Source organism: Rhinatrema bivittatum, chromosome 2 (assembly GCF_901001135.1).
Source record: "Rhinatrema bivittatum chromosome 2, aRhiBiv1.1, whole genome shotgun sequence".
NCBI lineage: Eukaryota > Metazoa > Chordata > Amphibia > Gymnophiona > Rhinatrematidae > Rhinatrema > Rhinatrema bivittatum.
This window is the reverse complement of record NC_042616.1, coordinates 762,408,344-762,610,528: the sequence shown is the minus strand read 5'-3', so window position 1 is coordinate 762,610,528 and position 202,185 is coordinate 762,408,344. Positions and strand designations below refer to the sequence as shown.

General features: G+C 43.5%; 1 protein-coding gene across 1 annotated transcript; it reads right to left on the bottom strand.

Moving 5' to 3' along the window:
* Positions 1 to 49,586: 49,586 nt before the first annotated feature.
* On the bottom strand, positions 49,587 to 201,660 carry FAM91A1 (family with sequence similarity 91 member A1). Its single transcript, XM_029591984.1, has 25 exons — positions 201,439 to 201,660; positions 195,767 to 195,851; positions 177,346 to 177,494; positions 157,479 to 157,536; positions 147,318 to 147,385; positions 138,844 to 138,957; positions 133,996 to 134,086; positions 130,190 to 130,252; positions 124,545 to 124,651; positions 121,740 to 121,778; positions 121,494 to 121,606; positions 108,868 to 108,986; positions 107,858 to 107,970; positions 106,490 to 106,576; positions 98,727 to 98,850; positions 97,315 to 97,463; positions 79,793 to 79,927; positions 78,329 to 78,442; positions 68,321 to 68,393; positions 66,231 to 66,413; positions 62,422 to 62,529; positions 59,171 to 59,254; positions 55,725 to 55,848; positions 55,009 to 55,078; positions 49,587 to 53,666 (listed from the first exon to the last, which is right to left on the bottom strand). The coding sequence occupies exons 1-25, from the start codon at positions 201,508 to 201,510 to the stop codon at positions 53,472 to 53,474; spliced, it is 2,637 nt and encodes an 878-aa protein (XP_029447844.1). The 5' UTR covers positions 201,511 to 201,660; the 3' UTR covers positions 49,587 to 53,471.
* Between the last annotated feature and the right edge of the window lie 525 nt (positions 201,661 to 202,185).

Here is a 202,185-nt window from a genome sequence, read left to right as displayed (position 1 = left end):
GATGTTTTCTTGTCTCTTCTGTTTCTACAGCTCGCCTTCAGGAACGCCCGGGTCCCAGCCAGGAATTGCCAGGACCCAGCTGGCAAGGGCCATCTGTCAGCCAGCCCACCCCTCTCATGCAGCTTCCCTTACAGCTCGATGCCGAGACACAGGTGAAGCAGGAGAAGGAGCTGATATCCCCACAGGAGTCCCCACCATTCACCGGCCTGAATGTCTCCCTGGACATTGAGACCTTCATCCAGGACACAGGTGCCTGGAGAGGACGAACCAGCAGCCCTACCCACTCCTCAGGCGGTGAGGGGATGCCAGTGCTGAGGCCCCATGGGATATCATGGGGCCTCAGCCACCTCTTACAATGTTATTATTTACATATATAATTATCTGATCTTCTTTTTCCTTCTTAATCCAAGTTTTTGTGTCCCTGTTATATGTAACTGCTTTTCTGCACTATAGTTCAAATTGTAATGTTTATTATATTTACACCCCTGTTCTTTGTGAACCAGCATGATGGGACTTCTGTCTTGAATGTTGGTATATAAAAAAACTTAAATAAAATAAATAAATAAATAATATCAACCCCATCTAGCCAGCCCACACCAACATATTCACCACCCCCTGCAGCCCCCCTTGCAGCACCACTGGCACCACCACTTGCACCCCCCATGCAGCACCACTGGCACCACCCCCTGTAGCCCCCCCTGCAGCACCCAGGAAGCTCCACCGGCAGCAGGACTCGATCGGCCCATGACAGCCTCACAGGGCCTGCGCTTGGGAGCAGAAATCCGATACCTGCGTCGGGTAATGCAGAGACTGAACAGGATCCTGCAGCATGGGATAGCTTCCAGTTCCCAGAATGCGAGCACCATAGCTGCGTCGGTCACCACCCTGACCATCGTACTTAGCCCCATCCTGGAGCGCATGCCCTACCAGCCATCGGAATCCTCATCACAGGCGTCAACCCCCCACAGCAGTCCTGGACGTGGACGAGGGCACAGGGGTCGTCCCTCAAAAACAATGCCACCTCCAAGAGGCAAGGGCCCATGTGGCAAAGGGCCATAAATTGGATCCCATGGTCAAATAACCCCTTCCCTCCAGTTACTCTGTGTGGGCCCTTCACAGACTTCCTGTGCTGTCTAGATGGAAGGAAACGAATCAATGTGTGCTAACCTCTTCTCATCTGCTCCAAGATGTGGCTGGCTGCTGTAGGGTGTCTCCTCTTCTCATCTGCTCCAAGATGTGGCTGGCTGCTGTGGGGTGTCTCCTCTTCTCATCTGCTCCAAGATGTGGCTGGCTGCTGTGGGGTGTCTTCTCTTCTCATCTGCTCCAAGATGTGGCTGGCTGCTGTGGGATGTCTCCTCTTCTCATCTGCTCCAAGATGTGGCTGGCTGCTGTGAGGTGTCTCCTCTTCTCATCTGCTCCAAGATGTGGCTGGCTGCTGTGGGGTGTCTCCTCTTCTCATCTGCTCCAAGATGTGGCTGGCTGCTGTGGGGTGTCTCCTCTTCTCATCTGCTCCAAGATGTGGCTGGCTGCTGTGGGGTGTCTCCTCTTCTCATCTGCTCCAAGATGTGGCTGGCTGCTGTGGGGTGTCTCCTCTTCTCATCTGCTCCAAGATGTGGCTGGCTGCTGTGGGGTGTCTCCTCTTCTCATCTGCTCCAAGATGTGGCTGGCTGCTGTGGGGTGTCTCTTCCTGGGTCTCTTGCTCCCATGCTGCTGTGTCTCCACCGTTCCATCACTGCTGCAGCTGGACCTTGTGCTTGTTCTCCTGCTGGCTGGTTGCTGGAACTCTGCTGCTCTGACTGTCCTCTTTCAGTGCACTCTTTCAACATGGACAGTTTGGGCCCTTTGCTGGAACTCTGCTGCTCTGGCTCTCTGGCTGTCCTCTTTCAGTGCACTCTTTCAACATGGACAGTTTGGGCTCTTTGCCTTTAATCACATAGTACAGCATCATGACCTTCTCTGTTAACATCACTACTGTAGCAGAGGTGCCACTTCCAGTTTCAACATGTTCATGTAACCATGAATCTGCTATATGTCTACACTGCTATGCCTGTATATGTCATTCTGCTGTTTCCATATATATTATGTGCAGGTTCATAATGACAGTGCTGTTCAGTCAACAGGCATTATTGTAAGATGTGGCATCACATGGCCTTGCCTATTTGTATAACCAAAGACATTGGCGTGTATGTCAACAGATGAATATTACAATCTGATAATAAAATGCACACAGCTTGACAACTGTTCCATCATGTGTCTATGCTCTGCTTGTGGGTCATGATTCTTAAGGGTTGCACATGCTGAACCTAATGATTATGGTGCCTTCAAGCTCCAGTGTCACATAACTGTGTATGTAGCATGTCAACTCTTCATATAGTGTGCAGTCACCTGCTGGCCGTTCAAGGCAATTATAAAGGACTGTCAAGAAGGGTACTCTATACAATGTGTAAGGTTGTAATTGGAAAATACAAGGGTATGTCACAACATACACGTCATTTATTAATTTATTTATTTAACAGTTTTTTATACCGACCTTCATAGTAAATAACTATATCGGATCGGTTTACATTTAACAAGGGTATAACTGGAGAATAATTCAAATAAACGATAGATAACAATAAGTAGGAATAAGTCAAAGTTACAATCAACAGGGAAAGAGAAATTGGGAGCTTGCAACAAGCTGGAAAGAAGATAAAGCCGGAAATAACTATAGATGTTACCATATAATGCACGGGATAAAGCTTAATAGGTGCTTTAACCTGTAAGTGTCAGAGTCCATTGTTGTTGTGAACCCAAGTACTGTAGGTAACAGTGAGTGCTAGAAAAAAGCCATGCTGTGTGTGACACAGCATTGCAAGCTTTGTACCCTGCCAGACACAGTGTGACAAAGAGGGGGCATAGACAAATATATACCTTGCTAGTGATAGTACAAGGCAGTTTTGAGGAGTACAAACACCTATGTAAGAGCAAGCCAATGTTCCCGTACATACCGTTTACCCATGGGAGTGTGCCATCTCAATGTTCGTATGACAGTGGAAGTTACAGCACATGAACTGTCTGTTAACGACCCAGTACACAAGGTACATGGCGGCTATGCTGATCCACATGGCTGTACAATATGCCCTTACACTGCATGTAGTATCGGTATCTGTTTCTTTCCAATACATAGCTTTTTACTGACAACCTGCTATGCTATTAGCCTTTAACCTGACATAAAGGTCACAACGTATTCATGTTGACCTTACGTTTAGCAACGCTTAAAGCCCATTCTGGGGATATTTTGCACATTCACACCACTATTAATAGCAGTAGTCAGTTACTGCCTTACGTTCCATATTATCCATCATGGTACTGGCCATCTGCATACAACGTTTCTTCGGAAGTCTGAACAGTAGGTCTTATTAACAAAATACGTTACACACCCACAAGGGAGGACAGCACAGGCATGGGAGTCTGAGTGTACAGGTGTTCCTGATACACAGGCCAACACCACTTTGCTACTTGCCACCTCAGCAGATGGTGATCCACACAGTACTGATGTAGGCCTGGTCTCCATGTGTGGAAAGGCAGTTTATACAGTGTAAGACCACTCACGTCATCCACAGCTAACTAGAACACAATGGTGGTATAAGGTATGATATACCATACTGTAAACAGGACATACAGGTGTCCTCTACAACATTACCTAGGGTACCTGTACCATGAAACTGTAAAGGCTCCCTATGTCATATGCACTATATAGAGCTGGTGTACGTGGATTATGTGAGGGCGTCAAATATGAGTGGTCCTGTGGTGTATGCTATGGTCATACCGTCACACATACATATGCCCAGCGGCAGCTGTAGGCCAATCACGGTGTGTGGGGTGTCATTGCATGCCCATTCATACACACAGAAAGGGAACCAGCCACCTTTCTATCTATATGAATGCTGGGAAGACAGCTGGTACAAATATTTTGAGTGAATGCTGAAACTAATCATTGTGTACTGACACTCTCCAGCCTGGCCCACATGCTGATAGGCAGGTGCCACCCAGTTCATTATCGAAACTGCCAGCATGAATAGGTACGGTATGTGAATGACGGAGTGGGCTAGGTGCACATAAACCATAAATGATTTGACTACGTATGAACAGATGCGGAGCAACCCTTGCTGTGGTGGTTGGTGCAAGCTCAGGCCATATACCAGATGGTGAGTAACAAATCATTACATAACACTGGTCACGGCCCCATCTGTGCACCTGCATGAACAGCACATTCACCGAGTGCTGTCATAAGTTGTAGAAATGGAAGGGTAATATATGAAACCATAGTGACCCTAGTACATACTGGTACAGTGTCTGGGGGCCCTGCCCTACACACACCTTCTGCCATCTAAAAGCACAGTAAACTGTAGGTTAGAATAAACCTGCCCCCCGATTACCTGCTATACCCTTATGTCGACTATACATACAGGCTGACGTGCGTAAAGCAGCAGGGACTGCACACTACAAGTGTCCGAGTGAGCATGGTCCACTGAGAACTGCGTTACATACGTATCACACACATGTATGTTATGCCAACCCCGTACAGAATGCTGTCCATTCACAGACAATTGGTACAACAGTACTCTGTGAATGGCACGCATGAACCTATGGATGTAGGGGCTCATAAAAAATTAACTGTACCTGCTTCTGAACCATCTAACCTCCCGCCTCCACAAACAGTAAGTATAACTACATTCCGAAAGCAGTACACCAACAGCTAATATTCACATCACATTCATGGGTCTTTCGATTACGTGCCACAGACTGCTGTAACATACTGTACAGGGCAGCTTGCCACAATGCCAACATGTAAAGGACATAATCTACCATCAGGTACACCTCACATCTGTGTTTGGAGTTCACCACCCAAACGAGTATACAGTGCAGCTGAAAATGGCTGCAGAAACTTTCATGTTCAGTTCCCCAAAGGTAGGCTGCTGAAACAGCCTTGGACGTCACCCTTCATGGATAGGATACGACCAAAGGACAGGTCGAACATCCTACAAATGGTGAAAGGTAACAGCACAAGCACTGCCCACCGTTGCTGCTGTTCACAGATGTCCACACACATGTGGAGGAGCTGACGGTACACCTGATGTACGCCTGCAAGGCTTGTGCATTACGTGGTTTGCAGTACAATATGGTTTGTGTGCGAGACTATATGCTGTGCAGGGCATCACACATACCACATGGCCTTTACACTTCAGTTTGTGTGCCAGTCCTGTAAATGGTTATCATGAGGGAACAACTGAAGTGCTGCTTGTTAAAGCAGTATAAGAGCTGAAACAGTATAAGTAGTCGGGCCGCAGGTAAGGCACCCATATGGAAATTATAGGTGGCTGTCATGTGAAAGACTGCTGACGGGATGGTAAACCCTTGGCGTGCATGATAGGTATATATGGACGTGGTACCTGAGAGAGCGGGATGACTGTATGTCATCCTGTCATGTGCCTTCACAGTCCAGCAAGTGGATATTCACCTGTTCATATGAGGGGACATGTGTCATATCGCATTATACGACCACAGCCAATGGGGTGACCTAGTGACCATGTACACAGTTAAGCTCGCTTTGGGAAAGGCCCAAGGCTGGTTTCCAAAAGCTATGCACATTGACAGTCATATCAGGAAGATGTTCAGCCAGCTTGTAAGAAAGGGTGAGAGGGTTTTGCTGTGGGATGTGTGCGGGATTGTGGGCACCCATGGTACACACTTCCAAGGTACATGAAGCAGTGTCACCTGAAGGTGACACACATCCTCACTTTGTACCCCTGTAGACATGTACGGAAGCGGCTGTGTACTTGTATGTACACAGTGAAGTGTTATGCAGATCATCATGCATGTGACAGATTAAAGGTCCTGTGAGGATGGCCAGGTTTCAAAATTACCTGGGAATGTCCTTGTACACAGACATGCAAACAATGTTGAACTACTGTGCATGGTGCCTACATATTTGGCCAATTTGGACTGTTAGAAAGCTGTGACATGCACATATCAGGAAGTGTGAGAGGTCCATCCTGCTTGCCACCCCACATGGTTCTCGGTAGGTCAAACACACTGTCTTAACAGACCAGCCTCTTGTACGGTGTCATGCACGCAGACCCGAGGTTGGCTACACCATGTATAAAACTGAAACTTGGCAGCACAGCTTTTATTCCAATGCCAGTGCAAGGGTCCATAATACAGACAGTAATTGAAATAGGGCACATACGTAGGCATGCACATCATAGCAATGTACTACTTTGGACTGCAAGCGTGGCACTTATTCTTCAGCCAAACCCATCAATGCCATTCCCACACACATTCCATTGGCCGGACCCATCAGGAAAAGTGTGAAGCGATAAGGTTCTGTCGAATCTGTCTGCCAGTCGCTAGGGTCTCCTGGGCTCGGGCATTCACACATGCGGGATCCTGTGGGAGGTCGGGACATATATCCATTGGTATTCCATGACGTACTGCCACATTATGGAACACACAGCACAGTAGGACAATCCTGCCAGCTTTGTCTGGGGCATACATTAAGGCTCCCCCCGTCTTGTCCAAACAGCGAAAACGGCTTTTAAGAAGGCCAAAGGTGCGTTCAATGACTGTACGGGTAGCACATAAAGCGTCGTTGTACCTCATCTCTGCAGGCGTATTCGGCATGTGTGTGGGGGTCAGAAGCCATGGCCGGCAACCATATCCTAAATCCCCTGCACCAATGACATAAGAAACACATTACTGTAAGCTCGGTTATAGCCTGATGTGACAGGGTACCCACAACATCCACTTATACAGTGCAAGATAGCCTGGAAGACAGCTGGACCTTAAAGGCTCATTCCTGTTGTGTGACTGCAGTATACTTAGGAGTTGTCACCTATTATGCTACGCAGCTACTATGTCCCTCAGTACAGCATTGCATGTGGGCTAACTGCCCGTTCCAATGCTATACATAGGTGTAGCTGCCACACAACTGCACACACCAACATTACAGCTGTGGGACCTGCAGTGAAAGGATTGACATTGGTTACATTGTTATGGTGATTGTGCATTGCAGGAGTGCAGGCTGTGGTATGTGGCCGAATGTGGCACAAAAGGCTATCGAGGCCATCCCAGGGGCCAGTAACATGCAGGGCACAATACTTGCTGTACAGGAGGGCACGTGTACAGATATACACTGGCTGCAAAGAGGCAAGATGGCTCGGTATATAATCACACATACAGGGTGTATGCCATCAGTGTGCAGTGTGCAGACATTGGAACGCCACCACAGGACTCATAGGAAAAGGGACATATAGATGCTCCGTACTAGCAACCTAGATACAGCTTCATATGTCACACCATTACTGACCCCTGTTACCTCAGACCAGCAGCAGGACAGTGAAGAAGGATGTGCTAAAGGCATACATTACGCCTATCACTTGCTCATGACCACTGACACACCATGTATACTGGGTTGCAACACTCAACATGGCCATGGCAAGGCCACAAATGTTTGCCTCCCTTTTCGGAGATATGACACACTTCAACAATATAATATAGATATGGAATAGAAAAAAGATGTCGTCTTTTACCTACAAGCCAAGCATCACCGTATACGCCTGCCTCAAAGTTGTCGAAAAGGCCCCGATTGCCTTAGGATGAAGGAATCATGTGTTCCGCCCGAGTACCTGGCCACCGCGTCCAGAATATGCATTCCTGCATCACAGACCATTTGGACATTGAGGGAGTGGAATAGCTTCCTGTTGCGGTAACCTGCCTCCCTTTCACGTGGTGGAATGATGGCCACATGGGTGCAGTCGATAGCTCCAATAACATTGGGGAAGTATGCCAAGGCATAAAAAGCTCTCTTCAAGTCCCTCAAGCCCTGCCTGTTGCGAGGAAAGTATATGTATTGATGTATACGGGCCATGACTGCTTCAATGACCTGATCCAGACAGCGTGAAAATGTGCTCTGAGACATTCCTCCCACAACTCCTACTGTGGTTTGGAAAGAGCCTCTGGCAGTGAAATGGAGTGCAGCCAGCAGCTTGGTCATGCCAGGGATGGCATGGGACCTTGTGGTCGCAGGATCCAGATCAACGCGCATGTCCTCATATAACTCATGTATAGCCTGAGTGCTAAGGCGATACCTGCTCATCACTGTGTGCCGTCCAAGGACGTACGTGGAGGGAATATACGGTCCCTAATTATCCTCGGCTGGGCCCTGGCATGTGGCCTGCCCCGACCAGGCCTCTGACCCTACGGGAGTGCAGGCTCTGGCTGCACTGCTGGTAACTCCCTGTGCTCTCTTCGATGTGGCCTGGCCTGTTCTTCATGGTGTCCTGCTTCCACATGCTGTGGTCTGCGACAGGACTGGCGAGGCATGTGGTAGCCGTGTATATATACACCGGGCAGTGAGCATATGGTCTCATGACAGCTCACCTACTAAAAACAAGCCTTTTTATTGGTCTAGATAAGCTGTGGAGCTGTTTACAGGTTTTATCGCACGTGGTGTACTCCGCGATAAATATCGCGAAATGTGATATCGCATGCGATCTGCCCTTACCGCAAAAAAAAAAAGGTGTAGTTATTTTCAGCGTTAAAGGGCTGCGATACTGCCCTAAATCTATCGCAAACTGCGATAGAAGGACCTACTTTACATTGGACCTCCCCCAACTCCTCCCCTATTCCTCCCCTTTTCAAAATTTGCATCGCGATGTGCGGTACGGCCCTTTTCGCATGCGATAAGCCCTTAACGCATGTGAAAACGCCTTATCGCATTTTGAAAAATGACCCCCTTAATTTGATAAAACATATACAACAAATTTAAACTTAAAACTTTGTTATCAAACAACTGCATCTATGGAAGGCTGGGATGACCATATTGTTTGGTCTGCCTTGTCTCCATGTCCTCGCCAGCCTGGCCGTCGAAGCCTTAGCTTGTTGGCGCAATCGATATGTGTTTTTGGCCGGAGCCCTATTCCGTAGAAGTTCGGGGCCGACAAATTCAGCTTTCTATGGTTTTGCTTCCCACCTCCTCTGCCGTAGAAGCGAGAGGTGTACTTCCCGTAGACCCCAAATGCCGGGGCTTCTTACTGCTCAAGGTTATGCTCCCTTTGAGGACTCCTTTTGTGTCCCCTTTAGCCTTTTGTCACCCCGCCACGGTCTCCTGGTGACGAAACCTCTGTCCCTGGGAAGACCTCCCCCCAGCTTTGTGCTGCGGCATTCCTTGTCACCTTCCCTGTCAGCTATAGCTTCTATTGCGTCTTGTAAGGTGGAATTGAAAATATCCAGGACGATATCCGACAAATGTACACCATCTGGTCTGAAAAGGCCTGGGCAATAGAGATGTGAATCAGAACCGGAATCTGATTGGTTCCGGTTCCGATTCAAAATCTTAAAATTTTTATCGTCCGGCTCGATTTTTTTTTTTTTTTATCGGCTGCGCCCGATCCGATAACAAAAAAACCCTCCCCCACCCTCCCGAACCCCCAAAAACCGTTTTAAAATTACCTGGTGGTCCAGTGGGGGGTGCAGGGAGCGATCTCCCGCTCTCGGGCCATCGGCTGCCACTAATACAAATGGCGCCGATGGCCCTTTGCCCTTACCATGTGACAGGATATCCGTGCCATTGGCCGGCCCCTGTCACATGGTAGGAGCACTGGATCGCCAGCGCAAGTGTGCACCCCATATTAGCAAGGCAATGACTATGGGGAAGAGCTCTAAAAATGTGATGTCTTTTGTGAACCCTTGCTCGTGCCACTCTGTTGGCCATAGCTCAGCGCACCAAGCCCTTTGAAGAATATACCGAAACCCACTCCCCCCGATGCGTCCATAAACAGTTCTAACTCGCTATTAAACCTGGGGGTTCTTGCCATATTGAAACTCTATTGTATTTTGTAAGAAATTCTTGCCATACTTTGAGGTCCTGTTTGATTGGCTTAGTCACTCTAATATGATGGTATTTTTTGGTTACTCCTGCTGTTGTCCTTCCTAGCCTTCTTATAAAGGCCCTGCCCATGGGTATCACTCTGCATGTGAAGTTACAGAGCCCTAATAACGACTGGAACTGTTCTAGGGTGGATTTTTTGACTCGTTCCATATGTCGTAGCACTTGTCTGAGTCTGTCTATTTTGTCTAATGGTAGTCTGGATATCCTAGATTTTATATCCAATTCTATTCTTAGGAATACAATCTTCTGTGATGGGCTCTCGGTTTTGCCCTGTGCTAACGGAATACCAAGTTCTTCCGCAATCTTATGAAATGAAGAGAGGAGCCATCTACAGTCCTGTTCGTCCCTGTCTATCAGCAGGAAGTCATCAAGGAAATCCACAACTTGATTAGAACCTGCAGTCTTTTCTACTACCCAGTGGATGAAAGAACTGAAATTTTCAAAATATGCACATGATATGGAACATCCTATAGGAATGCATTTATCAAAGAAGTATTCTTCTTTGAATTTGAAACCTAGTAAGTGAAAGGATGCGGGATGTGCCGGTAGTAGTCTGAAGGCGGATTCAATGTCTGTCTTAGCGAGGAACGCTTGACTGTCAAGATCTTGCAAGATTTATATAGTGTGATCTAGCGAGGCGTATTTTACAGAACATAAATACTGTCATTTATGGAGCCTCCCGCTGGGAATGAAAGGTTATGTATTAGCCTGAATTTGCCAGGTTCTTTTTTTGGAATGAGTCCTAGTGAGGAGATAAACAGGTTTGGAAAAGGGGGGTATTTGAAGGGGCCCCCTATCCGACCTAATGCTATCTCTGTTTTTATTTTTTCCCATGCTAACGCTTCGTGCTGTTTTATTGATATGGCATTGCATGCTGTAGTAAGGGCTATTGGAGGGTCTTCCCTATAGGAAATTGGAAATCCTCAGGTAAAGCCTTGCATTATTTCCACTGCTTGGGAGCCAAAGGGTGGTGGATATATGGCTAGACGAAATGACATCACAAAAACATAACGTTCACGAACGACCTTATTACCAATTCGGATTCAGAGACAGGCCCACGAGTGCACAGGCAGGGAGGCGTGACACATGCAGGCTATTTAACGCAGGGCATTGCACCTGGGCATGCTGTAAGTTCAGACATGCATGTGCTAGTTGCGGAGCGTCACACCCGGTGGCGCACTGCAGAACTTCAAAAGACAGGCGACAGCAGCCACTGCATCAGCGCAATGGTGACGGGCCTGGCCCCATCTCCAATTAACATTGAAGCAATGTCACATTGCGCTGATGCAGTGGCTGCTGTCGCCTGTCTTTTGAAGTTCTGCAGTGCGCCACCGGGTGTGACGCTCCGCAACTAGCACATGCATGTCTGAACTTACAGCATGCCCAGGTGCAATGCCCTGCGTTAAATAGCCTGCATGTGTCACGCCTCCCTGCCTGTGCACTCGTGGGCCTGTCTCTGAATCCGAATTGGTAATAAGGTTGTTCGTGAATGTTATGTTTTTGTGATGTCATTTCGTCTAGCCATATGTCCACCACCCTTTGGCTTCAGGAAATGGAGCCATCCTCTGCCATCGCTTTTCTGAATTTGATATCGTAGTTGAGCCAGGCCCAACCAACATAGTTTTTGTGCGCCTTCATGATGGAATCTAAATAATGTATGAAGTAGGATGCTAAATCTGGCTTTCTCTCGACTATAACACTCATATAGATATGGAACGCGGACACCCAATTATTGAGTGTTTTGGGAATCCTGGGTTTCTCTTCTCTTTCATCGACGTGATATCGGTTTTTGCTATCTTCTCTTCCTCTTGATCTGGTAAAAGGAGGGAGAAGATGTCAATAAACTCTCTCCTCCATATCCTTTTTAAAATTTTTCTAGATATGCCTCTCGCGAGGGTGCTAACTCCACGTAGCTCATCTTTGTGTCTCATAGAGTCTAGACTGGTCATTATATGTGAGTCTGTCTGAGCTGTTGTTGGTTCTGTATCGTGGTTATTGTTAGGATTGCTCTTTTTGCCCCAGGTCCTGGCTGGAGGTGATTCCTGACATGCAGACCTTTTTCTTTTAATGCATTTTAGGGCGCTTTTCATAATTGTAGTCAATGCTAGTTCCTCATCACTCTCGCTGCATACAGATTCAGAGTCAGAGGATAATAATAACATATGCGCACTTTTTGTAGACATACCCAAGCTTGGCTGTCTTGTATTACCATCAATGCTGCTCTTTTCTATGTTGGGCCGAGTGCTTTTGGCATTCGTCCTGGAGTTTCTTTTTCAGGATGGGCTGGTAGATCTTTCGCCACCGGACTAGATACATTGCTTCAGCCAATCGGTGCCCCACTCCTGGGCCTCTTGTCTGATTTTGGACATGAGTTCACCTAATTCTTGTTGGTTCTTTTCGTGTGTCCTGTGCCAGCGAGGTTTTATGTTTTTCTTGATAGCAGATCGATTTTGTGTGTTCGATTTTTTCTTGTTCTGAGCCCTATTTTTTGTGTCCGTATCCTTTGTTGTTTTTCGTGGAGCCATCTTGGTCTGTGTATCTGTGGGTCAGAGCACTGCAAGGACGATATCAAGCGAATATAGTTAATATACAAGTGTATAGGGATAATATACCAAACCAGGATTTTTTGTATTTTTTTTTTAATAGTATCTTTGCCCTTAATGTTTATGGCTGCCCTTCAGATGATAGTAGGCCGTTCCCTACCTAAGATGGCCACTGCCCATCATGACACTGCATATAGTGACCTTCCTAAAATGGCTGCTGAAAACATGCCATTCCTATTATAGCTGCTCTAGCAGCCCATATGTGAGCTTATATAAATGTCGGCCATTTTGAGATCGGAAGCTATCTCACTAAGAGAGGAGCCGCAATCGTGCCGGAGAACCCTGCGATCTCCTGCCACACACTCAGCATGGTGCCTAACAACTGAAAAAAGCATGCCCTCTCGCGACCCACCGTGAAAATTGCCCCACAATAACCCCCCGCCTGCAAGCAAGGGAAGTGCCGAGAGCAGGATCTCGAAGGAGGCACGCAAGGAACGAAACCGGGTGACCAGTGCGGTGCGAGCCCAGCACGCACGCCGGATCCGCACATGGATGAGTTCATCCCTCCCACCAAACGCCTGTCCTCCCTTTGTACGGGGTGGAACAGCAAGTCCACCACGCCGCAGCCCACAACATCCTGTCAGGGAAGGGTGGCACCCAGCCTCCCCTCGCATTGCTTGGCACTGCACGATGGGGGTGGACTGCAAGCCCGCATGCAGCTGCAGATCGGCACTGCGCGATGGGGGTGAACAGCAAGCCCGCATGCAGCTGCAGATGAGACGGTGCGGGGGGCACAAAGCTCAACTTTCCCCTCTTACCACTTCCAACATTCAATTTTTATTTGTATTTATTTATTTTTTTTACAATGTTGATGCGCTCATCGGAACCGCAGACCGGGAACGCACGGAAGCACACAGCGGCCTCAGCACTGGTGGACGGAAACAGGGCTCTGGCAGAGCAGATGTCTCTCGCGCCCTCAAAAACCCTGGCTCGCAAGCTGAAAACCGCGTGCATCCAGTGCTGCCATGACCGTGCATCCAGACGGCGAACAAAAACACCGCCGACATCAGCGCAAGCCCCGCCGCCCTGACCGAGCGCCCCCAACGCCATGACTTTATGCACCCAGGCAACCGCATGTACTGTCGCTAAGTGGCAACAAACCGCCTGCCGAACATACAAATAAAAACAAAACTTGCCGTACAGCCCTACAGCAACACAAGGTACCTGTGAGCACATATTTGTTAATAATATTATATAAAAGTTTTGAAGTAGCGCTATCTCAGGATTCAGCAATATAAATGGTTTAGACTTTCAAGAACCTCAGGATCCTGAGGAAATAGCAGTATTTTTGCTTAAAACAATTATTTTCAGACCTCAGTAGATGCCTCAATGTTTCCGAAAGCAGATAAAGGCCGCCTGCGGATGATGTAGGGTTGTACCTTGCCCGTAAGGAAGTACACAGCTTCAATGCTGTGCATCTGTGGTGAAAAGGGGTTTTCCCTGGGTGTAGGGTGCCTTATAAAGGGTTGCGATCTCCAATGAGCCTGAGCTTCTTAATCCTCGCCCCTTCCTTCCCCTTTTCCAAGCTCCCTCCTCTTGTTACCCGACACCACCCCTTCTTTGTCTTTTCCTTCCTATCCTATTACCTAACCAGTTCCTGTTATTTTGCCTCTGTCCCACACATATTGTGCCCTGCCTGGGACACTGGGTCCCAGGTGCAGTGATCTGCATATTTGTATTGCAACAACAAGCCTGACAGCCAGACTGTATCCAGAGAACAGAGAGGCTTCTTTCCAAAAATGAATATATAAAACCAGATGAGCCCAGATTCAGCGGCCAGGGATACAGTTCTGTTCTCAAGGGGAATTCTATGTTCAAAGCGATCTCACTGCCTATTTATTTATTTATTTATGTATTTAATTGTTGGTTTTTATATACCGACATTCGTCGGAACATCATGCCGGTTTACATTGTAACAAATTAACAAGAGAGAGAAATACAATAAACAGGGAAGGGAAGGGGGGAGCAGTAATGAAGGAGGAGAGAGGACAGCAGTAGGAAGGATAGGGAAAGAGAGAAATTTGATAGGAACATTGGAAGAATATAAATTAACAATAGACAATATATGTACAGGTGGGCTGGTAGGTACCAGACCAGTGATGGCAGTGAAAGGGAGAGGTGGGAGGGGGGAGGGGGAGGGTAGGCTTAAAAGGGGGGGAGGGGAACTTATAACAGTATTTAGGCATCTTTGCTTGGGGGGAAGAAACACTATATTTTGAAGTCTTTGATAGGGGTGAAGAAAGGGGGGGAGAAAAGGAGAGGCAGATAGGAGGAGAGGAGAAAGGGTGGGCTGCGGGGTTAGAGTGCAAGCTAAGTTTGGTCAACATCTGGATACGCTAATGTAAAGAGCCAGGTTTTGAGCCCTTTTTAAAATTTAGAAAGGTTAGGTTCTAGGCGGAGGGCCGTGGGCAGGGTGTTCCATAGGGAAGGGCCGGCAATAGAGAAAGCCCTTTCTCTGGTTGAGGTGTGGTGTGCAGTTTTTAGGGAGGGGGTGTATAGAGTACCAACAAGGTTGGATCTACAGAGTTAGGTGCCTAGGTTGGCTTCTTTGAAAATTCTAGCCCCCTGACATTTTTATCAGGGGCCTGATTGAGCCACTCACATTCTGGGCGATCCTGGGTATGTGGTTGGGCCAGGGGAGCAACTTAGTTGGACCATGCTAGGTGGCTATCCTTGGTTTAAATCTAGCCAGTTATGTTTAATAAGAAGGCCAGCTGTAGACAGAAGGCTGACTTAGGAGATTTATTATAGATAGCTGGCTAGATATACATGAATTTTCAACTGCAAACTAATTGGCTAACCTGAATATTTGACTGCATGGAAAATATTTGGCTGCTGAGCAGCTTACTGAAAATCTACCCACCCTAAGGTGAGGAATATCCAAAACTCACAGCTTAAAATGAGCCAGAATGAAACAGAACAATCCTGGAAGCTGCAGGAAAAAAAAAAACGTGCTTGGAGGCAGAAAGAGGCCATCAGTGCTGCCTATGAAAGCCTTGTGTGACTCCTGACCCTGCCAGGGCTGGCGCAAGAGTATTTGGCACCCTAGGTGAACCTACAACCATGCAACTCCCTCCCCCAACTTACCTCCATAGAGTGCTCCCTTCTACTGGCGGCAGAAGCTGCAGCAGAGTGTTTCCTTCCTTAGAGGTATTGGCTCTGCTATAGCATCCCTGTGGGACTCATCCTGGTAAAAGTTTGCCTCCCCCTCCCAAATTTTGGCACTGTAGGTGACTGCCATGTTTGCCTAATGGAAACCACTGGCCCTGTCTAATTCTAGTGCGCAGATCTCTATAATCCAGTAATGTGAACTGGAACAGGTGAGCTTCTGCTGACCCTTTCTAAGCAGTAAAATCTGAAAGCAAACCTGGCCAAGTCTGGCTTTCCTTACTCTGACTCCAACCAGAAATGCACTCTTCAAACCCTCAAGGAAAAATCTTCAGTGACCCACAGGGAGCGTGGGGGCTAAGTCCTCTTTCACTGTTCTTCACCTCGTTTGCTTCTTTCAATCTCAGGGATCCTCCTTGAACTGCCGAGAAGCCTCCCTTCCCCTGCAAGGCCCCTTGAACCTCAGCCACCTTCCCAGGATGAAGGATGAATGAAAAGCACGAGCTAAAAAGAGGTCTCATGAGTTTTGTGGCGTCTCGCTCTTTAGCAAGACACTTCCCACTGGGGAGCGTCAGGGAGCAGTGCAAAGTCTTCCTCGCTCTGACCTCATGCATCCAACATCTGAGAAGATTCTGATGGCTTTTATCTAAGGGGACAATTTGGTGACATTCTTACATTTATAATACACAGAGGACCGAATGTGCGCAGGCAGTCGTAGAAAGACGTAAAGGCATGTGTGACCAAAACTGCAGACCCTCAAATAAGGACAATTTAGGTTGATCAAGGAAGTAGGTGACATGAGTGAGCACCTTGGGCTGAAGTTAGGCAAGGCCAGGTCAAAAATATGTGGCAGGGTTTCCAAACTTGTGTCCCTGCTCCCATGAGCTTGCCCTTTATTCAGACTTTGGACAAGGGTGGAGCAGCACTCAGTCAGGAGTAGAATCAAAGCAAGAGGGGATGTGCCTAAAGAAACATGACAGTAGACCGGCATTTACCCAGTTCCAGAGTTTCGGCTGAGGTTAGGGATTTGCATTTAGTTTTAAGGAATGTGCTAAATGGGACAATTGGAATAAACCAAAAATGTCTCTCATTAAAATAACCCAAAATTTTCATTTTCATGCACAACAAAAATGGGGCTCCACAAGGCCCTCTAACCCCCCTCCCACCTGGCAAAGAGAAGCCCAGGGCCTGGATCTACCTTGGCTTAGCCAGGGACTCCCTGGGTCCCTCTGACCCTCACTCCCTGTTAACATTTTCCAGAGCTGGGGAGTGGGGGCTGGAGGGGCCTGGAGAGACCAAGCTGGATAGGTCTGGACCCCAGGCTGGATTTTTACAGGCAGGAGCAGGGGTCAGGGGGGCTCAAGGCGGCCAAGCCAGGTAGACCCAGGCCCCAGGCTTCTCTGTGTGGGGCAGGAGGGGGGGTTAGAAGGCCTCGGGGAAGCCCATTTGGTTATTTCTATATTTTGGATGTGGGATTTGGCCATTTAATGTTTTTATTTTTTTGATTTGGGAAACACACCAAATAAAAACATTAAAGGAACCGAAAAGTAAAGCAACAAACTGAAACCAAAATGTATGCCCTGCTCATCTCCAGCTGAAGCTGTTATGCAGTCAGAGGCCTGGATTTGAAGCAGCAAGACTTTGAGTCACATCTGACTTTGCACGCTGGCAACAGAAAAGTAACCTTCATTGGTTTCAGGACTACAGGCTAAGGAGTTAACAAAACACAAGAGGTAAGTGCTTGAAGATGGAAGGAGTGTGACCAAAATAGCTTTGCATGCAAGATTGACACTGGGCATTCCAAACTGGGCACAATCTCTCATGCAAGGCCATTTGGGCAAGGCATGCCAAGTGAAATCAAAGGGTAAGCTCTCAGGAATAGGTAACTACAGCCATTAGGGCTGTGCAGCACCAAAGTGAGTCCTTTTCGGCTATAGGTGCTCACCCTAGAGAGCTTACCCTTACCCCCTTACTCCTGTTTTTAAGCATTTTTCCGCATTAGTATGGCTATTTCAGGTTAACTCACATTTTAGCACATTTTTTTTTCATTTATAGCACTTTTTAAACTACTGCTTGATTTGCATCCCATTAGCTTACTGCAGCCTGTGGGGACCCCCCTTTTTAATGGGTGCGTTAAGTAAAACTTGTGCTAAAAATTAACTCTCCATAGAAAGAGAGAAAACATTCCTAAGGCTAGATCCACTTGCCCTGCTGCATCCGATTAGGCATCATACAAGCTGGGGAGCTCGTGCCTGCAGACAACTCAGCTTGCAAAAAGTGCCATTTCCTAGCGTCCAAGGAGAGCTGCACATACTCTGGTGAGTTACCCAGTTGTATCAGGGATTCGTTTCTGCCTCTACCCTGCAGCCTAGCACACATCGCAGCGCACAAATACAGAGCAGACATACCGGGAAAAAGAGTTTGCACCTTAAAATCCAGTGAATGTGAGATTTGATAAAGTAAATTATCTCATGAACATTACTATTTGAGCCCTAAGTCCCCTAATGATTCAACCAGCTGTACGTGGCACCACACTAAAGAATATTGTTGCAGATTTGTTTTGTGCCGGATACGCAAATCGAGATTACGTGTTAGGCCTCCCAAGTTTTGGGGTATTAGGGATATTCCTTTTTTTTTGCATAGACTGTTGCACCCTGATATTTCTTTTGCATTATACCTGCAACCCCGTTTTTGTTCTAATGCTCTTGTAGTTTCCTCCATTGGTTTAAGGTTAAATAAAGAATTTTCTTGCATATCTGCTGTGCTTTTCCTGCTTTGGGACTCTGTGGTTTTGGGGCCGGGAAGTGCGGACATGGAGTCTCATCTTCCCCTGGTCCTATCTAGCAACCCCAACCCCCTTCTGGTTTTTCCGAACAACCAGGACAGGTGGGGGTTTTCTTCTGCCTCCGTTGGCATCTGATCATCTGTTTTACCCGATGGGTAGCGGGAGGGCACTAAAAATTAAATAGCATCAATTGTATTTATTGATTTTGATATATATATATATTTTATATGCCACTTTTCAATCACTTCAAAGCCTCGCTGACGACAAGGAATCTAAAGAGGAGATCACTAGCAACGCAACGGAAAGGTAGCAGGAGACCGCTGGTTACTCTGGGGAGCAACTCAACTGTGTGTTCCATAGCAGCACTTCCAGCGCTTGTTTGGATAATCATCAACAGAATATCCAAAATGGGTGCAAAGAGTTTGCATCTGGAATTAGGCACAGGACCCGGAAACCAGATTTTGCACCTTTTAAATGAGCAACAATGGATTTAGGTTTCTGCCACCCCTAGGAAGTGTTGGTGCTGTGCCACCCTGCCCACCTTCCTGCACATGGCAGGAGGGGAGGGGCTAATTAGGGAGCAGAGCAGCTTTATGTGCTGGCTGCTCCAGTCCTGCCCCTCCCCTCCCATCCTCTGCATGATGCCTGGGAGAGAAGGGGTGTTTTCTGTCCAGTAAGTTTCAGAGTGCAGCTGGGTGATCATAAATCTTCAGCCAGGGGGCTACCCCCAGATTTCTGCCTTCCTAGGCACAGGCCTATTGTGCTTATTGGCAAATCCAGGCTTCTAAATTAGTACAGTATATGGGAATGATAAGATGTCATAAATCTTATCAAGCAGCAATTGCAGATAAGTGGTGTTAAGGCTTACAATACAGAGTTTTATTACAGGGCTCAGAAATATGGATAAATAGGGAGCACGAGCAGACTACAGAAGTATTAAAAACACACTGGAGCACTGTTTTTCACTCTTGATAGGTCGATAATAAGACACTCTGCGATAATTTAGTGATTCAGCAGAAAGGACACCAAATTCAGTAGGAACCCAGGGAAAAAAATATATGGAAAAGTAAGAAAATAGTGAAATATTGCAGAAAAACTCAGGGATATCTCCTGATTAGTATTCCCTGATTCATTTTTCCTCTTTCTCTGGTACTGTATGTTGGATCTCAAGAAATTGTGGGGGATCTAAAATGTCCCTTTTACTCCATTTATTAGAATGAAAAATATTACAGTCTCGCCCAAATTTGCTGCAGTATGGAACGTCCTGTTTTATTGATATTGTGCACACAGAGAACAGCTTGTAAAAAAACAGGGAAGCAGTTCTAACACGCACAATTAGGAATTCAACTTCTATAGCTAATTGTGTTTCTCCTTTTGTTGTATGCAAGTCATATTTCAGAGAACTAGCAAATAAAATGTCACTTTCATAGCCATTATCATGTTTATTCAACGGGCTAACCACTATTAATTAATCATGTGCTAAAGCCTTACTTATGCAACGTAATGGTCTTTTAGGAGTAAACAACTCCTGGTTATATCTGGCTCTTATATGCTTTGCCCTTTAGCCCACATTATCTCTTGTCCTGTCTTGAGCTGCTTCTGCCATCTATATAAGAAGTTAAGCTCTACTGCCTAGCCTCAGCATTGCCAAGCCTAAGGCATCAATACAAAAGGGTCGGAGTCGGCTGTGTGGGTGGAGGACCTCACTCTGCAAGCCTCCAGCAGAAACACGTACTGTAAAGCAGGATTGACTCAGAACTCTTCTGTGGCAGCATACAAGGAAGCTTTACTTGGGAAACGGGCATAGAAAAATAACAAACATCATGTACGCACAGTCATAGGGCTCTGTATATAGGGTCCAGCACAATAGGCAGGGAGCAAGAGGGAGACTCAGCTCACTAGTATAGGATATTTTACATCCCACCTAGATGCTTCCCACAGCAGGGTCAGGTTAGACAGCCAGGGAGCATTAACCCCTTGCCATCTGGTCTGGAGGATGATCTTATATATAAATATAATGCCAAACTATATTTGTTTAATGAAAAACAAAAAAACCCAACATACTTGGGTATTGACCAGCTGCTACACAAAGCCCTGATGACCTAAATTGTTTAGTCCTAGCAAGTCAAGCTCAAACCTTTTAACGTTCCAGGTTAGTGATTTTAAGAGGTAGAGATAAAATGTATTTTTAATATACTGACTTTCCAGCAAGATCAAAAGAGCATAGAGACACAAGGGTAATAGTAGAACTGAGAGCAAAGGATGAACAAAATAGCAGGGCTTAACATGGGCCTTAATGAGGGAGGAGAAGAAAGAATCAAAGATGAGAGAGTGGGTCTAAGAACACAGGTGAAGAGGTTGCTTGAATAGAATTAGAAAACCGGGATCTCAGGGTAGATAAGGAGGTCACTTTTCGGTCTATGACTGTGGTCTTCACTCCCAGTGTTTGAGAGTCACCAACATATCAGGTTTTCAGGATATTCCTAATGAACATGCATGAGGCAGACTGGGGGTGGGGTCTGGGTGTGACATTGGCGGGCCGGGACAGCACCATTAAGCGCTGTCATAGGCATGTGGCCCTATATATTTGAAATTGAATATAATCTATAGTCTTAATGATTGACTTCATTACTGAAAGGCACAAGTATAAGCATTGGGGAAGATGTAAGCAACTAAACGCTACAAGCATTGGGGTAGATTTTAAGACCTATGCGCGCTACCCAGCGCGCATACATGGACTCATGATTTTCTAACATGCGCCCCAAGGGGGTGCACAATCGGAGTGGCCTCGGAGGGAAATTCCCTACCCCCCCCCCCCCCCAACCTTCCCTTACCTCCCTCGCTCTTTCCCCCTACCGTTTTGCAGAATTTTCTTTTATTTCAAAATTTACTTCAGCCCTGGAGCTGAAGTAAGTTGCACATGCTGGCCGACTGCCGGCGTGCAATCCCCAGCACAGCAGCAAATGGCCGCTGTGCCGGGAGCCTCTGGTCCTGCCCCGCCCTGCCCCCTTCCCGTCCCTTTTTGCAAATCCCGGGACTTACACGCTTCCCAGGGCTCTTTCTCCACTGACTCTTTTTTTTTTAATCTAATCTTTATTAGATTTCTAAATATCAATACAAATATGTGAAGAAAAATTATGACTACGTACAGTAAATTAGTAATAAAGAAAAATCACATTATCATTCACCACTGTACTCTCAGACACATAAACAAGTCCACATTTGAAGGGGAAGGGATATAACAAAAGGAATAATATAATAATCAGGCAAATAACAGAGAGAAGGAGGGCTACGGGTAACAATCATTTAACGTTCAAACTCTCCAATGTTAGTAGATATACCCTCTCCCTATACTGTTTCCTGGCTCTTATCAGTGATAAATGCGTCCAAAAAAATCAGTAGAACTAGGTGTCACGATTTGAAACTCCAGGGAGGAAGACTCAGAACCAATGACAGGAAGTACCGGTATTTCTTCACGGAGAGGGTGGTGGATGCCTGGAATGCCCTTCCGGAGGAAATGGTGAAGACTAAAACTGTGAAGGATTTCAAAGGGGCATGGGTTAAACACTGTGGATCCATAAAGGCTAGAAGATGGGAATGAAGAGCCATGGGGGTGGCTTGCTGGAATGGAGGCTACTATCTGGTAATTACTACCCTTACTCAAAAAGCCTTCACATGGTTAATGCAACTCCAACAGTGCTCTCTGCTTCAAAGGCAAGGGGAAATGTGGAAAAGAGGATTTGCATTCAGACAACAACCAACAAGGACTGAACTACACAGTCTGGGTAAACAAATAAGTGAGGGGGGTAGCTTGCTTATTGTGGCGGTTACTGCCCTAAACCAATTAAGCCTGTTACATCAGTTTGAATGCATATTCAGCGTTGCTCTCTGCTTGAACAGCAGGGGGAAATGTGGAAAAGAGGATTTGCATTCAGATAATAACCAACGAGGACTGAACTACACAGTCTGGGTAAACAAATAAGTGTGGGGGTAGTTTGCTTATTGCGGCGGTTACTACCCTAAACCAATTAAGCCTGATACTTCACTTTGAATGCATATACAGCGTTGCTCTCTGCTTCAACAGCAGGGAGAAATATGGAAAAGAGGATTTACATTCAGACAACATCCAACAAGGCATGGATCTGTGCAGTCTGGGTAAACAAGCATCGGGGTAACTTGCTTGATGCGGCGGTTACTACCCTGAACTATTAAGCCTTATGCTCATCTTTGATGCAACTCCAACATTACTCTCTGCATCTATGGCAGGGGGTGGCAGGAAAATTGAATCAAACGGTTACCAATAAGGGCCCTGAACTTGTTGGTTGGTGAAACAGATAAGTATGGGAAAATAAATGTGAGAGCTTGCTGGGCAGACTGGATGGGCCGATTGGTCTTTTTCTGCCGCAATTTCTATGTTTCTATAAATGTAATGGATCATAAAACACAAATTTATTAGTTTGAAAAGAAATTAAACATTTGCCTGGGAATTTAAGGAAAAAGGTGGCCCCAATGGACAATACCTTCTATTTCAAGGAAATAAAATGCTTCCTCTTTACTTGTCTCTCACGAGAGATGTCAGGGAAAATTTGTATTTTATTATCATAGAAGGAAAAATCTTTATTCTGATAATATTTATGGAATACAAAATCCCTATCTTTTTCTAAATTGCAAAAGACAATTAAAGTAGCCCTAGTAGGCACTATAGCAATAGATGCGTCTTAAAAAGTTGATATATTAGGGTGTTCTTAACCAGAGGATGTAGGCAAGCCTTCAACTATATTTAAACACCCTTTGCCTAGGTAGATAATATATTTTTGAAACACAGGGTATTTGATCCTCTGGCATAACTAAAATCTCCTTAAGATATTTCTTAAAAATTTCTATAGGTGATAATAGTCTCGTAACTGGAAAATTTAGGAACCTCTGGTTCCTTGATCATATAGAATTTTCCAATGTTTCCAAACAATTGAGAGGACTAGAATGGATGTGTGAATCAGTTGTTTACTCTTTCAGATAACAGAAAAATTAGAGGGCACTCCATGAAGTTAACAAGTAGCACATTTAAAACAAATTGGAGGAAATTATTTTTCACTCAATGCATAATTAAGCTCTGGAATTCGTTGCTAGAGGATGTGCTTAAGGCAGTTAGCTTAGCTGGGTTTAAAAAAGGTTTGGACAAGTTCCTGGAGAAGTCCATAAATTGCTATTAGTCAAGTTGACTTAGGGCAGAGCTTCCCAAACCTGTCCTAGGGACCCCACAGCCAGTCGGGTTTTCAGAATATCCACAATGAATATGCATGAGTTAAATTTGCATGTGAGAATTTCTCTCATGCATATATTCATTGTGGATATCCTGAAAACCCGATTGGCTCTGGGGTCCCCAGGACAAGCTTGGGAAGCCCTGACTTAGGGAATACCCACTCCATATTACCGACAGTAGTAGCATGGGATCTTGTATCCTGGATTGGGCACTGTTGGAAACAGGATGCTGGACTTGATGTAGCCTCAGACTGACCCGTATGACAACTTCTTATATTCTTATGAAAAATCAAACTATCTTTTGTAGCGTACAACCCATATTTTGTACTGATGTTATAGTGGCATTAAGAGTAGGTAATTTACTTCCCAAAACACACATGTGATTATCCTGTTCGTCAAACTTAACTATGGTTTCATTTGAAAAATTACAGAGCTGGGAAACAGTCTGGGACAGAGTTTGGTCCAGTTCGGCAGCCATCTTCCAAATATCTTTCAAGGTTAGCATAATAGGTTCCTCAACAGTAGTAGTATTCCCATCAGGAAAAATTATAACTGTTGGTAAAGGAACTCCATAAGATATACTGGAAGAAGAAACACATGGCTCTCAGCTGAAATCAAAACAGAATCCGCAGATGGAACACCAGCTTGATCTATGCTGGAAGTTGGGGGAATAAACCCTCTCAAAATGAGATTAGCTTGCAACAATTCTGGGGCCAAAGATATCCCTATTGTTTGAGGGGGGGGGGGGGCTGAACAACACCTGAATTTAGAGACCTTTCCAAAGGGGACGTTTCAATACTAGTGTCCAATATTGGCAACTCACCCAAGCGCCGATGTGATTGCCCATTGGTCCTCGGATAGTCTCAGGAGCTGGAGACGAAGTCAAAAATCTTACTTTTTCTTTTCTTCCCAATCGGGCAGAAAGGCACTCCTTTGGCACACAGCTTCGGCTGTGCAACACTACAGCTGCTGTTTAATAATTCAAGAGAGGCGCGGGAGGATGATCTCAAATGATTTTCGAATGGTGGTGCAGCTGATAATAATGCCAATCATTGATGATTGTAATGCGCTATATTTGGCCCTTCCCATGAATGTCATTAAACCATTGCAGTTGCTGCGGAAAGCGACAGCCCGGCTCATCTCTGACCTTTCCATTCGAGATAACATCTCCCTGGTATTGGCCAATCTTCGATGGTTGCCCATTCTATTTAGTGTCAATTTCAAAACAGCTTGCCTGGCTCAAAATTTGCTTCACGACCCTGCAACACCATGGATCTCAGCTTTGTTAAAACCAAAGGGTCCTGTAAGATCTTTGCGATCCTCTCAAAAGTCTCTGTTAGAAGTTCCTTCCGTGCGCCAAGTATGATTATCTGCGACTCACAATTGCACCTTTTTTTGTGACTGCCCCGATCATTATCTACATTCCATATCATGCATTAAATTATTTAGAAAATGCCTCAGGATGCTGCTTTTTCTGCAGGCGTTTTCTTAATTCTTGAATTTTGAATTAGTGACCACACTGCCCCATTTGTTTTATCTGCAAATGTTTTAATATTGTTTTATAGTGTTATTTTATTTTTGTTTTTAAAATGTATGTTTATAATTTATCCCTGTTTTATTGTGAGCCACTAGGGGCTTCGACATAATGCGGCATATAAACAAATATTAACATAATATAACATGTCATACGATGGGCAGGGGATGGGGTCCCCATGGCCACTCTAGTTCTTTCTGATACTCTCTGGGCAGTTTGTACTTCACTCCCTCCTTCTCTCAACGTCTCAGCTCACTCCTCCTGACTTTCTTTTTTTTTTTTTTTTTTTGGGTAGCCCTCCCAGTCAGCCACCAGACAGATATGTCTTGATGCTGAGGAAAGCCTTCTAAAGTCCTGGTTCACAAATGAGAGGAATTAAATGAGGCTTCATAGAGAGAAATAAAGTTTTACAGTTATTATGTCCCCCAACCCTTTGCAGGAGGGATATCCAGGGGGAAACCCAGAAAGCTTTTCTTATCTGTTGTCTGCATACAATCGACGTATCTAACTTCTTGGATGGTTAGTGGCAAGAATCCCTCCCATAAGCAATTGACAGCCCACTGTATGGACCAACTTCAATATTAATAAAGTTGATGCCATTGAAGTCTTTCAAATGATGGGGAAGAGAGGTGATTGCTTTAAAAGGAGAGTGGTATCCTTTATATGGGGGACACATGGATGTAAAAGAACATTTTTGAGAAATAGGTTTGCATTGGTTTCAGTGGAAGCAAAATAGTATCTTATAGGCTTAACCTTTCAAGGACAAGATCCACGTCATCAGATGCCAGTCTATAAATGCGCAAGCAGCCTCTGTGTTGTTCTTTGTCAAAATCTAACCCTAGAATTTTATGCAAATTGATCCTTTATTTTCATTTTTTTTCCTTTTCTAGGCATGTACTATTGTATAATTTAGTATTTAGTATACCTTTTTCCATGGATGCATCCTTGTGATAGTCCTGTGTGGTATTATGAGAATCAAGAACTCTTGTGGTTAATTTCAGGATAAATTATGCATATTATTTTCCATTACCCTTTTCTCCAGCATGTGAAATTGGGTTGATCAATCAAATAAGTCCCAGTTGGCAAGCTGCTGGCATTGTCATAATCCTTCATTTGAATTGTCATTTTTCAGTAGAGACATGGAAACACTTCAACAAATACGATTTCCTCATTCCAAACTGGGTCAGCACAATTCTTATTTTAATACTTGCTCTTGCCTTCAGCTAGAACTACCAAAATGATTTTGTGCTGTATTTTAACAAAATAGACATAATTCAGTCTCAGTGCGCCGACATATAAACAAGCTTGAAAGGCAAGTTGCCTTCTGTCACATTTTCTTCAATAACAGAAAATATGTCAAAATATGGTACTCTATAAGGGTGGCATTTGAACATCTGAATGAACTCAACAATCCAATTTAATTCAGGTCCATTTTCCTTGTTTATTTTCAGAGTATTGTTACTCTGTTCTGCTCTATTTTATAATATTTATAATAAAACTTGTTATTGGACTAAATTCATACATTTGTGATGAGCTTTCCAAGAGTTTAAATAGTACAGGGTCATCGTGGTCTTAGGCTACCTGCGTGTTTCATTGCAGCTCAGTAAAGGGAAGGGAAAGGTGGGTGGGGGAGAAATGCCAGAGGTGATAAAATGGTAAAACTTTTTGTTTTTCCTTTTCCTGATTCCCATTCCATTGGCTGTAAAAAAGAGAGCACTACATTTCTGTAAGCAGCCGTTAAAGGACAGCAACATATGCTCTCCCAAGACCAGAATCTGATATCATGAATTCAATTTTCATTGGCTCCAATAAAGAGAGTATATCTCTCTTTATTGGAGCTCCCCTGTGAGGAAAGGCTGAAGAGGTTAGGGCTGTTCAGCTTGGAGAAGAGACGGCTGAGGGGGGATATGATAGAGGTCTTTAAGATCATGAGAGGTCTTGAATGAGTAGATGTGAATCGGTTATTTACACTTTTGAATAATAGAAGGACTAGGGGGCATTCCATGAAGTTAGAAGTAGCTCAATTAAGACTAATCAGAGAAAATTCTTTTTCACTCAACACACAATAAAGCTCTGGAATTTGTTGCCAGAGGATGTGGTTAGTGCAGTTAGTTTAGCTGGATTCAAAAAAGGTTTGGATAAGTTCTTGGAGGAGAAGTCCATTAACGGCTATTAATCAAGTTTATTTAGGGAATAGCCACTGCTATTAATTGTATCAGTAGCATGGGATCTTCTTACTGTTTGGGTAATTGCCAAGTTCTTGTGGCCTGGTTTGGCCTCTGTTGGAAACAGGATGCTGGGCTTGATGGACCCTTGGTCTGACCCAGCATGGCAATTTCTTATGTTCTTATGTTCTCACAAACTAATCATATCCGAACGAGCCTAGGTGGTCCAGAAAGCTCATGTGCGCCCCTCATTTCTGGATGTGTGTCATGCTGACCCGCTAGGAAGGTATCAATCTGAAAAGGATCCCAGTTTCTCCAGGATCAACCCGGCTATGGGTATTCTGCATTACAGCATGAAAGGCAATCACAAATTGTTGGAGGCAACATCAGTCATGCACTGACCTGACATAAGCATGCAGTCCCCACAACCAGCTCACAAATACAGGAATTAAAGTGGATGATTTAGAAGAGGAGGATCATCATGAATCTAATAGCAAAAAGGATGAATGATCTTATGTAGGTATAACCCCACCACAATGTGCCCATCCTGCATGGGTGGGGCCATAAAAGAATTTGTTACTCTTCGTGCTGGAACCTGTTGCCGGCTAACTCTCCCAAATTCCCTCTTACTCCCAGGACCGGATCCTTTGTAAGTGTGTGGGGGGAGGGGAGAAATACTTCCGGGGTCCAATGTGACAGAGGGTCCTTTGTACACATTCCTTTATTGTCCTTTGTGTTCCCTTGTGGAGGATACTTGTCCTTAAGGTGGGTATAGTCAGTACAGAAGAAATACTCTTGAGTCATTAATTTAGTGTCCAAAATTAAAGACTTTACTATTTAACGCTCTCACAATTACTTACAAACTCTTCCCTCTATCTGTGCAGGACTCACTTATATCAGGGCCAGAGATACATCCACTCTCTTGGATTAAGAAAAATGGAGCTCCCAGATGGGCAGGGTCTTTTAGAATGGTCAAAACCCTTTCCAAAACTGATAAAACTGGTAAAAGACTATGGCACACAAAGTAAATCTCTTGCTCTCCCCAGGATTGTGAAATACTGGTCAAGCGTCCCCGAGAGATTGCTTTCCTTTACTCACGGTTAGAAAATCTTCAGGATCTCTATCGATATTACACAGCCTCTTTGTTTCTTCTCCCTGGACCCTGATGGGAAGGATCCCCTTGAAACAAGCAGCTTTCTTGCTTCAGACAGGAAGGAAGGGCAGCCAAAACTTCCTCCTGGATCTTCTAACTAAAGGATTTATTTCCCCAAGAACTGATATTAACATCGGAGTTGTTCCTTGCAGCGGGTCGCCACCACTTCAGGGGCAGGTCTTCCCTATCCTTGGGCGTCCCATACACAGGGTTCCCCAATCCCTGTGCTCAAGAAGGTCCAGATGTCTCACAAGGCTCCTACCAGGAAAAATCTCAAATGCCTGAAAAGAACCCAGAGGGATATCCCAACCAGCTAGTGAGAAGACTGGAAGGAAAACCCTCCTGACCTTTGCCGTATCCCCATGCTGGGTTAGCCTGTTTCTACTGACTGAGTCTGAAAAAATAACAAAGGTAAAAGCTCCTCTACTCCTCCTAATTCTTACCAAACCCAAAGGGACTGCCTCCGGAGCTCTCTGTGGAGAACTGCTAAATAGACTCTCAGGGAGACGGCCATTCCAGATCCCACAAAGGGAGGGGCTGAATTTGAATGGTAACCTCCCCATCACACTGACCTGCACACTCACTGACTAAATACAAGGGTCACCCAAGTCTTACCCCCCCCCCCCCCCCCCCCCAACTTATTCAATTCTTGACAAGGGATGGAGAATCTTGCACACATTTTACATTAGAACTCAACATATGATATTGCACGGCAATACACAGACTGCAATGTCACAAATATACAAATCATCAGAGAGTCTTGCATCCGTTCCTTTCTGGGGTGAGGCCTTCCACTCCCAGATGGGTTTTGCAACCGGTGCAGGCACTCATATACAGCAAGCAGCTTAAATTCTACAAAGAGAAGTTAGGACAGACATTCCCAAAACAATTCCATCAGATTTTTGATGGAAAATAGAATTTATGAAGGTAAATAACCAGCCCTGTCACTGCTGGACACCAATGGGTGCTGCCACCACCCAAATTGTAGTGGATGCTCTCACCATTCTGTAATTAAACACAATACACCTGACTTCCCCCTTTTGTTAGAAGATGAACCGTTTTTGGTCTCCAGACCAGAGAAGAGATGTCTAGCAGCTATAAATGCTAGGAACCTGGCAGAGGTTCCCCCAATACCTGGGGAGAGAAGACAATGTTAATTTGTAAATGTCACTTTGTTGTGGCAGCTTCTTGGAAAAACAGGTTCAATGGCACCGGATGGGCAGATGGCACCCAACCTACAAAGGAAAAGGTTGGTTTAAATGGCCATGTTGCAAATGAAACCAAGGACACTTTTTCCAAACCATTTTTGAGATTTTTATAGAATTTTTTAAATTTGATATCAAAACAGTTCTTGAAACAAGAATCAATAATGGCATAGAAAGAGAGAATATATATCTAAACACAATATAAACTCGTAGAATTATCTTTTCTTTATTAAGGCCACCCATAGAATGGAAAAAGAAACAACTAATGACTAAACTTAAAGTCCAATAATTTTCCATTGTTAGCTGGTCTTCTGTTCTTCCGGGCCACTTGTCAGGCCAGGTCATCTTGTTGATGGATGATCACTTGGGTAAAAGAAATGTCCACATGCTGAATAAAACCTTGTAATAAACAAATCATTAAATCCCTTCCCATTTAGGGTAAGTAATAGCACTACTCATTATAACAACAGAAAAGGGACAGTTACGTTTTGGTTTCACTGGTTCTGGCTCATAATGATCTGGATGGGGCTGGTAAATAGTCACTCCATTTGGCAGGAGACAGTTAATTTGATAATCTGTGAGGGGACCCAAGACATGGTTGTAAACCACAGCTTGCTTCCTGATGTTTCTCCCCAACTTCATTTCTTTCTTCCTCCTCTCCACCTTTTTTAGATAGGATGGTTTCTCACAAAATCAGGAGTAGACTTCTTTATAATTCTTTTATCAACACCCTCCTGAAGCCAGCCATCTCTGCGATCTTCACCGTAGTTCATGATGTATACTGGGACATAGGGGTAATGGAGCCCAAAGTGAACTTGAACTCGTCTCCATACAATTTATTCAGCTTGTGAAGCTCTCAAAGGATTTTTGGGATCCACTATTCTACTGGGAACCACCCAAGACTGATTTTTTACGTCTAGATGATTTGTTGTTCCAGTGGATGAAGAGGGTAGGGAGACTTCACTAGTCACCCATGAGATAGAAAAGGTGGAGATGGGAGTTGCAGCCTTTTGCTGTGATGCACCCCCTATTGAAAAGCCAGAACTGGATTTAACAATATATCCCACCATGGCCTGGTTGATATATTCTTTATAGATAGCCAGCTCCCAGGCAAGGATATTAGCATCAGGTGGCATGATGGAAAACCTTTGCCTTGTTACCACCACACTGATGGCCACATTCCAATTCTTTGACTCTGTACACTAGGCCACACAATGGAATGACGGGGAACTGGAGAATCCTGACCCTGAACGAGAGGATAGAGTCAGGAGATCTTGTTTGGCCCCTCCTGGAGAAACCTTCTCTAGGCCTGACCCCGGTCAAAGGCCTCCTAAGGGCTCTTCCCCTCTCACTAGAGCTCTTGGCCTCCTACTGTTTAGGCAAATGTTTCTTTCAATGCTGCTTCCTTCTCTTCCGCTTCCATAATATCACCCCAGGAGGGGGCCAATACCCTTTCCATTGCCTCCTTCCTGGATTCCTGGAGGCCATCCATTTCTGTTTCACTCTCTCATTCTGGTGACCAGAATTCCTCTGTTGCCACTGTCAGTTCCAGGGGCTTTAGTGGTAAAACCTCCAACAGTTCTTTGTAAGAAATTACCGCGTTTCCAGCACTGGGAAAACATGTACTTCCTCGGTGGAAATGCTGTAGATTTGGCACTGTGATCCCCGCTACCACTGGACGACTTGGAGGGGGTTACAAATCACTCCCACTGAGCCACCTCGTGAAAGGCTTCCACCACTCGCTGGCTTGAGATGGAGGCTGGCCGAGTGCTGCTGGGCTTAGCCTCCTGGTACAGTAGATGTGAACAACTGCGCACTGAAGACCAACCAGCTGAGGGGGCTGTAATGTGAAGCAGTTTGCATACTTTAGGGCCTCCATAGGCTGGCATCCTGGGAAGGTAAGCTTCATCCTCCCCTTCAGGGTGAAGACATTCATGGCCTCACCTCCGGCTGATGATGCTAGGCTGGTTGGTTGCTCTTGTGGTCCCTCAGACCCCGATGATGGGCTGGGTCCTTTGCCTTTTGAGTGCAGCAGTGGAGGGCTGCCTCCCACTCCAGACTTCAGGGTCTCTATTGAGAGCTGTCGCTTTCCTTTCCCGCAATGGGTAAAAGAAGAAAAAAGTGTTCTTGATGCTTGTTCTCATTCACGAGGGGGGGGGGGGGGGGGGGGAAGAGAAATATGTGCAGGGCCCAATGTGACAAGGATGTTCTTTGTATACATTCCTTTATTGTCCTTTGTGTTCCCTTGGGGTGGATACTTGTCCTTAAGGTGGATGCAGTCAGTGCAAAAGAAATACTCTAGAGTTACTGATTTATTGTCCAGAATAAAACTCTTTACTGTTTAACACTGGTGATGAATGGCACAAAACTGAAACTGCAGCACCACAGAATTCTCTTCTCAATTACTTACAGCAACTTCCTTCTATATATTCAGGATTTACTTATATCAAGGCCAGGGAAATATCCACTCTCTCGGATAAAGAAAAATAGAGCTCCTAGATGGACAGGGTCTTGTAGGATGGTCAAAATCTCTTCCATAACTAATAAAACTGCTAAAGGTTTATGGCATAAGAGAGTAAATCTTCTCTTTCTCTCCCCAGGATTGTGAAACACCAGATGGGTGTTCCCAGAGATGTTTGTTTTCCTTTACTCATGGTTAGCAGAACTTCAGGATCTCTATAGTTCTTATACAGTTTCTCTCTTTCTTCTTTCTCGATCCCTGATGGGCGGATCCCTTTGAAACAAGCAGCTCTCTTGCTTCAGACAGGAAGGAAGGGCAACCCAAACATCCTCCTGGATCTTCTAACAAAAGGATTTCTTTTCCCCCAAAACTGATATTAACCCCAAAGCTGTTACTTGAAGCAGGTCATCACCACTTCAGGGGCAGGTCTTCCCTATCCCTGGGCATCTCAAACACAGGGTTCCACAATCCCTGTGCCCAAGAAGGCCCAGATGTTTCACAAGGCTCCTACCAGGAAAAATCTCAAATGCCTCAAAACAACCCAGACAGATATCCCAGCCAGCCCCTGACCCTGGTTAGGGGTTAGCTTGTTTCCACTGACTGAGTCTGAAAAAATAACAAAGGCAAAAGCTCTTCTACACCTCCTAACTCTGCAAACCTCTCTGTGGAGAGCTGCTGAATAGACTCTCAGTGGGACGGCCATTCCAGATCCCACAAAGGGAGGGGCTGAATTTGAATGGTGACCTCCCTCTCACGCTAATCTGCACACTCACTGACTAAAAAAAAGGGTCACCCAGGACTTATTAATGACATGACCAAAGGGTCCATCACTTAGGGGAATAAAGCTTTTACAGTTCTCTAGTAGGAGATACCCTTAGCTCAATGGGTGGCGGTAAGAGGAAGAAAGTGCAATAACCAGAGCAAAAGAAGTATAAGTGGTCAGGCTCGTACAGCAAACAGATTAGCGATATCTTTATCTAGAACAATATAGGGGAATAAGCAACCGGGCAAAACTGGGTGAGGCAAACGATCCTTTCCTGCCAATATGAACTAACAGGCCAATACTGAAAAAATCGCGGGGGGAGCGGGCACTCTGTGTTGAGCACCCGCTCTCTTGCCACATGCCCAGGCACCTCTCCCGGGTGCGCAATTCTCTATTTAAATGAGGCCACGTGCTAAAAAGGAGGCGCTAGGGACAATAGCGCGTCCCTAGCGCCTCCTTATTAGCAGAAGAGACGGCTGTCAGCGGGTCACTTGTTGACCCACTGACAGGCACAACTCCCACCATGTCACCGGGTGAAACAGGCTGACATTCTGGATTAAGGTATTAATCTGTAGGACAAGGTAAGCAAGCCAGCCTATGCTATCAAAGAGGATGTTGAGGATTCGTGGTACAGAGCCAGGCGGGCCACAAGAGTCACTCTTGAAGATAAAACTAAAGGCTAAGATTAAGAAAATGGAGCACAGGGTAAAGTTCCTCATCGTTGCTCTGGCAGCGAGACGATCTTTGGTCAGAGCGGGTCTCGGTGCGCAGCCCGTAGGCTCCTTCCTTTCTCCTCCACCGTGGCTGATCCTGTACCCCTGAACTGTCCCATGAGTAGCAGAGCCACTGTTAGTGCAGACTTGGGTCCCGACATTTCCAGGGTTGCTCAGATCTTAACGCCTGCCCTTGGGCAGGCATTAATTTCTGAGAGTAAAATGTGCGGCTTGGCCCCAAATTTTACTTTCAGTACCCTCGGCGACTAACTAATAGGTTCATCAACATGCATTTGCAGGTGATGAGCGCTATTAGTTTTTGCGAGGTTGGCCGCACATTTTCGAGGCACTATTACCCCTTACATTCTGGGTGACAGAAGAGAAGATGAAAAAGGATGGGAATTACTATATTTTGGTTTGGGAGAAAGAATACGTAAGTTTCACAGGCATTTGCTGGAAACGATGTGAAGCAAAAATGTATTTGTGCAGTTGCAGAGTGCATATAAAAGGGATCAGTAAACTTAGCAGTTGTGACCTCATATTTCTAAAATGACTTAAAATCACCAGAGGGCACTGTTAAGGAATACAGTTTAGCATTCTGCAATATCGTTCAGTTCAACACAACATGAAATAATGCAGTAAAATAAAGAAAGCTCTCAAATCTCTGATTATAACATACTTAGATAGTGAACTTGGGTACAATACTTATTTTTATTTTTCCTGTGTTTATAAGAATTGAACATGTTCCACCTAAACTGAAAATTATATTTTGTGGAAAATAAAATATATTTCAACTTCTAAAGATGATGATGTACATGAGTCTAAGTCGTTCCAAGAAAAGGTATCTAATCTACAAAAAAAAAACACCTCATTTTTTCCTGGAGCTAATGTGGTTACCCGAACTCTGAACCACGAGACCACAAAATAAGAAACCGCCATGAGCGAAACAGTCAAACCCTCCCTCTTCTAGCAAAAGAGTTGTGGATTTAAGAGTTATCTGAGGACAGCTGAGTTCTTACCAGAATCTCAGGAAACCTTTAGCAAGAGGAAAGAACAATGGTGCTGCTGTCTCAAATGCAGCATTAAAATTGTCTAATGCATTGCACAGAGTGTTATTTGAGCACCACCTAGTGTTGAAATGGAAACTTCTTTAAGTCAATTATTTTGGCTTGTGGCTACCTCAGTGTGTTTTATGGTGCTATGTCTTTTCAGCAAGTTGCTCTTGTACTCCTAGCTCAAATGTAATATAAACCACAGTGGAGGCAACCATTTAGTGTTAAGTAATGGATCTGAAATTTCAAGATGCACCAGGACTTAATTTGTAGACCAAAAGGAATTGGAATTACGGAGCAGGAATGGAGTGGAGTACAGGCAGTGGCAGTTCATTCAAAGGTAAGGCCCTGGACATCAGGAAAACTAAATTTGTAAAGATCAGAGAAGTATCTCAAGGATTTACTTACTCTTGGGCCGATGCAATAAAACGTGCGGGAGAGCCAGACTCCGAGCTGAGCGCCCGCTCTCCCGACGCGCGCCCAGGTACCTCTCCTAGGCACGCGATTTTGTATTCAAATTAGGCTGCGTGCTAATAAGGAGGCTATCAGTGGGTCCGACAACCGACGAAGAGTGTACAGAAAAGCAGTTTTTTCTACTTTTCTGTACACTTTTCCCAGTACTTCCCCGGTGCCAGGCGTTAATTTCAGTATTCTGGGGGAATAACTAAAAGGCTCGTCAACATGCATTTGCATGTGATGAGCATTATTAGTTTCGGGGGGGGGGGGGGGGGGGGGGGGGTGTCACGCGGTTTCCATGCGCCATTACTACCCCTTACACTCTTACAGTATATGGGGCACCGTTCTGTATCGGCCTGCTAATGAGATAAGGTAGGGAAAGTAGAAGAGAAGTGAGTACAACTAAAAGAAGATAATGTAAGGGCATCAATAAACCTTTTTGCTAGGAAAGTAATTAAAGATAAGAAGAAAAAAGGGGCCCTTGTGCTTTTCCTAAGAAGTGGCTGAAAAAAGAAAAACGTTTAGCATTGATAAACTGCAAGAGAATGCAGAAAGAGGAAGACAGGCAATACTCTCTTGGAAATCTAAGAGAAGCTGGGAAAGTAGTCAGGAGAGCACAGGAAGAAATCTATCTAATGCAGTAAAACAAGGAAGAAGATCTTGTTTTAGATATATTAGTGAGAGGAAGTGCAAAAGTAGGATTGTAAGATTCAATGATGAAGGGGGGGGGGTGGGGAATATGTAGAGGCTGACGAAGAGAAAGCAGAATTGCTTAACAAATATTTCTGTAGTGTTCGGTGAGGAAGGGCTTGGAGCAGGACAACAGAAAACTGCTAAGAACAGAAATGGAAATGAGGTAGACCTCAAACAATTTCCAGCAGACTATCTTCACAAAAAGCTAGCGAAACCAAAAGTAGATGAAGGAATGGGGCCGGATGGGATACATCCAAGGGTATAATGTGAACCTAGGGAGGTTCTGGCAGCTCCACTGTCTGTGACCTTTTCAATGCTTCTTTAGAGTCAGGCAGGGCGCTCAAGGACTGGAGAGAGGCAGATGTGGTTCTTCTTCACAAACGTGGACGTAAGGAGGAGTCTGGAAACTGCAGGCCAGTCAGTCTGACCTCGGGGTTGAGTAAATTAATGGAATCGCTTGCTAAAACAGAGGATAGTGCCGTTTACAGGATCCAAGGCAGCATGGTTTTACCAGAGGTAGGATTTGTCTGACAAATCTAATCAATTTCTTTGCCTGGGTAACTAACTAAAGACTTCGATCAGGCTGTCACATACTTTAATTTCTGGAAGGTCTTTTACACAGTTCTAAGCATAACTTCTGTAACTCTGTGTTCCAGTACTTCTCTGCTAATACAGCATTTTCTATCTAACATCTCCCCTTCTGTGGCATCTGCCTGTCTAGTAAAAACAAAGCACAAACTAAAGCAAAAATGCCATAGAATCTGCTAGTAATTATAAAGCTGCTTATGATCAAAATTCAAAAAAAAAACTTAGAAGGACTTCTTGTGTGACTTATCAAAAAGTAGTTCACTGCTTCTTCACTGCTCTTTATCACAGGTTGGGCCTGCATTAGGGCTATGAACACCCACATCATAGGGGTCATAATATGAAGATCCAAGCTGGTAGACTTTGGAACAATATCAGGAATGCACCCCCCCCAAAAAAAAATGTGGTAGTGAAGACAAGAACAGTAATGGAATTCAAAAGATAAACACAGAGGATCCCTAATGGCTAAAGGATTGACATGAAGAAAAGAAGTAACCAATATGGAGCGATATTTACTACCCTTAACAGAAGGAATGGGGGGAACTCGCACAAAGCAGCATAAGAACATAAGAACATGCCATACTGGGTCAGACCAAGGGTCCATCAAGCCCAGCATCCTGTTTCCAACAGTGGCCAATCCAGGCCATAAAAACCTGGCAAGTACCCAAAAACTAAGTCTATTCCATGTTGCCGTTGCTAGTAATAGCAGTGGCTATTTTCTAAGTCAACTTAATTAATAGCAGGTAATGGACTTCTCCTCCAAGAACTTATCCAATCCTTTTTTAAACACAGCTATACTAACTGCACTAACCACATCCTCTGGCAACAAATTCCAGAATTTAATTGTGCATTGAGTAAAAAAGAACTTTCTCCGATTAGTTTTAAAGGAAGGCGGGCCGGGCGCGTCCAGGCACGCCGCCTGTAACGCAGGCGCGAGCCCAGGAGAGAGCGAGTAGGCGGGCCAAGGGGGGGGAGGGGAAGAGATCGAGGGGCACCAATGGGAGGCAGCGAAATCAAATGCTGCCTCGTCATTGGGTGGAGCATAGGGCAAAGAGGAGAATAGAGCAGGGAGCAAGGCAGTTGGGAACCAGGTAGCGAGACAGCAGGAGTTCTTGCTGGCGGTGCCTGATTTCCAACTGCGTGTGGTTTCGTTTTCGGGCCCTGCGGGTTTGTAATTCCCTGGGGGGTTTGCGGCGCGTTTGCGGCAGCGGGGGCAGTGCGGTATGCGGCGGTCGAAGGAGCCGAAGCCTGCGCGGGAGACCGGCACGCGGGGCGGCTGGAGCGCAACGGGACGGCGCCCGGGAGCTGGTGAGTGGGGCTGCGGTGCAGGGCCTGGCGCAGGGGGTGCGCGGGGTGGAGCCTTTGGCGGCGCTGGTGTCAGCGCCGCCGGTCTCTGTGTCCTTCCCCCTGGTGGCCCAGGGGTCGGCGGCCCACGTGGCGGAATCGGGCGAAAGTGGCCCGGAGCCCAACAGCCCTACCCTCCCGGGCAGCCCGGGCTCGCATTTCGGGGTTGCCCTTGCAAGTGGCCGTTCCCCGGTGGGGATCGGGGGGGTGTCTCGGGGCGCCGTTGCGTCAGCGGGGGAGGTGCGGCCCGGCCACGCGGCGCTCGCGGGTCTCGGCGCGATCGACGGGCAGGGGCGGCTGGAGCCGGCGCCTGTGCTACCTCCCCCGCGAGTTTCCCCCCCGCCCACAGCCGCGGCAGCAGCGCGTGCTTCCCAGCCCTCTGGGGCAGGGCTGACTGACCCGGCCCTCCTCGCGGCCCCTAAGGCACGTGGCAAAGCCCGTGCAGCCCGGCCCAAGGCCAGTGCAGGCAAGGCCAGCAGGCGCATCGGAGCGGCACGCTGGGGCTCGGCGGAGGCATCGTTGGCGGCCCCCCTCGAGGTAGGGGTGCCCCTCGTGGTGTCTTCGGTCCACGCCGGGGATCGGGGGCCCTCCCTGGGCCCACGGTGGAGGCTACTCAGCCCGCGGGTCTGCCGTTGGGCTCCTCCTCTATGGTCACCGCGGAGCTCATCGCGGACGTCCTTGGCCACCTGGCGAGGGCGGGGTATTGTGTCCTACCGGGGACGGGGTGCTCGACGACCCTAGGTGCGGAGGGTGGATGACGGGCCCAGGCGCCCCGCGGGGGGCTCAACGGTTTCCAAGCCCGGGTGCCTTGGTAGTCGGCCCGGGAGCGGAGGGGCAGCGTGGGGGCGTTGCCGTGGGGGTTCCCGTACCTGCTGGTGTGGGTGCGAGGGTTGAGCCAGGGGCGGGTGGGGGTGGGGGTTTGTTCACAGGATGGTCGGAGGAGGATCTGCCGGGCCCTTCTAGCAGGGACGCCTGGAGGTCCCAGGAGGGCCCGGCGGCGGGAGCAGTGACTGAATGGCCGACTGAGGGCGGGGACGAGAGGCAGGACCCTGCAGGCAAGGAGGTTCCGGGAGTGCAGGCAGGAGGAGCGGGCGGCCTGCCTACGGATGCGGGTAAGGAGGGGCTGATGCGAGGGGGCAGGGTGCGAGGGGGCCGGCGGCGGAGGTCCCGGGGCGAGTCTAGCGTGAGCTCTTCGTCCTCGGGGTCGAGTTCTAGCGAGTCCAGGCCAAGTAGGAGGGTGGTGTTGGGGGAGGGTCCCAAATGCGATGCGAGTCAGGCAGCCGTGGCGTCTCTGTCCGAATTGTGGGAGGAGGTGCCGACGCGCTTGGTTAAAAGGATTCGGAAGCGGAAATTTGTGAATATCTTCAAGCTATTGGAGGGCCGCCGTGGTGGGAAGCGTTTGTCCAAGAAGGCGAAGAAGCGTAGCCGGCGGAGTGGATCCGGGCCGCACATAGCAAAGAACGTAGTTAATTGGATGCGGGGTTTCCTACGGTTAGCGAGTGTAGTGAGTCACTTTGACCCTGCCCAATACGGGGCGTTGCTGTCCTATGCGGACAGCATTTTGGGTGCCTTCCGGGACTATGAAGGTTGGGCTTGGCTCAACTATGATGAGAAGTTCCGGGATAAGATGGCAGGCAATAGGTTTATGTCGTGGGGTTCCCAGGACATTCATCTGTGGTTGACGCAGATGACCAACAAGTGCGTCGGGTCGGTTAAGAAGGGTCAATTGGTAGGCGGGACCCCGGCGGTAGGGGGTGCGGGGTTGGCGGGCGGCGGTAAGGGGCAGTCCTTTCGGGTCGGAGCGGCGAGGGGTAACGAGTTGGGCACAAAAGGTGCGGCAGGGGGGGCGGACGTATGCTGGCGGTACAACAAGCTCACGTGCTTGTTTCCGGACTGCAAGTTTCGGCACGCCTGTGCCACCTGTGGAGGTGCGCATTCAGCAGTCAAGTGTTCGCAAGGGGCAGGGGGGGGGGTGGGTAAGGGAACCAAATAGGTCCCTCTTGGAGTGCAGGGCGGACTCCCCGATCCGGGTACTGGAGTTAGTGGCGAGCTTGCGCGCATACCCGGATCGGGTGGCTGCCTCGCTGTTGGGGGATGGGTTTCGTGAGGGATTTCGGATACCCTATGAGGGCCCGGGGAGCGGGGGCAGAGCCAGGAATTCTCGGTCGGTTTCTCGATTGGCTCACGTGGCCAGGGCTAAATTGCGGGAGGAAATGGATTTGGGCAGGATAGTAGGGCCTTTTTCGGAGAAGCCGTACGAGCGGATGCATTTGTCGCCATTGGCGGTGATTCCAAAAAAGGCGGCGGGAAAATTCAGGCTGATCCTGAATTTGTCGCATCCGTCAGGGGGGTCGGTCAACGATTTTATTCCGCGGGAAGCGTGCAGCGTAAAGTATGCATCCTTTGATGGGGCGGTGGCGTTGGTGCGGAAGGCGGGGACAGGTGCCTTGTTAGCCAAGGCGGACATCGAGTCCGCTTTCCGATTGCTCCCGATACACCCGTCGTGTTTCCCGTTGTTCGGTTTCTACTTCGAGGGCGGGTATTTCATTGACCGCTGCTTGCCTATGGGATGTGCGGTGTCGTGTGCCTTGTTTGAGGCGTTCAGCACGTTCATTCACTGGGCAACCAGAGGCTTTACTGCATGTGACGATTCCCTGAATTACCTGGACGATTTTTTATTCGTCGGTCCGGGCGGCTCGGATGCTTGTATGAGGCAGTTGCGGGGATTTATGAGTACGGCGGCGCGTTTCGGAGTGCCAGTTGCGCCGGACAAAACGGAGGGTCCGGTGACCAGACTGACGTTTCTGGGTATAGAACTGGACTCTGTGGCCATGGTTTGTCGATTGCCGGAAGACAAGGTCGATCGGCTGCGGGAGTTGGTCCGCATGACGCGGGGCGCTGTCAAGGTTACCCTCAGGCAGATGCAGTCATTGATAGGGTCTTTGACTTTTGCGTGTCGCGTAATCCCTATGGGTCGGGCGTTTATACGACGGTTATCGGCGAGGACGGTGGGGATTCGGTCGGGTCACCACTTCATTAGAGTGTCGCGTCCAGTACGGGAGGAACTGGCGATTTGGGAGGAATTCTTGCAGTCCTTCAATGGGATACGCATGCTGATGGAGCCGGAAGTGTCCACCGAGGAGCTGGAATTGTATTCGGATGCGGCGGGGGCGGCGGGTTTGGGGCTTTACTTTCGGGGCAGGTGGTGCGCGCAGCCATGGCCGGAGACCTGGGTGACGGCGGGGCTGGTGAAGAATATAACCTTCTTGGAACTCTTCCCCATAGTTGTGGCCCTGAGCATTTGGGGGGAGGACCTGGCGAATAAGCAAGTAGTTTGGTGGTGTGACAATCTGGGAGTGGTGCAGGTGGTGAACCGGCAGTCGGCTAAGTGCAGCAAGGTATCTGAACTCTTGCGAGCCCTGGTTTTGTTATGCCTCCAGCTAAATGTCAATCTGCGGGCGCGGCATGTGCCCGGGGCTTTGAACCTAATCGCTGATGCTCTCTCTCGTTTTAAGTGGGACACCTTCCGGGAGGCGGCGCCACTGGCGGCATGGCAGGGGGAGCGGGTCCCCGAACGCCTGTGGACCTTGGGCGTGACGAAACATGGGACTTGATTCAGCGATCCGTGGCCCCGGCGACTTGGAGAGCATATGTGGCCGGAAACGCGTCTGTGACTCGTTTTCTGTTTTCTTCGGGGTGGGAGGGGGGAAGGGTGCGGGAGGCCGATTTAGCGCGGTTCATACTGTGGGCGAAAGGGGCGGGGTTTTCGCTGGCTTCCGTACGGGGTCAGCTGGCGGGCTTTGCTTTCTTTCGCAAGCTCGAGGGACGTGCGAACCCGGTGCGCGGTTTTTTCGTTAAGAAATTGTTGGAGGGGTGGGGGAAACAAGGAGGACTCCGGGTGGACCGGCGCCTGCCGATTCGTTATGGGGATTTGATAGCGCTGGCCAAGGGCTTGCGGGGTGTGTGCAGTTCGGAGCACGAGTTATCATTGTTTCGGCTGGCCTTTTCATGGGCTTTCTTTGGGGCGCTCCGCATAGGTGAACTGGTCGCCCGGTCCAGGGCTGTACGGGGGGCGCAGGAGGGGCTAATGGTGGGTGATGTGTGCGTGTACACGCAGCGGGTGACTATTCGGATACGAAAATCAAAAACGGATCAGAAGGGCAAGGGAGCGTGGATTTCGTTGATTCCGGCGGAGTCCGCGTGGGTATGTCCAGTGCGTTTGGCACTGGCGTACATAGCGGTGCGACCGCAGGTAGAGGGCGGTTTCTTAGTGCATGCGGATGGTTCCCCACTCACGAGGTATCAGTTTAGCGCGGTGTTGCGGAGAGGGGTGGAGGGCCTCGGATGGGAGGTGGACCGTTACACGACGCATTCCTTTCGCATTGGGGCGGCTACGACGGCGGCGGAATGGGGGTGGTCGGAGGCGCGGATTAAGGCGTTGGGGAGATGGAAATCGGAGGTGTTCAGGGCGTATGTCCGACGGTAGAGGAGGTGTATGGTGCGGGGGTGCTCTTGCTTGGCGGTGGTAACGAGAATGTTTGTCTTGCAGATCGGGCTGGGGAGGCATCGAGAAGGAACTGTGCCTGGATCGTGGGTCATTCCTTTATTCATCGAGCCTATCGACGAGCCAAGAAGAGGCCTTACGGCGAGCATTTGAACCTGCTGCGTGAAGATGTTAGAGTGCGCTGGATTGGAAAAGGGGGGATGAAGTGGGGAGAGTTATGCGATGTTGTGCACAGCAATGTGGGTCGGTGGGGAGCCCCCACCTGGCTCATCATTCATTTGGGGGGGGAACGATATTGGCCGGTTAACTTGTAGGGAGCTCATTCGTATGATGCGGAAGGATATGGCATCCATCATGAATCGCTTGCCAGCCACCCAAGTGGGTTGGTCTGATGTGATCATTCGCATCAAGCACCGGGGCGAGCCCTTATGGCACAACGGTGTGAAAAAATTGAACCGTCAAATTGGCAAATGGGTGGTGAGGGAAGGGGGTTTCTGGATTCGGCATCAGTGGTCGTGGGAGTTTTTGGGGGGTTATTTCCTAGGGGACGGGGTGCACCTTTCTGATGTGGGGATTGATATGTTTAATAATGCCTTGGAGGAAGGGATTAGACAGCAGATTAGTACTAAGGGGCCGCAGTGGGGGCACAAAGACTAAATTAGTCTTTGTTAGTGGCGGAAAACCCGAGCCCGATGTTGTTTGTATATTGTAAATGTAAGCGACTGTTTCGGAGGGGGGGGAGGAATGCCCGTGTAGCTTGGGGCCGCTACACGGGAAGGCCTAAAGAGCAAGAGGGGGCCGATGCTCAGGCCGCAAGCTTACCCTCGCTGGTGAAGAGGCGGGGTAAGTAGGGGGGGGGGAATAAAGGGGGAAGACATCGCTTATCACCGGGTCGCGGTGTAAGCGAAAAAGGGGGGGGGGGATACGGGCAAGAATGGAGGAGGGGGTTATTTGGAATGTTGTTAAGAGTGGCTCGGGTTAAGTTTAATAAACTGCGGCCTTTGTTTATCACCAGACAGTTGTGATGTTGTGTTATTTATGAAAGGGAGGGGGAACGGTAGCGTCGGACGCAGGTCTCGGGTCCCTGTGTTAAGGAAGGCGGGCCGGGCGCGTCCAGGCACGCCGCCTGTAACGCAGGCGCGAGCCCAGGAGAGAGCGAGTAGGCGGGCCAAGGGGGGGAGGGGAAGAGATCGAGGGGCACCAATGGGAGGCAGCGAAATCAAACGCTGCCTCGTCATTGGGTGGAGCATAGGGCAAAGAGGAGAATAGAGCAGGGAGCAAGGCAGTTGGGAACCAGGTAGCGAGACAGCAGGAGTTCTTGCTTCCCGCCCTCCCTCCCAGTAGCCAGCAATGTGCATCGGTTAGGGGTATGTTATGTATGTCGCAGTGGGGGCGGAAAACCCGAGCCCGATGTTGTTTGTATATTGTAAATGTAAGCGACTGTTTCGGAGGGGGGGGAGGAATGCCCGTGTAGCTTGGGGCCGCTACACGGGAAGGCCTAAAGAGCAAGAGGGGGCCGATGCTCAGGCCGCAAGCTTACCCTCGCTGGTGAAGAGGCGGGGTAAGTAGGGGGGGGAATAAAGGGGGAAGACATCGCTTATCACCGGGTCGCGGTGTAAGCGAAAAAGGGGGGGGGGGGGGATACGGGCAAGAATGGAGGAGGGGGTTATTTGGAATGTTGTTAAGAGTGGCTCGGGTTAAGTTTAATAAACTGCGGCCTTTGTTTATCACCAGACAGTTGTGATGTTGTGTTATTTATGAAAGGGAGGGGGAACGGTAGCGACGGACGCAGGTCTCGGGTCCCTGTGTTAATGTGCCACATGCTAACTTCATGGAGTGCCCCCTAGTCTTTCTATTATCCGAAAGAGTAAATAACAGATTCACCTCTACCCATTCTAGACCTCTCATGATTTTAAACACCTCTATCATATCCCCCCCCCCCCCCCCCCCCCTCAGCCGTCTCTTCTCCAAGCTGAAAAGTCCTAACCTCTTTAGTCTTTCCTCATAGGGGAGCTGTTCCATTCCCCTTATCATTTTGGTAGCCCTTCTCTGTACTTTCTCCATCGCAATTATCTTTTTTGAGATGCGGCGACCAGAATTGTACACAGTATTCAAGGTGCGGTCTCACCATGGAGCGATACAGAGGCATTATGACAGTTTCTGTTTTATTCACCATTCCCTTTCTAATAATTCCCAACATTCTGTTTGCTTTTTTGACTGCCGCAGCACACTGAACCGACGATTTCACTGTGTTTTTCCACTATGACGCCTAGATCTCTTTCTTGGGTTGTAGCACCTAATATGGAACCTAACATTGTGTAACTATAGCATGGGTTATTTTTCCCTATATTCATCACCTTGCACTTATCCACATTAAATTTCATCTGCCATTTTGATGCCCAATTTTCCAGTCTCACAAGGTCTTCCTGCAATTTATCACAATCTGCTTGTGATTTAACTACTCTGAACAATTTTGTATCATCTGCAAATTTGATTATCTCACGCGTCGTATTTCTTTCCAGATCATTTATAAATATATTGAAAAGTAAGGGTCCCAATACAGATCCCTGAGGCACTCCACTGCCCACTCCCTTCCACTGAGAAAATTGTCCATTTAATCCTACTGTTTCCTGTCTTTTAGCCAGTTTGCAATCCACGAAAGGACATCACCTCCTATCCCATGACTTTTTACTTTTCCTAGAAGCCTCTCATGAGGAACTTTATCAAATGCCTTCTGAAAATCCAAGTATACTATATCTACCGGTTCACCTTTATCCACATGTTTATTAACTCCTTCAAAAAAGTGAAGCCGATTTGTGAGGCAAGACTTGCCTTGGGAAAAGCCACGCTTTGTTCCATTAAACCAGGTCTTTCTATATGTTCTGTGATTTTGATGTTTAGAACACTTTCCACTATTTTTCCTGCCACTGAAGTCAGGCTAACTGCTTTTAGTTTTAACTGCCATGGAATCTAGCAACCTTTTGGGACCTGGATTGACCACTGTTGGAAATAGTATACCCAGTATGGTATATCTTATGTTCTTATGCCTCCATTATCTCCCCCTTTAAGCCACGCTAGCAGTTGTTTGGTCTTCCTTCAACCTTTTTTAATGCATAGAATACAATTTATCTAGGCTTCCAAAATGGTATTTTTAAACAATGTCTATGCCTCATGCAAACTTTTTATCTTTGCAAGCTTTTGGTTTTGTTTTTTTGTAATTTTTTCATTCTGTCATAGTTTCCCTTTTTAAAGTGAAATGCTATTGCAGTATTTACTTACTGTCCTGCCTTCCAGTGATTAGGTCAAATTTGATTGAATTATGATCTTTCGGGAAGATTTTCAACTGCCCGTGTGCATAAAATCCGGGCTTTAGGTGAGAGGCTGGGCCTTGCGCACGCTGAGCCAATTTTTGAAGGGGCCCGGCCCCGCGCACAAGTGCCAGGCTTCTTCGAAGGGGCGGGCTGGGACAGTGCTATTGTTGAGTCCTGAAGATCCGGCTGCCAGCACACACAATTTACTTCAGCTCGGGAGCTGAAGTTAGTTTTGAAACAAAGTTAAAAAAAAATAATAAAGAAAAGAAAAAGGTAGGGTTTAGGGGGTGGGGAGAGGAGATGGGAAGGGGAAAGGAACTGGGGAAGACCAGAATGCATTGCCTCGCAGAACTTGCAAAATCTCCCTCCTCGTGCGCACCACCTACAGTTTATAAAATCCAGCGCGCATGTGCACATGGCCCACATACTTTCCACCATGCAGGCGCATGGTAGAAAATTAGCAAGTCCACATATGTGCGCACGCAAAGTGGAAAATCTATCCCTTTGTTGCATAGCAGCCCCACCCTATTAAACTCTTGCACTAGGTTGTGTATTCCAAAGTTATGTACTAGCACTAACTGATCTACAGCAACTCTTGAGTTTCTCTGCTGTGTTCTGAACTAGAAAAAAGTTGTAAAATTCTGACATCGTGACTGGTTCATTTTTAAGTGGCCTCATTCTCAATTAAATCTTTAAATCAGGGGTAAACTTCAGCTACTGAGTACCACAAACAAGCTTATGCTTAAGGCAACCAAAAAGCACAAATTAACTCGGCTCTTAGATCAAACATATGCAAGTAAATAGAAACAATATTCATTGTGAATATCTTAAAACCAGACCTCTTTGTGGACCCCAAGGACTAAAGTTGTGTAACTATGCCCTAAATGAAGGCCTCATGCTTACATAGTCTTCATATATGGATTTCTCCCACATGCCTTCAAAAACAGCGCAATAAGATAGCCTTAACTGAGACACCAGAATCTTTTACTGAATTGGGGCTTCAATCACTTCAACACAATCTGTAAGCATTGAAAGGGCCTTGACCCATGAACAAGCCCTCAATGAACCAAACAAAAATAAAAACCTTACTCAGTTTGGGGTAGATTTTCAAAGGGATACGCGCGTACCCCCCGAAAACCTACCCCAAACCCCCCCTGCGCACGCCGAGCCTATTTTGCATAGGCTCGGCGGCGCGCGCAAGCCCCGGGACGCGCGTAAGTCCTGGAGCTTTACAAAGGGGGTGTGTCGGGGGCGTGTCAGATGAACGGCACGAATTGCGGGGCGAGAGGTGTGTCGGAGGCGTGATGCGGGCCCGGGGGTGTAGTCGGGGCCTCCGGACCAGCCCCCGGGTTGGGTGATGGCGCGCCAGCAGCCCGCTGGCGCGCGCAGATTTACACCTGCTTTTGGCAGGCGTAAATCTGCCAACAAAGGTAGGGGGGGTTTAGATAGGGCCGGGGGGGGGGGGGGGGGGTCGGTTAGGTAGGGGAACGGAGGGGAAGGTGGGGGGACGCAGAAGGAAAGTTCCCTCCGAGGCCGCTCCAATTTCGGAGTGGCCTCGGAGGGAAAGGAGGCAGGCTGCACGGCTCGGCACGCGCAGGCTGCCGATTTTGCGCAGCCTTGCCTGCGCCAACCCCGGATTTTATAAGATACGCACAGCTACACGCGTATCTTATAAAATCTGGTGTACTTTTGTTTGCGCCGGTGGCGCGAACAAAAGTACACGCGCATATATGTACTTTCACTTGCGGGTGTGCCCTGGTTAGTGGAGGGAGGCTATGCCTATTAGCATCTTTTAGCTATAATTCTGTGGATTACTATCTTTTAGTTGAGCCTGATACCTCCTGTTCCTTTCCACAAGGCTAGTCCCACTGGATCCTCTCTACATTCCAGACTCCATCCATTTTCTCTTGCTGTAAGGGATTTACCTCCTGCTCTTCCATTTCTATTTCTGGGGCCCTCCAGGGGAAGAAGTGGTGCTCAGGTCCAGACCTCTCCCTGAGCTCTATCCAAGGATTCTTTTCCTTTTCCACTGATCATTGGTTTGTTGGATGCTGTACACACACCCCATCATACCCAAGTTAATAAAATATCCACTTCATGACTTTGTAAGGTGATTAGAGCTGTGGACTAAGAACCAGAGAAGTCAGTATTTAAGTCCCATGGCTCTTCCTTGTGACCTTGGGCAATTCACTTCACCTTCATTGCCTCAGATACAAATTTAGGCCTAGTTCAGCAATAACGCATGCGTTATCCAAAAAGGGGCATGTTTAAGGAAATTGGTAAAGTTACCACTTCGCATAGGTATTATTGCATGGTGCGGTGAACTTAGTGAACCCTGTGATAATGCCTATTTTTTGAGAGATTTAGTGCACCCTGTGATAATGTGGGAGAGAGACTGAACCTATCTACAAGGTCCTCATAGTAGTAAAGTATTTATATCTGTATAGGAGGGCCTCCTGATAGGTCATGGTGAATTGTTAGTGATGGTTTAGGGACCAGTTTTGCATGCAGAGTGATACATACGAACAGCACAGTACATCTTGGTGAAGATTTGGCATCATTTGGAGTGAGGAAAGTCTCAAGTTGAAATTTCTACTATGTTTTCTCACCCTAGCTTGATGAACTCTATAATAGAGTACCATCAAGCTAGGGTGAGAGAATATGGTACAAAATTTCATCTTTGAGACCTTCCTCACTCTAAATGACGTCAAATCTTCACCAAGGTGTACTGTGCTGTTCGTATGTATCACTCTACATGCAAAACCAGCCCCTACACCCTAAATCACCACTAACACCTCACCTCGACCTATCAGGTGGCCCTCCTATAGAGATTTAAATAGGTGCACACAGTGAGGCCCTCCCCAGAGGCTTGCTTTCTCTCTCTACTCCAACTCTTCTCCTCCCTCTCCAAGCCCAGAAATGGCCAAAATGCAATTCCAAAAATTTATCACAAATTGCGTTATGGTCATTTCGCACATATCACACAGCTTTAACCCCACAGAAAAAGGTGTAATTATTTCCGGCATTAAAACCATAACGTATGCTATCACACAGTGCGAAATGGCTCCTAATTTTACGAATTCCTGCCCATTACTCCTCCCCAAAAATTTGCATTCGCACTGTGCGGTGCTGCATTTTTCACATGCAATAATGCATTATCGCATGTTAGAACACCATAATGCTCTTTCATGCATGACCCTGTTAGACAAACTTTCAAATGAATGTGCATGTTATAAAATAGCCTGGCCACGTGCATGTATGCCAAATTTTAAGTTGGTGAGCACAACTGTACACAAATGCTGCTTCTACCGCATAAATCAGAGGATTTTAAAAGGGGCATGTGCTGATGCCATTTCCAGTTTTACCAGCTCATCCCCAGTATGTCCTGCTAAGAAAGGTCTTCCAAACCCCCTGATTAATAGCTTTCACTGCCCCCAGTTATCCCCAACTCTTAAAACCCTGCCCATCTTCCTATTTATAACTTACACGGCATCCATAGCAGAAGTAAAGTTACGCGGCCGAGGGCATCGGCGTGTGCCAGATCGTGTAAATATTTATATGCAAATCTCAGCTTCATACCCTGAAACCCAGCCCCTTTTTGAAAACTTCCGAGATCTGCACGCTGCAGCATTTACATGCATATCCAGGCGGCTTTTTATAATCCACTCGGTGCTCGTAAGCCCAACATATTCGCACATCCTCTAATTAATACTTGCATCAGTCTTTTAAAAATTCACCTTTTAGAATGAAAGCCCTCTGGGGACATGGAAAATACTTTGCGACCCATTTCAAGTTTTGTAGAAGCGGGATATAAATCTTTTAAAATAAATAAATAAATAAAACACTGTCCTGCCCAACACCCTTCACTATCACTTAAAGCATTGTTTTAAAAGCAGGAAGAGCAAGGATTTAGATTTATTTGCCATGTTCAGAAGTGGAATCCATTCCACACCACACCACATTCAGCATCACAGTTTATTTGTAAACATTTATGTTACATGTGCCAATAATCAAATTTAACACAAGGTTCTGTACATTTCAATATACACTAGTCATATCAGAAAATAACTGAAAGCTGATCAATTTGGTACTGTAAAATGCTCAAATACAAACCAGATTTAAAAACACAATTACAAAAAATAAAAGGAGAATTAAAGTAAAAAAAAAACAAAAAACTGAAAAGTGCAGAAAAATAATATTGGTCTGTAGGCCCTAACAAACCATAGCAAAAATGTACCATACGTTCCCTAAATCTCATGGATTAAGTCCTGGGAATCAGCAAGGCTGGCAGCACAATCGCATAAGCGGAAAAATGAAAAAGCTCCTTTAAAATAAAAAAGGTAATGAGAATATATAGTATTCCTCTCCCTTCTAAACCTGGATCCAGCATCTGAAGACATACGTAGAAAGTTGGTGAGAAAGGGACAGTGAAAAACTTGAGACAGATGTTTTTCTGTGACTATCATTTCATTAAAATTCCATAAATGTAAAATGAAAGTTTTGTATGACTGTATATAAGTTTTGAAAAAAAAAAACAAAAAACCCCAAAACCAGCCCCCAGGTAAATAGATGATTTATTCTGGTATCTGGGAACATGAATTCTCACAACCAGCCAACGTCCACAACAGCTCTTTAGTCAAAACTGTTCACAGATGCCCATGGATGTCTTTCAACCTTTTGCAAACATTTAAACATTTTATTTTACCTGAACTCAGTATATATAAAAAAAAAAAAAGTCAGACGCTCTCGACCATATTTTCCTACTTTCTTGGCTCATAACCCTGCCTATCTGGTCAAACACGTGGTCTACAGTTTTCCCAATACCACCTAAAGAAAGTGCTGGGGATCCAACGCCTCTATAAAGGGGAGACAAAACTGAAGTGATGTAACGTGGAAGCTGGCACTTTTCAAGTCTACAATTGCACCGCGGCTGTAAATGCCGCTAGATTGGGGAGGCCCAGCAGTTTTGCACGTCACGTGTTCTTTTCAAAATGAATATAGGGCGGACAGATAACGGGTCGACCACCACTGAATAGGGATCGTTTATGGGATTTCTTTTGAGAGCCACTCCTTGGTTTTTTGGGCTCTTGCATAACCCTACTCATTGCTTCTTATGACCTGAAGGGGGAGGGGAAATGAAGGAGAGAGATGTCAAGGCTAAGGTTTTTTCCTCCACTTTTCATCTCCTTATCCTCCCATCTAGCCCAGTCATGCAGCAGCAATTCTCTGACAGAGGAGCACAGAACCTGGTAAAACTGCTCCATTAAGCTAGCAAGTAGGTGGCTCCTATGGAGTGATGGCCAAGTCTCCCACTACTCTGGGGCTATGAATGCTGCCCTCTGTCAACTTAAGGAGGCGGATAAGCGAAGTACGTGAATTAAATGTACATTTCTCATCTAGTGGTGCTGTTGTGGGACCAAACTGGCCTGCAGAGTGGGATATTTGAGACACTCTCTCTGATAGTTATTTACACCAACAAGTAATCCAGCTTCAAGCTAAGCTAAATGCTTTGCTGTTGTAACAGCAGCAAAATCTTAGGCGTCAAAATCAATATTTTTGTGAACATTGTACAATTAGTATACCTAGAGAGCTGGCAGTTACCATGAAATATCAGGCCAGAGTAAATAAAACTCGATAAGGAAGTAGCAACATTTTTCTTAATGTATGTTAATCATATAGAATCACTTACAAGTGCTCCTACATGAATCTGTATTTTCTTTTCATCCTTGCCACAGGTGGGGGCTACTTATCACAGATTTCTAGGGAGGTGAAGGAATATCAGAGATATAGAGAGAATAATTCAAAGCAATGTTTGTCCCCCTCTTCTTTTAAAATTAAAACAAAATGATAAAAAAAACAAAACATCACCACAATTACAAAGTCCACATACTCTTCATAAATAAAATGCAATTTTTGAGACAGTGCACTTTAATAAGTTAATACTTTAGGTCCAGATTTCGAGCAGGCGCAAAATTAAATTATGCAGATTGCTGTTAACATAAACATGGGAAGGCATCATGAGGCACAACATAGCAGCATTGGTCACAAAGAAAATTAAGGGTCGTGGATTTTGCGCAGTGGATGGAATTCTTAAAAGGAATGATAAACAATATCTTGAGCTACACAGGGATTCACATGTATCCACAGTTAGAAGAGCAAGTAACCGATTGAGTAATTAGCGTATTTTCTTAGAAATATAGCAAATGTTTAGCTCTTGTCCAGAAAGAAGAAAAACCAACATTGACCAATTAAAAAAAAAAAAAAAATTCAAAACATTTCTAACATGAAAATTCCTGTTAGACAGGATTTGGTCCATGAATGTCCTTTGAGAACAGATGAACCTCATATTTGAAAGAACTGTACAGGTACTGTATGTTCATTTAAAAAAAAAAAAAAATTAAAGCTTTCTAGAAGAAAATGTACACTGATTCCATGAAGAATGTCAGCAGAGCTCATTTTGAACAGCATCACCAGAATGCTTCAAATTCCAGTAAGGTTACAGAGTTTATACTCTTAATAAACAGTAAGTCAAAATGGATAAATTGTTAGTACAAGCTACTGTGTAATACAAGACACTGCATAAAATTTGCCCTCTACACAGAATGGAACTTGATAAAATCTGGAATTGGCCAAACTGGATTATTGCACATCTATCAGATTTAGAATTCAAAGAGCGGAGGTCGTTTTTAAGCAGCAGTGCCACATTACCACTCCATTCTGGATACATCTGAACAAAGTATTCTGGAAAGGATCTTTCCTCCGAGCTGAGTTACTTCAACAGATTCTGGTCATGTTCAGGGCTTTCAGAGGCAGGAGAAAAATTGGTTTTAAAAACGTAACAGTAAAATAAATGTTTGACATCCACCAAACGTGACTGCACTTGCACTTGTCTGATTCTTCAAATTGTCCTTCTTTGTCACAGAATACTAGCTCCTATTGGCTAAAAAAGAACAAAAGATGCAGAGGGCCTAAGGAATATCGCAGCTGCACCAGGAAGAAACAAAAGAGAAGCACAACAACTCCTACAGCCAAATGGGATTAGCCGGGAAAACAAAGGCCAAGGAACATTAAATACAGAAAATTCAGAGGCAATAAAACTTTCTAGGGGGTACGCGGTGACATTTTTACAGCTATATTGACTAAGTTTCTATGAGGTCTTGCAACAATGATCTAAATACTTAAAAGGACTTTATCAAGTTAATGTACATATCTTACAGACATCTGCAATGTTCTTAAGTCCACACAAAACACCACTGAACAGTACCAGTCAAGTTTTAAACTTTGCATTAAAAAAAAAAGTTTTGATTAATATGATGCGAAGAAAACGAAAAATAAAAAAGCTACAGGTAACCAACTTTTAAAATATCTGGTGGAATACTTTTATTGACAGTGTAAATCTGAAGTCGTCATAAAGCTTATAAAAAAAAATGTGCCTTCTAGAAAGGTGAAGTGGTACAGCTCGTCGACCAAGATAAAACCAGAGTGCTAAAGGCTAAAAAAAGGTCTTCCGCGGAGGCAGGAAATGCAGTGGTGAGCTACTGACCCCTCATCACTGCAGCATGCGCTGGTACTGCAGTGGCAGTGGCCCCGCCTGGCTTGCACACCACTGTAGAACACAAAGCAGTAGCTTGAACAGTACATTTGCCACATTAGTTCCTGTATTTGTTTCCTCTGCTTTTAAACAACAGGTAACCTACTCTGGCTAATATATTATGGCAGATGCAAAATACACGTTAGGCTAATAATTCATATTCTACAGTATTGACAGTGTGGGATAACGTGTGTGTGCTGGGGGGGGGGGGGGGGGGGGGGAGAGGCAAAGAGGAGGTTGCCACAAACAACCAATTTATTGGAGCTGCTCTTTCGGTAAGTTTGAAATCAGCACAGAGGAAGGACAGCGCCCGTTCCATTCTGACAGACTTCCGTTTTTGAACACCAGGTTCTTGGCAGGAAGCGGGACCCCCATGTCGGCCGACGTGGACTGCGACATCAGACTGGACGCGCTGGACTCCGACAGGAGATCCTGTGTAGAAACACCTTCCTAGGGAAGGAGAAAAATGCACAGTCTCTTAATGTGTGCTAGCCACAAAAGGTTTTGTCTTGTTTTTAATTTAAAATTAGTCAGTCAACAGTAGGCATGGGATACTTTGGAAAGGTCTGATTACTTCCAAAGGAATCCAGAATCAATGCCACACAGGTGCATCCAAACCTGGGAGGTTTTAACATACAAACAAACAAATTCATTAATTAATTTGGGGGGGGGGGGGGAGGTTTCAAGTAGAAATTCTGTTTAAAAATGGGGAATCTGACTACAATAAGGGGGCACTTTTCAAATGGGCTCAGGATCTTTGCAGCAATTTGCAGAGATAAAATACACGCACACTTTTTCACTTTGAAAATTGCCCAAGTAAAAATAATCTCCAGCAATCTGCACCTGCAGATATTTTTTCTGGCCAAAACGAAGGTCCTAGGTTTCTCCCCCTCCCTAACCCCGCCCCGGGAATACTTCCACTGCAATGCGGATAAAAATACAAACAGAAATGTACCCGCATTCAGGGCGGGCATTCTTTAGACTGGCAATGTACATAGGTGAAACACTTTCTACCTGCGGAAATACCCTTTGAAAATTGCCCCATTAAAGGAGTCATACAAACACATGCAACAATATAATGTAACCAAAATACATTTGGGGGGAAAAGGAAAGGCAGGTAAGGAATAAAAGCAAGAGGAACAAAAGGAGCCAAAAGACAGAGGATGTTGACATTTGGAGAAATATTTACAGCACTGCTGCTTTAAGCAGATTTGAAACCCACTGCATATTCAGCAGCCGTCACCAAAATTAAATAAACTCCAAGGGCAAGCAATGCTCCTTAATTCTTCCCGGTCTCTTCTGCTTCTCATCAGCTGCCTGAGGGTTTGAGCGCCACTGCAGCCCTCACCTTCCCCAGCAGAATGCGGAAGCACAGCCCAAAGTCTTGGTTTATGGCACATGAGGAGGAAGCCTGGAGTTTCACTTTGCAGCAACCCGAGGGTTTCATTTTTAAAGGCTGCTCCCAGCCCTAGCTTCACCATGAACTCTTATGACAAAGAGCGAAGCCTTACTTGGAAACCGTGCTGTGCTCTGCTGCTCATGCCGGCTATCAGAGCGCATGCGCCATTCCCTTTACACTAACAGAACCGTATGCTGTGTGTCCCCCGTACACCCTTGTAGTGGAAAAATGTTAAACTAATGCCTAGTGAGCTGATTCAAGCACTGTATGAGGCCAATAACCAGCTGTACTATTGTTAATTCAGCCTTTATAAAATAGCTAACATGCAGGGCTCAACCCCATCATATTTTTATGGTCAAGTGAGTTATGTATTTGTTTTGTTTTTATCTTTACCTGGAATGACTGAACAAAATTAAGAACCTGCAGAGAAAGCTTTCGGCTGGAATGTAAAAGATTTTGAAGGCTGTGAAAAAGAACAATGAATATACAATAAGCAACAAATTAAAGCAAGCAAGACCAAAAAATGCAGAAATCTGTACAGAACAGCTGGCTGACATTTTTTCTGGGCTGGGAAAAAAGGACCTATTAATCTCAGTCTACAGGACAAAGACAGGGTAGGAGATTCCTAGCATGGACTACTCAGTGGCTGATTCACAAGTGCAACAGGAGCTACTAGATCTTGGTGTAACAAAAGAATATGCAATTCCAACTACAGCAACCTGTATGTTCAAGCACATGCACTCGGCCACATTGACTATATCATCTCATAAAAGAGAAGAGCTCTTTCTTGCTGAATGCATGCTCTGTCAGAGTGAGCGTGCATCTGTGAACAAAGACAATACCATGGTGGACATAAGATGGCAAGCGTGACTGTCTGCCTTTCAAACCGCAAGGACGATATACTTTGGCGCAGGCAACAGGAATTCTGAGACCCATAAATGTTGCATTCAGAAACTGAAAGCTTTCCTGCACCACCCCTGAACTCAGCTCTTGAAATACAACGAGATGCCATTACAGCTCTCAGACTGCTGCCAAAGCACATGTCCAGGTCTAGATAGCAAATTATTGACATTCATCATGAACCTTCAACATATGCAAATGCATTTCACCTTTCTTTCCCACAAAGTCCATGGGCAGCAATCTTCTTGCAGACGCTCCTGTTCAAGTCGGAATTGAAAAGTGGAATTCCAAAGCACAGTTCCAGTGGGACCCACTCCTGCTCTGTGGTGGATACTGAAGAACGTAAAGCATTAAAGAAAAGCACTGCTAGACTCCCATTCATCCTTCCATCAATGCAACGCGAGAGAACTGATCCTTTTTAAAAAGGTATTCCTAGCTACTTAACCACCGACTTACAGTTTAAAAATCTTATTTCAGTTTTCAATGTAATAAAACAAAACTAAGTTAGGGAGGCACTACCGTTACAAAAAGGAAAGGTCAAAAGAAAAAGTGATGGACCTAGCGGGGAAAAAATAAAGCACAAGAAGAATTTTGCATAAATAAAATACATATAAAAAACAATTAAAATGATTAAACTTCTATCAAAAAGCCACTTTATACATTTTTCTTTAATTTTTTGTATAATTAACTGTATGTAAACCCCTGTGGGTGGAGTCCTCCTGCTAGAGGTGATGGTGACCCATGGTAAGGTGCAGCTGTAAATTAGGAGCTCAGAAATCCCTCTTCTCTTATTGGATTAGGGATGGAGGTCCAAAACCCTCCCAATCTAGTCTCCCAGAGATAAGGAGGGAAAGCAGGGATAATAGGAAAGGGAAATTGGGTAATGATTAAATAACTGGATTGTATCCTTTTTCTTTTAAAAATTTACAATATTATAAGAGCAATCAAAATGCTGGCAACAAAAATATATCACTTTCTACAACAGATACAAACTTCTTTGTTCTAGAACTGGTTCTATCATATGATCTGTGAAACTATACCACATGTGTAAAATACATTTCTTCCTTCCATTTTATCCTAGTATTACTATAACTTGTTTTAACTATTGTTATATATTAAAGGAATTGGATTCTTTGTGTTTCTTTTTCTTTTCTTTTACAGTGTTCCTGTCATTGTATGAGGACAGTTATTAAGTATGCTCTTAATGTCTCTACTTCTTTCTTTTCCTCTGTGTGCATTATATTTTATTTAACAGCTGTTCAAGCCTGAGACTTCACAGTCATGTCCAGTGCAGGTTACAACATTCATAAATGCAATACAATCAAAATACATAAAATAATATAATAATCATAAAACAAAATACATACAAGCTACCCTACAAAATAATGCCTTTAATTTTTTTCTAAAAACTCAAAGACCAGGTTCCCTTCGTAAATCTATAGAAACATGATGGCAGAAAGACCTCATGGCCTATCTAGTCTGTCCATTCTCCCAGTTATTTTAGCATTGTAATTCTCATCACTTCATTAGAGATCTCCTGTATTTATCCCATACTTTCTTGAATTCAGTTACTGTTTTGTCTCTGCTGCTTCCACTGGAAGGCTGTTCCACACATCCACCACCCTCTCTGTAAAGAAATATTTCCCAAGATTACTCCTGAATTTACCCCCTTTCAACCTCATCTCATGACCCCTCATTCTAGAGCCTCCTTTCCATTGAAAAAGGCTCACCTCCTGTGGACTGTAACTAGCATTCTGATCTGACATCTTAATTGAATTGGTAGGCAGTTCAGATCCTTAATATCAGGGGTTATATGTTCCCTGTTCCCAACAAAATCTGTACTGCTGCATGTTTATGAGAGTCAAGAATCCTAACATCATAAGAAATTGCCATACTGGGTCAGACCAAGGATCCATCAAGCCCAGCATCCTGTTTCCAACAGTGGCCAATCCAGGCTACAAATACCTGGCAAGTACCCCAACACTAAGTAGACCCCATGCTACTGATGCCAGTAATAGCAGAGGCTATTCCCTGTAGTCTGGGGCTAGTCACCCTACCAGGGATACAAGCAGGGTTTAGTTTCAAGGGAAACAGCCTGAAACACAGTTCTGCCACTTCTTTTCAGAAAGAGGCAGAGCTGCAGGGGTGAGCCTGGAGCAAAGAACAGCTACCCTGCTCCTTAATCTAGCCCCTTCTCTCCTGTTGTTCCCTTCCTCTCTTACAGGGAAGGGTAGGGGAACGAGCGATACTGAAGCAAATACTGCAGAAAAAGAACAGACCCAAAAAGGGGGTTAATTAGCACCAGTTTTTTATTTTAAGAGCTCTACCCTGGCCTTGATGACAGCTCACAAGTTCCAAACTTGTGCTCATTCAACCCCCTTTGTCTCTGTTATCCAGGGCTTAATTTCTGATGTAACAAGCCAGAAAGGCCTACTGCTCCTTCTTTTCAGGACCTAAGGAGGCACAGTAGAGTCAAGCTGTATAAATCAATTCTGGCGCCCCCACAGAAATGGAGCAGAGCTGGCATTGTAAATCAGTTCCAGCTCCATGCAGAACTGCATGGAGCAGACTGCGGTGGCACAGATGCCCCAAAGAGAAGTACAGCAGAGTGTGTTGGAGATGCTTTGCTCAGACAGAATCAGTCATATGGCTTAGAGTTTTGTGCAATTTCCTGTCACAACTGAGGAGGCAATGGAGGAAAGACAGCAAAGGTTGAAGAGATAATACCTGTCAGTCCCACTGCTTCTACTGCTACTGGGTGTTTACGCATGTGTGTGTGTAGGGAGTGTTTTAGCACTGGCACCCCCTTATCTGTCACTCCCTGGCATATAACCCATTACAGTAATCAAGTTGGCCGAAGAGTATGGTCTGCAATATGGACTGAAACATTTTAATAGGAAGTATCCACTTGAGTGGCCTAAGCACCTTCGATTTAAAGAAACCAGTATTAAGCAGGCAAGATAACTGCAGCTTCATAGTTAATCCGGAATCCAATGTTATGCACAAATTCTGTACTTCAGAGCATACTGGAATACGTACCCCAGCTCTGCATTTCGGCCTACCCATAATACAGTGGTCTTTGCCATATTAAGCATCAGGTCATTAGATGACCAATCGTTAATAATCCCCATATAGGGCTGACATAATACTTCTGGGAGGGCTTCATTCTTTCCACAAGGCATAAAACTGCACATTTTCTTGTTCTGTCTCTATGTCAATATCTGAGTTCTTTGGTTATTTTAAATTTTCCTGGTGCATGCCTGTTAGTGTGCACACACTGGGCCTGATTTTCAGAAGTATTTACATTTGTAATACTGGGTTTTACACGTGTAAATGCACTTTACCCATGTAAGTGGGCTTTTGAATTTTTCTACAATATATGCAATGGAATTGCCCATATGATTTACCTGTGTTAGTGTACTTTGTGCATGTAAATGACTTTTGAAAATTGCTACAATAATATGTTACATTTACACATGTAATTCCTTAGAAGATTCACCTATTTATTTTGTTTTACCACAATTCTGCTGCTAGAGAGCGTTGCAGTTACTGAGTTCGGGTTCGATGTAACTTTGTGGGGTGCATCCTCCGTTCTAGTCTTTGTTCTTCTTCCTACTACACAACTTTTTAATCAACTCAAAAAAGGAAAACTTGCCTGTTACTCTATCTCCTTTATTCTTCCGATCCTCTACCGTGTTCCCTGATGTGTCTCTCGAGAAGTCTGGTTGTACTCTCTCATCTATTTATTCAAAAATAACAGATAATTTGTCTCCACTCTTGTTTTTCATTGAAAAAACACCTTAAGTATAAGAAATGTTCCTTAGAGTGTCTACTTATTAATTCGGTTAGCAAAAGCTTGACACTGATCTTTTACAGTTGCAAGACAGCTAGTGGCACCTTTATCTGTTGTCAAGTACACCCTCAGGCTTTATTTGGGCAGAGGCTTGCTTGTATATATTCTCCCTTATCACTGTACTTAATTACCAATAAGGTGATATCATTCTTTTAGAGATCTTCGGTGTGGTCAGCAAAATGTCATTTATCAACCTCTCTTTTGCAGCCAAACACCTATCACAGCTGATAATAAATGCATGCGGATCAGCTTATTCTTAACTAACTAAATCTCCCTGTACTTTAAATCAATTCTCATTAATTATAATCACTCACTTTCACAGCCAATAAAGATGTTCTTTCAGTGATTTTTTTTTTACTTTTTATTTTAAAGCAACTTCTGCTGACCTGAATACAAAGTAGCCAAGCTGGAGTCCACTCTCAGGATGCTCTGTCTCAACTCTAAACTGTACTTCAACAAAAGAGTGTTACTGTGTCCATACTCATGTGATGTTTCTGAGCTATTTCTTTGGACACACTTGTGAGTCTCTGAGATTTTAACCCTTTAGCACACATAAGCATATCATGAGCATATTTTTGATACTTTTGATGTTTGCAAATGTTGTCCTGGGGTCATGGGAGCTGGTCACTTATTTTTAGTGTCCTTACTGTGCCTCTTTACATTGTGGTCCGCTAGGTTATTATAGCTAGGGGAACCTTTGAGCAGTCCATGCTGTTTGGAAAGTTGGTCAACGCTAGTTTAGCTAGGTGTACTGTGGTGAAAACCTGGATCAGACCAGAGAAACCTGTCTGGACCGGAGATTTTTTGCGCAAAAACTATATGCTTTTAAATTATTTTTTTTTCTCAAAGTTAATGAAGCATTTAATTTAAAGATATTATGCAATGTTTGTTTGTTTAGGTCTTAAAATACCTTTCGAGGGCAAAAAAACAGCCCTTCCCAGAAACAACTATTTTAAATTTTCTGTATGCTGTTTGCTTAAATAAAAGGTCAAATTAGGATCCCTGTCACTTAATTATAGGTTTCCCCATACTTTATTTAAATCATTGTAATGGTTTTCAGGCATTTTAATCACTTTATATGGACTTATGGAACATCAACATTTTTAGTTGTTTTTAACTCTTAAAAAAAAAAGTCAGCTTTGAGGCCAGGACGCATCTTCTGAGCACCCCTTTCATGTGTTCTGCACTTAATTTAATGTATTTTGGCTTCTTTTTAACTTATTAAATAAAATTAGCATCAGGGATTATTTCGAGGCTTTTAAAACTTGCAAGGCCCTTTATTTGACACCCCCAACTTGAAATCGAGGGTTTATTTTAAATTAGCTTATTTTTCTTTATTTTTAACTTTTGATTTTGTTTTAAGCAGGGCCATGAACCCGGGGAGTGTCGTCAAGCTGATGTCACTGCCAGTCCAGACCTGCTCTCCTCTCTTCAGCTCCAGATTCTTCCCCAAAGCTCCCGGAGCCGTGGCCAGTTATATCTTTTAGACAAACCATGGCAGCATGAGTGCTCTGTTGCTGCCACTGCGGTTGAGGAAAGGCACTGCCAGGAGCCGCATGAGAAAGTTATAGCGCTCCCGCAGCTGGCTGGGGCTAAACGCTGGCTTTTCTTCCCTCTCCCTGTCTACCCTCGTAGCCCCCCTGAAATATGACCCCTGCACTAAATCACAACATGATCTTTGTTTCTCTGATCTTCCCTGCGGCTGCCTGTGCCAGTTCGGGACCCCCTCGACAAAAGGTAATGTTTTTAATTTAATCCATTTCAGACCAAATGATTTAATTTTTTTTGTATTCACAGCTTTTTTTTTTTTTTAATTACATATACAATACATGAAACCAAACCCAAAGAAAACAACAATCTGAGATATCTGCATAAATAAAATCAAATAAAAGAACAGATTCAAGAATAAAACTGGAAGTCACAACAAGAAACATCTTAATTTCTTGTGTACAAGATATTGCCCCAAATTATGTCTCAAAAGTTAAAGGAGATTGTTGCCCTGTGGATTAGTTTTTAACACTGGAACATCCTTGTAGATTTTCACTGCTCTTTAGGATCAAATATAATCTGAACTTCTCACTATAAAAGTCCTGCAAGGAAGTAAGAAGTTCCTCCACATGAGTGAACTATGCAGGATCTATCACTAAGAGTCATTAGTGGGATTATCTATCAATCTGGAATATCTCCAGTGTGCTTCTAGAGACTGCACAAACACTGAAAAAACAAACAAACCTGTAGTGTAAAATCCTTATATCTTTTTAAAATATTCCCCTGAACCTGGCATTTGTGCTGAACCATGGCCATTTCGGAATTTCAATTTTATTACGTGAGTTATTTTATTTGGTTGTATTTATGCAGACAAGTTTTGAATCTTTGAGTTCAATTTTATTTATTGTATGGTTTACAAATTTTGGTTTTCTTCTTTTTGTATAATTATTAAATGGCTTCTTATGTTTTGATTTTTTTTTTTTTTGCAATTCTTACTTTTTGTGATAAAATACAACAGTCTCCCAAAATCAAATCTGCATACAAGCAACAGTATCTGAGAGTATGAAAGCCACTGGAGGAAAGCAGACTTTTAGTTCTTCAAGCTAGGCAAGTTTGTTCCATTAGGGCAGCATGAGAGTTTATCTAAAAGATGTGCATAATTAATCAGGCGCATACACATATGGTGCTTGAAGAGGAACAGAAGCAAAAGGAAAAGGGAAAAACAGATGAGATGGTGGAGAAGGGAGGAATAAACCCCAGATAAACAGAGGAGGAGGAAAAAGAGAAACTAAGGCAGGTGGAGGAAAGGGGAATGGAAAAAGAAATGTAGCTACACAGCATATTACAGTCACAGATATAGCTGAAGAATGCAGCAAGACACAGCCTTCTTTTAGGGCCTGATTTTAAAAAGGAATTACTCGAGTAAAACTGAGTTTTATTCAAGTAAATGGCCCTTTACCCATGTAAGTAGGCTTTTGAAAATTGCTACAATATAGTAGTTACTTTTTCAGGCATAACTCCTTTTGAAAATTACCCCTTTAGCTTAGCCAGGATATCACTTTTACCTTCAGTGCTTTGCTTGGTTACAGAATCAAGCGCCGTTTCTTCAGCCACCATCTCAAAGGACTCAGTGCTGCCGTTCACATCTGACCCCGAAGCCAGCTCACATTCTCCTAGAAGAGGAGGAGATTTGGTAAAGCCAGTTACTTTTCACTAGTGGAAAAAGCTGCTCAAAATGTCGGCTGAACATTATACACAGCGACGGCCTCCATTGCTAGTCAGGTTAAAATGTAGAGTGCAGGGTTCAGCACTATGGGCAAAATGAGAATTTCCCTTCCTATCAGTTCTTTTTCCATTAGTGCCCTCAATATTCGAGATCTGTAGGCAGTACTGCTCAGGGACTAGGATTGAAGTCAACCACCTCAAACCAAAGTGTTCTCACAGCACTCCTCCTTCCTCCTCTTACAGCAATTCAACGTATTTATTCATTTGATAATATTCCACTTTTCAGGCACTTCAAAGTGGATTGTATTCAGGTACTGTAGGTATTTCCCTATCAGAGGGCTTTCAATCTAATATGGAGATTTATGAAGTTGCAATAGGGCTATAATTTATTTATTTTACTTAACAGCTTTTCTATACCGATATTAGTAGACATATCATCCTGCCATTTGGAGTAACATGCCTACAGGCCTCAGACTGGAACCCTGCCTGACAACCTTTAGAAAAAAACTTAAGACTTGGCTTTTACATCAAGCCTACCCTTAATCACCTAAAACCTCCGATTCACTAACTAATCAGACTCCGGTTACTCAACTAGACGTCCCCATCTAGTGTCACCTGCTATGTAGTTTATCCCTGCCGCTCCTTATTTCTGGCTACCCTAGCCCCCAAGTTTGATCTCCTTGTTCTATGTAACTTTAGCTCTTGTTGAATTGTTTGTTAAGTTAGACCCCTTGTTCCATGTAAACTGATTTGATACGGTCCTTTCATGAAGGCCGGTATATAAAAGTGTTAAATAAATAAATAAAATATTGGTTTACATCAAAACAAAAGTTGGAAAATACATTTAACAGGGGCGGGACAGGGGATAGCATGAAGGAGCAAGTAGCAACAGAAGTGCTGCAATTAAAAGAAGGCTGTAAGGGTGAGCCTGAGGAAAAGAGAACTGAGAGAAGGCAAACTAGTGAGTAACAAATTAAAGTAATGTCAAGGAAACATATTAAACATATTATCTATAAATACTGTAATACTATAATACATGCTAAATACTGATAAATGCTGTTTATTTCAAGATATAGCCCTATCACAGCAATATAGTGTGTTGTATATGGCTAACAACCACCCCCTATTAGTTAGTTGCTTTGCATGCTTAAAATCTTTCAGGGTAATTTTAAAAGGAACATGCTGATCGGCGCATGAGCGGAGAGACGCTGCAATTTTAAATTGTGCTCACAAGTACGCGTGTATCATTTAAAGTACCCATCTCGCACGTATTTTGGCTAGGGCTTTAGCGGCTTTTCAATGCCTGTGCAGGCAGATTTTAAAATATGCTCGCACGAGGGAAAAAAACCCAACAGGTTTTCCCAAGTAGTCCAGGTCATATCAAGGTCTTTAAGACCCCTCTGGTTCTTCATTCTGCAAGCCTTCCCCCCACCCCCCCACTTGACTCTGAACCCTCATGCTGTGCTAAAATCCTAAAACCTGAGATCTCCAGACTTGCTCCTCATCAGGAGTTATGCAGATAATAAATCAACACGCACCATGATCAGTTGTAAAATATGGACTTAAGCATGTAAGTCTTGGCCCCTACCCAGAACGCCCACGCCCCGCCCTTTTTCTGGCCCTTCTTCTTGACCCGCACACGGGTACGTACGCATGTGATTTGAGGCTCCTTAAAATGTGCGTGGCTCGAGCTAGGCCCACATATGCACGCACGTGGCTGTTTCTGTGCAAGCAACACTTTTAAAATTGTCCCATTATAATGCATTCAAAGCAGCGAAGGAATAGTAAAGCATTATTAAATCAAACAATGCGGTTTATATACATTTTTCAGCCACGATATTTTATCTACAGCTTTGCTGAAAATAGCATTCTAGGACAAAAACGCTGGTACTCCAACCCTGGATCCCACCCCACCCCTCTACCTTTAAAAATGACATTGCTGGACAGTTAGGACACCGAGTGCCCCTAGTCCCAGGAGGTGCCATTTTTCATGATAGGGGGTGCCATTTTCCTTTGTCCACATGGTAAGAAAATGGTGCTGACCTGGCCCTCCAACTGTCCACCAATCTTGTTTTTAAATGTAGGGGGTTCAGAGGTGTCCAGGGTAGAGGGCATTAGCCCACCAAGCTATTTTTGGAGGGGGTTGGAGGGGGAAGGGAAAGGAGGGGACCCTAACTGCCTTGAAAGTTTATGATAAGAGGGGGACCTGGTGAGAGTGGGGCTTCTTGGTGGTGCGACAATTGATTAAAGGAGAGGAGCAGTTATTGGAAGGAGGGTGTCTGAATTGAATGGGGAGGGTATTAGGCAGGAGGCGGGGTGTCACCAAATCACAGAATCTTTATTTTTTCATACACTTTTTTTTTTTTTTTTTTTTAAGCGGGGCCTCATTTGAGGTGGAATGAGTGGGGGGTCTAGTAAGATAACTTAGGATCATCATATTGTCTGATCTAATTCTTGTATATCTGTGATGAATCTGATCTTAAATTCCTTTCCTCTAGAAACCAAGCATTTCATCATATGCACCCATAACTCGCTTGAGTGAGAGCTGCATAGAAATTATGACTGTAAAATTAAAAAAATGGATAGAAGACACTCGTGAAAGAGCTACCAAAATTGTGCCAGTCCTGTGATGCAAGACTTGAAGACCTAATTATGTATAACCAACAGGAGAGGAGGAATATGAGAGGGACATTCAAATGCCTCAAAGGCAAAAATGCATAAGCAGCAAGCACTTTCATCATATGAGATGCAACACAGAGAAGTATTTCTTCATAGAAAGCATGGTGAATGCATTTCTCTCAGTATCTGTATTTAAGAGAGCATGGGATAGGCAGAGAGAAACTATAGCGTTGAAAGTCTGCAGTATGCAGCCATTTTGGGGAGGAGTGGTCTAAAATATGAAAATAAACAAAACAGCGTGGATCTGTTTTTCTTTTTCACATTTCCTTGCATTTTGACAGGTACCATGCAGATGATCAGAATTCCATATTTCCATAAAGAATCTGTGGGTAACCTGCAGGCATGCATAAGTAATACGACAGGCTTCATATGGAACAGATAACATACCCCTAATTCTCATGAAGCTGCCCACAAAAACACTGTCGTGTTCCGTAGACCTGCCCATGGACCACCCATAGGAAGCATCAGTGCTTCAGACGGAGCAGACATCACACTTCATGATCCATCCACAAGGAGCATCATTGCTTCATGTGCAGTTGCCTGCAGACTCTCCACAGGGAGTATCTCAACTTCGCATGCAGCTGAAAGAGGACCGTCCATAGCAAAGGCTCATTGCTTCATGTGAAGCTGATCACGGGCTGCCGATTGGGAATGCTGCTGCTTCACAAGGAGCTGTCCATGGACTGGCCAACAAATACTGCACAGAAATTTGTAACTTTTTACAGGTCGGCAATGCACTACAATTTGCTGGATGGAAAATATCTATTACACAGCAAACTATTTAAAATGTTTCTAAAGGAAACTGTACTTTCTCGCAGCGTATTGTTGAAAAGCCCCTTCTGGGGCTGTGGATGAGTTGTGATAACTTAGATTAAGTGCTTTTCTTCCCTTAAGAATTGCCATAAAACATATTGCAGGCTCAGACATCTACTTAAAACGATGTTTAAAATATTAAGCTGACTTCATCTACCCATGTTCAGCAGAAGTGTATCAGCAACCAAACCCTTTTCCTCAGAAGCATCGCTCAGCTTTCGCAGGTTCCCAGGCCTGGAGGGGTTGAGCATGGTGACGTAGCCACAAAAATGCCGCAAATCCACCTTTTCCTGCAGTGTTCTCAAAGCCAGATGAGCTCCCATGTTGAAGCGGGAAAAATCTGGGATGGAAAGAAAAACCGCATAAGCCACAGATTAATCTACTATATCCTTTTAACAGAAAAGTTTCCTATGTTTGTTTAGATGAGGGGGGGGGGGGGGGGGGACCTGCCAGTGTTAGTATTTAATGAACGAGTTGTTCCTCTAGGACAGAAAAAAAATATATTCACGAAAGCCGAAGAACCCAAAGACTGGCCAATGGATTCCAAAAAATAACAAAACAGGAGGAGGATTCCTGAGCAGTGCTTCGGTTTCTCTGGCCTGACAGTGCTGCATGATTGGTGCTCAGAACTATCTGGGGAGAGGATTTTTCAGGTATTGCCATCATTGCCCAGTTCAGCACTGCATCAGAGGTGGCTTGAGAATTTTGGCTTACCCGTGGGCCACAGTAACAGGCAGGCTGTAACACCTAGCCTCTTATGGGAGGTGGGGGAAGGAAAGACAGACAATGAGAGAGTAAAGAGACCTCAGAGCTGACTCCTGAAAGAAGCCCAACACTTTGGAATTCTCTACCCGAGATGCTATGTTCCATACCAGACAGAAAGAGATTTAAAAGTGCGCTAAAAACATGGCTATTCAAAAATGCAAATAACCTAACTTAAAATCATCAGAATGCAGAGAACTACAATAAGAAAGACAAGAGAAATCAACTGAAGCATGAGGAATACATTTAACGAGTGAATGGAAGAACCTCAACACAATGTATTGATTTATATGTGAAATCTGTTGAATCATTATCTGTTTCTGTACCTCTCGCCTTATGCCGTAGATCTTTAGATAATGTTAACAGAACATTTCATTTAATGCCTGTTGATGGATACTACCTCTGTAGCCCGTCCTTATTTGTTGATACATAGCTGTGAATGTTACAACGGTATATAAAATATCCAAATAAATAAGATCTTAAATTAAAAACTGTGGTTGCTGGGTTAGTCCATTTGAATTTGCAGAATTAAGGGTTAAAGTAACAAGCTCTAGATCAGAGCTTTCCAAACTTTTCATGTTGGTGACACACCTTTTAGACAAACATAATTTCACGACATGGTAATTCAGTCTACTAGTAAACCAGAGGTTAAAGGTTAAACGAACGAAACATATTTCGACAATTTATGTATGTTTCCTTAAATATATACATAAATAAAATGTTTCACGACACAACCTATCTCATGAAAACCTTAAATTTATATTAAAAATATATATTCCAAGATTCATGTTATTGTTATAATTTATGAGAAACAATAATAAAACAAATTGTCTGTCCCCCACACACTCTTCTCTCTCCTCCCCCCCAGCACATGTCTGGCCCCCACACACTCATATCTCTCCCTCTCAAGCACATGTCTGTCCCCCCAGCACGTTTGCCCCCCACTCACTCATCTCTCTCCCCCCCAGCACATGTCTGGCCCCCACACTCATGTATCTCGTCTTTTTGATTGTTGCCAGTTAAGTGCTTCACTCCCTTCCATGATCACCAGACACTGCTGCTTGCAGTCAGTACTCCTCATGGCCAGGCCTCATCGGCAGCAGCAGCCAATGCAAGGATGGCTGGGCTCGTTCCACCCACCAAGCCCCCCCAAAAAACGCGATTGACAGCAAAAATCACCCAATAATAAGCAACCCATAAACTGAAAAAAAAAAGTGAATCTCTAGAAAAAAAAAAGCCCAAACTCGCATCAGAGTTGACCGGGCTTGCGCGACACACCTGCACACTGCAGGCGACACACTAACGTGTCCCGACACACAGTTTGGAAAGCTCTGCTCTAGATGATACCACATGCAATAAATGGCCCCATAAAAAGTTATCACCTACAACTTGTTTGTTGACCTCTAATTCTATAGTGCATTAAAAGGTAATTTTAAACCACAATATGATACAAATTTAGAAAGATGACTGAATGCACCACATTACCTCCCTGCAGTTCTGCTTCATCAAATGGGAAAGAGACGTGCACAGTTTCCCCTATTCCACACATTCCATGTCCCTGAGCACCCAGAGAGAGAGAATAACATCAATCAGAGGTGAAGTTTGAACAGAGAAACACAACAACATAGTAAATGCTGGTACATAAAGACCAAATTGGTCCAGCCTGACTGCCTAGCTGATATTTGTTCACTCTGGGTAGATAACTATATAAATTCCCAGATGCAGCACACCACCAGCTCTCCATCCCCCATGTCTTACACTTACCACTCTCCACATCTGTTGCAAGTATGCCCAAAATCTGTAAAGTGCTAGCCTTCACCACCTCCACTGCTTAAGTACAGAACATCCATGATGGAACACTGGGGAACGGAGCTAGCAAGTTTACAATTAGTGTGCACATACAGTGGCTTGCAAAAGTACCGGTGTATGATCCCCTAAAAAGTCAGCAGATTTGTGTGGATTACAAATGACAAACAGATTGTTCCAGACAGTATGTTTATTGCAAACCAGCATGCTCTTAAAGTAAGTCACAATTCGTTATTTCTCTGCATTTGTTGTAAAATAAAATTAAAAGCTGAAAAATGCTGCTTGCATAAATATTCAACCCCCGGGCTGTGGAAGCTCCAAGTTTAAACAGATGAAAGATACTGCCCTAACTGGCTTACAATTGGCTTCTATCTGTGAATCATTAAAAAGATCAGTTTTTCTGGCTAAAAGACCCCTAATTCACAAGCTAACCAACAGTACTGGAATCTGAGAACTGTGGAAATGAGGACCAAAGAGTATTCTAAGGCCGTAGTTCTCAACCTTTTTTCAGTCGGGACACAACTGACGGATGGCTCTCACATGCGTGCCACACTGCTCATTACAATCTACGGCGGAAATAAAATTAAAAAAAGGCCCTGTATTACTTTTATTGTTAAGAATGATACGTGGGAAAAATAAGGGTACTCTCTCTGAACATAAATTATATAAATAGTAAATATCCCATACCAGAACAGCACCACCTTCCAGCACAATAGTAAGCATATGAAATAATAATGAAAGTTAAGTATTGATTTTTTAGAAGATATTTTTTATGCTATTTTATAGATTGTATTTTAAGAATGATTTCATTTATTTATGTATATTTCATTTTGTTTATATTTATATAGCTGTTTTAAAATATCTTAAATAAATAAACAAACCACCTTAACTAAAAAAAGGCAACACTGAAAATATTACACCAGACCTTAAAACTCCAATACACCACCTATTAGGAAAACAGAACAAGCCAGGCTGCTAAAAAGGCCTACCCAGAAACTACACGCCAGCAGAATGCCTCACCTCAGTCACATGTGCAGACCCTCACCTAACAAAGAATAAAGAGACCATAAAGCATAAATAGAAACATGCAGTCAAAAACTGAATTGGAAACTGCAACAAGCCAGAGTCTCTGTATGCAATGCAACAAAGGAAAAAGAGAAATCACTAGTCCTCATAAAATAAAGCAAGAAATATAAAATCAATAGCAGTAAAACCATCATAATAAAAAGAACAGATTATTTCAAAACAGCTGATTAATGGAATATTCATCAATTAAAAACTCATAAAACATTTCTAGACACCAACAAAATATTTCAAAACAGCAGACAAAAAGATCCAATAATTAAAACTAATAAGGATTAAAAAATGCTCTGTTCTCCATACCTGGAAACGTTCAATTTCCAGGTGCCCTGAGATTATTGTGAATTAGGAAGGGGGGGGGGGGGTTGTTTGCAAATCTCTCCTTTCTCTCAGTCACACACAAGCTCGTTCTCTCACTTATACAGGCTCTCAATCACACAATTACACAAATGCTCTCACTTACATAGGCTCTCAATTACACAATTACACAAATGCTCTCACTTACATAGGCTCTCAATTACACAATTACACAAATGCTCTCACTTATACAGGCTCTCAATCACACAATTACACAAATGCTCTCACTTACATAGGCTCTCAATTACACAATTACACAAATGCTCTCACTTACATAGGCTCTCAATTACACACATGCACTTTCACTTACATAGGCTCTCAATCACACAATTACACACATGCACTTTCACTTACATAGGCTCTCAATCACACAATTACACAAATGTTCTCACTTACATAGGCTCTCAATCACATAATTACACAAATGCTCTCACTTACATAGGCTCTCAATTACACACATGCACTTTCACTTACATAGGCTCTCAATCACATAATTACACACATGCTCTCACTTACATAGGCTCTCAATCACATAATTACACACATGCTCTCACTTACATAGGCTCTCAATCACACACACACATGCTCTCACTTACATAGGCTCTCAATCACATAATTACACACATGCTCTTTCACTTACATAGCTCTCAATCACACAATTGCACACATGCTCTTTCACTTACATAGGCTCACACTCAATTGCACACATGCTCTCATTACATAGCTCTCAATCATAGTTACACACATGCTCTCACATAGGCTCTCAATCACACAATTAAACATGTGCTCTTTCACTTACATAGGCTCTCAATCACACAAGTACACACATGCTCTCACTTACATAGGCTCACAATCACTCAATTACACACATGCTCTCTCACTTACATAGGCTCACACTCAATTACACACATGCTCTCTCACTTACATAGGCTCACACTCAATTACACACATGCTCTTTCATTACATAGCTCTCTATCATAGTTACACACATGCTCTCTCACATAGGCTCACAATCACACAATTAAACACGTGCTCTTTCACTTACATAGGCTCTCAATCACTCAAATATACCCATGCTCTCTCACATGGGCTCTCAGTCACACAATTGCACACATGCTCTTTCACTTACATAGGCTCTCAAACACACAATTACACACATGCTCTCACTTACATAGGCTCTCAATCACTCACACACATGCTCTTTCACTTACATAGGCTCACAATCACTCAATTACACACATGCTCTTTCATTACATAGCTCTCAATCATAGTTACACACATGCTCTCTCACATAGGCTCTCAATCACACAATTAAACACATGCTCTTTCACTTACATAGGCTCTCAATCACACAAGTACACACATGCTTGCTCTCATTTACATAGGCTCTTAACCACACAATTGCATACTTGCTCTCTCTCTCATACACAAAGGCTCTTAATCATATATACACATGCTCCCACTTACACATATAGGCTCTCAATCACACTTACATACATATTTCTTTATCACACAAACAGGTTCTTAATCACACACTAATATACATGCTGTCACGCATACACACTCGCTCACTCACTCTCCCCACCGAACTAGCAGCAGCAACAGCTTCCTCCTCTTCCAGCCCTCGCGGCTTCGAGAAAGGAATCCCATAAGCTGTGAGGGTTGATGTTGCTCCTCGCTTTGCTCTGGGATGATGCTGCACTTCTTCGGGCCGACTCTACAGAGACTTTACCTAACAGGGTCTCTTCCTCCCATGTTCATGGCTGCTGCACTCCACTTCCTCTTCTGGGCCGCAGGGGGCAACAAGAAGAGACCATGCTGGTGCCACTGACTCCAGCACTCCTGCCACATTCTGCCTGGGCTTATAGCCCAGGCGGAGGAAGAGTTCCATTTCACTAGAGCAGGAAGAGCAGGTGGGCCAGCAGGGGACCGGGAAGTGTGACAAGACACTGCTGTTCTAAGGAAATTATAGATAAAGTTATAGACCTGCACAAGATAGGAAAAGGCTGCAAAATAATATCCAAGTGCTTGGATATCCCAGTGAGCACTGTTGGATCAATTGTGAGGAAATGGAAGCTGCATCATACCACACAGACAAGGCCGAACCTCAAAACTCAGCATCTGAGCAAAGAGAATTGTGAGGGAAGCCACAGAAAGGCCAGCAATCACTTTGAACAAGCTACAGAATTCAGTGGCTGAGACTGGAGTGGAGGTGCGATAGTCAATAATATCAAGAGCTCTGCATGCAATTGGCCTGCATTGGAGGGCTTATAGAAATAAGCCATTTTTTAAGAAAAAACACATCAAAGCACATCTGGACATTGCCAATAAACATCACAGTGACCCAGCTAAAATGTGGGATAAGGTTTTTTGGTTAGATGAGAAAAATGGAGCTTTTTGGCCAAAGTTCAGAATGCTATGTGTAGTGCAAACCTAATACTGCCCATTCCTCAGCAAACACCATCCCAACAGTAAAGTATGGGGGTGGTGGCATCATGTTCAGCAGGGATTGGGCATCTTGTTAAAACTGATGGATGATGCAATATACAGGAAGATACTTCAAGACAACCTGCTTCAGACTGCTAAAAAAAAAAAGACTAAAATTTGGGAGAAAGTTCACCTTTCAGTACACTAGGTCAATGATCTCAAGCACAAGGCCAAAGCAACACAGGAGTGGTTGAACAAAAAAAGTTGAATGTTCTACAATGGCCAAATCAAAATCTACATCTCAAATCAATCGAGAATCTGTGGCACTATTTGAAACTGCAGTCCATAAGTGTCATCCAACCAACCTGAACAACCTGGAGAAAATCTGCCAGGAAGAATGGGCACAAATCACTCCCAAACAGTGTGCAAAGCTGGTAGAAACTTACCCCAACAGACTTAAAAGCTGTTACTGAAGCCAAAGGTGGTTCTACCAAGTACTAGTCCAAAGGGGTTGCATACTTATGCAAGCAGCATTTTTCAGTTTTTAATTTTATTTTACAAAAAATGTGACTGAAAATTTACTTTAAGAGCATACTGGTTTGCAATAAACACACTGTATGAACACACTGCAATAAACACTGTATGAACAATCAGTGTACGTGTCATTTGTAATCCACACAAATCTGCTGACTTTTTAGAGGGTCGAATACTTTTGCAAGCCACTGTAAATACCATAGCTTCAATGTCCCATACACCCCAGGGAGCAACAAACAGGTTTCTAATACGAGGTATATTAAGACACCCCCCTCCCTGCAAAAAAACAAAACAGGGATGGAAAAGAATAGAAAAGGTGTAACTTATCCCTTCATCATAAAAAAAAAAATGAGAATGCTATTACAACCACAATAATAACCAGACTTAGCCAAGAAAGCAGAGTTCCTTGCTTGCACAACATGTGCTCTCCCAAGGACAGCAGGATGTCAATCCTAACACATGGGTGCCATCATCAAACGGAGTCCAGCATGAAAATTTGATTAGAAACTTTGAACATGCTCCACTGGGCATGTTCAGGCTGTCACACTACCATGTGACCATGAGGGAACCTAACGAACAGTGCCAACAGATAAAAACTGTTTTTGGTTGTTACAGGCTATTTACATATTTATTTTTTTTTAATAGGGGCAGACTGGAACCAAATTAATGGGCCCTTGGAGGGATGGAACTGGGTTTTACACCTCAAAGATTTCTCAGGACAGACTGATCAAACCTACTGTCACAACTAAACTCCCTGTCTAAAACAATAATGTAATATGAACGTGTGGAGAGAAATCCACATCGCAGCTTTGCAGATCACCTCCAAGAAGGCTGATCTTCGGTGGACTATTGACATTGCCATGGTTCTGACATTAGGAGGTCAAAGTTCAGCACCACTTAAGCCAGATAAATTCGGACAATTTGAATATCTGGCCGCATTCATCAGCCACCACTTAGCCAGGTAACTATTTATTCAGCTAAAGTTATCTGGCTCAATGATGGGCAGGACAGGGGCATTCTGTTATGTGGCTACTTATCTGGCTAATCTAATTTAGCCAGATAAGTAGCGATATTCAGACATATCCAGCTAACTATTATCTGCATATGTTCAGCAGCAAAGCTGCACTGCCAAAAATCCTGGATATGTTTATCCAAATAACTTGTGCAGCCAGACAGTAGCTGAATATGGACCTCCTTGAGCCTTAATGAATAAAGAAAGCAGAGCCATCTTCTATAATTATTAAATGTATAGTGAACGAAGAAGCGGCAAAACATATTTAAAACGTTGTCATTTTTAAACTCAAACAAATATATAGAAAAATACCATTTAATAATATGTAATCGAAGCCATAGCAATAGACATCAGGTGAATAAAGTGCAATAACCCGTCTGCAGTACATTCAGGCCTATCCAGTACCGAGCGGTAGGAAGAGCTGCGTTAGTGCCTACGGCACCCGCGGTTACCGCCCGCACAGTGCAGCTCACCTACCGCTCGATCCTGAACCCTAATTATATGTAAATGTAAGCCGCGTCCGAAAAGCCTTAGGCCCGCGCAACCCAGGATACTGGATAGAGCGCCTATACAGTATCCCGGGTGCGCGGGCCTAAGGCTTCACGCCACGCTGGTATCTGTCATTTCAAATGTCATTTGAAATGACAGATACCAGGAAGCAACGGCGAAGACAGTGCAGAAGCAACGGCGAAACGACTTTTCAGTGTCCCCCCTCCTCTCGGAGCAGGGCGCGAAAAGCTGCCTTGCTCCGGGAGGGGGGACACTAGCAACGGTGAAGCAACGGAGAAGACGGCGCAGAAGCAACGGCGAAACGACTTTTCAGTGTCCCCCCTCCTCTCGGAGCAGGGCGTGAAAAGCCGCCTTGCTCCGGGAGGAGGGGGGACACTAGCAACGGTGAAGCAACGGAGAAGACCGCGCAGAAGCAACGGCGAAACGACTTTTCAGTGTCCCCCCTCCTCTCGGAGCAGGGCGCGAAAAGCCGCCTTGCTCTGGGAGGAGGGGGGACACTAGCAACGGTGAAGCAACGGAGAAGACAGCGCAGAAGAAAAACTTACTTTTTTGCAGCCATCAGACATCAGCCATCAGCAGGAACACGATCTGGCTCCCGTAGCTCCTCCCAACAAAATGGCCACCTGCACGGGGAAAGCGTACAATTGGCCGCTGAAGACGTGACGTCACGAAGTCACGTCTTGAGTGGCCAATTGTACGCTTCCCCCGTGCAGGCGGCCATTTTGTTGGGAGGAGCTACGGGAGCCAGATCGTGTTCCTGCTGACGGCTGATGGCTGCAAAAAAGTAAGTTTTTCTTCTGCGCTGTCTTCTCCGTTGCTAGTGTCCCCCCTCCTCCCGGAGCAAGGCGGCTTTTCGCTCCCTGCTCCGAGAGGAGGGGGGACACTGAAAAGTCGTTTCGCCGTTGCTTCTGCGCTGTCTTCTCCGTTGCTTCACCGTTGCTAGTGTCCCCCCTCCTCCCGGAGCAAGGCGGCTTTTCGCGCCCTGCTCCGAGAGGAGGGGGGACACTGAAAAGTCGTTTCGCCGTTGCTTCTGCGCTGTCTTCTCCGTTGCTTCACCGATGCTAGTGTCCCCCCTCCTCCCGGAGCAAGGCGGCTTTTCGCGCCCTGCTCCGAGAGGAGGGGGGACACTGAAAAGTCGCTTTGCCGTTGCAGTCTCCGTGGCAGCCCCAGTCCGGACATCGGAGGGGGGCTGCAACGTTTTTTTCGCTTTTTTTTGGCGTCGGGAGTAGGGGAGAGGACTGGGGCTGCCACGGAGACCGGCACCCATGATCGCGGCCGGGGCAGGTGAGCGGGGGCTGGGGGAAAGCTTGCCATCTACCCTTACCCCTGCCTCTACCGCAGGGGTCAGGGTAGGCGGTAAGTTTGCAGGTTAAACGCGCGATAAAACGGCAGGGAAAACTAGCGATAGTCGGGGCGCGGGTTACTGGATGCTAGGGAATAGCTAATTCGCTCGTTTGCATGCAATATCGAGCTAATTCGCTCGTTTGCATGCAATATACATGCCGCGGGCGGAAGGGGTTGCCCGGGGAATTTAGGAAGCGGTAGGAGTAGGTTAAAGGGGATTCGGGATCGCAGGAAGGGCTAACGCGGCCAGAACGTGAGTTAAAAGCGGCTTAGGAGCAGGGTAAACGCGGCCGCACTTTACAGGATAGACCTGATTGTAAACAACCCTGCAATGGGCTGCAGATGGTGCCAGAACCACACCGATGTATCGATCATCTGCTAGTCAGCTGTACCTATACCTATTGTATCAATAGTAAACTTTTCTTAGCTGAATATAACTAACTTATCTTCAATGTGGAAAAATTGGCTCCCCCATGCAACTGGAACTCCAAAAAATGTTAAGATGCCGGGTTAAGAAGCAAGTATCAATAAAGCGTCCCTGAAGCAGGCAACGGCCTGTGTCGGGTTTCATTTGTTTGTAAGAGTATTGAATGGAGTGTATAGCATCCACATTGAAGATAAGCAACAGATATCAGGGCTCTGGCACCAGGTACCAGTATGGATTCCCAAATTAGCTGGACATCCATATGCAAGGCCTCTGATGTGGGTGCGCCGAGGCTCTGCATCTTTCAATCCAGGGTTTCCTGGATTTTCTTATCCAGTTCCTCATCAAAAATTGCCAATGCCAACACAGCCTGGGAAGCAGAAGTGGAGGACACATCGTCCTGGGATCCCAGAGGTGTAGCGTCAGCAGACACTTGGACCCTCATAGACTGATGCAATTCCCAGCACTGAATGAAGGATGAGCTCTCCTCACTCTGGGAACACTTCAGAAGATTCAAGGCTGCTGCCAGAATGTTCTCACTCACAGCATCGTTCATTGATGGAGATTGTTGCCACTGCTTCCTAGCCTTCACTCAATGCATGTCACTGAAGCTCTGCGAAGCTGAAATCAAAGAGGCTGAACTCTATTGCTCTTCGGGTGGGAGGAGTCATACAATGGTTTGTCTCCATGGTCCTGTCTGGTGGTGGTGATGGTGGTGGGGGGTTTGATGCCCCCAATCCAGATGTCGATGCACCACCAACAGTCAGTGCAGCTCCTGGGTCCCTCAATATCAATGTCTTCAGTGCTGATGGGCTGGATTTAAAAATCCCTATGTGGTCTTCCATGAGATCAAGCAAGGAATGATGTCCTCTAAGAGTCATAGTCAAACAAGAGAAAATCTCTGAACATTATGGTAAACTCCAATGAGTGTCTTCCTATTGTCTCACATAATAGATGATGGGAAAATGTGCCCTTTAAATTTTTTACGCCAACAATTGACTGATGTGACTGTGGATACATTCAGTTATCTGCAATTAAGACATTATGTTAATTCTTTAAATTCAACCGCTTTAGCAGCTAAGGGATAGGAGGTTTTCTTAGACTGGTATGATCTGGAAGATCTGACCAGGCACTCTGTCTTTTTTTCCATAAGTCTTGGAGGAATGCTATTCATCGTCTCTTAATTATGGAGCTGATGGTGGGTAAATGGAGTCATCCAACTAAGAAACGACAGATACTAAACATTTGACTTCCTTATCTGGATTCCCTGCCACCAAGAGCTAGAAATCTGCATTTGAATACATACTAATTGACTTAGACCGAATGATGTTGGATACTCTGTATAAACAAAGGGTGGTGGGATGGGGTGGGGTGTTGTGAATTTAATGATTTGGTACTATGTTTAAATTAGTTTCTCGACACTTACTATGCAGCTGATATGTACAGAGTCAAACACATCCAGTTGCACCGTCATGGCTTTTCTGTTTATTCTACTGATGGAATTATCAGCTCACTGTATGTTATAATCATTTAATATAGTTAATAAGATTTAAAAGATATATATATATATATATATATATATATTATACATCACTAAGAAGGATTTCTGGATTATAAATGTTTTTAAATAAATAAATCCTTACTTATCTCTGTCTCAATGAGAAAAGGAATAAAGGGGTAGAGATCTATGCCTTGCTCCCTAATTTGTTGGATACATTTCTCAAACACTACATCACATTAAGTAGCAGCCACATTATTCCCACAGTACAAGCTTTGGTCCTGACCTTGTTGAAACATACCTGTTTGTTCTAAAGACAAAACTGGCACAGAAAACAATTTCTGAAAGCAGAGAAGTACATATACGCCGAGTCTTTGCATAAGTCAAATGTTAAGAAAGGTAAAGAAAAATAAACTATTACAAAAGTTCAGAGAAAGGGCACATAACCAATACAACCACCTGTGATGTGTATCACATATCACGGAATACATGTAAGCTTACCTGAATTAGTACAGCAGAATGTGTCAAAGCATCATTCAACATTGTGAGCACATTAGATGTAGGGACCACCCCAGGATCATGTCCCCAAGATGTAATTAGTAAGCGATCATAGCCCTTGAGAAAAAGTAAATCAGAAATAATAAAACTAATCTGGATTTAAACAGCACCTCTCACCCAACTAGGACCCCAAATAAAAAGTGGAGTAGACAAATGGCATCACATTTCTGGCAGTTTGACTACTCAAAGCTTCCAAAGGATGGGGCGGAAGGGCCCATACTACCTGAAAAATGCCAGTAAAATAAAAATGAACTTACCTGATCATTTTCTTTCCTTGAGTATTGCTAAACCAGTCCATTACACTTGGAATTTCCCCATTCCTTAGCTGCTGGAGACAGAGAACACATCCCTTTTTTTCATGACCTCACTTTGGCCATAAAAAGGGAATTGTCGTAGGCTCTTGCCTGTAGCCTACTCACAAAGCAAGCAGACAATGACCCCCAATCTTTACCCCCCTCTCATAATTTCTGAGTTTATTTCCTTTTCATGTGGAGGGTGAAGAGGGAGCTGGATGCACAGACATTTCTGCCTATGGCCCGTGTTCTTGGCTGGAGCCTGCAGTGGTCTAGCAGGACTCAAAAGAAAGAAAATCATCAGGTTTAAATACAATTTTACCTTCCTTGTCGCCGGCTAGACCAGTCCAATTAAGAGATACAAAAGCTACCCCCTAGGCCAAATGACTGTCTAAGACCTCTGGACCCACAGGTTGGCTCTTCCTTCCTCTGTATGTCCAGCATGTAGTGCTCAGTAGATGAGTGCACAGATGTCCAAGGTGGCAGCCCTGCAGGCTTCACCTGAGAAGACCAATAATGCACAGGCATTCAACCAGGCCAGAGCCACACCCTAACTTTGGGAGCTTGTCAATTCTATCCACTCTTGTCCGCAACTGCAGAAGATAGCAAGAGCCTACAATTACTCTCCTTTTATGGCCAAAGTGAGGTCACGGAAAAAAAAAAAAAAAAAGGGATATGCTCTCTGTCTCTGCAAGCTAAGGAACAAGGAAATCCCAAGAGTAATGGACTGGTCTAGCAGGCAAAAAGGAATTTAAAATTAATATGCTTGAAGAGAAATCTTAAACTAGATTATTTTAATTCCAATAGCTTCCTTCACAGCCCCCGTAAACACTTGTGTTAAATCCCACAGGGCTATTCTCCCTGCTGAAAAGTTTAGAATGGGATGTTATTCCAATGTTATTTGTGAGTAGTCTTCAACTGTCCCTCCTTCTGCCCTCAGGAAGAAAACAAACCCCTCTGATATGCTGCGCCCCCATCAGACCGTTGTGATATGTTGTGCAGTGCCGTCAAGATGTTGAACCACATATACTTATTTTAGCACTGTATGAATAACAGAAAGTGTCGGCATAGAAACTTCCAGGGAAAAAAAAGGAAAAATATATACTTAATATACCTGAAAGATATCTGGCAGTTTTCGAAGTCTTGTTCCTTTGGATAACAAAAGGGATGGTGGTCCTTGGCCAGTAACCCGGTATATGTACAATTTAAACCAAATTGAGCTAACTTCTGGTATAGCGGGCCCAATATGCTGAGAAAAAATATTTGAAGCAAAATACCATTTAAAAACATATCGCATATACAAGCAGACAGCTGCCTTTTCTTAATATAGTTTCTATTTATAACGATTAAGTAGTATATTCTGCTCTTTCAAAAGGACAATCCCTACTATAAAAAGCATTTCATGTCAAATGTGGTCATTTTCCTTCTCATGTATGATGCACATTCAAGAGATTCATAGTATAATACTAACACAGGTTTGTTGGCAGAAAAAGATCAAATCGTCCTTCCAGTCTACCCAGCAAGCTTCCCATGGCAGCAACTGCTGACTCCGTGCAGGTTACCCTCATGCCTTATATGTTAAGGATAGTAATACTTGCCAGCAAAAACCAAGCATCTGTCAAACCCGTAATAAAATTACTACATTTTTGCGTGGTAAGCAGCCTTCCTGATAATTCAGACAATGCTGCTTGAACGTTCTTTGCTTTTGGACTTGGCCGTAGAAGCTTTATCCCCAGTCAGCATTTCAGTACCCCAGACCATAAAAGTCGGGGCCAGGCATTGGCTGTTTTCAGAATCCAATACCCTTTTTTCACCACTCCGCTATCAAAGCAGATAGACATATTGCAGTTGTATCACAATCATCAAGGCTAATTGGTTAAGGGTAGTAATCCCCCATGCCTTCTGGTTAAGGGTACTAACCGCCACTCAAAGCAAGTTACCCCCCATGTCCCCTTTTCTTTATTATCATCCTCAAGCCTTTAGGGATCCACAGTGTTTATCCTATGCCCCTTTGAATTCTTTTACTTTTTTCGTTCTCACCACTTCTTCCGGAAGGGCCTTCCGGGCATCCACCACCCTATCTGTGAAAAAATATTTACTTATGTTGGTTCTGAGTCTTCCCACCTGGATTTCCATGACCCCTAGTTCTACTGTTCCTTTCCAATGAAAAGGTTCAAAGTTTGTGCACCATTAAATCCTTTCAGGTATCTGAAGGTCTGTATCATATACCCCTGTATACATATTCAGATCTTTCAGTCTTTCCCCATACGTCTTCCGATACTGACCCCACACTATTTTGGTCATCCTTCTTTGGACTACCTCCACCCTGTCTCTATTCTTTTTGAGATATGGGTTCCAGTACTGAACACAGTACTGCCAGGTGAGGCCTCACCAAGGAAATGTACAAGGTCATCACCACTTCCTTTTTCTTACTGTTATTCCTCTCTATGCAGCCTAGCATTCTTCTGGCTTTAGTTATCGCCTTGTCATATTGCCTTGCCGCCTTCAGATCAGCAGACATTATGATCCCAAGGTCCCTCTCTCAGTCCAAGCATATTAGTCTTGCACCCACCATCACATACAGTTCTTTTGGATTACCGCACAACTCTGCACTTCTTGGCATTGAATTCCCAACTGCCAATTCTCCAATCACTCTTTAAGCTTTCTTAAATCACTTTTCATTCTCTCTACTCCTTCAGGCTTGTCCACTCTGTTGCAGATCTTAGTATCATCCGCAAATAGACAAACTTTACTTTCTATCCCTTCTGCAAAGTCGCTCACAAAGATATTGAACAGAACCGGTCCCAAAACCAATCCCTGTTGCACTCCATTTAACACCGTTCTTTCTTCAGAGTAGGGTCCATTTATCTCCAGTCAGTGAAGCAGTTTGCAATCCATGCCACTACCGTGGCGCCTATTCCCAAGCTTCTCATTTTATTCACTAATCTTCTATGTGGAGCCGTATCAAAAGCTTTGATGAAATCCAAGTAAACCACATCTAGTACTCTCTCTCTCAATCCAATTCTTAAGCCACCGAATCAAAAAATTCAATCAGATTTGTCTGCCAAGACCTTCCCCTGGTGAATCCATGCTGTCTTGGATCCAGTTTCCTACCAGACTGTAGATAGTTCACTATCCTTTCTTTCAGCAGAGTCTCCATTTATTTTCTCACCACTGAGGTGAGGCTAACCGATCTGTAGTTTCCAGCAGCCTCTCTGTTCATTCTGCTAGTTGGGCTTCTATTTTTTTTTTTTTTTGCAGTCAAGGATCCACTTTGCTCATCTCATAAAGTCTATTACTGTTTTAGCCTTCACCACCTGTCCTGGGAGGGCACTCTCATGTATCCATCACATTTTCCGTAATAAAATATTTCCTGAAGTCACTCCTGAGTTTAACCCTTGAAGCCTCATATCATGACTCCTTGGTTCTATAATTTCTTTTCCATTACTTCTTTTGTGTAAATACTTTTTAGGCATTTAAATGTCTCAGGAGAGCCTTCTAAGAAAACTAAAAAGTCATGGGATAGGAGGCAATGTCCTTTCTGGGATTACAAACTGGATTACAAACTGGTTAAAAAACAGGAAACAGAGAGTAGGATTAAATGGTCAATTTCTCAGTGGAAAAGGATAAACAGTAGAGTGCCTCAGGGATCTGTACTTGAATCTGTGCTTTTTAATATATACACGTACACACACACACACATATACACACACACACACACACATACACATATATATATATATATATATATATATATATACACACACATATATATATGTATATAAATGATCTGGAAAGGAATACGGTGAGTGCGGTTATCAAATTTGTGGACGATACAAAATTATTCAGAGTAGTTAAATCACAAGCGGATTGTGATACATTACAGGAAGACTTTGCAAGACTGGAAGATTGGGCATCCAGATGGCAGATGAAATTTAATGTGGCAAGTGCAAGGTGTTGCATATAGGGAAAAATAACCCTTGCTGTAGTTACACGATGTTAGGTTCCATATTAGGAGCTACCACCCAGGAAAAAGATCTAGGCATCATAGTGGATAATACTTTAAAAATCATCGGCTCAGTGTGCTGCAGCAGTCAAAAAAGCAAACAGAATGTTAGGCATTATTAGGAAGGGACTCTAGCATCCTTCTTTCTCTGGCCTCTGTCTTGTCGTACCAGTTTTCCAACCTTAAAATCATCACATATAATCATCCCAATACGCTTTCCTACTTTATATCAGTTTCTGTACCCCAAGTGTATAGCCATGCATTCTTTGGTATTGAAACTCAGCTGCTCTTAGATCACTTATTTTTTCTGTTCCTTCACACTTGACCAACCTGTTCCAGATCTTAATGCCATCAAAAATAAATACATAAATAGACCTTTCCTCTTAATTGGTCCTTAAAATCACTCACAGTGATACTGAACGGAACTGGCCCTAGGATTTATCCTTGAGGCAGTGCATGCATCACATTTTTTTCTTCAGACTGAACGTCATTTACCACCATACTCTGTTGTCCCACCTCTACACTAACCAGATTATTTATGAGTCTCCTCAGTGGGACAGTATCAAATACTTTGCTGAAAACAAAAAATACATGACATCTAGGGCCCACACTTTATATAATTCTCTGGTGACAATCAAAAAAATTGATCTGAAACAATCTCCTTCTGGTAAAAACCAAGCTGCTTCTGATGCAGCAGCCCACTGGATTCAATATGCTTCAATACCTTTTTCTTCAGAAGAGTCTGCAATAACTTTCTGTCTTTCTCCAGTCCCACAGAATTACTCCTGTCTCCACAGATCTATTGAACCGGTTCTTCAATGAACTGTCAGGATTTTTCTGACATACCCTAATATCCTAGGATATGTCCTGTGACCCCATCACATTATTCTCTCTTAGTTCTTCTAATTCCACACAAATCCTCTCTTCCATAAGAATTGTGTGGCATCTACACCACTACTATACACACCCTTGCCAACAACTGGCAGCCCTTCTACAATCCCTTAAGTGAATACTGGACAGATGTATTTGTTTAGCAATTTTGCTTTATCCTTGTGCCCTTTCACACATTTATTCTTTTCTTCTCTTAATATTACAATCTCATCTCTTCATCCTTTACTGATATACCTGAAACGTCTTGTCACTTCGCTTTATTGCTTTACTATCTTTACTTCCACTCTTGACATTCCATTTAAGATTATTGAAACATATCTCGAACTAGAACAAGGATGAGGCCAACTGACATTCCATTAAGATTAGAGAAAATATTCTTAGAATAGACACAAGGCTGCTGATGCCGCAAATTCCAAGAAAACATTTACACACGAGAGGAGGATTAATTAACTTGGAGAACGAGAACAAATTACCATACAGCCATTCAGATTGTTTATAAAAGAAATCCAATCATACAAATTGTAACAATTATGTAACCTAAGTTTAGGGATTGGAAATATACAACTGTAAATACTATGTAATGCTTTGTTATTAGTAAAATCATTTAAGAGGGATTTTATGCTGGTGTCTAGCTTGGCACTCTGCCTCTCCATAAGGTACCTTATTATTTAATGTCTAAGATTTATATTATTTTATAGCATTTAATAAAACCTACAGCTAATGGCTTTAAACATTCTTTAAACATTCTTACTCCGCATCCTGTCTCCCCACAAACCAGGGTATTTGAGGAAACAGGATGTGGAGATGTCTTCTTTCTTGATCTTTCTCTTTGTCTCCAACGATGCAATATTAACAGTGCCTTTTATAATTTCTCAATGCCTTGAAAATGCAGTTGAGAACAAGTATCTTTTTCTGATTGGATGTATGTTCCAATTCTCTCTCATAAAAGGATTTCCTGTTCAGTGTTCTATATGAATAGCCAAGCTTTATGATGCTACTAGCCGTGTTCAGTAATGGCTATTATGTAGTTCTCAGCTATTTTTAACAGTCACTAACGGCATCTTTGTCTCACTGAAAACAGCACATTGAATGCTATTCATAGTCTCAGCAGTTCTTATCAATCTTCCAGCATACCATTGTCCATTTATCTGAGAAAATATAGAAACTTCAAGTCTTTAGCCCTTTTTGTTATTTTCAGTATTTGCAGTGTCAATACAATAAACAAACACAAACATCAATCACTCCATCACTCTACAGATGCTAGAAATGGAAGTAGAGGAGTAGCTTAACTGTAACAGAAGTGGGCTGAGAACTCGGAAGCCAGGATTTAAATCCTGTTTCACCCACTGCTGCTCCTTATGACTCAGAAAGCCACTTCACTCTCTGATTCAGTTAAAAATGAAATCCTGGTTTTGACTGGATAGCAGAGTTTCTTTGGTCATGATGGTGAAAGCTTTAAGTCCTGCTACCTAAGTCAAATGGGTCCTATAAGGCATTTCTACTGAGGAAAATAAACCTTAGAAATGGAAAGTGGTTTCAGAGGTGGCAGTGGCTGGGTCAGAATTTAGAACTGTGTATATTTATGAGGTCCACTGCCTCATTTTATTTCTGAAAAGATTTCCATTATTGCAAGACATATTGTTTATGAGCCTTTCTTGCATATCCTCATGAAGGCCTGACACTCATAGCCATGAGAGTCTGCAGGTATCAATAGCTATGGCAGAGGCTCTCAATGCCCTTTCAAAATCATCATAGGCTGTACAGACTAGCTGCTTTTAAAATTCTCAACAGTTTCTATCAAGTGACAGAACCCTGCCAGGATTAGACACAAGACTTTCACCACATTGATTTGCTACAAAGCAATGCAAGACCAATTATAATGTTCAAATAATACTTTTTTTTTCACTAAAGAGGCCAGAGCCTAGAACCCAGGACTTGGCCCAAGTAAGGAGGAATGAAATTTGTCTCGACTCCTAGGCCAATCCTTGGGCTGAGGAACTGAATAGGTTAAGACCATCAGTAATTCTTTTTGGCTCTGTAGTCCTCACTGTGCCTTTGATGTCAACGTCAAGGAAGGCTCGGAACCTATTCTTCTGAGTCTCAGGAACTCTTAACATCTTTGCACAGATCTCACAGTCAGAAGCATTATGGCCTTGTCTCAAACACATGTAATAAACCATATGATGGACATCGTCTGTTAGCACTTGGGATAGAACCTGAAGCTGCTGGCCCACTACTTGGTTACAATGAAGGAAGTCAACAAGGCAAAAATCAAATGAAGAAATTTTCTGTTTGACAGACAGTCCAAAAGAGAAGAGAAATTTTGACTGGACAGCCTGTTGGCAACTATACCAAAGAAAATAATCCACAGGCTAGCTCAGCAGAATCAAAAAATAAAAAAAAGTAAAATGTAAATACTGTAGTGCAAAAAGTCTAACAGGGTAATTCTAAAGGATTTAGAGAGAAAGCAGGAAGAAAAAGAATAAGATTTTTCTCAAGATTTGTAGGAATGCAGAAGATAAATCTGTTCAAATGTATTGGCAGATAAAAACAAACTGAGGAAAGCTTTGAGGCTCCTGCAGTTCAGGAATTAACACGTGAATGGGCAGAAAAGGGCTTTTGCTTTTGAAAGAGCTCTGGAAGATTTTGGTCATTTGACACTAAGTATGGTAATATGACCCACTTGTGTAACTTGGTGAACCTGTTTGTTTCCACAGAAGGCTGATTCCTATTATTGTATTTCTAGGATTGCTTGTTTGGTTATTTCTGATGAACACTGCCAAAACCTACAGTAGGTAGTCAGAGAAACAGTAAGAACTGGCCCCTATAATTCTCATGCTCAAAGCATTTGTTCATACTAGAAAAGTTACACTGCTGAGTTAGTTCCTCTTTACAAGCAATCCAATCATCTAAATTTTGCCTCACTTATGCACTCTTGACTGGACTCCGCCCAAACTAAATTTTATTGGAGAGCAGGCATTCCATAATCTGCTTTTGGAGAATGCCTAGTAGAATCATATGATCACCAAGGTGGGTGGAATGTAGACTCTACTATGTACCAAGACAATCACATAGAACACACCATATAATTAAAAAGTAGTTCTTCCCATATAGACCACAGAGAAAAGCAAATCACATTTGCAAGTGTAAAACAAACAACGTTGATGTGGCTCAAGTATGTTGAACTGCTTCTCCCCTGTGTAAATTAGAAAAAGGAATAGAATATCACAAAAGTTTTTGGTTTGTCCTAAAAAAAAAAAAAAACGTTTGCCCAAAAGTCTTAATTCTACAAGATTTAATCTATACAAAAGGATGATGAGCCCTCTGCCATGGATTGTGTTTCGCTGTATGGCTACATTGGGAGGGACAACTCGATAGGAAAATTGGTTCTTACCTAATTTTTGTTCTTGTACCACCACAGATCAGTCCATATTCCTGGGTTTTGCCTCCCTGCCAGCAGATGGAGACAGAGAAAGTTTTACTGACACTGCTACTTAATCTAGTGTGCCACCTCACTCCCTCAGTATTGACCTGTACCCAATCCAAGATGAAAATCACACTAAAAAACTAACAGCAAACCACCCCAACGAATGAGAGGATGGGGATGCCATAACCAACTGGAAACTCTGTCCCAGAAACTAATGCAAATAAACAGCATGGAGAGAGTGGAGAACTGCTAACAACTCTGCATTACACACAAACCATATGAATGAGTGGTAGACTCTCCCACCGTCAATGGGCGGGTCTTGGACTGATCAGTGGAGGTACAGGAACAACAATTAGCAGGTAAGAACCAATTTTCCTTTCCCTGAATGTACCCAGATCAGCCTAACTCCAGGGATGTACTTAAGCTCCCCCACAATGGGTGGGACCTGGAGAGTCCCACTCGCATAACACTCTCACCAAAGGCCATGGGAACTGGAACACAGACATCCCAGCGATAGTGTCCGGCAAAAGTATGCAGCAACTTCCAAGTAGCCTTTCTGCAAATCTCCTATGGAGACACCTGCTGAGTCTCAGACCAATAAGTCACCTGAAAACACCCCGAATGAGCCTTCAAACTCTCAGGCACTGGTTGACCCTCAGACATATATGTTGAACCAATTGCCTCCTTAAGCCAATGCTCAATTAGCCGTTGAAGCCTGACACCCTTTCTTTGGACCATTCCAAATAAAAAAGAGGTGACCTGATCTATGAAACTCCTTAGTAACCTTCAGATACCTCAACAATTAATGCCTCACAACAAAGAAAAGCTCTGTAACACAGAATCCAGTGGGAGCACTGAGAGGAAAGGATCACCTTGCTGTTGGCTGAAAAGAATCGGTAAGTACTGCTTGGGGAAATTTGAGATACTTAAAAGTTTTGGGGAGAAGTAAACTATTTGGGGTATATTCTTTAGTGTGTTTTTGTGTCTGTATTAATAGCTACTAAGAAGACAGGAAAAATAACCAGGAATTTTGTATGTTTGTATTAAATAGCTAGTCAGAGGGCAAGCAAAAACCAGGAGTTTGTGTTTTTGTACTTCCCTCCCTCCCACCCACCCCTTGCTCATTCTTTAATTTATAGGCAGGTGATACTTTCTCACTAAAAAAAAAAAAAAAAATTTAATAAGCCTTTTAACTTAAATTCAGAATCTCCTCACACCTTATCAAGAGTTTAATCATTCCCTTGTAGGTCACTACCAGATAAATATGAATACACTAATACATTTAAAGGACTAATTGTACACACTCCTACTCCCATAGCAACCTAAACTTAGCTAGCAGCTGAACAAATTTAAGATGAAGGCAGAAGTCCAGCAGCAAGAGGGGGGCATCCCGGTCTTTTGCATTGAGTGTCATATGTATGATGTTTTACCTGCCGATGAGAAGTTGTATGTGTGCACCTGGTGCAAGAGCTCCTGTTTCTCAGAGAACAAGTCCAATCTCTGGAGGCTAGAGTGGCAGACCTGGAGCAGCTGAGGCAGACAGAGAAGTATATAGATGAGACTTTCAGGAACATAGTAGCTAAGTCCCAACTCCAGTTTGGTAGCCCTCGTGCTGCCTTGGAGAAGGAAGGTCTCCTGATAGGACAGCATCAACCTGGTGCAGCAGGAAGTAATCCTGTAGCAAGGATATTGTCCCCAGGTGGTGCATTGTCCTCTTGCACTGAGGATGTGTCTCCCAGGATTTCTGCCCAGGAAGGAAGGGTTAGGTCAGCAGTCATAGTTGGTGATTTGATGATTAGGAATGTAGACAGATGGGTGGGCTGGTCGGTGTGAGGATCGTCTGGTAACATGCCTACCTGGTGTGAAGGTGGCGGATTTCACGCTTCACCTAGATAGGATTTTAGACAGTCCTGGGGAGGAGCCAGCTATTATGGTACACATGGGCATCAATGACATAGGAAAATATGGGAGGGAGGTTCTGGAAGCCAAGTTTAGGCTATTAGGTAGAAAGCTGAAATCCAGAACCTCCCAAGGTAGCATTCTTTGAAATTCTTCCTGTTCCACGCGCAGGTCCCCAGAGGCAGGCAGAGCTCCGGAGTCTCAATGCATGGATGAAACGATGGTGCAAGGAAGAGGGGATTCAGTTTTGTAAGGAACTGGAGAACCTTTTGGGGAAGGGGGGAGTTTTATCCAAAAGGATGGGCTCCACCTTAACCCAGAGTGGATCCAGGCTGCTGGTACTAACCTTTAAAAAGGAGATAGAACAGCTTTTAAACTAAATCAAAGGGGAAAGCCAACAGTCACACCAGCGCATGATTCGGAGGGAGGTCTCTTGGAAGGATACTAATGAAGCATTAGAATTGGGGCATCCCAACGTAGAGGTTCCAATAATAAGAAAAGTAGTCCAAATGCCTATAATTAAAGGCTCACCTGAGCTAAAAGATTCCAATTTATTCCTGTCAACTGAAGTGCAGAATGTTAATAGAAACAAAAAACACACTTTGAAATGTTTGTATGCTGATGCCAGAAGCCTAGAGTTAGAGTGTATAGCAGTGAATGATGACATAGACAATCTGCATCTCAGAGGCATGGTGGAAAGAGGATAACCAATGGGATAGTGCTATACCAAATTATATCCCAATGATAGAGAGGAGCAACTTGGAGGTGGGGTGGTTATTTATGTCCGGGATGGCATAGAGTCCAACAGGCTAAAGATCCTGCAAGAGACTAAATGCGTAATCAAATCTTTATGGATAGAAATCCCTTGTGTGTTGGGGAAGAGTATAGCGATAGGAGTATACTACCATCCACCTGGCCGAAATGATGAGACAGTAAAATGCTAAGAAAAATTAGTGAAATTAACCATACCAGTAGTGCAGTTATAATGGGAGATTTCAATTACCCCAATATTGACTGGGTAAGTGAATCATCAGGACATGCTAGAGAGATAAAAGTTCCTGGATGGAATAAATGACAGTTTTATGGAGCAATTGATTCAGAAACAGATGAGAGAGAGAACAATTTTAGATCTAATTCTCCGTGGAGCGCAGGCTGCTTAGCAATAGTGATCATATGATCAAATTTGAATTAAGACTGGAAGGGGGGAAGTAAGTAAATCCACAGCTCTAGCACTAAACTTTCAAAAGGGAAACTTTGATAAAATGAGAAAAATAGTAAAAAATAAAAACCCTGAAAAGTACAGCTACAAAGCTAAAGAGTGTGCAACAAGCGTGGACATCGTTAAAAAAAAAAAAAAATCATCTTAGAAGTGCAGTCCAGATGTGAAATGTGAAAGGAAGGTGAGGTGAAAAACTATTTTAGCCAAAAGATCTTCATTCAAAAATTGGAAGAAGGATCCCTCAGAAGAAAATAGGATAAACATAAGAACTGGCAAGTTAAATATTAGATATTGATAAGAAAAGCTAAGAGAGAATTTGAAAAGAAGTTGGCCATAGAGGCAAAAGCTAATAATAAAAACTTTTAAAAATATAGCCATTAGATGATTAAAGGGGCACTTAGGGAAAATAAGGCCATTGAAAAAAGACCAAATTCTTTTCTTTGGTGTTTACTGAAGAGGATGTTGGGGAGATACCCGTTCTGGAGACAGTTTTCAAGGGCAACAATTCAGAACTGAATTTAAATCACAGTGAGCCTGAAAGATGTGATAGGCCAGATTGACAAACTGAAGAGTAGTAAATCACTTGGACCAGATGGTACACACACCATGGTTCTGAAAGAACTGAAAAAAAAAAAAAGAAATTTCAGACCTATTTCAATTAATTTGTAACCTATCATTAAAATCATCCATTGTACCTGAAGACTGGGAGGTGGCCAATGTAACCCCGATATTTAAAAAGGGCTCAGGGGTTATCCGGGAAACTATAGGCCGATGAGCCTGACTTCAGAGCCAGGAAAAATCATGGAAATGATTATAAAGAATAAAATCACAAAACATTTAGATAGACATTGTTTAATGGGACACAGCCAGCAAGGATTTACCCAAGAGAAGTCTTGCCTAACAAATTGTGGAAAAAGTGAATAAGATGTGGTGTATTTGGATTTTCAGAAGGCATTTGACAAAGTCCCTCATGAGAGCCTTCTAAGAAACTAAAAAGTCATGGGATAAGAGGGAATGTCCTTTTATGGATTGCAAACTGGTTAAAAGACTGGAAACAGAGTAGCATTAAATGGTCTGTTTTCACAATGGAAAAAGGTAAACAGGGATCTGTACTTGGACCGGTGCTTTTTAATATATTTACAAATGGTGAGGAAAGGGGTCCCATGAGCAATGTGATCAAATTTGCAGATTACACAAAATTATGCAGAGTAGTTAAATCTCAAACGGATTATGAGAAATTGCAGGAGGACCTTGTGAGACTGGAAGACTGGGCTTCCAAATGGCAGATGAAATTTAATGTGGACAAGTGCAAGGTGATGCATATAGGGCAAAATAACCCTTGCTGTAGTTACACAAAGTTAGGTTCTATCTTGGGAGTTACCACCCAGGAAAAAAAATCTAGATGTCAGAGTATATAATACATTGAAATCATCGGCTCAGTTTGCTGTGGCAGTCAAAAAAAGCAAACAGAATGTTAGGAATTATTAGGAAGGGAATGACAAATAAAATGGTGGTTATCATAATGCCTCTGTAATCACTCCTTGGTGAGACTGTGTGCAATTCTGGTCACCACATCTCAAAAAAGATATAGTTGCACTGGGGAAAGTGCAGAGAAGGGCAAACAAAATGATAAGGGGCATGGAACGGTTGCCCTATGAGGAAAGGCTAAGGAAGTTAGGTCTGTTCAGTTTGGGGAAGAGACAACTGAGTGAGGACATGATAGATGACTACAAAGTCATATAAGAACTTGAACAGGTTAATGTAAATTGGTTACTTACTCTCCATCAAGTTAGTTCATTTAAAACAAACTGAAGAAAATTATTTTTCACTCAGCGCATAGTTAAGGTCTGGAATTCATTGCCAGAGGATGTGGTTATGGCAGTTAGTGTAACTGAGCTTAAAACAGTTTGGATACGTTCCTAGAGGAAAAAAATCAATAACTGCAATTAATTAATAAGCAATAGTAGTTTGAGATCTATTTAATGTTTGGGTACTTGTGTCTTGGATTGGCCACTGTTGGAAACAGGATGCTAGGCTTGATGGATCCTTGGTCTGACCCAGTATGGCATATCTTATGTTCGTAAGAGCCTAAGTTCTCTTGCATGAGGTGCAGAGGGTCCAAAACCGGTAAGGCTGGAAGTTTCACAGTCTAAGATGGAATGGCAAAATTGACTTGACCTTGAAATCTGCAGAAAACAGGACTCGACACAACAAAGCCTGGAGCTTTAAAAGCCTCCTGACCGAACAGATAGCCAACAGAAAACAAGCCACCTTCAGAATTAAGTCTGCCATGATTAACCTGCGCAATGGTTCAAACAGAACATCAAACATTCAACTAAACACCAGATCACAGTTCCAAGAGGGACAGATCAATCTCCTCAGAAGACGTAATGTGTTCGTCCCCTGAAGAAAACGCAATATAACCAGATGCGTGGTGAGAAGATATCCCTGCCCTATACCGTGAAGACATCCGAAGGCTACTACCTAATCTCTCAGGGAGTTTAAGGCCAGACTTTGACGAAACCCTCCTGTAGAAAAGTCAAAATATGAGCCACAGCAGCCTGAATAGGATGCCTGCCATGAACAGTACACCTGGACTCAAAGACCCTTCCAATCCTCACAAGGCTAAGGATGTGGAAGGCTATCTGGCCTACAACATGTGTTAATAATCTCATCAGAATATCTCCTCTGTTGCAACCGTCCAAGGCGCATAAACTACCAGGGAACAAATAAAAAAAACAAAGTCCTTTCTCTCTCGTGATCGCTTTGGAAACAATAAGAGAATCCACCAGAATAACAGCTTGTCAAGATCGCAGTGGAAGGGCTCAGACAGAGCACAGTCCTGGGGACAGCCAAATCAGGGTTAGCGCAAGCCCTCCCTAAAAACTTGGTCTGGGAACTAATAGTACAAAAAATAAAAAGTCCTCACAAGCAGAAATGCCCTGCTCTATATCAAAACACATGCTGAGATACTCTAGCGTCCGAGATGGCTGTATCCCATTCTTACAAGACGCCAAGAGACTCTTCTGCACTTTTAGCCTGAATCAACCAGATGTCCACATGGACCAGAATGCTTGACTTGCACAGAGACATCTCTTCATGAATTTAAAGAAGGTCATGAGCATGAGTAGCCAGTTCAAAGGGCAGGGCCTGAAATTGAAAAATAACATTCCAGAATGGCGAAGCATAGGAAACACTGAAGTTCCTGGCAAATGGGAATACGTAAATAGGCCTCCGTCAGATCGAGAGACAAGAGAAAATTCCCCTGCTTGTACTGCTATTATTATGGAACATAGAGTTATCACTCTGAAAACGAGTCCCTCACAAATGTTGACTCTGTTCCAATCCTGAATGGGCCGAAAGGACTCCTCTTCCTTTCTGGGAATGACAAAATAGATAGAATAGTGCCATAACTCTTTATGGCCTTCAAATCAACAGCCTCCTTAACATAGTCTCCACTGCTACTTTCTTCTTTAGAGAGTTGCATGGAGAAATCATAATGGCATCCGGAATAAGTTGTAGAAATCCTACAGAATGGCTGTGCCTTACCACCAACAGACCCCACTGGTCCGTTGTAATATAAGTCCATTTTCAATAAAGAAAGATAGACATCCACGTAATTCCTGATCCAGGTGAGCCCGTATCCCTTAATTACGAAGATCGAGATGCTCCTGCGACCACAATTTGGTGAGGCTTCTCTGGCCAAAAGAACTAAGAATGTCTGAAGGAGTGAGACCTTCGAGTAGTTGTTCCTCTGTAAGGATGAAAATAGGAATCCCTGGAGTGACAAAAACATGTTGCTACCTTCCTGCCCTCGGGCCAATCGCCCCCGCTATTCGCCATCCTCTCAACTCACACCCGAAAAAAAGCAAACCTTTAAAAGGGTAACCTTGTGTTTGGACCAGGAAATATTGCCTGTAAGCAGTTATAATTGGCGTCTGGCCACTAGAACAGAATCAGCACCTCTGGAAATCACCAGCACCAAAACACAGCTGCACTGGCTAGGATGCGGCTGTTGGTTTCATCACCAATCTGCCATCTGTACCCGCTCCTTCAAACTCCTGAGAGATGCAAACCAGACCGAGACAACAGTCAGCAGCAAGAAGCAATTTGCAAAGTTTTTGCAATGGCCTCAAAGGCCTGCTAAAGGACAGCTTCAATCCTCCTATCTTGCACATCCTTTATAGCTTCCCCTCACTCCACCAGGATGGTGGTTTGCTTTGTAACAGCGCATCTACCTTTAACTGTTCTCTTGCCTTCGGGTCCACAGGGCACGAAATCGCCAAGGCACCCCTCCCCCCTCCTTATTAAAAAACTTACCTCCAGGGCATTCCACTCAATGTCAATTAACCTTTGACAGGACACTATAATTACAGTGACCAATATTGGATCTTTCAACTGCACACCCGTAGCGACACCCTTGACCATACCGAGCGTCTTCAGGGTCTAAGTCAACAGATTCGGTAACATCTTTATGAAAAAAAAAATATCTGATAAGAGTCCGACTTGGCTCCAAACCAGGCTTAAAACCTCCCTCTTGTAGAGCTGTGAAAAACAATTCCCACATTCACCTGAAGATCTCCCGGGACAGCTTCCTTGTATCATTTGCCTTCAGTAGCTGACAAATGTTAGGCTCAAGCACGCGATCCCCACTTAGTAGGTTGCTTTGCCTATATAGAGCACCCCTGCAGAAAAGTCTCCAGACCCAGGAAACATTCCACTCAGGAGGAGGAAGATGAATCTATAATGGGGCCCCTAGCCAAAACTTAGTTCTCTCTGACCATTCTCTCAGGGCAGCCTCTGCCCTCAGGAACAAGGAAGGAAGAGAACTGACCACTGCCATGTCTCACACTTCCATCCCCTCCGGAGACTCCATAGACTGCGGAAATATCCCAACATTGGAAATCTGCAGAAGCCAAAATGCCATGAACATCCAAACAGTGCTGACACAGCCGTAGAAGAAGCAAGGGCTGGACTGCCCTCAAATGGCAAGCCACACAGACAGTAAGGTGCTTAGAATTGCTAGTCCCTGGCATCTAGATGTCCTGAATTGCGGCTCTAGGTGGCTTCCTGCATGAACACCACCAACACCCAGGAGCATGCGCGCACCTTGGATGTACGCAAATGCGCTCAAGACTTAGATCACGGTCGTACATGCACACATACCCGTGCAAATATGCGCCCAAGTTTAGGTCACAGTCATGCGTGCACAAGTGTCCACGCCAATACATACTCAAGCCCAGGTTGTGGCTTTATTAGCTCAAGTGCTCACACCAATCCGCACTCAAGTCAAGGATATTGTACACACACACGTGCCCACACAAATATGCGCTCAAAACAAAATAGTCCATGGCCTTACATGTACAAGTACACGCGCATATGCGTGCCCACCTCCGGAAAGCGCCACATGGTTGTTGGCCCAACTTCCTCCAGAGTTTAACAGAAGAGATGAACTGAGGAGGAGAAATTTGCCCTCTGCCAGACCATGGTGGCTGAGTGAGGGGACCCCCTGCAAGGAACTAATTTTCTCTTGCAGGGAAAAACTGGAGGCACTGAATCTGCCCTGCACACCCTGCCTCCCTGCTTCCAACTAGGCACGAATAGTATGACCACGGATCAACCAAGGACGGGACCGGGTTCAAGAGTGCCCCTCTTGTGCTGCTTTCATTGCTAAGAAAAGGCTTTGTGCATAATAAAACAAAACCCTGTCGAAAAAATCTGTGAGGGAATCGGGTTAAGAGGAAAACCCTCCCAATTTAAGCCTTCCTGCTCTTTCCCAGAGCCAAAATCTGCTGGGGATAATCTAAGTGGGGATCCCCTGCCTATGCTAACAACTCAGTCTGAGAAACCAAGATGGTCGCCTTTCCCATGCCAATGGGGAAAGACATTGGCTGCCCCGGACACTTGCAGTGCCTTTAAAGCAGCTTGCCTGCAGCATCAGTGGACTGACCTGACCTAGTAGAGGCGGCAGACACAACCAAAGTTCCTACATCACCAGAAACGCAGCCTGCACACAAATTGGCCATGAACCCTGCCCGAAGAGATGCTGCAGAAAGATAATTGCAAAGCAAGACCCCCCCAAAAAAAAGAACCTGCTACCTAATAAACTGCTTTGTCTGTTTTTTATTTAAACAAACTTTGACTAACTGCTTTGTCTTTCTTAAAACGTTAACGTCCAGGCAAGCAAGAAACAAAGGGGATACCTTCTCTGAAAACCAGGCTTGCATCAGCAGGGCTGCCAGTGGATTCTAGCCTGCTGCTTCATGAAGGGGAAGGATCTGGACCTCCAGATGTGCACCCCATGGAACTCCAGACCGAGCTAACAAAAGGGTCACCAACCCCCCTGCTCGTCTACCTCAAGCCAAGGGGGATGACCCCACCAGGACCTAACCCCTGGGAGGACTAGGAAAATCTTCTTCTTTGCTCTTTACTTTTATTTTTTTTTCCTCAGACTGCAGGTTTTGCACCATCTACCATCTGCTGGAGACAGAGAAATAGAGGTCAATACTGAGGGACTGCAGGTGGCACACTAGGTTAAGTAGGAGTGTCAGTAAAACTTTCTGTCTCCATCTGCTGGCAGAGAGGCAAAATCCAGGAGTCTGGACTGATCTGGGTAAATGCAGGGAACTACAAGTAAACAGAAATAATATATAAATGACAGAACATATTGTAAGGCTATAAACAGCACACAGTAATCTAAAGGTAAAATGAAGTAGAAACCATCAAAACTTCAAAAACCCATTTCATACAGTGCTACACACATACAGGAATTTCTAGAAGATTTTACACAGCGAGCATCAAGAGAGCTATAAGAGGAAGTAAAAAAATGTGCCAAAAAGTTACATGACTCAAAGACCAATCATGAAAAAGCAACATATTTCTATTTATTTGTTGATTGCGTTGTCCCTCCCAACGCAGCCCCACAGTGAATGAAACACGATCAGTGTTGGGGGAATCATCAAGGTTTTGTATATACCTTTGAATTCAATTAAGTCTTGTAGAATCATTAAGATTTTGTGAGAAACAGTTCTTTTTTTGATGACAGACCCAAGAACTTGTTTGCGACACACTCTTCTGTTCCTTCTGATTATTTTTGTATTGCTGCGATTTCTCCATTCTCATGGATGAATTAGAAAAACAACTGTCACTGTTTCAAGTTCTTACACAGAGCACCAGGAGTTTGGGTGGATTTACCTGGGGGGTACAGCTGCTAATAGGTCGGATCTCATTGGTGAGGGGTGCCATGGATACAAGTAGTGTGTAATTTTTGTTTAAAACCCTGCTGCAAGTAGCAGGATCAAGACCCAGAAGGCTCTCACATCGTAAAAGGTCCAGTGGGAAACCTGTGTGTAAAATATTTAGTATACGATGAAACTGCAATGAAAGTCTAGAAAACCACTGAGACCTAAATATTACACATTCCTTTTTTAAATTTCCTTCATAAACTATTTCTAAATGTATTTACAGTAATGCATTTGAATTAATTATGAAGAAGCTATAATGCTAGTGACTGGAAAAATGATATAAAAAAATTAGAATATTACAATACAATCAAGCTTCAATTTGCTGCTTTAACTAGCTACTATAGTATCCTTTCATCAACACCAGAAAGCTGTGCAACATAACCAATCCAAATATACAATGAATATCCCTGAAAAGGCTTTTCTGCAGTCCTAGACGCAAAGCTGGCAACATTTATTTATTTATATTTATTTAAAACCTACACTGTAAATCAGAATTTCTATGTGGTTTTCACATGAACATTTTGGATTAAAGTTACACTGATCAAACATTTTTCATATCAATCAAGGCCGAGAACAAGTGTGCTCAAACATTGCTATTCAACAATGCTTTTATATTAGTTCATTTGCATATATAATCCTAATCCAATGCAAATAGTTGTAACGCTGCCTGTTGACTCTCCTCTCCTGTACTTATGTATATCTTCCAGTTACCCCCTCCCCTGTTCATTGTAATTTCCTTTCCTTCTCAGTTTTTTGTAAACCGACATGATGTGTCCTACGAATGCCGGTATAAAAAAGTTTTTAATTAAATAAATAAATAAATAAATCCCACAAGCTGCAGATAACAAAATCATTGCTCAATAGCGATATCTAACGGCTGGCTCAATCCAGCAGACATAACTGTGGGCCGTGACCCTCAAAATATGCTTCAAATCCCATAGGGAGCCAGAACAAGTGTGCTCGAACATTGCTATTCAACAATGCTTTTGTAAACCTCCCCTGGGAATCAGTGTGAAGGACAGTAACCTGAATTAAGAATGGACATACATGATCATGGGCAATACAGATAGCTGAACCAAGGATAAACATTAGCAAAGATATTTCACAGTCTTCTGGAATAAGGAAAAGTGCTCTGTAGCTGCTAACCGTCAACTTTCATGAACTGATGGATTTGATGTAGACCCTATTTCAGGAAATTACTATGGTACTCTACTACCAATTCAAAGTCAATAATCTCTTTGTTGACTACCTGGATCTGGCAAATTCAAAGATTCCAAAGAATGATAGTAAAAAAAAAACTTTTTGGAAGATAAAAATGATCTAACTGAAAACATTTTAAGTAAAGTGTTAATGCCACTGTACCATTATTTGGCTGATCAGGATGTGCAACCAAATCCTTATTGTGCCGCAAAAAGAGAATTGTATTTCTCAAGGTAAGAGCATGATCAAAATATCTCTGGGCTTCTCCTTCACCAGTGCTTTGAACCTGAACAAAAAAAGAAGACAAGCAATGAGACATTTGTAGTTTTCATTTTTAAACAAAAATGACAAGAGGTGAGTGGCACTTTAAAGACTAACCAATTTACAGAGGCATGAGCCTTCAAGGACAGAGTTCTCTGTCAGATGCAGGAGGTGAATAAAATATACATGATGATGCGTTTGGTGGGGGAAGAATACAAAACAAAGTGAAGGCACTGAATAAGGCAAGGCAGGATGTGGGAAAAAGAGTATTATTAGGATTATAGTTCAGCCTACTGACAACTGAGGTTGATCTGAGAATAGTTAAGTCCATACACACCTATAATGTGCCATGAAGCCATTGTCTCTGTTCAGACCTAGGGTGAAGGTGTTAAGTTTTTAATGAGTTCCAAATCAGCAGTTTCTACCTGGAGTGTCCCTTTAAAGTTCCTTTTCAGGAGTTATGACAACCTTAAGGTCAGACAGAGTGTCCTGGAAGGTAGAAGTGTTCTCCTACTGGTTTCTGAATGTTGCCATTTCTAATGTCAGATTCATGTCCATTTATTCTTTTTGATAGGGATGACCTGTTTGTCCTATGTAGACAGCAAAGGAAAATTGGTTCTTAACTGCTAATTTTCGTTCCTGTAATACCACAGATGAGTCCAGACAAGTGGGTTTTGCATCCCTACTAGCAGATGGAAGCAGAGAACAAAAACTAAGGCACTGCTACACCACCTGCAGTCCCTCAGTAATGACATGTACCCAAGCCAAAGATTAGTCCCTAAACCCTTTCCAGGGTGAACAGGCAACTCAGGATTGGATCCCCCTGAACTGGAGCCTCTCATACTTCCAGAGAACAAAACAGTCTGCTAACTGCTTAATTCAATATATTTTCAATCTGCAAAATTCTTTGAAATATGGTTGACCAAATATCAGGAAATTCAGTCTTTCGGCAGCAAATGGAATGGATCTCTGGACTGATCTGTGGTATTACAGAACAAAAATTAGCAGGTAAGAACCAATTTTACTTTCCTGTTCATATACATATCAGTCCAGACAAGTGGGATGTACCCAAGCACTCCTACACTGGGTAGGAACCCGAAAGACCCGCTCTTAACACACTTCCACTGAAGGTCGCATCCTCCTGCATCTGAACGTCCAGCCGGTAATGTCTGGTGAAAGTATGACACGAGGACCACACTGTGGCTCTACATGTCTTTTGGGGAGACACCAACTGACACTCTGCTCAAGAGGCAGCCTGCGCTCTAGTCAAATGCACCTTGAGGCTCGTCAGAATTTCATGACCCTTACAAATATAGACAGAGCAAATGGTCTTCTTCAGCCATCCGGAAATCATAGCCTTAGAAGCTTTTTCTCCTTTCTTCGCTCCACCAAACAACACAAAGAGATGATCCGACTGCCGAAAGCTATTAGTGACCTTCAAATAACGAAACAGAGTGCAGGATAGAGATGAAGATCTCTATCCTGTGGAGACTCTCTAGACCACACCAGAAAATCTAGAAGCTCAACTGTCTGACTGTCATGGCATGAAGACACTACTTTCGGCAAAAAGGAGGGAACCGTAATAAACGTCACCCTGTCATCCGTAATACACAAAAAAAGGATCCCGACAAGACAGCGCCTGAAGCTTGGAAATCTGCCTGGCTGAACATATGGCAATCAGAAAAACTGTCTTCAATGTCAAGTTCTTCAAAGAAGCTAGTCTTAAAGGCTCAAAAGGCACCCCACCAAGAATCCACAAAACTAAGTTGAGGTTCCAATCCGGACACATCTTCTGAACCTGAGGCCACAAATGCTTAACACCCCTTCAGGAAGCGAACTACATCGGGATGAGAGGCCAAAGACCTTCCCCGCAATTTGCCCTTCGACAACCCAAGACCAAAACCTGAACACAGAGCGAACTATAGGCTAGGCTCTTGGATAAGCCCTGTTGCAAAAAGGGCAACATATGAGAGACTCCCCCCGATAGAGGGTCCAGCCTTTGTTGAAGACACTAGGATTCAAACACCTTCCAAACCCTGACATACATCACAGACGTAGACAACTTCCTTGCTTGGAGCACAGTGGAGATTACTGGTTCCGAATATCCCTTCAGGCGCAACTGCCACTTTTCAAAAGCCAAGCAGTGAGAAAAAAGCAATCCTGGCAGGTGAGCCAACCAAAGAGGCCCATCGATTGCCAGATACACCAGATCTGCGAACCATGGACATCGAGGCCACTCCAGTGCCACCAGCACCACTGTCCCTGGGTACATCTCTATGCACCACAAAACTCGACCGATGAGTGGCCTACGAGGCGGCACATACGAATGACCCCTGGTAGCCACGGGCATACCAAAGCAACTAGCCCAACCGAACTGGACTCCCTTCTGTGACTGAAAACTCTTGCCATCTTTGCATTGGCCCGAGTTGCCATGAGGTCCAACTGAGCAACGCCCCATCTGGCTCCTGAGCTGGTGTCATTGTTGTACAATTTGTGGTTGCCGGTGAGTATCCTTTTGAGGATGGGGGGCTGTTTGTAACCCAGGTTAGGCTTGCCATCCACGGCCTGTGAAAAGGTATTATTGTCCAGGATGGGTTGTAAATTCTTGATATATTTCAGTGATTTCAACTGGGAGTTATTGGTAACAATCAGAGATGTTCTTTACTTTTCTTTCTGGAGATGATCCTGTAGCAGAGTATTCTCCTGGGTATTTGTCTGGCTCCATTGATCTGTTGTTCTCTTTCTTCCCCCTCATCATGTACATTATATTTTACTCACTTCCTGTACATGTCTTACATCTGACAAAGTGGACTCCGTCCTCGAAAGCTCATGCCCCAATAAACTGGCCTATAAGGTGCCACTCACTTGCCTCTTGTCATTTTTGCTATACTAGACTAGCATGGCTATCACTCTGAAGATTTTTAAATAGGTAGCTATACAGTGATGAAGTGTACATCCCATACAGTAAACGGCAACAAAAAAAAATAGTCAATCAGTATTAAAAATGAGTTAATTAGAAACTTTTATTTACAAGTTATTTATAAGTATAAGCATTACAACAAAATAGCTACATATGGGGAAATAGGTACTAGAGTTACATTGTTAGGAGGTTAAAAATTCATGATCTGCAACCTATGAACCTCCAGACTAACAATGTGTTTTCATTATTGTGACTCTACCTTGTGCTCTGTCGGTCCTTCCAGGGAGTTTCTTTGGTGTTTGAGTTAGCTCATCTCTTCTATCTTTCACAAGCCCTCAACTGCCTCCATTAGAGAGTACAGCATCTCCAGAAAAGAACTCCTCGCTCTGGGCTTATCCTCAGGAAGCTTATGGACTCTATTCTCCCCTAAGGATTGATTGAATCATATCTTCTAGATCCTTCCCAAAGAGGAGCTTGCCTTTAAACGGCAGAGCACCCAGCTGAGCCTTAGAAGAAACGTCCACGGCCCAGTTCTGAAGCCATAGTAATCGGCGAGCCGAGACCTCTGATACTATAGACCTGGCCAAGGTTCTTAAAAGATCATAAAGTGCATCCGCACTGTAAGCCACCGCCGCCTCCAGTCTACAGGCTTGGATGGTCTTCTCCTCTGAAAGAGAGGGGCAACTCTGTAACTGCTGGACCCAGCGGAGTTCTGCCCTCAAAGAAAAACTACTGCACATGGCAGCCCGGACTCCCAGCGCCAAAACTTCGAAGATCTTCTTAAGCTGAACTTCCAGTTTACGATCTTGAAGGTCCTGGAGGGCTGTCGCCCCGTAACCGGAATAGTGGTCTTTTTGGTGATGGCTGACACCACTGCATCCACCTTGGGAACCCGCAGGAGATCTAGAGCCTCTTCTGGTAAGGGGTACAGTTTGTCCATCGCCTTACTGACCTTCAGGCCCAAGTCTGGAGTATCCTACTCCTGAATAACAAGTACGTAACCGAAAGATGAAATGGAAAAGACTTGATCGGACTACGAAGACCCACCATGACTGGATCGATCAAGCCCATGCGGGAGTCCTCCGGAGGGGCCTCAATATCCAATTCCTCCAAAACTGTGGGAATAAGAGGGCCAAGCTCATCCTTCCTAAAGAGACTGACCACCTTAAGATCATCTCCATCCACTTGGGAGCAGGATTGGATGAAAGACTCTGGGCCTCCTCTACTACATTCTGAGGAGGCCAGGCCCCTAGCTCTAGCTTCTCCGGCTCAGAGGTCTCAGGGGAAGAATCCGGTCACGGACAGGAGGAGCTGGTCCGGAGGGGACGCTTAGGTTTAGGAGCCCCCGCAGCCTCTGCGGATCTTACCCGCTTAACAAGAAGGGCTCTCAATTTTCCCAAAGACGGGATGGCGCGGGAGCGACTGCTGCCCCCCGCGTACTTTCTAGCAGACCTCTGGGCCTTGAAAGCCTTATGCAGCAGGAGGATAAAATCCGAAGAAAAAGATGAGAGAATCTGAGGCCCCCTCGGTGCTCTCCTCCACTGCTTCAACATTTTCACCACAGAGCCACCCCCCTCGGGGGGCAGTTGACTGTGGGGAAAGGGGAGGAGGGGATTCCCCTCTCCCCATCGCTGCATGCGTCGCCGCACAAAAGGTGGACAAAATGGCTTCCATTCCCGCACTGAGTGGGAATGGATCTGTGGTAGCTAACTGCGAACATTCAGGCCTCGCAGGCACCCGGCGCGGTCCCGAAATGCCGCTCCCAACCAATAAAGATGTGCCTTCCCCCCTGGGGAGGCAAGCAGAACAGACACCATTGCACAAAAAACACACATGCATCCCTCCAGTCCGCACCACCGGAGCTGAAAAAGAAGAGCGAAATCGGCAGCCAAAGGCGAGCCGCTGTGGCAGGGGAAACCGGTGCCAAGAATGGAGAAACGCCGCAAAACAGTTTGGTGTTTTGGTTTTTTTTACAACCTGGTCAGCCACTGTCCACAGCGCGGGTCCTGTCCCGTATGAGGAGAGTGAGCCGGGCTCCCCCGGTATCACCTCAGTGGCTTAGGGGAGCTGCAGCAGGATCTTCGACCCCTGGCTCCACTAGCCTCAATACTAGGGGGAATGGTCCCCTCGGGACCTGCCAAACACCCTGGAAGGCTTCACAACAAAGGCTATCCTTGTTCATATATATACAATATATACCAAAATATACTCAATACAACCACCTGTTTCTCTCATTCCTCTTTTCTGTTCATATACTTCAATAGTCATAAGATGGCACTTGATCTTGTTATGTTCGATTTGATTAGATTTAATAACTTATTAACTTTGTTTTATTGTATTTTATTTTTATTATAAGAATTTTTTAATTTTTCAGTTATGTCATTTTATTTTATGATTTATTTCTTTTGTACACTGTTTTGACTAAACTTTGTTTGTAAAAGCAGTATAGAAACATTTTTAAATAAATAAATAAATATAGATTTATTTTTTATTTTATTTTTTTTTTTAGAGATAGGACAGCTAACTAGCTCCCTAACAATATCCCCTTTTCTAAACTCTTTTTTTTTTTTTTTATAACTAAGGACTAACTATAGACTGCAGGATTTTGCACCTCCACCATTTGCTGGAGCACAGAAATACTGACAGACTGTGGGGGTGGCACCTCAGGGTATAGAGCAGAGTTAGTCAAAACTTCTGTCTCCATCTGCTGGTGGGGAGGCAAAACCCAGGAGTCTGGACTGATCTAGGTACGTACAGGCAAATCAGTATTATTGCTCACTGGTGAGCTCATAGGGCAGGGGTAGGTAACTCCAGTCTTGGAGAGCCACAAATGGGTCAGGTTTTCAGGATATCCACAATGAATATACATGAGATAAATTTGTATACAATGGAAGCAGTGCATGTAAACCTATCTTGTATGTATTTGTTGTGAATATCCTGAAAACAAGACCTGTTTGTACCTATCCGGGACCGGAGTTGCATACCCCTGTCAGAGGGTCTGATAGAATTCTTTTGTTACCAGTATTCTTCTCAAAAGCCAGACAAGTGCTATATGTGAGACATGAACAGGGGGGCTGGCAGTCTGGGAATTATGCTGCCCAAGTAACTACTAGTCATGTTATCATACCCATTGTTTCCATTTCTTCCAACAGCAGCATGTGTTCACATGATTTGAACTCTAATAGCTATGACAACAAAGCAAGGATCTAGCAAAGTGGTTAGCCAAAAATGCTCTGCCTCCATCATGCTGGCTACAGTCACAGCAATAGAATGCACATAGAATTTAGGTTCAAACAGAACTATCTTATGTTTTATATTTAAAAAAAAAAAAAAAAAAAAGTTTAAAACTTGGATCTTCCCATTAGAAAGTTTAATTGGATCCTGGGTATGAAAGTTTTTGATTTGGATTACAGCAATGAGGGCCGGGCTGTTTTAAAAAAAGATTTGCTATGTTATCTTGAAACTGGTATGTGTGGTCTATGGGGTTATTATAGGCTGCTCTGTTTTGGGTGACCATTTTGGCTGGGATTGCAGTATAAACATTTTTTAAAATAAATCTTCTAGGAATTCAGCAGAAAATGTTTCTAGCATACTGTGCTCTGAGTTTTAAGCCAAATATCATCATTTTATGTTTATCTTGATGTTTATGCTTTGTGACCCTCTTAGAACATAAAATGCTGCATTCCACTTTATGAACACATCTTACATAAGATGCAGCACTGGCAAGTTGTTCTTTGCATCTTTATTTGGTATAACTAAAGAGCATAAATGATCACAGATTTTCTTGAAGTCTCCCACCCAAGTGTTTACTATGGATTTTTCCCTCCACGAACTTATGTGCCAACTAATTTGAGAAAAGAGGAAAACATGGTATATGAAGCAGCTGTACTAGCAGCTTGGGAGTTTTCTGATAAGAAACAGGACATGATGGAAGTTATGCATTCACAAAACTGTCGTGATATTGCCCTCTCTCCTTCCCCTTCCCCCTAACAATCACTGGAAACCACACTGAGATACCAGGGGTTTTAGCTGTAGTGACATGTCATTTCTTTGCTCTTTCAAAAGATCTTCCGTGGATTGTTTGCCAAAAGAGCAAAGAACACCATTTTTTTTTTGTTGACTTTGCTGCATGTTACCAGACGAGACGTTTCTTGGACAGGATGAAAATGAGGAAAGCCGTGATTGGAATGATACTCATATGCATAAAAGAACAACAAGAAAGCACACGTAACCAGCATTGTGAGAGCTGGTTCATAACTATTATCAGACACATGCACGTGTCTTTTAGAAGAGTCATTTTTTTAAGCAAGTTTTCATACATTTGAGTGGTAGGACTGAACCCCTAACAAAAGCATTACTACTGTTGCCCATTAGTTTCACATAAGTAAAACACACAGGATGAATTCTGTTTCAATAGTGTATCTTCCCTTTGTAACTCCTTACTAGCTCTAGCTCTGTTCACCTCCTGGATTACAAATGAGCTTGCAGAACACCAGAAGCTCCTAGCCCTGACACAGTCTCTCTGCCCCTCTACAGTATGTCACTGCAAAATTATATAGCAATTGTAAACATGCATACAGCTATGGTAATTGTGCATTCTGCAAACGAGAATATTCACATCTAAACTAGTTTGTCCATTCTCGACTGACCCACAATATTACAGCTTTCAGAATGTGAATCCTGACTGGCTGAGCCCTTGACACACTGTATCTGACATCATCTTTGCAGTGGGTTGGGTCACTACCTTTTCAAGCTCCAAAAGAAAACTGTCCAGAGATTCATCTGACAACTTTCCAACTTCAAACATGGTGACTGCATGGCTTTTCAAATTCTGCAACAACAGGATCCACAGTAAGTCACAGGGGACCTTTTTATTGCACACTGTGACTTGGAATATGGAAGACAGGAAAGAGGGTGATAGAAAGACAAGTTTTCAGTTTCATCTTAAAAGAAATATTACTTTGCAATAATAATTTTTACAGCAAAATTCTCAATGTTATGTTTTGTTAATCTTTTAGGATTTTAGTTTTAAGAGACTGAATATTTATGTTGCGCTGACTGTACATCACCTGAGGAAGGTTTTTAACTTGGAAAAAGCGGCATATAAACTTGTAAATTAAAAATGTAAAAGGAATGCTCTCAGAGGTCGATATTCAAAAGCCATTTAGCCGGATAACTCACAAGTTATCTTCCTAAATGGCAAATGTAGCAAAACTACTTATCCTACTATAATTTAGCCAGATAAAAAAAAAGGGTGTTTCAGCAGCATTTTGGGCATCAACTGAGTTATTCGACTAATGTAGCTGAATATTACATATATCCAGCTACGACATCCGGATAACTTGCTATTTATCCGGATATCTTGAAAAGATATTCAGGTAAGTAGTACCGAGAAAGTTAAAAAAAAAAAAAAAAAAAAAAAGAAGTACGCACCCTTTTAGCACTAGATGCATAAACTGAGTGTAGGTTACGCTCCAGCTCAGCTGTGACAGAGGCTGCACCGGACATCGCTGGGAGTGGGTAAGTTCGGACCCCGCTCCTGGTAGGGCTTTTATGGGTTTGGGGTGACGAAGGGAGGGCCCGGTGCAATCTTTTCAAATCCAGGTGTGGGGAGAAGAAGGACTACAGGGGGAGAGGTTAATTTGATGCATGTAGGAGGTGATGTGGGGTAGGATTGCAAGATGGCTACTATGCTATTTGTTGATGGAGGTTGGAGGAAATCGGGCCACAGGGCCCTGTACTTTTCTTTTTTTTTTTTAAACTTTCTTGGCACTACTTACTTGGATATCTTTTAAAGATATCCGGATAAGTAGCAAGTTATCTGGCCATATAAGACCAGATAACTTAGAAACATAACCAGCTGGTTAGGTTTTTAAGTTATCTGGCTACATGCAGTTGGATAACCTTAAACAGATATATTTATCCAGCAGAATATACGGAACAAGTTATCCGATAGCCAGATAACATCTCAACTAAATGGCCCATTGAATATTGGCCTCTCTAAGTTTTATCTTATGAAAATTCTTAGCACATTTATTTTTTATTGAGTAACCATTTTGATCATTTACTCTTCATATGCTTAATAGAATAACAGGAACAAAACATGACATACTGGTGAAAGGTTTCCCATCATCAGAAAGGCAGTGAGAGTTGAATCAAACAGAAAGGCGATCCGCTTTGTATGGCCAGTTGAAAGATTCAGGCTGCTCACGCTGGCTGTGTCAGCTATTAAAAAACAAAATTTGAGATCTGGATACCCTGTTACCAATTTAGAGCAGTAAAGAGACATATCCATTGAACAGAAGCTGAACGAGAACAGCTCAAGTGCAAGCACAACCAAAGACAGCCAAATTCTGAAGAGGATGCACACCAGAAAATGGAGTATGGTCAGAATCAGAATGGTCCCCCATTGCAACATGGGAGCTGGGCTAGCTGGTGCCTTTACCCTAGAGGATTAGTGCGAGGATATCCATCTGGAACACTCTTACATTCCTGCTGCTGGCATTCAAGTGCATTTCGGAATAGAAACTTAACATTAAAAAAGCCATCTAAAATGAATTAGGGCCAGCAAAGTTAAGTAAAAATGACCTTTCCCTGAAGAGCAAATGTTTCATGTTTCTACCAGTAGTAGAATGGGGACACAAAAATATAACTGCAGTGTGCAGCGCAGGAGTATAGCCATGCGGACCTTGCATACAAAATCTTAGTGCCTACTCACATGCTTTTCTGAAAATCTAGCTATAAGCTCCTGCTTTCTCTCTTTATGCCCTAAACCCAGAAACAAAAAAAACATTAAACTAGTGATGTGCACATGGCTCAGAAAGAGCTTATCAGGGCACGATGGCTTTCTTTATACTATGGGAGTTTTACAAAGCATTGAATTAAACTTTGAGCATTCAAAAGCTATCATGTAAGTAGGAGTTTTTGATAGTGGCTTTACAATGGACATCTCTCACTGAATATCAAAGGCCAAGTATCAATGTGCTATTAAACCATTCCTCATCTTAACATTTAAAAAGAAAAAGCTAGAAATATATTAGAGCATACAGTACGGGTTTCACATAACGCGTTTTGTTACTTAAGACTTATTTTGCAAAGGTCAGAAGCAGACTCATTGCTAACCTTGGTCCTCCTGGCTGGTTGTATCAGTGTCTGTAGCTGATGAGAGCACTTCTTGAACAGGGCTCTTGTTTTCTGTACCTTCCCAAGAAAGAAGCATCTTCTGGGGGTCCATAGTATTCCTATTAATAATGAATATATTGCTTCTTAAATGCAAAGCCCCTACTAAGCGGGGAAAAAAAAAGCCAAAGGTCAGCTCTAACTCTTTACTTTCCTTCCTATGATCCAGTATCTGAAACCTGGTCTGCATCCCAAGAACAATGCATCTTCCTCCTCCAAAACAACTGCTTTACATACTGCTACAATCTTTTTCATTTTAGCAAATGCAGGACTTTCACAACTCAACATTAAAAAAAAAAAAAGACAAAAAAGACGACACACTCTCCAGCTGCTGAGGATGAGGCAGATCCCCAAGGCTGCTCTCTTTTCCACCAGTAACTAACCAAGCATGTGCCTTCCCCTGTCCCCATCGCCAAATTAATTTAAACAAGAAATCATAAATCATATGGCCACACTTGTATTTCTTCTTTCTTTGGCTTTTTCCTCAAAGTTTTTTTTCCCCCAGATTAAAAATGACTGCCTATTGAACTACAGCAATACATCAGCAATTCTGTTGACAGAGAGAAAACATTTAAAAAACTTAGAATGAATAATCCTCTCCGGAGGAAAATTTAAAAGGTATTTCCACATGTGTTTGAAAAAAATCACAGCATTCACTTCTGTCCTAGCAGTAGCGGGCAGGATGTTCGTAAGAGTGTTCAGCAGATTCAGTTCTCACAAGACTAGGTGCAAAGAGCTCCTAGCCCTCAGAGAACAAGTCCAATTTCTGAAGGGTAGAGGGGCAGAACTGGAGGAACTATAGGAGACAGAGAGGTTTATAGAGGAGACCTGTAGGGACATAGTAGAGAAGTCCAATCTCCAATCTGGCAGCCCCCTGTGCTGCCATGGAGGAGAGCATCACCTTGATGTAGCAAGAAGCAATCCTGTAGCTAGGACCTGCCCTCAAGGTGATGTGATGTAGTATCCTCTTGCGCCAAGACTATGTTTCTAGGGACACATGCCCAGGAGGGAAGGGTTAGGTGATTCAATCACTAAAAAAGTTGATAGCTGGGTGGCTGGTAGATGTGAGGACTGCTTGGCAACTTGCCTGCTTGGTGTGAAGACAGCGGACTCACGTGTCACATAGATAGGATTTTAGACAATGCTAGGAAGGAGCAGCTGTCTTGGTACATGTGGGTACCAATGATATAGGAAAGTGTAGGAGGGAGGTTCTGGAAGCCAAATTTAGGATTTTAGTAGAAAGTTGAAATCCAGAACCTCCAGGACAGCATTCTCAGAAATGCTCCCTGTTGCAAGTGTAGGATCCTAGAGGCAGGCAGAGCTCCAGAGTCTCAATGCATGGATAAGACGATGGTACAGGGAAGATGGTTTTATGTTTGTTAGGAACTGGGCATCATTTGGGGTGGAGGGGGCCTTTTACGAAAGGATGGGCTCCACCTTAATGAGAGAGGAACCAGGTTGCTGACACTAACCTTTAAAAAGGAGACAGTGCAGGTTTTAAACTAGATGATGGGGAAAAGCAGACAGTTGCTCAGAAGTGCATGGTTCAGAATGATGCATCTTTGAAAGATACTAAGAGAACAGGGAAACTAGGGCACCCCAGTAGAAAGGTTGCCATAATGCTAAAATGGATCAGGTGCTTTTAAGTAACGAGCAAACAGAGCATAAAGATTCCAAATTACCCCTGTCAACTGATAAGCGTGTTGTTAATACAAACAAAAAACATATTTTGAAATATCTATATACAGATGCTAGATAGAAGTCTAAAAAATAAGATGAGAGAGTTAGAGTGTATAGCATTGGACGAAAAGGTGATATAAATTGACTGGTTAAGATGGAAATCCATCACCACGTTAGGCAGAAACTTAGGATTCATATGCACCACCCCCCTATCATGATAAAATTTAGTATAGGTGGATAAGTCACTAAGGCTCACCAACGCTGCACATTGAAGTGACTGCCACAAAAAATATAACCTTACAGGTCAGGTACTTCAGGTCACAGGTGAACAGCAATTCAAAAGGAGATTTCATCAGCTGAGCTAACACCAAGTTGAGGCCCCAAGACAGCGGGAGGCCTCAGGGGAGGTTTCAGCTGAAGCAGGCCCCACATGAAACATACAACTACAAGCTGTACAGAGATGGGCATACCATCTACACTATGGTGGTATGCGCCAATTGCACTCAGCTGAAATCCAATGGAGCTGGTTTTCAATCCAGTCACAGACAGGTGTAGAAGGTAATCAAGCAGTTTTTATGTGGGGCAGGAGAATGGATCGAAAAACTCCTCCACTTTGATCTGCAGGACTTTCTAGTGGAAGGTTTTCTAGAAGCCACCTGGACCCAAGACACATCTTCTGAAAGATCAAGCAGCTGCAGAATCAACCTCTCAACATCCAGGCTGTGAGCAACAAGGCCTGGAGGTTGGGATGCCGCAGCCTGCCCTGATCTTGCATGATGAGATCCAGGGAAGTCCCCAGACTGATCAGTTTCCGGATGGACAACTCCTGCAGGAGTGGAAATCAGATCTGTCTTGACCAATGAGGGGCTATGGGGATCATAGCCCCTCTGTCCTCACAAAGCTTCAAGAGAGTCTTTGCCACTAAGGGAATCGGAGGATACGCATACAAAAGACCCTTGGCCTCAATGTCAGGCAAGGGCGTCCAATGCTGGTTTGCCGTCTGACCAGTACAGGGAGCAGAACAGAGGCACTTTCCTGTTGCAGGGGGACACAAACAGGTCTAAGTCTGGGCTCCCCCAGAGGCGATTCGTTACCCCCCTGGTCCAGGGACCACTTGTGGGGTCTGAAGGCTCAACTCAGCTTGTGTGCTACCATGCTCTCCGTCCTGGCCAGGTACAAGGCCTTGAGCACCAACCCATGGAACAGGGCCTACAACCCCATGCCTCCCTGCTTGTTCACTTACCACATGGCTTCCTAGTTGTCGGTCTGGATTGGGACAGCTTTGTTTGACAGACGATATCTGAAAGCCCATATAACATACTTCATCGCCCAGAGCTCCAGGAAGTTGATTTGACAAGAATGCTCCTGAGTGGACCAAAGACTCTGGGTATTGAGCCCATCTCCATGAGCTCCCCACCCCAGGGTTGAATCATCCATAGTTAGGACAATATGAGTGGGGAAACTCCGAAAGGAGACCCTCTGTTCCAAATTGGAAAGTACCCGTCACCAGGACAATGAGTCCCAGAGAGACGGGGACACTCAGATGCAATCCTGGAGGCTCTGAGTAGCCTGGCGCCACTGTGACCTCAGGGTCCATTGGGCTCTGAGCTATTGTAAATGTGCCAAGGGAGTAACATGGATGGTTGCAGCCATATGGCTCAATGGCCTGAACATGTGTCAGGCAGACACCTGCTGAATTTCTGCCACAGCGACAGCCCTCTGGCAGGGCAGAAAGCCCTTGGCCTAAGAAATGTCTAGCAGGGCTCTTATGAACCCCAATTTAAGCAATTTAAGTGACAGGCTGAGATGGGACTTTGGGTAGTTGAGAACGAACCCTAGTGACTCCAGCACCTGAATAGTCAAGTGCATGGACCTGATGGCCCCTGACTGAGATGTTTTCTTGACCAGCCAATCATCCAGAAATGGGAAGACAAACACTCCCAGTCTGCAAAAGTAGGCTGCCACCATGGCCAGGCATTTTGTGAAGACCCATGGGGCAGACCCAAGCCCAAACGGTGTTCCCACCACAAATCGGAGATACTTCCTGTGACTTGGGAAAATCTCGATATGAGTTTATGGGTCCTTCAGGTCGAGGAAGCATAGCCAATCCCCTTTTTGGAAAAAGGGGATCAAGGTGCCCAGGGCAACCATCTAGAACTTTTCTCTTTTTAGAAACTTGTTCAAGGCCTTTAGGTCTAGGATGGGACAGAGTCCTCCTGCTCTCTTTGGAATCAGGAAGTACTTGGAGCAGAATCCCTGCATTCTTTGCCCTGGTGATATGGGCTTGACTGCTCTAGCCATTAAGAGGTAGTACATTCTGATGCGCTACTGGCCCACAATGTGAGCACGGAGGGCAATTTGGAGGGACACCCAATAGATTCAATTGGTACCCTTGGAAGACGATGGACAGAACCCACTTGTCCGAGGTTACACTGGGCCACTGGTTCGCAAAGAACCACAGCCTGCCACTGACCGGAGGGTCCATTGTTCTGGGTATGGACAACAGGATTAAGCTCCCTACAGCCCTGTCAAAAACCCAACAGTGAAGTTGACCGAGTAGCTGGCCGGGGCTTGGGGGCTCTCTGCTGCCTAGGTTGGCTGCGGGAACCCTGAAGGAGCCAGGAGGCAGAGGATAGTACTTCCTCTGGCGAATGAAAGACTTCCTTGGCCCCAATCTTGACAGCATCCTGGATGAGGAGGAAGGGGCCGGAATACTGATAGAGAGTTGTTGGAGGGTTTCATGGTGGTCCTGATGCTGGGCCACAGCATCCCTCACTCTATCTCCAAAGAGATTCTCTTCAGTACACAGCATGTCAGTGAGTCATTCCTGTACCTTTGGCTGGAAATCCGAGGTCTGCAGCAATGCCATTCTGCGGGCACCGATTCCCACTGCAGAGTCTCTCGATGCCATTTCAAAAACACTGTAGGTCACACGGACCTTGTGTTTTCTGCAGTCCAGATCTTTGTGCACCAGCGACATGAGGGCATCTTGCTGTTGTTAAGGCAGCTGCTCAGCCACCTCCTGCACCGGCTTCCAGATGTACATGAGCCAGTTCTCGTGGGAGAGCTGGTAGATGGAGATGCGGGCAATAAGCATGGTGCCTTGGAACACCTTCCTCCCAAAAGCATCCATTGCCCTGAGGTCCTTCCCAAGGACGGGTCCCAAGAGCACTTGCCCTTCTTGAGAGCAGATTAGACTACCACAGACTGGTGAGCAGCTGACGCTTATCAAATCCAGCAGCCTCCTTGTTAATGGAGGCACTGTGAGGGGGTGTTTCCATATCCTCAGCAGCAACTCCTTAAGGATCTCGTGTACTGGGACTGCCATGATCTCCTTAGGAGGCTCCATAAACTAGAAGATATTAAGCATTTTGTGCCTGGCATCTTCCTCTGTCAAAAGCTGAAATGATATGGCCTCCGCCATCACCATCATAAACCCTGTGAAGGTCAAGTATTCAGATGGGGACTGACTTTGCTCATCTGGAGGAAAAGGGTCTGACGGGAGACCATCCGAGTCCTCGGAGAAGGACTCAGTCGGATTATCCCCCCAGGGATCATAGGGATCCTCGTCCTCACTGTATGCTACAGGGGATGGGGGGCCCTAATGCTTGGCCTTCATCCAGAGATGCAGGCACCGGTAGAACTGGATAGGGGGCTACAAGCTTCAGCATCTCTGCCAGCCTCGATGGAGCTTCCTCCTCAGAGGAACCAGCAATGACCACAGTATTGGTAGGGGGAGGCCTCTGTGCCCTGATCCTGTCCCGGGAACCTGCGTCAGCTGGGTCGGTATTGCACCAATGAGCACATTGAGCTTCTCCAAAAGCGGTATGAGGATGGGCGGTACCGGGTCTGGTGCCATAAGTGCCACAGCACCAAGACCCTGCAGTGTCTGCTCCACCACCATCTGGACTCAACACTTCAGCACCTCCTCAAACATTGCCAATGCCAACACCAACTGGGAGGAAGGAGGGTTGGCTAGACCTCCTTTGGACCCGTGAAGGGATTGGCGACTAGCACCAGGACCGGTAGAGACCATCATGGACCCCTGGCACAGACAGAGAATAGGCTCTCCTCGGTGCGGGGATCGCTTCGGGGGCATCACAGCAAAAGCCGCCCAGTCTTTTCACAATGCCAAGGTCAAAGAAAAAGAACTCAGCGATCTCAGCTCAGAGGAGATCAACAACGGTCTGTCTCTCTGGCACCCCTATCCACCAGCAGCATCGACAGAACTGACGGTCCCGCCAATGTCGATGGCATGGTGTCCGTCAGTGTGACTCCAAAATCCTTTGATGCTGATGGCTCGGACTTCCTCAACCCGAGGAGCTAATCCATCTTGTCTAATCGAAGCAGATGTCCATTCGAGGTCATCCAGGTGCATAAGTGGCAACCCCAGACGTCATGCGATGCCCCCAGGCAGAGGATACATACCACATAAGGATGATGGGGCGAAAGTAAAGGACCGCAAGTCAAAAGCGATGGCAGCAGGCGTTGATGGGCGGCGGGCACTGAGGCACCGCCACCATCGGGGATCAACCATGAAATATAACTTTCTCGAAATGCCGAAACCCTGACTAGAGACACTATGTCGAAAGAAAAAAACCACGAAAACGAGAAGAACAAAAGTTTTTCACAAGGCTAAAAGCATCCAAAGTGAGCTCAATCACACCACGAGGCTTACAGCTCTGCGGAAAAGAAGAGACTGAAGAGGAACCCCGCGCGGACCCGTGGTATAGGGCATGCTCAGTGTGCCTAGTTAAAGTTCTAGAAACTTTGACAAAAGTTTTCCGCATCGCGACTCAATCTGATGATGTCAACCCACGTGTGAGGACTACCATCCTGCTTGTCCTCTGTGAACTACAGTGTTTATTCCATGCCTCTTTGAATTCTTTGACTGTTTTCTTCTTCACCATCTCCTTTGGAAGGGCATTCTAAGCATCTAACACCCTCTCCAAGAAGAAATATTTCTTGACGTTGATTCCGAGTCATCTCCCCTGGAGTTTCATTTCGAACCCCTCGTTCTACTGTTTTCTTTCCAATAGAAAAGGCTCAAAGTTTGTGCATCATTAAAACATTTCAGATATCTGAGGTCTGTATCATAACTCCCCTGCACCTCCTCTCTTCCAGGGTATACATATTTAGATCCTTCAACCTCTCTTCATGTGTCGCCCGATACAAATCTCACACCATTTTGGTCGCCCTTCTCTGGACCGCCTCCAACCTGTATCTATCCTTTTTGATATACTGTCTTCAGAACTGTACAAAGTACTCCAGATGAAGCCTCACCAAGGACCTATAAAAGGGCATTATCACATTTTTCCTGTTGGTTATTCCTCTTTCTATGCAACCCAGCATTCTTCTGGATTTAGCTATTGCTTTGTCACATTACTTTGCTGATTTCAGATTGCCAGATACTATATTACCCCAAGGTCTCTCTCTTGCTCTGTGCACCAAAGAGAGAGACTTTAAAATTAAAAAAAAAAAATCATGGGATAAGAGGAAGTGTCTTATTGTGGATTGCAAACTGGTTAAAAGACAGAAAACAGAGAGTAGGGCTAAATGGTAAATCTTCCAAATGGAGAAAGGTGAATAGTGCAGTGCCTCAGGGATCTGTTCTGGGACCACTGCTTTTTAATCTGTTTATAAATGACCTGTAAATGGGAACAAGTAAGATGATCAAATTTGCTAATGACACAAAATTATTCAAAGTTGTTAAATCACAAGAGGATTGTGAGACATTGCAAGAGGACCTTGCAAAACCAGGAGACTGGGCATGCAAATGGTAAATGAAATTTAATGTGGACATATGTAAAATGATGCACTTAGGAAATAGTAACCCAAATTATGGCTACACAATGCAAGGTTCCACATCAAGAGTCACCATTCAGGAAAAAGTATCTAGGCGTTATCGCTGGTAATACACTGAAATCCTCTGCTCAGTGTGCAGCAGCAGCCAAGAAAGCAAATGGAATGCTAGGAATTATTAGGAAAGGAATGAAGAATAAAACAGAGAATATCATAATGCCTCTGTATCGCTCCATGGTGCAACTTCATTTTGAGTATTGTGTGCAGTACTGGTCACCACATCTCAAGAAAGATATTGCAGAATTAGAAAAGTTACAGAGAACGCTAAAGGGGATGGAGCGATTCCCTTATGAGGAAAGGCTAAAGAGGTTAGGACTCTTCAGCTTGGAGAAATGACAGCTGAGGGGAGATATAATAGAGGTTTATAAAATAATGAGCGGAATGGAATGAGTAAACTTTAATTTACTCTTTCAAAAAGTACAAAGACTAGGGGGGGACACAAAATGAAGTTACTAGGTGATACATTTAAAACTAATAAGATAAAATATTTCTTTTACTCAACGCATAATTAAGCTCTAGAATTCGTTGCTGAGGATGTGGTGAGAGCTTTAGTATAGCTGTGTTTGAAAAAGGTTTGGACAAGTTGCCGGAGGAAAAGTCCATAAACCATTATTAAGGTGAAGTTGCAGAAATAAACTGCTTATCCCTGGAATAAGCAGCATGGAATCTATCTACCCCTTGGGATGCTGTGAGATACGTATGACCTGGATTGGCCACTGTTGGTCTGACACAGTATGGTGAGTCTTATGTTCTTTTTGATTGTTATTAAGCATCCCACTGCTTTTTACAAAGTCATACTCACCACTCACTATGTAAGAACTGCATCAAACCTACTGGGTCATGCTTTGGATATGTCATTTGTGATAATTCTCCAAGATGGCCGAGATACCACTTCATGTAATGTAATGTACAACATTCAAAAAAGGTGCAAGGGGTATCAGAAAGACGTGAACAACGATAAATATCTGGAAAAAATACTAAAGGGATGTAAGGAAGATACTCAGGACACACAGGTATAAACGAGGAACAATTTTGTTTAGGTAGTACAAAGTAAGGTGAAAAGACTTGACTTTTTACTGAAAGGATTACATGCGGGGAAGGTCTGTAAAACAAACTTGAAAACAGGAATAAATGGAGAGCAACAAACAAATACTAAATATGTTTGCTCAGTGCTCACTGAAGCTGGTGATGGAGAAAAACACAGGTCAATATCGGGCGCATAAAGATCAGAGATCTAGACCTCACTCCATTTACAGATGAGAGGGTTTGCATGTGAATCCAGCAAAGAACAGGATCCAAAGCAGCATGATTTTATCAGAGGGAGAGTACGTCAAATAAATCTCATCCATCTCTTTGACTGACACGAAATTAGATCAGAGCAAATACTAGGTTTGGTGTACTTAGTTTTCAGTAAGGGCACAGAAACTATTCCAACACAGGAGGCTCATTATAAATAAAGCTGGAAATCCTACAGAAGATTCTAAAGAAATTGTAGAGTGAGAGACAAACAGGTAATAATGGTAAATGCAATTTTACTCCCAGCAAAAAAAAAAAAAAAAAGGGGGGGGGGGGGAGGGAGATTTAAATCAATATAGTGCCTCTGGGGATCATGAGTCCTAGGTTCAGTTCTGTTCAATATTTTTATAGTAGGAAAGGTTTTCCTTTTTTTCAGAGGATACAAAGTTCTACAACAGGAGAGACACTCCAAACAGAATTGTAGAAACAAGAGTCATCTAAGAAAGCTTGCGTGGTCAAGTGTTTGACAACTAAAATTTAATGCAAAAAAGTACAGTTGCATGCATTTGTGGAAAAGCAATCCAAAAGAGCTGTGCATGATGTGGGAGCAGGGGGGATCATGGCACTGATGTGCCCCAAACAGGAGGGAGGATCTTGGGGGTTGCTTATTTATTTATATTTAGCATATGCCATTTCATTGGTAGCTCAAGGAGAGTTACATTTGGTACAAAAGGTATTTTCCTATATCCAGGGGGCCTACAATTGTTTTTGTACCTGAGGCAATGGAGAGTGAAATGACTTGCCCAGGTTCACAAGGAGTCAGTAAGATTTGAACCCTGGCTTCTTTGGTTCTCAGCAAGCTGCTCTAACCACTAGGCTGTATATATATTTCTATCCAATGATCTCAAGGCAGCAAAACAGCATGATGAAGCAGTGTGAAGAGCCCGAGGAATACTAAGGTGTACCAGTAGAAAAAAAGGAGGCAATACATGTCTCTGTACAAATCATCTGGAGAATTATGTCCACTTCTGAAGACTATATCCAAAAAGATTCTGTCTAGAGGAGGACTACCAAAATGCTATAGTCTCTAGATGGATTTAAAAAGCCAAATATGAAAAACCTAGATAAGGGAGGGGGATATGATAAGAGATGTTCAGATAACTCAGTTAAATGTACTGCACAAGATGCATTTTCCAGTAGAAAGTTAGAAAACAAGTTCTAGAACAGGGGATCATGATATGAAACTGAAAATACATAGAGGAATAACCCAAAGAAAGATTTCATCAGAGAAAGGATGATGATGCAAAGAACAGTCATTAATGGATATGGTGGAGGCAAAAGCAGTATCCGAATTCAAGAAAACATAGAATAAGCCAAAGGGGTAGATTTTATAATGTATGGATGCACTGATTTTATAACATGAGCGCACTGGAACGCACGCATGTTATAAAATCAGTGGGCTACATGCACATCCTGACTTTATAATCCATGGCGCATATGTGCAGGTGGCACGCGCAAGGGGGGGGGGGGGGGGACGTTCGCAATTTCTGTGCAGCGACGCAGTCGGGCCTTCCTCAGTTCCCTCCCAGTCTGCTCCAATTAAGGAGCGGACTGGGAGGGAACTTCCCTACTCCCCTACCTAAACTTCCTCTCTCCTCCCCACCTCCTAAACCCTACCTATCTTTTTTTGTTTCACCACTTATTTCAGCTCCCAAGCTGAAGTAAGTTGCGCACGCCGGCCAGCTGCTGTCACGCGAGTCTTCAGGACAGCGATCAATGGCGCTGTCCCGGCCTGCCCCCCCCGCCAGACCCCACCCTTTGAAGAGGCCCGGCAGTTGTGTGCTCATGGGGGTTTTCGCGTGTGGCCAGGTCTAGCATTTTAATAGGAAGGGAAAATGGGTCAACTGTATGGGTCCTGGAGTCTTCATCTGCCATCATATTCTGATTTTCTATGTTTCTAAGACACTGTCCTGAAAATGCTTGATCCAAGGAAATTAAACCAGAGTAAGCTTCAAGCAGTCCAATAAATTTAAAAAATGAAATTGTTTGCTCAGGATAAGGTGCGTATTACTTCTGAAATACTGTACTGTTGAAGTTGTTCAACATTTCATGCTAAACTATTTACAGGGCTCTCATATTAGGAATTTGAGACCACATTGTATCACCTTCCAAATAGGAAAGAAGAAAGGAAACCAGCCAAAAAAAAAAAAAAATCACAAAACAGAATTCTCTCAAGCAAGATACATTAACTTGTTCACAACATACACCGCCAGATTCTTAGAATCAATGCACCAGATGGAGCAAAGAGAGAAAGCTGGGAGGCTCCATGTTAGTGAATGCCAGAAGGTCTGTTTAGCTGAAACATGCTAGGCTTTTTTCCATTATAGTTTACATCGTAGTTTTAAAAGTTAGGACATTAACATCTGGCAGCAGACAATAAACTGTTTGGATCATCTCAATGTTGAAGCATAATAAGTATTAAAACATATACAGGAAGTCCTTAGACTTAACAACATTCCATTTAGGGCAATTAATATTTAAATCAACCCTGAATTTGCACGTGTGCTTCACGCCTCTGGCAACATTTTCAACTTCCAACACTGCTTGCGGCACTGGCTGTTTATGTCAATGCATCCAAAACGGACATCAGTGATAAGACTCCGTGGATCCAGATGTAGCAGCAAAAGCAAAGCCGACAGCTCCCACTACAATCTGCTACTCCAGAGAGAAGGAGAAGTGAGGAGGATGGGCCCATTGAGAAGCGAGAGCAAACCTAGAAATGCCAGGCCGCACTGAGTGCCAGCAGTGGCAGCCAATTCAGGCAGGAGCTGTCAGGGGAGGTGAGAGATGGGAAAATGTATTTTTCACACCAAAGGCTTGTTTTGGAGATCTATGGTTGGGAACAAATACCAAACTGACTTTTTGAAAGGGGTGGTATCCCAGGTTTCTCTTGACTGGCCTGTTTGGATCCCAACTCAGGGGATGAGGACCAGCGAAGTACAGAACAAATGTTCAGCTCCTGGTGGGTCAGATTAAAGAATTAGACCCCAAAACGTTACCAAAAAGCATATCTTGGCCAAGATAGCAGCAGGGAAAAGTTTTAAAATGTGTTTATGCTTTTAGTATTGTATTAAATTCAGGTTTATACTGGTGAAAATAAGATCCTGGGGCCTTGGTGCTGGAACTAATCCCCCATGTATAACATTGTTTCCTATTGCAAAAGTGATTTTGACTTCGCATGCGATTTTCAGGAACCAGTCCAAGGACTTCCTTGATAGGTTATTCTGAACTACCTCTAAATCAGACAGAACGGACTGTAAAGAAAGGGCTGGCGGAAGCACTAGGCGAGCTAAGCCTGTGCCTAGGGCGCCGACCCTTGGGAGGGGGGGGGGGGGGGGCACTCACCTGTTTTCTAAAAAGGAGATTTGGCAAAGCATTTCCGATGGTGAGATCCACAGGAAGGAGGCTATTCCTGACAAGTATCTATGGCAGGTGTCGGGGGTGGAGTGTTGGAGGGCCCCCCCCCCCCGTTCATGCTGACACACCCCCTGACCCAGGTCGAGGCTCCGACTCCTACCTTTCAGCCCAACTAGAGGTAGGAGTTGAGGCCGCAACAGAATGCGCGAGTAAGGGGGGGCGGCGCAAGACAGAAGGTGCCTAGGGCACCTAATCCCCTTGCACCGGCCCTGTGTAAAGATAACAACAAGAAACCACTTCTTCAATATAGTTACAATAATTCAAGTAAAATGTACTGAAGAGTGTTGCTTTCCTTAGAACCCATGAATATTTACTTCAGTCTGTTTACGGATGGGATATTCCTCCAAGATGGATGAAGTTGGTCTGGATTTATTACTTGGCCTTTTTTGTGAGCAAAACCCAAGCGACAATACATAGAAACTGCATTCTGGAAGGACAAAAGAAAAAGAAACCTACATTAGCAAGTGTTTTTTTTTTTTAAATTTGGATCTACCAATATGAAACAAGTGAAAATCATACTGTGATAAGTAAAACTTTAATAAGCATTAGACACTATTTACCTTTACTAGTGATAAATCGATTTCTAGGACATTAGCAAGCTGCAAAAGAAAACAATGCAGTTAGAGAAAATGGATATTAGACATATTGTTGGCTCTGTGAACCAGGAGCACCCCCTGCACCATAAATGTAGCAAATGGCACTGGACAGAGCCATAGAAGGTCATCCACTTATCCTAAGTCTGAAGGAGATTTTCCTTTTAGTAAATTACAGGAAACAACAATAAATACTAGCAAATTTCATTCAAAACTTGTTATATATGAATAGTGTCACATTCAACTCTTCCCAGTCCGAGTACTAGTTATATACATTCATGGTCTTTTCAGAATGAAATGAATGAATGAGCTACCAACAAAGCTGTTTTAGGCTGGGTCAACTCCTTTAAAAGGTGAATTTTCAAAACGTTATGTAAAATATAGCATATCTGCACGTAAGTAGCCTCTACTCGCATATTCCGTATTTTAGAAAAATTCACGTACACGCATAAGTGTGTAAAACAAGGGCGGTCTGGGGTGCGTTGAGGTGGGGGGTAGCAGTTACAGGCATAAGCTGTTATTTTAAAAGACACACACGTTCTGACTAATCCTAAGGTTTCCGGTCTCAGATTGTTAGTTATTTTAGAGGAGTATGGTAGGTTATCTGGATATAAAATTAACTGTTCTAAATCTGAAATATTTTCTTTAGGACCTCGGGATGTGGAAGGGGTACCGAGATGCTTTTCTGCATTTAAGAAGGCTAGAGAGGGCTTCAAATACCTGGGAATATGGGCACCACGCAGGACAACGGACTTGTACCGCCTTAATTATACACCAGTAGTTAATAAGATTAAAAGGGATCTCCAGAACTGGGATGATCCTGTTTTTTCTTGGGCTGGTAGGATCAATGCTCTCAAAATGAATATACTACCTCAGCTCATGTACTTGTTCCAACATATTCCATGGTATTTACTGGAAGGGGTTTTTTTCTGTCCTCTGTGGGGCCATGAATAAATTCATACGGAAAGGTAAATCTGCACGCATAAAATCACGTACGCTCTGGCGATCTAAAGAGATGGGAGGAATGGCACTCCCAAATTTACAGTGTTATTGGGCTCGTGGCCTTTCAGGAGCCATGATGTGGTAGGGAACGCTGATTTAAAAAAACCAAAACAAAACAAAAAAACACTTCAGAGTGACACTCAACATCAAATTCCCCTCGGGGGCCTAAAAGGATTTTAGCTTAGTGCTATCATCCCTCCCATAGTTGGCCTAAAACTTTTAGGCCTACCTGTCTCCACTCTGCAGCATCCCGGTAAAGCATAGACGTGACTAGCCTACAATTACCCCGTAAAGGAGTAATTGCAGAGAGACACTGCGCCAACCACTTAATTTTTTCCTGACAGGTTTCCAAATGTTTAGGGTATGAATGATGTGTGGGCTGGCACCACTAGCTCTCTTGACACCCGTAGATAGGTCTGACTGAGTTAATCCACTCCACCCGCTAGCTGCACTTTGAGATGGTACCAAGGCACAGTCTGATTGATAGAACCCATGATACCTGACCTGGTTCAACAAAAATGTATCCAGGAAAGTGTTCCTTTTAATGGTGTCTCTATTTTCTAGCAAGCCCTGCAAAGTTGTCAAATTAAGCCTGACCCAGCATTAAAATCAATACAGCTCTGGAATAGGGATCTTTAGTTAGACTGGGCTCCTTTGCAGTGGGAGAGAATCAGGAAAAGAGCATGAAGTCTCTATATGCACACGCCAACTAGAAGTGATGATCAGACTACTCCATAGAACAGGCAGATATCCCCTTTTTTTATTCTTGGTTTCCTACGACTTCATCAGGGGTTGCGGTCTTTCGGGATCTTACATTCATGAATGGTGGACACGTGTACGTTGCTTCTTTTTGACAGCTAATTGCGATAGAGTGCCGCAAAATATTGGTAAAAGCAATCGATATGAAACCAGAATTGTGCCTGTTGGGTGTTTGGAGAGAGCATAACTTCACCATTTCGCAAAGATGTCTGGCGGATCATCTTATCCATGCTGGCAGGTTTACTGTAGCACTGATGTGGAAGTCAGCTCCCAAATTAGGCTGTTGGCAGAAATAGCGTTGGTGGAAAACCTCACCTATCAGCTTAAAAGGAATGAAACTCTTTATGAAAAAATCTGATCCCCTTACAGGAAATACCAGAATAAGCAAATCCTCTGACTCATGATCACTAATGTAAGGCTGGAAATAATTATTATATCGTTTATCCGTATAGTTGTCGAACTGAACATATACTCTAAATTGTTCTGTTTTTGTACTCCTATACGATTGCGCTCTTGAACCTCTAAGGTAGTCTGGGGGGGGACGGTTCTTCCTTTCTATTGTATATTATGTAAAAATTAATAAAGAGTTAAAAAAAAAAAAAGACACGTGTACATTTTCCAGCTTTTTATACTTACTAATTATCTGATGTAAGTGCTATTAAAAGTAGGAAGCCTGGGTGGAGTTCAGGCTGAACAACCAGGAGGGTTTCTCTATGAGCTGCAGAAGGACTGAGCGAACTGGTGGATTAATTGGTAAACTCATTAATTCCGTTTACACACGCCTGTTTTAAATTGGCCAGCTTGTGTGTTTAAATCGGGATTTACGCAAGTCCTAGTTCAATGCGTAAAACATAGGCACGTATATATTATAAATAGGTGGGTAAAGTATGCGGTTTCAATGCGTTGCATGTATAGACGCATGTGGTAGAATAATGCGCATCTTATATACATGTACATGCCACCGTGTGCAGTTGTTTGAAGGTTATCCTCCTTATATGTAAGATGACTTACCTCTGCCACATTAGTGTGCTCATCTATTGAAACAAAGATCTTGTAGAGAAGAGTTTCGAAGTAATCTCCTTGTAATCTATTCATCACAAAACCTTCGAGTGGAGGCACTGAAAAAAAAAACCCCAAAGGTGGCTCTTTAGCTTTCTTATAAAATGAGAACACAGAGATAACAAAGGGCAGATTTTCTCAGGGGTTCCCTTCCCCTGTAATTAAGTTTGCCAAAAATCAGAATTTAAAAAATGGAAGAGACCTCAAAACCTCTGAAACATATGATCTTTAAATTGGCTAAAAATAAATACACAAAATGAATGCTGAGACAGAGCAGATAACCCAGATTATTGGCCTAGGCATTCAGTCTTTCACCAGTTCAAATAGGCAGCAAACAAACACCGGTTATTTCAATCAGCCATTTAATGGTCTAAGAAATTGTGATCTCAGCTTTAAAATCCAGCACAACACTTGGCCTTTATTTGGGAGCTAAAATGGTAGAATCTATAGAGGTCAGAGCTTGAATTTAGATTGAAAATTAAACTTCTCATTCTCCCTTAAAATTGGTCCCTTTAAAGTTCAATGAACATTGCCAAGCAAAGAAGGAGAAACAAACCTGTACTATCATTTTTTGTCTGTTTTTATTTTTAATTTTTTATGATTTTTTAAATTAACTTTATTGTATTCTTTTTTAGATTGTTATTTTGATTGTATCTTTTGTTTATAAAAACATAAGAAATTGCCATGCTGGGTCAGACCAAGGGTCCATCAAGCCCAGCATCCTGTTTCCAACAGAGGCCAAACCAGGCCACAAGAACCTGGCAAGTACCCAAACACTAAGAAGATACCATGCTACTGATGCAATTAATAGCAGTGGCTATTATTCCCTAAGTAAACTTGATTAATAGCAGTTAATGGACTTCTCCTCCAAGAACTTATCCAAACCTTTTTTGAACCCAGCTACACTAAATACACTAACCACATCCTCTGGCAACAAATTCCAGAGCTTAATTGTGCATTGAGTGAAAAATAATTTTCTCCGATTAGTCTTAAATGTGCTACTTGCTAACTTCATGGAATGCCCCATAGTCTTTCTATTATCCAAAAGTGTAAATAACCGATTCACATCTACTCGTTCAAGACCTCTCATGATTTTAAAGACCTCTATCATATCCCCCCTCATCTGTCTAGTCTCCAAGATGAACAGCTCTAACCTCTTCAGCCTTTCCTCATAGGGGTGCTATTCCATTCCCTTTATCATTTTGGTTGCCCTTCTCTGTACCTTCTCCATTGCAACTTTCTTGAGATGCAGTGACCAGAATTGTGCACAGTATTCAAGGTGTGGTCTCACCATGGAGTGATATAGAGGCATTATGACATTTTCCGTTTTATTAACCATTCCCCTTCCTAATAATTCCTAACATTCTGTTTGCTTTTTTGACTGCTGCAGCACACAGCTGACGATTTTAAAGTATCATCCACTATGATGCCTACCCTAGATTGTTTTCCTGGGTGGTAGCTCCTCATATGGAACTTAACATCGTGTAACTACAAGCAAGGGTTATTTTTCCCTATATGCAACACCTTGCACTTGTCCACATTAAATTTCATCTGCCATTTGGAGCCCAATCTTCCACTCTTGCAAGGTCCTCCTTTCCAACAGTGGCCAATCCAGGTCACTAATAGCTAACAGCAGAGGCATGCTAAGGGGAGGGGGAAGAGGGTGAGGGGGTGGACCACCATGGGTGGTAACAGGGGGAGGGGTGCTATTGCTACCGGCAGGAAGGTCCTGCAGAGGCACGGAACAGTGACATGGCAGGGGAAACCTAAAAGCAAGGATCTGCAGTGGCAGAGGCCTGCAGCGCTGCCGGCGTTTCCTGGAGCCGGCGCAATGGTGCTCCAGGAGCCGGCGGCAGAAGAACAGGCCCAGCACTGTCGCTGGTAACCAAAGAAGGGAGAGACTGGCCCTTTGAGAGTATGTGCCAGTGTATGCGGGGGTGTAGGTGTGTATGAGGGTGTGTGTATGTGTGAGAAGGTGCCTGTGTGTAGGGTGGGAGTGGGGATGAGAAAGAGGAAGCGTGTGCGAGAGATAAAGAGGAAGTGTGTATGTGTGAGAGAGATGGAGGAAACATGTGTCTGTCTCTTTCACGCACGCAGACACACACTCAAGCTCCCTCTGTCTCTCCCCAAGTGTGTATGTGCGTGAGAGACAGAGGGAGCATATTTTGTTTGTGTGTGTGTGTGCGTACCCCCGGTTCACAACAATCTCAGGGTAACAGGTATGGAGAGTGGGGGACTTTAAAATCCTTATTAGTTTTAATTACTGGGTGTTATTTGATGTCTGCTGTTTTGAAATATTTTATCGATGTTTAGGAAATTTAAAAAAATTTGTACAGGAGCTTTTAATTATTGAATAATATTCTATTCATCAGCTGTTTTGGTAAGGTTTTACTATTCTGATTGATTTATATTTCTTGACTGTATTGTTTTGAGCAATAGTGATTTTCTGCTTTTCCATTGTTGCATTGCATACAGAAACTGGCTTGTGGTTTCCAGTTCAGTTTTTGTTTGCATGTGTGTGTGTGAAAGACACACAGAGGAAGCATGTGCATGTGAGAGAGAGACACAGAGAAAGCGTGTGCGTGTGTGAGACACAGAGGAAGCGTGTGCGTGTGTGAGAGACACAGAAGCATGTGCGTGTGTGAGAGAGTCACAGAAGCATGTGTGTGTGTGTGAGAGAGATACAGAGGAAGCATGTGTGTATGTGTGAGAGAAAGGAAGCATATTGTCTGTGTATGCGCATGCGTGCAACAATCTTACGATGATATATATGGAAAGTGGGAGATTTTTAAAATCCTTATTAGTTTTAATTACTGGGTGTTATTTGATGTGTCTATTGTTTTGGGATATTTTATCAATGTTTAGGAAATTTTAAAATTATATATTTGGGGGGGTGGGTGGGGGGGCGGTGCAAAAGAAGTATCGGCCCCAGGTACCTCTGCCTGACAGGATTCCAAATAGTAAACAGGTGCCATGCTGCTAATACCCAGGTATAAGTAATGACTTTACCCACGTCTACCTGGCTAATAACAGTTTATCAACTTTTCCTCTGAGAATTTGTCTAAACCTTTTTTAAATCCAGCTCTACCCAAGCCTTTACCACATCTTCTAGCAATGAGCTCCAGAGCTTAATTGTGCATGGAGTAAAAAAATATATATTTTCTCTGATTTATTTTGAATGTGCTACTTCTAACTTGATGAAGTGTCCCCTAGTCTTTATATTTTTTGAAATTGTAAACAACTGATTCACATTTACCCTTTCTACTCCACTCATGATTTTATAGACCTCGGTCATATCTCGCGCCTCAGCCGTATCATGTCCAAGGTGAACAGCCCTAACCTCTTCAGCCTTTCCTCACCGGGGAGCTGTTCCATCCCCTTTATTATTTTAAGTTGTCCTTCTCTGTACCTTTGTCAGTTCAGCTATATCTTTTTTGAGATGTGGTGATCAGAATAGTACATAGTACTCCAGGTGTGGGCTCACCAAGCATCAATACAGAAATATTATCATATTCTCCATTTTAATCACCATTCTTTTCCTAACAATTCCTAACATTGTTTGCTTTTTTTGACTGCTGCCACACACGGAGTCAAGGATTTCAAAATATTGCCCCCAATGATGCTTAAATCCTTTTTCGGGCTGCTAACTCCTAATATGGAACCTAACATTGTATAACTATAGTTTGGATTACTTATCCCTATATGCATCACTTTACACTTGTCCACATTCAATTTTATCTTCCATTTGGACATCCAGTCTCTCAAGGTCCTCCTGCAATTTCTCACAATCCGCTTGTGATTTAACAACTCAGAATAATGTGTTGCATGCAAATTTGATCACCTGACTTGATGTTCCCTCTTCCAGATCATTTATGAATATATTAAAAAGCACCAGTCCCAATACAGATCCTCAAGGCACTCCACTGTTTACCTTCTTCCATTGAGAAAACTGACTATTAAGTCTTACTCTCTGTATCCTGTCATTTAAACAGGTCGCAATCAATAGGACATCACCCCTATCCCATGATTTTTTCATTTTCTCACTCTCTCATGGGACACTATCAAATGTCTTCTGAAAATCCAAATACAGTACAAAATAAATTTCAATCACATTAACTGAGAACAGACTAAATTGTTGGTAGATTATCAATTTCTTTCTTTCATACTTTCGCCTGCTAAGATCCCACCTATCAAGTGAATGCCATTTCAAAATCCTGTAACTGGTGGTCAGGGACATAAGAAGGCGAAGAGGGAGAAGACTCATGTCACACACTGACAGGTTTTTGGGTTTATAGCCGATTTAGATGGAATCACTTTTTAATGGGATAGATTCAGAAAAAATAAGCCAGACTATGTCACTTAACAAGGAAAGAAACGCCATCCTGACTGGCAGAAAAACTGAATTCTGCCATTGAGAGATGCTGTTGCTTTTAGCATTAATTTTTATATAGGGCAATATTTCCCCAAAATGTTTCAGCCTTTTGCAGAGTTTAATTATTTACTGATATGGTTGGTTCAATGACAGCCTAGAAAGCATATGGACTCATGAAATGGTGCCAGTTCCCATCAGCCACTAGAATTCCACCCAAAAATCCTCCAACAAGAGGTCCAGATTTACTCACGAAGTATGCAGGAGCTCCGCCTCCCCCTCCCTAAAAAAACACAGCTCCACTCTCTCTCTCTGATCCCTGCAGTGCCACGGTGTGCACAAACGCCCCTCCAGGACATCACTCAGAACCTTCCCTCTCTAAGCCATTCTCCTAAATCTTGTGTAATTAAAGCACTTTTATGCTTTCTTCTTTTAAACCTTTTTTTGATATGGGGGATGGATCTGCTCTTTGGGATCTAGCCAGGCATTTGTGACCTGAACTGACCACTGTCGGGAAACAGGATGCTAGGCTCTATGGACCATTTATCTAACCTAGCATGGCAAATTTTATGTTCTTAATTTCAAAATAATATCTGAAAACTTTGGGCATAATGAAGTTGCATCAAACTAATCCACAAATTATGTTAGCCCTCAAGTTTCTCTCCCTCTTTTTTCTGCTTCACCCTCAGCTATCCCCTTAACCTCTCCTCTTGCCCTCTTCCCCAGCTTCCCCATCTGTCCCTTCTCCCTTCATCTGTGTCTCCCCCTCCATCATCATGTGCATCATTTCCCTAACTAACCCCAATGTCTGCCTGTCCCCTCTGAAAAGTCAAAGGCTGCTGCTGCTGCTTGTATATAGAGAGTTTATGAGTTGGATTCTTGAGCTTTGAGTCTAGCCCCCAGCTTACAAGCATACACTGGGACTTTCTGATATGAGGAACCAAGGCTCAGAGCAGACTTCTTGATACTAAAGCAAGTTAAACTTTCCATGAAATTGTAAAAGAGCAAACGGCAGTAAAAAAAAAAAAAAAAAAAAACCACTCATCCAACAAGAATACCAGGTTATTAGCCCTTTAAATAAATACTAAAATGTGCACCTTGGCTGAAAGGTTTTACCCTAGGCATAAACTGTCAGTCGTTTATTTAATCCAGCAAAAGTTATATGACTTCATCCCTTTGAAGAAAGCTGAAAGCATACTGGACTGTAAACATGGCTGTAACCACTCACCTGCTATGCAACTGTCATCAGATATTGGTACATCAAGATAAATAAATCCTTTATTATACAGACCTAAGAGAACAGAAATAATTACCAACTTGCATGAGAATTTATAAAATACAGCCCAACCAATTTCTTGATTCTTTTGTACACCACTGAGATTTTACTTGTAAAAGTGATTTATAAATGTGTAATTTAATTGTTCTTTTAAATGTATTTTTATAATTGCTTTTATTGCTTTTTATCATTACAGAAATAAAAAAGAAAGGAAAAAATAAAGAAGTCCTTGTAATTTCAGATATTCTATAACAATGATTTTTGTAAACTTTCAGGCATAATCACATATTGTAATACATTATGATCGGTGATCACAGATTTACCTGAAAAAAGGAAATTATTTTTTTCCATATACTTTGGAATCTATCAAAACCACCTGATAAATGATAACGTACAGATGTTACCAGAGGTATGCAATCTTCAATGAAGGGCGGCAATGCATCCTCCTGCTTTCCAGCTAAGGTACAACCAAGTATTGACAAATTTCGAGTAAGATTCCCTCAGGAAAGAATTTTCAGAAGCGCTTGAAAATGGAAGGGGATCATGTTCGGTTTTAGTTTGTAGGGGGAAAATTTTCACAGACATTCCCCCACAGATACACGGGACTTTACCCACGGCCCTCCCCTCTCTGCGGGGACAAGGGGCAGAGCTGGGGGTGGGCTGAGGATGCATGCAGGGGATTTCTTCCTTTACTTCTCTGCGTGCTTCTGTGCCTCCTACAGTACTGCTGCCCGTGGGATTTTCAAAGAGAAGCGTCCTAGGTTATCATCTATTCTATCAAACACAGGTGTCTATCCTGTGCCCTCACTAGGAGTCTTCCTGATTTAATACCAGATTCATAAAATGCACTGGCTCTGAATGACAGTAATTTTGTGGTTTCCTCTATGGATAAAGCAAGTTTGCAACAGGGTTCTCCATAGACAGCAGGATGTATATCCATTACATGACATGTGATCGATGTCATCCGACAATGCCAAATGGACCCATCTCTCTAGCTCAGTAAAGTTTTACTACTGAGCAAGCGTGGGGGTTCCCACCTACATGGTGTCATGAGCCCCTCAGATATTTGTACAGATTAGCTTTAGATAAGCAGTTGACTCTCCAGGGAGGTGGGAATTCTCTGGGTGGGGGATGAGGTTCAACTTGGTAAAGTTGACTATAAATCTAGTGACTGAAGGAGCTAGATTGCATTCCCTGCAGAAGACAATGTCCTTGCTTGAGAAGGTCCCGGCACCAGCTAGTTGTCCAGGTAAGGAAAGGTACAAATACCTCGATGGCAAAAGTGCGCTGCCATGCCTGCCAGACATTTCGTGAACACCCTCGCAGTGGCCGGGAGGCCAAAAGGCGGAATCTGGTATTGGCAGCGAAAAGAATCTACCACAAATCCTAGGCATTTTCAGTGAGAAGAGTGAATGGTAAGCAAACTTGCTTTCTCCCATCAACAAGCAGGGCTGAATTACCCATGAAACATGGGGAGTCACAGCTGAGGGTTGAGTGGCAGAGCACTTACTAAATAAGCAACCCAGACCCTCCATGAAGCATGGACTACTGGGTGAACAGGCTATGCAGAACTGCTTGCCTCAAGCTACTGTCACATCTTGAGAGATTATCCAGACACTAGTGGGATGTGAAGATACAAACTGACAACCAAAGCTGCAGCTTTACAAATGTTTTTAATTGAGGTGACTCTTAAGTGAGCCACTGAAGTAACCATGGCTCTTACTTGATGAGCCTTCACAGAGTCTGTGATTTAAAGGCCAGACAGCACTGTGCAATACAGTCCGCTAGCCAGTATGACAAAGTGCGTTTGGCAACAGCCATACCCGGTCTGTTAGGATCGTATAACACAAACAGTTGAGAAGCCTGACCACGTGGCTGAGCCCTCCTCAAGAGGCCAAGGCCTTTTCTCCCTAATGCGCAGGTGGTCTTGAAAAGAATGTGGGAAAAACAATAGCTTGATCCAAATGAAATGCAAAAAACTCTTTATTTGAACTGAAGTTAGCTACAACTCATGAGTTGCAGCTAACTTCTCCCAGCTACAAATCCATGAACGCATGCCCCTGTGCACCCGGATACCTGTCACACAGGCAGATGCAGAAAGCTGAGCATTGAAACCGTGCACTGAAATTCAGTGCTTAGTTTCCAACTTCTGATGCAGCAAGCTAATGATATGTTAATTCATTTGGTATTAAAATGTGTGGATACCTAGTTAAAAAGTGCGTTCAACACAGGCTGATTGCTCATTTTAACTCAGGATGGGAGGAGGATTCACTGAAGAAAGGAAAGAAAGCTCTGTTGTGGGGAATCCCCTGGCAGATGGCCCTGGGCAGCTCACAGCTCCCCATTCTCACGTGATCGCCTCTGTTCTTTTCTTTCGCTGCAGCCCTGAGCTTGTCTAGAGTCATTACAGTAATTTTAATCCACTGTTCCACTGAATTCAAGGGAGATCCTTTGGAGATGAAATGCCCCCGTTTGTTCTGGAGGGATTTCTCACACAGCTTGTTGGCAAAGAGAGGCCACGGAAGATCAATGCAGATGGTCAAGAGGCACATTCACCTGCAAGATGCATCATCCACAGACCCTCCAATCATTTGCCTAATTTAACCACAGTCTGGAGAAATTATTCTAGTTTTGGGAGGGTAAAGCTTTCTGATTTGAAGAAACAGCATGTTTTAATCAAATGTAATTGAAGGGAAGTTCCAGCACACAGCAGCACTAGGAACTTTAATCCATCTCTGACCAGGAGCAAATTTCTAGCACTACCAAAACATGATCTAAGCCAGCGAACCTTTTTTTTTTCCCCCATTTTCTCCATCGACTATCACTGCCAGCATCCCACCTCTGGGTGGCTCAGGGGCCTTTGCCAGCCTGGGGAATTCCTATGCCAAGATACTCCCTATCCCATCCCACAACACAGCAGCAAGGCATGCCTTACATTGCTGGTTCCAATTCTGTATCTCTTAATACAGTTCATGGAAGATTACTGTAGTCTTATGGGTTTTGGTAATTTAATCATAGTGAAGGAAACAGCTTATTTTACATGGGGATTATTTTACTTGTGGTAGTAATCTAAGGGAGCAGATACAGAACATGAAGGTCACTAATAGAATATGTAAAGAGCATTCACCAAAAAGCTTTTGAAGTCTTTTCTCCTTTCAAACACAATAAGATCAACTATAATAGGAAAGCACCAAGACCAAAGCAAAGAAAAAACATAATTTCAGACATAACTATATACAGTTACAATGCACTGTTCTGTGATTAGACCTCAATGCCTGGTGCAGTTCTGTACGGGAAGCATTAGGAAAAAAATTACATTTCCTTTTAAGGTAATTGTACCATCTTAATGTTTTAACAAAATGGTAAATCTCAGAGGGTTTTTGACCAATATTATTGACTTTTCTCATTTATAAGTGTTTATTGAGATAAGCTGCTCTGAAAATTTCAAGAGATTTTTACTATGTTTACTTTGATAGACTAGTTAACTAGTCATGGACCACAAGAATACAGCAAGATCTTCACACATTAGCAGCTGTTCTCAGATCTACCTTCTTTTCAGACAGCTTTTATTAATCAGCCATGTCTCTTGCCCTCATCTTTAAATGGGCTCCTTGAATCTAGATGGTTCCGATTTTGCAATGTACAGAAATTTTCTCATTTTTTATGTGCAGCTAAATATTCAACTCCAAATGGTGGCAAAGAATAGTTTTATATACTTTTTGTTCAAAAATGCTTTTTTTTTTTTTAAACACACTTACTGTGAACTATATTGTAGTCCAGCGATCCAGCAAGCTGAGGTCCTGAGTCAATGATCCTATCGATAGAGCGCTTCTCAAACAGACTACAAATCTAAGAGAAGTAAAACCAGCAATCGTATATTATTCCACACAAAACACATACACACACACGTATATCTATCAGTTATTCCTAAACTGTTTTACAAACCCCATTCCCTTCACTATGTCAAAAAGACATTACATGACTGCAAAAAGACAATCCAACAAAAGTAACACAAGCCTCACATACAGAGGCTTCAGGAAGTCAAAAACTGTACTCTTGAGTGGTTCTCAATCAGTAAAATATCAAGCTTCTCTTGATAACTTTACTCCAGATCTGACCACATTCCCACCCCACCCCATATCACAGTTTTATAAAATTTAATACATTTATTTATTTGTATGTTTTTATATACCGAAGTTTAGCACTGTCCTTCACTCCGGTTTACAGCTATAACAACAGTTTACATGAAAAATCAAACAGTTTACATTAATAACTGTGGGAGGTGGCGCAGACCTTCACTCCGAGATACATGAACAGTCAAATGGATTACATTAATAACTGTGGGAGGGGAATAACAAGAGTTTATATGAATGGTCATACTAAGTACATTAATACCGAAGGGGGTATGGTTTGGTAATTATATCAGCTAGTTTTAGGGGTTTCACAGCGAGGTGATGCCTCATATTGAGTATATTTTACAAGTAAGAAAAAGCAATTGGATGTAATAGGTTCAACCGGTTATGATGCTAGGTATAGGAAGAGTTAGCCGGTAATAAAATGCTTAGCGGTGATTACTTTTCTTGGGTAGGACAGGTTAATTGTTTACCCTATGCCTTCTTTGTAGGCTTGTCTGAATAATCAGGTTTTGAGAAGTTTTCTAAATATTTTTGTGTTGTTTTGTAGTCTTAGGTTTTCCGGTAGGATGTTCCATAGGCATGGTCCAGCTATTGACATTGCTCTTTTTCTTACGGTAGTGACTTTGGCAGTTGTGAATGATGGGATGTCTAGCTTGGCTTTGTTTGTTGATCTAGTGTTACATAGAGTATTGTGTTTTTGTATTATGGTGTTTAGGCAGGCGCTTTCACTGTTGTGTATTGCATTGTGAAAGATGGTTAGTGCTTTGTATTCGATTCTTTTTTTCTACAGGTAGCTTTTTAGAACAGGGGTGATGTGGTCTGTTTTTTTGCGGCCAGTGAGGATTCTGGTGGTGGCATTCTGTAGTATTTGGAGTGGTTGTGTAGTTGATTTGGGTAGGCCTATCAGAAGTGAGTTGCAGTAATCGAAGCTTGTAAATATCAGGGATTGGAGAATGGTTCTGAATTCGGTTTGGTTCAGGAGTGGTTTTAGGTGTTTGAGAATTAATAGTTTATGGAACCTTCTTTGATTTTCATTGCAATGTGCTTTTTGAAATTTAGTTCAGGGTTAATCCACATTCCTAGATCTTTCACGTTTTCTTTTAGCTTGATGAGAGTGTTGTTAGTTTGAATGGCATGATTCTGGATGTCTCCAGAGTTTTTTCATTCAAGTAGAATACATTCAGTTTTGTCCATATTAAGGCAGAGCTTCATTTGATTTAGCATGTTTTTTATGGTATTGAGGTAGGTGGCCGAGAGATTCATTGCATTCGAGGGTGTTTGTTACAGGTATGATTAAATTGGATATCTTCGGCGTATATGAAGTATGTGATGCTGAGACTCGAGAATAGCTGACATAATGGCAGGAGGTATATATTGAACCTGAAAGAGCAGAACCTTGTGGGACTCCAGTTTCTAGTGGGATGGCTTCTGAGGTGAGGTTGTTGATGTTTACCTTGAGGAGGAAGGTAGACCGATTTCAGATAGCCTGGAGATTAGGCTTTTATGTTCAACCATGTCGAAAGCGGCAGAGAGGTCTAGTAGGATGAGGATGTATCGTTGACCACTGTTGAAACCCCTTATGATTGTGTTTGATAGACTGAGGAGTAAGGTTTCTGTACTATGATTTTTTCGAAATCCATGTTGGGTGGGGTATAGGATGATGTTCGTGTCAAGATGATCGTTGAGTTGTTTAAGGGCTGCCTTTTCAGTTAGCTTGACAAGGAAAGGTAAGTTTGAGATTGGGCAGTAGTTGTTGAGTTCATCGGGATTGAGGTTTTATTTTTTTATGATAGGTTTAATTGTGGCTATTTTTAATTTGTCTGGTAGTTCACCTTCATCTAGAGATTTATTTATAATTGCCATGATGGTTGGTGTAATGGTTTGAGATATTTCCTTTAAGGATCGTATAGGTATTATGTTGAGTTCATGACAGGCATGATTTATTTTAATTAAAAGTTTTCTTTCAAAATGAATACAGCATGCATAAATGTACACAGCCTCTCTGGCTCTAATGCACACACTTGCTGGTGACAGCCTTTCATATACTCACACACGAACAACAAGTCTTTCTCACTTATACACAACATCCCCAGTCATGAGAATTTCTTCAGTTTGAATCCCCTTCATTTTTTTTCTCCAGTTTCATTCCCCTTTTACTTGGCTTGCATTGTCATACTTCCCCCTCATTGGTCTTCCTCTCACCAAGCCCCGCATCCACTCCTTACTGTCCCACTCTCCCTTGCTACCCATGCCCCAGCTGTGCCAGTTTCCTCCCCGCCCATATTCCTTCTGCCCCTTCTCTTCCTCAGGATGGGAAGGTGATAGATAGGCCTGTTCCTTCTTGACTCCATTTTTGGCCATGAGGGGAGGAGGCAGATTGTTAGCTTTCCTGACTCCCTTACTTCTGGTTGGAAAGGGAAGAGCACAGACCGATTGCTTTTCCCTGGCTGCATTATTCTTGATGGGATGGACCACTGCTCCTAGCTCCTCCTCAGTTGGGTGAAAAATGATAGACAAGCTCGCTCCTCCCCAGCTCCTTTCTTCATACTCATGCAGGGAGGAGGTAGCAGAGAGCTGTTGAAATTTCAGCCTTGATTGGGACTTTGTGATTTTTGCTATTGGTACAGAGTGAGATAAAATCCACACTAAGCAGGTCCCTCAACATTTTATTATTTCATCACAATTAGCTTGAAATTCTATTTGAAAAACAGCAAATCATATCTAGATTAAGGCAGGCAATTTTCTCTCAGAATTTTTGTCCATTTTACACATTAAAGAAACCTATGTAGCAACGTGGTAGAATGACTAAACAATAAGAATAAGGCTGCTGCAGGACATGGTCAAGGAAGGCCAGTAAATATGAAGAATTTTAGACTAGACACAAGGAAAAGCTAGATCAAATGCAAAGATTATAATGTATAGAATCCAAAATATTTTATTATAGGGTATGATGCCTTGCCTGTGACTTAAGAATTTGCTGGAGGACAGTGTGACTAGACTCCCGATGTCTTTTCATAAAAAGTTTATTATGTACACAAAGAAAACAAACAATACAGGCCTGCTTACCTAGGAGTCTGGCAAAGAAAACTATCAGCAAAAAGTAAGATGTATACAGTCTTAGCATATCTTGAGCTCCTGTCTCCTCTCCCGGGGCCTTCTGTTCCATCCTGAGCCTGGCTAGTTATCCCCCTGCTAAGGAAAATGCCCTAGGACCAGGATTCCTGGGCGAGGTATATTTTAAGACGGACTGGGCTAGACACCTAGAGCCGGTGCCTTAAGGCAGTGCTTCTCAACCCAGTCTTCAGGGTATACCTAACCAGTCAAGTTTCTAACTCATGCATATTCATTCTGATTTGCATACAAATCTATCTTATAAATATTCATTGTGAATATCCTGAAAACCTGACTGGCTAGGTGGGCCCCGAGGACTGGGTTGTGTTCTGAACCTGCCTTCTGTACACTCCTTCACACAGGGTAATAAGTAAATTATAAGCTACCACGTGAACCTGTTCAAATGAAGCACACAGAGGTTTGTCCTGTTTCCTTCATCTACATTACCTCTTAATGTACCACATTAAAAAGAATATGTCTCCATAAATAAAAGTTTCTAATTGGACATTCCTTGGCTTCTAATCTACTTTGTTGCCCTCATGGCATTTTCAGATAACCTGCCCTCCTGCTTTGTTGGCCCAGTTCATCAGGGCCAATCAGGTATGGGGAAGAAGGGAAGAAAGCTCCCGTTACTGTAGCAGCCCCTTTTGGCCAAAAAGCAGCACTGATGGTATGCTTCAGAGGAGGCAACCCCCAGCCCTCAGGCTGGCAAGGGCCCCCTTAAATAGCCAGGACATATCATCTGGGGAAGGGGGAATGACAGAAACCGCTGAAGGAGAAAAGAAGAGGAGACAAAACAAAATTCATTCACAGCAAAACAGGTTAACAGCTTACTGGTGACAGCTGTTCTCCAAAGATAGCAGCAGGAAAAGCGATAAGTCATGCAACCTTTCACATACCAGATGAAAGGAGCTGCTTCCAAACACCTGCATTGTCAGAGCTCACAGGCTTCTTAATGAAGATAGGATCATTGCAAATTGAACACCTCAGCTGTTCTTTGATAGCAAAGAAATAAGGGAATGAAGAAATCCCCAAAAAATAAAGACACCTTTTGGGATGCTACTTTCAAGTACAGCACCTAAAAAGCACACAAAAGTGCAAGTATTTCCATTGGGAAAAAAAAAAAAAAGTTTATTAGCACCAACAGGTGCATTTTTGATTTAAAAAAAAAAATCTCACACTAAGAAAAGTATGAGCAAAATTCATTAGTCCTACAACATCCAAAAGTGCACAAGCAGGCCAACTTTATATTACAATTTCCAAGATCATTTTTTTCTTCAAAGAACTATGGCATCAGATCAAAATATAATTGTGAAGAATTTCCTCTCTATAGCAAACACAAATTGATTTCAAAAGTACCTTAATATCATCTTCTGTGATATAGCCAGCTTGCACCACCCACCATGCTTCCACAGAAATCTCCACTGGTTTCACTGGTAACAGATCACGAGCAGTTTTCCTTCTGAAAAATTTCTGCAGTGGTACAGTCCATTTGAGATTGCACATATTAAATGTTATAAAAAAATTACTTTCATAATGCAATGTCTTTAAAAAAAATGACAGTATGAAAAGCACATTTAAAACTACAATAATTTGTGGGGAAAAATGCCATTTTAGTTAGTCTTTATTGTAGTTACAATGACAGTAAATACAATTTTAATTATGAAAGCATATTAATATCATAATCTAATACAATCATATTTGGTCTTTATCTGCCATCATTTACTATGACCGATATTCAATATTAAGATTCTTTTTCTTTTTACCACCTGCCTGACAGTTTCATAAAGTTTGCTCTCTGAGAGATTTTGGAGCTCTGCTGGGGCATCTATGGGAACTCAGCTGGGGCATTCGTGGTGCTGCTGGAGACCTGGATACAATTAGGTGGCCTCTCCAGAACTGAACTTGTGAAAACTCCAGCAATCTGCAGAACGCAGATACTGAAACTCTAGAGATTGGGAAGGCATATGGCAACCACACTGGCAGGGCGCTCGACATTAAGTCTCTGAACCACTGAAACGTCTAAGGCATCAATGAGCAGCTGAAGTTTCTTTTCTCAGCCACTGGAGGTGCTGCATATTTGCCTTTATAGCCCTAAACCCCTATTTGTTCTGAGAGCAGACAGCTACCTCTCTATAAGTCTAATGAGATACTGTCAAGATTAGTAGACTGTAAACCTGAAAATCTCTAAAAAGATGAAACCCTTCCCCATTCAGTGTTATTGTTTTTAAGCTACGAAGTCTCTTGGCTATTTTTTTTTTTTAATTTGAAACATACGTTTCAGGACTACAGGGTGTCACACCACTATATGAGCTAGTATAATCTAAAAATTACAGAGGAGGATGGGGGAGAGGGGTCGGAGAAATTGGCTGGGTCTGTCTGACAGGTTATCGCAACCAGGTCTGTCTGGTAGACTGTGAAGAACTTGATTTCACATAGTCTTAGTCTGGTTGACTGCTACAACGACAACAAATCATAACAGTGGGATCCCCATCAATATATACAGAAATGTAATGCGAAATGATGATTATTGACAACTGTTAAATTTGCAATTATGGGGTCCATTTTAAAAGGAGCACACAGCCGTCCATGTGTATGCGGTTCCCAATATAAAATCCGATGGCCGCACACATGTGAAGGTGGCTTGTGCAGGAAGGGCAAATTTTTGGTAAATACATGCGGCGACGCAATCGGGCCTCCCCAGCCCCTTCCAATTAAGGAGCGGACTGGGAGGGAACTTCCCTAGCCCCCTACATAACCTTCCTCCCCTCTTCCCCAACCCCTAACCCCTTCCCATCTACTTACATTTTTTTTTTGTTTGTTTCTTTCCTTACTTCTCTCCTCTGGAGCAGAAATAATTTCCACGCGCCAGCTTGCGCTTCCCCAAGACAGCAGCTAATGGCCGCTGTCCCGGCCAGCCTCCATCTGTCCCGCCCAGACCCTGCCCCCAGCCCACCCCTTTTAGAGGGCCCAGCACTTGTGCACATACCAGGGTTTATTCGCACTGCTGGGCCGGTTTTAAAATGCGCGCAGCGAGCACAAAGCCCGGCCAAGTGCATAAATCCCAGTTTTTATGTGCGCGGGCCTTTGAAAATCCGGGTTTGAGTAAATACAGTTACTGACTCCACTAAGACTGATTAGGTTGGTGCAGCAGGACGGTGGTATGAGGTGCTGATCCCATAGGCCACGGAGACCTAGGAGGCAGGGTGTCTTGGCATTTAGATTACTGCATTTGAGATTAACATAGAAAGGAAGGGGTAATAAGTGTGAATTAGAGAGTTTGCATGATCATCTATCAAGATGGGTAATGTAGAGGACAAAGACCAAAATTCTGTCTTGGATAAGAAGAGATGTCTTACAAGTGGTCACACACTATGGCTGACAGCTGGCATATGTCCTTAGTGGTGTGAACAGAAATAACTTGGCAGACTGAATAGGTCAATTGGTCTTTTCTGCCAACATTTGACATTTCATGCCAGACATTTGTTTACACTGAGGTAGTAGCAAATATATGCAAACCAAGGCAACAGATTCAGCAGCAACTGAACAAGATGGTGAGCCAATCGGGTCGCTTTCATTTACATAGCTATATTGCTGCACAACAGCTGTATACAGACGTCAGTCATTTTCAAACTCATATTTTACCAAGATGGAGAGGCCTATGTACTAAAGGTTTTCTCCCATTCTGCATCTATGGGGAAAAATGCTTAGTACCCATAGGGCCCTAAGTGTCCATTTAAATCACCATTATCTTTTAGCCGAAGTCTGATGCTTCTCAACAATGGGAATTCAAGTACCAGAAAAGTATGAATGATCTAACACAAGTGGATGATTAAGCGTTTTTCCAGAACACAAGTCCCCTGTGCACTTGCGCGCAGGTACAGTAAGATTCTATCAACTCCTGTTAAACTTAGAAAAGTGTTACAAGAAGAGAATAAAAACTATGCTTCCCATTAACGACTCATCAGAGCGGCTGCTGTGTAAGCACATTTTTCTTGGTAAACATGGCCGCAGCTGCACTGATTACGTGTTGCTTCAATTCAAAACAGCAGATGTTGCAAGAAAAGATGGATGAAGCTGCTTCCTGACATGTTATTGCTAAATGAAACTTAAGTTGGCTGCAATGGAAGTATTTATCAGCAGCCTTTCTGCTGCAGAAAGAGGGGTTTTGTTTTGGGTTTTTGTTTTTTTTTTAATTAAAGGGCCTGTCTCCATTCACACACGAGACAGCAGGGAAATGGACTGATTCAAGTGAAAATCTGAGAGCACTTTGGGCAAAAAGAAAGAAACAGTATGCAGCTGTATTGGCCCTGGCGTCACTTGGAGGAATGGCTCCCGGCCAGACAAGGCCTGCAGCTTGGAAATTCTACATGCAGAGCAAATCGCCACAAGAAACACTGCTTTCAAGGTCAGTAACCGCAAGGAAGGATACACATCGGTCTAAATGGAGAGCCCGCTAAGAAATCCAAAATCAGATTGAAACTCCACAAGGGCACCAGTAACCGCAAGGGAGGACAAAGATGTTTCACTCCTTTCAAGAAACGGGCCACATCTGAATGAGCTGACAAGGGACCAGCATTCACCTGACTCCTGAAACAGGCAAGAGCTGCTACTTGCGCCTTTAAGGAATTAAGGGCCAACCCTTTATTCAATCCAGCCTGCAAAAATCCCAAATGAGTGGGATCTTAATCGAACGAGGAAGAACACCAAGCCTCAAACACTCGCCAACCCGCACATAGGCTAAGGAAGTGGAGAACTTTCTTGTCGTAGCAAGGTGGCAATCACATTAGAATATCCATGCTTCAGCAAACGAGCCCTCTCAAGGGCCCTACCTTAAGATAAAATCAAGTCGGATCTTCATGAAGTACAGGTCCCTGCTGCAACAGATTCCTGGAAACTGGAGAGGGGAGTCCACCAGGAGCATTCGCAGATCCGCATACCATGATCTCCTGGGCCAATCTGGTGCCACCAGAAGCATCATCCCTCTGTGGTCGTCGACACTCCTACCATTCTGCCCAACATGGGCCACAGGGGAAAGGCACACAGCAGCTTGCCTTCCGTCCATTCCTGCATGACAACATCGATACCCAAGGATTTTGGATCTCTCTTGCAACTGAAGAATCAAGGAACTATCACACTGCGAGAAGTCGCCAGCGGGTCTAGGAATGGAAGGCCCCAGTGGATCCACTATCAGCTGAAGTGCCTCATCTGACAATACCCATTCACCTGGGTGCAAATTCTCCCTGCTGAGAAAGTCTGCTCCCACATTGACTTTTCCTACAATGTGCGAGGCTGAAATCTCTTTAAGATGCACTTACGCCCATACCATAAGTTGGTCTATTTCCTGCGACACTTGCTGGCTCTTGGTTCCTTCCCTGCCGATTGATGTAAGCCATTATTATTGCATTCTCCGACATTATCTGGACCTCTCTATCCTACAACCTGCCACTGAACTGCAAGCATGCCAACCAGACCTCCTGGGCTTCCAGCCAATTAATGTTCTAGAGAGACTCTTCTGTACTCCAGCACCCTTGCGCTATCAGTTCCTGACAGTGAGTTCCCCAACCATGCAGGCTCGCATCCATCATGAGTACTAACCAGTCCAGTGATTTTAGGGAGTCTCTCTCTCAGACTATCCACTAGCAACCACCACTGTAGTTGAGAGCAGACCTCCAACGGCAGGCAGAACTAAATCGAATAGTCCTGAGACTGTGGGCTCCAACAAGACAGCAGGGAGCTCTGAAGAGGAAGTATATGCACCCATTCCCATGGGACCATGTCCAGGATTGTCACCATCAAACCCAAACACCTGCATCTGTTGGGCGTATTGTGTTCACCAGACACACCTGCGCCATCAACTTCTGAATACGAGCTTCCGGCAGGAATACCATGCCCTGCTTCGTGGCGAACCAAGCACCAAGATAGTCTAACAACTGAGATGGCTGAAAACTACTCTTGGCCAAGTTCACCACCCAGCCAAGCTCCTGCAACAGGAAGATCATCGTGCGAGTTACCAGGCGGCTCTCTTCCAGAGACCTGGCCCAAATCAGCCAGTCATTCAATTCTTGAAGTGGTGGCCAGGCCAAAAGGCAGCACTCAAAACTGTTAAAACCACAAAATGCAGAAAACGTTGGTGCTCTAGTCGGCTGGAAATATGCAGGTATGCCTCTGAAAGATCCAAGGTGGTCAGAAATTTCCACGACTGCACGGCCATTATCACTGAGCACAATGTATCTATGTGAAAATGAGTCACCCGCAAATGACGGTTGACTCCTTTGAGGTCCAGGATGGGATGAAAGGAGCCCTCCTTCTTTGGCACAATGAAATACATGGAAATTCGACACGTATTTTCTTGAGATGTGGGCACTGGAATCACAGTCCTCAGACTGAGGAGCCTTGACAATGTACACTCCACTGCCTGCTTCTTCTGCAGGAAGTGGCAGGGAGATACTATAAACACGTCCTGGGGAACACTGCAAAACTCCAGCTCATGCCCCTCTCATATCACCTCCAGGACCCACGGATCCAACATGATTTCAAGCTACCTCTGGCACCACCCTATCTTCTGCTTCCGGAGGTGGGCCACCAAACCTTCATTGGGAGGCGCAGGAGGTTCCATTACATGAGCTCATGCCCCATCTGGGCTGTCTGGAAAGAAAAGGACTGAGACCTACAAAAGGCAGAGTCCTCTAAAAAGTTGCTCCTCTGTAGGGTCAAAAACACTTGGATCCCCTGGCACGACCTCTCATGCCAAAAGAGAATGGCGTCTGCTTCCTATCCTCCAGCAAAACAGGAACCGGTGATTCGCCGCACTTACTGGCTAGTTTCTCCAACATGCTCCCAAACAAGAGCGAGTCTTAAAAGGGAAGTTTTGTAAGGTTAGCCTTGGAGGTTGTATTGTTCAACCCATGTCTCAGCCATAATTGATGCCTGACCGCTATTACCAAAGCCACCCCTCTGGCTGAGGTGTGGACCAAATTGCAGCCTGCATCTGCCAAAAGGGCAGCTGCTGGCCCAGCACCTGTCTTGGAATTCATTCCAGATTCATCAATCTCCTGAGAGAGAAGTAAACAAGAGCGCACCACTAGGAATAACAAGAAGCTATCGGCAAGGTCACTGCCACTGTTTTAAATGCCTTGCTTAAGGATGGTCTCAATCCTTCTACCATTCATGTCCTTCAAAGCCGCTCCTCCCTCTACAGGAATAGTTGTCTGCTGGGAGACAGCGCAGTCAAGCACACCCACTTTCAGAAAACGCAAGCACTCTCTCACCACTGGATCCCTTTTAAAAACCAAAATTGGATTTTTATTTTTTTTTGCTTGGCACAGAAATGGAATCAGCCGTAGGTACTCCCAGCATCTTTAATGTCTGGGAAATCAGAGCTGTGAACTAATCTCTATGAAGGAACTGCAATATGGTCCTATATGGTTCTAGTACCAGAGTACCTCATCATCCGTATCATCTGGATCCCTATCAGAGAGACCTGCTTCTGATCAAGGCTTACTTCGGCGCTCAACCTAGTACGAGGTGAGGAGGTGGTCATCACCTGTGACTCTGATCTGGCAAGAGTAGTCAGGGCTGAGAACTACGCCTAAAGAAAGGTTAGAAGAATCCATGCCAAGATCCAGGGGCAGAGGTTCTGAGCCCGCTGAACTACCTTCCCCTACTGACAAACCAATTAGTGGAGCCCCAAGATCAGGCGACCTGTCTGGTAACTTTCTCCATTTCTGCATCACGCCAAGAAGAACCATGCTTAGAAAAATCAGAGGGGAGTAATTTCCCCTGAACCTCCAAACAGTGCCAGACTAAGATACCTGAATATGGCACTCCAAACATAGGGCAAGACTTTTTTTTTTTTGCTACAGGCGCCATTCACAACACTGCACCAAAATAAGCACCCACCTGAGCTCCGGATACTCAGGGAATGTGTATAAAAACGAGCGTACTGGTGTTTTTTGGTTTTTTTTACAGCTAAGTCCACACCAGCCCAAAGGCCAGCTACCGGATCAAGGCACTCATTTGAGGGACCATGGAAATCACCTCAGGAATTCTCAACTGAAGGAGGGACCATTTGGTATCACAGCAGAAGAGTGGGGCAAATTAAATTTCCTTGTTTCTTTCTCCTCTAAAACGTGAAGCAATCCCCAGTAGGGAGATGCACATTCACCATCTGCTGGAGATGGAGAATACTGTAGGCTGTCACTGCAGGAGTATATATACTGTGACATCAGTTTGCTCAGTCTCCATCTGCTCATAGAGGTGCATAACCCACTGGTCCTAAATCCATCTGTCTAGATACTAGGAAATGAAGAGTTTAAGTATCTATGAGCCCCAATAAATATAAGCAGAAGATGTCCTGGAGAGAACAGAGCAAGGACTATAGCAGGATGGCTGAGGTAGAGATTAGTGTGTGATGTATACTGTGATAATGGAATACCAGCCTGGTTGAAAGTAAGGTGTACAAGATGGTAATAAGTCCAGTATTAGTCTACAAAGCCCAGAGTTGGCAGGAGAGAAAAAGAAAGAACAAGCAAGGACTGTGACAGATATCTGGATGCTTGCTAACAAGGTCAAGAACAAATTAAGTTGAACGTGGCTGAGATCACAGAGAAGATGAAGAAAAGAAGACTGGTAAGGTCTGGACTTGTGGAAAGAGGAGACAAAAATTTACGTCGGCAGGAAAATACAGGGAGGGAAAGGGAAAAGACTCAGAAGAAGACCAAATAAAATAAGATGTGCACCAAAATCATTCACTAGAGTATCAAGACCTGCAGCTCAAGTTAAGAGAACCACATTAGACAGGATAACTAGGACCTTGGACTCTTCAACAACGGGAAATATGCATAGGAGAAGACAACACACATGGTAAGTTCTTATCGTTGAAGGTTAAGTACTGCTCTAATTTTAGCCTGTGTCATTAAAAGGGTTATGTTTTGGAGCAAATCTAAAACATTTCAGAGAAAAATGGCCCTTTTTTAAAGTATTCTCTTAATCGGTGGGACACTTTGGCGTCCATATTCAGAAGCTTTTAGCCAGACAGCTTGAGTTACCTGACTTAATGCCAACTTTTGAATATTTCAAGGGGCGTTCCAGGGCAGAGTTAAGTTAGCTGGATAAGTTATCCGGCTAACTCCAATATTCAGAGTTAGCCAAAACATTTATCCATCTCACTCCGGTCGTGTTGTAGAGTAATCCTAAAAAGGTAGCTGGATAAAATTATCTGGCTAATTTGAAGACTGATGGGTATATTTAATGGTGTGAAATGCATTGCTGAATATCCTGCCAAAGTTAACTGGATAATGGCTGATTACCACCCATAGCTGAGTATTACAGGAATTTTTAGATGTTTTCTCAGTTTAAAAATAATTCACATTTTGTGCCAGATTTAGACAGGCAGGTTGCAGCCTTCCATTCTATGCAAGCCAAATATGGCACAGAATTATATTCAAAAGGAGCTGGCAGCTAGAGTTAGGCACAGAAAGACAAAAGGGAAAGTAAAAACCCCAAAATGAAAAGGTGGGAGGGAGGGAAGCGAGACTGCTTTTGTGATAGGTATCAATGCCTGGACCCATGACAAAACAGAAGAGAACACTACGGAATGTGAAAAAGAAATGCCTGTAACCAAAATGCCAATTTCGGGTTTAGAAAGGCAGTTATTTGGGAGTGCATTTTGATGACTCCGGTAAGATCTTTTTGTTCCTGTTAATAAATTGGTTAAGTTATACTTTTGCAATTTGATAACTGTCCACTAATGAGCAGTTATGTTACTGCTTCTCTTTAGGATGTTTCATACAATTTGATAAATATAAAATAGTAAAAAAGAAAAACCTTACCTTTGATGATCTACACTGGTTCATTAGATCAATGTACTGGTTCCTTCCTATACCAAGAAGTCTTAAACCTGCAAAATTAAATGCTTTTGAGATGCCTTTGTAAAGCATGTTTACTTACTGTAAACAGTGTTTTCCATAGATAGCAGGATGAATTAGCCATGATACGTGGGTGACATCTTCCAGCGGCACTGAATGGACCCATTTCTCCTAGCTAGCAGAGCTCTGAGCTCTATTGAACATGGGTGGGAATTATTGTGCAGGTGATGCCTCATGAGCCTCCTCAGTCGATATCAGAGCTAATCCTAGCCAGGTAGTCAGCTCTCTAGGTATTTAGCAGGGCTTATTCATCCTATCTACAGAAAACACCATTTATGGTAAGCAAACAAACTTGTTTTTTTCCATGCTGAATTAGCCAGGACATGTAGGGAGTCCCAAGCAGAGGGTTGCAGAAGAGTGTTTTCTGAATGAGCAACCCAGACTCCACCATGAAGATTAGACTACAGTAAGAGCAAGTTACACAAAACTTGCTCTGTCAGTTCTCGAGAGATTGTCCAGATAGTAGTGGGATGTAAAAGTGTTAGTGATGACCATGTTGCAGTTGTCTTTGAGAGGCATCTCTTAGAAGTGAGCAATGGAAGAGGCCATAGCTCTAACTTGATGAGCTTTGCAGAGCCTGTGAATTGTAAGCCTTCGTCTGTGCAGTAGTACTGAATACAGTCCGCTATCCATCCAGTGGGTCAAGGTATGCTTGGTGACTGTTATGCCAAGTTTGTTAGAACCATAAAATACAAAGAGCTAATAAGTCTGGCAATGCAGCTGACTTCTTTTCTTATAATAAGCTAAGACATTTTTGCAATCCAAAGTATGAAGAATATTCTCTCCTTTATATGCATGTGAAATGGTAAAGAAGGTAGGCAGAACAAAGGATTAATTGATATAGAAAGCAGAGACGATCGTTGGAAGAAATTTTGGGTGAGTGTGGCACACCACTATTTGTGGAAGAATTGCATATCTAGTGGATAGCGAACCAGCAACTGGAGTTAGCCTACACTTCTGGCAGATATTACAGGCACCAGAAAACATACTTACCATGTCAAGAACTTTAGAAAAGCAAATTCTAATGGTTTGAAAGGCAGTTTTATTAGTTGAGAAAGGATAATGTTCAGGTCCTATGGAATTGGAGGTTTCTGCAACAGAGGTTTAAGCTGCCATAAGCATTTCATAAATTTTGACACCAATGGGCAAGTCGAAATTGGTTTACTGTCAACTGTAACATGATAAGCCACTATGGCACTGAAATAGACTCTTACAGAAAATGTAGCAAGGCCAGATTGAGAAAGGAAGAACAAGTAAGCCGTATTTGCTTGGGCTCACAAAAAAATAGGTCCAAGGTATTTAATTGACACCATATGGAAAATCTTTTTCATTTGAAACCATAGGCTCTTTTTGCAGATGACTTCCTAGCCTAAACTATTATATACTCAATCTTTCTAGATAAAGAGAGATCAGTTATTACTGTGCATTCAACTTCCAAGCAGTCAAGTGGAGGGATGGGAGGTTCGGATGAAACAGAGTTCCTTCATTTTGAGTTAACAATACAGGGTCTTCGCCCAGATAAATGGGAGGCCTTCTGGAAAGTTGTATGAAATATGTAACCACATCTGTCTGGGTAGGTGACTTGAAGAACAGCTTGATATCTGCTTGCCCACTGGCAAGAGTCCATGACCCTATGCTCCACTGTTTGTTTACATAAAACATGGCAATTTGGTTTGTATCAAAATGTTCTTCCCTTAGAGAAGATACATGAAAGTCATCAGAGCATATCTGATTGCTCTCAATTCCAACAGATTTATCTGAAAGTGAGTTTCCGCAGAAGACCATGCGCTTGAATTCGAAGAGATCCTGTATGGGCACATCTTTTTGTAGAGGTTACTTGATGGCATAGGGTGCAGAGGTGGAGCTCCCTCTCAAAGTACGTGGGGTTTTAACCACTAGCATAAGTCCTCCTCCATGCTCCTGAACACTTGTATCAAGTTTGTCAAGGGTTGAGTTATCTGGTCCCATTGGTAGCACAGACCCCATATTAGGTGACAAATATGGAGGCGGGTTAATGGAACCAAATGATTGGCCACTACAATGTGACCTAAAACAAGAGGCGCTCTGGCTGTGGAGCATTTCAAGGTCAGTAGCTTGTGAATGAGTGATCATATAGTACTTGCTCGTTCCGATTTTAGAAAAGCTTTCCCCTGCAAAAAGACTATTCACACATCAATAAACTTTGTTTTCTGGAACAGAACAAGGTTCCACTTCTCGAAATTCACTAAAAATCACAATTTCTGCAGAAGCTGAATTGTCTGGTATAGTGAGTTCAATACTTCCTCTTGGGAGTTGGCTGTGACTAGCCAATCGTCCAGATGTGGGAAGATTTAGACCCCTTGACGTCTTACATATGCAGCTATTAGCACAAGGAGTTTGGTGAAAACTCTCAGAGCTGCTGACAGGCCAAAAGGAAGTACTCTGTACTGATAATGGGAAGAGTCCACCTTGAAATGAAGGTAGCGCCAGTATGTGGAATGGATGGATATATCAGCATATGCATCTTTCAGATCAAGGGCGCCCATCCATTCTCCCTTCTGGATATAGGGAAAAAACATGCTGAGGGAATTCATCTTAAATTTCTCTTGGCATAGATATTTGTTCAGTTTTCTGAAATACAGAATGGGTTTTAATTCCCTTGTCTTTTGAGGAATGAGAAAATACTGGGAGTAGAACACCTGTCCATGCTGGGACATAGGTACTGGCTCTATCACCCATTGCTGGAGAAGAGATTGAGGGTCTTTGTCTTTTTGGACATTCACGCCAAGCATGGTTCCTAACTTCTCTATCAACTTAAAGCAAAGTTTTCCAGTGAAGAGATATGCTCCAGTGGGTCCGAAAAGTAGGTCAGAAGGTATTCTTGTTGAGCCTTCCTCAAAACCTACTGGAAGGTTTGTGAACACTAAGCCAAGATCCCAATGATGAAGATGGTGAATCGAGAGTTTCTCTCAGTCGCTTCTGAGGGGAGAAGACTTGATCTGCATCCTCTGACCGACCGGACTCTGCTGTGATAGAGTGGGGATGATGAAGAACCTCTCATGAGGGTTCTAATGATGTATTCACTCCATGTATATGGTAATTCTAATGCTGGTTATCTGTAAACCAAAGCGATATGTACTAGTACATGATCTTCGGTATATAAAAGTCTTTAAATAAATAAATAAATAAATAAGAAGGGAAACTAGGACTCCTTACTGTGGAATTATTTTAGTGATGCAGGAGAGGAGAGGAAATAGTTTCTTGAGTCTCCTTAGTTACAGGTCGATACAGTTATGCCGCGTTAGAAAGAGTGCGGCAGTGCCAGGCGCACCCTCGTTCCCCGCACGCACAGTTCTCTTCACCTACCACTCGATACTCTCTTCAAATTGCATGCAAATGCATGCCACGTCTGCGAAGCGTTAGGCGAAGGTTAGGCCCGCGCAACCCATTTTACTGTATAGAGCGCCTATACAGTATCCTGGGTGCGCGGGCCTAACGCTTCTCGGCCACGCTGGTATCTGTCATTTCAAATGTCATTTGAAATGACAGGTACCAGGAATGGACAGTTATGTTCTCCGATGCGCGGCAAATTTTCCCCCAGCCCCCGCTCACCTGCCCTGGCCGCGTCCAGTCTCCGGTGCAGCCCCAGTCCTATCCCCTCCTCCCGAAGCAAAAAAAAAAAAAAAAACCCGAAAAAGTAGCAAGAGAGCGAGGGGAGAGACGGGCAATCCTAGGCTCGGGCCTGCTAGTCCCTTCTCCTCTCCTCCCGAAGCAGGGCGCGAAAAGCAGCCTTGCTCCGGGAGGAGGAGGGGGGCAGTTTAAAGCGACAAAGCGACTTACTTTTGCAGCCCCCCCCCCTCCGGACATCGGCGACGACCGCGGCTCCAGCCTACAGCTGTCAGACAGATGCATCTCACGTGGGAAAGCGGCCCCTATGCGTGCAATTGGCTGCTCAAGACGTGACGTCACATGCCGTGACGCCAAACGTCGTGACGTCACGTCTTGAGCAGCCAATTGCACGCATAGGGGCCGCTTTCCCACATGCGATGCGTCTGTCTGACAGCTGGAGGCTGGAGGCAGGAGCCGCGGTCATCGCCGATGTCCGGAGGGGGGGGGGGCTGCAAAAGTAAGTCGCTTCGTTGCTTTAAACTCCCCCCCCCTCCTCCCGGAGCAAAGCTGCTTTTCGCGCCCTGCTTCGGGAGGAGAGGAGAAGGGACTAGCAGGCCCGAGCCTAGGATTGCCCGGTCGTCGTCGCTGTTGTCCGGAGGGGGGGGGGCTGCAAAAGTAAGTCGCTTCGTCGCTTTAAACTGCCCCCCCCCCTCCTCCCGGAGCAAGGCTGCTTTTCGCGCCCTGCTTCGGGAGGAGAGAACAAGGGACTGGCAGGCCCGAGCGTAGGATTGCCCGTCTCTCCCCTCGCTCTCTTGCTACTTTTTTTTCGGGTTTTGTTTTGTTTTTTTTGCTTTGGGAGGAGGGGACAGGACTGGGGCTGCACCGGAGACCGGACGCGGCCAGGGCAGGTGAGCGGGGGCTGGGGGAAAGTTTGCCGTCTACCCTTACCCCTGCCTCTAACGCTGGGGTAAGGGTAGGCGGTAAGTTAGCAGGGTAAACGCGCGGCAAAACGGCAGGGTAAAAAAGCGATAGTCGGAGCGCGCATTACTGTATGGGAGGGAATAGCTAATTCGCTCGTTTACATTTAATATACATGCCGCGGGCGGAAGGGGTCACCCGGGGATTTTAAGAGGTGGTAGGGATGAGTTAAAGGGGATAGTGTATCGCGGGAAGGACTAACGCGGCCAGAAAGTGAGTAGAAGGCGAGTTAGGAGCAGGGTAACCGCGGTTGCACTTTACTGTATCGATCTGTTAGAGAGGTAAAGAAGACCAAATCCGCTATTTGGTCAAGCGACTGACATGTCATCTGACCTGGGGTAGGTGGTGGAACATCTTCAAAGACCAGAATTGGTTCCTATTCTTGAATATTTGTTTTTATATACCGACATTCAAACTAGTATATCACATCAGTTTACAATGAACAAATAGAGTTGCTTACAATGGCATCTTTACAGTATTTCTTAAATAACTTGAACACAGATTAATTGAAAGTTAGAGTAGCGGTAAAGTCATTTGACGTTATGAATATTCTTATCTAGAGTAATCTTAGGTAAAAGGCAAATAAAATTAACATTATAGTCAAAGATTATTGAACAGATCTCATTGCATGATGTTACTTCATCGGTATAGACAGGTATCAGGCACATACAAGCGTAGTAGTTCTTAAGAAATATGTGATATGGGAATGTGGCAGTTATTGGAAACCTAGTTACATTCAAATTCAATGCTATAATCGAGAATTATTACACAGCTTTCATCCTATGATATTACTTCATCAGTATAGTCAAGATTCAAGCGGACATATGCGTAGTGGTTCTTAACAAATCTGTAAAATGGGAATGTAGCAGTTAATGGAACCTAGTTACATTCATATGAAGGCTTTCTGAAAAAGCCTTCTGAATAGGAGGCTTATTTGAGTTAAGTAGTACCAGAGAGCAGATTGGATCTGGGGTTTCCAGATGTAATCTCTCCGCCAATAGCCTTGATGGCATAAGGGATTTAGTAATGGGAAGGGGCAGAGGTAAGATCTCCCTCTGCACCCAGTCTTGGGCACAGAGCATAGAATTGTGAGGCACAGCAGCTAGATGCCTACTATCTGGAACTCGATGCATCATGGATATTGCATCTACATTGAGGCCATCAGTTCAGGAGACTTATTCTTCAACAGCACTGTGTTAATTTCAGAATCTGGAAGAAGACTGCTTCAAATATGTCAAATGGTGTTGCCTCAGTTGAATCAATTAGGTCAGTGCCAAGTGGGATTGTGTCAATGGCATCAGGTATACTTGCATCGAACTGTCACCAGTGCCATATTTGTGCACTATGCACTGATGGGTCATGAACTGGCAGTGCTTATGTACTTTGCGCTGATGGGGCTACTTCACCATGGGATCTCTGCATTGAATGGTAATGGTGCCAATGCACTGTGTATCAAAGAAGTCAGTATGCTGTGTGTCAAAGTGACTAATGTGGCATGCATCAGCAGCACCACTCATCAATAGTACGGATGCACTACTTTTAAACTTATGTTTCTATGTCTGATTGGTCCAAAGGAGCTTATTGTCAAATATATAAAAAATGTTACATATTTCTGATGAACATTTGCCATTTCTCACTAAAATATATTAGGTTCCAAATAAGGGGGGAAAAAAAGAAGCTGATCAGAATTCTGATTTATCACAAGTTTCTTCTGGTACTTTCAATTTGACTTTTCTTGAGCAATCTGATGATGTGGTCCGTGAGCGGGCTACTTTGCTAATTTCTTGTTCTTCTGAAATAGAGAAGAACTTAATCATGAGGTAGGTTTTTTGTTTGTTTTTTTAAGGATACCCTTTTCATGGGCCACAAAATGTGGATCTTCCCTGATGTTTGCAGGCAGATTCAAAAGAGGAAAAGAGCTTTTCTCCGGTTAAGAGATACTGTCCTCAGTTTAGGGGGAGGAGTTTTTCCTTCATAACCTTTCTAAATGTTTAATTAAATTAGAAGGAAACAGATACTCCTTTTTTGAACCCAATCAGTTAAAGGTATTACTGGCTAGTAGGATAGCCATGATCCTGGCCTATACTCCAAAGCCTTCATGAGTTGCTATGTTGTAGTAAATAGAATGTATTGCAGTCATTTTTTCTTTTTCTTTCTTGAGGTTGTTCCACAGGGCCCTTCTCCCCATTACTGTGGTTTTGTGGTGAGATTGCAGTGATTTAATATTTCTCTATAATCATTTTATCTTTTGTAAATGATATTCTCTGTAGTCTCTTACTAATTATCAAATTATTGTTTTCGCTTGTCAATACAGTATATTTTGAAATTGATTAAATAAAAAAGCTTACGTTTCTTCAGTGCCAGATGTTCCAATGGCTTTGCGAAGTGATGTCATTTCTTCCTTGATGCAGGGCAGTCAGCACTACTCAACCTTGGTCTGGTGCACTAACAGCTGAGTTTTTGAGGAGCTCCTGCTCAATTCTTTGCCTGGCAAGGCAGACAATACTGCACTGTGGGTGGAGGAGCGACTGCAGCCTCTGAGGAACTTATGCAGTTCCTCCATTTTATAAGCTCTGAAAGTCTGAATGCACGGGGACATCCGTCTGCAGGGATATAAGTTTGCCCGGTCGTGGTCCGGACTGAGGTAGAGATAGTATACTTTACTGCAGATGCAGTTCTTAAACCCGTTACTGTGTTTTCTTTTTGCAGGACATCTTGAGGTGCTGTTGGGGGTGCTGCAGGGGCAATGAGGCAACTGACATGAAAGATTACTGAAGAGAAAACTGAAAAATATAGAAGAAATTGAAAAAAATATCTAGAGAGACCGAGTCCATGTCCATGCTGTATTCACATAAAAAATGACTGAAGAGGCTCAAGAGGCAATGTCTGCATGGGAATTCCTGCACATGCTCAATAGAGCTTAAAGCTCCAAAAGTTAGGAGAGACAAGTCCGTTCAGTTCTGCCGGGTGACATCACCCCATATCATGGCTAATACAGGCCCACTTACTGACAAAAAAATATTTACTGTAAAGAAAGAACACTAAACTGCATTTTGACACTTTCACACAGATCCTTCTGGTCTACAAAAAGATTGTTTTTAGCATTTACTGCTCATTTTAGATAGTCAGAAAATGCATTCAACAGCCAAGGCAATATGAGTCGCTGACAACACAAGCTTTTGAATTTATACCAAGGAATGAGACCAGGCAGTCATCTAGAGACTGAGGTGGCAAACATTCCTTCTCTTAGGTCCAAACAGGAGAGGAAGCCAGAAAACTTGGCATCATAAAAAAGGAAAATCCAATGCAAATAGACTAAAATATATGGCAAAATTCCAGTAGTCATTGGGAGTATTTAAAAGTAAAAATAGGACATGCCCCAATGTATGTGGGTTTTTTTTCCTTATTAAGCGGCCCTTGATTTTTATCTGGCAAGGATACTGTAACTAAATCCTGGCCATTTCATCTGGCCCCCTTCACATGATAAGAAAGTCAAATCTGTATTTCTGGTGATACCAGCATCTCTTAGCAATAGCTTAAAAATTAATACATTTTATCAGATCATATTACTTCCATGGTCTGAGGTAAAAGGGCACCTTGTTATTCTGGAGGAACCTGCATAGCCAGAGTTGCTTTTAGAGGACTGCAGGGCGGGCACAGCCCTGAGCAGCAGCAGGAATGTATCTGTGGAACAGAGCCACCTATCTCCCGAGCCAGCTAGATATAATTTTTTCAGCATAAGAAAAGAATGCTGAAGTCCAATATTTCCAGGTACTTGGCAATGTATTTAGCTTAGGAATGTGGAAGAATTGAGCCCTTTGTCGCTAAACCTGGATTTATGAGTAAATGATGTCCAAGTATGATGTATACAGCTTACCCTTGCAAGCATATTTCACTTCTTAATGAAACAGCATTGCATTTCAAGACTTGTTTACTATAGAGAGATTGTAAAAAAAAAAAAATAAATAAATAAGACTAAATGCCACACAAATAGAAACCCAGCAACAATGAATCACTTATCTTGTTTGCACTCTGAACTCCTAAGTGCATAATGTCCCTTTAATGGGCAGAAAAATACAAGTTTCCTGCAGTAATAGTTTACCACAGAAAATTGCTGCAGTTGTAATTTGCATCTGGAGTGCTTAGTACATCCTGCGATAAACATGTGGCTTACATATTAAGCTACAATAATGTGCTGAATTTATGAGCTAAATTTACAGACAGGCTGCAACAGATCAATTTATTACCTGCTTTTTTAAAATATAAAATTCACTCAAAGCAGTTTACAGCAAATTAAAATAGCAGCATATAAACAGAGGTCATCTGATGCTTTACAATAAGAAAGGGGGTATCACAGAATTAGAATAGCAGCAAAAAATTCAATTTACAACATTGGCAGTAAAAAAAAAAAAAATATTGTACCTTAGATCTAATGCTACCTAGATAAACAAACATTTACTAAACTCTATCATGTACTGTAGTTGATCTGATCTTGTGGTGGTGGAGTGTCTGTGCACTTAAGTGATGGAGTGGATTCATCACAACAGATACTGAGCCTTCCTGGATGGTCGAAAATTTATCTGATAAAGCTCTGAGTCATTGTTCAGGTTCTGGCTATTTGTGAATCTACACAGCAACTCATAGGGAAACATTTGCCCACTATGTAGCAGCCCTTATTTCTGAATCATGTGATCACTTATAGGAATCAACCTTGTATTGTCAATTATTTAAAAGCTTTTGTCAAAAGAAATTGTCAATTATTTAAGGTTTTAATAAAACTAAATGTAAATACAATTAATGTATAAATTCCAAGTACGATCCCAAAGCAGCTAGTACAAATGAAATACCACAATATATCATTCACAGTTTATATTCTATCTTTTGGCACTTCAAAGTGAATTACATTCAGGTACTGTAGGTATTTTGCTATCCCCAGAGGGCTTAGTTTAATATATAATATATTTTAAAACACTAAGCAACTCCATTGCAAAAATAAATACTGAAAATGTATTACAGAATACTTTCTGTGCCAGAAAATAAGGTAAAGGCTATTTAGTTGTAAACATCCAAGGGAAACATTTTGCTCCTATAATCATTTAAAGCAATGCTTTCTGCCTGGTAGTTTCAACTGCCTTGATTTAAATTATTCCCTACTTTCATGTCTTTCACTTCCTCCAGACCAGACGCAGGAGACGGTTACAGCAGGAGTTGCCAGAGATTGACAACCAGTGCAACGCTAACAGAACAAGCAGATGAATTAAAGCAAAGCCAGAAGAGAGCTTGTAGCATAGGACACCTTATATCACAGGTCATATGCACAGCAGGCACATGCTTTCCCCTTCCCTATTATAATCCTCTTCCTTCCTCTCCTCCACCCATCAATGCTTTCTGACTCTTGCATGCACCTGACACCCGAAAGCTATACTGGTGAACCCTAAATTTTAAAGGTCTGCGGTATCTATTTCTACTGCAACAAGAAAGCTAACCCAAAATACTTACAGTCAGCAGCAGTAAAATTTGGCAGGGAATCATAGCTTTTTTCACTGTTCATTATATCCTTAAAGAAAGATAACAAAAAAGATATATGCATAAGAATAAAAAAAATAAAAGCCAAGAGTTTGGAGCATGTTGATCCTTTCCTTTCAATCAATCAGGAGTTTCTTTACTTGCATGTTATGCATCTCAGAAAAGTAAAGTAGTTTCCATTCATTTTAATTTTCTCTGCTATAAATTTCCTCTCCCATGCTCAGTAAAATAAATCAAAATCCTATTAAAACAATTCCTCAGCATTAGCATTAACAAGAAGCAACTGTTACTGAATTTAAAAAAAAAAAAAAAAGTTTGACAGGTTTTTTTTTTAAAGGTGAAATTTGAACTTACCAGATAATTTCCTTTCTTTTAGTCCTAGCAGACCAACCCCCACCTGCAGGATTCCCCTCTATACCAGCAGATGGTGTTAGAGAACATTTCACAACTTGTCGTCACTTTGCTATATATTATGGAATAGCTGGGCATTTCCTTCATAGCCTCTTGCCCTAGCTCCCCAGCTGAAGATACTAACTTATTTTCCTTATCTGTGTTGCCCCCTTCTTTTTTTGGGGGGGGGGAGGGGAAGGGGGTGATTTGGACTGTTCTGCTAGGACTAAAGGAAAGGAAATTATCTGGCAAGTCCAAATTTCATCTTCCTTTTCGTCCTGCAAACCACTCCCCAGCTGTGGGACATACCTGAGCAGTACCTAGTTTAGGTGCACCATTGGCCCTTGTCTCCCCAATACTAATGTACTGAACTTTAATTCCTCGTCTACCTACAGGTTTAGCCTGTAATGTTTTATGAATATGTTCCAAGAGGACACGTTGCTGCCTTGCAAATATCCTGCGGTGTTCCCACACTGCTCTCTGCCCACAAGGTCGCTTGTGCCCTTGTAGAGTGTGCACCCAGCATCCTCAGGGCCTGCTTACCCTATGCAATGTATGCTGCTATTATTGCTTCCTTAATCCAGCACGCTATTGATGTCTTGGCGCTGCCTGGCCCTTCCTTTGCCCCTCTAGTAGGACAAATATCCTGTGTTTTTCTAAACCCATTGGTTACCTTCAGGTAACGCAAGAGTACTCTCCAGATATCCAATGGTCTGGGACTACTTCCTGCTCCTCACTTTCCATTACTGGCAAAACAATCTCTTGGTTTGAGTACAATTCTGACACTTTAAGAAGAAAGGATGGTACTGGCTAAATGGAAATTCTGTCTATGTATAGCTAGGTAGGGCTCCCTACAAGCCAAGATTTGGATTTCAGAAATCCTGGCTGAGCATATAGCCACCAGGAAAACTGCTTTCAGTGTGAAGTCCTTTCAATGACGTCACTTTCAAGGGTTCGAAAGGAGCATTGGCCAAAGCCCTCAGAACCACTCTTAGAAAACGTGCAATGTCTGGGTGCGAGCTTTGCGAGCCCTACTGTACCTGGCCCCTAAAGCATGACAAAGCTGCCACCTGAACCTTGAGAGAGTTCAAGGCTAGTCCTTTTTCCAGGCCTTCTAAGATATCTTTCACCTGTACCCAATCCGGAGCAATGTTCCTCCTCTTGCAACATCTCTCAAATAGCTTCCAGACTCTCATATAGGCACGGAAGGTAGAATGCTTTCTTGACTTTAGCAATGTGGCCACTATATCCTTTGAGTAACCCCTTTTCCTTAACCAGGCTATATGACAGTATTGACCTGGGCACTCCATGGCCAGTGGGCCTTGCCCGAGCAGGGCCCTGGCCCTCCCTACTTTCATTATCCAGTCTCTGCTTAGTCTCAACAAATCTGCATACCAAGGCCTCCTAGGCCAATCTATGCTACCAGAATGACCCCCACCCTTGTGATCTGCACTCTCTTCAGTACTCTTTCTATCAAAGGCCATGGTGGGAAACTGTATAACAACTGATCTGCTGGCTAAGGCTAGACTAACACATCTATTCCTCTTGATCCCTTTTTCCAGGTGTCTGCTGAAGAAATTCTTCCCCTTGGCATTCCTTTGAGTTGCCACTAAGTCCCAACCAGTCTCCCCCACCTCTCTACTATTCTTAAGAATGCTTCGTCCACTAGATCCCATTCTCTCTGATCTAGCTAGTGCCTGCTGAGGTAACCTGTCTGGGTGTTCTCCGACATCACTATATGGTTGGCCATCAACCCTGTCTGGTTTGTTTCTGCCCAAACCATTAGCTGTTCTACCTCTTTTTCTAACTGCTTGCTGTGTTTTCCCCCTTGCCTGTTTATGAAGAGTACTGCCATGGTGCTGTCCAAGAGCACCCTTACTGTCCTTGCTCTCACCATGGGGCTTAGTATTCTGAGTGCTAGCCTTACTGCTCTGAGCTCCAACAGATTCATTGCGCCCCCTTCTCTCTTCTGTCGTCTACCTGCCTTGCGCATCAGTTACAAGAGTAACCCACACTAGAGGGACCAGGCTGACTCCTGCTGCTAGATTGTCCTGCGATAGCCATTACTGCAGGCTGGCCCTGGCCTTGGCTGTCAATTTGAGTCTTTTTCCATAGTTTTGACTGATGGAGTTCCACCGAGATAACAGAGATCTCTACAAGGAGTAAAAGTAAAAAGTCATGGGATAGGTGGCGATGTCCTTTCGTGGATTGCAAACTGGCTAAAAGACAGGAAACAGAGAGTAGGATTAAATGGGCAATTTTCTCAGTGGAAGGGAGTGGACAGTGGAGTGCCTCAGGGATCTGTATTGGGACCCTTACTGTTCAATATATTTATAAATGATCTGGAAAGAAATACGACGAGTGAGATAATCAAATTTGCAGATGACACAAAATTGTGCAGAGTAGTTAAATCACAAGCAGATTGTGATAAATTGCAGGAAGACCTTGTGAGACTGGAAAATTGGGCATCCAAATGGCAGATGAAATTTAATGTGGATAAGTGCAAGGTGATGCATATAGGGAAAAATAACCCATGCTATAATTACACGATGTTGGGTTCCATATTAGGTGCTACAACCCAAGAAAGAGATCTAGGTGTCATAGTGGATAACACATTGAAATCGTCGGTTCAGTGTGCTGCGGCAGTCAAAAAAGCAAACAGAATGTTGGGAATTATTAGAAAAGGAATGATGAATAAAACGGAAAATGTCATAATGCCTCTGTATCGCTCCATGGTGAGACCGCACCTTGAATACTGTGTACAATTCTGGTCACCGCATCTCAAAAAAGATATAATTGCGATGGAGAAGGTACAGAGAAGGGCTACCAAAATGATAAGGGGAATGGAACAACTCCCCTATGAGGAAAGACTAAAGAGGTTAGGACTTTTCAGCTTGGAGAAGAGACGACTGAGGAGGGATATGATAGAGGTGTTTAAAATCATGAGAGGTCTAGAACGGGTAGATGTGAATCGGTTATTTACTCTTTCGGATAGTAGAAGGACTAGGGGACACTCCATGAAGTTAGCATGGGGCACATTTAAAACTAATCGGAGAAAGTTCTTTTTTACTCAACGCACAATTAAACTCTGGAATTTGTTGCCAGAGAATGTGGTTCGTGCAGTTAGTATAGCTGTGTTTAAAAAAGGATTGGATAAGTTCTTGGAGGAGAAGTCCATTACCTGCTATTAAGTTCACTTAGAGAATAGCCACTGCCATTAGCAATGGTTACATGGAATAGACTTAGTTTTTGGGTACTTGCCAGGTTCTTATGGCCTGGATTGGCCACTGTTGGAAACAGGATGCTGGGCTTGATGGACCCTTGGTCTGACCCAGTATGGCATTTTCTTATGTTCTTATGAGCCCTAGCTTATGGGACACCTCTGTGGCTGCTGCCATCGAGCCCAACACCGGTAGGTATTCTTTCACACTGAGCTTCCTGCCAGGTTTCTCACCTGGTGCCTTAACTTGTCGCTCCTCTCTTGTGTCAAGAATAGTTACCCATGCCTAGTGTTAAACTGGGTCCAGAGATAGACTAGAGCACAAGTGGCAAATTCCGGTCCTCGAGGGCCACAAACAGGCCAGGGTTACAGGATATCCACAATGAATAGATCTGCCTCCAATGTATGCAAAACTATCTCATGCATATTCATTGTGGTTATCCTGAAAACATGGCCTGTTTGTGGCCCTCGAGGACTGAGTTCGCCACCCCTGGACTAGAGTTTGGGATGGCTAGAGATTAATCTTGTCCTTGCTTACCACCCACTCTAAGAGGGTCCTTACCTTCTCTGTGACCCTTCTGCTCTCTTCCTCTGACGAGTCAATCACCTAAGTATGGGTGCACTAGGATGCCTTCTCTTCTCAGGAATGCTACCACCACTTTCATAAAGGTCCTTGGCACCATAAGCAATCAAAATGGCAGTGTCCTGAACTGGTAATGTTCTCCTAGCACGGCAAACCTCAATTATTTCCAATGGGTCTCTCTGAAGGGAATGTGTAAGTATGCTTCTGCCGCAGCACCTGCCACATTGTGCGTTTGCACTTAGGCACATACTCTTCTTCCCGCCAGCCTTGCATTTGCTACATTACACGCACACTTTGCGCTCATCTGAGCCAGATAAGCTTCACGCTCGATGGGAAGCTGCCTGCCAATAGGCTACACTGAAGCCCCACCCAACCCAGGTGCCCAGTGGGCCTTGACTGCTCGCTCTCCTTCTCCTCCCCTGGCTGTCTCATGACCAGCTGGTCAGCATCTTAACCTGCGCATTGCCTCATCTTTTTTTTTTTTTTTTTAAAAAGACAAGCCTGTGAAAATACCCCCCAGAAAAAAGAAAGGGAATACTTTCCTGATGGTGATTCAAGATGCCAGAGGGCCAGCGAGGGCAGTTCAAGGGGAAGGAGGGAGCCAGAACCACTGGCTTTCAGTCCCCTCGTTGACTTCAGGCTGAGCTAAACCAGGGATACCAACCCCCTGCTCGCCCTGTTCCACCTGAGGGATGACCCATGAAGATGCCTAACACCTCAGGGAGCCCACATGAGAATCCTGTTCTGTCTTTTTTTTTTTTAATCTAATTCTCCAGACTGCAGGATTTTCACCTCTACCATCTGCTGGAGTCAGAGAAATACTAAGGGACTGCAGGTGGCACTCTAGCTTATGTAGCAGTTTCAGAAAAGTTTTTATTCTCTGACTCCATCTGCTGGTAGGGATGCAAAACCCACTTACTGGACTGATCTGGGGTATGAAGAGAAAAAAGCCATTTGTCTGCTGTAGGTATGCACGTCTTTCTGACACTTCTTTGTGCTGTATTCCTGTATACCAGTGTTAGACAAAGAATGCAGAGGACTCTGACTACGTGCTGGAATGCAGCCAGCCAACACCCCAGACCCATTAGCTGATTGGTCTAATACATTCTCAGATGAGCTGCACTTATCTAGAAACACTCTGAATATGTTCTGATTGGTCAGTATGAAGGCTATATAAGGCTATGCATATTACTGGAACATCGGGTGACTAGGTGATTATACAATTGTATATACCTGTTGCTCCCTGGAACAAACTATTTCCTCGTACTTTGTTCCGGTCCCTATCCCCTTTGTCTCTGTCTTTCTCTCATTAAAGTTTTATATTACATATTGTGCAGTGATTTCTTTAGCATTAACACTGCCTCACTCGCCGCTCCCTCTGACTGTGCCTCTCTCCCTACTGGAACTGCCCTCTGCAGCCCTGGTTTACCTTAGCGAGGAGAGGGGAAGAGATATCTGTTCCTACTTTCTTCACTTCTCTTTCCCTAATTATTTTTTTTTTTGTTGGGGTTCCCAACTAGCCTGTTCACCACCACCTGGCTGGACGAAGAGAACGATGAAGGAATTGCCCAGCTATCCCATAATATATCCCGCAGGTAGGCTTGGTTTGCATTACAAAAAGAAAGTTTTAGTTCAAATTATGTTATTAAGGACTCTATAGTATGGCAGAGAGAATCAAAAGGCAAAGTTAGTTCTTGCCTACCTAGGGAATAGGCAACTGAAATAAAGAAGGGGTGCCAAGAGCAGAGGAGGCAAGGAGCAGGTAGCAATGCTTTGTGGCACAACTGGTGGCCAGCCAAGAGCAACACAGTTTGGAAAGGTTGTTAGGGCCCATTTAAATCAAATATATAGTCTCTAAACAGAAGGAAAATGGAAGGAATGATATGCTAACAAAATTCAGGACCTTTCATAGGCTCACAAAATCAGTTACCTAGCCTGTCAGCCATCACCGGTGGGTCGGACAGGTACCCACAGAGATGATATTGTCTAAGATATGCATAGTAGTGGTGGGAACTAGAACACAGCAGGCAATGGGGTGGAGGATAAGAGAAATAAAACAGATATGATCCCTCTTCAGTTTCTACAAATTAATTCTAGTATTCAGCAATCCAACCCTAGGGAACTAGCATTAAGCTACACAGTAAGGTTCCTTGATAAGTAGCTCTCTTTCCATTGCACATACCTAAATAGAGGTTGGCGGTTATGCTGCCAAGCAAAGTGCTTGCATTTAAAAGTGTAGGCGTAGCCTGGTGGTTGAATCTTCAGACTGTGGACCAGCAAGGCCAAGGTTTAAAGTCTAGCGGCTGCTGCCTGTGACCTTGGGCAGCTCACTTTGCCCTCCACTGCCTTATGTATAAACTTAATGGGTCATTTACTTGGATGTGTTAGGGCTTTAACACACAGAATGTTTGCACTTATCATGCACTAAATCCAAACTCACAGGGAAACCTTGCTGCACAGTATTTGGCAGTAGAAGAGGACCAGAAGGCTCACCTGCTTACTGTTCCCAGCAGCCCCCAGGAGAGGACTCCAGAGGTCACATCGAGCGATGCAGGCTTTGAACACCACAGCCCCAACTTCCAGAAAGGACCAGACGCAAAACTCAACCCTCTCAATCCAGTGTTAGCATTGAGAGAAGTTCATCTTGCTGGTGGCTGAAGAGGATTGGTAAGTATTGCTTTGGGAAATCTTAGGACTTAAAAGGTTTAGAGAGAGGTGCAATAGTGGGATATATTCTGTAGAGTTTTGGTGTGTCTTAGATAATAAGCAAGCCAAAGGAAGTTAATTCTAGTGTCTGTCTTTACCTCCCTCCCACCCACTCCTAGCCTATTCTTTAATTTATAGGCAAGAGACACATTCTCATCAAAAATCAGACTTATCTAAATCATACTATTGCACCAGTCATTATTGAGAGTTTAATCATCCCCTTGTGGGTCACTACCAGATTAATTAGTGAATACACCTATAAATTTAACTCTAATTATACACATTTCTACTCCCGTAGCAACCTAAATTTAACTCTGAATCAACAAAATTAAGATGAAGGCAGCAGTCCAGTAGCAAGAGGGGGCCTTCCAGTCTTTTGCATCGAGTGTAACATATATGATTTTTTTATCTGCTGGTGAGATGTTTTATGTGAGCACCCGGGTGCAAAGAGCTCCTGGCTCTCAGAGAACGAGTCCAATCTCTAGAGGTTAGAGAGGCAGCCCTGGAAGAGCTGAGGCAGACAGAGAGGTATGTTGTTGAGACCTTCAGGGACACAGTAGCCAAGTCTAAATCCAGTCCAGCAGCCCTGGTGCTGCCTTGGATCAGAAAGGTCTCCTGGTTGTAGCAAGGACCTACTCACCAGGTGATGCATTGTCCTCTTGCACCAAGGACGAGTCTCCCAGGACTACTGCCCAGGAGGGAAGGGTTAGGTCGGCCATCATACTTGGTGATTTGATTATAAGAAATGTAGCTAGCTGGTGGAGGTGAGGACCACCTGGTAACTTGCCTGCCTGGTGCAAAGGTGGCGGACCTCACATTTCACCAAAACAGGATTTTAGATAGTGCTGGGGAGGAGCTGGCTGTCGTGGTCATGTGGGCACCAACGACATAGGAAAATGTGGGAGGGAGGCTCTGGAAGCCAAATTTAGGATTTTAGGGAGAAAGCTGAAATCCAGATCCTCCAGTGTGGCATTCGCTGAAATGCTCCCTGTTCCACGTGCAGGTCCCCAGAGGCAGACAGAGCTCCGGAGTCTCAATGCGTGGATGAGATGATGGTGTAGGGAAGAGGAATTCAGTTTTGTAAGGAACTGAGCAACCTTTTGGGGAAGGGGGAGACTTTTCTGAAAGGAAGGGCTCCACCTTAATCAAGGTGGAACCAGGCTGCTGGTGCAAACTTTTAAAAAGAAGATAGAGCAGCTTTTAAACTAGAACAAGGGGGAAAGTCGACAGTCACTCAGCAGTGATGGCTCAGAGGGAGGTATCTCCGAAGAATACTAATGAAACAGGAGAGCTGGGCATCCTAACAGAGAGGTTCCAATAAAAGCAAAAGTAGTCCAAGAAAAGAATCACCTGAGCTAAAGGATTCCAAATTATCCCTTATCAAGTGAAAAGCAAGCTGTTTATACAACAAAAAACACCCTTTGAAATGTCTGTATGCCAATGCCAGAAGTCTAAGTAGTAAGATGGGAGAGTTAGAGTGTATCAAGAAGAGTTTGAGTGTATCAAGAAGTATCAGGAGGAAAGATTTGCCTTTGTCGCGGCCTCTGAGGATGGTATCAGTGAGAGAGAGGAGGAGGGTTTCAGTGCTGAAGAATTTTCTGAAACCATGTTGTGCAGGCTGTAGAACATTATAGGTTTCAAGGTGTTCTGTGAGTTGATTGTTGACTGTTTTTTCGATGATTTTTGCTAGGAATGGGAGGTTGGAGACTGGTCTGTAATTTGCTGGGTCGGATTTGTCGAATTGAGGTTTTTTGATGATAGGTTTGATGATGGTGTTTTTGAGTTTTTCTGGGAAGATTCCTTGTTCTAGGGATAAGTTAATGATGTAGATTGTCAAACCAATAACCTACATCATTAACTTATCCCTAGAACAAGGAATCTTCCCAGAAAAACTCAAAAACGCCATCATCAAACCTATCATCAAAAAACCTCAACTCGACAAATCCGACCCAGCAAATTACAGACCAGTTTCCAACCTCCCATTCCTAGCAAAAATCATCGAAAAAACAGTCAACAATCAACTCACAGAACACCTTGAAACCTATAATGTTCTACAGCCTGCACAACATGGTTTCAGAAAATTCTTCAGCACTGAAACCCTCCTCCTCTCTCTCACTGATACCATCCTCAGAGGCCGCGACAAAGGCAAATCTTTCCTCCTGATACTTCTTGATATATCCGCCGCCTTTGACACCATCAATCACAGAACTCTCCTCACCAGACTTAAAGAAATTGGTCTCCAAGACACCACAATCAAATGGTTCAACTCCTACCTCTCAAACAGATCCTACATCGTCAAAACGAACTCATCTGAATCCTCTCAAGTGCCCCTCACTCATGGAGTCCCACAAGGTTCTTCACTATCCTCAACCCTATTTAACATTTACCTCATCCCACTATGCAAATACCTTTCAGAGGCAAACCTCACCTACTTCATCTATGCAGACGACATACAAATATTACTCCCCATAAACAAGTCCATCCAACTAACCATGGAAAAATGGAACAAACTCAGCTCAAATCTATCCCACTTGCTATCTCAATTATCACTATGCCTCAACCAAGCCAAAACAGAAATCATTCACATCCACGATGACCGTCCCTCTCATCCACTCAAGTGCACCCCCTCCGACCACCCAGGAAGCTCAACCAACCCGGGAGTGCCACAAATCTCACCCACGCCGTCCACAAGAAACCTAGGCGTAACAATCGACAGCCAACTCAACTTTAAACGACACATCTCCAATACAATCAAGGATGGATTCTTCAAACTCCAGACACTAAAAAAACTCAAACCCCTTCTCCAAGAGCACGATTTCCGAACAGTCCTTCAATCAATTATCTTCACAAAACTTGACTACTGCAACTCCCTCCTCCTTGGCCTACCAGAAACCCACATCAAACCCCTCCAAGTGCTACAGAACGCTGCCGCCAGAATCATCTCTAACAACAAAAAATCCTCCCACATCACACCCACTCTCAAAGAACTCCACTGGCTACCCATTACACAAAGAATCCAGTATAAAACCCTCACCCTCATGCACAAAAAAATAAACAACAACAATATGAACTGGCTAAACAACGGAATACAACCTTACCCTACTCAAAGAACTCTCAGATCCACCAACACTGGCCTCCTAGCCGTACCCAATCTCAAATCTGCACACCTCAACGTCACCCGCAAACGAGCCATAACAATAGCGGGCCCCACCTTATGGAACTCCCTCCCCACCTGTCTCAGAAATGAACCTTCATTGCAAGTCTTCAAAAAACACCTCAAAACATGGCTGTTCCTAAAAGCTTTCCCACCTGACACGTAACCTGCCCAAATGCAACTGCAACACACCACGCCCCCTACACAAGCATCTCGCACCACCATCTTCCCTCCCTTGCACCACCATCCTCCCACCTATCCCCCCCCTTCCCCCTTTCAACCCTCCTTGCCAACCTTAACCTTAAAATATCCTCATCAACAAGTCATTTATGTACATACAAGCCGTAAAGCCCGTTAAAACGGGCTACATCCCTCTGTCTCTCACCTCCCCCTCATTCTCTCTCCCCTCCCTCTTCACCACCCCCCTCCCCCACCCACTCCTCTCCACCCTCCCTCTCCTCACTCAGTCCCCCCTCTCCCTCACTCCCTCCTCTCCCTCACTCCCTCCCACTCAGTCCCCCCTCTCCCTCCCACTCACTCAGTCCCTCCCTTCACCCACCTCCATTTCCTCCCGGCGCCGTAAGCGCGACTTCCCGCAACCCTCACCCGGCTCCATTGACTCCTCCCGCTCCTGCCGGCAGATCTCGGGGGGGGGGGTCACTCCCGCCGCGCGGCAGTGACCCCCGCGAGATCTGCCGGCAGATCTGGGGAGGAGAAGTAGCGCGCGCGGCGCCGCTGCTTCTCCTCCCGCTCCTGCCGGCAGATCTCGGGGGGCGCGGGAGTGACACCCTCCCCCCCCCCGAGATCTGCCGGCAGATCTGGGGAGGAGAAGCAGCGGCACCGCGCGCGCGCGGCGCCGCTGCTTCTCCTCCCGCTCCTGCGGCCCCACCGCCATTTTTTTTTTCCTGATCGACGTCCTTGCCCGCACATGCGCAGTAGAGCTGCGCTCTACTGCGCATTTGCGGGCCGTCGGTCACAGGCCATTTATAAGGTAGATGTTATATACTATATCAAATGTTCCATGTAATCCTGTTATTTCTGTTACAATTCGTTATATTTTATTACAATGTTATAATTTATTATATTTATTACAATGTTATAATGTAAAATAGGGCTGTTACTACCCTATTCTTTTAGTTATCTGGAAACCGATGTGATATCTCGATCGAACGTCGGTATATAAAAGAAAGAAATAAATAAATAAATAAATAAATAAATAAATATAACAGAAAATTATGGGACAGACATAATTGGCATCTCAGAAACCTGGTAGAAGGAGGATAACCAATGAGAAGGTGCTATATCAGGGTACAAATTATAACACAATGATAGGGAGGATCAATTTGTTGGGGGTGTGGCACCTTATTTATTTATTTATTTCAGATTTTTATATACCGGCATTCGAGACAGCAGTCACATCGTGCTGGTTCACATAAAACAGGGGTGCATAGTAAACATAACTATAACAATGGTGTTGAAAAGGCAGTTACATATAACAGGGTGATAAGAACTTGGCTGAGAAGGAAGAGAAAGGAAAGGTTATTAAATTCACACAGGTAAACGATAGAAGATAAGAATGACCATGGTGTATTTGGAGATTAGTTAACCGAGTTGGAGATTAGTTAACCATGTTGGAGATTAGTTAACCATGGTATAGTTGGAGATAAGGGGTGGCTTGGAGGTGTTCTATCAATTGGCGACCGGGAAAGCTTGTGTGAATATCCAGGTCTTTAGTCTTTTTTTGAAAGTTGAGATGCATGGTTCTGTTCTGAGATTTGAGGGGATGGAGTTCCATAAAGGTGGAATGGCTGTAGAGAAAGCCCGGTCTCTTAGTGTGCAGTGTCTGGTGGATTTGGACGGAGGTACCTGTAGCGATCCCCTGTATGCATCTCTTGTCGGTCTTGACGAATTGTGTAGTCGGAGCGGGATCTGTAGGTCAATGGGAGCCAGTTGGTTGATGTTTTTGTATGTGGTAAGAATGGCCTTGTATATTATTCTAAAGTGTATAGGTAGCCAATGGAGGCTCTTTAGAATGGGGGTTATGTGGTCCCTTCTCCTGGTATTTGTCAGAATTCGTGCAGCTGCATTTTGCACCATCTGAAGCGGTTTGGTGTATGAAGCGGGAAGGCCAAGTAGGATGGTGTTACAATAGTCTAATTTTGAAAAAATGATTGCTTGTAGAATGGTTCTAAAATCTTGGGCATGGAAAAGTGGTCTAATTCTTTTCAGCACTTGTAGTTGGTAGAAACAGTCTTTGGTGGTTTTGTTAATAGTGGCTTTGAAATTCAGGCGATTATCAATTAAGACTCCTAGGTCTCTCACTTGTGTGATTGTTGGCGTGGCTTGTTGTGCAGAGGTGATGGTGCTGTTTTCTGAGGCGATGAGCAGGAGTTCAGTTTTGCCAGAATTTAATACCAGGTTTAGGCTGGTGAGGAGGAGTTTAATTTTTTGAAGGCATGTATCCCAGTAAGCCAGAGTTTTTGCGAAGGAATCCTTAATGGGTATCAGGACCTGGATATCGTCCGCGTAAAGGAAGTGTTTGAGGTTGAGGTCGGTGAGAAGTTGGCATAACGGTATAAGGTAAATGTTAAATAAAGTAGGAGACAGGGAGGACCCCTGTGGGACTCCTACTGACGACGGGTGTTGAGAGGATTCTTTGTTCTGTATCTTTACCTTGTATCCTCTATTGCTGAGAAATGATATGAACCAAGATAGAGCTGTGCCTGAGATACCTATGGAGGCTAACTGGTTAATGAGTAATGAATGATTAACAGTGTCAAAGGCTGAAGAAAGGTCCAGTAGGATCAGTAAGAAGGCTTGACCTTTATCGAGGCCCAGGATGAGGTGATCTGTTAAGGAAATGAGGAGGGACTCCGTGCTTAGTGTTTTGCGGAAACCGTATTGTGATGGGAAAAGGAGGTTGTTTTCTTCAATGTAGTTTGAGAGTCGGGTGTTCACCAATTTCTCCATAATCTTGGCTATGAAGGGGAGGTTGGCGATCGGACAGTAGTTGTTTGGGTCATTAGGATCTAGATTAGGTTTCTTGAGTAGTGGTTTGAGAGAGGCCAATTTTAGGTCATCTGGGTAAGATCCTTGCATTATTGAGCAATTTATGATGTCTGACAGGGATTTGGAGATGGAGTCAGGAATTGATAGAAGCAATTTCGAGGGGATGTGGTCCGAAGGGTGAGAAGATGGTTTCATTTTCCGTAGTATACCTTGGATCTCAATGGAAGAGGTGAGTTCCAGTTCTTCTAAGCGGGAATTTTTGAAGGCGGTCTGAGGTGGTGTTGAAGTAGAAGCGGTGTTAGGGGGTAGTTGAGTTAGAAGTTTGCTGATTTTGTTGTTGAAAAATAGCGCTAGTTCTTCCGCTTTAGATTTGGCTTGGTTGAGAGCGATTTCTGATGGGTTTATTTGAGTGAGGTTAGACACGTAGCTAAAGAGGGCTTTAGCGTCGAAGATTAGGTGGTGGATCTTGGATGCGTAGTAGTTCCTCTTGGATCTTAATGTATTGGATTTGTATTGGTGAAGAGTTAATTTATAGGTAGGTAGAGTGATGGTGCATGGGTTTTTGCGCCATTTAGCCTCATTTTGTCTTAGCAGTAGTTTAAGCTTTCTTAGTTCTAGGGTAAACCATGGTTGCCTTTTGGAGGAGTTGGGGTGAGGTTTTTTTTTAGTTAGAGGGCATAGCTTGTTGGCTATCGATTCCGTGATGATGTTCCAAGATCGAAGCGCTGAATTCGGATTGGTGAAGTCTACTTGGGTGAGATGTGATGATAAGTGATTGCTAAGATCTTCTGTGGTCCATGTTTTTCTGTAAGTGAAGCAATGTGAGGGTATGTGAGATGGACTGGTATCTTTTATTGAGAATGAGGAAGTTATGAGGGAGTGATCTGACCATGGTACCTTCGTGCAGGTGGGGTGCTGGACCAGTTTGATTGCTGAATTGACGAAGATAAGGTCTAACGTGTGTCCGGCTTTGTGTGTGGGTTCGTTAACTAGTTGAGTGAAACCTAAAGCGGAGTATGCTGTGAGTAAGGCTTCGCAGTTAGGTGATAATATGGAGTTGTCGACGTGCAGGTTGAAGTCACCTAAGATTATAGCTGGGGCATCTAGATTGATAAGGGAAGTAGTTAATTCGACCAGAGGAGAGGCGTCTATTTCCAGTAAGCCTGGAGGAGCGTAGAGAAGTAAAATTTGGAGTTTGTCTGACGAGAAGAAGCCAAATTCGAGTTTCGAGTCAGTGTAGGAGGAGTGTTGAGTGAATCTGAGGTCCTTTTTTGTAGCTAGGAGGATTCCTCCTCCTTTTTTTTTTCCCTGACGTGGGATGGGGAAGAAGTTGTATGTCTCTGTGGGTAATTGGTTAATTATTGTAGTGTCTGAAGGTTTGAGCCATGTCTCAGTAATTGCGCATATATCCGGTTTCACATCGATGAGATAGTCGTTTAGTATTACTGATTTCTTAGTTAGGGATTGTGCATTGAATAGTGTTAACGTAAATAGTGAAAAGCCTAGCAGTTGGGTAATGGGAGTGATCACGATTGGAGAGAGGGATTTAAGGTTGTGGTGATTGGCGTGTCGAGATGAATGTCCTTTGGAAGGTGGACAGTGTGGGAGGATTGGGATTGGAAAGGATGGAGACATTCTTCTCAGATTGTTGGAGTGTAAGCTGGAGCGGCTGGACTGGATGCTGGAGTGGCTGGACTGGATGCTGGGGTGGCTGGACTGGATGCTGGACTGGATGCTGGAAGCTGGAGCGGCTGGACTGGATGCTGGAAACTGGAGTGGCTGGACTGGATGCTGGGGTGGCTGGACTGGATGCTGGAAGCTGGAGTGGTTGGACTGGATGCTGGGGTGGCTGGACTGGATGCTGGGGTGGCTGGACTAGATGCTGGAGTGGCTGAACTGGATGCTGCGGTGGCTATAACAGGTTTTGGCTGTAATGCAGGCAGTAAACTCCGTAGGGCTTCAGCACGTTTACTGTCTGTTACTAAAGTGTTGTTATGGCTGACGTTACTTACGTGGGTATGGGTCGGGGCCTCCTCGGGGCTATACGAAGGGGCGAGACAAAGGGGCCTGCCCCTTTGTCGCGCTCCTTCGACGCGCGGCGCTGAAGGTGTGAGTAAATTTAAAACCCCACAGGCTGGCTCCCGATTGGAGGCGTGGTTTGGGTGGGCGGGGCTCGGCGATTTCGGTGCGATTCTGCTGTTTTTCAAAATTTAAGTTGTTGTTCTTGCCTGGCTGAGTGGCGCGTTATCGGCACCGAGGCCGGCTGGTTGGGGAAAGAGTAGCACTGACCTTCCCCCGGCAGGGCTCGGCGCCGATCGCGCAGGCCTTCCCCAATCGCGGCTGCAAGGCAGAGGAAATGGCGCCGGACGTCTCAGTAAATTTAAAACCCCACAGGCTGGCTCCCGATTGGAGGCGCGGTTTGGGTGGGCGGGGCTCGGCGATTTCGGCACGATTCTGCTGTTTTTCAAAATTTAAGTTGTTGTTCTTGCCTGGCTGAGTGGCGCGTTATCGGCACCGAGGCCGGCTGGTTGGGGAGAGAGTAGCACTGACCTTCCCCCTGCAGGGCTCGGCGCCGATCGCGCAGGCCTTCCCCAATCGCGGCTGCAAGGCAGGGTATGTCTGGGAGGGTATAGAGTCCAACAGGATAAAGATCATACAAGAGACTAAATGCTCAGTAGAATCTATAGGGGTAGAAATCCCATGTGTGTTGGGTAAAAGTATAGTGATAGGAGTATACCACATTCCACTAGAGATGTGCTTCACGAGGATTTCGTTTTTCCTGCAGTTCGGGGGGGGGGGGGGGGGGGGGGGTTTCCCCAGGGGCCCCAATTTTCAGGTTAGCGTGCACGAACCCTGCCACGTTAGTGCGCACTACCTGAAAATGAATTTTCCCGAATTAGGCAATTTCATTGAAATTGCCTAATTCGGGAAAAACGACTGCACATCCCTACCATCCACCTGGCCAAACTTATGAGGTTGTTGAAATGCTAAAAAAAAAAAAAAAAATCAGTAAAGCTAACCAATTTGGCAGTGCAGTAATAGGAGATTTCAATTACCCCAATATGCTAGATACTTAAAAAGTTCCTGGACAGAATAAAAGACTGCTTCATGGACCAATTGGTTCAGGAACAGACGAGAGAGGGAGCTATTTTAGAACTATTTCTTAGTGAATGCAGGATTTGGTGAGACGTAACAGTGGTGGGACCACTTGGCAATAGGGATCGTAACATGATCAAATTTGAACTAATGACTGGAAGGAGGACAACATTTAAATCTTCAGCTCTAGCACTAAGGGGCCGATGCAATAAAAGTGCGCCAAAAGCGGGCAATGAGTGTTCAGCACCCGCTTTTATAATGTGCACCCTGTCACCTCTTCTGGGGCGCCATGCAATATTTAAATTAGGGGTCACCTGCACATCCCTAGCGCCTCCTTGACAGCGGGCGCCCAGGAGCAGTCGGCTGACAGCAGGTTGAGGAAACGGAAGCTGAATTTATCAGCATTCCGTTCCCCTAACCAGCACACAGCCATAGGTTCAAAAAATGAATACTCGTTAACTGAGCATCCATTTTCCTAACCTGACTGCCGGCACTTATTTACTTATTTATTTTTTAAATCTTTTACACTTTTCGTTCTTCCAACTTAATATTGCCACAATATTAAGTCAGAGGATGTACAGAAAAGCAGTATTTTCTGCTTTTCTGTAATCTTTTTTGGGCTGCTCAGAAATTAACGCCTGCTCTGGGTATAGACAGTTTCTGAGCATAAAAATGTGCGGATTAGACGCATTTTTTTTTTTTGCATGTGGGGTGAATAACTAATAGCCTCTGAGTGCTATTAGTTTGGCGGCAAGTTGAACAAGCATTATGGACACACTAATCCCCTTAGAGCATAAGGGGCTGTGGACGCACCTCCAAAATGCGCGTCCAACTGCGGGTTAAACAGTGCGCTTGGCTGAAAGCACCATTCTGCATCAGCCCCTAAATTTTCAAAAGGGAAACTGATAAAATGGGGAGAAGAATTAGAAAAAAACTGAACGGTGCAGCTGCAAAGGTTAAAAATGTACAACAGGTGTGGACATTGTTTAAAAACACCATCTTAGAGGCGTAGTCCAGATGTTTTCTATGCATTAAGGTGGAAGGAAGGCCAACATGGTTAAAACGTGAGGTAAAATAGGCTATTTTATTAAAAAAAAAAAGTCCTTCAAAAATTGGAAGAAAGATCCATCAAAAGAAAATAGAAAAAATCATAAGTTTTGTAAAGTTAAGTGTAAAATATTGATGACAGGCTAAAAGAATTTGAAATGTGGTTGGCTAAAAATTCATAATAAAAACCTGCGAGGGAGTCTGTTGGATCGTTAGATGACCGAGAGGTTAAAGGGGCTCTTAGGAAAGATAAAGCCATTGCGGAAAGATTAAATGAATTCTTTGCTTCTGTGTTTACTAATGAGGATGTTGGGGGAGATACTGTTTCCAGAGACAATTTTGAAGGGTGATAATTCATATGAACTGAACAAAATCACAGTGAACCGGGAATATATAGAAGGCAAGACTGACATACTACAGAACAGCAAATCACCTGGACCAGATGGTACTCACCGCAGGTTTCTGAAAGAACTCAAAAATGAAATTTCAGATCTATTAGTAAAAAATCTGTAACCTATCCTTAAAATCATCTATTGTATCTGAAGACTGAAGGGTGGCCAACATAACCAGGGGTGATCCTGGAAACTATAGACCAATGAGCCTGTCTTTAGTGCTGGGAAAAATAAAAGAAACTATTCTAAAGATCAAAATCACAGAGCGTATAGAAAGACTGTTTATTTTTTTTTTGAAAATATGTTTATTGTGAAGCATAAGTTGAACAAATACAAAAAGAATAAAGATCAGGACATCAAGAAAGAACCATATAGTACATAGAGATACCACAAGACAAAATTACAATTGTCCATAATCTACTACAATAAACGCCAGAATCCTATTGGCGATAGGTATTGCGTGCCCTAAGTATATCGGTAAAGACTTCACATTTGTAGTTTAGAAAGACTGTTTAATAGAACACAGCCAACATGGATTTACCCAAGGGAAGTCTTGCCTCACAAATCTGCTACATATTTTTTAAGGTGTTAATAAACATGTGGATAAAGGTGAATCGGTAGATATATTGTATTTGGATTTTCAGAAAGCGTATGACAAAGTAACTCATGAGAAGCTTCTAAGAAAACTAAAAAGTCATGGGATAGGAGGTAATGTCCTTTTGTGGATTGCAAACTAATTAAAAGACAGAAAACAGAGAGTAGGACTGAATGGTCAATTTTCTCAATGGAAAAAGGCAAACAGTGGAGTGTCTCAGGGATCTGTTCTTGGACCGGTGCTTTTCAATATATTTATAAATGATCTGGAAAGGGATACGAGGAGTGAGGTGATCAAATTTGCAGATGACAACAGTATTTTGAGTAGTTAAATCCCAAGTGGATTGTGATAAATTTCAGAAGGACCTTTCGAGACCGGAAGATTTGGTGTCCAAATGGCAGAAGAAAATTAATGTGATTTGATGCATGCTGTAGTTGTACAATTTTAGGTTCCATATTAGGAACTACCACCCAGGAAAAAAGATCTAGGCATTATAGAAAATAATACATTGAAATCGTCAGCTCAGTGTGCTGCGGAAGTCAAAAAAGCAAATAGAATGTTAGGAATTATTAGGAAGGGAATGGCAAATAAAACTGAAAATGTCATAATGCCTCTGTAATCGCTTCATGGCGAGACTGCACCTTGAATACTTTGTACAATTCTGGTCGCCGCATCTCAAAAAATATATAATTACACAGGAGAAGGTACAGAGAAGGGCAACCAAAATGATAAAGGGGATGAAACAGCTCCCCTATGAGGAAAGGCTAAAGAGGTTAGGGCTCTTCAGCTTTGAGAAGAGACAGCTGAGGGGGGATATGATAGAGGTCTATAAAATCATGAGAGGTCTAGAAAGGGTAAATGTGAATCAGTTATTTATTCTTTTGGATAATAAGAAGGACTAGGGGCACTCCATGAAGTTGGCACGTAGGGCATTTAAAACAAAACTCAGAAAATTATTTTTCACTCAATGCACAATTAAGCTCTGGAATTTGTTGCCATAGGATGTGGTTAGGGCATTTAGTGTAGCTGGTTTTAAGAAAGGTTTGGATAAGTTCCTGGAGGAGAAGTCCATTTAACTGCTGTTAATTAAGTTGACTTAGGGAAAAGTCACTGCTATTACTGGCATTAATAGTATGGGATCTACTTAATATGTGAGTACTTGCCAAGTACTTTTAACTTGGATTGGCCACTGTTGGAAACAGGATGCTGGGCTTGATGAACTCTCGGTCTGACCCAGTATGGCAACTTATGTTCTCTAGAGACAGAACAGTATTTTGGGATGTCAGTGTGGGGTGCAATTATAGCAATCTCCTACTATTAGAATAATCAAACAAAATGTGAAGCATAAAATGTGCTTGTCCACCTGTTTTAGGCTACAAAGCCATAAGAAGAGCAAGCTGAAGGTGAAAGACATGCGATACAGGAAGCTTGCTGGAGCCCAGCAGCTGAAGCAAAGACCAGATCCTTCAATTAATCATATCTGCTTATGTACACAGGGCCTGTTAGAGCTAGAGTGATGGAGCAAAGGATGGGCTGAAAGACCTTAAGAACCACAGGAAAAAAAAAAAAAGGTAAGAATGCAAACCTGAAATAAAATCTGTGCATACATGTTGGACTTAGAGGGAATTTTAAAACATTTATTACTTACTTCCATTATTCCTATGTAATATGAAAATGGTGTTATCCTCAGGCCCTTAACCATGTCAGAGAGATGGTAAGGGTACAGCATGAGATGCTCCCGGCTATATTTTAGCAGCTCCTCATAATATTTGCGTTCATCTTTCCTCACGTGTTTCACTGCAAAACAAATACATTCCCATGACGTTCATGTTTCTTTCTTCCTTTCTTTATATTTTATTGGTGGCAAAAAAAACAAATAAGGCATTAAATGTAAACCATTCCATAAACCAATTTTTCATTATTATGTTTTACAAATTATAGGACTTCCCTTTCCCACCCTCCCCCCTTACCTCACATTACCTCACAATATCGGGACCTCCCCCATAGAATCGTCCTTTACACATCATTCTTTTTTAGATAATTCTGCATAAATTGTTTTGGTTTTTTTTATACATATGCTTAATCTCCTTACTAATACAAGAGATCATTTTAAACCTTATACAACACTTACCATCATACTATGAACATGTTCTGTTATCGTAGAATATACAGAACTGTGAGAAGAGATGGAATGTTAGGTCTGCTTTTTGATTTTTGTATTTAAAAGGCTTCTATCCAGGTATTTGTGCCTATGACCCCAAATTCTGTTGTTCCCACTTTCTAAACATACCCCGTGTTTTCTGGAAGGCCGATACTCTGTGGCGCTTGTATGCATCAATAGAAGCCATTCTATAATAGAAGCATAATCTTTTGAGCACCACTTGCAATGAAGGGATCTCTGGGCATTTCCAGAATAGTGCCAATTCAAATCAAGCTGCAATAGAGATCTGATGGCTAAAACACTGTTGAAATTTATCTAATTTAGGGTGAGGGATATTCAATAACAAAAGGCCGCTGTGGTGAAAGATAGGATTGCTATTAATAGGAGACTAGAAATGTTGGAAAATAATACAAAAAGGTTCAACTTAAGATTCTTAAACTTCCCCAGAATTGTTGGGGAAGAACCAATAATATCCTTAAAGAAGTTTTTTGTTGAACAATTAGGATTTACCTTAGAGAGGTCCCCTACCATTAACAATTGTTATTTTCTCCCCACAAGAAATGAATTGCCTAGAGTTGAGAATTTCCAAGGAGACCTTACCAATTTCTTGGAGGACTCCACAGCAAATATAATAAGTTGGGGAACTTTGTTGGTTACCTTTTATGCCACCACAGATATTAACATTATAATGAAGAAATATTTTAGTAAGTATCCAATTACTTATTATGAAAAATCTATTAAAATTTTCCCTGATTTAGCTCCTTCTACTCAATCGAGACGCAAAGCTTTCTTGGTGTTTCGGCAAGAAGTAATTTTGCTAGGTTATTCCTATACATTACGCTATCCGTGTAAATGTATAATACAAAAACAAGAGAATACATATATATTTTTTGTTCCTGACCAATTAAAAATGTTCTTAGATCAAGCTAGGGTGCTGACCTCTACCCCACTTTCTAGTTAAACTAAGGTTAAAAAAAAGGAAAAAAGGTATAGGATATGCAAACATTCTTATAAATCTGTTTCTTGATATGCTCCCAATTTATATAGGAATAATAACCCTCCATTATGGTTGATAATAAAAATGTGGTGGTAAAATTCTTTTTTTCTAATTAGTAATAAGTATCAATGTATTGCATTTATCATACATTGTCATTTCCATAACTATGTAATGAGAAACGTGTATTGTAATATATAGTGAAACTTGATAAATAAAGAATTCAAAAAAAAAAAAGGCCGGCATCAAGACGTGGCTCTTCTACCAAGCCTTCGGGGATCCGCAAGATAATCACTAGTTGCCCTTCCCTTATCTGGACGATGGTCTTTGATCTTCATGAACGATGGACTATGGCACTGCTAAGTTAAAGCACTTGAAGCTTTAACCTGTATTCTCTATTGTATTTCTTGTTTATTTCTGCCTTACCTTTCTTCCAGCTACGTTAGCTTCCAAGTTCTTACCCCTTGTTGAATGTAACTTTGCCTTATTCACCTCTTTTGTTTAACTTATTTTAGTTACGCCTCAGTTATACCCTTGTTAAATGTAAACCGATCCGATGTGGTTATTACTATGAAGGTCGGTATAAAAAAGTGTTAAATAAATAAAATAAAATCTTTCAAACCTTGGACTCCTAGAACCAATTCCAACCACGGCAAGATCTGGTCCCAAAAGATAGATATCTTTTGGCATTTCCACCAAATATGAAAGAACGTGCCTAACTCACCACAGTTCCTCCAACTACATGGATCTATTGCTGGGTAAACGTGATGTATCTTAGATGGGGTAAGGTACCATCATAACAATAATTTATAACAATTTTCTTGCAGATATAGAACATTTATAGGCTGACGAGTATACTTGGTCCCACGCTTCTGGTTCTAAGTTGATTTCCAAGTCTGCTTCCCATGCCCTATTATGTGGGAAAAGATCCCTTCCTGAACCTAAAAGTATTTTATAAATCTTGGAAATCAGTCCCTTCTTTTTTTCTACTTCCACACACAAATGTTTGAAGAGAGTCTTCCCCAGCTCTAAAGAGTTGCGCATCTGTTTTGTAGTAAGAAGTGTTGTAACTGCGCATATGCTAAAAAGTCCATCCCTTCCAAATTAGAGCGAGTCTGTAGAGTAATTGCAGGCATTAACGTTCCTCTCTCCATTATATGACGTTTCCGCCATTTATTCCATACTTTAAGAAGGGTCTGGAGTGCAAACGGAGTAAGTCCAATTCTGCACCAGGTATTCCTTGGCTTCCATGGCATTACCTCCAACGGCATATTACCCACTAGGTGTTGCTCCAGAAGAACCCATTGTTTGACATAGGTTTATCTATGTAAGTTGGGCAGCCGCATAATTCCAGGTGAGACTGGGGACGCCTAGACCTCCTCTGGATCTAGGTTGATACATTAACGCACGTGAGACCCGTGGGGGTCGTTTTTTCCATATATGACTAAAAAAGTTTTCTTTGCCATGATCGCAGGATAGCTGATGGTAGAAAAGATGGGAGAGTGGTGAATAAATAAAGAAACCTAGGTAGGGTGTTCATTTTAACAATCGCCACTCATCCCAGCCATGAAAAGTATTCTCTGCCCCATTTATGAATATCCTCATCTAACTTTTTTATTAACAGATAATAATTCAATGAAAACAGATCATGAACACTAGGTCCAATCTGTATTCCTAAATATTTTATTGATTTCTTTGCCCACTTAAATGGAAACAGGGCTTTAAGATGACTAACCTCATTATCGGCTAATGTCACATTGAGTATCTCAAATTTGTCGAGATTTACCCGGAAACCAGATTTCCCAAATGCCTGCAACTCAGCCTAACAGCTGACATAGACAGAGCAGGAATAGTAAGCGTAAATAAAACATCTGCAAATAGTGATTGTTTTAAATGTAAATCTCCCATTTGTACACCTGAGATCTCAGGGGATGCACATATATGAGCTGCAAAGGGTTCCAAAATATGGCCAATAACAATGGGGTGAGAGGGCATCCCTGTCTGGTGCCCTTCTCTACAGAAAACCTTTTGCCATATCCCCCATTTACCTTAACCTGAGCCTTGGGTTGATGGTATAAAGATTGTATCCAAGTCAGGAAGAGAGCTAAATCACATCTTTTCTAGAGTTGCGAATAAAAAAGGCCAGTGGACCATGTCGAACGCCTTTTTGGCATCTAATGAAAATAATATAAAGGGAATTTTTTCTTTGTTGGCCCACCATAGTATGTCTACAACCTTCCTAACATTGTTTACTGCCATGCGTTGTGGGATAAATCCTACCAGATCATTATTTACCAGTCCAGGCAGAATCCCATTTAAACATCTAGCTAATGTTCCCGCTAATATTTTTAAATCCACATTTATAAGCGAGATTGGTCGATAAGATCCACAAACTGTGGGAGCACGACCAGGTTTTGCAATGATGGAGATACCAGCTATATTGGTGTGGATCGGGAGACTCTCACCATCTCTAATACTATTAAAGTATTCTGTCAGTGGGTTTACTATTTTGTGGACAAAGTTCTTATAATAACTACTGGTGAATCCATCCAACCCCGGCGCTTTTCCCACTTTTAGGGATTTAATAACTTGCATTACTTCTAATGGACTAATTGGGGCATCTAGATATTCTTGTTGATCCTCTGTTAATACGGGCAGGGATACTGAGGCTAAGTAGGTATTGACAGATGATACAAAATTGTTCAGAATAGTTAAATCGCAAGCAGATTGTGATAAATTGCAGGAAGACCTTGTGAGACTGGAAATTTGGGCATCAAAATGGTAGATGAAATTTAATGTGGATAAGTGCGAGGTGATGCATATAGGGGAAAATAACCCATTCTATAGTTACACAATGTTAGGTTCCATTTTAATTTGGAGAAGCAATGGCTGAGGGGGGATATGATAGAGGTCTTTAAGATCATGAGAGGTCTTGAACGAGTAGATGTGAATCGGTTATTTACACTATCGAATAATAGAAGGACTAGGGGGCATTCCATGAAGTTAGCAAGTAGCACATTTAAGATTAATTGGAGAAAATTCTTTTTCACTCAATGCACAATTAAGCTCTGGAATTTGTTGCCAGAGGATGTGGTTAGTGCAGTTAGTGTAGCTGGGTTCAAAAAAGGTTTGGATAAGTTCTTGGAGGAGAAGTCCATTAATGGCTATTAATCAATTTTACTTAGGGAATAGCCACTGCTATTAATTGCATCAGTAGCATGGGATCTTCTTAGTGTTTGGGTAATTGCCAGGTTCTTGTGGCCTGGTTTGGCCTCTGTTGGAAACAGGATGCTGGGCTTGATGGACCCTTGGTCTGACCCAGCATGGCAATTTCTTATGTTCTTATGACATCTGCTTGTGAAATAAAGGAATCCTTAGAGCAGTGGTTCTCAACCTTTTTTCTGACGGGACACACCTGACAGATGATCCTCACATGCATGAAACATTGAACCCATGATAGTCACGAGGCTAGATGTAAAAGTACAGTTTGCATCCACGGAAACCCCCCCGACCCACAATAATGAATGTAAAGCAGAATTACGACATTCCCCATACAACTCATCCCTCAAAAAAGATGTTTTGGTGTCATCTCAGTAACAGCAACTCAAACTCCTTCTACTACCAGGCTCAATAACCCTACTTATGAAAAGAAAGCAGTTTACCACCAATGCATGTCCTCTTGAGAAAACACAACAAATAAGACTGATACAAACACTTATATGCTAGTAAAATATCTCACCTCAGTAACACACACAGAACCGACCTAACATATTCCCAGGATCTGCAATTATGTACATAAACTAATCCACACACAGTTACACCTGTATTATGGAATCATTCAACCAGTAACAACCCTATCTATGAAAAGGCAATACTACAAATATTAAATCAGGCCCTAAACACCAATACACCTCCTATAAGGAAAACAGAACTAGCAAGCAGCTATACAGCTACACAGATATAATTGTAAAACTATACTAATAAGCAGAATAAATGTTTCAAAACAGTATGAACAGAATAATATCCAACAATTAAAAACTCATAAAAACTATTCAAAATTCTCCAAACACCAATAAAATATTTCAAAAAAGCAGACATCACATAATATTAAATAATTAAAATGGCAGTCAATCAAGAAAGATAAACTTAAAAAGCCACCTTTACTTACCCCCTCCAGCAGCTCTCCTACTCCTATCCTCTTCCATGCAGGACGAAGCACACACCAGAAGCAGCAGTAGTGGCTAAGCTCTATACTCATGGTCCTCTTCCTTAGGGCCCATGACCAGTCTCTTTGTCTCTCATACACACACCATACCAGGCACACACCTATGACCAGTTTCTGTCTCTCTCACACCAATCATCTCCCAACTAGTCTTTGACAAACACACATCTCCCAACTGTTCACACACACACACACACACACACACACACACACACACTGGTGTGTGTGAACAGTTAATCTCATGCCATACACACACACAGGCTTCCCACTCCCATGTTATAGCTTACATATACGGGCTTCTCACTCCCAAACTGTGTCTCACACACACCCATACACCCAGGTTTCTCACTTCCATGCTCACTCTCTCCACAGGCACAGGCTTCTCATTCCCATAATCACTTTTTCTCTCTTACACACATACACACCACTCTCATTCCTATGCTTGCGGTCTCCATATGCACAGGCTTCTCATTCCCTTAATCACTTTATTTCACATACACACACCCCAGTCTCTCTCTCTCACACACCATCACCTTACCAACCAGTCTCTCTCTCATGCATGCACGCACGCACATACACACACACACACAGGCTTCCCGCTCCCATGCTCTCTCTCACATATACAGGCTTCTCAGCCCCATGCTTTCTTTCACACAGAACCCCACAACACCGGGCTTCTTACTCCCATGCTTTCTCACATACCCAGATTTCTCACTTCCTTGCTTTTTCTCTCTCTCACACACACCAGTCACCTCCCTGACTAATCTCTCACACACACACACACCAGTCACCTCCCTGACCAATCTCTCACTCACACTCCAGTCATCTCCCTGACCAGTCACTTTTATTTCTCTCACATATATACACATCACCTCTCCAGTTTCTCTCAATCACACACATGCTCTCTCACACACTTACACACATGCTCTCAATCACACACATTCTCTCACTTACAGGCTGGCTGTCTTCTCCCTCTCTTCCTCCTCTCCGCCTGCCCCGAGCACAAATGGTAGCTGCAGCAGCCTCCTCCAGCTCTGCAGGCCAAGAAAGAAGAATCCCATCGGCTGCGGGAGGCTTATACTGCTGTCTCCTTTGCGATTGACGGCTGCTTCGATTGCTCCAGGCCACGCTACTGCTCGGGGGCTGATACTGCTGCCGCCGCTTTTCCACACAGCACGGCTCTTTCTCCTTCCCGCGCACTGCGTATCACTTCCTGTTCCGGGGCAGGCGCGGGAAGAAGAAAAGGCCAGCCGCGGGTGCCACAGCTTCCTCTAACAACGCTGCCGTTCCCATTGGGCTTAAACGTGCTGTTAGCCCAGCGGCAACGGCAGCAGGGAAAGAAGAGCAGCAGGAGAGACCGGGAGCGCGCACAGACAACTGTCAATGCTTGGCGACACACTGGTGTGTCGCGACACACTGGTTGAGAAGCACTGCCTTAGAGTATAAAGATGCAAAAAAGCAGTGAAACGTTTCCGTATGGCTTCCGAGGCTGTGACATTTTCACCATTATCTTTTTTAATCTTTGTGATCGTGTTCTGTGTAATGGATGTTTTAATTTTCGTGCCAAAAACCTCCTCGCCTTATTGTCTCCTTCAAAATAAGAGAGTTTGGCTATTTCCAATTTGTGCGCTATATAAGCTGAGTCTAAAAGTACAGCTTATGGCAAACATCCGGCACTTTAAGAGACATGGTAATGGGGATTGCATGTGCTTTTGTGACAATTCTGAGAGTTTCACTAACAACTGAAGCCTACTTTCCTCGGTCTGTCTCTTGCGGTATGAGGCGTGAGCTATAAAAATTCCCTCATAATCGCCTTTGATTATTCCCATAGAGTGCCCACAGTAATAGGCGAGGCATTGAGTTGGAAATACTCTCTCAGTGAATCCTTAAAGGCTAGGTATAGCTTTTTCATCTTGTAATAATACCGAGAAGTCTTCCTAATTTTACAAAAACATCACTGACTACATTCCTGATGATCTGCTTAATGCTATCAACCAAGTTTATATGGACTTGTATATTTAGCATAGTCATAATTTGTTATACTTAATTTTAAGTCTGTTTCCTCCTTTAACTTATATGGGCTTGTATGGACTTGTATATTAGCATACTCAATGTTGGTATAGAAAAAACACTAAATAAATAAATAAATAATGAGCTATCATTTAAACGCCATGTTCTTTGCCCTACTTCCTTGTCTGTAAGTTTCAGAGATAATGATATAGGGGCTTGATCAGACCATGTAATATCATATATCTCAACCTCCAGCACTCTATTTTGCAGTAATTTGTCTATTAAAAAATAATCCAAACGTGTATAGGAATTATGCGGATATGAGTAAAAAGCGTAGGATCTAGAGGAGGGGTTGAGCTGTCACCATATATCCACAAGTCCCCATTTATGCATTTGGAAAGATAACTCATTCGGTGCCTTTGGATTGCAACAACTAATGCCCCGGGATGCATCCATTTTAAGGTTGCGAACAAAGTTAAAGTCTCCACCTATTATCACTGTACCTTCAGAATATTGCTCCAATAGCTTATTGATTTCATGCAGAAATATATGTTGATCACAATTAGGAGCATATATAGTCAAGGTAGTGAAGACTTCCTTACCAATTCTCAATTTCAAAACCACATAGCGACCTTGTATGTCCATTACATGTGTGATATAATCAAAAGTGAGGTTACGAGAGATAAAAATTCCTACCCCTGCATATTTTGCCCCTCTTGTACTAGCAGCAGCTAGATACTGGGGCAGGTATTGCGCTGAAGAGAGTAAATGCTCATGCCTACGTTTCACATGAGTCTCCTGTATTAGTGCTATGGTGACTTTTTGGTGATGCAGATCTCTAAAGAGAAGATTACGTTTTTTATAAGTATTTAGCCCCTTAACATTAAGGGACCATATCCGTATAGTCATACTGATTTTAATGTGTAAGAGTATTTAAATGCAAATAGATTGCTCTGGAAGGGTTATGGGATCCCTCTTTATCAATAGCATCTGGGAGCCATGAGGTACATTCACCCGAACCACCCTCCCTAATCATCCGTCCACTTCTCCCCTCTTGTAGACTACTACCAGCAATGGGGGTCAGTCACTTATACGAGAAGCCCGTCCAACCCTTTCACACCCAATCCCGAGATTAGCTAAGCATTAACATAAAAATCCAAAACTTGCAACTAAAAACACACACTATATTCGTGATGATATACCATTTTTAACGGTCAACTGAGGCTATGATTGATAAGTCACTGTTGATTTAAAAAAAAAGTCACCGGCTTCCTTCATTTCATTGAATATAAATTCAGGGAAGAAAATCAGTTCAAGCATAAACATAAGAACATGCCATACTGGGTCAGACCAAGGGTCCATCAAGCCCAGCATCCTGTTTCCAATGGTGGCCAATCCAGGCCATAAGAACCTGGCAAGTATCCAAAAACTAAGTCTATTCCATGTTACCATTGCTAGTAATAGCAGTGGCTATTTTCTAAAGTCAACTCAATTAATAGCAGGTAATGGACTTCTCCTCCAAGAACTTATCCAATCCTTTTTTAAGCACAGCTATACTAACTGCACTAACCACATCCTCTGACAACAAATTCCAGAGTTTAATTGTGTGTTGCCCCCTAGTCTATTATCCGAAAGAGTAAATAACTGATTCACATTAACCCGTTCTAGACCTCTCATGATTTTAAACATCTCTATCATATCCTCCCATCAGCCGTCTCTTCTCCAAGCTGAAAAGTCCTAACCTCTTTAGTCTTTCCTCATAGGGGAGCTGTTCTAGTCCCCTTATTTTGGTAGCCCTTCTCTGTACCTTCTCCATCGCAATTATATCTTTTTTGAGATGCGGCGACCTGAATTGTACACAGTATTCAAGGTGCGGTCTCACCATGGAGCGATACAGAGGCATTATGACATTTTCCGTTTTATTCACCATTCCCTTTCTAATAATTCCCAACATTCTGTTTGCTTTTTTGACTGCCGCAGCACACTGAACCGATGATTTCAATGTGTTGTCCACTATGACGCCTAGATCTCTTTCTTGGGTTGTAGCACCTAATATGGAACCTAACATTGTGTAACTATAGCATGGATTATTTTTCCCTATATGCATCACCTTGCACTTATCCACATTAAATTTCATCTGCCATTTGGATACCCAATTTTCCAGTCTTACAAGGTCTTCCTGCAATTTATCACAATCTGCTTGTGATTTAACTACTCTGAACAATTTTGTGTCATCTGCAAATTTGATTATCTCATTCATCGTATTTCTTTCCAGATCATTTATAAATATATTGAAAATAAAGGGTCCCAATACAGATCCCTGAGGCACTCCACTGTCCACTCCCTTCCACTGAGAAAATTAACCATTTAATCCTACTCTCTGTTTCCTGTCTTTTAGCCAGTTTGCAATCCATGAAAGGACATTGCCACCTATCCCATGACTTTTTACTTTTCCTAGAAGCCTCTCATTTTATTTATTTATTTATTTATTTATTTATTTAGGGTTTTTATATACCGGCATTCGAGAACGCAGTCCCATCATGCTGGTTCACATAGAACAGGGGTGCATCGTAAACATAAACTAAAAACAATGGTGTGGAAAATGCAGTTACATATAACAGGGAGATTGGAACTTGGCAGAGAAAGAAGAGAAAGGACAGGTTATTAATTCAAACATGTAAACAATAATGGGGATGAGGAACTTAGTCAAATGCTTTCTGAAAATCCAAGTATACTATATCTACCGGTTCACCTTTATCCACATGTTTATTAACTCCTTCAAAAAAGTGAAGCAGATTTGTGAAGCAAGACTTGCCTTGGGTAAAGCCATGCTGACTTTGTTCCATTAAACCATGTCTTTCTATATGTTCTGTGATTTTGATGTTTAGAACACTTGCCACTATTTTTCCTGGCACTGAAGTCAGGCTAACCAGTCTGTAGTTTCCCGGATCACCCCTGGAGCCCTTTTTAAATACTGGGGTTACATTAGTTATCCTCCAGTCTTCAGGTACAATGGATGATTTTAATGGTAAGTTACAAATTTTTACTAATAGGTCTGAAATTTCATTTGTTTGTTCCTTCAGAACTCTGGGGTGTATACCAGAGTGATTTACTACTCTTCAGTTTGTCAATCAGGTCTACCACATCTTCTAGGTTCACTGTGATTTGGTTCAGTCCATCTGAATCATTACCCATGAAAACCTTCTCCAGTACTGGTACCTCCCAAACATCCTCTTCAGTAAACACCAAAGAAATCATTTAATCTTTCCGCGATGGCCTTCTCTTCTCTAAGTGCCCCTTTAACTCCTTGATCATCTAACGGTCCAACAGACTCCCTCACAGGCTTTCTGCTTCGGATATATTTAAAAAAGTTTTTACTGTGAGTTTTTGCCTCTATGGCCAACTTCTTTTCAAATTCTCTCTTAGCCTGTCTTATCAATGTCTTACATTTAACTTGCCAACGTTTATGCATTATCCTATTTTCTTCTATTGGATCCTTCTTCCAATTTTTGAATGAAGATCTTTTGGCTAAAATAGCTTCTTTCACCTCCCCTTTTAACCATGCCAGTAATTGTTTTGCCTTCTTTCCACCTTTCTTACGGGTAGATTTTCAGAAAGCGCGATTTGGCGTACTTTTGTTGGTGCATCAGGCGCAAACAAAAGTACACTGGATTTTAGTAGATACGCGCGTAGCCGCGCGTATCCGCTAAAATCCTGGATCGGCGCGCACAAGGCTACCGATTCCGTATAGCCGGCGCGCGCCGAGCCGCGCAGCCTACCTCCGTTCCCTCCGAGGCCGCTCCGAAATCGGAGCGGCCTCGGAGGGAACTTTCTTTTGCCCTCCCCTCACCTTCCCCTCCCTTCCCCTACCTAACCCACCCCCCCGGCCCTGTCTAAACCCCCCCTTACCTTTGTCGGGGGATTTACACCTCCCAGAGGGAGACGTAAATCCCCGCGCGCCAGCGGGCCGCTAGCGCGCCGGGACGCGACCTGAGCGCAGCCCCGGAGGGCGCGGCCACGCGCCCGGACCGCCCCGGGCCGTAACCAAGCCCTCGGACCCGCCCCTGAAACGCTACGTCCCGCCCCGTAAATGCCGCGCGGATCGGGCCCGCCCCCGACACGCCCCCCTCGGAAAACCCCCGGGACTTACACGCGTCCCGGGGCTCTGAGCGCGCCGGTAGGCCTATGTAAAATAGGCGCACCGCGCGCAGGGCCCTGCTCGCGTAAATCCGGGCGGATTTACGTGAGCAGGGCTCTTAAAATCCACCCCTTAATGTGTGGAATACATCTGGACTGTGCTTCTAGGATGGTTTTGTTTTTTTTTTTTGTTTGTTTTTTTTTTTAACAATGACCTCGCCTCTTGCACACGTTTTACTTTTGTAGCTGCTCCTTTCAGTTTTTTTCTAACAATTTTTCTCATTTTATCAAAGTTTCACTTTTGAAAGTTTAGCACGAGAGCCATGGATTTGCTTACTGTCCCCCTTCCAGTCATTAATTCAAATTTGATCATATTATGTTCACTATTGCCAAGTGGCCCCACCACCGTTGCCTCTCTCACCAAATCCTGTGCTCCACTGAGAATTAGATCTAAAATTGATCCCTCTCTCGTCGGTTCCTGAATCAATTGCTCCATAAAGCTATCATTTATTCCATCCAGGAACTTTATCTCTCTAGCTTGTCCCGATGATACACAGTTCAGCCGTCACCAGTTGAAACTGGGCGATAGGAGGCAGATTGATGCTCCAGCCGTCTGCGATTACCTGCGTGCTGCCATTTTGGTGTCGCAGTAATTTTTACCGATTCCTCCTCAGTGTGGTGTGCTTGAAATGCAATTGGCAGATTAGTTGTTTGAAAGCTTTCTCTACCTCTGGTATTAATTTTATCTTGTAGGTGGCGCCTTGAACAGTGAATAAAATGACCATTTATATTTTCCGAATGTAGCGCTGTAGTGACCGCCTTCAGCTCATATCGCTTTCGTAATGTCAGCAGTGCCAAATTGCTGTATATGGAAATTTTGTGTCCTTCCCATGTCCAATCTGGAAATTTTCTAGCTGCCATGATAACTTGCTCCTTTACTGTGTAGTTGCGAAGGTACACAACTTTGTCTCGAGCTTTGTTAGGCATCTTAGGTCCTAGGGATCTGTGCGCCCATTCGATCTTGACCTTGGCGCTGTGCATCTCTCCAGTTGAGTCACCAGCATTTGCCTGGATTAATGATTGCATTATAGCTGTCGCAACATTCATGCAATCATCATATTCCTGTATCTCCGTGACTCCTCGTATGTGCACATTGCAGCGACGTGAACGATTTTCCAAGTCCTCAACTTTTTCAGTGAAGCATGTTCCTCTTGTAGTGTTTTATGTTGAGAGGCAAGCTTTTGTAGTGAATCTTCCTGGCCTTTCATATGGACGTCTATTTCATCTACTCGGATTCCCAAAGCTGCTACCTCCTCTTGAACTTCTGAGATTGATGCTAGCAGGTAGGCCTTGTGGTGCTTCATATCCGATCTAATATCCATAAACCATTCTCTAAGTTCATCTCGGGTTGGAATATCCGAGAGGCCTGCTAGACCTTCGGATCCTAATGCTGGCTCAGCATGCGCCATTGTGGCCTGGTCGGCATTCTCCTCCGCTGAGTCGGTAGCATTTTCTGCATAGGAAAATTGCTTTAAATCAACCATCTTCCGTTTCAATGCCATCTGGGAGGGTTTAGATTTGGCTAAAATAGGTTTGCAAACAGCAAGGACCTCGGACGGTATAGATTTGTGGCATATTTCTCGGGTTGTTTTGGGAGCTCAAGGGTTAGGCAGACATCTTCCTTGGTGATGTCACATGCCCCCCCGGCTTTCATGTTTCTACAGAGATAGACTCCTAAATGCATAATCTTTTTTACACTTTGTTACGAACCAGGAGGTGGACCCTTAGTCAGAGGTAGGTTTAGCACCACTATGAGAGAGAACCCTCTTAGGTTCCTACCGTCAGAAGGCGAGGCTTCGCAGACTGGCAGTTGCACCGGTACTTTGCCACTGGAAGCCTGCAGTTCCCCCAGGAGAAGCCCATAGGAACCCGGCCGCTTGGACTTAGGTGATTCAGAGAAGACAGAGGGTAGTCTGGATGCAGGCGCCTTCTGCAGGTCGAAGAATCCAGACGGCTGGCGCCTCCAGTAGTAGTCTAAGCCCGAAGAACGGTCGGCAGCCAGTCCAACAGTAAATCCAGGAGATGGTCGGAAGCCAGACCAGAGATGAATCCAGGAGAATGGTCAGAAGCCGGTCCAACGTCAAGCCAAGGGAATGTCGGAAGCCAATCCAAGAAACAGTTCCAGAGAATCCTTCCAACAAGAGAGGGAGAGAAGAACACAGAAGAATAGGAACAGGAACCAGAAGTCCACAGCGAGGATCAGGAACACCGGAGCCAAGCAGACCTGAAGGTAAGATACCAAGGCAAGGTCTGAGGAGCAGACCTTGCCTTAAATACAAAAACTAGGGGAGGAGTCCTCAGGAGGAGCCACGACAACTTCCTGTCGTGGCCCCTTTAAATCTTAGCTTCAGCCGCGTGCGCAGCTCTAAGCAGAGCCAGAGTGGGAGGAATCAGCCCGGCCAAGAAGGAAGAAATGCGGCCGGGCCCAGGAACAGCAGCAGCCGCGAAGTCGGTGTTAAAGAGGCCTGCCTGCCTGCCTCTGTGGAATCCGTAGAGGCGGCTCGACGCCTCCGGTGAGTTTTCGGCCCCGGTCATGGACCCCCGCGGCTGGCAGCCATGACACTTTCTCAGCGCACATTAGAACCAAAGGAAAAGTTAAAATAGCGACTAGTTACAATAGCTAACCCCTAAAGGTTTACAAGCTTAATGAAATTGATCGTGACATAAAATGCTGTCAGAATTAAAGGAATCAATCAATCTCTCAAATTAGGCTACCAAATCCTCACCGTATAATCATACAATAACCAACATTGATGAGGAACTTCAAATTATTTATAATTATAACAATTTTTCTTTTTGTAATAAGGGAATTAGTATCAGATTTTAATGTGCTCTCATGTATACAGTCGTTTGGCTCTTGCCCACAATGGGCTGCAACCAATTTCGTGTATGTGGCACTTGATTTTACCTCATTTACTATTTCCCAATATTATTAGGTTTGCCTTTTTAAAAAACCTTTAAAAGTGCACGCAATTCAACTTATCTCAACTTCTTTCCGTGACTTCACCAACCCCCAAGTGTTCTTCTTGCCGTCTTCTTCCCGGAACTTAACTGACACCTCAGAATTCCAAAACTTAATCAAAAACCATTTCCTTTTTTCTTTTTTTCTCTTTTTTCTGTTTTTCCTTTAATGCTCCCAACATTGCATTGAAAGTTAATATAAGTATTTTAAATGAGATTTAGTAAGAAGAAAGATAATGTGTTCTTTTCTGATAGATTGAATCCCCCTGAAGCAGGCGATAATAGCCAGCGAAACATTGCAATGTTGGGAGTCGATTAATGTCAGCAACGCGGAGGGCAGCATTAAAGGATCATATCTCCCCTGTACCTCCTTCTCTTCCAGGGTATACAATCCATGGTACAACCAACCATGGATTGTATACCCAAAACCAAAACAATCCTTAGAGGAAAAGAAAAGGCCTGGCGCAAGACCAAATCCCCTCTAACATTAAACTACCGCAACTACTTAGCTTACTACAAAAACCTGATTAACACAACCAAACGAGAATATTATAGCAAAAAAATACAAAACTTCTCTCACAACCCGAAGACCCTTTTCAGCATTGTGAACAACCTCATCTCCGATATAAATCCAGCTAAATCCCACACAAATATAAATCTATGCCAAGACTTAGCCAACTTTTTCAAAAACAAACAAATTAACCAACACCATTAACAAAATTCCATCCCACACCACAACTTTGGACAGGAAAGACATATCCCCTTGGTCCAACTTCCACACTATGTACAATCCCAATGCTTCATTCCTCCACAATATTGTATTAACCACAAATTGTATTCTCAAGTTGTCGTCGTCTCTACAATCGTTCAGTTTTATGTGCGGTTATTTCATTTGTAAACCGTTGTGAAGGACTGCTCCATACAATGGTATATAAAAACATATAAATAAAAAAATATATATATTCAGATCCTTCAGTATTGAAAGACTCATGAGTCTTTCAATACAGACACCACACCATTTTTGTTGCCCTTCTGTTGACTGCCTCCATCCCATCTCTATCCTTTTTGAGATTCAGGCTCCAGAACCAAATACAGCACTCCAGACAAGGCTTCACCAAGAACCTGTACAAGGGCATCACCTCCTTTTTCTTACTGGTTATTCCTCTCTCTATGCAGCCCAGCATTCTTCTGGCTTTAGCTATTGCCTTGTCACACTGCTTTTCTGCCTTCAGATCATCAGACACTATCACCCCAAAGTCCCTCTCCCAGTCCGAGAGTATTAGTCTTTCACTGCCCATCACGTACAGCTCTTTTGGATTACTGCACCCCAGATGCATGTCTGCACTTCTTGGCAATAAATCCCTGCTGCTAAGTCTTCAACCTCTCTTCAAGCTTTCTTAAATCAGTCACTTTTCATTCTCTCCACTCTGTTGCAGATCTTAGTATCATCCGCAAATAGACAAACTTTACCTTCTATCCCTTCCGCAATTTCGCTCACAAAGATACTGAGCAGAACTGGTCCCAAAAACGATCCCTAAGGTACTCCACTTAACACCGATCTTTCTTCAGAGTATGAGAGAACCATGTTAAATGGAGTGCCACAAGGATCGGTTTGGGGACCGGTTCTGTTCAATATCTTTGTGAGTAACACTGCAAAAGGGATAGAAGGTAAAGTTTGTCTATTTGCAGATGATACTAAGATCTATGTCTGAAGGAGTAGAGAGAATAAAAAGTGATTTAAGAAAACTTAGTTGAAAACATGCTATTCTGAATACTGACTGTTTACAACAAATGCATGCTATGCTGAAATGGTTAGCATAGCATGCTGCATGACAATTACAGAGCACTTAGCATTCTCTAGAGGTAGAAATAACTTTTAGCGAAACAGTTACTATCTTTGTAATTTTTTTCTGCTGATCACTGATCAAGCAGCACAGTCACTCAGGAAACACAGCAGAAATGCCTGAAATAACTTTAATAAAAGCCATGTTACTTCCAAGGGGTGCAAAGTGCTATGGAATAGCAACACACACACTGAACTCAGCAATTTAACTAAACAATGTTTAGTTCAGCTATGCTGAAATGTTTGTTTAAAAGCAGCCAGGTGGCTACAGAGGAAAAGAGCAGCTTTGTGCATATCTGCATGGTGATTAACTCTTGAAATCTCGCCAGACTCTTCTTACCCCATACTTAGGTATCACATGGGGACCAGGAATTTTCTTTTTATCCCACACAAACACACTGTCCAAGGTCAGAGAATTAGTTCCTTTGCCCGTACCTGCCTTTACTCAAGTGATATAGACAAAGCTATCAGATCAAGATTAGAAAGGCAAGTTAGGACTTTATAACATCAAAAAAGATGTAGTAGAAAACTGGAACTACAAAGTATATATGTGCAATCTGCTCAGTTTTGCTATCCTTTGGATACTTGAAGAAATAACTAACCTATTAGATTGATTAGCATTACCATTTTCTCTCAAACACTCAATAAATATTTCTCTTTTTGAAAATATAGTGTGAGGTATTGGCAGAACAGTAGGCTACTTATTCAGCAATAAACAGCAGAACAGCCACTGTTCTCTTTCCCTAGCAGTATCCATATGAGCCTCAATGTCTCAGCTCAGGGACATATAGTGGCAACTAGAGAGCGCTCTGCTGTGGCATCTCAGAGAAATTAGGAGAAGGTATGAGTGAAGGACTCAGATAAAAAGCAGTACACCAAAAAGAATATGTTTTAATTCTTATACAAACCTGATAAAAGCAGCTATGAATAAATACAGACAAGACAAACATTGCAACGAAAATAAAATGGGGCTATTTGCTCTTGATGTCCTACCTGTACAACAGAAAGGATACAGTGTGTGTGTGTATGTGTGTCTGTATCTGTCAAGTCAGTGCTGAGATTTCCCAAACTGGTAGAGAAAAGTTGATCAGTCTGTTGCTAGGAGCAAAGGTGAAAGGAGATCAAATGGCTTTGCTCAAGTGACACAGCCCTTGACTAGGCCAAAAATGACCTACAGCTTTCATGCTGAGAAGGACGTGCCAGCTTGAACACTTTGGTTAACTTGTGTTACATTTTAGCCATGAGTTCCAACATCAGCTTTCCTCCTAGAGATAACATAATTCAAAGCAAACAAATCCTCAACGCTAGGCGGTAAAAAATGATCATAGTTTTGCATTTGTTTTCCCTCTGGTAACAGTATTATGTTCTCACTTGATGTCAATCATTTTACAATGTAGTACAGCTGAAAGGCACAAAATGCAACTTTGGGCCTACAAGTGAAGGACATCCATCACTTTATACAGCAAACTTGTATCACAGGATTACATTTGCTGAAACAAACCCAAATCAATAGCTGTCACCAGACGACTCTTAAAAAATAATTTTATTACAATTAGATACCACTCTCAAATCTTATTTTCTGATGCCTACCTTGTATTTGCCATTTGTACTCGCTCACATTTGGGAAGCAAATTCTAATTAAAAATGTATCAAAAACTGTAATTACAAATTACAGACTCACCTAAGTTATTTCTGTAACGTAACTGATTTCGGATGCTGTAGAGTACCACATGTTTGTCATATTCCTTCTGTGAGTTTCCAAGACTCTATGAATGGAGAGTTCAAAATAATTTTTTTAATATTTTTACAAGTACAAGGCAAAAACAGTCCTGTTCCTACTTCTGAATCATGCTTTTCTGCGGGAATTATGGAACGGGTCAAATATCTTGAGAATCTGCAAAATTTTATGTAGAAGCAGTAATCACTTAAAGACATTGTTGAAAATCAAGCCCATCAAGTATATTGTGCAAAAAGCACAGGAAGGCCAACATTCTTTGGATGATTTTAAAGTATTCTACCATAGTAAATCTTCCACCATGAATGGAAATATTACTCATTTGCTTTAATGTGCAGCCAACATATAATACAGCCTTGTGAATGGTATGCACTCTGTGCTAGTACATTTTATAATACATTTATGAGTAGATTTGTCCCATGATCTCTGCTAGTAAGATGCTGGTCTTTATCAAGTAAACATCATATTATTTATTAATAAATAAATAACTCTACTGACCTCTCCGTATTCAGCCCTTTTACCCACCACAGCTCCCACTCCCCTTGCCAGCCAGGCCAAGGGGCATTTCTAGGGCATCTATGCCCTCAGCAATAGGTAAAAACACAAAAAAACCTTCATTTATTTTTTCTATCATGCTACATCTCTTTTTTGTTTTCTGTCTCTCTCTGTCCTCCTTCCTTTACCTTTCTATTTCAGTTCTCTCTTCCTTTGTTGTCTCTCCCTCAACTGCAGACTTTTTAATGCTTTCTCTTCCTTCTGTCCCCTTCTGCTGTATTTTTCCTTATTTCTCCTCCTATTCTTTCTACCTGCTCTCCTCTCATTTTCCCTCCTCCTTTCTCTACCACTCTCTCCTCCATGCCTCATCCCCTTCCTCCTATGATATCACCCTATATTCCCACCACCTTCCCATAAACTAGGGTCCTCACCTTCTCCACCTCCTGCCATCCTTGGTCCTCTCTCTCCGTCTTTATCTTCCTCCTCTCCATCCCACAGCTTTGTTGTCCCCTCTTTGCTGTCTGCTTCCTCCCTTTACTTGCCACTTCTCGCTTTCTGATTCCTACTCCTACCACCTAACTCTTGATTTCCCCCTCGCATATACCACACACTATTTATTAATTATTATTTGATTTAAATTCCACCTTTTGGCACTTTTTATGTTTTAACATCATTTGTATTTGATTTGACTTCTTGTTTGGATAGATTTTATGTTTTCATGTAATCTGCTTAGTATTGTAGATAGGTGGAACAGAAATTTGTTAAATAAATAAGTACTACTCTAGGGAGAAATCTAGTATTGAAAGTATTTGTACCACTTGAAGTTTTCAAAATTTTAGACAAACAGATGATTGGCCACAGATGCAAGTTGAAAAATATTTATTAGAGATTAGGAAGAGACTTATCTGCTCTAGCCTCGCCCCCACCCCCTTCTGTACATGTAGTAACTTGATGCTGCGGTGGTTATTACCCTTAACCAATAAGCCTTGATATTGTTGATGCACCTCCATCATTGCTCTCTTCTTCAACAGCAGGGGGAGAAGGGAAATTGGATTCATTCAGCAACAGGGGGCCCCGACTTTTATGGTCTGGGGAAACAAGTATGAGGGTAACTTGCTGATGCGGCAGTTACTATCCTTAAACAACAAGACTGTTACTGTGATGCAACTCATTGTTCTCTGCTTCAACAGCAAGGCATAACAGGGAATTGGATTCAACAGCAATCAATGAGGGTTAGTGTGGGGAAACTGATAAGCACGGGGGGGGGGGGGGGGGGGTACTGGGATTCAAATAGCGACCAATGAGGATCCTGACTTTTATGGTCTCGGAAACATAAAAGATTGGGTTAACCTACATGGCACAGGATTACTAGGCAGACTGGATGGACCATTTGGTCCTTTTCTGCCATCATTTCTATATTTCTTGCAGGCTGTTTACAGAAGAGGGGCTGGAGACTGAAGGTAGGCACCCTGTAGCTTTCTTAGGAAAGCTTCAGATATGTTGATTCTGTGGCAGGCTGCCAATTATGCGGTTTCTTCCACAGTCACACTATCACACAGCCCGATCCAGTAAAGTCCGTGGGAGAGCGGACTAACGCCCGCTCTCCCGGCGCGCGCACCGGCCCCTCGCTGGTGCGAGCGATCCAGTATTTAAATGAGGCGACGCGGTGCAAACGAGGAAAAGGAGGCGCTAGGGACACTAGCGCGTCCCTAGCGCCTCCTTTTGGCCTGGAGCGGCGGCTGTCAGCGGGTTTGACAGCCGACGCTCAATTTTGCCGGCGTCGGTTCTCGAGCCCGCTGACAGCCACGGGCTCGGAAACCGGACGCCGGCAAAATTGAGCGTCCGGTTTTCGGCCCGACAGCCGCGGGCCGAATTCAAAATTTTTTATTTTTTTTTTTTTTTTTTTACTTTTGGGGACCTCCGACTTAATATCGCTATGATATTAAGTCGGAGGGTGCACAGAAAAGCAGTTTTTACTGCTTTTCTGTGCACTTCCCTGGCGCCGGAAGAAATTAGCGCCGACCTTTGGGCGGCGCTAATTTCTTAGAGTAAAATGTGCGGCTTGGCTGCACATTTTACTTACTGGATCGCTCGGGAATACCTAATAGGGCCATCAACATGCATTTGCATGTTGAGGGCGCTATTAGGTGCTGCGGGTGGGCCGCGTGTTTTCCTCCCCTTACTGAATAAGGGGTAAGGGAAAACACGCGTCCAGAGCAGGGTGACAGTGCGCTCCGAAGGAGCACACTTTACTGGATCGACCTGACAGGAAGCTAGAGATGTGAAAACTTGGAAAATTGTCGGGACTTTTTTTTTCAGTTTTTCCCAATGGAAACATTGTAAATTTGGGAGAAACCTGATAAAAGCTCTTATGAAATATTTTCTTTTATAATGATGAGTGAAATGTGTTTTTAGCCAGGTTTTCAAATATTGTTATAGCTACTCCTTACTCCTTCAAAATTATTTCTAATAACTATTTAATATGAGGATGTTTTATGTAAATACATTTATCATGTTATATAATTGCAATTCCTATATACTATAAATAGAGCTTTCAAACCCAAGCTGCACTTCTGTCCCTAGCAAGCCCTGTATCTTCACAAGAGACAGCTACTGGGCCACCTCTGCTTATGACTTTCTGCACTGCCTTCCCTTCCTCTGATGATCTTTTGAACTAGCCTTTTGGGGGAGGTAGTAGAAATAAATTGCCTGAATCTATTTATTTATTTATTTTTGGTTTTTTTATATACCGATCTTCTTGCATTGGATACAAATCAAACCGGTTTACAGTGAAACAATAAAACTTGCCTGAGAGCATTACATAGAACCTGGAACGTATAAAAAAACTTTAAGTAACATGGTATTGAAGTTAACATCTTATACTAGTTGCCTTGCATAAAGCCTATAAAGTTAAAGTTAACGAGCAGTTGAATGCATCAAATGATTTTGGGCTAGAATGCAGGGGGGAGGGGGGAGGAGGGAGGATAAGAAAAACAAAGGATCAAGATTGAATGGTGGATATAGGGGCGGGTTTGAGAGCGAATTGAAAAACATAAAACAAATCATAGTTGCCCAGGGAAGTAATTAGGAACATTAGCGAGAGTGTATTGCTAACAAGCGGGATCAGGGAAACGCTAGGCTACTAGCGAATCTACTGCTCTCCTGCTGACTAGGTCCCTCAACCAATTCACCGCTCCCCTCAGAGGCCTGGGAATGGACCCTGTGTGGAGGACAAGATAAAACTGTAGGGCTGGTTAAGTATCCAACACCTCAGAGGAGAAAGAAACCTAAAGGTTTTGGACCATAGACCCTAGCACCTTTTGTCCCTATCTTGACCCTGAGATAAGACAGAAAGAACTTGCTCCTTTTTTTTTTTTTTATCTACAGGGTTGATGGTTTCTATTTTCAACTTGTTTGTTTTTGTCATACTTTATAAACTGATAAAAGTTAAGATATAATTGAGCACCTTTTAGAGTGCAACAGCTTGCAGCTTCATCTCTAAGTAGGGGCTGAATTTTCACAAGGATTTACACTTGTAAATGGGCTTTTGAAGATTGCCCAGGGGATTGTGTATGTAAAAGTATGTATGTAACTCACTCATGCATGTAGTTTTACATGCACAAAAAAGAGTCATGCCAGGGGTGGAGTTGGGGTGGAGAAATTACCTGTAATGTAGATTTTCAGAACACACGTAAATTTACATTCACCTGCCCTAGAGGAGGTGTAAATGTGCACGTATAAATTTACATGCATACTTCTGAAAATGGACATTATGTGCCTAATATTCACAGCCCTAATTTTCAAAGCAGACTTACCCTCTTAAATCTGCTTCAAAAATTTGGGCTACAGTCTGTGAATACTTTTTACTCGCAGTCTTTAGCCTTACCCACACAGTTATAAAATGACCCTCAATGATTGCAAATTCACTTTTCCCTAAAATGTTCATTTTATTTCAAACCTCCCCCACAAAAAAAAAAAGTTCTTTCTTGACTAGCCAAAACATCAGAGAGAAACACACACTATGTATTACTTTTGACAACACATACCAATAACAATTTTAATGTTCACATACACTAACTTTTATAAATTTAATTCATAAAAAATAAAAATTATGGCAAAATACCTTTAACAGTACTGTGCCAGCAATTGATTTGGAACATTAAATATAAATTTCATACAATGAATATTTTGTAGTACTTCATTCCTAATGCCTGAACTAAATAAAATCAATTGAGAAAGGATGTTAACAGCCTTTCCATGTACTTGTTACCTGCACTGGATAGGGTTAATTCCTGAAAACTAGTCACAAATGTATTAATTTAACCTAATAAAAAGGTATCACCTTATTTTGTTTTACTTTTATTTTCCTGCAAGATATTTCCCAGCGAAATGGAAGGCTCATGAAAAATTAGGTTAGCTACTGAAGCAATACAATCCCTCAGATCCTATTACCAATGCTTCTACTAGGTTTACTTTCAAATGACATTACAACCATCCTTCCCTATACCAGGTGCTGCCGTGAAAATAGCCCATTGTTTCTGGAGATTCGTATCAAATAACACAGGTACTACAATATTCCGTATACCCAAAAATAAAGACTAGCAAACAAACTGCAGGAGATAACTCGTCATTGTTCTAAGCTAATTTATTAAGTAGCATTCGAGTTACACACTTCCTTCGTCGGGACATATCGCTCCGGAAGGCAAGCACGAGTGCTAGCGAAAGCGTGACACCTGGAGCTACGGGGAAAGACGCTGCTTCCTCTCCCTTACTGTCATTATTACCGGACTCTCAGAGCCTTTACTAATAGTGTAATAGCAATAGGAGTTGGAGACTTATTTCTCTCCTCTCCTGTGTGGTCCCTGTTCATGCTCTGCAGAGAAATGAGGCGGGGTGAGAGGAGTCCATAATATCCCACACGTAGGGAAAGAGTCCGCTTCTTCTTTTTTCATTTATTTTATTGTTGTTTATTTTTATTTTATTGGGGGGGGGGGGGAGTTGGATGGGGGAAGGGAGTGAATACAATACGACCCTCGCCTGTTCCTCCAAGGGGACTCCCCACCGCGCTCGCTGCCCGGCGGAGGGGGGGGGGGGGGGGTGGCAGAGCTGCAAGCCCCGGGTACCTGTCTAACGTTGGCCGGTAGCTTGCTCCAGGGATAATTTTGTCGGATGTGAAACTCCACGTCAATGTTCATGGCGAGCGCGTCACTCCGGCCAGGGCGCTTCCGGGCTCACGCCGCTACCGACCGGCCACCGCCGCCGCCAGCTCAGACGCCCTGCGGATACCGGGAAACACGCCTGACAACTCACTCTTCCGTCCCACCTCCCCGGCCCAGCTACTTCCTACTTTGGATGAGCGGAAGTGGGCATTGGTGCTGATACGTTACTTCCTGTTACGTACGCGGAAGGCGCACAAGCTGCTTCGTCTGTGTGCGGCTGGTAGCCGGCGGGCAGGTTTTTTTTTTTTTAAATGAAAACGGGATGGTAAACGTCTAACGCTTTTTTGTGTTTCTGATCTTATATTTTAGCCTTGGAAATGTGTTCCCCTGACATGTTTACTGTTAGTTATCCTGTATGGTTTAATGTGGAGAGATAGGGTGGCGACTAAACGCAAAATGATATGCGGTATGGCTCGGGGGAGAGGGCTAATGAATGCTGCTGATGATTAATGATATACTGCCACGTTTCCTTCTATGTAAAAGAGATTTCTCCTTTGTAGACAGAATAGTCCCTAAGTTTTAACTATTTCACTGCAAAAGGTTGCAGCGTCACCATTGTACCTTAATGGGGTACTGAAAAGGCTCGTCTTTTCCTCCAGTTTCCAGCGGGTTGAATTTTCAAAAGGTTCTATGTGTGTAAATGGACTTTTG

Coding starts and splice junctions, on each gene's coding strand:
- FAM91A1 (XM_029591984.1), bottom strand. CDS start 201,510: ATGAACATTGACGTGGAGTTTCACATCCGACAAAATTATCCCTGGAGC. Junction 147,386..157,478: donor AAATTTTACTGCTGCTGACT/GTAAGTATTTTG, acceptor TTAATTTTGCAG/GTTTAAGACTTCTTGGTATA. Junction 62,530..66,230: donor TACACTTCTGCTGAACATGG/GTAGATGAAGTC, acceptor CTCCTCTTCTAG/GAGAATGTGAGCTGGCTTCG.